Source organism: Ruditapes philippinarum, unplaced genomic scaffold (assembly GCF_026571515.1).
Source record: "Ruditapes philippinarum isolate M1 unplaced genomic scaffold, ASM2657151v2 ctg327_1_1_1_1, whole genome shotgun sequence".
NCBI lineage: Eukaryota > Metazoa > Mollusca > Bivalvia > Venerida > Veneridae > Ruditapes > Ruditapes philippinarum.
This window is the reverse complement of record NW_026851725.1, coordinates 38,066-326,423: the sequence shown is the minus strand read 5'-3', so window position 1 is coordinate 326,423 and position 288,358 is coordinate 38,066. Positions and strand designations below refer to the sequence as shown.

The following is a 288,358-nucleotide window of genomic DNA, read 5'->3' as shown; positions in this document are numbered from 1 at the left end:
GAATGACTAACAAATTATGAGAATGGCAATGTAACAATATTTCTGAGTACATGTAATGTTTCACTATGACTCGAGCGTTTTTTTTAAATTTCCTACGTCTAGATACATATATATTTGAAAGGCACTGCAATGTATGGAAGGTTTTATTTATCTTATTTTTGGTTTTAAAAATTCGAAATTTTAATTTTAGAAACAGTCATTTGGTTTTGATGAGTTTTAAGTCACACTGATCCTGTATAAAATTCATCGCGATTTTCAAGCTTTAATAATAGAGGTATGTCTTGTGCGTCTTTTTGCATTACATCCGAGCACTTGAGTACAAATCCCGACCTTCATAAAACGACCTTCAAACCCAAATGCACAACCTCAGCGGAGAGATGCAAGAGATAATTTGTTTGTTTGCTTTCTTCATTATTTTTTTATTAATATTTTTGTTAGTTTGTTAGTTAGTTGGTTGGTTGGTTGGTTGGTTCGTTCGTTCGTTAGTTTTTTTGTGTTTTTTTGTTTGTTTGTTCCTTTCATTCTTTCGTTCATTCCATATTTCTTTCTTTCTTTCTTGTATAACAAATAATAGCACTGTCTGTTGTGGAAATAATTAGATATAAGCCAAAAACAAGGAGAATTTATGCTATATTTTGACATTTAGATTATATCTTAAATTGATAATAAATACCGAAATATGCGCAAAATATTCACAATAAAATCTATCATTTGTAAACAAGACGAATTAATTTTACCTTCGTGTAAACAGTTTCCTGTCAACGTAACAAAAACCTATATTTCCATGTCATATTATTTTTGTCTGGAACTTTTCTTTGAATAATGACTCAATTAAAAATGTTAATAATCAAATATTGTTTAAACAAAATTAACTTACATCATCATTTCCTATCCCAAAGGTAAAAAAATGTTCATTTCTTATTAATGATCTCAGCTTACTTAATATGTCATTTGTTTTTGTCAAGTTATTTTATGTTCTTCTTCTCTAAAAAATGACTGGCAATTTTTTCTACACATATTATATTTATTATTATCATTATTATTATTATTATTATTATTATTATTATTAGTAGTAGTAGTAGTAGTAGTAGTAATAATAATATTGTTATTGTTGTTGTTGTTGTTGCTGCTGCTGCTGCTTCTGCTTATTATTATTATTATTATTATTATTATTATTATTATTATTATTATTATTAGCCACCATGTTTTACTGATACTGAACTGACATGGATTTTTAGTTATTTTTTTTAGTAATATATCCTTCTAAAAATTCAAATGCCTCTTTTTATGTGATAACAAACAAATGGAAAACAACAAACATTGACAACCCCTTGAAATATGTAAATAAATTTGCTAATAACCGCTCATATAAAGGTTAAGAAACGCTACTTAGTAAGCATCTATTGTAATAAAATGTCAAATAAATATTTCAAAAGATATTAATGCTAATGCCTCGTCTTGATGATGTTTTCTTGAAATATTTTATATGTTTCCTTTCAAAACATTTTTGCTGTTGATTTTATTATTCTAGAAACATATACCACTGGACTACTGTAATGCATTTAAAAAAAAATATTATTCTAGACACAGATCCACCACTGGACTACTATAATGCGTAGATCTGAATCTCTCAAATGGATTTGTGTAAGAACTGTTCATTAGCAATTTTGGATTAACAATCAAGATAAAAAATTTGTTAGAACCTGGTCAGACTGCATGGACATTGCCTTCATACTACATGTATTTTGAATATGTTTGGCATCAATATTTCCTTAAATCTTTAATTACATAATAAATTTAAATAATCACAGTACACAAACCCTTAAAGAGAGTGCAAAAATAATGCGAGTGAAATATACATTTGTATTTCAAATATTTACCGAATATCCGTTATGAAGGTGACGTCCCCCCCCCCCCACATATTACACATAATATACTGTATTGTAATAATTTCAGCGTTATGTTGCAAGAATTTCAGCGTTATGTTGCAAGAATTTCAGCATACTCTTATTTTCTTTTATGAAAGTGAGATATAAATAAATTTTAGTATTTTTATTAATGAAATTGATTGAGTTTCTATCCCACAATTTGAATTGTTTTGTTGTTATTATTCTCTGAATATATATTTTTTATTTGCGATACAAATCTATTAAGATGTGTCCAGTACTGCATATTTGTTGAACCTTTTTGTTTTGTTTTTTTCTGTCTTTTTGCCAGTTTCTAGCAAAACAGACCCGACGTATAATAAAAGCTAATGAGACACCATTTAAAGAGAAAAATGTCGCGCACTTTATAGTCGTGAATAATTAATTCAGATTAGATTAGATTAGGGATAGGCAGAATGGATTTTATGAACAGAGTAATGATGAGGTTTATATCGGGCAGCTGGGCCTTGGTGTTTAGTGTCTGCCAGATTCATATAAAAACAAAAATACCACCGTACTCGAAAGCTTCCCTACCCCAGTCTCACTGGAATAGTTGGCCTTAAATAAATTTTACAGCAAATCTTGCGAGAGTTATTGCATAAAATTATTTCATAAATAATAGAAATAATGTGATTTCATATACATTATATATGAATATTCGGAAACAGAAAAAAAGTGTCACCGAGCGAGAAATTTAAAACGACGAACTTTCAATAACTCTACACATGATACAATTGCAGTTCATGGCCAGCGTAAACTCTATTTTATAGAAACATCTGGATAATTCTGTAAAAATATGTTCATTTACTATGCTCTAATGGCCAATCTTGGTTATAGTGCCGACTCTTGGGCAAGGCAGGAAGCACACAATTTAATGCATTCGTCCATGGTCAGGCTTCATCAACTCAGTCTCAGGAAAAGTCATGTTGTGTTGTGTCTAGCTGACCCACTGGTATTTTCCGTATGCAATTTTAGTTCATTTTATATATTTATTTAAGGTTGATTGCGTAACAAGTTATTATTACTTTCGAGTCCGCTTAATGGAACCAACCAGTGATGATGTCATATGAAGAAACATGGCCATGACCCATGGCTCGGACCCATGATCACGGGTTGAGATGCAGACACCTTAACCAATTGTGCAATTGTAAGAATAGTTTAAAGTAAAAAAATCATGACAACTTTCTAGTATCAAAACAGATAATATATATTACTCTGTCTGTTCTGCATTATTTTTGCACTTTATATACTTCTTTTCAAGAACCATACTTGAGGGATGCGTGGACATATCAAATCAGGAATTCACTGGTTATATGTGATTTTGATTTGCAAGGTTTTGTAATGTATTAAAATGAGCTTCCGGCCATCACCAATTTACGAGAACAATATAGAGCAGACGACAGTAGAAAATGCTATACGATTTCGAGAAATGCACATACAAATTTGAAACGCTTATATAATATAATAACCTTTAAGGTAAGAAACAAGTCAGTGTGCGAATGGGGTGTTTTTACCAAACCAACGTCCTCTGATTCAGGTGTCCCTACATCCCTGGTTAAATGTTTTTTCATAAGGGAAATTACGATGCCATGGATATTTATGCGTTAATTCCAAATATCTTTATCCTTTATTTGTAAAATGTTTTCTTGTTTTTCTTTTTTCGTTCTTTTTTTAATGATAGATATGGATAATATTGTCACCGTATGCATTCTAATTACGTGTTACATACTCATATTTATTTATATAAGTTTGAATATGTGTTCGACCAACTTGGCAAATAGTTATAACAAAACAAAACCAAACAAACAAAAACTCACATAAAGCAAAACACAACAACAATAATGTAAGCTCACAATAAGTTGATATCGAAGATTTTGCTATAACTTATTACTGCAAGACTAAGTCTTATCTTTAAAGAAAAGAAACGGGTTTGTTAAGTTATTAAATACATCAGCAAGATATATTACAAATTCCCTGCTTTTTTCTTTTAATAATTAATAAAAAAACCAACATTTCTGTAAATGTATGTACCAATTAAAGTAAAAAATACTCAAAAATTGAAAATGAAAATCTTTCTTAATTAAATAACGCATAAAAATGTCACATACCGTTTCATTCAAGATTTCCATATATCAGCTTTAATACTTCCCATTCATAGAAAATCCTTTGAATGGAAAAGTAAAAAATTGATACTTTTAATTAAAAGCATAAAAAACGCTATCATTAGAAGCTCACTTTTACCGTAGGAGGTAAATTCAAGCGCTTTAAAGGGAAGGTTGAATGAAACAATGGATTCAACATCTCTCGATGGCCTTTTGGGAGATGTTTCAGTTAGAACAGACACGCACATGTTGCCGTTTTTCGTGCTGGGGTGCGCCAAGCATGTCCCATTCATGCAACCAAGTTGGAACTATGCCATATCATTCCAAATATAGCATCGTTTGGGTATTTTTGCTAGCTAATTTGACAGAGTAGCCAGGGACAGGTTGTTGTATCATTATAATTATCAAAACTTTTAAAGAGTTCAAGAAAAAAGACATTTTTTAAATACTTATGTTGCCAAGCAACAAGAAGAAAGAACTTTGAGAAGATACCTATTATACTGATAGTTATTATCACTTTGAACTGTACCTGGGACATACGATAAGTTATAGTATGTCCCAGACTGTACAATGTTCTTAAAATATACTTATTTCTATTTCATTTAAGTTAATTGTTTATCTTTAACTTTAACTTGTGACGAAATTCAAGGAATTTTCTGTAAATCGCACAACACCAAAATTTCATAGTCTGTCCCAATGTAAATCAAAAACAGTTAATCGAAGTCGTAAAATGTTAGCACAAAACGTACCGATTTAGCTAAATAAGACAGTTCAACAAACGTTGCCCGCATCACTTAATTAATAACCAGTTTCGTTTCTCTTTTAGATTTATTCTAAAACGTTAATTCGATTTTCTTAACGATAATACCAGTTTACACGTATTTCTTTCCGCTTTTATTTAGTTTTAATTAGAAAATGCTGATTTTCACGATGTATGTTTGCACGTACCTAGTTTTACTAGTCAAATTTAAAAGTTACAATTAGAAAGATAATTTGTTAATTAGTATAAATACTTTTGGTAATATGTGGGCATCACGTTTTTCTCCAAAGTTAAGCAACTATCAACACTTGAAAAACGGTACGGTATGGACCCACACCCGTGAGGTTGTTGTTTTTTTCTTCTTTTTTCCCCTAATGAGAAGAAGGTGGCAGACGGGCACGCAGACAACCTGACGCCCGCCACGAAAGTGAGAAATTTCTGACAGGATATGCTATCTTCTTTTCACAGAGTTAACTATCTCTTACATAGTTTTTGTGTTACTTATCCTGCGTGAAAATTGTTTTTAATCTACACTTCTGACGGTAAATGTCAAATTATCATCAAATGATGCTAAACATGTTTCCACTAAAATGCTGATTTTTGCTTCATTTTAATGCGTTCATTTGAAATGCGTGAATTCGAAAGCTGGCACTGTTACCTGATACACTGGAAAGAAATCCTGCCGTAATTATTTTCTAAATCATGCAACAAGTTGAAGCTGAGATACCATCTTCTAGCTTGAGGAGGTGACAGACCAAACGAGATCATGATTTGAACTACTTAATCGATTTACCACATGTAAACAGTTTCTTGCTATGTACCAAAAATTGGATACGAACCGGGAATACTTATCCTAAGGCAATCATCATAAATTTTCAAGGAAAATAGACACGCGGAAACTTTGCTTCATAATTACACAGAATGTTTGTTTGCATTTTCCCTCTTTTCTATTGTACGTCTTGGTTACATATTTTAGATGCTGAGTTAGATCTAATTTCTCCCTTTCCAAAACCTTGCTCTTACAATAAATGTAGCACTTCCGCTGTTCTACTAACACCCCCACAACATCACAGCCTCTTTTTGAAGTTCTAATGAGTTTGCTAAATACCTGATCTACTCATGAAAATTGTTTATGAGAAAAGTATCAAAAATTAAAATTGATTCTTGAATTAGATCTAGCATCTGCGGATAAGAATCGTTTAAGTAATACTTTATGACAGGCGTCAAAAGGCGGGAAGAGATATGGAAGCAATGATATGGAAAGTAAAGACCGATAAACCCGCCCGACGAAGCTTGGCCGTCAGATGGCGCTCCAGATAAACCTGCCGAAATCGGCCGTTTCTTCCATCGAATGGCACATTCGATAATTTGCTTTGACATTAATTTGAGATTTTAATGGGGCTTGTATTTACAGCAGGGATTTTATGGAGCACAGATGCGGATATCTTTAAAACCTTACATCGAATTATTCCGGTACGATCTTAACTACGGTATGATACGGCTATGATATCACAGATATAACGGAATATTTTTACAACTTTGGTGCTGAATATATTCCCTTTGGTTTCCCTAAATGAAATTAGCTAAAACAATCTTTGGGAGAGATAAGATGCATGTGCCAGGGCGTGATTCCAGTAAAATGAAATACGTATTGAATTGTCCCAAGACAGTTAATATGTCCATATTTATCTCACGCTGGCTTATTTTATTACCTCTATATATTATTTCAACTGACAAGATTTCAAAAAGGCAGAAGTACCGCAGTAAGTGAATCTTTCTAGCTATCAAGTTGACGTGTTCATATTCGAAGAATATTTCATACCACGATCAAAGATATTTAAAAAACATAATATATCTTATTTTACAAACATGCCTTTGACAATTTTCCATTGATCGGTATAACTTATTTCAAAATCATTAAGTGTCCAGAAAGCTTTCAGCAATGTCGGTAAAATCACTTCTTTCAAAAGTCATTAAGTTTGAATTCCAAACATAAAATACGTAACATGTCAGCAGACGATTATCCATAACGAGGCAGAACGGAATTATGGGTACATGCAATTATCGTATCGGTTTTATACCAGCGTTAAGTCATTAACAGGTCAAAGGTCAGAACTAGAGTAAATACAGATTCCAACGTGTTGACTGTATCAAACTCATTGACTTTAACAGTCAATTTAAGCCCAAGGATTTTTTTAATATCTTAAATGAAATTTCCACGGTCCGTTAACCTTATTTGCCGGAAATAGAATTAAAAGAAACAAAACGAAAGAAACAGATCGCATCATTTCTTTCAATTTTCTTTTCTAACGTCTTAATAATAATCAAATGTAAAAGAAATAATTCATTTACATTGCTTACATACCTTCATACTTTTAGTTTATTTATCTTTTAATATTGCATTAAAATAACTATACATATTGCGTAAAACATTACCAATTTTTTCATAGTAATTAAAGAGAAAAAAGACTTGCATTTTTTATGTATTTATTATATAGGCTTCTTTATGTTCATAACAACCATTGCATGTGATTTAGATTTTAAAAGTTTATGTGGCATTTGATAAAATGAAATTACCAAATTTACATGTATTGCAAGAACCAAACAATGCTGCATTTCAGAAATAGTATTTGCTATAAACATTGGGTCTGGGGCATTTTTCTCTATTTTGTTCATGCAAATGTCAAGATAATACATTTATTTGATTATTTGATTTATTAAAATTTCTTTACTTTGCTTTAGTAACTTACTTATATTTACCTTACATAAAATATCATACCATAACGTCACGTATTGTAATGTAACGTAAAGTAAGGTAACGTAGCCTACTTATCTATGGCTTATACAAAATACAACATATTTTCTCTCTTTCTTTAACAGGTCAATTATGAAAAGCTGTGTTATATATTAATTATTTTTATCAGAACAAATACAACAAAAATGATAGTATTTGCTTTAAAAGATATTCATTTTAATAACAGCTTAACACATATTTAGTTTTATAATGACATCAGTTTTACTTTTAGGAATATAAATTAACAAACAGCAAGCAGGCAAAATGAAATTTTTAAAATAGTGCAATGGAATTTGTTTAGCATATAAACCATTTTGCTCTATGCAAAATGCAAGTTGACTGCAAACCTGAAATTTACAGTAACAACCAATTCGATTATTAAAAAAGGTTCTAAAAGCTTGAATCGAGCGTTATGTTTGAAGGTATATTGTGTTACAAGAATAATTATTTGGTCAATCATGATTCGGATATCATTTAGCATTATTATCCTGGTCACTTGTCAATAACAAATCCGGACTTGTCAATCAAATATACGAGGCCAATACTACAATGGCTTTGTAAATAATTCTTGCAATAAAGAACATAACGGCAATTTTCTAACTTTGGTGCTAATACCTTTTTTTGCGATTTTTTTAAATCCCGCGTCTGAAGTTTTCTGTTATAAGTCTAGCATTCTAGCAAATCTGGTCGGTGTTCTGTCTGAAACGGTCCTCGACCAATTCATTTTCTTACTCTTAAGGCTTGAATAAGGTGAGGAAGGGTGATGGAGGGGTGGGAAAGTGGTATTCAGTTTTGGGCATCCATCGATGGTTTAAATAACCCTTTACATTGCTTATATTATGTTATACGATTATCCGATTTCGGATTTTATTTTTCAGGGATTTGAATTTCAAAGTACTAAAATCATGTTGATACGACTACACAGTTTGAGTAAACTACAACGGTAGCTTTATACTGGCAATAGTTGGCTAGTAAGTAATGACAGGAAGGCAGAAGTTGATACAGATTACCTAATCTCGAGACTGTAAAATGTTCACAAAGGATCCGGTGAAATAAAGAAAATAAGTGTTTTTTAACTGATTGGTATTGCACCATATTGTTTGTGCCTATATAATGACAGAATATAACTTTCCCATCCAAAAAAAAAAATTTCCGTAACAAAAACAACAACAATAAGCAAACAAACAAAGTACAGTGACACAGTTGTGTAAAGCACAGTTTCTTCGTATGGTACGATAAAAAGGTCACGTGGCACAAATCAACCACTTGAAGTCACCATAAGAATTAAAAAATAAACGAGTATTCTAAACTTTGTATAAATGTCTTTAATAAATATTTAAGGCAATCAATGGTATGAAAATGCTTATTATATGAAAAGATTCAGTATCTTCACGCACATTTTAGTTATACAAAATCAAACTTTGAATCCATGTAAATGCATCTGAAAGAGAAAAGCTTCTTACAATAATATTAGGGACGGACCGATTTACTAATGTTATTTGAACTTGTGGTCCAACCCTTTTTCTTTCAAAATGTATTTATATATTTTTCTTTCTATTATATTTGCATTGTACATATTGTAAAAATTGAAAGGAATAAAATATGTTTAAACTAAGTAACAAAACCATTAAGTGAGCGATAAGAATAGGTCTGTGCAGTGTCTATTTATACACATGATAATCTTCTTAAGACCCTTTTTGCTTTAAAAGACTCTTGTAACCAACTAAAGCTTACCTAAGAGATTTTTTCTCTTACAAAATGCTCTGAGACAGTCAGCAAAATGTCTGAGATTTCATGTTTTCTTCACATAAAATAACGTCTTCCGTTCTGTACCATTCATGTCACAGTCGAAACCTATTTATTCGATGAAAGGAGGATAATCAGAGTTTATAGAAGAAGCCCCGGATGTCCAGCAGGTCACGTGGGATGGTCAGCGATTAGACAGTGACGATTTCAACTCGACAATTTGGCCTTGTGGGAAATATAGTGTTTTACTGATTGAGTGTAACGTTACGTCGGTGGACACGATTTCAAGAAATATGTTCAAGATTTACAGCTCCCTCGCACGTGATAACTATGGACATTAAGTACAGCGCCGCCTAGGGAGAGAAAATTGCCTGTTTTATGGGGGAAATGCCACAGTTAATGAACATCTTTTTGTCTCTGGAGCAGACGACAGAAGAATGACAACAGAAGCGCACAAGACAGACACATGGCAACCGAGATGTGAGATATATATATTTGGCTATCAATTAAATCTTTATAACTCATATCGTAAAGCTGTAATTAAAACTCCTCAAAAGATGATGAAAAAACATTCATGAAATAAACTTTACAGGAAAGCAGATCTTTTGAGCGAAGAGCTAATGTACATATCATACATTTTAGATTCCAAATAAAAAAACAACAATACTCATATTGATTGACCACATTTCTTGCACTTGCATCCGTTTAGGATAAACATAATTTTATAGACATGAAAGATTTTTTACAAAACAAATCCCCAAAATGAACAAAGAAAAGGTTAAAAGGAGAAATTTTACAATCTCTCTTCTTGGCTCTTGGCGCCCACTATTGTGCACATATGCAGCGTTGGTGTAATAAAACCTTTTTTCTGCTTTTAAAGGGGTTCAAAAACTGAACCAAGATCAAAATGGCAATCCGAAGTGAATATTATTTTGAATCCGGTGTCTCTCTAAAGCACGTTAGAAGGTAAGCTTTTTTGTTCTTTTCAAGCCATAAAATTCGTAAAATAATCAACAAAATACAAGTTTTACAGCACGCGCAAAAAAGTGATGTACTTGTGTACTTTTTGCAAAAACTTTCACAAAACTTGGGTGAAAAGTTACATAATTTTAACTATTTTGGCTATAAATAAGATTTATTTTTCAAGTTTAAACATATTTATCTAGCTCAAACTGTTAAAAAAATATTGTAATCAATCACTTCCTAATCCATTTCCTAGAAATAAGCACTTACTGATGCCATATGAGTAAAACATGGTCATGGCCAGAGTAGGGCTCGAACCAACGATTACTGAGTTAAGCGACAACAACCTTACCTACTAAACAACACATGATATTATTCTAAAACTGTCAGAAATACTACGTATTTTAAGAATCTTTCACTCACTTCCGTTGATGACGTTTAACTCAAGTTTTCAACTCCACAGTTTAATAATAATAATTATAAATATGAATTTAGAAATGTAACAAGATTTACTCAGAAACATTTGAAGTAGTTACTTTTCCAATTAATTAAGAAGCTTAAATTAAGTCGCAAACAAGATTCGTATTCTAGGTTTTACTCCCCTATAAATATTTTGTTCATGTTTTTATAAGTAAAATAATGGAACATTTATGGGTAAATAAAAATCTGATCATAAGTATATTAACATAATGAACACTAATGAACAAATATGTGCGGATACAAGTAATTAGAATTAACAATAATTTTATAATCCATAGTTTCAACTTTCCATACTGTAAAATTTACAATCCTTGTATTTCAGACATTTATACTTGAGTTCAATTCAGATCAGCGTATCAATTATTCTTAGTTTTGTTTGAGAAATGTTCATTAAAATCTTCTCTATAAAAGCTATGATAACCGGAATCGACTTTACCTTCGATACGGCGCTATTTTTCGTCATGAACTCATAATCAGTAACTGATATGTACGGGTTATTTAGAAAATGTCTTCAACCTGTCAAATTCTTCCTTTTTAACGGATTAAATGACTTTTCTCCGTGAAGTACTCACAGGGTTCGCTATTAGAGTTTCCATTAAGCCCGGAAAAGAAACCCTGGAAATGTGGCTATAAACGAAAGTCTCTATCTGTAATAAACACGATTTGAGAGATGATGACGAACTTGTAGAAATGCTAAGCTATCTTTATCGCCAAAAGAAATCCTTTCAGTGGCAGTTTTCACCGCGGAATAATATGCTATTTGTTTTGTTTGTTTGTTTTTTTTGTTTTGTGTGTGTGCATTTTTATAAAAAATTCTTTGACGGCATGATGCAAATGTTCATTATTCATAAATCAATGCCTTTCACGTCTATCGTTCTAAACGTGCTTTCAAATATGCAAATGTAATGTAACGGCTCTAAATGAAAAGAATACAAATTTTCGAAAAGTGTTTATTATCGTTTACTTTTTACGACATAAGGCATCAGACATGTATGCAAATAGGGATTTGGAGTGAAAAAATATCGACAAATATTTCGTCTCGGTAATGGGTTATTTCTTAAATATTTTATTACCCAAAATGTCATAATTTTTACAGTTTATTGCAAACAAAACTTCTAGCATAATTCATTTATTGATTTATCTGAATGACTTTTAGATCAACTCCAAGAAACAAAACTCATATTTATGATGGTGTTGGGTGTTAAATTCATACCTCATTTACCCCATATCTGGACACCAAACTGGACACCGCTTATGAAAATAAGGAGTGAGGTCCTATGTTTGGAATTACGTCTCGCCTCACGATAGCACAGGTCGAAATCAAAATAAACAGTATATTTATTAACATCGTATCAGTATAACAATAAATTCAATATTCATTCGTTCTGAAAGGGATACTATTTTTTTTGTTTTTATTTAATATGGACTAAAATTATAAATTTTTTCTAAATTGTACTATTTGATGTCGGTCTAGGCCAGTAACTTGTGTGCAAAATTTCAGGACCTTCGCTTTATCTGCTTTTCAACAATAACCATTTAAATGGTGCAAATTACCCTAAAATGAAAAGCGTTTTAAAAAAAATGGCTAAGAATTGCACAAAAATGATACATCTCAAGTATTCAATATGAATTCTGAGGATATTTCTTTATCGTCGTTGTTTGTTTGTTTGATTATTTTGTGTGTGTGCTTTTTTAATGTTATTGTTGTGTTTGTATTGTAATTTTATTCGTTTCTAGTTAAAACAGGCAGACAGCCGAACCATTTGACCAAAAGTCAGAATGAATCCAACATTATAGCGGAAACACGTGACATTGTTTTTTCCTTTTTTACCTCGTTTCATTCCAGCAAAATGTATAAAGTATCAGCCGCCTATATCCTAGCGTATCAATTAGTAGAATCAATTAATTTGTAGCATTTGCAAAATTTACTTAAAATCGGTCGCAACTCAAGGTTCCTTTGAGACCCTAGGCACTTGCATGGTAGGGTTTATATATGACTTTGTAAGGTCGAGACGCCATAAATCCTCACAGAGATCAAACGCAACCACATCTATTTTGGCTTCACGAACGCGCACTTCAATGACGGCGTACTATTAATAAAGCTACGCACATATTTCACGTCTATATATTTTCTCTATCAAGCCGGCTTCTCGTTTGATCTCACCGCTAAGGTGATTTATAATCAAAGATAAAAACAATTGCTCCAGTTCTTATCTCAATTGTGCAGTTTTTCAAAAGCACAACAAATTCATTGAGAGGTTATAAGTACGGGGAGTCTAAATGTTAGAGATACTTAAGGCTTGCTTTTTACAAGCGGTTGACCCCTTTCAAAAACGTTATATTTAAAAAAAGTAATATTGAAAACTGCCTTAATCATCGCACGCCTAATAAATTTAGCAATATCATTATATTTTCGAAACATATCAAACGTATATCAATAAGTTTTAAGTTTGTAGAAAAAGTCAACCATTGTCACAAAAGGATCTGTTTTTTCTTCTTATTTTCTGGCAACGAAAAGAGACATATTTTAGTATGAATTAGGTTATTTCTATCATTTAAATCATATTAATGTTTTATGTTATAATGTGTGAGACTGTATGTTTATCTCACGAAACTGTCTTATTAACCAAGATACGATGTCTTTTATTTGATTTCACGCCATCAACAGCTTCGTTAGTTGTCTTTTCAATTGGATTAAAACCACGAAACTTCACAGCTAGTTTGTCAATCACCTGGTACGGTGATGTTGAGTTGACCCATCGAGTCATTCGTCCCTTTCCGCAGGAGGATTGGCCATAACCCGCCAGACATTCCTTGTCAAATCCCACAGGACGTAACTGGCGTTTTCTGTCCTGCAAGAACGAAATGAAAGTTTAATCAGATTATTTTTAGAGTTTTGATGGGCTCCAGATACCACTAATGAAATCTATCATGAAAGGATGGAGGACAGTGGGTTGGAATAATAAATGGACAAAAATTGTTCACCTAAGACATAAATCTAAAACTGTGTTTCCATGGTGAATGTATTTATACCAAGTCAAACAAGCGTACAGAAAAAGTAAAACAAATGTCAATAAAATTAAAACTTGTTTTCACTTAACAAATAAAGATTACATGACAAAAGCTTGACGAAATACTGTTTGTAGAAATTATGTTATTTATGATACAGAAAACAAAATACGTTACTGTTACTTCAAAATTTCTGCATACTGTATTGTAATAACAAGTCTCATTTATATTTATTGGCTGCTATTATTTCGGGGTATTCTTTCAAAGAATCATCTCTTTTTTTCCATAGAATCGTGACAAATATTGTTAGATTTATGATGTAACTTTGATAAAAACTAATGTCACATATGACTGAAATGACATGATAATATATGTTAAATTTTTCAGGTGTTAAATGCAATGAAATTGTTTAAAATCTAATGTAATCATTGCTGGGTTGCATATTAAACGTCGAATTTAAAGCTATTTGCATTAGAAGTATTGTCTTCTACTCGTAATACCATTGTCTTTCAGAGTGAAGCAAACCACTATTTAAAGAACAGACCAGGGACATGATTGATCACTCTTTGAAGAAGAAGAGCAAGAGACATATGTATACCATATTTTTGCCTTGTTGATATATGTAATTAACAGAGTCAGATCTATGTATAAAGACAGGCACAATATGCTGATAATTTACTGCCTATTTATACAAGATATCCAATAAAATGTTAGTAATATCAAGCTTTTTATTTGGATAATGTTTAAACAGGCTGTTATACTTTCACTTTTGCTTACGCCATTCATAAAACTATTACTTCTGTCCATTTTGCACACAATCTTTTTTTTTATATCTTACACGCGGAACAAACAAATATCCTTTTTTAAACCTTGTGTTTTTGAGTGATAAGTCAAACGAAATAATAAAAAAATAAAATTAAACTAAAATATGAAGTAATTGCATTAACAACAAATTAGGGAAAAAACAACGACATTATTTATCAATTAAAATTAAACTATAAACCACCTTTTATACGAAATAATACTGTCGCCTTTTAAATTGTTTAAGATGAAAGACTAAAGCATGACTGTGATGATACTCAAAATACACTGATACTTAAATAACAAAAAAAAAGAATGACAACATTTCAATATCGTTTTGTATGGGTTTGTTTTAGCAAATATAAATCTTAGTATTTGACATAAAATCGTGCTATTATGCTCAAAATCACTCACTTTTTACAAATGTACAGATGTGAACAATTAAAACAATTTGTTCTTCAGGGATATAGATAATATATTTATAAAAATAGAATAAAGAACAGGTGTATTAGTCTAGCTGGAAATTAAACTTGTATGTAAGTTGTTCCTTTTACATTGCTTGTTTTTATTCATTTTCAAAAGCTATTAAAATGTGACAGCACATTTGGTTATAAACATTCATTTCATTAAATTCATTAAAAAGTTACCATTCTTCTTTTGTTGCAAGAAGAATTTAGCGAAAGTTCGGGGGAAAAGAATTAAGCCACAGATGCTTTTTAAATAGGGACCTTTTCCTCATCATATCCTCCAGGTTTTGTTGCTGTTACATCAGGTGAAGATTTTGTGAATTAAACATCAATAAAACTAAAATTCCTGTCGTTAAAAAGGCAATAATACCGGGTTTCTCCTTTATAATCTTCTATGTGCAGTATTCTTAAATAGAATAGAAGCTGCAAAAGTTAGACATTTATTTTACCAAAATCATAGTTCGCGAAAAACCCGCAGAACAATAAAACGTATAGCTCAAAACAATATAAATAATATATGCGAATGTTTTTGGTTGAAGGAAGCATATTTTTTTTGGTAGATGTAGCCTAGTGCTTCCAGCAAGTAATCTCACAGTATGCTGATGACGGACCCCAGGTCACCAGTCAACCCATTAATTATATAGAAAAGCATAAACAACGTCAAATTGTGAAGCCAGAACAATTTATTTACCCTCATTTGATTTGCATTATGATAATTCTTTAGATTTATGTCTTATAAAACACGGTTTGTCTAATTAATTATTCAAGATACTGTCATTTTACTCATTTATATACAGTTAAAGAATTCATAAATTTATGCCTTGATCAAAAACAGAAAACTTTTGTTTTAGTTCAGAACGTCCCATATATTCTCGACACATACCTGGTAGACTCACTGAATCTCGTATTTAAAACAACAAACCGCACATATATCAGAAACAAAAGACACAAAAAGGCATATAAATCTACGTTTTATTACACCCTTAAAACAAGATTGCCAATGTACTGATACGATATAAGTATTTAAAGTTAATTAGAGTTCGACAGTGCTTTAGTAATTTCCACTGATACTTATTTGAAGTCAGTATTATTGTTATTGCGTTATTTTCAAATCTTCATTTTTTTCAAATATTAATGTCAAATCGTTAATTCCACAACAGAACTAATTCAGAACTACAAAAGGTCACATAAATTATCTTTTCTATTTCGTACGTTTAACTAAAATATATTCGCTGCACATCCTTGAAATCAAACTACTATCCTAAATTTACATATTAAAAAAATCAACAAAGAAAAGAATCCAACAAAAATGATATCATTACTTACATCTGTTTTTTTTTATTGCTAGATGTTAGATTACAACAAATCACTGAAAGTTTTATGAAAACATACTTGTGTATTATTGTATTTATTTAGACAAAAAGATTCAAAGTGTACCACAACTAACTATTTTTTGGTTTATTCATTTATTTTATTTACGACTAATACTATTTTATTAATACTATTTTTATTAGGGAGCGGGGTTATTTCCCTTCAGTTGTATAAATATGTTGTTATATTAGCATATATAATTATTTCAGTCGACAATCACTTGAATTAAGGCTTCGTTAATTTTCTTATGCATATACCAATAACAAATTATGTAATAATATTTTCATCGATCACTCATCAAACAAGTTGATTATGCATCATTTTAAATCAAATTCGATTAATAATTCATCATATTATGTTAAAATACGTTAAACTGTTCAAAATCTGATGTATTATAACATTTTCTTATTAAGGTCAAATTTTAAGAGCAATGATTTTAAATCATTAAAATAATGTAAACAAAATATATTTAACTGTTTGAATAATATTGTTCACATAAAGTCAACTATTTAACATAAAATGCATTCTTACCGTACGTAGGGCCTACTGGTATTTGGTATGAATATAACATACATGTTTAGGGATCATCGTCGTAAACGTTTGCTAAAAACAATCAGTGAAAGCAGTTTTCAAACTTGAATTTATTTTGCAATATTACATTAATTTATTGGTAACAACTCGATGGCGTTATTGATGAGTTATATCGTATGAATATATTTTTTTTATTTTAAAACCTCCACCGACTGATGAAATACTACTGTGTCATCGGATATCATAAGCTAAAACATGTCTACATGTATGTTTTAACAAAAATATCTTCTAATTAAGAAATCACATATGCTTCCAAATAAATCATGTTTTCTTCCAATTGCTTTAAAAAAGCCCATCTTGGTATCTTTGACATTTTGTCATTTCTTAATCATATCACACGTGGTGTTAACTTTCAAAATAATGAAAAGAGGTAAAGCAATTTCGTATTTCAGATTTGTAAATTTGACAGGTATGTAATCGCAAATTACGTTGACAATGGACCATATGTGTGCCTATGTCACTCATTACCTTCACAATATGTTACGAAATTAATAAAGTCGAAACGTAGGGACAACATATGTATCTTGACGGATGAAAAAATGTTGAAATTGTCCCTCATTATATTGATCACAAAGGGCAAATTAAATCTGGATATACAATGTACACGATCTGTTTCAGAATTTTTCTAATAGTAGCATTTTTGATAACATATTCTTTGTCGAAAATGAAAAACTTTATCATAGAATAAAGTTTATGACCGGTACAATTAATGTTTTAAATGAAGGTATTCCCGAACAAGGTGATGACACACGAAATAATGTTGCAGATTCATGTATGACCATCTAAGGCCAGAAAGGTTTGATTATTTTAATATGAATAATGGTGGAAGTAATCAGACATCTTGCGTCGAACTTGCCAACCTGGATAAGGCTTCCTTTAAATAATTTTCCTTGTCTCAAACATATCTTTAAGACTTTCTTCTAAAAAATATAAGAACCCAATATAAATGGTTTAAAGTTTTATATAAGTAAATTTCTTAACTGTATGTTCTTGGACGTATGAAACGTTTCATGAGCTTGAAATGATTTATTTGTAAATATTTATGTATTTTGTCGGTATTTTACGGGCACTATTAATTGACCAAGAAAATCGAGTGCCTTGTGCAGTCGTACTGTATTGGTGAAACATACACATACATGTTTGATTCTAAATGCAGTGGGCTTTCTTATGATTGCACCATACATTTGTTAGTCGATTAAATGTGTTAATGTAGTTATTTTTATCAATAAAAAGTCCTACAATGTATAAACATGATTTAAGTAAAATAAAAAGGTACCATTTGTGTATATTAACCGTAACATACGAACGTAACTAAAGTAACCGTTTATTTTGAACTACTCTTTAAAGAAATAAAAACAAAGAAACAAAGAGAGCGTGATAGTTATGCCGTTGGAGCTATGTCTTTGCCAATTTGGTGTTCATTTCCTTTTTTCGGCATAAAAACAGGCTTTCATTCTATACGGTATGGTTAAGAGACAGTTTTCATCAAGAAGTATGACAGTTCTACCCATAACTTTTCCTTCAAGAAATTACGCTGCGTCATAAACCACTTTGAAACTCTATTGACGGTCTTCTCTTCAAATGTGGTTTCTCACCCGCTCTAATGACTTTGCTACAACAAGACGCAGGCCATGTCAGAAAGGATAAGTTTATAATATTCATTAATGGGGCCTCCATCAATGTTTTATGCCGGGGATTCCCTCGAGGCGACATGGAAAGTGGTTAAAATTTAAACACTGTCTTGGAGTAGGCCGAAAATGGACTGCTTAGTCTATGGAGCCATTAGCATAAATTACATCCCCTTTATGCAATCAATAACGCTGCTTTACAACTCCAGACAACTGTGTTTTTTATTTTAGAAACTCATTTATTCTCTGGGCTACAGAATTTCCAAATTAATGTGAAACTTAAGGGGAAATTTAGTCTGAGCTCGATTTTTATTTGTAGGCTGCAAGGAAAGATTAAGCTACCGTGGTGTTTATTACATAGGCATAATAAAAGCAAATTGTAGCCGTGTGACATTCAAAATTCGCATGAATCAGCGGAGTAATTAGCAAAATAATTCAGGGCTTATAATTTCTCTCTAGGATTCTTAGGTGTTAGATATTAAATTCCAAGTCTCCTTCTAATATATTGAATTTTTAATTGAAAATCTTAGATCACACAGTTCATATATATACTCGTTTTGATATTTATTTTCTCAATCTTATGTTAATCTTGGGTACAGAGATAGGAACGTTAACATTGTCAATAAGATAAAGTTCTTTCCCAAATAAGAAATAATGCAAGCATCGTTGTTCTTTCTATTAAAAAAATTTCTTTCGAAAATAAGAAACATAGATTTTTGATCAATATGCATTTCTAATGCAACTTTATTGTGTATAAAAACTTAACACTGAAGCAAAATAAAAGAAAGATGAAAACGAAGAATATTTGTTTACAGCCTATTTTAAACGGGTATATCTTGCGATTATCAAACTGATATGTCATATAATGATTGATTTGCCTGTTTATGAATCAATTCTAAAAACATACCCACTTTTTGCTCATTTTGTACAAAGAGGTAGATTCTATTTTAGGCAATCTGTTTTCATGAACAACAAATACAGATTCTAACAAATACACAGAATTTGTAATAGTGTTTACGGCGTATGTAAAAGGACCCACTTTTTAAAGCAATTATCTAACATGTGCCTGGTCGTTTATTTCACCGGATATTACTAATTAGATTTCAAAGGACTTTCTTTTCTTTGTAGAGCGAATCTTTGCATAATTTATATTTTGCAAAAAAACTTACCTCGATGTCGAGCTCCTCCTCTGTTATCAGTTCATGAAACGTAGTATGTAATTGCTACAAATAAAACATGATGCCATAATAAGACTCAAATCTGTCACCCTGCCAATTAATTTCTAGACGCGAATCAGCAATGGCCTTCTGACCATACTGTAACCTTTTAACAGTCCTCCGGCAACGACCACCAGCGGCCAGCCGAAAGCAGCAACAACAAAACGCCGTTAATGACATCCAAATATGTCACATGATAAATGAGTGCTCAACTTGGAGCGCTATTTTTATATTGTTTGTAAAAGCTTTGTTTTTATTGTATGACATTTATAACAATATTTGGTTGAATAATATAAGTGTTCAAAGGTAAACTAATTGCAATACTTGTTGTTGTTTCATCTCTAATTCATTTTACATTCCAATATTCAATATATATCGATGTCATTTTGTGATGTTCCATGATGTACCTGTGTTTATGTCTTGAAGTATTCAAGCAAAGATACAATTAAAATGCGTGAGATACTTTTCAAATGTGTTCATACTATAATTTTTGTTAAAACAAACAATACTAAGTACTGAAAGTGGTACAAACATGTTTTGGGCGTATGATTCTCTAGATTTGAATATTTTTGACCTGGTTATTGATACTAAAAATGAACCTTTACTAAACTAACAGAGTATAGGTGTGTTTAAAAAAACAGTTATTTTTTTCATTACTATTATGCTTTTTAAAATGATTTTTTTGTTCCATTATATATAAATCGTACGCGTGTAAATTTACAGTATGTATTTCGTTTTTGAATATGTGACTTCGTATTATATCGTCAACGTCTTAACATATTTACTCACTATACAGTTATTTCAAGAAAAATATCATCTTTAAACTGATAAAAACATTTCGATATTATCTATTTTTTAAATATATATTCTCATACAAGAATCAATCGTGATGTGGAATAACTGAAACACAATATAATATGCTCACATAACGTGTGAGTGTCAAAATAGTTTATACTTTTGGATAATGAGTTTTTGTCTTGTCCAGACAAACAAATCACTTTCCGAAATGACTCTCATACTGCCTGTCGTTAATGTTTATATTTACATTATTGTAGTAAAGACAAAATAAATTTGATAAAACTGATGTTCTTTTTTTTGTGCAAAAAATGTGTAATAAAAACCAAGCTTATTTCGGGTTTTGCATTGGAACCTTGGCTTATCTTTATAAAAATTAACGAATGAGTTTAAAAAATAATTCATGAATTTAATATAAAATCACGCTCGGCTGCAATCTCGTTTAGTTTCATACACTTCAGTTAAAATTAGACCTTAAATACGAGTTCTATAAACCACCGCCAGTTTTTAATTCTGAAACGTTTTATGAGTTTTATTACAGGACTAATGATGTTGTACGAACAATGGAAATCGCCTGATGAACTGTTTGTTTTAATTTGTTGCAAAGAAATCAGGATCACCGTGGGTGGTTTATAGATCATAACATGTATTGAGTTTTCTAATAAAAGCGAAAAGGCTATTCTGGTAATTAGTAATGGTGTATTTAGTTGGTGATGAACACTTAAATTCTAAATCATGACGTAATGTTATGTGCTCAGCTGTTGTCGTCCGTAGATATTTTCTCCAATTTTATTTATTGCATTCAAATTCAGTCCGTATTATTAAGCAGCGTCGATTGATATATATTAGATATTGAATGTTTTGCTTTTCTTTTCTTAAACATGTGCAAATGCAATAAGGTAACATAGAGTCAAGCAAATTGATTTATTTCCCTGTTACATTTGATATCGCCACTCTTAATAGAAACACTCCGTTTTCCGGTTTTTGAAACACGACTTTATCCTAATGATACCGTTGCAATTTTAACCATGATGCGAAAAATTATCCGCAAACTGTTCCTTTGAACTTTATTTCTTTTGTATGGCAGTTTAATAATGTCCGCCTATGATTGAATATTAAACAATACCAGCGTTTATCTTTAATTAACCACAACCAAATTGCTACATGAAAGCAACAACCATAAAAACACACGTATTCCCTCAAAGGTGTTTAGATTCGGTATATGAGAAATACCGGTAATTTAAGTTGATTTACCGAAGCAATATCTCGGTGGTTTATAAAACGTTATTTCAATATTTGATCAAATGAACAATTACATCCCTCTACAAATAATTAATTTCACTTTTTACTGAGGTGCTTTATTACAGACGCTACGACAAATGATATCACGAAAAATCTTTGATATGTAACTTTATTATAATAGCATGTAATACATCTGCACTGTGTGCTATAAAGAGCTAAATTCAGACGTTAATTTCTGGATATGCATATAAGCGATCACGATGCAGAAAATGGATTTCGAATAAAACAAACTTAAGGCATGTATGGCAATATCTTCATGTTTTCTATTCATCTGTACAGTAGTATATATAAAAGAAGTACGCTCTAGCATTTTACGCTGAACATTGTGTATGAGTTGACTCTTTTGGTGTTTTAGCACATAGACAAAAAATATTTTAAGAAAACAAATTATAAATTTTATTGTTCAATTTTTATTTCTCTGCAAGGGACGCAAAAAAGGAAACACACGAGGGTATTTCGTTTTTGCTTTAGATAACCAAGGCTATTTTTAGGGTATGGTGATTAAACTATTGTCATTGCAGCTTATCATAAAGTGAATTAATTTGTTTTTGCTAAATGTATGCCGAAATAAATACTATAAACATACTGTACTAATGAATCATTTGTAAGTATCTGGTTGAAACTGGTTGAAAAGGATTTTCATTGAACACATTATACCCACATAGTCCAAACCAGGAAACGTTTGACTTTTATATTTTAACTGTACCAAAGATATGAACGATTAATTTTCATTTCTTTGTTGTGTTTGTTTTAGTATTATAACACATTTTCCCCACTGCTTAAATTTTTGCAAAACAGTTATCTTCTCCTTTCTTTACTGCCGATAATTACACTGAAAGATGATTTCGGTGTGTTTAATTCTAATAAATAAAACATAAGATTCACTTCTTTTTAAGGGTAATATGGGTGTGTTATTACAAACAAGTCAAAATAATACGCATTAATTACGATGACAGTCACAAATGAATTTGATTGGACGGGAAATTTAAACCACAGTGGTACTAGAAATGTTAACATACTGTTCGAACACAAATGACGTCACTATTCTAAGTAATAAATGCCTTGTTAGTTACCTGTGTGGTTTTAATTTCATTTCGATGATGTATTTTTTATTATTGTTATACAACTCCTGCAAACATTTAAACACTTCGTTCTCAATTTGTTATAACACGTATCCCAATTTCTTAATAAGCCGGTGCTAAGGGGCGTGAGGGATGTCGTACTTTTTCATTATCCCTCATGTACAGACTCAATCAAACCAAGTCTGCAATGTTCATGTAATTTTATTGTGATTAATGCTTTTGAGGTTTCACTCTTTCTCCAGATCGTTATATAAACAAATCTCGTATTCAGGTACGTTCATAAAGAAAGAAGCAAACGTGTTTTTTTGCCATACATGTTTTGTTGTTATTATTTTTGCTTTGTGAGCACATGATTTCCTTTGTGTAATTCAATTTCATAAAGGTGTCATTTTAGACTGATTTCAATGCAGGTCCAGGTTTAAATACAATGACATTGAAATATCAATGTTCTAACGCTTCGTTTCGTTTGAATTGTTTGGCGGTTAAACATTTTTAAAGCAATTATATTTTATATGGTTTTATAAAAACAACTTTACATCTATTTAAGAATATATTAACTAGAGTCTTTTAAAGTGTATCCCGTTCATTTATCATCGAATCTGCATCTTTGTGCTGAGCAGAAAATTAATTACATGAATGTATGTAATAGGAAGTGTGGTAAAAGATGACAAAGATATGACTTATAATAGAATATCAAATAAAAGTGTTAAATTTGATTTAAAAACAAGAAATAAAATATAAGTTAAAACACCATAAAGTTGGCTCATAAATCAGCATTAGCGACTAACTCTGACAACCATTATGACAAATGATTGGGTGTCGCAAAATAAGAAATGTTGAACGGATAGAAATAAAGATTAGATCAAAGGATGACAAGAACATTCGTCATTTATCATGTCGCTATTGGTTTTACCATATTCTAAAAGAATATGGACGTGTGCGGTCTACATTCTTCTTTCAATTTCTGCTTAATTCAGATAATTGTTTATGACGTGATTAAACATTCTTTATGTGTATGTTCATTTAGAAATTTATATGCTTCAGCTGCTTTGGTAAAAATTGCGATGATAAATATAAATCTACATTTATGACTAGAAAAAATGGAAAAAAAATATTTCGACTAGAAAAAAGGAAAATATATATTACATAAAGGTGTCATTATTCTATTGATTGTTAGTATATTTTAATTTAAATATAACTTTCCTATATAGGAGAAATATTGAATTAGTCTTCATGGAAAATACTGACACTACCATTTAGTGTAAACGAATGTATTCCTATATATTAAATATCCCCATTTCACACATGATGCTTCAAATTTATGAAACATATTCACTCGAGATTTATGAAACATTTCCATTTAAGAATTTCTAATATGAAACAGTGGACCTATAACTCATGCCTTTAACAACGTGCTGACAGTATAAAAGTGGTGTACATTTCAAGCCAAAGGACATACATCAAAATTGTAAAGTAAATGAAGTTTCTTCTCCTTAGAAAATCAATATCAAACGAGCTCTTTACTTTATTTATTAGATTTGTTATATGCAATGATACATTTTTTTCTGGGCTTGTTAAAAACAGTAAAGGTTGAAATGTCTAGTGGTTTGTTGTTTTTTGTTGTTTTTTTATATAAAAGATAATAGTATATCCCTGTAAAATACTGAGTAACAAATAAGTTTTTGTCAATCTACCTGTAACTGATTTATTTAATTGAGAAGAAAAACCTTAACACATTTATGTTGTTATCTAAAATATTTTTACTTTATGTATTTAAAATATATTATAAGGCTGCATTTGGCTACGTTAATCGTCATTCATAAATAAACCACTTTCTATTTTATTGAAATAAAATGCTAAATAAATCAAAAGCAAATTAGCTAGCACAAGATCTTTTTTCAGTTTACATTAGATATTGAGGAAAATAATATTATTTTCTTATTATTTTATAATTATATTGGAAAAGAAACTTAATTCAGCACATGTTGAGACTTAGCATGGTGATACAACTGTCTAGAAATTTTGATTGTTTATAATATAAATAATATCTTATTCCATTACCAATACAACTTTATAATGTTAAAACACAAAATGTTGGCAAAATCAAAATTTAAATCAACATAGTATAATTATACTGTTGTAAAAATGAATGGAAATTCGTCTGAAGTAATTATACCAAAATAAAAGAAACAAAATACAAAAAAACCCCACAGCCACCTAGCCATAATTTAAATCAATTGCATTTAAAGAGTTACATTTTAAATAAACCGGCAGCCAATTCAGTTATTAACTGTATATCATATTCTGGACAACAATAAAAATTCGTGTAGTATTACTAAATAGTTGAATGGCAATTATATGAATAAAAAAATAAAGTGATATGAAAATGACTTTTTCATAACTATTTTTTTTTTCATTTTGTGTTTATTTAATTATAGCGTTAACATGTGTGTTATACTGACAAGGTGTGATTTATTAAGCAATTTTCAGTCTTATAGTCTAAGCCATTTTTTTGGCTTCAATACCAACACTTTTTACCGACTATATTCTTATACACAGGTGACATTTCCTGACAATAAATTCAATAGAAATAAGGTCAAAAATGTTAGAATGTCGGGAAATTCTACCACATTTGCCAACACTTTAGAATCTAGCGCAAGTATTATTTGATTAATTGGTATACAAACAACATGTTCTTATAAAATGTATAAATTTATTTGCATTAGAAATAAAGTACATGTTAACTGGCATTTTTTTACACTTATTCTTGAAATCTATTTTCTTACCAGCAAAATAACTTAAAGTATTAATAAAACACTCAGTGCTTTTCTAAACATTTATTTTTGGATCTACATGCTTACAATAATTCAAAATTTGTAAAACTTTGTAGATACTATCATCATTATTCCAAATGTTTACAATTATGCATAATGTAATAAAGAGTTTAATTATATTTGAATAAGTAGGTGATTGACATGCTTTATTATGTTTGAATATATAAATATATATGATATTATGTCAATAAAAAAGTTAGAAACATCACACACAATAAATAAATATACTTTGACAAAAAGCTTTTCGTTATAAAACTTCATGTAACTAAATCAGTAGAAATTAGCAAATTATTTTATAAAAATAAGAAAAATAACTTAAGTCCATGAAATATTCATTTAATATAATAATAATATAAATTGATATGTTAAATGCATATATGAGCATGTGTTTTTTATGATAGAAAATGCTAACAATATGAATGCAACAATTACAATAGTTTTTTAACATCTTCTTTAAATTCCATAAAATACAAAAAGGGCAAGTTATAAAATTATAAAAAGCTGCTGAAGTAGCTATGTTACAAAATAACAAAAACAGAAAACCATGTATAAACCATTCTTAAACACACCAAGTGAAGACATTGTATTTGTAAGTTTTCTTTCAATGTCGGGGGTACCTATTTGGTCTGTAATAACCCCGTTGAGGGCCATGCCATCCCGTCTGAGTAAAATAATTTCAGCATGCTGGGGGATTACTGAAAATCGATCATCATTACCGTCGCCTGATATTACGGATTTTACAAAAGTGTGGGCTAGGAAATAACCATCATTAATTATTTACCGGATTTCTCGACCTAACGATGGGGAAGCAGTATTGCCGGTGTGAGACAAGTCCCTTGCTCTAATGAGCGGTAACAAAGTGGCGAAACTGCCGTTTTCAGGCTAGAAAATGATCAGCCTCAACTGTTCTAGGGTGTTATCAAATTTGATTGATTGTCGAATACCGGTCAGTGTCCAGAAACTTACTAACGGTAAAAAAAATTCTCTGTGAACCGACATCTAAAATCATTTTGAGAGAGATCTTGTAGTTGTACGCTGGCTTGTTTCTGACAAATCATACAAAGTCGATTTCAATGCATACGCTTTGTTTTAAAATTTAAGAGGTTTAAGATTTTCGGATTTAAAATGTTATAGGCAAAAACATTTCACAATGACCATCGCCATGTTTGGCAGTACAATAAACAAATGAGAAAAGTATGTTCATTGTACATAAACATAATGATGATGTGAGAATTATAAATCATTTTTTAATATATTAAAAAACCAATTTTTGATATCTCTTACAAAATATGCAAGTTTCTAATAATTATAAGCATAAACACATAATATAAATAACTGGTTCTGTTTTAATCTTGTTTGTAAAATATGAAAACAAAAGATATGTAAATACTATGTTGATCTAAATTATTCGTAACTTTAGAAATAGCCTTTCATATTATTAACAAAGACTTTTGGGTCAAAAAAGCCTAAATGAAAATTATTGTTTATTTTAATTATCGATACTCGATCGGATAACTTTTTTCATAAATTCTTAGATACAGTATAATCCAATTATGAAACGTGTCTTATAAAATTTTCGACATCCGTATCGCGCTTCTGTTATTTGTGCCTCTGTTTAATTCTTCCATTTTTAAAAAGAAAAAAAAAAACAACAAAAATGCAGACATGTAATGAATTATCAAAAATATTTCAGTTTGGCATGTCTCTTGCAAAGAATGTCATGAAGATTGCGAGAAATAAGTGTGAAAACCTAATCCTAAAAACAGCAACCATTACATTACATTCATGCGCGGACAGGGAAAAAAGTAACGAACAAAACAATCTTCATTTTTGCGGTTCTAACATTCAACTTGGCAGAACAATTTTCCGGGACAATAGTTCCACTGACCCTTGATTTCAAAGCAGTCACTCGAACACAATGCAAGAAATGAATAACAACTACTTTTTCTGATTCACTTGTCAATCTATGAAGTACAATTACCCTGGAACTTTATTAATATACATTCCAGCACGACTTGCATATGATACAAACTAAAACAATTACACGGAAATAACAAGCGATTGGAGTTACTGCAAGCACGCGTCAATTCGCATTTCAAACAATCCTGTCAAATATATCTTATTCCGCGCGGCGCTCGGGAACCCGTGCAAATGTTAACCAGGCAATGTGCGTCAGGGTCAAGACCAGTGGACTCTCGGGTATTGTTTTCCACTATTTGTCTGATCGAATTTAGATATAATAGATCAGATTATGGTACTGTGTAAAAAGACAGGCACAAAACGCATGCCATTTGGAAACAAACGGTAAATGTTAAGTCGCCACAGAGCTGTCGGAGTGTAAATGTACGTTCTAAATGAAATACGCGCTATTTTTTTTCAACCTAAAATAAAATCCCATCTCGTGAAATCATATTTAAAATTACCTCTTTGCTTAAGATATTTATATTGAACAACAATTACCTTTTCTATTCTATTTTGTTGTTTTATAACTTACAAATTGAAGGCATAACAATGTATTCGCCAAAGACATCACTGAAAAAAAAATATTTTGAATAATTTCTCAAATTTCTGTCCAACCAGGAAACGCATTTACATAATGTTGACTTTTTTTTCCAAGTGTGCGTATTTTCCTTAACATTTTATTTGATTTCGTTCTACGGATTCTCTCGGTTTTTAGTTTTTCTTATAAAAATTTGCTGAAACATCAGACATCCGACATCGTTTAAATGAAAAATGAACCTTATTTTTTGTAACCAGAGCGAGTAACGAAACCCGTTGTAATTTGAAACATAAAAATATTTTTGGACATAAACTGTCTTTATAAGCCAAAAGGTCAACTTTATGAATCTCACTTTTCACAGTTTAATATACCAAAATGGTCATAAGATGTTCCAAATGATGCTTTAACGACCTCCCTTTAGACAAACGTATAATTACACCTATATAAGATCTTTTCTTTACTGCCTCTTTGTAAGTTTTAAATTCGATTTATAATAGGTATAAATACAGAAATAAATAAAGTTGTAATTACAAAAAAAAAAAGAAACAGAAAAGAAATGAAAAAAAAAAAAGAATTGAAAAAAAAGAGAAAAAAAGAAGAGAGAAAACAAAAAGCTACTAAAGTAAAACAATTGTAAAAATATTACTGAAAGTCTAAAATTTTTCTTAACAAAGTATAAAAACAAATGTCATGTGGATTAAAATAAAGTCATACAAAAAATTATACTACAAAAATGACTTTTATCAAAAGAAAAGAAAAAAACAACAACATATCTTCCAAACAAATTATTTGTTTCAAAATATTATTAAAATCCGGCCAAATATCTTGTGATTAATTGTTGTAACCAACGTTTCTCAAGTATTATGTAACAATAACATTTTCTTTTTATTTATGCTATTTTAAACTTTATCAAATATGTTTTAGTTAGGAAAAAAAAACAACATTGAAACTTGGATGAAACTTAAGTAAAAATAATTTAAACCAAAAAATTAAATAAATTCTTGCATTTTTATCTTAACATTAAAAATATAAACAAATGAAACAAAAATCGAAACAAAAAATAAACAACTTTAACATGCCAAAGCAATGTTTTATTTTCTTTTATTAAATAAATAAACTATTTGATCAAATTTAGTGGATAGTAATATTAATAAATAGAAAAGTAATAATATAACACATTTAACAAGGAATTCAATAATGAATATTGCGTAGACAGTGTTATGTTTGTATCATATGTTTTTTAATAAAACATAGCCTACTTCCTTATTTTTCTAATATATTTGAGTTTGTTAAGTGTGATACAATGATTTCAAAATGAAGTATTCTTATTAATATTGGAGTGAGAAGTAATATATATATTTTAGGAATTACTTCTGTTTGTATTGTTATGTTAATGGATATTTCATTATTTAATAAATAAATAGATAAATGAATGAATAAATAGATAGATGGATGGATAGATAGATAGATAAATAAATAAATAAATAAATAAACAAACAAACAAACAAACAAATAAATAAACAAACAAGAAAACAAACAACCAAACGGTTATCAATTTTCTATACCATTCTTTATCTTATAATGAAACATATATCCGTATATGAGAAAAAAATAACGAAACATAATGTCCAAGGGAATAACAATACAAAAGCATTAAAAGTTATTTAAATCATCCAGAAAAAACAACTATTTAATAATGCCGAAACAAGCTGCCTGAACCAACCGTTTTTCACTATTTTGAAAATTTCAAAACAAATCATTTTCTTTTTTTTCTCTATTTTGTTTCATGAAATATGTACAGGATTTCGAAAAATTGGAAATAAAACTTTATGATGTTAAACTATACGAAGATAAGGCACGCCAACAGTTTTGAATAGAAAAGCCTGCATAGATTAGGGGATATATTTTATAACATTGTCAACAAAGATCAATCAAAAGAAGAAATGCTAAAATCCGTGCTATAAAGTAACAAATTCGCCAAAATCCTTTGATCTCATTCAGTAAATTAAAACCGGGCGTAAAATCGTTAAACACTTACCACTTAGTGAAAAATATCATCTTAAAAATCAATCAAATAAATAGAAAAAATATATATCAATTAAATATGTGCATACATATGCAAAGTATTCATGTTAGAATTGGTTTGAAAAAACATAAATATTTAACAGCTTCTAAAAAGCCAGACATGTTTTTTGCGACACTGGACTCTGTTTAGTGCTTCTGCCTCAACGTCACAACTACGTCACTCAAGTTTTTTATACACACACAACACACGCTCATTCTGCATAGAAATCCCGTTGCGCGCACACATATATATATACAGTATATCTAGTGTCTTATCACACAAAACACAAGGATAACATAAAAGCCTTTCCATAATAAACAACGAGTAGGTATCACTGAACTTTAAAACACATTTTATAGAATATTAAAATCCAGGTTTTCAGTTCACATTTTATCCGTTTAAAAAAAGAAAATTAACGAACGCAAGTAGTCTGTCAGGACGTTTAAAGCGAACTCCGAGATAAACAATTTCAACGTTGTTTCCTTGGTAAAGTTGCATCCTCAACTGATAGCCGGAGTATCTTCATCTTTCCCTTCAGCCACAGACATTGTCAAGTCTGTCATAGTCCCGGCGTTTGTATTGCCAGTTTTTCCCTGTTATATATGTTTCCTTGCATACAAGTTGCCAGTTACCATTTGTGAAGAAAGATAGAAGAGACAGGTTGACATATTACCATCGTATCGAAACGGGAATGCCGAGCTGACAAAATCTGTCAGGCAAGCCGACGTTTACACCACCACAATAGATTGAAAATGAGAGAATAAATAAAAATGTTCAAGCAGATCCGGGTGTCAAGATTGAAAGTTTGCTAAACAGCTTCGGCAAAGCGATCTTTGTCCTGACTTCATTAAGCAATAAATTTGTCTAGGAGGGCGATAGGAGGGATTAGTGTTCTAATTGAAAGATATGATCTTAACAAGTGTAGATGGAAATGAAGGTGGACATTATCAGCTTTGATCATAGGGTCAGTGCAATGGAAATTATGAATTATGGGTTTATATTACACGTTAGTGGTGATGGCAAACAGAGCAACCACACATCCCCGAGAAGAGAGAGTTTTGTTTTAAGATTATGAAGTAAAACAGCCACAAGATATATGATTTCTCTCCGCTATCTCTAAGCGCTTTTGACATTACTTATAGAGAAAACGACAGAACAGCTGAAGGCAATGCAAGTTATTGATCAATGATATTCTATATAGAAATAATTCATTTGGTTGTGTATTTTATAAATAGTCTGCTTGAAGGATACATGGATACCACGTCAGATTTTCCGTGAATATACACATCTTTGTATAGAAAGTAAACATCCTGACCGATGTGTTTTATCTTTCACGGGTTCAATGAAGCTGTAAAAGTGTAGACAACTAGACAAGCGCAGGGTTAAAATATGATGCACAAAAACTCCCGGGAATACAATACGGTCATTGTTTTAACGTCACTAACTCGACAATATTGAAGTGGTTTACGGGCCGTATAAAACTAAAACTTTTATTTTTGTCCCATAAAAGAGGCCATAAATCATTAGTTAATGGAGAGACTTTCATTTATTCACAGCAACATTAATTATATATAAAAACAACAAAGGATGAATATTAAAGAATGCGAAAACAGAAATAGAAAGATGGGATAAACACATACTCAGTTGTACTACAGGTAACATACCTTTGGTACAGTTACTACCTTACACTACTCACCTTAGGTTGATTTCAAAACAATCAGAACTAAAATGTACTAATAACATTATCAAAACAGGTAAAATATTTAAATGAAACACAAAAGAACATGAGTATCACTTTCTTAAATATACTGTAAATAGTGTTATACTAGTTTTTACCACATGCGATTTTAAGAAATGGACAAGGTGTGCTGTGTATTTTATTCAAATCAAATGTCGTTGGTGCATTTCGGAAGAAACATAATTTTGAGTGAAAATCTTCATAACTACATACTATTTAGCCCGTTTTAAAAACAATTTTATCCATTGTGAAATTTCAATCTGTACTGTATTTAACTATAGATTGAAATGGAAAAGTGAAAGCTGTGAAACTGCGTACATTTTTTCAACAATTGTTTAGAATAAGCTCGTATATTTGAGTTCAGTAAAGAGTTTATTGCCGACACGGCTAGTGGTGTATCCTGGTCGCTTGATTTATTCTCTCTCGACTGTCTTTCTATTCCGCTCTCGTCGCGCTTCGCACTTCAAATTATTACATTGTCTGAGACCAACTTATATGAGTTATTCTTTCCCTGCACGCACATATTTTAGATACTTTTGAATTAGAACGAGAGATACAGAAACGAAAACGATTCAGTATCCAAAGCTGGGCTGCTTGCACGAAATTCGCACATTTACTTCTGCAATACAAGTGTTAGTAACAGCAATTTAATGCAATATGATATCTTAAGTCAAGGTAAATCATTTGGATGATAAAGCTCGTAGCTGGTCCCTCTTTTTCAACTTAATGAAATCGATATTTAATTTGATGATGGCTATTAAAACTTCATTCACAACTTTGTTCATGAAATGAAGCGGCTAGAGAAATACATTTGTTAGGTCGAAAACATAAAATGGACGACTTAATGTCGAATAGTTTCACAGTGGCACACACACACCTACAGTCCCGCACGCGAGGGATTATTGTATACCTATCCGTTAATTGTAGCCCTTTTTGGTAATAGGTTTTTAAAGTACTTTGAATGAGAAATTGACAGGTATTGTAATTGTCGTGTCCACAGTGTCATAAACAATGTTGTTGTTTTTTGTTGTTGTTTTTTTAAAATTTCATTTCAAATATGAGAGAATGATGAAATAGTAAAATTCGATAGTTAACATCCTCATCTTTAAATAAATATATCTTTAAAAAATACAGTGTAATCAGTATAGTAATTCCATATGCTTTCGTGTAAAACAATATTAAAAAAGGCGGTATATAATTAAAAAGAGTGATTAATGTATAAACAAATTTAAACACGTTGCTAATGTGCTCATAAGAACACTTCGTCTACTTGTTTAAGTGAAAGGAAATTTAATAGTTCTCATTTTTGGCCAGCCAACTGAAAATAACATCTTTATGGAATATTAAGAGTATGACAAAATGTTTGACATATAACATTAGTTCGTGAAAAGTCTCCTTCAACGCGATTTTATCAGTAACAAACTCAACTTCTGGAAAATGTCTTATCCGGCTAATAAGCCAGCCGGAATAGCTTCGTATCGTGAATAGATCTCATTATTTTGTTTTGTGATATATAGATTTGTTTGATTTAATTTTATGTTAGATAAGTTGGATAATTGCTACCTCAAACATTTTAAAGTGGAATAATGATTACAGATTCTTAGGAAGAAAATGCAAATAATGAATCAGGGTCTCTTCATAATAATAAAATGGATTGAGAACGAACATTGTAACATTAAAAAAAAATATTTTGACAAACGGTTCTTTTACATATGTACTTGTTCCTCAAGTAAATGTATTTGATATAAATATATGTAATCACGTATGATTTAAAGGTTACATCATTCAAAGGTATTAAAACATTTAGATTTTCTTTTGATAATGTATCTTCAAATTTTTTAAATTTCGTATAATCCTTTAATGACGAGTTAAAATTTACTTTTTGCAGCGAATAAATTTGCAACAATTGTTACTATTTTTAGAACAAAGCATATAATCTGCGAATAATCTTTATGTCTGGTATTTTTCGTCTGAAAACATATATTTCAAAATTAACGTAACAATAGGGCGGAGAATTATCCGCGGTATGTTAAGATTTTGTTTGGACTATTGGCACGGCAAAGATGGTGGCGATAACGTTTCGCATGATGGAATACGGCACATGTTCGGTTACCGGCACGTCAGTGTAGTTTACCGCTGATGGACGATACACATCAAAACATGAAAATGCTGGGTACCATAGTATTTCTATGAAATGTACTATATCTTTACAGAATGTATATATCGGACAAAGCCGCAATTGTCTGAATAGTGGCAACTGTAAATAGTGCTCCGAACTTCATTGCAGTGTTGTTATATTTTCTGGTCCTTCGGCAACATTTATCACAGCACGTTAGTGTTGAAGATTGTATACCGCTAAAGCCGGTGCAAGGGGGGAGGGGTCGTGAGAGATGTCGCACTTTCACATTATATCTAATGAACAGACTCAATCAAATCGAAGCTGTATTTTTCATATAATATTGTGTTTTTTCCCAATGCTTCTTAGGGATTATCCCATTTCCTTTTTTTATAATATAAAATTTTCAAAGCAATTTTAAACCAAGCTTTTGATTTCTGTCTACGCTGTCGGTTCGAAAGAGCATTTCCTCTCTAAAATCGATGCATTGTCTGTGAGAATAGACACATTGTTTGATTTCACACATGACATATTACAAGAATTATGTGATAAAAAGAATAGATAAAATCAAGTATTTTTTTTTAATTCGAATGTGATCTTTGACAAAGCTTCTGACCGCCTTGATCATGAACAAGCTCAAGATGATACACTTTATTTTACTTCTAACTCATTTTTCTCTCTTTACACTGTAAATGTACATGAATACACTATGAGTTTAATCAGTTATATTTTTTTAAATAAATGAGTGTCATAATTATTCATATAATTGTTGTACAAAATTTATTTCAATTAAATTGTTTTCTATGAGATATTTCTAAATACAATTTAAAATTTGATATCCCTTGCACTTTGAAAATCTGTGAAAAGGTTTGGGATTAGAATGAATGCAGTATAACAGATCTGATTAAGATATATACGGTACAATTATAAACATATACTCTGTCTAGTGAGTCGAGTACATTCGTGAGAAAAAAATGCTTACTTCTTCTACAATTATATCATGATTAATGCTTTTGTTTTGTTACAGCCAAAGCTCCCCTCTACATGACGCAGACACAGTATGTTTCATTTAAACGGACAAATGGATTTACACGTACATTTATATTCACAAATTATTAAGATTATATTTCCTATACATTTATGTACAAATAAAGGTAACTAAAAAAATAGAAGAAAAAATATGGCATATCATATCCTACATGATCATATGAGAACGCATGATCGATCCCTTTCTAAAAAAATAAAAATAAAAACTGCTTATCCTAGGTATTTTCTTTAAAAAGTTTGTTGGAATTTTCGTTTATCCATCTAAATTAACAGGGGACAAAAATGACAAGGGTCGTGTCTGTATAAATCTGACTTACTCCCAGCCTAATGACACAGAAGCCGGGAATGACTTGGTGTAATGATATGTCCATCAAAGTAGATTAGACTATAATTAATACGTCAGTAGAGGCTTTCCTAGACAAACTAAAAAAGTCTGAATAAGACTGAAGTTAAAAGCAAGCGCAGACAAGAATTCACACAATTAATACATTTATTTTCACTCAAAGACTTTACGAGCAATGGTCTGATAATGCTGTAGCTAAAACTAACAAAATCGTACCATAAATCAGCAACATTACTAAATTAGAAACGCCAATAATGAACATTGAAATGTTCGACTTTATAAAAACTGTAAACTTCGTCATCAATTTCACCGTATGCAAAATCGACACATGTGATAGAAAAAGAAAACTTCGTCTTATCACTAATATCCCATAAGCATTGATTCTTAACGAAATGTAAATGAATATGTTCAACACGCAGAAGTAAAGTCAAATTCGATTATCAGGAAACTGTCTTTTCAAAGCACCCATACATATTTCATGAAGGTGCAAAAATAATACAATTTTCATTCTGAGTATTAAACTTTGTGATCATTCCCTAGTGTATCAGCCAAATTGTTTGAATTTAAAAACTGACATTGGGAAATGTCACTCACAAAAACTGGACAATTATTGTGAATATCGACTTTTTGTAGTTTAATTTTAGAGACGTACCATCGAACCCGGTTTGATTAATCACTTCAATTACTTGCAGAAATTCTATTTGCACACCCGATTGTAGAAAAGTTCAAATTAATTACCACCCTTTCCAATAAAAGATCAGAGATCAATCTGCATGTATCGTTTGATACCTCCTCACAGATAGTGATGCCTTCTTTGGTCAAGATACGAAGAAAGCAATCCGTGCATGTAAACACAAATCTGCTATTTTTTCTAGAGGATCTAGATTGCTGCCTTTTATTGTTCGCAGTCTTTCTTCCAAAGTAAATAAGTGTCATCAATTTATCATTCAACGAATAAAATAATCAAACGATTGTGATTTCGTCTGTACTGCGGGCACAAAATGTTTCACTGAGCTGAAACATTTCATTATGTCTGCTAGTAAAATAGAAGAGGAAAAATGAAAGGGAAAAGGAAACAAACATAAACAGTTCTTTGAAATAAGAGAATTTCTGTAAATGTTATAGAGAATTTCTTATAAAAGTATCTGCCTCAGACAGATTGATTAAAACTAATACTCAGTTTTCCTTGTTTTTTTTCAGAACGACTTCTTTAGAATGAAAGATTCCAGTTTTTAGCCACATTGGTTTGCAAGAAGTCTTTGATCAAGGCCTGAATGCAAGCTGGAATGATAACCAGGATTAATGAAACTTCTTTTGATAGCTTATCCACGGTATCAACTGCCAAAGGTTTTGATAAGGAATCTTTTAAAGTGAATTAAATGAGAAATGATCCCACTGCATGAGGCTGATTTCCTGACGACAACATCAGATAACGTTACTAAGGACAAATGGACGCAACAATCTTTGACGATAACGTTTAAGTTGTTACAAAATAAACAAAAGAATGAAAAACAAATAAAAGCACGATTGTGTTTTCTACATGACACAAATTTTACAATTTTGCTTTTAGTGATTTTCGTGGAAAAAATTGTGAAACAATCTGCAAATACAAATTGAAAATAAATATTTCATATAAGCAAAAAGAAAGGTTTACATATTTGAATCAAATCTAAAAACATCTAGAAAAATATTAATATAATATGCTGCTTCTTTGTCGAAGTTAACTGATGAACGTCTGTAAAATGACAATTTTGAACGATACCGATATTTTGTTGGGAAAACTCTCTACAGAAAATATTACTGTATTGTTTTGTCATAATATTTATTGTATAAACCGATTAATGTTAATAATGTATAAGCAAGTTATGGTATTCTTTTAACCCCAATTAAATCAATAGTAATGCAGTCATTTAAAAGTTCTTATTTTTTAGAGAAACATATTTCAAAAATAATCCTATACAATACAATGAGAATATTTTTGTTAATTAAAGATAAAGAAACATATCTCGATTATATATTTTAATATCATTTAACTGTTTCTAAAATCTGAACTTCAAAAGCGGATTTTTTTATTATTCTTACAAGAAAATGTTTACATGTATCTACTTGTTTGAAAATGTCATTTTTGAGATTCAAAGGAAAGTTAAATTTTATAATAACAAAATGAATATTTAGATTTGCATATTACAATAATATAAAATTCACAATAATTGTACTGAAATTATTTGATAAATTGTAGATATACATGTATACTCAAAAAATATTGGAATAATAAATATATAGAACATTCCACTTGGCAGAATATATTTTACATTTTAAACAATTATACATTATTTCATATGTAGTTTAAAAAGTTTTTTAAAATAAAAGAAAATAAAAACAAACAAAATTATCTTAAACATTTTCTTCTCATAAATAAAATGATTTGTAAGAGCAAAAGCAAAACTATAGGGTATTTTATTAACTTAAACGGTTTACATTAGCAAGAATATTCACCAAATATATATGAAAAACTAAATAAAATCTGGGTAGAAAGTACGCGAATTATTATATAAAAATCTGGATAGTAAGAGGGTGAATAACTATGCCCACACAAGCAGCAAAGAGAAAAACACATTATTATTATTACCCAAAATCATTAAAATACAGGTAATTATGTGCCTAGTCATATCTGTAGTACTTGTTAAACGAGGAATGGCCACCACGTTGTTGGATATTAGCATACTATAGGAACCCAGGTAATTTGGAAGATTACACAGGAACCTGAGCTACGGCTGAATTAAGTAGACCCAGTGGGGAGCTGGTGTCAGCATCAATTAATGTTGTATGGGCCAGGTGCGTTAAGACACGTCTTGTGGCTGAGATACAATGATACGGGGGTATCAAGAAGAAAAATGAGTTTCGTTTCTCGTGTTATGTATACAATTCTTGAATATAGATATTAATAAGATATATGTAGTTGATGCTCAAGTTGCTAAAAATACCTCACAACCGAACTGAATTTTGGAGAGAACAAAAAATTCATGAGTTGTTATTAATTCAAAACTTGAAAAATAGAGATCAATAGTAAGTATTTGACTACAAAGATACGGTGAAAATATAATCATAAAATTTACGAAATAAATCATGCAATGGTAACGTATTTGCATAATAAAGATAATAAAACATGCTGATGTTTAAGAAGGGTTGCATACTAGAACAAAAGAAAAACATGTACATAAACATTAGTTACAGATTTCCATCACGGTAAATATTAACACGAAGTTAACAATAAATCAAAATTATTGTTTTCGGCGATTTCTGTTTCATTCGTTTTAGCTCCATGTACACGTGGACGGTCATAAGTTGGCATATTTACAACATGGTAGTTTCTGCGATGCCGTCATGCATGGGTGCCTAGATTAAAAGGAACAATGGTAAAAGACAAGCAATATGCAATAAATTAGATGACTATCAAGCCAAAGCATCGACAACCTTGGTGCTTCTTTAAGAAAGACGTGAACATATTGCTATTAATTTATAGAGCAACTACGTTTCATCTCATTGTAGTCAGTCCAATTACAAGGTGTGAAAATATTGATTACGGAATACAATGCAACTAACAACAGCATGTATAAATTTCTGTAATTAATTGAATTTCTCTGAAATAGAGAAAATATGCAACATGAATCCAGGGGTCAGGCATGAGTACAGATCTTTTACCGTGATTAGGAAATGGGTCATTTTAAATTAAAGTATTGTACTTTATGATATTCAATTAAAAAATCTCTACTGCAATTTGTTTATAAAAGATAACGGGAAAAGAGCAATAACAAAAAACAACAATAACAACAAGACATGCTCTGTAATTAAATTATCTTATTATCATATTTTTTCTAAAAATATTTCAAAGTAAAAAATGGTTCAGTTCCCATGAAAGAAGTGTGTATAATTTCAGTTTCTGTAATGTTTTGTTTTTTTTCCTTTTCTTGTTAATTGAATATTTTTATTAATATACTTCATTTTTATTGGTGAGCTGTATACCTATGTAAATCGTTTACTCGTGTAAATTTTTTACTTTTGTAAAATTGATTTCTCATGTTAATTATGTACTTATGATACTTGTTTTAAAGCCATTCCAATATGGGCAGTTATTTCTCAGATAGAAAAAATATGATGTATTGAAATCAATATACTGTTTCACACTATTTATAATAGTTTAAGCAAACTACTTTATGGGCAATTATTTCTCAAATAGAAATATTCAATATACTGTAATTAATTCATTGTTATCACACAATTAATTGTTTTAAGCAACTCCTTTATGGGCAATATTTTTTCAGATAAAAATATTTAACATATTGAAATTAATTTTCTCACTCCTAGATAACAACACATTTTTCTTCTTTTTAAAAAAAGTCAAATTGAATAAAACATAATTTTATAAAGGGGAAAATTGTACATATTTCTAGTCTATCTAATGTATTAAATATGACATGCACAATATAATATTATGTAACTATTTTATCAATATTTCTGAGGCCATAATTGCATATTTTTTAACCATTATAGGTACTGTCTATATCTAAATAGTGTATTTAAGCTTAAATCGCCGTTTTTATACTTGACATATTTCACAAGTCTTAAGTTTCACAGATCAAATTTTATTTTATAACAAACTATTTGTACATAATGGGCGATAGAAACAGACTGATGGCACAAGTATTCAGCCGGGTCCTCCTGCAAATTCTTGTTGTCAAATCACACTCTTTGATTTTATCTTTACTTACTTTCAGAATTTTTGGTACTAACATCCCTTTATTACTAATCGCCTATTCCTAGTTCAAAGCAGAGTCAGTTCATTTTTATGATATTAGCTGCATCAGGATCTAAAACAGTGACAACAAACAAGGATAAAAACTTTTTCAGGGTTGTCATGAAACTAACATTAAATCGCGAACATATTAACAACTACTTGAATAATTCACACTATCACTACAATATCAATACCGAAATAAGTCAATAAAAATACACAATCTTTGATGTGATAGGGGGTAATAATCTCTTTATTCAATAATCCATGAAAATTTAATGAACTACAATAAACCAGGGCCAGATATAGTGTTATAATGTCACTTCATGAAAAGCCATGTTTTGTTGCGTGATTTTCTTCGCAGCTGGAACCAATAAAAAGAATTCTGTTCAGAATTACCGAAAATGTGTTAAGCTAAATTTAAAGAAATGTATTGGTAAAATAAAATATAAAAAGCGATACATTATTCTAAATTTTGACTTGATTTTGAATGTAAAACAATTCTCGGGATTCTTGGTGATTTATTTGTAATTATTTTTTTAATTATCTATCACATTTGTATTCAATTAATTTCAAATCGTGAGTTTATAACAGAGCAAACCATTTATTCTATATTACACAATATTATTATTACCCAATATAAGTATATACAAATATTATCAATACAAATTAATCAGTAGCATAAAAATAAAAAATAGTTGCAATTAATAAAGAATATGAACTGTGTCATTTGTTATTTTAGGAAGTTGTGGAACTACTGTTTTGGTAACTCTAATGTGAAAAGCCTTAACAATGTAAAAAAAGGAAAGCTCATGAAAAACGAAATGAAATCGATGCTGTTAAATAGAACCATATAATAAAACAAAAGAATCACATAAATGCATTTAAGTACAAGAACATATATTATGTTTTCTGTGAATATTACACACCGAATTAAATCTTTTATTATTTTATATTTCCTCAACGCAGAATGCTTCATCTTTATCGTAATAGATTGATGTGAAAATAAACCAGTGAATAGACATAAAAAGGTGTGAAATTGACACCTGTATTGACCATAATTCACCCGTATGTGGTCAGACTCTTTAGCTTAACGTGTACCCCGTAATGACCCCATGTCAAGTTGTCCATCCAGACCATAGGTATGTTGTCCGCTGATAACAGGCATACACTGCGTATTTTAAAATAAATTCTTTGCCTGCGTTGATAGGTACATATCACTTCTGTCTGGACCTGGTATAAATACCTGCCGACACTTAAAACCACGGCTTATCTTCATCAAAGCAAGCATTGATTTAAAGCCAGAAATTGGATATGTCCAAATAGTTCCGAAAGCATGATCGAAGTTTAATCGGCAGGTCGACACGATTTCATGAAAACACTGTAAACAAAAATATCTTTTCAAAGCTAAATGATGTTTGGTTTAAAAGATATCTCCACTTTGATAAACACGGTACAGACTATTGACGTTATAAATCAAGCCATATTGGAACACGTTTCAAATTCAGTTTTCAGTTGTACTAATATAAGATAGAGGCAAAAAGTATAAAAACATAACCCAACTGACTAAAAACAAACTTCTTCAATTACCATAATAAATCAAATTGTCTGATAATTTTCATTTATTATAAAATACAAGAGTTGTAAGTGAAAGAGGAAGCAATTACCAGACTGTATCAGGTTGGCTATATTCAATTGCAACAAGAACAAATCTCATCATCCCTTACACCCTGTTCTGCTTGAACCAAATTTCTGACATAAGGCCTACATTCAAAAGTGTCCTTTGATTAACGAAAATGTATTTTCCAGCCGAGGAGCACGTGCCAAAACGCGGTATTCGGTGTAAAGTGCAAACAACTATCACAAGGGAACATTTAGCAATATTTGGAATAATTTCAGAACTGTTCCGCGGAAAATTGATGGTCAAATCTGCATTGATAATTTGTGTCAATAGGATGATGGACTGATATTTGAGGCTAAAGGCATTCCTAAGATAACTGGTCATAGTCCAGTGACGAAACAAGAAAATTACAGACAAAATTTGGAAGGCAAAGAAGAAAATTGTATCACGAAGAAGAGGTTTCTGTTTTCAGCATAAACGTTCAAGGAAATATAGTCAGATTGCTTGCATATGATGGATTCCTGTATGATAAACAATGACCAAGCATTGTGTAAGATTCGGGCATTCAAGTAGTATGATCAATTTTGAATTGTTTCGCATTATATCTGCCGGTTGGGATGGACAAATAGATTCTAATAGACCGACGTAGAAATTGTAAAAATAATTGTGCAACTGTATTAAAAGCCAACGATTCACGCGATATATTTCCATTTTCATTGTTCATAATATAATATAATAGAATATACCAATCATAACATTGCAAGTAACTTTATACGTATAAGTCTGTCATTTAAATTCTTTCTGTGTTTAGAAGAACATATATTCAAGAGCATCTGGACAACGTTATTTCAGTCTGAATGTTTGTTTATTTACATACATAGACATATCGGTTCAGTGTTAATTACAAAGGTCGATCGCAGGGAAATAAAATTCCCAGATAAAATGTAATGGGCAATATGATTCCAAAATTATCATGGCAGAGAAACCAAAATATGCTCTAAATCTTTTTAATGTTGTAAAAGCGACAGATACCCTGTGTTTACAAGATATGCAATAGTACGGAACGCTAGAATTTCAGCGCGTCTCGGAGCCGAGGCACCCATTCCTAAGATAACATTTACTATAAATCTCACGAAATATCACGTAGTCTGGCGAGAAGTCGTGACGATTGAGCTAAAATTCGAAACTGATCTCCCATTGATTTCTTTTTCTGATAACAAAAGTTCCCAAACCATATCCACCTTTCCTCTTTCCAAACGTCTGACATGGCACACACTTTATCAATCTCATCTTTATATGTACAACCCCTGTAACACTTTGACAAAAGTCATTGTATCATAATACTTACATAGCACAAACTGTCTTTTTGTGTTTGTAGTTTATATCCAATTAAATGCACTTTCAAGGCAATTATTCAAAATTATATTCGTGTCGATATGGTTACTAAAAACTATAACAAAAGATATAGGACAAAAAAGAGAGAAAAATACCACGTGATTTCAGCAAATCATGAAACAAAACAGTTGTCGCAGTCAGCTTTCTTTCCCGTCAGCATTAACACTTTGACGGATGGTTTAATAAAAGGACAGGACTATTCTTTCCGTGCGGGAACTTAGTTTTCTGTAACTTAAAACGGCTCCATTACATTCAGCGAGACAAACACAGTTTGGACAAATTTGTGTTTTCTGTTGTTTAGAATATTTTGTATGCAAGACATTTGATGAAAATTCCTCCCTCTTCTGTTAAAAATCTGGCATTAGGAAATAGATCCCCGTTTCCCACGGCGTTTAAGGCTTTTACAATGTTTTTTCACCTGCCTCTTAAATATCCGAAGAACCAGATTTACAAATAGCACACTGCTAGAAATAATGGGCATTCCGAAGATGGGTTTTTGCAGGCGATATCAAGTTCCTTCTTTAGATACATCATCTTGAATTTGACAAGAAAGCTTGTACACACTACAAAATAATTGTCACATGGAGGGGCTTTACGGATAAATGACTATAATTATGTTACAAAATGACCAATCAAAACCATTACAGTCGTTATTGCATTACAAAATACATTTGCATATTTTCATTAAAATAAAAAATGGCAAAAGAATACCGGCATCATGTCGCTGTCATAGGCTGTTGTTGTACAAGTAACTGTCAAACAGTTTGGGACTATTTTATGTGGCATTTCTGAATGGTTCATTATACCCATTATGGACGTTACTTGGACTTTCATTACGGTCAGATGGGTAACACATAAAAAACACCATTCTAAAACAATAAATGACAGCGTATTCACGAACAGCATGCAGAAACTTGGGCTAGAAACAGAAAACCGTAGCACAAAATATAAAGTAAGGAGATTAAAAAATATAACCCACAATCAATGAATACGAGAACGAAACTGAACATGGTTTATTATGCATAGACATGAATGCCCGACACTATTTACAGATGGATATATACAGTAACTGTCATGCAGTTTTAAATATGAAAAAATACACAATGCACACATACATACACACTGGTATTATACTGATTCATGCACACTTTCAACAGGTATAGTATATACCATAAAATAAAGAGTGAAAAAGGACAAAAAACGGAATCCGAGAGAAAATCCCAAAACGGCAAACATTAGCCTAATTGATCCTTAGTGATATGTGCAAGCTACCGTGCACCCCCTAGCACCGGCTTATGCAGAAATCAACGTTTAAAGATGAAATGGTAAAATTTTGAATTTAGAAACATGCGCAGATGCGATTATACGGCGGTTATTATGGAACCCTCAATGTGATCATTACATTTCTTGATATTTAAAGATTCTCTTTATTTTGTTTTTCATATTTGTAGTATTGAAGAACGTTTAACATGGTCAATCATTCTAAAAAAATACACTGGCTTTAATATTATTCATACAAGTAATTAAAACAATAGATTTGTTTCATTATAAATAAAATATGACATTTCAAACTTTTTTTTCCTTTAAATATAGCTGATCGATGAAATGGTGTAAATCTTTGTACTAAATGATTGTTTTACTTTTTAAGATATGAACAGTCAAGTTGTTTATTCTTTATTCTTATAGACATTTGGAGATGGTTTTAATAAAAAGTCTTTGTTTACATTAAATATATCAGAATACAGAATAATACGTTACCTAACAAAATATTCAATATGGTTATGCGTATGTGTCATCCGCTTTGATGAAATATTTACAAACATTTTTACAAACACTACTCTTCCAATTTTGGTACTAAGGTTCGATTTTATTCAAGATACAAATAAATATTATACCAATTACAAATGTCCCCCTAATGCATTTTTTTTCAATAAACACATAATAATCATATGTATTGACCATGAAAGTATGGTTTACTTATTACGTAATTTAGGGTAGAGCTAAATTCAAATCAACTGTTCTATAATTAACATATACTCCAATTTTATTCGTTCATCAGTTAAGTTAAAATAACTTAATTGTTTGAGTTTGACTTCTTTTTTAAAATTTAATAAAGTATGACTACATCAAAAATTTCTTTAAAATCAAAAATGTTCAAATATTACTTAATTCAATAACCTTATTATTCATATACATTTTATACACATTGTCGGAAGGTAAAAGAAAATAAGCATGCGAAGTGTACTTTTATTTATTAAATGAATATTTTGCCAAACACAAGGTTCACAAGAACAGTGCCATTTGTAGAATGTTCCAACAGAAAGCTTCATTTCTTTTATATTAAAAAAACTCATTATAAGTTTTAATATAATTCTAAATCAAGCAAGAACAGGCTTTCAAAACAAAAATTGAAAATTACACTTTGTCTTTTTATGGTATAATTCATTTATTTATACGTTGAATGTGTAATTTTCAAATTTATTAGACAGCATTTGGTTCGTCTATGGATAAATTCTCAATACATCAGGTTTATTATCAAATTTTACTTTTAACTTTAAATAAATGAAATTCTTTATGTAAGAATATAATACATATTGTACAATTTATGTTGCTTCCCAAGTCAAAATAAAATTCAATTTCTTGGAAACGGAGTTGATCCATCACCATTATTTGAACACATTCCGCGATGTTGCGACGGTAAAATTCACCAGTGAATTTGTGTAATGAATAGTTACTACTTCTAAACTGATGTATAATATCCCAGAAACTGGTGTAACTTATTATGTTTACTTGAATTGTATATAACCGATTATTCTTGGCATAATTCTTCAGTTTATCCATAAATGTAAGTGAAATATTATCTTTTTGAAGACGCACAATGCATCTATCATTTAACAAAGCTGTAAAATATATTTCTCAGAAATAGTAGAAGATTTAGTGTTTGTTTATTGTATGAAATCATTTAAAGTCAATACTCGGTGAAGGATTTTCTTGAAATTCTTAATTCAAGAAAACGTTTTGAATACGGAAAATGGGCGTGATTGCGAACTCTTAATATATGTATACAAGTATACACAACGACAAGAAAACATAACAAAAAAGGAAAACATGAAAAAAGAAGAAAAAAAAACAGGAGCAAACCCTTCTTGTGTATCTTTCTACAGTAAATAAAATGCAATATTTTTTTTGTTCCACGAAGTAGGACATAATCGGAAATCATATATATGTACATCATCATAACAGGATTGTTTTTTGGAACCCGCAATGCCGAGATTTATTTTTGGAATAGAAATCCAGACTTTTCTTACTAAACATCTCTCGCAAAGCAATATGATTAATGGGGAAAAAACAACAACAACGCACATATGAATTATATATTATTATTATATTAATATATATAGATATTGGATGGATATGACTTACGCTATCCGTGCATATATAACAAAATATTCTTATATAGAAGTCTTTGATAGCATTAATATACTTTTCTTTATTTGTTTGCATTGTCTACTGAATCCATGATTTCTTCCCCTTCTTATAATACATGTAGAAATTATCCTATTACATTTATGTATCACTCTAACATTCAAAGCCAAATAGATATAGATTTATATAATGTTATATTGAATTAAAATGCTGTTTGTATTTGTTTATTCATAAACTAACATTTTAATAAAATTCAATATAATATAGTTCAGGCTATTTTAAGAGAAAATAAACAATAGAACTTTCCGTTTATGACAATGAGAACTAAAATAGTGTCAGCATTAACTCAGATTTTAAACTAAAGTTATCATGATATTTAAATGTACATTTTAAAGAATTTTAAATCTGCAGTCAAAAGATTCATGTTTGAATTTATTTCCTTATTTTCTAGAAACTTGTTCTAAAAAATATCCGAATTTGAACGTGAAAAACGATAATTTTAGAAAAGAAAACAATAAAACAATATGGTTCCTAACCTGTGTTCTTGTTAGACAAGCGCAATTACGGAAACATACATTTAATGTCAACCCATCTGGCACAGACCGACAACCGATGTCTTTGTAATATAATGAAATATAATATGCAAGGTATCATGGTTGACATAAATATTTTATATCTAAAATAAAATACAGATATTTAATCATCATTTTATACTCTTTTGATGATGCTAGTTCGCGCTGCTGTTCAACAAACGGTGTCAAAATTTAATGAGTCAAATTAAGCCTTTCAACCTTTGGGTCTATCAAAGGCCCAAGAACTTCATATCATAGTCAACACACGGGAACACATAAAGTTATAGACTGTATGTGTTTCGCAAGACTCTAAAATAACCAAACTGAAATGTTAATTTGAAAATGTTATCGCTTTTCATCATTAATAAGCTATTTTATCGTGCTTTTACAGTTTTATGGAGATTATAGAAACTCGTTGTCGTCAGAAAAGTCGTATAGAAGTCATTTAATATCACATCAAGTTTTTGTGATCTTCTTCTGGCTGACGCCAAAACGAGGAGTATATTTCCATATTTGGTACAGCTTCAACTAAAGATACATTATTTATTGATTGTGAAACTGATATGAATCAATATCAGCATCTGATTATCTTTAGCTGACACTTGACCCCCTGATACAAAACTAGATATACGGGCATTAAATGAAAGCCTCTAATATCGCGCACGCGCCGAAAATGTAAACAAAAATGGAGACTATACAAATATTAATATCTAAAGATGTGGTCACTAAGGTCTTTAACAAAATTGCATTAGGTTATACCATTAAGCGGGTAAACAGTAAATTTAGTCTAGTTTCCTTGTAGAAAATGACAGACACAAACAAAAACGGTGCCATGGGAGATATTGTATTAATTCTTTAAATCAAATCTTTCAGATTTAGTTCGGTAAATATATCAAATTTGTAGTCCGTATACAGTAGAAATAATATTCTTAAACTTATTGCGGACTTATTGAGAAATTAAAACTATTTTGTTAAATTTTTATATTTAGTAAAAAGACATTGTTAGTGAATTGATGGATGTCAAAATATCTATCCTTTCAAGAAACTTTGACTACATTAACGTTAATATCGTAAAAATTGGGTCCATAAAACAACTTCTTGAGAAAGCTATTATATTTCTTCCTTGTTGATACTTAATTCTACATAATTAAATGATAACTGATTGTGTATGTTTATATATTTCCATGCTCTTCTCAAATATTGTAACCGCCGCCATCATGTTAAAGGCGACGAACATGTACTTGTTGAAATGCTGAATAAATAGATTGAAATTGATATAAATAGTTAACTAATTTATAACACAGGTTATTGAACCGGGGAATTAAGCATGATAATAGATTCGATGTTTGGTGTCTGATTATTTGTTATGGATCAAACTTACTAAAAAGCTAGTATGTGAGCTTTACAGAAATATTTTAAAAACTAAAAATATTTGGTCTCAATAATATAAAATTATGGAAGTTAACCGTCTCATCTCTGTTGTCAGTCTCTGTGGACTTGATTTTAAACTATCGTATAATAATAACGGTTTTAATTTTACAACAGGAGAACGACAGAAATGCTGGCGTTCATTAAAAGCCATTTTGTACTAGAAATCATATGAAATTTAAGCTAATGTTTATAAAAACATAATGTTGATGAGTTAGAGAGATATATTGAAAAAAGGTCGAACAAAAGATTTTATTCTGTTTTTATTTTAATTGTATTAAATAATTCTTATTTCTAAAGTGATTTCTCTTCCATATATTCTGATTTCTTATCGTTATAAAGAATTTTATGAAAACGTATATTACACAGTAAAATATATTTACATTGTATTATGAAAGCTTACTTAAAATGTAAAAAGGCGATAAAAGAATAAAAATGTGCCGCTGTTTGGCAACAAGAAAATATGTGTATTAAAAGAGACCATGCTGTTTTTTCAATTCAGGGAAAGGAAAGGGAAATAAAGGCAAGAGAATGGACTTTTTTTCTATTCAAAGCGGTAATATTCCGTGCAAATGACGTCACTTATGACTGACAGTTCGAACTAAAGTAAAGTTTAAACCATTGTCAGCTAGTCTTCTATAATTTTAGTCTTCACTACTCATTAGCTACATTTTGTAATTTCAAAGTGTTGGACGCAGATTTTGCATGCAGGTCCATTGGTAATTGGCATTTTGTGTATGTCGCTTCCAATGTGTGAAACCGAGATTAGGGGAAGTTCGTGTCTCAAACCATTCCACTGATTGTAGCGCAATTAGGATATGCTTACCATTTTGTAACTGAAATTAAAATAAGACTTAAAAACGTTGTAAGCCTAAAATTCTTAAATCCTGACAAATTGTCCTCACTTCCGAATTTATTGTCAGTTCTTACTGGGTGATTATTGTCAGTTCTTTTCATATAATTATGTAATGACCTAAATAATCGCATACATCGTTTAACAGATCTGTAAATAAACTGATCTTCGAAATGATTACAAAGTTTCTCTTGTATTGTTTAAGTAAATAATGTGTTTATCTTAACAATTTATTTCTAACGATTAACGAGTTAGAAAAAAGTCATTTTCTTTTCAGTAATTTTAAAATAAACGAAGGCAAAACATTTGTAATCAGTATGGTTCCGAATACAATATGCCAATATTATAAAACGATACTTTTCTATTTAAGAATTTTTTTAGGAAAGAAAAACAGTGACGCATATAGAAAAAGTTTCCTTCGAATTCCTTTCGGCTATTAAAGCGACTTCTATTTCACTTAACGACGTATCTACCACTGTATGACGTCGTGCGATGGTGTTGCACAGTGTCATTTTATTGAAACAAGACCCTGTAAACAGCCTACTTGCATTAAAGCTCTATTGTCAGGTGTTTAAATCCCCCAGTCAGGGCGACTGGTTTAATACATGTACTCGTATATCTATCTTACAATGGATCAAAAAATAACACTCGATTAAATCGCTCTCTTCCTCCCTAAATATTTCAGATGGAGATGTTTATCTGTTAATTGGTATGGCTCTGAAAAGGTTAATATTCGAACGGGTAGGTTACAACGTGTCACATATCTTGAATATAAATTCGTCCTCGTCTCCAGTTACAGATAAATTGATCTAAATAAGTATAATATAGCCTTGATGCTGAAAAATATCAATGTCGTATTCTTGTATTTACATTTTGATCAAATCTTGTAAAAAGAAAGGAACGAAAGTAAGCCCAGATAAATAGGATATTATTGTATATCATAAACCGCTATATCAGATATATAACCTAGCTTTAAAAGTTTTATATCTATAAATGGTATGATATTATTGCTTTTCATCATGCAAAAACAGTATAAAAGATAATTTAAAAATCATTTAATTAACAAGAGTATGAATATGTAATGGAGGCTAAAATGAGCTTTTATCTGATTACATCATCATTATAATGACATCATTATTATCATTATGACACAGGAGGGTTATTCAATTTCCTATTTCTTCATTATACACTTTTTATCTCTTCTTATCTTATCTATGTATAATATGGAATATATCTATATATCTAATATTTGAATTAAAACAGAAATTATCATAATAATATAATGATATAAAATTGTATGGAATGAATGAATGAATGAATGAATGAATGAATGAATGAATGAATGAATGAATGAATGAATGAATGAATGAATGAATGAACTTTTACTTCTTTACTCGATGTAACCGTTGCAATGCACATATACATTGAGATTTTGATTTAACATAACATAAATATTTTAAAATGAATTAAATAGCAGAAAAAACACACAAAAAAACACTATTTTTATTGCTGTTTCTTTAAATAGTTTTTATTATTTTGTCTCGAGCAATATTACGAATCAAAATTTCACAAATTTACATCTAATGTGAGCCAGATGTTACAAAATTATTATGGTAAACAATTCCTTAAAATCACAAGACCTTGATTAAATGAACAATACTATTCTTGATTTAATACATCGTTATTATTATATTTTTTTTCGCTATATCTTGGTGGCAGAATAAAGAAATCTTATACAGTGCCATGAAATATTCCGTCTAGGATCCATTTTTTTTATATAATCTTTAACGAGTTTTCAAATATATTCTACAAACTGATACATCAATTATTATGAAATAAATTGCTCTTTATTCTGAATTTTCTCATTAAATTCCTGCTGAAATAATTAAATACCAGAAATTGTGGAAAGATTATATTTTCAAAATTAACCACATACTAGAAATCTGGTGACTTTGCTCATTAAAACAAAAGTCATTCCATGAACAGATTGTTTATGAAAGATTTACAGGAACTATTTTCTTTATTTTCAGTATCTCATTAGAACTAGACCCGTTCAATGTTCTTAATAAATCAGGAATATGATGGTTAACAAGTAATCTGATCGTTTCTAGAGATGACGATTACAACGGTATCGCCATACATAATTCGTACATTAATTATAGAACTTTATAGAACTGTTCTGTAATTGGAATTATTGAAAGTAAGGATTATAACTGTGTATTGTGAAGCTGCTATACGCAATAAAATGGAAGGAAAAACCTCATATCGGAAACTGTGACGCCGCAATTTCACACAAAACTTACAAAAAGAACTGTTTGATTACAAGGACGGAATATTTTCTTTTACAATTCGAATGATCTTATTTCATCGTTAAGTCTGTCATCAGTTACCTTGAAATATAAAAACACCGCAAAAATGTGAAATGCTTAAATGTCCGCTGCATTGAGAGATCTTAATATTAAAACAAGTTCTACCAATGTCTGTTTATAATTTAAAAATATATTAAAAACTTGTTTAATGTAAAATACAAAAAATAACAACACTGGTGGTTTGGAAGAATTAGTTTTGACAACCTTTCTAAAATGAGGAATATTAGAGCAGAATTTAGCAATAATAAAAGAAAAGATAATTGTATGAAGGAACAAAATTTTTACTATTTTCTTGAAATATCGCATTGAATGTTTTTACTATATTATGTTAATTTTAGGACATATTATTGCGTGATCATTAATTTTCAATGTTTTTTTGTATAATATCTAGACAACCGTAAAACTTAACTAATGATTTCAACGGATATCAACGTAAAAAACTTATCTCATTAAAATTATTAAAAACAAACAAGTGTTTTATGTGTTTCTCTTTGACTTTTCCTTACTTAGTTGTCGGAGAAATTATACTCTATCTTTAAAAAAATACATACATAATTATAGTTCGTTTGCAATAGTGTATTTTTTTTTGTCAACCTTTGCGTCAAATTTAACGCTCGTTTCTACGCTAGTAACATTTAGAAACAAGTTAAAAACATACATTTTGTAACATTTTTTAAAATATGATGTCTCATTCATGTTTTACGAAACATCGCTAAATCCAGCAAAATTGATTACCACACTGATATGAAAGGCATTGTTTCCCTATCCTAATGTTATTTGATTTCCTGAAAAACGGCTATATTTTTTTGTAGAAATGGGAAAGTCTTTATATTTTTTTCCAAATTAGAACAAAACATTCTTGGACTATATTGAAATCGATATAGATCACCTAATAGCTTCATTTCTCATGGAATGGAATAATTTCGGGCTTAGATATAATAACTCCACATCGCAATCGATAGTAAAGACCTTTATAACGCAGCTTTTACGAATTTATACCATCCGAGGTGTCTTATTATTTGAGGAGAAAATAAGATCACGCTATCTAAAAGTGTTTTCCATCTTTGTGGCTGTTATTTTCTCCGCCTTAAGAATTTGTGAAATGGCCTTATTTCGATATAAAACAAGCAACAGACTCACTTTGATTCTAGACAAATGAGAAAATACTGCGAGCAGACGAAAATATTTTTCCCGGGAAAAGATAATTATATTTGCCCCTCCAAGTATGCTGTCTATTTACCTTAATAAGAAAACTGTTCCCGAAATTCGAGACAATTTGCTTGAGTTCTAATGATACGGCACCGAGTCTGAAGCCATTATGAAATGGAAAAAACGCAAACCCATCGTAATAAACATTTCTAGTTCTTTCCGTTTTATTTTGATCTATTTCGCCGTCACTAATTGTAAGTATTCCATGGTTCGATTTTGACCTAAGGTTTTGTCTCAGCGAAAAAGCAAGAAAAAACAAAACACGAGCGATGTTATCCAAACACAATCGAGAACATAAATATTCATAACCAATAGAGAAGTGACTCCGCCTCCTGCCTAAAGGTCGATACAGACAGATAGATTATGAAAAACGAAGAACGGTAAAGCATGACAGATTCCATCAGATTGCTTTGTGGATGTCGTAAACTAGCCGAGGTTTACTTTGACAGGTTGCCTGGCGGAATGACAGCCCATTCTTTGACACATTGCTAAATTTTAAGTTTTCTCTTGTAGAGTATTTGAATACGGATATGTTCTTGTCTACATCCATCTTCCGCCCGAGTCGATCTGTCTAACATACAACAATATAAGGTATGTGCATTTCAATAATCTTGAATATTGTAACATATTCATTCATGTTCATTTTTTTGGGCTGACAAAACTTTGCAGTTTGATTACTAAATAATTTATAAAATGAAGTTTAATTTAAATTTTGTCGAGGAAATCGAGAATAAAGCTTAACAGAGTGTGTTGTTTTTATTACTTGATATGTTAATATGCAAGGTGATAGAAGTTTATTGAAGATGATGCCTCGAGTCTGATCGCTCATTCATTTTCGATTGTCATATATGATTTGGATGGTATGAAGTGTACATCAGTTATACGCTTTGTCAGTCGTCCCTGGGAGAACGATTTAAAGAGCTCTTCTATGTGGAGTTAATAATAGTAGCCGTAAACAAGTCATGTTTGCGCTACTCAGTTCGACAACTTTGCTCCGTTTTGTAGGTTAGACGGGTAGCACTAATAAATTTGATTTATCCCATCAGATAAGTCAAACAACGGACACATCAAAAGAGACATATTTTAATAAGATGATGAAAGTCGCGTCCGAAATTGGATAACGTGGAAAAGGGAGAAATTTGCCTTTTTCAATTAGTTATTTTTGAAACGAGCTATTACGATCACGTTGCGATGCTTCCATATTTTTCATATCAGTGTTAAAAGATTTTCTTAAGATAAAACATAATTAGGAAGTGTTGAAATCGACCTGACAACGAGCTGCGCCGGAGATTCTGGTATCAGTGACAAATGTTAGCATGGCATCTTAGATAACGGAGTTTAAGTCTCGCAGAAAAAAAATGGGTTCGCACACTTGAAAAAATTGGCATAGAATACCTCGCGAAAATCTAGGCCACCAAAACATCTGATATTTTTTAAATTATCTAAACTATTTCTTGAAATATTTACTATTTTCTATATACCCTACATTAGTTGGAGAAATTTTACGAACTGTCATTGTAGGTAGTTTTAAATGAAACCTAGCTAAATTATATTTTAAAAATGTATTGACGGTAGAAATAAAATTATTAGATTTGTTTTCAATATTGGATATTAAGTTGATGTATCACCGCGGTAAAATTCCATTAAAACATATAGAAAAAGAAGGAAAAAATAAAAAACCAAATGACGAAGACAACGATTTCTTTTACACATTACAATCAATTGAATAAGCCGATTTCATTTTGTATGTGAAAAGTATCATAGAAATGAAATAAAAATTCGCGCAGTCTTAATTAGAAATATATAAGGTATATACATAAACAAATTATAGAAAATTTCTATAATAATTCTCAAAATGGCGTCAAAACATGTTTCAGATACATATATTTATAACAAATATCTTCATTCTTAGATTCGTTCTTATTCTCAGAATAATCTGGTACAGATAAAATGTTGCTGTGACGGCCGTGAAACTCAAACATGACCTGCTTGCTTGAAAAAAATAGAATAATTTTCTCTAATATGTTTCAGTTCGGCCTAATTATCGGTATATTAAAAAAAAACAAATTTAAAAAATAATATACAAACGAGGTTCTATGTATTAACAATCGCTATAATTGAGTACCAGATCAATATGCTCAAAGAATTAAATGTTGTCTAACAATATTTTGTCTAAACGACCAAAAAAAAACAATATCCCTCTCGTAATGATAAATTCTTTGACTCGCTTTACAAAATAAATTATTTCCAAAATAAGTTACAAAAAATACATCCGTGATATTGTTGTTTGTTTTGTTGTTGTTTTATTTTTTATTTCATTCTTTCGTTTCGTTGAACCAGATATGTCCATAAACGTGTTTTATATCCAACATTCGACCAAAAAAATCAAACAAACTGAGCACACTATCTCTAAATAAAAACTGTGCTAGTAAAGTACTTTTTACTCTAGTGTATCATTTTATAAAGTGCAGTTATTATTTCCTACACGTTTTTATTTATTTACGAATTCTCAATTACATTATTTATAAATCTCCATTTAGACGCGCTTTTTAACGAATATAGAAGTCAACCACGTTTATTATCGGAAGTCTAAGATACGAGTCGCGTTTATCTCCCTTTGACTGTTTCCTACTATTCGCTGGCCCCTAAAATATTTAACATCTTGCAAGCTGTTTGTACAACTTTTGACAATAACTTGTCATACATAATAGTGTAACTATTACTATCCATTGTTTTTTCATAGAATGTTATATTTGACAAACTTCAGTAAATTTAATCCAGGTAAATTATATATTATATAAGGAGGAAACAGTTAGTTTAAGATTTTATTCTGTAAATTACATATTTTTTCCAAGCCAGGTGGTGAAAACAAAGTCATTTTAGAGTATACATGGAAATAAACAGGTGTGCTACGTTATACTTGTCATCATAATTCGTCAAAACATGACATATCATCCATTTTCCCCGCAAAATTTATATAGCTGTCACTCCCAAATCCTCAATCTACCGTTTTGATGGGGTGAATAAAATTTCCCTACGGCAAATTTACCTGTATTTTACGACGAAAAGGCGAAATAAAACGGAATAAAACAAAAACGGTCGCTTAATTTACGTTACTCAGCCGTTCCACAACGTTAACGTTGAATCGTTTTTCGCGCGAGGTCATCCAGCGCTTAAAAGTAATTCGTTGTTTAAACGTCATTAGCCCTTTCCACAAATGTAGTTTTAAAGATTCAAATTGGTAATCGTGCGATTTTCTTTCTTAATTACCGTAAGCAAAGGGTGATATATCGCAGTGCGAAAGTTTTAATTACTTTTATAGAACGCTTAATGAGTGTGCGGTTTTAAGTAACATACTAAATATTAAGTGCAAGAGAAATGAAAGGTGCGTTTTGCCACTTCGTGTATAACGTTGGGTGAATAAAGAGTAAAATATGCAGTCTCCCTGCTTATTAAATCAAATTAAAATATCAATCCAACCGTTTAAACATGTACAATTTTATGTTACACTGCATTTTTGTTAATAAATGCAGTATGCACAATGGTGTAGGTATATTAGGTGAACAGCTGTAACAAGCATACTTTATATGATCTTTTTTCCACCTTTATTCAATGAAAGCAAGCCATAATTTTCATCGCTTCGCGTTCGTTTTCTTTCCTTTACGTAAATTACATGCTATTAATATTCCTTGCTCGAACGATATTTTATAGTATTGTACCGTACACAAGAACCTGATATCAAAATGTTGTCATGTTGAAATACACAAGTTATAACGTGAGGAATAATTGTTTGGCGGGTTCGTCTGTCCGTTCATTCCCTATAGCTATAGACACATCTAAATTGAATGATTCCATTCTAAAATTACCTTAATCTCATGTGCGTAACAAAATTATGAAAAAATTGACAGTAGAATTAAGATCCGTTTCCACAACCAGATATTTTTCTCTAAGTTCAAACGTATTCAAACTGAAAATTTTTCATTCATTGAATGTATTATATTTTTTCTCGAGAATCATTATGAAATATGCACACTTATATACACGATTCATATTTTGCCCTTTTTTTTAAAATACTTTCAAAACTGAATATTTAACAAAGTATGTTTATTAAATAAGAATGTTCAATCTATGTTAGGAAGGGTTATGGCATTTGACCATTTGTAAAGTACTTGGCAAAATTAAAAAAGAAAACAAGATAAATTATTATAGCATGATATTCTTATGTCCACTAATTTGCTATTTCACTTGCCGACATATAAGAAACAGACCGAACTTGACTTGACAAATTGGCATACCGACAGACGAAGAGCAGCGCACTAACACCTTTATTAAGCATTTGTGTGTTAATGATCATCCATATCTCACGGACGCTCAACAGTCCAATGGCATTCTGCTGACAGACCGGACAAAGAGCAGTGCTCGGACAACGTGATATTAAACACCTTAAAGATGATATGGTAATAATTGTCAAATTAAACTCGCATCATCTGCGGCGCAGATATTTACACGAGGAAACGAGAATATACTTGCCATTTCGTGTTGAAAATTTGAATTGCAACTTAACGAATGCAACTTAACGTATCAGAATAATTTGGGCTTTAAACTAAATCAAACAATTAATATTACGAACATTTTTTCTTCATTCCTCAGTGAATTGCAATGTGTTTACATATGGCAGGACCGAGAAATCTCCTAATTCTGCTTTATTAACGGCACTTGTTCCCGTAAAATCTATGAAGCCGGATAATATCGAAAATGAGATGTTGTACGCCGATTCCGACACTTGTGTATTTTTCTGTATAAATAAAGATTCTTTGCAGATCCGTTTTAAATTCCAGTTTTTGTCTTTGATTGACAGGGTGTATTAGTAACGTTACGAATGGATCTCTAAGGACGAGGGTTGGGTTAAGATGTGAGCAACAGCAATTTCTCAGATAGAATAGGGGTTACAACCCCGAAGAAACGTATTCCGATGAAACTATCTTAACTGATTAAAATCCCCCTTGGTCTGATTAAAGTGACTATTTCATTTAATTCAATACATTACCTGATTATATAGAACGGCTTTCAGCTGCTATTACGTTCGAGATTTTAACCAGAAACGTCAAGAAGAAGTAATATACAATTGAAAAAAAAATATATCTATAACTTTAATTTTATTTGATATACATTGTATTACAAACCGCAAATGTCGCTGTCAGGCAAAGAAATGCCGCGTGATAATGTGATGAATCTGTACTATAAACGACTTTATGCACTTTTCGTGTAAGCTCTGCAGATATATTTGTTAACATATTCACGTATTTAATGTTCTGCCAACTGTTGCCATAATCTCTATATCGAACAAGGGCACTTTTTTAAACATTCTTTCAATAAAAGGTTGTTTTTTTACATTATACTGCATTGCCTAATGTTAATAAAAGTCTTACAACAAATTATGAATAAGATTTGTAAAAGGTGTTTCACATTATATTGGGTCTTTATAAAAATCTTGATTAAGAATCAACATCATTTGTGTTAAAAACACCTGGATTTATGTATTATGCCATTTTATACAAGAATTTACATCAATATCATATCAATTTTATTTATTATTCTTTCAGAAAAAAAACTAATATTTCAAAGGTAACCTTTTTTAATAATACCATTTTGCATTTGAATACATAATAAATATGTTGATGTATTCAGCGAGTATATCTATATATTCGGCTTATTTTTACTTAGAGTATATTGTTTTACAAACAATCTATGTACATTATTGTAAGCTCTACAATAAGCAGGTTCTGTAATTATTCTGCAAAGTTCTCAATCAAGGTGATACGGAATCCTCGTCAATTATCTTTACTTCACTAATAGCTGAAAGTGCCGAAATGATACTGAAAAGTGATTGGATCTATGACAATTGAAACATTACAATGTATCCATAACATTTTTATTAATAAGAATAAACTGTGAATCTACGAGAAAAAAAAACATCAAGTAAGATTTGAATTGACCTTTCTACAAAAAGAACAGTAATCAAATAACTTTAATCTGTAAAATTAAGTATGACTAATTCAAATAATCATTAATAATGTTTGAATTGCACGTTTTTAATAGTCTACTTTTCTTGCATTTTACAACATTATATAGTTAACTTTTATATTGTATAGTTTTAAACAATGCGATGATATGCTCAATAAAAACAATTTCAAGAACAATGCAGCTGTTACTTTATATTGAAAATAAATTTAAACTTATCAAACTTTATATATAAATAACATATACAAAAAACTGTAATTTATAAATCATTACAAATTGTATGCACATTAGCTTTAGATAAAATAAAAAAGGTTCGACAGTTTTATGTAAAATATTTTAAAATGTCCAATGTTTAGAGTTGCAAGTATCAGATCATGTTGTTTCTTGAGGCACCAAACAGTTGTATTCCTTAATTTCTTTCTGTGCACATACAGTTGATCTTTCATTTCATTTCAAAAATCGAAATAATTTTGCCGGATTAACCTTTTTCCAAACAAGAGTTAAAGTTGTCAAAAATGTTTTTATGAAAATATGAAATATGACGTTAATGTTTAAGATACCTTGTTCAGACGTCTGTACACTCATTCATCATATGAATTCATTCAAATTATCAGTGTTGGAAAAAAAAAGTACATTCTTGTTTTCTCGAGTTAATATAGACTATTCAAATGTATTATATAATTCGTATTTACACAGCGGCAATAAAAGAACATTAAGTATGTCTTAGTGGTGCTTTTCAAACAATACTCAACACTTCAGATACATAAAACACATACAACTATGATATAACGAACTTAGTTCACACATAATATGTAACCACCTTATAAAAACAGCAATACTTACACATAGTAATAAATGTCTGTGTGGGAATTACTTAGAATTTGTGATTTGTCAATGCGGTATATTATCTTACACCAGCTAAAACAGATGCATATGATGGTTTTTTTGTTACTAATTTACAGAAATGGGTCATTTTATTATGTTTTTATTCAACTTTATCTTGGTAAAATTATATATTTATTATGTCAACTTCTAAGCATTCTTAAAAGGAAGTTTTTATCTTAAATAAGTGAACATTTCATGTACATAAATATAAACTAGAAATGTGTCTATAGGACAGGAGGATGTCCTCACAATCCACTGCTTCGACAGTCGACGGGTGGACACCGTTAAAGACGAACTAGGCCCCCTTCTTTCAAAAGGGTATCAAAATAAGCTAAAAATCTAGATAAGAATTACTTAAACTTCAGTAGAATATCTTAATTATATAAACATATTTTATTATAAAACGTATACAATAAGACTAATTCAATTAGTAGATTTAATATTGTACAAAGCATATAAAAAGCAATGTTAAAGAATTAATAGTCTGAATTTTCAGCTTGACATACTTCAATTTTTATAAAGAACGGTTAAAAATGGAAGCTTTAAGTCCAAAGTTAAAATCGTACTAGGCCTGTGATAGACTTTAGTATGGTTGCATCAAACAAACATGCTGGCTCGATTTGGAAGCATATAGTCCTTGCACCCTTTGTTCAGTTTACGCCAAGTTAATTGCATATTTACTTTGTTAGTTCATGTTTGAACATAAGCATTTAAATATATATATATATATATATATATATGATGTAATGAAATAATATAAAACCAGGGACTGATTCGACACCTTTAATATCTTTATTTCTGCAGTATGAATGCTGTAACATTGGCTGCTTCAAGTTGTATCAACGCTTTACGTAAATATTCTATGTCTATAAATTGCTGCTCATTTTCAAATTTTGTTGTGCATTTTTCAAACAAAATAATTTTATAAGCAAATGTTTTACGATGTCTAGATGTATCAGTCTTTGTCAATGAATATTATGAATGGGTGTCTACTATACATGCTCTATGAACTAATGCGTTTATTATAAAAGCAACTATACATTAAATATGACCAGCTTCATTTTAATCACATTTCATGTAGGTTTTGTTTGTCTTATATTAAGAGCAAATTAAAAGCGAATAAGATTAAAAGATGAAAAAGAAAAAAACAATTGTTATTTATATTGTTATTTTTTATCAACTGTCATACATTTACGTTTATACTGTTTGTTGATAAGAGAGGTTCAATGAGTGATGCAAGCATTGCTACGTGTATAAAATTTATGATTAAATGCATATTTAATTATAACCTAAAGCTTGATTCAATGACGTGATTACTCCTTTCTCATTAACAATTGTTTTCTGTCGCCTAGCAACGAGAAATACCGGCTGCATTGCATTGAAAGGATTCGATTTAAGTAACATGATACCAAGATGATACCTTTTCAAACCAATGCAGTAAATTTTCAGGATAACTTGTAAATAAGCAATACAAATAGCAGAGACATAAAATATAAATCTGCTTTAAACATGTCGGAGTTATAAGTTATTAAGCTTAGTTACTGTTAATATGGTGTCTTACGAAAAAAATGGGTCTATATCTCCTTTTTTAATAGACTTAACGTTCTTATAATGCCGCAACCTTTGCTTGATCCTGAAAATAATAAGCATCTTTTTTCACGAATTAATGCATAGCGTTATGCATTACGTTATTTATGTATAAATAACCTATTACGTAAGGTATGCAGGTTTCATTAGTTAGATCTATAGGCACATGAATTATTATTCCTATTCCTTATTCTATTAGATTCAGATTATTTGATACGGTGTCTACAATGTAGTCGGCTCACAAGTTTGCGTTCTATACGGTGCAAGACTAATCTTTTATGTCTAAAGCTGTGAAAAATGCGTATACAGTTTACACAAAAGTAATGTATACAGAATACAAAAAGAGCACAGCTTCTCTATTTATATAGAGAGAGGCATTTTATTTTATCTTATACATACATTGTGTATATTGCATACAAATTTCAAATTTAATGGTGATTTATTTCAGTGTCGTTTCAAAAGATATGTATGTAAAACGCTCTCATCTTGATGTTTCTATTTCTTTCGGGCAATAAATCTAAGACAGAAACCATATTACTCACAGTAATTCAAAAACATTGTCATAACACTTCGTGTGCCATTAAAATGGTGTTTTATGAAAATATTGTTTTCTAACATTTAAAATGAGCTCACCTCAGCATTAAAATAGATCTGATATAAATATAAAAGATAATCTTTGCAGCTAGGAAATCTATCATCCATCATTAGTATAAACGGTTTTTTACTGAAGGATATATATATTTAGATATGCTTATAGTTGCGGGCAGAGAAAAAGAAACCAAAAACAACACATATGGTATAAAAGTTCTGAGAATAACAGCAACTTTTATCTTTAGTTTGCTTTATATAACTGCATAAAATAATTCGTTTAAAATGTTACTTTAAAAGTTTTTCAAATACGTTGGCGTACAAGTAAATGCCTGGGTATACATGTGCAGCACGCGAATATGTCTATATGTATACTGGTATGCACGAGTCAGTTGAAAAAAAGTTAAATTATGATGGCACAAAATCTTTGAAATGATTTTGCTCCAGTTGCACAATACAGTAAAATTTGTTTCTCTTTAACAGACAAGCGCATCGGATGACAAGACGGAGTATTATTTTATCTCTTTTATATGGATTCGCAATTTCCGAACGACAGTTGTTTAGAATAATTTAGGGAGACAGTTTCGGCAATGAATCCGTTAAAATGCGATTTACATAGGTGAATACAAGATCTGCATTTACGGGGAAGTACGTGATCATGTTCTTATAGTCTATGTCCTAAAAAGGCATTCCATTCAGAAAACATATCACCCGATTTGTTTTTAACTGTGGGACATTATGTTTTTCCTGATCCTTTAATACCAGACCGGATCTAAAGAAAGATTAGTAAATCTAAAACACATTTTGATCTCAGGGAAAACTACGTTACGACACTTGATCAATATTTGTACGCTTTTTACTGGGTGTTTTATCTAAAATTCACATTCAAATAGCGATAATCTTACTAAAGACCATACTTTCCTCTTGAAGAAAAAAAAGATTCCCTTTAATCGACTAACAGTTCTATATCGAGTTTTGTTTGATTTGTGTTATATACGATGCCGATAAGAAATAAATGTTTCATTTGCGATTAGATGATTCCATATGGTCCGTCTGTATGAAAATGATAAATTGTGAAACGAAAGATAATCGTCTCGTTTTTATCAACATAAATATTAAAATAACATTGGCAAGAGCGTGCAATGTGTAACTCGAGCAAAAACAACATTACGCCATCGTTTTTTCAAATGATGCACAAAAGATGCTTTGCTTGAAATGTAAATGTGTCGCCATTAAGTTGCAGCATTTAATAACCAACCATAGGAGGTCATGAAACCACGTGGCTAAACATGGCGGTCGATGAATGAATTCATTCTTCGTGGGGAAGACATTCTTACCGGTGGCGTAATATCTCCACACCATGAATACTAATCTCAGCATTGTTGCATCGATTTGATATGTCACCAACATGACAATATATATAATCCGTTAACCAGTCGTGATTGATAAAACGTTTTAAATAACCTTGTAAAATGAGTCACACATCTAAAATAGCTTTTCTGAAAAGGCAGAAGGGGAAACATAATATTTTACCAATGTGACCTTGCCGACCTTATATTATCAAAGATCTGTGAGAAATGAATGACTTAGAAAATGCAGACTGTTTCACAGCACCAAGAATAAGATGCTTGATGTTATTATAACATACGGATAGTAGAAGGCAAATAATTAACAAGCAACAAGGAATATGTGTTGTTTTTTAAAGGGGCTACCAAGCCTCCTATACAATCTACCAATGACATATTTGTCCATTTTCATGTAAAATTATATGTATAAATAACAACCAAACCAAAATACTTCATCTCAGTCTATTAGCCTCTTCACACCATTTATGGACATTGAAAACATGTCCTTCAAAATTAAAAAATAAAGCTTAGTGTTTGCATATATTGCGCCGTTCAATCTCATTTATGTTTGTAAGCGTGTTACAGAAGTCTGATACCAAAAGGAGTAAAATTATTTACAGCAACAACATTGTCACTTTTCAAACTCAAATTATACAAAAAATACTTGACCAAATATCTAGGTCATTAATGTAATTAACACGACAGACTATCATTTACGTTTCGCAACCATACTATTTAGGTAGGAATGTTATATCACTGTAATTTATAATATATTTGCCATAGTAACGGGGATATAAATTTAGATGAATTTTCAAACTCGGGGAAGTAAATTATTACATTCTTTTGCTTTAAGTATTAGAGATCTACAAAAATAAGTTACATTACAAATTACGCAATTAATTCTACTTTATGCATACCTATAGCAATTTTTTCAAAAACATAAGTAAAGAAGGATATCAAGAAAGTCAACCGTTAAGCGAAATATACATTAATTAATAATTTTCATGCTACTATCAAAGCGGTTCGGTAAAGTTTTACTGTTGTTTTCTTTTAAGAACTTCTGCTCTGCTCAATAGGTACAGCAATGGATTTGTAATGAAGAGTTCACTGGTTCGATGCTCGGGCGAGGCGGAATTTCTCATTGCCAATTTCGGATATTTACTGTAATGATCACATTTGTCTCTCACTTCGAATTCAAGTAGTCTGTCACTTGCGGAGAAATTGTTAAGTACTGGTAAATTATCAAAGACAGCCAGTTAGATGGACTGACCTCAGAAATATGACCAATTGTGCGTTAAAATCGGCGTAAAGCTATAAGCTCAAATGAATTAACAACAGCTGCTTCAGCTCGAAATAAAAACAACCACTTAAATGTCATTTAATAATTGTTTATTAATAGTTTAATGATAATTTTTTGTTGCTAGTGTTTTTTAAAGAAAAAGTTATGATAAAATAGTACTGGCCTTCATCTAGGACATTTCGTTATTATATTTGTGCTAATTTTTGGTAATGATATTGTTCAATGAAAAAAAATATTTGGCAAGCTAGCCCGGAAATCTTACAAGAATTGTAGCATTTTAGACAAAATAAGACACTTCTTTTCTTGATATTTATTTCGTTTGAATACCAACTAATTCTTTAAAGTTTATATTTGCCTGAGGTTAGGAAAAGATATGTGTGTGTATATATATATAATCATTAAAATTTTATTCTCAATAAAATATACTAGTAACAGAAGTGAAGTTGTTTAAACATAAAATCATAATTTGCTCTAACCGTGTCGAGTTGTTTATTACTAATTAATTAATTAATTAATTTATTTAACAGTTACTCAGTTTGTTTCGAGCATGAGTCACTATCTAAATATAGTACTATAAAGACTTTGTGCTGTATTTAAACAAAAACCTTCAAATATAATACTTCTCTAATCGGCATTCCAACAAATAATTTAAGAATCAATTGCAATTTCGTAACGATCTGATATCATAAACAAAAACATTGGGGAGAAAGGAAATCTTATTAATGAATTTCTTTCTTGCTGGTAATTAATTAAACATCTTGTGTACGCAACGTGTTTTTAATGGACGCTATACTACAATTTTCGTATCTCGCAAATAATAAGGCGTTCGCTCTTCGATTGTTCCCTATGGAACACAGAGCAGTGAGAGTCAAGGAATGAATAAAATAATTCATTTCTTCTGCACATTATTCATTTCCCCTGACAGGCTAGCATTTCATTCACATTCATTGAATTATTCAACAGTTTTTGGAGGGTCATCATTATTGAATTTTAGTGAAGGCTCTAAGATGAAATTCTGCGTTATATGTCCGGTGGTCTACATACCTAATGTGGTGTGAATATGATTTGATATGAGAAAGTGATTGAAATAAAACCTGGTGGTGTGGTTGTTGTTAGTCATTCTAGAAGGAGAGAGACACCATCGTCATTAAATTCAAATAAAAACCGCCAACCATTCCGTGATATGGAGTCCAGAATATAGCATTATTTACAATGGCAGATTCTACCTCGAACGTTTTTGTCTTTATTATTTCAACACGTATTGAAAATAATGGCATTACGTTTTACACGTTTCTCGCTCTTCCACGCAAAGTTACTAAAACTATCGTCCGTAAATTCATTATTTAAATTAAGTTATATATACTTCTTGTGAAATAATGTTGGTAAATATATTTTGAATGACATCCTTGATAGACATTTTGTTTTTCTTTGCATGTTAAGTTTACCATCTATTTACCTAGCATAAATATGTACAATGTATTATTGTTCTTAGTGTACACCTTAACATTCTTCCTTGCTTATCTTGCATAAGTTGTTTAGGGCAAGGAAACATTTTTTTAAAGGAACTACACTAAGGTCTAAATGCCTATTTATAAACATACACATTGATCAACTGAGGAACTTATAGTGGAAAATATGGAAAAAAAAGAATAAAGAAATATACTCTGAATTATAAAACTAAAAATCGATTTTAAAACGATTCTTAGCCGTTTTCAAGGCTTCATTTTTGTGTCATTCTGCATTATAAAAAAGATCATTCTGGAACACGGGGTGTCTAAAATTTTAGCGCACAAGTTATTGGTCAACAAAACTAAAAAAATCAAGTTTCGTTATGTCAGAAAAAACTTAGTGGAGTTTAAACACAACTTTGTTAATGAGTTATAGTGAATAACTTGGACAAGTTTATTACTGTATTTTATTATCATATGGAAGCGGCAAAAAGAAATTAAACAGATGCGGTAATGCTATTTTTAATAGTTTTATAGGTAAAAATATCGTGAAAGCTTCACAATTTCGTCTGACTTGTCCAATTTAGCTGTCTTTACCGTTCCTTCTTTTTACGCCTTTTTTAAAAATAATTAGCTTATTTGCTCAAAACCGAAGACCAGATATCATCTTTCTTACTTTATATCTGTCAAAAAATCAGCTATTAATTTTATATTGTACTTGTAACGTTAAGGGCATCAAAATGTTAAAGACTGACATTCTTAATGTATGTTGTGTAGAATTAACCAACGATCTTACGTATAAAATGTAGCTCTTTAAACGGGAATAAAACATACATTTATTAAGATAATTTGTATGTCCTTGTATATTTAAAAATCAGCATGATTTGTTTACTTTATTGCAAAACTTGATACAATATACTGCAAAAACATCTATTGCCGCGTCCAGCTTACACATTTCTGTCATATGCAAACAATATTAAACATGTATATGGACCATAAACAGCTTAATACTTAACAAAGTTATATTTGCATTACATGTATATAAATTAATTGATATATGTATATATATATATAAGCATATTTTATATAGATATTTTATATAATCAGGTAACAATATTTTGAAATATTTAAAACAAATATTTCATTGTAATGTTGTGATATCTAATTAACATGTTAGTGTAAATTTGTACATTTAGAAACGGGCTGTTTGGCAAATATTTTAAAGTTTATCTGCATTTGTCAGAAATGACAATAAGGTAGCATAAATGTTATAGTTGTTGCTTTAATATTTCTTATAAATGTGAAATAAGTACTTGTAAATGAAATATATTTCCATATGCAGGTATATGGCAGAAATGTGACGTTTTTTCTTACTATCAGATATTATATAGTTTGTGTTCCTTATAATGAAACAGTATCAGATTTACATTTGAAAGATTTTGTATTGTATATACATGAATTAACAGATGATCATATTTTGTTTCACAGAATCCCTAATATATACTTGTATATTAGGTAACCTCAACTTTGCAGTAGGTAATGCTAGCATTACAGGCAGCGAAGTATGAGAAATTTTAATATTACAACGGCGGAATTTATTACATTTATACGAACATCTAAAGACGCACGGGATCGTAAATTTGTTATATTATATTGTTTGGTTTTCAGAAAGTCTACCTGTTCCTATTTTTTTCGCTAATTTTCTGCCGTCATATCGTCATTTGTGGTAATATTCATACGTAAATAAATGCTAACTTAAGCTTATTTTTAAAAACCAATTTATCAACAAAATTAATTAAATTTCACTCGCTATCTTGACCTAGCCATTGAGCTAGAAAATCCGTTTACACTTGATTTGTTTCCGTGATAGGGGTTCATTTCATTTTGATTCTGCACGAAATCGGCGCAATTATGGAAATAAAACTGAAAGTTTAAGGGTCATTATGGGCATTTTATTAGGTAGTTTTCTGTATTTCGTCGTCTATTTAGTAAGTCGCCGATGACCCAAGGGATCGGGGCTAAACTGCGCACCCGATATCGCTGCCATCTCGGGGTGTCATCAGGGATGTGTTGTTATCAGTGGTTCTATCGTCACGTTATCCTTATCACTTTGTTATCCTTTAATTCAAGGTTATGAAGCGGTCGTTTAACTAATCTATTTTGGGTTGGCTGACTGGTTGAACAGTCGTTCATTGCAATAAGGAAATTAAAACAAAAATAACAAAATTATATAAAAATAAAAAACGACAAAAATCTATTATTAGTATCTTACTTTAAATAACTCTCTTTATGAAGTCTATAATATTGTGTCAGTTTTTGTTATCTAAAATTTTATCAAAAAAGTGTTTAAGAAAAAAATCTAGCGTTCATAATGTCGAATGAAATTCCAAAATAATGCGATTTTGTTATAAAAAAATATGAGGCATTTGACTCAGTGGTGTACTTCTAATTCTAAAAATACGTTTAAAAACGAAAAACAATGAAAATAAATTTAGCATTTAAACTAATAAAATGTCAAGTAAAGATGTAACTACAAAATATCAACTTTACAATGTTAAAGCAAATGATGTCTTTTCTCGGTCAGTTATCATGTTATATTTAATTTCAGTAAAGATGTTAAAATGCGTGAACGCTGGCATTGTCGTGGAAATGTTAAGTTCACTTAACAGTATGCATTTAGTTCCTAATAAAAAGCAATGATTATAGCAAAATTATATATTACATTATTTCGGAACAGTTATTTTTCATGTCTATATGAATTAAAGTTTACAGACTTAAACTTAAATGACATCGTCTTTAAACAATGAAAACAATTACTTCAAAATGAAATAAAAAGAAAAATTGAAATAGACGTTTGACATCATTTTGATATTTCCTATTTGAGTTACAGCAACTTCAATTTAAAAAGAAAGTAAAAGCGTTGTTCCGTTTACGCGCCTCGTTCTTACCTCAATTTTAATAATTTTAATACAAATAAAGTGTCCATATCAAAACAAAAATGTCCATTTTAAATCACGTTTTTAAATTCAAATACAAAATTGTCACTTGCCGTACTTTAAAACAGTTTAAAGATTGTTTAAATAGGGAAAAAAACAAGAAAAAAATCGCTGTCTAAAAGAAGAAAATACAAAGTTTTGCAACATTTCTTAAGTTTGTTCATAATCAACACAAATCACTAAGGCGGAGTTATTGATTTCACTTACAGCAATGAGTCTACAATCCGGGCGGATCAATTTTCAGTAGGCGTTCTCAGAGGCGGGAAGTGGGAAATTGAGGCGGAAAGAAATTTACATATTCCCGCCTCCCCACTGCGCAGTAAAAGAAGGGTTCGCAGCGGGGAAACCATAACATAGAGAGCGGCAGATTACATATATCACACGGCTAAAATACTGTCACATTCTTCAATGTTTTATCAATGTGACGGATAACCATTCTGATACAGCTAATACACATTTGACATATCCGTACAGTTTGAAGATTTAAACACTTTACTGTTTAACTTTATCGTACACGTTTTCCTTCAGTAAAACACAAATCATTGCCAATCATTCAACAACACGTTTATTCTTTCCCACTGCGAGCTATTGTCGAGCATATCGTCTTTGACAGAGCTATACTTAAAGATATCAGAATGTATGAAATATTGATCAATCAAATAGAAACTAAATTAAAGCATGTTTTGTCTTTGTTTATACTAGCAGGGTTAAATATTTTATAGCTTTAAATATACAAATTTTCCAAAGTTTTGAGGCAATCTTGTTACAGTGTAATTTATCGGAATAGTTGGAATTGGGTCGGGAAAGACGCACACTGGTTTTCTGGCATACAGATACCAGCACTTCTGACACATTTAGACAAGGGGTTACTGCCGAATCTCATGACTGTATGAAAATGCGATATATCATAACTGAAAATCATTTTTCTTATCTGTAAATTCCCCAAGTGTGGTCTGATCTGTATCCTATATACTAAAATTCAAAACAGCCGTATATTCGCTAAGTCGGTCGATAAAGAAGAAAACAGCGCCTCATGCGCGACGCGCCGTCCCGCCCTAGGACGATATATCTCTTTCTGACAGCTCATTCGTTCGTTCGGTGTGCTGTATAGCGTACAAGGCATGATTGACAGCTTTACAGTGTTCGGCCGATACTAGAGACAGCATACTTGCTAAACCAGGCTTGTGATGATAGTGTGTAGAAACGTTTACTAACATTGACAGTTTTGTATTTCTTTGACAGAATCTCGGATTTGTTTATGCCATCCGGATACATATCGACGGAAAAACAGGGTGTTTTCAGTGCTTACGGACACGACGGCTATTCCGGAATCGGATACTTCGAAGCCTTTGCCTTGGACTGCGTGAAACGGGTCCATGGCTCAAAGGGTAAGGATATAAAGATTCTTAATTTTCGTAATTGGGTTACCGACGTTCTACGCGGTGTTTTGTGTCTGTGTTTTAATGGAAGTTTATAACCGTGAATTATGGTATTTTGGATAGAGATCGGAAAACGTGTAACGGTGCTAAGTTCATCAAAGCTATTAGTTTTTCTTTGCTTCTGCACTCAGCTGGATATTTTTGGATATATTTCTGAAATGTGTCTGTTTCTAATTTCAGTTGGAAAACGATTTCCCGGCCCACTATGGCGGTGCTCTGGCTGGGATGGAGAGCATGTATGATCCTCATCGGACCTCTATACCAAGTGGACACTCTATACCCCCTCACAGTAGTGTAAATCATGGGGGATCTATGCACAGTTCTTACCCGCCATACTCGACCAGTAACTCTATGGCGAGTATGGGAACAAATTCAACACAAGACAGTCAATTAAAACGGGATAAAGACTCTATATATGGGTAAGTGTGGGACACCCATTCAAGGATATATATAAGTAAATACGAGAAATAATTGAAAGTGAGGAAGTGTCCAAAAAAAACAAGTCAGAACACTGTTCATCCGAACAAAGAGTGAAGGAATTAAATTTGAAAAACAATGTCTTCGGAAGGCACAATACAACGAAACATGTGCATAGCGCATAAAACCACTATAATTTAACATCGCCGTGTTGAATTTAAGGTCAAATGTAAACAGACTATAATGTTTAAAATTAATGTTTTAAGCTAAAGTAAACGTTCACAAGTTGCTCAGGAAATTACGCAAATTGAGTCAATAAATATTGTTATCAAAATATGATATTTGCACAGGTTTTATAGACAATTCAAATACCTTTTGTTAATATTAGGCCATTGAGGATATATAAGTTCAATATGGGTATTTATTACATGCCGACAATAACTAGTCAATAAGCCTGTAATACAAATCCACAGTAATTGATACATCAAAAATTGTGTGCCGAATAGTCTTTATGCTGTATCTATCATTTTACACATACATTTGACAATTCATCAACATAGAAAAAAACATGGAATACCTTTAGCGATCACATATTCAGTAAACTAAGTGATAAAACACAGAAACATGAGTGATGCTCCGGGCCAAACATCAATACATAAACATGATAAACAGCAAAACAAAATGGCTGGCCGATACGTATTAACATATTTTTGTAAACACGCAAAGAAATCATTTATTTCCCTAATGATATAAACAAGCAGTATCACACAATTTTATACACATCTATCTGTACAAAAATAATTAACTGCTCAGAATAAAATAAAAACAAAAACGATAAAAATGAGAAGCATTTAACTGGATATCAAATTTTCAGTTTGATTTTTTTTGTAGTTATCAACTCGGCATTAATTGAAATTTTACGGTGTTGTATTTGAAGGAAATGACATATTCAATACGGAATAATTTTTTTAAAGATAAATAAATATTAGGTATATTTAATTAAAGTTTTTTTTAAGTTTTAATCAAGTTATACAGATATCAAAAATCGTAAAACTAAAAGAAATAAAATATTTAAAAAAATCATGAACAGGTAAAAAATGATATGGAATTTATGTGTTTTAGGCACCCGTTATTCCCATTGCTGGCGCTTATATTCGAGAAGTGTGAATTAGCAACGTGCACGCCACGAGAACCCGGGGTGGCCGGCGGGGACGTGTGCTCATCTGAGTCTTTCAATGAAGATATAGCAGTTTTTAGTAAACAAGTTCTGGTAAGTTTGTTTTATACTCGTGGTAATTTATTGTCAACAATTTGGTTTACTTTTTATTTTTTTTTTTACATGTTGTATTATCACTTTTTACCGGTAAGTTATATAAGTAAGAAAAAAAATCCCATACGCACTAAACTGCGTGCAATTAACCTTTAAAGCCCATTTAGTCGTTTGTAAAACAAACAATTGTCTCAATATACATTACAGGTTTTGCATTAAACTTTTTAAATCCTTAATCCGCCGTAAAGTGACCCTTGTCTCGACTTTTAATATTATAAAATTTACAATAAATAATCAGGATAACTGAACATATTTATACAATCAAAAATAACATTATTTATTCTTTAGAAGTGATTAAAACGATTAGTTACAATTTAAAGAATAGGGTTATTCTACCTTGAACAAAACATGGTTTTGTGGAATTTAAATTCAATAAAATCATAAAAAGGCAATAACCATGCTGATCCGTAATGCATAAATTATTTTAATAAGAATGTATTTAACTTTTAAGGGGTTTTATTTTTTTTAAACCGATTGCCAGCCGGTTTTTAAATATTTATATACAAGGTTTATTTTATACATAAGAAATTATGTATCTGGAGAGAGAGTCGTAAGTCACTTATTTATCTTAAGTAGATACACAGAGTAACCGGTCAATGTTATTACCCTTTTATGTAATCAATTGACAATTTGGGTTATATTTAAACATTAAAAGTCCTACTAACAATCTTAATAATAATGACTATCGCCTTAAGCTTCCAAGCTGGGACGAACTTTAGCAATAAAAACAAATTGCAGGCATTATTCTCCAATGACATGATCCGCAAAAAAACTGATATTGCTTCCAGACCAAAATATTTCATGTTGTTTTCTCAGAGAAATAAATATATATTTATATATTGCACGAGTAGTTTTCTCTTGATAATTAAAAATACATTTAATGCATACAATTCTAACTATTAAGTACAATTTTAATATTATAAGGAATTTGATTTGTACAACGCATACAATGATGGGGACTTTTGTATATCACATTTGATTACAAATAAACATGAAACCTAATGTAACTTCTGTATCAAAATAGTTCTTATTATATTCATATATTCAGAAAAAAAGAATGAATATGTACATTTAGGAAAAAAGAATTATGTATAACTATGATGACAATATTTTTATTTACTCATGAAAATAATTTACTCAAGTTTTTTTCTCGTATTCAATTCACAGGCACGCTCGGACAAACCCTTGTTTTCATCAAATCATGAACTTGATAGCCTGGTAAGATACCATTTTCTATTTTAAAACATTATTTCTTTATTCTTCTTGCATTTCATTTCCAATTTACATTTTATATCTATTATACGTTGTCCACTGTTTACTCATAAAATAGACATGAATTCGGGCTTTAAACATTTTCGCACTAAAAGTGTCAAAATAAGAAATAAAACGATGGAACCCTATACAGTACAGTGAGGAGCGTCTGAACACATCCGAAAATATATGTCTATTTAAAATACTAGTCTGTAAAACCGAGATAACATTCCGTAAATACGTATCACGATACAAATAGGTTCAACATGTATAGCACATCGACAGATTGAAATCCTAAACCTAGCTAGATTGTTATGATAAACAGGCCCGGTCAAAACCCAGCGTTTTCCCCTGGCATAAAATTCACTCTCTCTACACGTCTAGCGATGAAAATTACTAGTTTTTGAATTACCTTTCCAGTTCGTCTAATGTCATACATGTAATAAAAATCGCGCAAATTTTCGCATTTTTATATCGAGTGAAAGTATCCGTAGAATTGAAACTTTCAACGAACCATGGGACCTTGCATTTTTTACTGAAATAATGGCAAAATAAAACACATGGCTCGTTTAGAAATATACAAGTATACTAATAAGCTAGCAGATGGGAAGGTTCTCTAATGTGAATCTTAAGGCATTTGCCTAGAGGTGTTAATTTCCTTATAGTCGACGGGAATCTTGGACCAGATTGAATACAGGGGGTTTCCAATATGGCCGATGCAATTAAATTCTCGCTAGAGCTAGCAATTGACACCTTGGCCCAATTTTAACCATCTTTATTATATAAAACATTAGCTATCATTGCCTTACAATCAGATGTTGGCAGTTACGAAAACATATTTTGTCATAACCTAATAAATTTAATACATTTCACCCATGATATGTGTATAGAACAAAAACATATATTCTAAGTTATTATTCTAATTTTGTTTTCTATTTTATTCTTTTTATACAGATGATACAGGCGATTCAAGTTCTACGTTTCCATTTATTGGAGTTAGAAAAGGTAATAATCTTTCTCGACTACTTTATTTTATTCAACAAAAAAGACAGACAAGAAAACACTGTAATAAGTCAATTCAAAAACAGAAAAAACACAAGACAATAAATTTCAATAACAATTTTACTGCAAGCTAAACTATACCAGACAGTGTGGAACATAAATACACTATTGAAAATATATAATTACTCATTGATATATTAGTTTTTTTTCTTCAAAGCTTTAGATAGGAGAACACTTGAATTTGCGCAGTGTACAAATTAAATCACCTACGTCTTGGGTTTTGAATGTTATCTACGGTGATATTCTACAAACTTAACAATTTTGTAATGTAGGACCAGATACGACCTTCCGGACGTACAAAAATCCCTCCTGATAAGAAATAAGCTAACAAATTTACTCGCCTTAAAATATTTGTGTTTGTGTTGGTTTATAAGAGCAAATAAAAGATTTTATCGAGATTTTCTTAACATTAGCAAGGACAATTACGCCAGATATAATGATAATCTTCTAATATCATGAAATGTATACTGCCAAACTGAGATAAAAAAATATTCCCAAAACACGACCAAGTCATATATTCTATTTAATTTCATTGTATCAAACAGATTTAAATGTCTACATGAAATCGACGTTAAAGCATTTCCGTGTTCGCATCATATGATTAATATCATTAATCAAAACTAAAATTGATGTTATTTTTTTCTTTCGTTTTTTTCCCTCTACCATTTAAATAACAATATTGTTTGTTATTTATATTTTCAGGTTCACGAATTGTGTGACAATTTTTGCCATCGATATATTAGTTGTTTAAAAGGCAAAATGCCTATAGACTTAGTGATAGATGAAAGAGAGGGAACGGGTAGTACAACGTCAAAAAGCCCGGAAAATCCGGACCCGTCAGACCTTCAGGATCCCGTAAGTTACCTTTTACTTATTTTGTTTTATCTCACAGTTTGGATTTGCCGTGCATTTTATGATACAATTGTTACAGGACTTTGGCCTCTTCTTAAATACCATTTCCTTGCCATGTAAAATATATCTTAGGAGTAGGAAAAAAGCAATTGGCATGGTCAATATTTTTACCATTTACATGAGAAATAGCGCCCCATTCTCCTGCCTGACCCGAGACAGAACAAACCAAGAGATTGTATTGATCTCCAGCCTATCTCTATAAATCAAATGCAATTGTTTATTTGTGCGAAAAATTCGCCAATATCACTTAAGTGACTATATTTGGACGTATGGAATTGATTCGGCTATACTCAACAAAATTGTAATGGATATAAATAATAACAATTTAAGGCTTCGATATTATTCTGTAAAACAGTGTACACCAAATGATAAGAGAAATGGTAGTTTTGAAAAACAAAAACCCAGATTAAACAATGGTTTGTTTTATGTGATATATAAATATAAGAATAAGAAATCAGATAATTATTTTACAACCATGTTTACGAGTATTGACACAGCTATGTAGATAAATAACGGTGTAATTGATCATTGGCCTCGCCTGTGCTGGACAGTTTTGACAGACCAATATACTCATCACAAATGACACATCCTCCGGGATTTTACACGATTTATTACACATTTTGTGTTGATTGTGTGTAGGATCTTGTCCCACTGCACTATATGGCAAGTTTTTGAAAGTAATTGGGAAAACATCTGACAAGTTTGTGAAACATAAATTGCAAAATAACAAATTAACGCGACAAATGATTGCATATTTAAACATACAAAGTGGAAAGGGTGCTCACCACACACCGCGATGTACCATCGTTTGTGATTTATAAACAAAATAATGGTTAAATATAATTATGTTTCGTTTTTGAACTTTTCAAATAGAAGAAAATACAATATAATTTACAATATGCTTAACAGCATGGCGTGTTCATTAAAGACGGAAAAGGCAAATCGTCACTCTTTTAGGAATATGTAAATAATTTGAAGGGCTGATTCCCTTTGTTTTATGTCTGGTCCGCACAGTCAGATTCTCCATTCTAATTCACTGAAATTTAATACCACACACTCGCTGGTGATAAAAAGCGGCATAAATTACGCACACAAAATTACGCCTGAAAGAATTGCATAATTTATTGCAATAAAATTATGTTCAAGTTAAAATGACAAACAGCAAACGTAATTAGGCATTTTTTTTGTAATATGTGATTATCTTGCATTATTTCAAATATCACGAGCATCACAACATAAACATTTTCTGCTGTATAATTCATACCTGCATACTTAATTTATGTATCCCATGGAATAAAATTATATTAATAGATACATTTATATTATTTTATTGACAAGTAAAAATATGCAGCAAATTAAGGAGTAGCAAATTAAGTAGCATCATTCACTAAATTTCTTATATTAAGAAAAACATATTGGCTATTCTGCCAGAGAAAATATTTATAGTCATTCGTGAGCTAGACAGGTTTTATTATATATAATGAATTTCTTATTTATATGATACTAAATGGTTATTTCATGGTAAAGAAATGTGATACATCAGGTTTGGAGTATCAACAATCACAGACATATTTTTACTAGTATATAACAAGTATTGCCATAATATATACAATAAGAAATAAATACTAAATGTGCTTTGATATAAATATTTACGGATTATCGAAAAGTGCTTTTTTATATTATTAATATCAACAATTTTGGAAACGTAATAATTTCATATATAAACTTGTTTTCCAAAAATTAATTATAACAGCAAAATTGATGACAAGTTTTGTCAAGCACGAAATTTGCGCAAGTCAGTTGACATTACTGACCTTTGTACTATTTTCAAATGTCATATTGAGCTAGACGTGCAAAAACCGTTGATGGCAAGTATGTGTTTTGTTACATTAACAAAACAATAATAACTAAATATGAAAATTAAAAACTAAGCACAATAAAATATATATGTATCTTCATTTAAACACAACGCGTGAAATTAAATTAAAAAAAAAAAAAAAAAACCATAGAAAGTTCGTTAGAATATTTTAAAAGATTGAAATATTGGAAAATTTGGCGTTCCCCGTCATGCTCGGTGTGTGTCTATCAAATAGACACATTATTCAAACCTCAAAAACCATCCTAACGAAGGACCGTGTAGACGGCATTATCAGTAAATTGTGCTCTTGATCAGTAAAAAGGTTATGGGGGTTGTTTATTAAAATGATATTGTGAACCGCATACCCTATTATTAAAATAATTTAGGTATCTTAAAGAGTGCAAGCACCTGTCTTAATTACCATGCATTTTGAATGAAGTGTCTACAAAGCACTGAGTAGTTTACCCCTTACTTCGTTGTCCGGGTGGTTGGCCTCTCCGACCAAGATTTTATCTCTGTACATACATAGTAACCCAAGCATCCAGTCCCATTTCATAGAAAACTCGGGGAAATTATCAAACAATTGACAATGGCATGGCCTCGATGTGGAGATGATTATCAACTATTTCCTTTCACGTGGGTTAGGGAATAGACCCAATTTTCTATGTGTTGTAGAAGGTCAAATCTTTTCTACAATTAGATGAACAGTTTCGCTAATAATGAGATCAGTCATTAAATTATCATTTCGTCCAAACATTGTATGATTGCCCCCGCTAATGCTTGTATTTAATGTCATTTCCTACCATTGCTATCACTTTTGCCACGAATGCAATTCGTATTTAATGTAAAACTGATTATTTAACTTATCTTTCCTGTAAATACCTCCATGATTTTGTACATTTAAAAAAAGAATATTACCAGTTATAGTGCATATCATTTCAAAATTTAATGCATAGGTAAAAAAAGAATTTTTTTTATCCCATATTTCTATTATTTTATACAATTTCGTTGACATTGGTTGAAAGTACCAAGACAAAAAAGACAAAAATTCACTACGAATTTGTTCCGAGTGATAATCAATTAATAATTTTTAATAATTGAAAATAAAATGGTTATAATTTTTATTTAGATTTTTAAAGCTACAATAATTTAAAAAGTAAATTGAAATATATTTATATTAACACTGGTGTTTAGATATCGTGTGTACAGTGTAATTTATATGAGCATTATTATTAAATTCAATATATCATGTTACACAGCGAAAAACTAATGTATGTATCTGTTTTATTTATATCATTAAAACTCATTTGTAACGCACATTATATGACAGGTGTGTGACTGAAGTTAATTGTTATCACGTGATACTCAATGCCGACTTTGATGACCCGGTTATAATAAAACGTATGCGGTTTTTAATCGTTGGAGATATATAAATGAATAAAAAAAATATATATAAAAAGTATGAGTACATAACTAGTATATGTTATCAGAATATGATCTCAATGATCAGTGAGGTTGTTGAAAGTTATATTTTTATAGTCACGATAAGGTGAAATGTTTTAAACTTTTATCAACTTTTCTCTCACCTGTGCGTTAGTTATAATTTCAGCGACTATATATACAGTAAATATATTTGCCTACGGTCCTGTTTTTTATATGAAATATGTAATTAGAGTCACAAGGTTTACGTGTGAATAATTTAGTACAAAATAATTCTAGTTCGATTCATCTATATTTTAACTATATGATTTTATCGGTATTTACTATCATTTTTATAGATATCATGCCCATATGTTACCACTGAATCGGCGTTAGCAATAATTAGCCAGTACGCTTTTTATCGCTATGAATCATTTACGCTAAAATTTCTTTATACTTAGTGTTGACTACACCACATATTTATTTACCAGAGAAAGACAAGATACTGAAACAAAACCACCATTTTTTATCAATGTTGTGATTTTCATGTCATATACAATTGCAGTGTTACGACGTTTTTGTATGATCTTTGACATTCGAGTCTTTACCAATGTTAAGCAATAGCTTTGATGTTTGTATATACCCGGCCTTTAATTTACCCAACGCATGCATTCGGAAACGTTGTATTCTTTTATAAACAAAATACAATCAGATCTAGTTGAAAAGATGATGATGTATAATTTACCACTAAAAACGACAACTACTGACTATCAATGACAGTGTTTTGATTTCCGATCAACTAAGCTAACTCTTTGGGTGTTACAGATACTCACCAAAAAAGTGCATTTTGACATTATCAAGGATTGGATCACACACCTTTAATTTTCTGGTGATTGACATCGTTATAAAGAGTACTGATTTAAAGCCGGTGTAAAGTGAGTTATGTGTTTTAAAAATGATTTATTTCCGAGATTACGATGATCTATTTGCGTTCAGCAAAACGTCGAAAATTGTTTTATTTGTATTAAATGGCATATTTATAAAGAATCTTTATTATTATTGTTGATAGGCGTGTTTATGTGAAAATCACTCAATTGCAAGAAATTAATATGTTTTTCCTACGGAGATGCTTCTGTCGCTATAAATGACTTTTAAAAATGCATCCCAAAATCATTGACAAACCCAAACAAACACCATTGAACAGCCTAAATATCTAAAAATGATGTATGATGCTTCCGAGGGATCACTTTGTTTTCAGATTTTTAAGAAAATTCTCTATTTTACGTTTTAAAAATATATACATAATTATACAAAATATTTACTAAATATATTTTCTTTTTTTTAACTTTGCAATAGCAGTGCCAACATAATAAGGATATAAAATTTTATTTTCATAACTTATTTTTTTCTGATGTAAATATTTTTGATCCGAACTAAACGAGTAACAAAGTATCAGTTAGATATCTAAGGTTGTATTTCATATGGATTTTAACATAAATGACTCGTCAATCGCTTGTAATATAAACTCTTGCTTGCAAATTAATCACGTGTAAGAATTACTTAAGGCAATATTTACATATTACCATATCGTATTGACTTGATTTTCAACTTCTTATAGCCGACTACATACAAATCGTGTATCAGATTTAAAGCAAATTTAAAAGCTAAACTCCCTACAGTTTGGTTACGGTTTTAAACGAGCATTCGAATCACTTCGCTCATAAAATGTTTTATGATATTATAATTTGCATCAATATGACGGTAGTTCCTTTCGTCCTCCGGCATATTAAAGTTTTTTATCCAAAGTTAACTGAGCCGCCTCAAATACAGTATAAAACCCTATGAAATCATATGCAAAACTTTGCCAAAGGAAAAATTTAACTGGGGATATCATTCTCAAAACGGATTAATAACGCGCGAATGGCCAATGTAACGCATCGTTCAATAACATAAAAGAGCCCATCATAGGGAGGCGGGAAATTGTTCTTTGCGATTTGTAAATTTGGATGCCTTCTGACTTTTAATGAGATAGAAGGAATCCCATTTTAAATGCAAACAGACGTTCACATTCTCGTATCTGTTTCTACACCGTGACAATGTGCACCAGAAAAAGACCGCGGTCGCCCTCCTAACAACTTCACGTGTAATCACAATGACTCCTACCTTCACGGAACAATAACCGGAAATACTTAGCATATGCATCAGAGAAAATTCGAGTAGAGCTTTAATTTTGACTTTGGGCAATGCACAAAAACTCTTCGTCTAAAAATATTCAATCTCGTTGTTCAGGAAACACTTTCATTTAAGGCTGTCACTAAATTAGACCCTTTATTACTGAAAAATATCGTGTATCCATAACAATTCGCGGAAACCCAAGGGACCGCCGCCATTGTTACGTTAACACGTTATTAGCTGATGGTTTAATTGTTACTTTTACATTCAGTGTTAAGCTTGAAAATGCTGGATGATAATAACGCACCACTGCATGACATAAATTGATAAATTTCATTAGGAATAATCAGAAACTGCATTCCTAAGACCTAGTTGTAAACAATACATGAGAAAAATCGATGGAATGTTGCAATTACTGAAGGCTTTCCACATGACGGGTCAACATAATAGTGAATACCACGATACTATGCAATTTCAAAACATTAATAGTTTAACAGGATTGTTAAAATTCTTATCCACAGTTATGGTAGATCTGATAGAATACAGTTTGTAGCGATCAGCAATAAGGCTGTGGTGTAAGTTTCAAGGTATATACATTTAAAACACACATAACTGTAATGAATGAACGGTAAAATTATATCCACAAATCACTGGGATATACGCACACTGTCAAACTTAATGGAGCGTCTAACACTTGATGGCCCCTACCTTTCTGCAGTCTTGAGGCGACAATGAAATTCATAAATGATATAGAAGAGCCGGCTTTGATCAAATTACCTTTATCAGTTTAACAAAGAAACCGAAAACAAGTTTAAAATATGATACTTTATGGAAATGTTGTAATGAAAAACATAAACACTGATCCGTCGAAAATTTGAGCGTATGTCTTTCTTAAACACAGCTGTCACTTAAGAAAAAAAGTTTTAATGAAATACATGCAAAATAAATTGGAATTTAACGTATGAATTCACATGCATATTTAGATGAACCAGTTTCAGATAGAGTCAATCATATCCGAATACTATTATACATCCGACAACCACTTGCAAGACTGAAAACTTAGTTGAAAACATACTTACAAATATAACTATTCTATGTAATATGGTACTCTTTACAGACAAATACCATGACTGTAAAATAAAGTGAGTTTATTTCACATGTCGTATCCTTGAAACACTGCAAAACAAAATTTCAAATCATAATAACTATAAAAACAGGTAGACTTAATGGCATAATCAAGTTGAAACAAATAAATTGATATATGTAAAGGGGCATTGTTGACGTATGTAATGACATATACACATTATATATCATTGTTAATTGTTTCCATTTCATAAAATTAAATAATCAGAACTCAAACTATGACGAGTTACTGTGTTTCTTTTGCATTGTCGACTTCAAAAAAGTCAACTGGTTGGTCAGTCTAGTTTCGTTCAATAAAAGAAGTCGTTACAAGCTCGGTTGTGTTTTATTGTGCAACATTATGATTAAATCCTTTCATTCAACTTTTTTCTACCTTTTATTATTTACATGTTGCTCCTTGTTAACTTTTTGAAATTGAGGTTGTTATATTTAATCTGATTTCGTAGTATGCCAAGTCTCGCAATTTCTTTACACGATCAAAACACGCCATTTTAAAAACAGCAATTACACAAATCCGGTCAGTGAACATGCATTTTTAGAGAGAGAAAGAGTGCTATATCCTATATCTTAGGAGAATGTATAACAGATGTTTGAGAGTTTCTGCCAGCAGGTGAAACTACACGCTGATATTCTTCTCTCGGGATTTATTTACACTGTAAATCTCTATCCGGTTGCAACAAGGCTAATTCTTTCACTCTAATTAAACTCCTGATGCCACAGACCTTTGAAACTTTTACTTGAAACATCTAATTTTTTTTCTTCCTAAACCTGAAGAAGACGCTATCCTGTGTTATTATTTTATGGCTATGACTTTGCACCGATTATTCAATTTATTTTCATATTGTTACATAGTTGATTTGAATGTGTATATGAGCTTTTTTGTATTGTCTATATCAATATTTCTATGCCTATGAATTTCTTAAACTAAAAGCATAGAAATATTGGTATTTAAATAAACATAGTGTATGATAAAACTAAGAGTAATGCATGCCAACAGAAACCATGCAGGGTGAGAAAATAAAACAAGTCCAGTAGAAGAAACCAAATTATTTTTGGGAAGTAGGTGGGGAAATAAATCCTTGAAATCACTTCCGAATACATATGCAACATTGTTAGACACAGGTCCAGGGAGGCATTGCGGTGTTGCTATACTTGTGTTTTTGTGTGTTATTGTGTGTTTTATTTCTCTCAAAACTCCCTGCGATTTCTGTTTGCATTCATTGAACTCTTATGGTAACTTAAAAGCTCGATGAAAAGCAAAAAAAGCAAAACATGAAACAAGTTGTGTCGTATGTATAAGGAAGTGTATATCAAGGACATATGTATTTGCAAATGAATTTAATATCGAAATTCTAAAAGAAAGAAAGTGTTGAAAACTAATTATTACGGCTGTGGTTATATAAACCGCATATTTGCCGTTAAACTTTCTTTTAAAAACATTTCTTTAATGTAGTAACTGGGCTTAAATTCTCACCCTCATCATTGGTTTCTCGTTGACAGGAGCACTCAATGTACTCGATGAACGCTTGGAATGGCCGGTGACGTCAGACGATGTGACCTTGACCTTTGATCTTCAACTCAGTACCACCATTCAACGACTCACATTGCACCCTGGAATCTCCGTATCAAGTTCATCATGGGATGTCATATGTGAGAGAAAAAAAATTCATATCAAATATGCTATTCATTTATGATAGGACCACATTCAAGGGACTCAACTTCACTTGAAAATGAAAGTGAACTCGTCAAAAACATTGGTGGTTTGTTTATATATGTTTGAAATAAATTGTGTTTTTAAAAAAATATTCAGATTGGACAAGCAACGTGATTTCGTTTCTAAAAATAACATGTTCATGATAATTACGAAGATCTATTTGATTAGTTCTAAATTTCCTAAATATGATGAGAAATTTGCAAATGTCTAGTCAAAGTATATACAATGTGCTATATTTAATCATGTATCATTTTGAAAGAGCATCTGGAAAGTCTGTGTTTGTTATACATACGTTTTTCATGAACAGCTTTCCCAGTATGCAACAGCTATGCTTCGGAAGCAACTGTGAAGTTTAATAAGCCGTGAAATAATTTTCATAAGTACTGTTTGTATGGGTTCGCGAGGACTGCGAAGTGGAGTCTTGGATCTCAATTAGCCTAAATTAGGTCGGGAGGATGAAAGAATTGTTCATTATCATTCATAAATTTCAATTTATATTTTCACGTGTGATATAATGTATCTTCATTAACTGTTAGTTTGTCAGTTACTGTTACACTTAACAAAACATTTCCCCCTATACGATATATCTTTATTGATTGTTAGTGAGTCATAAGGATAAATTCTTCCTTGTGCATTTAGTGCATAATTATCACAACTATTTTTTAAATGGAATTGTTTTTTTTTTTTGCAAAGATCTGGAGAATTTATAACAAATATAATATCAATTATGCCACAGACTCTTGTCTGCAGAGGCTATATATTTCTAATAATAAAGCTGTTAATTGGTTATTTTTTATGTAAAATTAAATTATTCGACAGATAAGCCCGATGAAATTAAAATGCCTTAACGAGAAAATATTCGTTTTAGATTTTTCTTTATTGTAAAACATACTATATATGTTTCATATGTTATTACTTCATCTTTTTAAATGACCAATATTCTGCGTGTATTATGTAACTCTAGTTACGATTTTGTTTTATTATTTAATGGTTACATTAAGCATGTGACATGTGTTAGGGGAGGGACTGGTGATGTTTTAGTTCACTATTTATATGTAAATAACAATGAAATATATTTATATTTAAACATTTTGATAATTGCAGCTCATTTCAGCAGTTATGGTCGTAAACTGGGTAGAAACGTTGCATATTACAATCAATATAAATATATAATAAACAACTTAAAGGAAAACTATCCATGTGATATCCCTTATGATTTAGAAAAAATAATTGGCAAGATATATTATGACAAATTTAGAATAATTAGGCAGAAACTAAACATATAAATTCATTATATAATAACAAGATTTAATCAAAAGTTTGTACAGATATATGCAATATTTCTACCTAGATACACGAGTTATTTACACATTTTTAATCAAACAGCATAATATATATCTCTAATTTCCTCTGTTCAGAAATCCTATGTCCTCTGTAATGTGTACATTAATTGTCCTAAACAATAAAAGAATCTATCTTTTATTTTCAAAAATTGTAAATTTGTGTTAACACTTGTTTATCAATGACATTAGTTTGATTAAAAAGCAATATAGACTAGTACATATCTCCCTCTAACAAAAGACAGAATAGTAATAATGATTCGTCATTGTTCATATTTTATCATCATATATTATTATATTACATTAATAAATTTGTTTTCGCGGATAACCATGCCCAACTATTGACAACAGACTGAAAAGATATTTAAATTTGAGTATGGGGTCTGATTATTTTTTTAACAAAACAAACAACAGTTTCATACAATTTGATTTATCTTTAGTGTGAGGAAGACACATATTACTTGATTTAAAAAGGAACATTTTTACATTCATTTACAATCTTAACATCCATCGTGTTCCTTTACCCAATTGCTCATGTCAGATTCTGGGAGGATTATTCATTCTTTGTTATTATTACCTTTACGTGTATGTTGTTCACTTCAGCATTTCAATTTCTTTTTTCTTCTTTTTATATATTTGCCTAAAAGAATTACTGTTGTTTGGATAAATGGCATTTAATTGTTTTTTACCTTACTTTTAAGTTCCTAAACAGCGTGTTCTATGATCCACATCTTTTTTTTACATTTTATTCATTATACGTAATTTTTAACGTAATATTTGTTGTTTTACCATTTCTTATTGAAATAAGACTCTAGAAAACTGGTGCTGCTTCTGTTGTCATTGAAAAAAAAAATGATCTGATTTTGTTATTTTTTATTATTTAATTACCTGTTGTTTGTAGAAATAAATAAAAATAAATATATGAATAAGAACCTCACAATTGATAATAAATTTTAAAGGGACAAAAAAGGTTAGTTTGTTTAATGTTTCAGTTTATTTTATTTATCTTTGATTGAACTATTTTGTGTTATTTTTTTGTTCAAATTACTTTCTGTTCTTTTGTTTTTGTTTTTTTTAATATCAAAAAGCATTCCAAATTGTATGATACCATGTAGGTATTTATATAATATTATTTAATAAAACCTATATGACTCTGGAGATTTTTTTAAACAGATTCTTAGTAAATCAACTTATCTAAAAAAAATTATAATTTTCTAGTATAATTTGCCAGTTTGAAAGAACCTAATAATAATAATAATAATTCTATTTGTTATCTTTTTATTGTTCTGAATACCTGCAATTACTGATGCAAATTCTCAACAAAAAGTGCCATTTTGCCAACAAAAAGGTATATCAAAGGATTTTACATTATTTTTACGTTTTTTGTTACATTACATTATACCTGCAACTCTGTTTCGAATTAAATTTCAACACTAGGATTCATTAGCCCAGTTAAATAGTCGTTTATATTCAGATAATAACTGTTATAGGCAGATATGCAGGCCATTTGATATCCTTCAGGATAGGATTTTGTACTAAAAATTGTATAGTTTGTTTCAAATAAGTGTGCCATTTTTTCTGTTTTGTAAACTTTTGTTATTTTATTATTACTACAGATGCAGCTTTTATTTTTTGCTGCAGGCTCAGTGTTACTTGATGCTAATTCTTTCTCATTATTCGTTTTATTAAGTCTTTTTAATGCAACTAGATATTTTATAGCTGATTGATTAGTACTTAAAAAGCCAAAGAAAATGTTGATATGTTAAATAGATAAAATACAGCGAAATAATATCAAATTAATTGTTAAATTAAATTTTTTGACTAATCATGATTTAAGAAAATTACAACCCATAAATTTCAAAAAAGGTATAACAAAATAAAACATTTCAAATTTAAAGGAATCCTGCAATTGTCAATAGCATCAACATAATTATTTGAATGACTTGAGACAGCCCCAACAACTGTGCTAAGACTTTAATCTAATTGCTTTAAAAAGAGAAATTGAAAGAATTTGCTAATGGTTTGAGTCGTTCTACTTTTAGTGCCATTTTAAATGCAGTTCATAAATGTATTTTCTGTCATTTGAGTACCATTATATCGCTTTTTAGATATATATCTTTTGTAAATATGTTTTCAACAATTGACATTTTACATTCTTGTACAATTGCAAAATATTATATTGTTTTAAAATGTCTTTTTATCAACTATTGTATACTCTCTCTCACTTTTTAATAATATACTGCTATTTTATTCCACATTTGTTATATGGGTGAGCTGTGTATCTTTTTATTTCTTTTATATGGCTGACATGCAGCAATGCCAATAAGCCTTTTATTGTCGGCAAAGTTCTATCTTCTATGTGTTAAGTATTACTGAAAGTGAACTTAACAATAACGGAAATCACTTTTGTATTCTAATTCTTAAGGTACATTGACCAAAACTTTTCATTCTTATCTTAATAAAAATATTATTTTTTATAAGATTTGAGTGTACTTTAAAAGTTCAGTAGTAAATGTGTACATTTAGTATGCAAAAATCTTAGGCTGCTAAAAGAATTAGCCTATTGTATTGCTGCATGCCAGGCAAAGTTCATTGCTTTGTACCAGAAAAATAAATACATTTTGCCTACTTTTTTAAGTGTAACAAAGTTAATGCTCAAATTTCGAGATTTAAGACTTATTTTTTCATTGAAATGATTAACTGCACTTAGATATTTTTTGCTCAACTGGTCTTGCAGACTACCACAATTAAAAAATATAAAAGTTGCAAAGCTCAAAAATTTGTCAAGTCTCAACACCTTTTGAAACAAACTTTAGAAGCCAAAAAAACATTACTTAAAGACTGGTGACAAATTTCTTCACCCATGCTTTAAGTTGAATGGTTGGTAACATTACTATCCTGAATCATTCTTTAATGGTTTCTTTTGACCCTGTTTTTGGAAGAGAAAACCATTCAGGTCAAAAAAATTATTTTAAGAAAGCAAAATTTACAGAGTGAAGTAAGTGCAATTCAGGAGAAATAAGATTTTGTTACATTTAAATCAGTATATTTATGTTTTGTATTCCAGGTGTATGAACCTTTAAACATATAATGAACTCTGAAATGTCCAAGACATTTTCTATATGAGTTTCTTGTGTTATATATGGTGCAAAGTCAGTTATTTGTTAATAAATGGTCAGACTAAAGTAGCAGTTTCATTCTTTTTGACATGACAATTTGATTTTTGCTGGGACATGTGAACTTAAGGCCAATTTATAACTTGTAATATTTTTTTTGTTAATTAACAATTACATAAAATAACAAACAAAATATAGGTCATTTATCAATGAATTGTCAAATTATTAATATTTGTCTTACAAATCATAAACCCTATCACAATTACATTAACCTTCAGCAACTTTTATAGCACTTGGTTTGAGAACTTGTGCAATTCAGGATAAAATAAATGCACTGGTCTTTTACCTCTGGGGTAATATAATGAATGATAAAATATATGGTACCTTTAAAATGATCTTTTCATCAAAAATTAAATTTCATTGTTCTGAGAGGACCCTGTCTTTTGTTTAATGTCTAAAATGACTCATAAAATCAAGGTTAAAACCTGTGAAAAAATAATAGCTCAATATAATATAGGAATTAATTACTGTTCAGCATATACCATTTACCACAGCTGTGAATTCTTATAAACAAAAAGGCTAATACTGTTAACTGTGTTAACTGGATACCTGTTCAAAGTTGTTTCCAGAATATTCACATTGAAACCAAACGCCCATATCTGTTAGAAATAAAACTAACTGTTAGAATTTCTAATTCAATCCCTTGTTAGTGCCCCCAACCTCTTGGCCTTCTGTGTTATGGTTCAAACATCTGGTATTTGAGGAATCAACATCTACAGAAATAGGCCCACCTCATTACACTGTCAACAGCTCTAGCACATGGGAAGACATGCCAAATTACACCCTTGGAATTCTCAATAGTATACTCTCAAAACACACAAATTACAAATACTCTCTAAAACACAGAAACTACAAAAAATCAGGTAATGGATTTCAGATTTGAATGCTGGAAATACTGGAGAAATGTGGCGTTTTTCTTCTTTTTCATTCCTGTTTAGAAACTAGTGGAACGTGATGGTGATTGGATTTATTTGAAAATACATATTGCTTTAAACTGCTGCAATCATTCTTGTCTGTTTCTGTTTCAAACTGTTCATTTAAAGGACAGATAATACTTGGCAGACAATAAAAGTGCAAAAGTTTGTAAAACTGAAAACTATGGAACTATTTAAAATAACCAAGCTTACTTTAATTAAGGAAATAGTTTCTGAAACACATAATTTGACCTAAAAATAAAACAGAGAGCATGTAAGGAAATTTTAAAAAATGACATTTCATATGACAAAGAACTTGCTATAATGCATTTTATCAAATTAAGTCATAATGTTCTATTTAGAGGTGAGATGTACAACTAACTTTAACATGACTAAATGACAAGTTAAATAAAAAATGGCAATATTATGTATTCCTGATACAAGCAGGGAATGGATAACATATGTTCACAGCAATTGTTAGTCTTGTATGTTCACCCACTCATTACAACTTGTGGGGAAAAAAACATGTTGAAGTAACCAACAGTATGATTTTTTTGACACATTTACTCTATTTTATGCTTCAATTGCCATTGCTTGTTCCCCTTTAGAGACAATGATCTTTAAACACAATTACTTCCAAGAAATTTCAATAACATGTTGTAAATTCAGCATCAAGGGGGTATAAAAATGAAAGAATTTAACTGAAACAAAAGACCTTGATATCAGATTTGTTTCATGTAACTGATATCTTAAAGCTGTGAATGTATTCAGTAATATTTATGATATTGCTTTTGGCATATATGAACTAAATTCAGCTACAAATCTTCAAAATAACTTGCTTTAGAAACAGTTACTGTATCCTGTAATTTCATATAAGAAAAAAAGCAATCATTTAAATAACATAACTTTACCTAAATGCAATGAAAAACAAAACACTGCTTAAAAAAAATAAACTAAATTGTGTATGTGCTTTTATTTCGAGATCATTTTAAATGTCAATGGATTCTTTTTTCTATGGTTAAGACCCAGCTGATTTTGTTGTAGGTGTATAGGGGTAAATGTCACATATGAATGTAAGTGTCACACATAGATGCGAGAGTACTGAATAGACATATGATGTTGGCCAATTGTACCACAAAGTGATCTTCATTTATATGAATCTGTAATTTTCCTATACCATTATTTTGTACATATGAGAAGATAGTTTTGACAATAGCTTGACATTTTCAGAATTTATAACTGTACTTACAGTAGGTCAAAACTTGGATGAAAAAATAAATAGCATTACAATGTATTAAAGTACACAATTCTAAAAGGTTTCTACTGCTTATACTTAGTTGCTGTCTACAAATAAATAAATAAACCATGTTTGAACCACTGATCTAAATTATTGGTATCCTTCATTTTTAGAGCTCCATTACATCTGAGCTCCATTACACCTGTCAATACATCTGAAGGCATAAATTTATAAACCCCAACACTGAAAGACAAAACAGTACACTGACATTGTTTCTATTAATGACAGCTCTATTTTTAATGCAATATTTTAAGATAAAGCAATTTTAGATAAAGTAATAATGTATACATGTAATGTAATGTACAAGTTTATTCTGAACGCATATGCTCAATACTGATTGCTTTTGCATATATTTTATAATTTTAGTTTATGAATAATACTAAATACACATAATCAATAATTAATACATATGGTTTCTATTAAATGCAAGTTCTTACACTGAGTGCATTATGGTAAATACTGAATGCAAAAATTTAAAACTGAATGCATTATGATAAGTATTAAATGCATATTCTCTATACTGAATGAGTATGCTTAAATTTAATACTGAATAAAATTCAATGGTGAATGCAAAAAGGTACTGAATATGCATGTTTATACTGAATGTGATAGTTAAATGGTGAACCAATGATTGAGAAGAACCATTTTATACAGTAGTTATAGTATTGAATTTAAATTTCAAGTGAATTTTCCTGCATCATTCAACTCATCTTATAATTGTAAACTGATTTACGGGCGAATTCCAGGTATAATCTCAGTAACCTTTAGCCAGACTCTGAAAGTCTTGGGAAAAATGAAAACAATGGTATTTTAAGTCTGAATGATTCAGTTTTAAAATACTTGGCTACCTCTTAACAGATAAAGGGGTCCAAAAGATCAGTCTTGAGCCAACAAGTTTGGAATTCAAAGATAACAAGTGATGGCAGTAAGGTTTAAAGTTGGCATCAATCTTCATCCAATTGCTATAGAAAGAAAAATCTTCATACAGGAGACTTGGTGCATTAATTCCAGGACTGCAATTTTACAAGGAAGTTAAAAAATGATTTTTCTTTTCTTATCTCACTGAAACAGAGAATTGGGACTATACAGGAAATTTATCTGCTCTGGTAACTTCAAACAAAATTATAAGAAAATTTGGTTAGCTAATAGAACACACAGTGAATAAAATGACTAGGGCAGGAATGTGTTAAGTGTCTTCTGTACTTTAAGTTACATAATTTTTTCAAGCATACAAAGGTTGGCAAGGAAAACATTTGGTTGAGGTTTTTTTTATCTGAAACTTGTGAGTTTCAGTTGAAAACTTGTGTAAATAAACTCTAATCTCATAATATACAAGTTTAAAAAATTATGTTCCTTTAAAAATGCTTTCCTTTTCACTTTCTGTAAACAATATTGAATAACAGAGAGGAAGCTTGATGCACTTCTATATTGTAATAGCAAGGGAAATGAAAAATAAGCTGTTGATTACAAGAAACAAATGATTATTTTATTTTAATACAAAACAGGATTTTTTTCATTTCAAAACTACAGCTGGTTTTAATATTTTCATTCAGTGAAACACTGTTTGCCCTCCATTATGAACACCATGTGTTTACATCAATGTAAAAAGCCTTCAATATCTGTTGTTTGGAGGGGGTTGAGAAACTTAAGTCTTGGGAAACAAAGGGAGTTCCAATATACAAAGATGGTATCACTGCATGTCTTTATACATCACAACTGACTTGATTCCAATCTTGCATTGTGGTAGGGACATCAAACACACACATCACAAGGAAATCACTGATAAGCCCAAGCCTCCTACTGAGGTCAGTCTAGGTCAGCATGGTCATATCTCACAAGTCTGACCAGAAAATGACCACTGATAATGATCTCAGCCAATCATAACAAAGAGGGACTGAGATATAATCAGGGTGAGTGCAACTGAAGCAATAATGGTAGATGAGATGACTGCAGCTGTAATGTAAACAGTACCTGATTACACACTGAAGATACCCGCTGTAATAGATTGTTTGTTTTGTATGTAATATGCTAATCACCACTTGATGGGAGACATGATTGAATGTTTGTAATAGAAATTAATTCTCATTAACCAGTTTGCCAGTGATAGTATCAGCTGTCTGATAAGCCATGCCAATATAACCACTGCATGAGGAAAGAATAATAATAACAGTGTGCAATAAACTTATTAAGCAAATACATTACAGACAAGTGTACAAAAAATCATCAGTCATTAATGAGCATGGGATTTAAAGTGCTTGACAAACAGGGAAATTGATACTGTTTATTTTTCACCAAAAACAATCCCCATTTTCTTCTTTATTATATTGACAAATTGAAAAAAGTGTATAGATACCAGTGATGGCAATGTCTCTGTAGATACATATCATATATCAACTGTAGGAAATGGCCTTTTGTAGCACACAGAATAAGATTTATTTTAGACACTTTCACTGAAACACTTTTTGTAACATTATTTCTTCAATGCATGTTTGTATGTTCAATGGTTGCCAGGACTGTATGGTTTAAATTTGTCTTTATGTTGGCAAAAAAAAAAAAAAAACAACAACAGGCTTGGTTGTTCCATATCAGAATTTTCATTAAGATATACATCAGTGAGGAGCAGTTGATTATTGTTAACACAAGTACTCGTATACCTCAGTATTGTGTTAATAATCTAATACATATATATATGTATCAATAAAAAATATAATTGTTTTAAAAGCTGTTACAATAAGCTAGAACTACCTGAATGTATATAAACGTTTATGTCAGTTTCAATTATAAATACACCAGATTTATAATAGGGGATATGTTTTATCATTAAATGTGACAGGTGTTACAAATACTTCAAAACATGCATCTGAAAAAAGTCACTTTGAAACAACATTACAGCAAACTTTCTAATACTGACATTTAAGAAAAGATTTACCTTTTTAATCATACACTTTCAGCAAAGCTTGCTTTAACAGTCTGAAAGACAACAGTTTCTTCAAATGCCTTATCCAACTGATAACAAAATGACAGGAAATGCTCTGAAAAAAAAGAGTATCATGACAAAAAAGAAATCCCTATTATTCTAAGATACAAACAAATCAAGTCATATCTGCAGGTTTCTGAGCTTTTGTGGTGTTTTTTTTTTTTATTTTCTTTTGATTATACAATGGGATCTTTAATTTTTTCTTCATTGACCATTTGCAATATATCATATTTTACATCTTCAGTATTAAGTATAAGCTAGGCAATGAACGTGTTACAGTTATAGCAGAATTATGAAGTGGCTGGTGTCAGATTTATGATCAAATTGTTGCTGTCTGCAGCTTTGATCTGCCTCATAATTCCCCCATCATAAAAGAAACATGCATATTTCCTATAAAACACACTGTTTGTATGTTGAGTAGCATAATAATGCACACATTTAAAGCCCATCTTGTATAGCTCTCCCATTATAACTTGATCGTGAAATATAAAACTGTCGTAAAGGAGAGTGTTTTACAATGTGTTAAGACCCTGATGGTGTTTAGCATGCCGTTGACACCAAATGCTTCCATTTTAAAAGCTGGTAGTGACATTATAGCAGTTGCTAAATATTTCGGGCGCAAAACCACTTCCAAGACCATAAAAAGTGCTGGAATTAAGTTAATAGATTATAGTTGGGATAAAACAATCTACTGTAATGACTATGTAGAAATTTTCTTCCCTATTTAGAAACAATAAAAATTTAAATCAAAAGTAATGGATTTAACAAAATATAAGCTTCATTAAAGCTTTCTAGCTGCCGTTGTAAAAGCAATTAAGTCATTAAGTTTGTCTTTAATATTTCACTATATCATTTTAATTCCTTTAGTTGATGAATAATATCCGATTTCTTTTTCCATGAAATAATTATTTATGCTATAAATAATTTCTGTCTGTCTACATTTTTTGAGACCACCAAAATTGCTTGCTCATCAAAGAATGAGATTTTAAGTTTTGAATTATTTAGTAGATAGTTTTATGAGTCCTATTTTATGGCATCTATTTGATCATCAGTCTTTATTTGTATCTGTTCATTCAGACTGGAGGTTATTCAAAAATCATCCTTATATCCAGAAACTTTTTTAAGTAAATCACTTGCTGTGTAATTTCTACGGCCTACCGTCATTTATTAAAATTTCTGATTATTTCCATGTTTGGGGTTGCGCCAATCTATCTTGATAATAGAACCAATTTTCTATTTCAAAATTGTTCTCCGAAAAAAATGAAAAAGTTTTATCGATCTCGCTGAGATTCCATTATGTGACTTCTACATATAATAGAGAAACTTCAATGGAAGAAAAGATGTCCATATTGCGAGGTTTTTTTTCGTTGGTCTTATCACAAGGCTCGCTTTCATGGACGATCTGATCGTCGGCATTATGCGATTGGAAATTTGTGTATTGAAAACAGGAGGCAGAAAATCTTATTAAATTCTGGTGATAATGGCTGATTGTACGAAAATATTTATTTTGCGATCTTAAGAATGACGGAGAGAAAATATGGGGGATTAGTGGAGCTTTCGGGCAGAATCCTATTCCAAGATATCTGATTGGAGGAGAATTGTAATGGAAGTCTCGGATAGTTCATCTATGAATTGAGATTGCATTGTTTGGACTGCTAGAAACCATATAGCATGAAATATATATCGAAATACTTATTGAATTACTAACTTACAAGTTTATCTTTTAATTTGCTGGTAATAGTCATGGAATAATGTATCTTTAAGAGATCATTTTTTAAGATTTTTTTTATGAGCATTTTTTTATTTGCAATGTTGTTCATAGAAATAACTTTCTATCAACTCATATTTAGTTTGTAATACCAGACAGACAAACAAAGTTAGTGTCATTTTAGTGTACTTCAAGTGAAATTGGTGATGTCTGACTTTGGAGACAGGGCGTTCTTAAATTTTCAAAAATTTGAAACATTTCAATAGATTAGAATTCTATGATGCATGACCATATATAGGTAATTCTTTAATTACTTAAATAGGTGGTTTATTTTCTTCAATTTTCTTGAGAAATTATGAAATCGCTGAGTTTCTTACGCATTTTTGAAGATAAAGTTGTCAAAATTTCCTTGCTTTTATCAGCCATCATTTATACAATTGAAAATAATTTAATTTAGGATGATGTGTACAATTTTGCATCTGTTATTACCGAAAGACCCATATCTCTAACCAGTTCATTAACCAAATGTGCAACTTGGGGTGTAAAGTTATAAACACTGACAAATGTTCAACATATTACTGTAAAAAAAGGCAATTTTCATCAAAATAATACTTTCAGTGAACATTTGTGGGGCTTTAAACTGTTTGGGGGAACAACATCCCACCCATGGTGTTACATTCTCTCAAAACATTAACGTAATTACCTAACCAATTTGATAGGTTATTTAGCATATAGAAATACATATATCATGCATTGGATATTTGACGGAAACAAATTGCTAAAATAAATGTATTTTTTCACTGAAAAGGGTAATTCTTTTCAGTAATGGTGGGTTGAATAAACGTTTCATAATCAGATTTGCAAAATCATTAAACCTAGGAGCACATTCAGTTGAACACAATAGAAGCAATTTGAGCCTTAAATAGTAAGACAATGACTTTGCAAAATATCAATGATTCGATCAATAAACATTTTCAACTTGTGCCACTTTTTAAAATAAACCTTAAAAACCAAATAAGCTTGGAAGTTTTTAAACGTTAATGCCTCGTAATATGTACACTTCCTTTTTCTGACATACTGTTAATGTAAAAGTATACAAACCGATAAAACTGGCATGCATTTCATAAACCATATTCTACCGCCTTGGCAAATAAACCATTTTGAAATCAAACTGAGTAAAGAATAATGTTTTTGTTTCTTGCTCTGTAATTTCTGCCAAATAAAGAAATAGGCATTTTCCTGAAAAGTTAACATTTTAGGTGTACAATAAGGCTGTTGGGGACAGTCAAATATGTTTGTTTGCCCAGTTTTAAGCTTTTAGTGAGTGCATGTATGTAACATTAAATCAAAGAGCATTAGAGAGGACGGGGTGTGGGGGGGAGAGGTGCATATTGTTATGTCTAATGTCTGGACTGTTGACAAAAGAGTCGGTGATCTATGGGAGGACAAGTTCAAACTTTTAAACTCATCTCAGTCAAAATTCACTATATCACCTACTGAAATAAACATAGTGTCCTTTTATCTTTAGCCATCAAAAAACACCAAACTGTTTAATTACTTTTCAACATTATGCATTTTTTCTATAAATGTTGCTTTCTGTAATTAAAACATATAAATCTAATAAATGCAAATACCCGACATGTCAAATAAGATTCAAACATAAACATGCTCAATTTCTATATATCAAATGACTTCTCAATTATCACTTAAAATCTTACCATATTTTGCATCAAATTGTTTAATTCAATGTTTTACATTTATTTCATATATTCAATGTGTTAAAATATACCAAAATCTTAAATGTTAGTGTTGGCACAAAGTATACGAACCTTCCTCGGCTGTCAAAGAGGACCCGCTGATATACCGGATTTGTATAAATGAACTCTGGGACCCATTTAATCTGTTTATGATGGGAAAAGGACATTATAATTTATCCTCGGGATTTTGAAATTTTCAAATTCCGATAGGACTGTTTGCCCTAACCTAACTGAAATCATATCTGCGTTTTACTTCACATGAACCTTATAGGTTCATGAACATTTGCTGGGAGATGGAGGAATTTAGAAAAGCTTTAGCTTGGGTGTATTCACAATTGAGTCCAGGGTCTTTGTGGGGTTTTGAATGGATTTTATTATGAGCCATGGAGGTGTTCTTAAAAAAAATAATTTTACATTGAATCTGATAAATGTCCATTTGAAATTTGCTAGGAAACTGATTAAAGAAAGAAAAAAATACTATAACCACAAATTTAATATTCACAGAATTTCAGACTTTGTTTGTTGTATTTTTTATCATTTTCATCAAGAAATAAATTAAATATTTACAATGAGAAATCTGCTCTCAACAAAGAATGAAATGAAATGTTTTCCTTTCTTAGTCATAAAAAATACCCCAGCTAACTATTTCACCTTTCAAGAAAACGTCTTTTCATTAAGTTTAAAGGCATTTGTTTTATAGGGGCAATACAATACCATTAGGGAAGTTATTGTTATAATAATTCAGCCACAAGATTTCTTTAATTTATCACTCAAATGCTTCCCATTTTTAAAGTACATAAGAAACAATCAAAGATTTTTGTCAATTCAAGAAATCATAAATATACCAACCAAAACCAGTCTAGCCTGGGGTAAAAAAATTATGCTGCCCCTCAAAGAGCTATTTTAATTTGTTTGCACTTACTTCTAATTATTTCAATACAAATCTTACTTTTGATAATTGGCAAGTAAATCAAAATCAATGATATATTTTTACAACTGATCATTATAAGAGTTGTTGGTGTAGCATAGAGGGCCCTGTCTTTAGTTCTTCATCTCCCCCAAGCCCCTTAATTACCCAAGAGAACATGCACAGGCAAACATTAGAAGAAATCAGTCGTTTGAGAAAAACGCAACATTCATGTAGCCTACAGCAGATCCATTTTCAAAATTGGTATCATTTAAACATTTTAGAAATATCAAAGATTTTCATAAATGTGATTTCAATTCCCTTGTGAACATATATTCAGAATAAATCATGCACATAAATTCACCAGATATTTACTGCTGCAATTGTGTTTTCTTATTGTCATAACCAACCGCTGTTTTCCTTCCAACCGCTGTTTTCCTTCTTTTAGATATGCCTGACTCTTCTGAAAACATCTTGGTCAAAACTGTCTGCCAGTAATTGCCAGAGTCTTTGTCACAGAGTTTTCAGGTCACTGGAGTATCTAAAAAAACCTGAATAAAGAAATTGTGAGTTAAAAAGCAAGATTGGCCAGATATTGTGTCCAGGATTCATGCATGTGGAAAAGCTGTAATTAACTGATAGTATATATTGATTGACTTATTGATGAAATTAACAAATTACTCCGGTTAAATGCAAAATTACCGCTATTCAGGCAAATACTCCCTATCCTCACTGAAGAGAATTGATTTTCAGCAATTTTGTCCTTAAATAAGCGCTAGATTTTCATGATACTGATCAAACAAAACAAAACAAAAAAATATCTGAGCTTATTTAGCAACCTAACTAAACAGACTTGTCCAGCTTTCAGTTTTGGAACTGTCCATTATCAATGTTGGGAATGTCAGGATGAAGTCCGGCAGCCAACAGTATAGAGCCTGGTCAGCCTACAGGGATGTGCAGACTAGCCTGACTCTATACTGGTGGCAAAGGCTCATCACTTTCTGTCCCAGCAAGTTGTTGGTTAATAATCTTGACCCTGTCTTGGTATTTGTCTATATGTCTTTGACTTTCAAGGAAAAGTGGTTTTACCAAATAAGGAGCTTTCACAAAAAAATGGTTGTTCCAAATAAAGGGTTTTTTTAAGGAAAAATGATTAAGGTAATTGTGGTTGAAACTGCTGTTAATGCAAATCATGCCAGCATTTTCCATTCTCACATCCTACCAGCAAAATTTTTAATGTTAGGTCTGCAGCTATACTTGATTGCCCATTCCAGCCTGAAATAATGCTTGGAAGTACTTTGTAGGCCTTCTTCACAAGTTAACCTGAACAGAAACTGTATGGCCTGTACAGGGTTTGTGTACCTTAAAACCTAACCGAAAAATATATCATTAATGAAAAATATTATCTGTTTGTGGTATACATTACAATTTTAAACACCCATCACATTTCTGTTTCAACATGTCTTTGCCCATGTTATACCTCTTAAAATGAACAACTGATTTTAATATGTTTTATTTGCAGATATCAAGATTAAATATAAATTGCAAAAAAAATAATTTTATAATCATTTATAATGAACCGTAGCTTGTAGGTTGTATTTCATGTTGAATGACAACACTAAATGATTGATGAGCTACTATCAAACATCTATACCTATAAAATTTGAATGAATACCTCCAAATGAAGATTGAAATTCATTTCAATGAAACATGGCAGATTTTACTATTGTGCAATAATATGCTCTACCCCATTCAAAGGCGTTATCTTTGATACTGGGGTAAATGGTGGAAGAATCAGATTAATTTTGAAGGAATTCTATATTTTGTCTCATATTTCGCTACCTGTTATCATTAAAAAAAAAAAAAAGGAACAAATTAAAGTACGCAACTATAAATACATGAAAATGAAAGCTTTTAAGTCATACTAACTGGAGTGGAGTAATCTTTTAATTGAATCTATAATATCATCATTGCTACAAAATGATCAAAAATATATTAAAGAAAAAAAAATAAAGTGAAAATTTGATTTCATATTTTGTCGATTCACATAATGACGGAGAAGAAATTAAAGAGGCAAATCTTACGTCTGATTATACTAATACACGCTGATATATGAAACATAATATTATATGCTATATATAAAGCCATCAATAAATTATGACTTCAAACTTTTCTTTAATTTGATCATATTAAAATACGTTACCAATGCATTTATTTTTTAATCATTTGTATTTTTTTTCAATTCTTTTTATTATTAATATACTACCTCTTTAAACTATTTTTCTTTATCATTTAATCAGTTTGTTTCAGATTTATTTACATTTATACATTATTCAAGAGATTTTATAAATATTGGTAATATCTGTAAATCTTTTATTAAACAGTGCCATGTCTTGTTACAGTAACTACAAATAAATAGGTTCATTTTCCAAGCATGTTGAATTAATTGGTGTGACCTAACATTATTTAAGCATTTCAATATGGCAGACAGCATTTACTACACTATCAAAGATAGTCTATGTCTTAAATAGAGACTCGTGATTGGTCAGCGGAACATCCATCAAACTTGTATGTTTTGAATCTGTCATTATGTGACAAGCAGAGATTTTCACAATTAGATTTCAGATGTGCCTGCTAAAGTCCTAACTGTCATCTTGAATTAAGCTCCGCATAAACTTCAGGCTCATTTCCCTCGAAGAAACATAGAAATGCAGCGGCCTTGAGACTCTCAACACTACTCACTACACACACTCATTTGCATATATGCAAATTATATGTAAATTAGACTGTTTTCAGAGATTCTATCGCATTTTGTTGGAATCATATCTCTACTCTTCTTAGAACATTTCCTAACCATGTGCAAAGAAAATTTCGATTAAAAGAAAAAATCATAAGACCAATCAATAATATTCCCTTCATCAAACATGTTGGTAAATTTTATTCCCAATCATGTAACATTGCATAAATACACCCTGCTTCTATTTTCAAAGGTGTATTAATCATAAATATCGCATAAATGAAATGCAGTTAAATACATGGAATATGAATTCAACAATAAAAATGACATAAATAAGAATATGGTGTAATTTAATACAAATAATTCGGAAATAAACATTGTCAAAATTGACACAATCTGATCAGCAAATCTACTTGCCGCAAGCAAACTTATAACTATGAGCCTTAAACAACTCGTTAAAAATATTAGTTCAAACAAATATGGTTTTATTTCAGAAACGCTTCATAAAAGACTATATCGTACAAGTAAACTTATCGCACATTAAAAAATATTAGTTGGGGCAATAATGGATTTAATTGGAAAAAAAACGGTCCATCAACAGTTATAGTTTGAAGCACCTGTACGGGTTCAAATCTTCGGCCATCAATATTTATGTGCATTGAACTGCTAAAGAGTCTTGTTACTCCTGGTACTTTATGACAGTTTTTAGTGCAATAAGCAAATAAAACACCCTTCAAATAGAACATCAATGTTTTGTACAATGATTAGCTGGACATGGAGCAAAAAAAAAATCAATCTTCTTTTTCCGAGAAGCTTTAAGCTGTTAAATCAAACGAAGGACTATAGTACACACAAAGCTTTAGAAAAAAAGACTTTTTTATGCCTATTGTCAACATAAGCTGGCCGACAAAATGACTCCAGACGAATTGTGTTTGCAGAATGCACTGATTTATTTGTCAAAGAATTACTCCATGTTTAGTGTACACACAATTTCAGAGTATGATACTGGTAATAGAAAATGTACACAAATTATGACAAAGGCCGGAATAACAATTTGAAATCGGAGACGTTTATTCAGCACTTGAGAATCATCAAATTGGGCTCCACCAAAGAATAAAATTGCTTTTTTCCAATTTAAAATAAATTTACATAGATATCTGAGCATTTATTGAAATTTTTTGAATTTGTTTAACTTATATTTCAACAGATTTCCATTCAGTAAGTCAAGTGTGACAGAGAAAAGTGCTAATTAGACAGAAGTTTTAAACTTACACTTCAAATTGTGACAGTAGGATCAAATTCTTTCACTTGTATTTTTTTTTTAACAACAGCTTCTCAGATACCTTATAATATTTCGGTAGCCAGATAAAAATAAATAAATAAATAAATTACCGGTAATAGCTTTCACAATAACAAAAGGCCTGTATTAAGGTCACTTTTACATTTCTCTATTAACTGCTACTGTCATTTCCTTGCATACCTGTTAATACAGACCACTCTTTGATAAAGACCACTTCTTTTTTCTGAGGTTATTGCCTTATTTTTGGCCGTAGTAATTTCACGACATCTCAGGAAGCAACAGCTGATATATAAATGAAATTAAAATCAGGATTATGATATGGATATGATAATTTCTATTTATATTACGTGCATATTAACAAATAAAAATTACAGAAATAGATATACAATCGCAATCTCAGCAGTTTGTAATGACAAGATTTCTGCTGTTTCATTCGCTAAGGAAACTCATTTTTCACGCAACATATGCATTTATCACCGTATATTATAAGCTCCAACTATATTGACATTAAGATGACTATCTGCGTATCCGTTTTTCTCGAAATTTTGCCTTTGGGCCACACGCCTTTGATGTTGTTATTTACTGATAGACCTACATCACCTCCTTATTGCCCCAATGTGGTAGAGAAACGATCGAAACAGATCTTAAAAATGATTTACACGTATGTCCTTATGTGCAAAATGAATCCAAACCAATCCAGAAATGAATCAATGACTCTCCTCTATTTTTTTTCACCTGCATTTTAATATCAAACAAATATTTCTATCAATTATTTCGTTCACTTCATTTGAAGAAGTGTAATCAAAACTTGTTTGATGCGCAGACCATGGAAAACTTTTTAGATAATATATCATGGAAAAAGATGATAATAATTAACTGAATTAAAAAAAAAAATCAAGAAAAAATTAACTATATGGTAATGTGGCAAAAACCACTTATTAATATCATATAAGAGGAACTTGACACTGTATATCATTGTTGTATTTAAAAAATACCTACCAATGTCATGAAATGAATAGCTTATTTTTTTCAATCATATTTTGTAAATGTATGTGGAAATTATTTGACGTTAGTAGCTCATTTAAAGGTTCCCTTCCAATTATTTGAATGCTCGATTAAGTTTTATCACCAACTTTTATGGTCGTCATATACAACATTTATTGGGACGGAGGTCCATAATTTACGCATAAACGCAAAAATATTTTATATCCAGCAATATATACCTGGTTTTCATATTGAATGACCCCCTCAAATGATTGTCATAAAATTCCAATATATAATAATCACGTACAAATATCTAAAATAGTCACACCAACCATCGAAAAATTTGATCTTGCACTCTCGTTAAATGACTTTGAACACTAAGGACCCCTATATGTGACAAGTCATTCCCATAACTGTAATGAATAAAGAAAATGTTAACTTCTGTTTAAATATTTGGTCCGGTATCCAGTATGTTAAAGCTGTTTATAACGGTCCGAGGTATTTTCGTTTCAAAAAGTGGTCTGAAAAAAATGAATTCAGTTTACTTACAGTCAAGATGTTAACAAAACTACTATAATTATAGAAGTAATGTGGCTGAAATTTTTATTGTAAGAAGCGGCCATATTTCTATTGAGTCGAAGTTTGATCCCTAAAATTACAAGCTGTCTTTCAGATAACAATTTAAAAATTGAGTTTCTGTGTGATTGTGGTTTACGCCATGACCTTTACTTTGCTCGGACTGGAAGTGATTAGACTTACACTGTGCTGGTAATTGAAATCCCTTAACATTTGAATGGACTGTTCCAAATTCAAAATCGGGCAAATCTATTAACATGAAGGATTAAAGATCTGAAATGGAGTGATTTTGGTATCTGTTGTGTATCAGTTAATGGAATTACTAATACTCTTCTTAAGAAAGTAAAAGGTTTGGGTGGTTACTATAAATAAACATGTATCACCCGAAGATTTTTCAATATATTCCACTTAAGGTCATTCAGTGTTTATCTCTGTGAAAGGCTATCTTCAATAAAAATTTTCAAATTTCAGGAGAATAAAGGAATAAAATATCTATGATAATGGGGAATGACAAATGAGAAAATCTAATCTTTTGTTATTAAAAATTTAAAAGATTAACAGAAGTAACAAATGAAAATTGTTCAATTTCTCAAACATCTTAAAATAAAAACATGAACTTTTCAGTATGACAAATTTGTTGTCAAGAGATACGATATGAAAATTAAATCATAATAAATCTTTCAGTTTTTCAAGTACTTTCACCAAGGGGGAAAAAGCAGATCAGAACTCTGAAAACAAAATTATTCTTAATAAAAAAAAGCATCACAAGATAGATTAGAGCTCAATTCTATTAGCATATGGAAAGATAATAAAACAAGCTTAAATTATTTTTGGTGCAAGTGGAATTAAAAATATCTCTTGCTCTGCTATCTGTTAGACAGTAAAAGCCTGCAAAAGAATTTATATGATTTTCTAAGCACACTTCATACCCTGTTAATAAGTATGATGGATTTTATATCGCCATATAAAACACAGAGATGTTCTAGTTGTATTTAGTAAGCTGGTGTTTTATTTGATGTGCTTGTCTTATCAAACTTCTCTTAAATTCCCAGATATTCATCATTAATTACATCGAAATGATACTCACTGTATAGTCTGCTAACTGGTTTTAGATTTTTAGCTTAAATTATATTTCATTTGATTTTATTAATTTTCACGATCTCCTGCGAAATAAGATCTCCCTTTGAGTAGTTATTTAACTGCATGAGATCTGCTGTTAATGATCATCTTCGTAATTATATACATTTTTATTCTATGAGATTGCGTGATAGTATACCTAGGGCCCCCCATGCGAAAAACCTCACTATTTCAGAAGTGCGCTTATACAATCTTCTTTAAAGAGTAGATGCTTACGATTCCGTTTGAAATTGCAAAATGGAATTAAAACCCGTAAACCCGCCTGAAATCATATTACGATTTCTTTATAGAAACTCTCTGATATACGGAAAAAAAAAGTAAAGAAAAGGGGAGTTTACAGCTGATCATTATATCATTTTTCGAAATAGTTTTCTCATACGCAGGTCTTTAAACTTAATTACGAATATAAAAAAAATTTGTTTCAGTAATATAATGAAGCGTGCAAGTGTTTACACTATCCTTTTCAACAGTAAATGAGGCCATGGCATGTGGAGTAATCAGATACAATTATTTGTTAATTAAAAATAAGATAAGATTCCGTTTTTAATGAGATTTCTTTCTTTATCTTAAACCTGATGCTGAACAAGTGGGGAAGACATCATATCCTTATCACAGCTACATGGCTGTACGTGTGTCCATCTCAAAGAGTTTCAGAAATAGTTGTATAACTAACGAAAACTAGAAAAATCTTATTTTAGCTTCATTGACCTTGACCTTAATTACCTGACACTATACAAATAGGTGAAGTGCATGGAAGGAACCTAACTATCAAATGTCGAGGATATCATTCAATAAATAAAGGTGCTTTGCGAGTGACAGAAGAAAGCAAGGACAAACAGGCAACTTGACAAATCTTATATACATAGTGTAAAGGCTTATCTTCATTTCTGTAATCAAAATCATATTAGACAAATAGGACCAGACTCTTCTAATTCTTTTTAAATGATTCTTTAATTTCATTTCAATTTAACTTACTATATTTTGTTCTTTTTCAGAGATCACCTTCATCACAGAACAATAATTTACCTCCCTTTTCATCGCCAGACGACGCTCAGTCGACACGCTCCAATGATACTCCAGTAACTAGTCAATCTAACACAAACTCATCTCAAAATGCTGATAATAACAGTGAAGCAGGTAAGGAATTCTAAATGTATCTTCATTAATGCTAGCATTTGATTGGCTATTCTTAAACTCAATTTGAAATCAGCCAATGAAATTCCGAGTTCCTGAGAAGAGTCCAAATCTGGGTTCCGTAATTTTTCAGGGGTGGTAATTACTCATTGATCAGAACAGAATCTAAGTTTTAAATATAATTCATCAAAGGGGGGGTAATACACTCGTAAAGCATGATCTCGGACAAGATTTAAATATAATTCATGAAAGGGGAGGTAATACACTCGTAAAGCGTGATCTCGAACAAGATTCAAATATAATTTCTCAAAGGGGAGGTAATACACTCGTAAAGCATGATCTCGAACAAGATTTAAATATAATTCCTCAAAGGGGAGGTAATACACTCGTAAAGCATGATCTCGGACAAGATTTAAATATAATTCATGAAAGGGGAGGTAATACACTCGTAAAGCATGATCTCGGACAAGATTCAAATATAATTTCTCAAAGGGGAGGTAATACACTCGTAAAGCATGATCTCGGACAAGATTGAAATATAATTCCTCAAAGGGGAGGTAATACACTCGTAAAGCATGATCTCGGACAAGATTGAAATATAATTCATCAAAGGGGAGGTAATACACTCATAAAGCATGATCTAGAACAAGATTTAATAAAGATCTTTAGTGTAGATCAAAATTTTCTAAACACTAGTTTCTTTTAAAACAGTTAATATTTTGATAAAGTAGACATCTCCCTTTCATAAAAAAATCCATAATCATGAGTCAAAAATAATTCATTCGCAAATTTTAAATATTCCATACTCATTAATTTACAAAAAAAGAGAACTAAATGTTTTCTTTGTATCATACCGCAATAGCACAAAATTAAAGTCAATACAAAAATGATATTTTAAGTCAGCTGCAGTGTGGCGATAGAATAATAGAATAAAAGACGCAATGCTACAGAGATTGGACTTACGACTTGTCCCGTTTAAAAAAAATTAACTAAACGAGAATCGATTTCCAGAATAGGTACAAGAGCAGTACAGATTGATTTTTCCTTCAGGTTCATAATGAAAAAGGATGTAATTTGATACGGGGTGTTTTAGACTCCATTATTAATTTATAATGTGGTGTTTGGATGATAATATTCATAAAGAGAACAATGTTAGGTAAACCAAAGCATTGAATAGTAAGTGGTATGCAACCTTTTTGTATTGAAATTTTCACGTGTTTTTTTTTCCAATTAGAATAATTTAATGCAAGCGTATTATTAATTATACTAGTAATTAAATGTTTTATCATGTGAATATTTGTGGAGCCTATGATAGGGTGTATAACATGTTAACAATAAAGGTCATTAAGTAAAAACGCAAATACACAAAATGTAGATTGTGATTTTGGTTTTTTGTTTGTTTATACCAAAATGATGAAAATATTATCAGGGCTTCATACCAAAGCAAAGTTCTAAGAAGCTTTTTGAACATATCTTTGGAAAACTTTTTTTTTTTAAACAATACTGAATAAAGTCACATTGTGGCAAAGGTTAACTCAAACTGTGGTAAATCGTTACTGTGGTAAATCATTACTGTGGTAAATTCATTCATAAGAGATTTATTGTTTGAAAAATTAATTAAGATTATTCCATATTGCTATAATTTGTAATAAGATAAGTTATGCACATATTTATATCTCCGTTACAAATAGAAAGGCGACCTTTCCTTTAAAAAAACTTCATCAAACATATCATTAACATTATAAAAAAAAATGTTTTTTGTTACCACTTGAAATGGTTTATATCTAGTCTATCCGAAGTCATTTGAAGTATAAATATAATCCCTCTATGCCGTAACTTACAATAATTTTCCACATAACCACCCATACTGTAGCGTGCTTCAAATTTCCACTAATTGTCCATAAAACCGAAATGAAATACTTAAATTTCATCTTTAAACTTAATTATATGATAGTCTTTAAGTACATTTTGTCTAATCTTATTTCGGATAATGTCATTTCAAGTGATAATTGCATAACTTCATTACATTATTTAACATCTCTCATTTTTCTCCCCATTCTCTATTAAATATAGCACTCAAATTGGAGTGTTACACACTGTTTAATTATACATACCTTATATTGAAATTTTACTTCACATTATCAACACAGAAGAAATTATGAAGGTGGAATTTATTATGACGGTCGTTCGTAATACCGAAGTCAAGCTCAGGAGCATTACCTTTACAGACCACAGTGCCAACAGGGCCACAAGTTCAAACCCTAACCTAAGTATATGTTCCAAACCGGCAGACAACTTGCGTGTGCAAGTAGTCCAGTGTGTACACTGCTTAGGCATGTGAGTTTGACTCCCAAGTAAAATCTACTAAACTTACCTGATAGCCTTTTAAATCACACTTAAAACTGGGGGTTGAGAAGGTTTACTGTTTATTGTGTTGACCCTTGATTTCAATCTCTTCCTCCTTTTCTAGAGAAGAGTCAAGTGTAGAAGTTGTCAACAACTTGAGGGGATTATAAAGAAAGTCCTGGAGCTGTCTGCTTGCTTCGATAGCACTGAAATAATTATACAATGATATTATTTTCAAACATGTAGGGGTGAATTAAGTTCTTTAAGGCGACACATTGGTTTACCAACATATTAACATATTATGAACTGACCTTGTGTTAGCAAACTAATAGTTAATCTTGTTTAATGACTTGGATTATCCATACATAAGGAGTCATTCTACCTATAATCTACATAAAGATTTGAAAAAGCCAGTAGGTATCAACTTTAAAAGGTTATTTTAGGTCAAGATAAGACTGTTTTATTTTGGCTATACTCTAATTTGGTCAACCAGGAGTTTACAAACAATCTCACTTGAAACTTCCTCATCTATCATAAACTGTTAAGATAACAAAGGGAGATAAATTAGAGACCAAGCATGCAAGGACTTTCACTACTTGTATAAAGATTTAGGAATATGGGTGGTGGTTTGTTTACATAAAGACAAGGAAATTCTCTAACACAAGCAATGTTTACAAATTTTGGGATTCTTGATATTTTGGGTTAAAAAAACAAAACTTTTTTTTTTCTTAATCTATAAAATTATGTTCTCATACAGAACATAAAAATTAAATGAATATAATGAACTTTATATGCAGGTGCCTGCTATAGACAGGTTTCAAATCAAAATTAGGTAGGGGATTTGTTCACATCATGAAAAAACAATAAAAGAGAGCTGGGTTGGGGAATAAAAACAAATATTTGGGGGGGGGGGGGGGGGAGTAAAATTAAAATAGGGTGGTGGGGGAATGAGTTTCTTCCTGAAGTCAAGGGTTTTTACCAGCGGCATTAGATAAGGTATGTGAGACATTATAGCTCATTCTCTTGCAAATTTGACCTAGATTTAGCATTCTACACCCATTCAAACCCAAACAGAACAAGGTTTTATCATCAAACAAACAAACCCATAAGGCATTGCTGTATTGCATAGCTTGCACCATCAACATGAGAAATTGACACAATGATAGCGAAACTTGAACCTAGGTGAAACTCCTAGCAACTTTCAATGAGAATGAAAAGAATCTCTTAGGACTTTAATACCTCTGGTAAAGTTAGATACGACTGTGATTACCAAACAATTTCCCTGATAAGCAGTACCCAATACTTCATATTAAAACGTTTGGCATATGTTCCCGGCCAATGGCTTTCCAAAGCTATCTTGAGATAAGATTGTATTTTCTGCAGCAAAATTTCCCTTGCAAAACAAAATTTTCACATTTCCAAAGTTTTTATGTTGCTTTTTATTTGTCTTTTGGCATTCTTTCAGCCTTTGACATTTTCATTGCTTTGATTACTTAAACGTGCAATAGTAAAGTGTTGGTTAGAGCAATATTTAAACATGTATAAAAATAGGTTAAAAGTCTCCGATGTCATAATTGGGATATTTAATATGATATAGGACATAGTCGTAAATAGGTTACACATTTCAAACTTGGTAACCGATCCGACCGTTTGATAATGCGCTGATTGAATTTATGAATAAAATAAGCCGTCTGAGATTTGAGAAGAACATAAATACCCCACCTCCCCTATCACGCAGAGGGTTTTTATCTGTCTCAATATATCCACTATGGGCTTTTATTATGGATAAACCAGCACCCTTTCTATAGAAGCCCAACGATCCGAGCCCTCTATGCTAAATAGGCTATTGTCAAATTTTGAAGTATCATCACTATTGAAAAACTTAACAATCGAGTCAGCCATTTTATGCCATTTTTGATGGAGCAATCCTATACAAAAGCTAAAAACCAGATGTCAGTGTAAGATAATTCAACAAAGCAAATGCCTCGGAATTCATTTCCCCACTTACTATCCACCACAGTCATCGAGAAGCCATTTCAATAGCAAACCAGTCTTTGTATAAATGGGAGTATTTTTCAATTTCTGTAAAAGCAATTTAAAGCTAAATGCATTATTTACATGGGGAGGGGATTTCATTATTTCAACAAAACATTTTGCGGATCATTTTGTGCTGAATTCAGATGCAGATAATTGCTTAATGGTACGGGTCTTGAACCGAATTAAATCCGAGCTTTGTTGGTTTATTCCTTCAAACAGAAGAGCGGCGCATGTTAAATAACTTATAAATAAATATCGGTGATAAAGGGAGAATAATATTTATTCAATCTAATAAAAAACGTTAACCGTCAACGAATAACTGAATACACACTTTTAAAAAGATTAATAGGTATTCGTTCAAAAAGTGCCCTGGCACGCTGTAATTATTATGAAAAAGATACTGGTATTTATTTAACTTTGAAGTAAGATAATTTTAATATCTGTAGTAACAAGTCCATTAAAGGGAGTAACAGATAATAAAGCTAGATATCCCTGGGATCTAACATATCAATGCAAGTGAGGGGTTCTGAATTAGCGATGTTTACTTTACATTCCAACTGCAAAATCAACGGATTTCAATTGCATTAACCACTAAAAGACATCAAAACAAACTAAGACGGAGCATTTTCCTTTCAAATAGAAAAAAAACGAAAGGAAGAAAAGTTTTTATCTGTTAATAGGCGAAATACTTTCGTTACTTTAGATATAAAAATGTTTTAAAAATGAACAGGTAAATTTTTCTTTAAAATCTTATATGATTGGCAACTTGTGTTAATTGAATTTTAGCTAAACACAATTATGCATAATAACGCTATAAAATATCACAGCTATTGAAAATATAGCACTAACGAATAACATGAAAAAAAAATCTCATTTAAGGAGAAAACAGAATAAAAAAACAAAACACTTTTACTTTTATATGATTACTTTCATGCTACAAAATTCATGGCAAGTTTAGAGTACAAAAATCTCAAGCTTTAAGTTTTGACATTTTTATGTTTAAAAGTCATTAAGACACTTAATAGCTATACAATTAGAAAAAAATGTGCCTGCTCAATACTGCCAACCACAGATTCAGAAATATTTCAGTTAAACCACTTAAATGTTATGGCGATAAAATTTCGCAGTTTTTTTCCTGTGGATTTTTCATGGTGTTGTTTCGTTTTGTTTTTTTGTGTTCAGGATTTTGAACGAAATGGTAATCAGAATTTTGCTCTAGCTCTTGAATAAGGAGATTAGAAACCTAAAGAAGAAAATTATTGGTTTCATATGAAAACAAATTTGTGCCTCATAATTGAATTTAGTTATTGGGATATTCAGTTACTAATTTAGTAGTATTTCGCCTCCCTCAATTATGGTCCATCCATTGGTTAATAAATATGACGAATTATGAAATTGGTATTTTTATACCCACAGCGATGATTAAACAACACTAAATGACTTTTATTCACCATAATTATGCGATAAAATAGAAATATAAAATATGACAAAAAAATCTACTAAACAAAAACAAACAGCTTGATTTAATTACATAATGTCAGCTCAAAATCCCAGCTTTTAAACATTTTTATTTATCTTCCTCCCTATCAAACTTCAACTATATTCTTTGTTTATCATTTTAACATTACCTAAATACTAGCTTGTATTTTTCATTTATTTATTTTCATCATTTTTTTTGTTCCATTCATTATCTAAAGATTAAATAAGATCCCTTCAAATGGAAATAACTTCCGGGTTGAAATGCCTTAATGTAGGTAGACTTCTAGTTTTCACTCAGCTAGGCAGACGAGATTTTGAGACAGGTTTATGTAAAGTCATAAATTTTAGAAAATTGTAAGGAAGCCTTTTCCTTAAGCTAAATGTCTGATAATAAATTGGAAACACTTCAAAAGACTGTTGGAGAAAATATGGCTGATAATTATAATGATCTCTGAATGGGAAGCATTCTCAATGGAAAAAGGAGAAATGCATAAGTTAAAATCTTATAATATAAGAGTTGTCGCAGTAAATCAGTCCGTTTTCTCACTTTGAAATGAATGATGATAAAAAAAACTGTCAGTTAAACTCCTATTATTCGTTTTTTTTCTTTTCTTTTGTTTTTTGTTTACTCCTTTTTTTCTTTCCAATATGACAGGAATTAATTTTTCTGCTTCATTCTATGCTCTTTCTTTTGGTTATTTCATTGTTTTTAGTGTCCTCTGCACCTTATCAATACAAAATTTTGGATTTCAGTTCAACATATCAGATAAAATGATAAATTAAATTATAACATTTTTTAGGACATATATTTTACACTTTGTTAAGTTTACCCCTGATGTTTAAACAATCAAAAATAATTATAAATTTTCTTTATATATTTCTTTCATTTCGGCACTGTATTTCTTTTTTTTTTGCAACGGAAGTGTATACAAAAAAGAATCTTCAAAATCATCTGCAAACATATTAAATTACTTAGCACCATTAAACTTTGAAATGGGAACCCATTTAGGATGCTGTCAAAATCTACAATCTTTCCATAAATTACATCTGTCAGAAAATATGATTTTTTTCTTCACAAACCATTTGGCACTGTAATAGAATAAAGGGGGTAACAAGGGTAGTTAGTAACAAGAGCTTCCTTTTTCCCTGCGCTAATGAAATTATGAAATATAGTTTCAGCACTTGACACAGGGTTTTCATAAACTTGCAATAAAATTACTAAACCTTGGTCATGTGGCAATTACAAATTACTAGACCTGTACTCGGTGTGTCGTAAACTTTTCTGGAAGGTCACGACCTAGGGAATTGGTGTCCATTACAATTTAATGACCACTGAGGACCCTAGGTATTCAAGGCATGGCAGGGGGCTACCAGGGGGACACTAGAAAACTGATTACAAACTGTAAGGGGTCAATTACTTGCCGGTTCATCCGTAATTAACATCTTGGTTCTAAAGGCACAGTTTTCATGTAAAGCCAGACTGGTGCTTTGATTATCTATGGCATAACAGTTGTTTCATACCTGGCTTTTTGTATTGGTCCCATGTGATCAGCGCAATGCTAATTGGAATTCTGGTCTTCAGGTTTAAATTCCATGTCAAGTTTGGTAACTGCCAAGTCAGTTTTACCACATTCTGGAATTAATAGTTAGAACAAACAAAAGTAAATTATTACATATTACAAAGGAAACAAAAGATTTAATATAATATATATAGGAGAATAAATGTATAAATAGAATGGAACAATTTAATTATAGCAAATTCATATATAAAATTACGATTTGTAATTGATTTCATTATATGAAGTAATCCTTCATAAAGATACCTATTTCATCAAATTAAAACAAATTTATGAGAAATTTGCATGTTGAAACAAGCTTATTTATTATTAAAAAAGTTATATCTTTACATATTTGTTATAATAAGTTTTCATAATTTTTAGCATATTTTTTACTTGAGAAACCAATTTCACTAGTGCATCGCCTAAGCACGAGAATTAGAGAATTACGTAGCTACATAAATTTGATTATAGTTAAAATAACTCCATGTCAGACACAAACAAATATTGTAATATAGTATCAGTAATACCTCTGAATGTGTAAAAAGTGTCGAAATATAATCACTATTTAGACTGTAAATAAAAATTTGCAAATATTGATAACGGGAGAACCCAACCCGTCTAAATGATATATTTAGGTCTATGAATCATGGGAGGGGCGTACCACTATATCAATATTATTGTTTCCAGAAAAATATATTGTTTCTGTAGTTGGCATAATTAATTTCATAGATACAGGGATAAGAGTGTATATATTTCATGCCATATATAAGATGTATTCTGGTACAACAGACTGGTCTTGCATTTTCTGTGCTTTTTATTCAAACTGGTCTAGGGATTGCAGTAATAATTGTTGAAGTTTTGATTAATGAGGGGAGCTGTGCTGTAAGTGGGGAACCAGCCTGCCTGATAAGCCTCTTTGCTTTACATCCTCCCTAAATTACTCACTCTCGTGATTACACAAAAAATATATGCCAGTTCATTAATTTGCAGAAAACATATTCATTACCTGTTGTTATAATTCAGTTAGATTTTCACCAAGTACCGGCATAGTTTAGTCTGAATGGCACCAGAACCAAAAAGTATGAAATTCCTCATCTGTAATGGGATAAAATAGCATATCATTTATAGTTTTATAGGTAGAATTAGTATAACTGAATAAGAATGGGGGTGGAGACTGAAAAAAGTTTTCAGGGGCGAAGGCTGAGAAAAGGCTTTGGGGGCGGAGGATGAGATGTCTTCAGATGACAATATGCATGGTCGGAGATTAATTTCTTTTAACATCTCTGTCTCCTTCATTAATTGTTATCATCATAATTACAAATGTATTTCGTAACATTACTTCAAGATGCGTCATGTAATGTAAGTCATGAACATAAAAACTAACGGAACTATCTCACAAATATGAATGTCCGCAGTTATGTTAATTTATACAAATCAGGATTTAAATTATTTCAAAAATATTCATACATGAAATGTGTTTTATGTCATATTTTACACTGACACACCTGAAACACATATGGAAAAGCAATAAAACTGGAGGATTATTAAAACTTAATATAAAATATATTAATAAAGTTAAAAAAGGAAGTTTTTTTTAACAATTATTGTATCTAAAATCTTATATTGTACAACACTAAGTAATAAGCACTATTTACAAGTTGTATACAATCATGTACTAAAGGAAGCTGTGTATCTGGAAATAGTGCTTTGATTTGGAATGCAATAGGAAAATGGGGTTGCAAAAAGTGAAATTTTGTGCTGACTTGCTGAAATACAATGAACAATAACAATGAAAGACCAGGGAACAAGATTTTTGTCAGAATTCTTGTTAAGAAGTTCATTCAAACAAAACATTAGTCAATAAGGTCAGAGACCAGACAGATTTCTAATTATCTCCCTTTACTGCCCATTACCTTACAGTTTACTGAGCATGAAAACATTATCTTCTGAACTTAATTACCTGTGGCTGAATGAAGGTAAAACAATATTCTGTTTGCACTTTATCATACCAATAATGGCTTCAGCCCTACACACAAAATAAAAAAGCCAATCCCAAAAAAACTATCCATCCCTATCTAAATTTTGCTACAAACAGGAATGTCCAGCAATGAAATGAAACTAAAATAACTTGCGAGCTGTCATAACTCCCAGGTTAGTGTTTTTTGCGCTTCTGTTGATTGTTTAACGTGATAAGCATTCGTCTAGAAACATAGATTTTACATTTACCAATCTTCGAACCATGAAAAAAATGAAACAAAAAAAACCCACTTAAAATTAATCTACACAATATAAATTCAGTTTAGCTAAAATATTTAGTGTCACTCACAGGCGAATAATAAAACTGTCAAAATTTTCAAAACACAGTTTACAACAGAGTAATTAAGTTGAAATTTATGTAAAAAAATATTGTGCAACAAAAGCGCTTTCTGTTGTTTCCTGATATAAAGCTTATAATTAATGCGTACATAATTGGTAAAAAGTGAAAGTTAATTATCTTTATTTCGGGACTGAAACTCCCGAGAATAAAGGCCTATTGTGTAATGCTTTACAAAAACGCAAAAATATGCAAATCATCTCTCATAAAATTTTAATAATACATCATCTTTACAATCGTGCTTACACCACCCTTTCCTTGTTTGCCTACAATTCCACTTAAAAAGATAAAATCAAATTTGGCCGAACAAAATATTAAAGTAATTTAAATCCGCCAAAGCTATAGCTTTGTCCGTTAGATAAATGATAATATATATGAATGCGTATTAATTACGACAAAAGATTTCAAAGATAGATTCTGTATTCATACCTAATTGAATCCCTTCTGCAGGGGATAACGCCTAACCTTCGGGTTCATGTCACAGAATTACACATTTATACTGATTATAGCGCGTTTTAGAAATCAGTAATCTGATAGGCAATTAAATTTCATTGAAGTGTTTTCATAAAAAAGCATAACAATCTATATTAAATTCTAAAAAGTGAAGATTTTCCTGATAACACTGGATTTTCTACTTTCCCACACTTAACATTTAAATAATCATTTATGAGTTTCGATAAAGATACGAAATTCAGTCTAATAAAATTCCCTTTAAATAATGATGAAATAATTTGTTTTCGTAATTTTTTGTTTGTTCAATTCAAGAACTTCTGGGGAGAGATAAACTCATTTCTAAATTGTTTTTTTTATTTTAAATGATAAGAATTTATTCAGCATGCATGGTAGACAAATTTTTCAAACTGGTGACATGTAAATCTGTGGAACACGACAGTTTTTGAGCATTTTGCGCTCGTAATGTTTGACGTGTTGAGGCAAATTGTTCTTCATAAGCCTCCGGAGTGCGTAATCTGAAGTTATTTGCAAACGCATCTTTACATGTCGTGTAATAGTGTAATATGTACAATTCAATTACAACACTATGATAAAATTTCATTCTACTAAATCTATATTAGGAGACATATAATTAAATTCCTATGATGAATGGTACGCGATGAATTGATTTGCAGTATAACGTAGTGGGCAAAGAAGCCAGCCATGCACTGGAAACAGGGGAAATAATCAATAACAACAGATTCACTGATATCATTCAAGATATAATATAATTTTTCAAAGAATTGTTGATGGAAATGATCGATGTATGTCAGGATTTATATTTTGGTTTCCTTCGTAAAAAAAAAATCAAAGCAAGCAGACCGCAGTTGTTTTAAGATGGCTTATTTCGACAAGAAAAGAAAACTACGAAATTGCTCTCGGTAGACAGGGACATACTTTCATTTTACTTGCGCTTATATCAATTTAAAAAAACATATTCCAAAGATCAGAGAAAAATTTCTATATATAAACTGTACTAACCACATGACATACTGTAATAATTGCTCTTTTCTCTCAAAGTCATGAACGTTGTCTCATAAACCATTCCTACCCAGTGCCACTGTAGTGTCACTTTTGACCCTGTAAATGAAGAATAAGAAATTTTCTTTCAGACAGGTATACAGTCATGTAAACAGGGAATAAATCATTAATAAAAGGGGCTTCATCATCATTTTAATGACATGGTACACTGAAAATGATGAAATAACTTTTCTCCAAAGACAAAAAGAAACCTGTTTACTGTAAACTCATTTAATTAAGTGAGCATCAAAATGCGTTTTTTCTTTAACGCTAAAGAATAAGAAGAGTCTATCTTTGTAATAAAATGACATATTTAGTTTAATTTAGCAGCACTGACAAAAGTAACTTCATTTCTATTTATTATATACATTTTATTTCTTGGTATTGATATAAAAACTTATGAAAAATTTAATCAGCTACAAGGCATGGTAATTTTACATTACATAAACTAAAGCTTTAATGAAGCTTACACTCTACTTAAAACAGTTTGGGTTCATTAATGTTTTCCTTGTGGGTTATTTATTGTCATTAAACATGCATTTAACTCTAAATAATTTATAGAAGACATTTTCAAAAGCTTGTTATTACATTTTGCTATAAATTTCTAGGAAAATAAAAAAAGCTAGCAAATATATACACAATGTAGAAAAGTATATCTTTTCATGTGGCGTTGCTCTTACATTTTAAAATTTATAAGCTTTGGAAATAATTTTGCAGGTAATAATAGTAAAGAGCATAAACTTCTGCAATAAAATATCCTAAAATCTCAGTAAATGTACAATAAACAAATAAATATGTGGCAGAATACAACTGGGAGAAAAATTCTGTGACAGAAATGGCTTCTAATATGTTCCCGTTTTCCAGTTTTAAACGATTGATTTAAGATTTGTTGTGGGTAAGTGTGACACTTAAATGTTCCAATGTGAACAGAATGTCTGTTATTGACAGGGATCAACTGTGCTAAATTTGCAGCTCTGAAATTATTATTTTCTCAGGGTTGATGAGTTTTCACACAAATTGCAAAATATATGTTAAACATCTCTGATTATTTTTTTTTCTTTTCCAATATCTGAATGAAATGAAATGTGTTGGGTCTAAAATTATGTTAGCATATGAAATATGCTAGCATATAAAATGCAATATAGCTATTACAATGATGTTTGATTATGAATATGGAATTACGGGTAATAATGCAAAAAAAGTAATATATATATTCTTTTACAAAGGTAAAGAGTTTTCAAATAAACATATGAAAAATGGGAAACATCTGATGAATGTTGACTAAAATTTTGGTTGTTCTGTACAGGGTGGCTTCTTAAAACAGGTCAATCTAGGGTGGCTGCTTAAATCAGGTTAATCTGTATTATAGCTATATATCTATTAACTCAAGAAAAAACAGTGTATTAATTATGAGCCAATCACAGTACTCCTCCAAACTGCGTTTCATGACTACTTGAAATTTTTTAATTACAAAGGAGAAACTGTTATTTTTTTGAAACTTAAAGAAAAAGATACATTTTCAAAGGAGTGATGAATTACAGTTGTTGTTTTTCTGAAGATTCTGTTATTGTCTCTTAAAGAAGATGCTTTGTTCATCATTTTAATGTGTGTGCTTATTTAACTCCCTATTCCATCAAGACTAAATGACATTATATAAACATTTAACAAATGAAATTATTTAATTGACTGTTAACTATCAATTTCAGTTTTTTACCCATATCTTCAAAACAAATAAACATGATCAAAGTCAGAGAGAGAAATTGTGTCTGCCTTTTTGTTATTTCTACTTAACATGTCTGTTATTCTGTCTTTGTATATCAGAACCTGGAAAAAACACTACATTCCTACATGAAGGGTCTAGATAATTAGAAATCAAGGCCACTGAATAGGAAAGAGTGGTTTCGGAACACACCGATAATCTAGGTTTTTAACTTTTCCAGAAAAACTGCTTATAGCTTGGTTACTGTATATAAAACAAATAAGGCCAAACCTATTTCATACAATGATTAAGAAAGCCACTGGAAAGTTTCTCAGCTCAAGTTGTGTGTTAGTTTTCTTGAATCAAGCTCTTTGAAACAGTTTATTTTTTTCTTCTTTTGACAATGTCACATGATGTGATGTCATTTCACTTTTTGCAATTTTTGATATTATCAATACAATTTTTTTCCCCCTTATTTACATATCTGTACTTCAGAAGATCTAAAATATGCAAGTTTGGCAAATCTGAGGACTATACTGTGATATAAGAATAATAAAATAAAATTACAAAAATACCTCCTCTTGAGTAATTTTAAGAATTTCTAACCCCTGTATTTCATAATGTCAAATTATATGATTGCACATTGTTATAAAAAAAAATTAACTTAATTTTACAAAAACAAAAAGGCACTGTTATTATTGCAAGTATAACAAGTTGTTTTTACCCCAATCACATTCCTACAAAAAAATAATAAACAGAAAAATAATTGCATTTCATTTGAGACGAAACCTATCCATCAAGACTTGGCACCCTCTTATTTTCATAAAAACAATGACAGCCAAATAACTACATGCTAAGAAACACTCCAACAAAAATCTTTAAATTAACTCAAACATTTTTTCAATCTTAATCAATGGCGTGAAATGGGCAGTAATTTTCTTCTGTATTGGCCATTTTTTTCCTCCTCTGAACTATAGCTGCCATCAGATATAATGGGACACTATGGTTAAATAGGTGATTTGGGCTACAGGGAGTAAAATATGGACAATTTTCATATAAAGCTGTCCGTTTCTCACTAAAACTGACCATTTAGGGTGTTACAATCAATGTTTGGGCTGTCAGGGGGGCCGAGAACTTTTCACCCAGTCTGTGTCAGCCTAGTACTTAACATGATTATACCCATAATTCTTTGCTGACTTGACACACTTAATTCATTCACAAATTACAGAAAAATTTAAATATATATTCCTCAAAAACCAGTTTTATTTTAAAGATCAATTCACTTCTTCGGTAATAATCAAATGCATTCTAAATAAACCAATCAAATCAGATGTGCAATTACCCAGCATGCACCTCTGGATTTCACAGGTCAAAAGGCATTCAAAAACTAAAATAGCTGAAATTCTTTGGTTTCATATGGTACAGGCAAGAAAAACAACAATAAATATTCACTAAACATACCGAAAAAGGCAATTTCTGCAGCCATTGACTGTATGGAATGTAGAGTGATATTTAATGCTATTGACCCCCTGGGGGTAGGATAATGACTCTCTTGCTGGATGTGACAGTATTGGGACCCCCACGCGAGATCCACTGAGCCTGTCACAAGCAGAAGAGTTGAAGTGGTGAAATATGGGTCCGCTGGTAATGAGCAGGGGCTCCAATCCTCTTGTCACCATTGTGTGCTATAATTACATCATTAGGGAAAATGTTAGTTAAAGCAGATTATGATACAATAATGTATATAAAGCATATATGTCTGTAGCGACAACTAAAAACATTCATTTCTCCGTTCTGCGGTCTAAATGTTAAAATATTCATAATAACAGTAGACTACATTATTTAAATTTCTTGAACCAAATTGGATACAGTGATCAATGGAGTATCATCAGGAAGAAAAAGGTACAAATCTTAATGATGTATTTCAAATTCTAAACTTATATTATTCATGCCATAAAATAAATTTTTTAAATCAATATTGCTTACATATATTTGTAAAGAAAAGACAAAAGTGGCCTCTGAACAGAGGAAAATATGTAACTTAAATCTTCTATATCTGTCTACATTATCTATTTCCTGTTACAAGACGTGTCGTACTTCTTAATATTAAAATAAATCAATTTTTATTCATTTTTTTTTTTTCAAATTATAAAATTAATTACATGGACAATAAAAATTTATATAAATAAATTCTGATTAAGTAAAAATGGAACAAAAGGATAATTTTAAAAAGGGGCTTAGAGCATTGAAATTATGTGCTTGTAAACAAAAGAAAATAAAGTATAAAAAATCAACAAATAAAACATTTTAAAAAGATTTATGTAACTTGTTTATATTCTGTTAAAATATAAACCGTTATTGTAATTAATAAAGCTGCCAGTTTTGAAAATCTTCTTACAATTTTTATACAGAAATTAGTTTGATAATGACAAGGTTTTTAGCTAGGTGACTGTACAGGTTCTGGTAAGGGTGCATTGGTAGAAGACAGTCACCATGGCTTCAAATCTATATTTGTGATATATAAAGTCTGGCTAATATTTGTATCGTTTCTTATGTACACACAACAGTTGTATTTCATAATCAAATAAAATCTAACAGGCTCAGTCTCCTGTCTCAGTAAATCAGAGATCACCAGTAAAGAAAAAAAATCAAACGAGGAAATGATCATTTGGTAAGAAATAGTTAGTGTTTGAGGAAATTACCGTCTGCAGGTGAAATGACAATCATGCGTCTAGACTGGCTGTTCCAGTATTACATTAACTAGCAATATTAGAACATTCATCGATATTATACATGCAAACGATATTTTATAAATAAATTCAAGTAAAAAAAAAACAACAGAAAAGCAATGAAGAAAACAAGAAAAGTAATATGAAATGTTATCTAAGTTATTGATAATACACTCTTTCTTATCGGTCATTGTTCTTTTTTGTTTCATTTACTTTTTTATTTGTTTTAATTTTTCTTTTAAATTTATTTTTCCCTTAACAAATTAAAAATGTTTTAATTAAAAATTTGAAACCAATTTCAATTAAAAATGTAACTTTGATAAAAAAAAAGAAAAAAAGAATTCAAACTAAAAACTAATCATCAGATTTTATCACCATTATCTGTCAAACGCTATTTTAATATTTTATAAGGAAAAGTGATTTTTTTTTTCAATATTAAGTTTTTCATTTTGACAATGTTATTCTGTTATATAAATGAAAACATTGACTCACATTGCATTACTGTTAAACGAAGAAAAAGTTTATTAATTATTTAGAAAATTGGCTGTATTTAATATTTCATATTTTTCTTTTGAAAAATGTGTTTTTCATGTGTTATGTCTCAAGGCAGGCCTTGGTTAATGAGGGATTAAAATACTCAATACAAGTGTAAACGAAGCATGGCACTAAAGAGAACTTTTGTTTGAACTGGAAAATCTTTCTGAGCCGAATAATCTCTAAACAAAATTAAATAATCAGAAAATATAATCTCTGAGCAAAATAAAATAATCAGAGAGGGGAAGTTCCATCACAAATTTTCATTACAATCTTCACACTTTTTAGCTGTTTTCTCTCTTTTTTTTCTCTCTTTCCAAATTAGGTTGTTTTGTCTGGGCTCTTACAAAGAAATAATTTGCTATTTTCATGTAAAAATGTTGATTTGATTTTTTTCATATTTATTCCGAAACAATCAAATGATAATAATAAGACATATTTTTCAAAAGAAAGAATTACATTACACTAAAATAAAATGTCTGTGACACTCTTTTCTATCAAATACTGTGTACAATCATGTATAAAAATGTTCCCCTCGGAAATTTTTTTCTGCTATTCAACTTTTTGGCTAAATTACGTTTGTTGTAAAGATTAATATCACCTAAAGAAGTAACCATATGCCAAAATCCATACTAATTCTGAGCAATCATAATTAAAAACACCATATATGGCAAAAATCGACAGTAAGCATGGCTGTATTGTACACCTGCTGTTCCACGATATAGACACTGTACAATTGAAACCGCTCGTAATTGTATTACCCCTCTTCCCTAATCAACAACAAGATCTGAATTACACCAATTCACTTACGCCTATTTTAAATTTTTGTCAAATTTCTGCTCACATGGTGTAGACAAAACAGTTATGTACATGTCCGTTAATGATACATTATAGAATAACTGCTTTTAAATGAACTAATGCCAAAATTTAAAAAGACGGCTTTAGAAATAGTTTACACCAAAAGTGAAAATAACTGCTGTAATATTTACACAATAATTATAATAATGGAGAAAGAGAGTTAAAGCTATTGATATACATTACCTTGTTAGGAAAAGAAAATTGTTCAAATCAAGTAAAATAATAACTAACAACTTTAAAAAAAAAAAAAAAAAAAGCCAGTCAGCATTAGCAGTGGAGTACAGTAATTAATTTGCAATTGGTCGCTTGCAATTATTTCAGTAAATTGAATTCTGTAGATGATTGGAAAAATATTATTATGAAATGGCTATCCCATCAATCATTGTGGCCAATTTTGTCTACTGGTTGATATTCATCATTTTTATTGAGTAAAATCTCAGCTATGGGTGAAAATACTTAACTTACAGAAAAAACTTTGACACAAATAGTATTCAAAAATAAACTTGTCATTTCTTTTGTTATCCGGTCCGACATTGAGGGTTTGTCGGTCTGTCACATTAGGCTAGATACATTCCGATACATATCAAATTAAACTAAATCTAGTCATTAAAGCTGAATTAGTGTTAGTTTTCATGGTTTTTACTGGTTCTTCAGACTATACATACGTAATGCGATCCCTCGCTTTTGTTCACATTCAACTTTACGAGCTGAAAATGATCTTAAACGTTATGACTTTACCTTAAAATAAAATTGAGAAGAATGAATAGAAAAGATATTTTGGCGAATATTCAGGGAATATGATAAATAGTATACATTTCCGTCCGCCAAGTTTTAAAGCTGAGTAAACTGCCATGGGCATCTGTTTAAAACGTAGTTAAATTCCAGCATGTTTTATCGTAATTATCAAATTTAATGGGTTAGTAATGTGATCCTTGCAGAAACGTGTTGATGTGAACTTTTGACGTAAGAAAACAGGTCACTGCCGAAGCCTAACAGATCCCACTATCAGACTCGCATCTAACAAGCCCTATCACCTAAACGGAGTCAAGTAACTTATCTCAGAAAAACATCAAGCAAACATCAGCGGCAATGTTTACACCAGAACAACTGGAACTACTTTTTTTTCGATTTTCATGTTCTTTAAAATAGCTTTTAACTTCAGTTTTGTAATATACATTGAAAAATGGAATTTGTACAAGTTCAAATCAGCCGTAATCTGTGGATAAAGGGAGGTAATTTACATAAAACAAATCTCAAGGGGGAGCATCACTTGAAAAAAAACTTAAGAAAATGTTCGAAAATATTCTGTTTGGATATTTCACAGTCACTAAAAGAAGCAATTCAGGTATGCGTTAAGAACTTGATTATAAAAATGTAATTTGCTAAGAAAAATTACTAAATTTACTTATTTTAACTTGAAGGAAATCATGCATGAATTTGTTCTATTTTCAGGAGATTGTTTAGACAACAGTGTTGGTTCCGGCGAAGGCACTGCCGATGAGGATTGTGAAGATAGAAACCCCAAACGGCAGAAAAAACGCGGCATTTTTCCAAAAGTTGCTACAAATATCATGAGAGCGTGGCTCTTTCAACATTTAACTGTAAGTGCTTATTTCTTTCTTATATTTGCATATTATACCTGTGTCAGATGTGCATTGTGTGCAACAGATTGTCGAACAATAACTTAAATGTAAATATCCAATCAAAATAAAGTATTTGATGCTATTTAGCGCATGTGGTGTTACCTATAATTAAAGCAACCCCTCTTGCTTTGTAGAAGTAAAAAAAATAATTGGCAAACATTTATTTCTTTACTGACTGATGATACTTTTATTTCATACTTTCAATAAAGACAAAGAGGGGCATAGAATAAAGCCTTTCATTTTTTTTGTTTCTCAAAAAAAAAAAAAAAAAAAAAAATGAAGCAGGATGTCATGTGATTTGACAGGCTATAACTAAACTTCTTACTCATCACACATGTCAATATTGTTGTCATCCCTAATGTTGTGATTCAGTAAATTGTCTTACATAATCTTTATTTGTACCAGCGTGAAGATTAAGGTGGATCTGTATTGTCACTAGCACCTGACCCCCAGTTAGCTGTCTATGACACCCGTGATAAATACAGGATTATCTCCCCTATTTATGAATGAAAAATTCTCACAAAGTCAAGCAGGATTGAGCCACCTACGCCTTGTATATTGGTAATTTATCTCAATCTCCGACAATATTCTTTATAAAACTTAACATGTCAACGATCAAAAAGTTTTATTTACCTTTATTGACTTGCATATGAACAATCTGGCTTTAATATTTCTGTCAACTCCGGCCCCTGCCTGACAAAATGACAAATGTAACTTGACAACCAAGCTTGTCCTTAAATGATCTTATTATCTCAACAGTTCATAAAATTTTCAAAATGTCTTTTGAAAATACCAATTTATCAGAACTTTTCAAAGGAGATACAGTAAGGCATTTCAAATACTGCCACTCTCTGATGTAACAAGAATTAATCATAAAGGGACATAACTCTTTATCTAAAATTATTTGCAATGTACATCATGATTTATTTAAATTATTCTATAAAGAACATAAAAATTGAGAGGGCTTTTTTAATTTTTATAGTGTAATCAGGTTAGACTTTAGAAAATAGAAATTGTTTATAATTGATTAAACACTTTAGTTTACTAAGGATAAATCTAAATAAATAAAGAAATTTGTAACTTAAACTTCACAAAGCGGCCAGTATGATTTTTTTAAATACCCGATTTCAATTTCATTATATATTTTTTTCTTCTGTAATAATTTTAAAATAATAAACAACTACATTTAAAACAATCACCATTTTGTCTCTAGATCCAGAGCTTAACTATGAAAAGTCTTCTCTCTCCCTGCCTAGGATCAGTGTTAAAGCTATAAAAAAAGTGTAGCTCTACTGTAAAGTGTGTTTTGCACATGCCTGTAAAGTCTGCTGTACAATAAACCTGACAAAACCCTGCAAACAAAACCATTAAAACTGACATTTATTGCAAGCCAACTTGCAAACTTCTTTCCTTATCATAGGAAATAAACAAATATTTAAATATCACTAGACCCCAAAATGACATTCAAATTTTATTACATATTAGTAATTTGCCAACTCATCACAAGTATCATAAAATGTCACTTGAAAAAGTCCTAAACCAGACTTATATACCATTAAAACAAAGACCAAGGAATCATTCAAGACTTTTTTTTAAAGTTTTATTAAAAATTTGTTTATAACTTTTTTTTTGTTGCTATTTTTATCCTTTTTCTTTTAAGTAGGACAAGATTTTAATGTGAAGCTATGCTATTCTAGTAATTTTATAAATTTTGTTATAAATATTTATGTCTTACAAATAATAATTATGTAATAAATTCACTTGATTTCATACTCTTATATATCTCGGAGAATAAATATTTCCTGTAGATACTTTAATATAATCAAATATGAAACTCTTTGGGGACAAGAGTGAGAAAAAGAGAAAGTTTGAATAGGTTTTATTTTAATATATGATGTAAACTCATTTTTTTTAATGTTTGAAGTTTAACTGCACTCTGAAACTATCCAGCTTGGAGTGAAAAATCCTAAAATAAATTAAACAAAATGCTAGGGCCATAAAATACCAAGTGTCTAGTGTCATGGTGAAAGATGGAGAGAGTGGTCAAGCACCACACCATTGAGCTCTGAAATAGACACCCCATGGTTCTCACATTATTCTGCAATTAACGATTCACTTTTCCAATTACCCATTCACCCAATGACATTTATTGTCTTACAATTTCAATCAAATCCAAATAACCATCAGCGCCCCAACACTAATTGTTGCCCTTTTGTAGTGGAGCATTTAGGGAGCATTTAGGGGATAGTCACTACTAAATTACACATCTGAAAGGCAAGAAAATGTCCCTTTTCAACCTTTCGATGTCCTTTTCAAGCTTCATTTAATACCTTTCTTCGGGCATATTTAAATTTCACCGCACCTAAAAGGTTTGCAACTTCATTCTTTTCAAACGTCGGCCAAATATGGAAATTTACAAGAATAACTGTCGTATTGTTGTCAACTATTATTGATGGTCACTTCTACCTGCCGAAATTCACGGGCATGCTTCACACACTGAGCAAACATACGGACATCTAGAGGTGGGGAGAGCACAACAACAACCCTGTCCTTCATCCAAATTAATGCAAACTCAAAATAGGATTTCATCATTTGGTTAGAATGACATGTAGTTTGTTTTTTTTCACAGTCAAAAAGTTTACTTAAAAATGGACCTGATTCATCAAATTTTGATGCAACCTTGAGATACACAAAAAACATTTTCAGGATCAAAATATTTATCAGTAAAAGTGCCTTAAACTTTTCATGATAGCATTTAAATTTGGCAATGAAACATTTTCCTTTATCCAAATCATTTGCAAAAATTAAATCAACATTCGGTAACATTACAGCTTTTACTGACAAATTTGACCGTGACAAAAGGGAAAAAAATAATAGTATATATGATATCTAACCCTTACCATAAGCTATTAAATGTAAGAATATTATATGAGGTATATGTGAACTGTTCAATATAAGAATATTATATGAGATATACTTTAAGAATATTATAAGAGATATATGTGAATTATTACATTCAAGAATATTATTTGAGTTATATGTGTAAACTATTAAATATCTAAATATTATATGAGATATGAGTAAAAATGTGAACTATCAAATATAAGAAAATTTTATGAAATATATGTCAACTATCAAATATAAGAATATTATAATTATAAGATATTTGTGAACTTTTAAATGTAAGAAAATTATATGAGAAGTATGTAAACAATGACATGTAAGATAAATAAGTCTAAATCATCTAAAGCAATGGTCTTCTTTAATTTCTACACACATTATACACATTAAATAAAGCATTATTTTTGTTTTATAACTTGCATAATAAGTTAATGTTCTCATTTAGGTATTTCTATTTACATGTATGTTACAACAACCTCAGTCTATGTCATCTTTTAACAGAAATTGGGTAGATTTCAGTAGGGGATTAAGTGAATTTCAGCACTTCAAATACATTTATCAGTTGAATCTAGGTGAATCAGTTGACCTAAATGACCTTTCAAATTTCTTTCTATGATCAGTCTAAGCTCAATGGGTCAAAATTACTTTGATACCTATTTGTTTGTAGATGATGATTATCATTGTGGTCAATTGTTGTTGACCTTTGGTCAACACAAGGGAGTATTCAGGACAAATGGACATAAATTTAATAGGTTGAATAATAACAGGTGGGGGCAGGTAATGTAATAGATTGTTGAGAAGTCACAGTGATCTTAAAGTTAATTAAAATAATTACCTCGGAAACCTGTCATACCAAGGTCAAGGTCATCATTATTAATAGAAAAAGGTGATCTCTAAGAGAATTTTATTACATGAAGAAAGGACTTACATGTCATTATACAAATAATATTCTTGACTAGGAAGACATAAAACTGAGGTATTAAAGAGATTTTCTCATTAAATAAATGGGAACCGCTTAATTATTTTATTGCCAGTACATTAAGGATTTGGAACAAGCCAACACTAGCAATTCCTAAGGATTAATATTGAATAATGAAATAGTTTTAGAAATTATACTCTGTGCTGAAATTAATTCAATATTAACGAATTAATGATAAATTGAAATATCTTTGTACTCTCATTAAGCAAGGACTAAACACACACCCCCACCCCAACATTCCTTCACAAGAAAAACTAACCAAAATAATGAGTACAATAACTAATAAGAATAGAATATTTAAATATTTAATTTACTACAGTGCAGAAATTCAATAACTTTATGTAGAATCTTTAATGAATTTTCACATTCATAACAATATGCAATATTTATAATATTGAGACTTTACAGTCTTCTAAGAAATCAGTTAAGTATTTATAAATAAATCACTTAAGTATTTATTGCTTCATAGGGACACAATTATCAGACCCTTCCCTGTCAAATTTGACTGTGATTGCTGAAAATGACTTTCACCAAGTTCATGAGAAATCTGACCAATGTATCAAGTGTTCTTCTGACATCCATAATGTACACTGTATGCTGATTTAAAAACCCATAAAGTCAGGAATCTGTGACGGCTGGCAGTCACCCATGGGACGTTGATATCACCTTCACTGACAAGGGCTATCATTACTACCCATGTCTCGGCACCTGATCTGTGCGTAATCTATGTCCAGTTAACTGGTCAGTGTCAAAATGACCAGCTCAATTGACAAAACAAACACTGTGTAACAGCCATGTTTATTTAACATCTTCAGATTTGCATCATGGGAGCTTTTCCTAACTTTTCTATCTCCACTCTACAAGAGTATCCATTTTCAAAATTGTATCCTTTCATTTCCTATCAGTTAATGAAGCACGAAACTCAGTTTTAGTTATTTGGTTAGCAAAATTATTGGAAATATGAAAGAAATGAACAATGGCTGTTTTTAATTATTGACAGCTGTATCTAATTTCACTCCTAGATGGCAAAGATTTGATGATAAGATTGTTTCATTAGCTGCTTCGTAATAGAAGGCTCCTTTCAATTTCTTTTGAAATGAAGTAGGGCTAATACATATTACCAATTTCTAACGGAAACCAGAGTACAAAATTTGGCAGTGGCGAATTTGGCTTTAATATTGAGTGAATTCAAAAACTTCATGCAGATTTCTAATTATAAGTATACTTACACCTTAAATGTGGGAAAATCTTGAATTTGTTTAGCTGTATGTTATTGTTGACATTAGAGAATTTTGCAAGAAATAGAAAGAAAAAGATGGAACAAAAAGTGTTGTTTTTTTCTTATACACAAGTAATAGGCACTCAAAAAGCAGTAAATTATGAAACATAAATGTGAGGGTAGGATTTAGGATGTAGTTTATATATAGGAGGTAGACATTTATGGGAGAATACGTGCAATTAAAAGTAAACTTGTGCACAGATATGTGAAGTTTTATTGTCTATCAAGTGGATGTTGAAGGGGTTGTTAATGACTGTCACAAGATAGAGGCGGGCTTAACAAAAAACTTTAACAGTAAAGATATGGATGCTGGTTCTCCTGGTTTTCACTAGGTGCACGAGTTGATTGATTTCCCAGTAAATACTTAAAATACAATAAATGAGCCTGGCACCATTCTCTAACTAAATTAACATAGTTTCTTTTATTACTAGTTTTGGCAAGAATGGAATAGAACTACATCCAGTCGATGTCTCGTGGTTCCCTCGTTTGTAATACCGACTTCTAAATCACTTTCAAAACAAATATTTATAACATCAGCAATGTATTCATAACCCTTGTAAATCATGTTCTTTTTTTCTGCATTTGAAGACCTTTTCAATGTTTTATATACTCAGTATACTCATAAATTTTGATGAGAAAAACAGTAACACCAACATGCCTCTATGGATGGCTATGATATGATTTATATTGAACATATCTTCCAGATTTAATACAAATTTATAGACAGATATGCTAGATTATACTTGGATATTGATGATGGCTGGTCTAAGCTAGACACAGTTCATGAAGGGTTAATCAATGATGATCTATAAAGCCTGCATCCCCCGGGAGATGCCAAGCTGTCTTCTTAATTCCATAACCAAGTGTCTATAAACAGGACAATAGAGCACAAGAGAATACAAACGTATACAATATGATGCTCAACCAAATGCAGTCAGCGACATACAGTTGTGAAATCTTGTAATTTAAAATTATGCGCCCATTAAAACTATAAAAATGTTTCTTGATATTGTTCAGTATTTTCCTTTGTGTTTTAAAATTTGATTCATCAATCAATATTAGAAAACTATTATAAAATATACAAAGAAGTTTTATTTTTGTAGTGTTAAGCCATTAGCATAAAGTAACATTAGTATATAGTGACGCAAGCGGACAATCATCAATACATTTTGACCATACTGTTGGTGCTTTAAAAATGAAACTCATCAAATTTTCAATGGAAAGTTTCCTTCTCAATGAAAGACAACTCCTCACATTGATACTTTTACATGTGTTTAAAATGGTTTTGTCACATGTCAATATGCAAATTATAATGTATGACAATGTAGTGTATGTATAAATCAATCACTTGAAATTAATTGTAAAACATTAATTTAGCAGAGTTTACGCTTTTTGTTTTTTAATACATTTTACATGTACATTTCCTTTGAGCTAATGATTCACATTAATTGTTTTTTTTTTTACTAAAGTTCAATAAATAAGTCAATGGTAATAAATTACAAAATTAATACATCATTCAAAACTACAGAAAAATAAACACACACAAAAAAGTTTTTGTCTACTGAAACTGTGACAGCATTCTGTTTTCATATTCGCTAAATTGAACCAATAGTGGCATACAATGAACAAAGTCCAGACGGAAAAAAAATGGATTCAGTTGCCTACATCCTCCTTTGTCTCTTTTGAAAAGATATTAAAAAGTTCAATACCTCCGCACGCCATAAAATATCATTGACAAGTTGTCTACGTCACAACAGTGTTCCCTTCGGACTTGCGAAAACAATAAACATGGTGATGGCAGTATTTAAAAAGGATCTAGTCTACCAAGATCATTAATACTTGATCATTTTCAAATTAGCAGACCAACATTAAATCAAAGATGCCATTCTATGAAAATGAAATGGGCTGTAATTAACCACTGTTTCTCGAAATAACGTTCATGTCAACCAGAAATTTTCATTTTATGGTTTCTGCTCTATGCACTCATTGTCTGATTTAAATACATTTGAAAAGACGTTAAAACAATCATAATAAAAGTTTTCAACTTGTGTGGCATTATGCAAATGATACATGCGCTAATTAGGTCATATGCAAATTACAAAATAGCCAACCAAGCAGAAGCAAGAAGAGTACGTTTTTCTCTCCTCCCAAATGAAGAGCACACTTAGGTGAAGCCATTAAAGAGACTTTCAAAGACAGTATACATTTTCCTCCTCCCCTTGATTAGTTAGGACACCAGAATTCCACTCCTTGCATCATAAATAAATAATTAATCCGTACATACATGCACACAGTGCACGCAATACGTGAAATAGACAGACAGTCATTATCGTTAAAATAACAAGATCTGAGGGATTTTCACTGCTTAAACTAAGATTTATTTTTCCCAGACTTTTGTTTAAAATATTGATCTTGGTTTTTAATGACATTTATCCATGCTTTGCTCCTTGTTCAGGAGAGGGAGTAATTTCTCTGTGTTTACCAGGCAGGAACTTTGAACTAATTTTCACTACAACAGACATTTCAATGTTGATTGAAAAGATGGGTTGTCACAATTAAACACCCTGTTTGATCTATCTATTTTCTCTTTGATCTATTGGTGCAACCCATGTTATCTTTACTTTGAAAATATACATCTAAGGTGCAACCCCACATACCAGCAGTTTACAGATAATTCTGTTCTATCATTTATTATACAATAAAGCTAGTCAACTGTTAGATAGGTGAAACTTTTCTGACCTAAAAGACACTTGAACCCACAACCATCTTCCATACAATATGCAAAACTTCTGAGATTATTTCAACATATATATGTCATAATTTTCAATACCATGCTATTAAATCTATACAATTGTCAATGTTTATGCATATGTATGACAAAATAACAATTTTTCTCTGATGTTCAGTTCTATAAATATTTTGATATTTAATAACACCCCCCCCCCCCAAAAAAAAATGAATATTCTATAATCTGTATAGACCATAAAACCATGACAACAATTCCACTTCTAAGAATAAGAATTTTTCCCCTTTTGCAAAAATTATGAAAGAGCAGAGCATGTACTTTTCAGTCACAGAATTTCCCCTAGTATCAAACAAAAAAAGAATTTCAACCTGTACACACAGACCATAGTTATGTGTTCTTTTTCCAACAAAGAGAAAAACAAACCCAAATATAATGGAATTGCCACCACTTAAAACCATCTACACATTCACACAGACCATAAATTGTTTACCTATTTACACAGACTTTATCAATTTAACCTATTCTTAAACAACCACCTTTTCATAAAGACCATATAGCAAAGCAAGTTCACAATAAACATCAATCAACAACAGATACCTTAACCCATTTATTTAAGCCTTGCCATAATGGCTCTCAATGAAAAACCTATTCCTGGAAAAGGAAATGTGTTCCTAGAATCTTTATAAATACATTACTCACATTCATTTGGTGACTGCCATATAGTACATGTGAATGTGCAAAGTGCTCTGTGCCACTCATTTAGGGTCCATTATAACATTTTAAGGTTTAAAGGGTTTTTGTGAGCTGTCCCTTAAGCGAGTTTGTGCCACAGCATAGCTGTGATCAATTTTGTCTGTTAATTGAATTGTGCTGGCGTTTTTGCTCACTCCCCTGTCCCAATGGGAACAGGAAACTTGTATTTTCCAGGAGCATTGATTAAATTTATTCCAACTTTCAACAATGCTGTTATAAGAAGATTTCCCAATTTTGACTTCCTCTGACTTATTTTCATCTTTCCACAAGAATGCATTTCTCATTTTCTAAGAGATGTTTGTTACTATGGCAACAGTTTTAGATCAATTTTGGTTCAACTTTTAAATATAAGACATTTTAATGGGTTTATGTTTAAGTCTTTTACAATATTTTTTTTTCTGAAAATATTTGTTTGCAACAGTCTGACAGTGAAAAAGTATTGGGTCTAAAAATGGATTTCCTGTGTAATTCAACTAAAATAAGCTTTCAACTTTTTCTACTGTAGAGAAGGAACATAAATGTGATAGAAATGTTATGAAAAAAATTAAATGAAAATTCCTTATTTGAAGAAATATATTAAATTTTTAGATAAAAAATAATGAAACATAATAATTATTAAATATCAAAAATTAAATATTAATGTAACAACATGTAGTGTTCACTTTCTTGTCATAATATCATGAACAATTTTCACTTTAACCAATGTTCCAAATATAGAGCTTTTTGTGAAAGAGTTCACCAGAGGACAATTATACACTGACTAGTGTAGCTATAGTTTTATGCCCTTATTAGTGAAGGGAGGGGGCTACAAATTAATTAAAATGCAGTTCCTATTCACTGTTGGTTAAATATAGATATGAAATAATTTTATATTTGTTTCTTTTCTATTTTTAGCATCCATATCCGTCAGAAGAACAAAAGAAACAGTTAGCACAAGACACAGGTTTAACTATATTACAAGTAAATAATTGGTGAGTACAGTACTACTTTATATTGTTTCTAAAATATATACAGTCAAACCTGTCCAAAGACAATTTTCCAAATAAATTAAAAGAACTTTTCATATTATGGAAATTTCAATATACTCTGAAAAAAAATCTTAAAGTTTACCTTTAAAAATATATCATTGTTGTTCTGTTAAACAAGTCATATAAGTGCTACTTGTCAACAGGTTTGACAGTATCTTAGATTTATGGTACAGTCAAACTGTAGGAGAATGATAGGATGGGTATAAGAAATAATAATTTGGTGTCCCCAATTTTTCACAATTTCCCACATTACAAATAATACTTAGACTGATAAACATTTTGGATTCTCAATAAACCATCCAGAAGCAATTCTTCATCAAACAATAAAGGAAGTACATGTCTAGATTACACAAAGACAAACTTCAATAATTATTTAAGTTACAGTCTGCCTAGTGTTATTAGACAGACTTCTGATGCAAAAGGAGACTTTACTATAATTGCAAGTAATTTATGTTTCTTGAAAGCAATTAAATGGAGACCAGGAGAGCTGCCTTAGATTCATTATCAATCTTGAAGTGCACAATACTTGAGGGCCTACAGATTTCTACCTGAATTTGAACCATATGCATCTTTATTTGAAGATTCAACTCAACAAATCTCCACATTGAAGAGCAGTACTTCCTGTTTCTAAGTGGCCATGTTGGTTGTCAAGCAATGTCATCAGAGGCTTTATCTCTGTGCCATTGCGGGACAATCTGCTTTTACTATCTCTGAGCACAATTGAAAGCCTTTATCAGAAAAACCTTCACCATATATCATGGGGGACAAATGTAATTTAAATCAGTTTGGATTATGTCATATATTTGGAGCAACTGTTCTGTTTTTTTTTTAGTTCCTGGCATTTTTAGCATTTTTCCTAATCCTATTGTACTTTAATCTCCTTTGAAATCTTAACAGTTTTCTTGATATGTGCTTAGCAACAGACTGCCTGTTGGTTTTTTTAAGAAAAGAGAGAGAAAGAGCATTTCAGTATCATACTGAGAAAAAATTTAACAAAATATCTAAAGAAATTATTGATAAATTCATAATATGAGGTCTCAATATTTAAAAAAAAAAAATATTTTGTTATGCGTATAATCATACGAGGTAATCTGTCATATAATACTGTGTAATGCATTTTTTCTGCACACAACATTAGCTGATCATTGATAAAGTTTTGTCTTTGTCAAACCGACATTATCAATAGTTCTATCATGACTTAAATTAGTAACGCTTTATGCAGCATGACAAACACTGTGTGCGATACAGCCCTACACGTCCACATTGCCACATTAAACGCAACTACCTTTGCAAAAAAAATTATGCAACTTAATCTGCATATATTAAATGTGCAACAAGTAACTTGTTTCTCTAGTTACAGTATTGTGACATTGCAACTCCATTTGCTAAACAAAAGGAAACAATACCATGAATACTTGACAGACAATCACCTGTCTAAGTTTATTTGACCTTTTGTGCTAAATACCTATAAAGCAAGGGAAGTAACTTATCATGTATATGCTTTTTACACATAAGATTATGTGAAATACCTGTAAGTCATGGACATGGGCTTTTTTACAAATACCTATAAGACAAGGGAAGTAACTTATCATAATATGTGCAGGGACAGTCACTTGTCAAATTAATTTGCTAAAAGAGAAAAAATGTGTAAAAGGCAGCCATAAGATACCAATTCAGAAATGCACAGAATATAATTATATGTGTTATTTGGATATGTATTACCTAACAATATAATTATATTCCTACAAAAAAATCTTGTATTTATAATTAGTCATTGCAACAAAGACACATAACTCTTGCTACATATCATTATAAATGAATATATAAATAAATCAGTGATTAATGCTCACATGGGAATCCTTTTAAAAATAATTAATTACAGAGCATTGAAGATATAAGAAACCCTACAAAGGTATAAAACTTTGTAGAAAGGATGAATAAATCAAGGGGAGAAAAAGGCAGTTACTCTGTCAGGTCATTAGACTGAACACCTTTTATTTGTAATAAACTATCCTCCCTGGTAAATGATACAGGTTTCCCTACTGTTATTTCTGGAAATAATTACTAAAATGTGTGGAATTTTGCAGTCTGCACACACTTTTAATCTGATGCAGATTAATTCTCTCCTTTCTCTCTCATTTTTTTTTAGTTTTAAGCTTAAAATTTCAGAAAATATTCTTGGCAAAAAGATGAAGGGAATGTGTACATCCAACGATGACAAGTTGGTTTTTAACTATGTATAAACAACTGACAGCTGATAAACATCCAATCATTTTATTGTTTTCAATTTGACCTCACTAATTAATCATATTTTGAATATGAGTTATTATTGAACAAGGAATTCATCCTTTTAATTTTCCAATTCTTTTTATTGGTGAATTTTTTTTTGACTTGATATTACTTGCTATTAAAATAATGAGACTTTTAAATGAATTGGGCATTGTCAGGACTTGTTTCACACTTATGGGTCTATATTCTAATGAATTGTCTCCACTTGCAAAGTGGAGGAGGAGAGTATAGATGCAGAAGTGGGCAGAGCTAGAGGATCTCAACCCAAAATTGAGGCGGAGCAAAGCTCAAAAAATAAAATCTCTAATTTTGGTCATAAATTGACACTGGTTAGATTAAAGGTTTCTTTTTTGCAAACTTGCACTGATAAAGTTTCAAAATAATGCCAAAATGTTAATTGTTTGTAATTACCTCTTTTTACATGAGCAGTAATTGAATTAAACATGCAATATTTCTAGTAAATATTTTGTTTTTTATTGAATTTTAATTCTACATAAACCACTTTTTACAAACCTGTACAATGGAAAACATTTTACTTTTAATGTTTTGCTCTTACTAGATTCCCTTTGTTATAAAACTCAGGTCATAAGAATTGACCTTTAAAATATACTATAATTTATTTATGACATAAATCATTTTCCTTCTATACTTAATTAAATTTAAAGTATTTTTTGCAAATTTGATTGTGCATGATAATGTAAAAAACATTGTTAAGGTCTTGTAATATCTTAAGTGCTCTGAAGTGCATTTATTCATTGATATGCAGTACATTAATAGATAGTTTTCTATTTCAAATATAATTACTTTTCTCATTTTGTAATAATAATTAGAAAAAAAATATATCAAAATCATTTTATTATCTTCTTAAAATACAACTTTTTATCATGAAATCTTAAAGTTTTGGAGGCATAATAATTATCAAATTTAATCTGATGATCAGTATTTATAAACTACCCATCCAGAAGACACTTTTACTTTTAAATTCTGTTTTCTCTTAAAATGATCATGCAGACTTTACATTTAGGACAAAAAAATAAATTGGCAAATAATAAATACATTTTTTGAAAAGGAGAACAAAAAATATATGGATTTTTTTTTTATGTCGGACTGGTTAATCGCACCATGTACAAAATATATACAGCAGAATAATTTTGCGGAGTTCTTTTGAATTTCCATTCATGAAAGTTGGTAATTGCTTGGTTAGATATTATGGATATATGGTGATAAAATCAGAAAATTACATGAAACCTAAAACTAATGATCTTACATTATAAAAATTATTCAACCATTTGAAGTGTTCTTTCCAAAAAGATCTTCTATTACCTGGGCTAGTCCCTAGTAATTACTGGTGTTTAGACGGGATATGAAAATCTAGATATACCCAGGATTGTGCACGCTTTATGCAAAAAATGATCAAAATAATCAAAGAGTTCTTCATCTCCAGGAATTTTTATAATTCCTTCCTCGACAAAGTATTAGGCATAGACTATTTTAAAAGTCATCAAATCTAACCTTCATTGATTAAGAATGAATAATCATGGCCAAAATCTAAACAAACAGATTTAAAGACCTCTAAATAACAAATAAAAATATGCACGGACATTTAAATTTTTATCAGAGGCTAGCATCAATATTCAGCTGATACTTATCAATTGTTAAATCACGGTATGTAGGTTTCATATTACCTATATATATGGTTCTATCATAGGCAACATCTAATTATGACTAAATAGTCCGATATCATGCACGATTCTCTATTCCAAAAGATATACCTGCGTGATTAGCCATCGTAATTGTTCGCACAATTGCTTTAGGCGAACCTTTGCATATTAGCAACGATTTTTGAAACTCATTTAGAAGAGACCTGAAACCAGTCATTGAAAAGGATGTGGGATACAGAAGAAAAGTATCAAAGATATAATCAGATTCGGCCATTGTGTATGTTGTGTAATTAAATTAGAAATGAGGGAAATTCAAAACTCTTCATATGTTTCATCAACGCAGTCCACAGGACTCTTACATTTCCTTTTATAAAAAGGCAAAGTAAATATACCCCAGAGGGTTTATCTATAGTAAGTTAGCAGTAGATTAACACATGGTAGATTAGCTGGACTTTTTTGTACACTATTAAAACTACGCACTATTTTCAAAAAGATATAAGAGTTGGTATTATCAGTTACAAACATTTTTGAAATTTGCCTTGGCAATCTTTCATCTTTCCTTTATGCCTTATTATTACATGTGCACCAAAACCCTTTATAAACTTTAATAAAAAGAATTGAACATCATTAAGTTCCATTCTTTATGACCTTTTATTACAAACATATCTGACAAATACTAAAATGTCTAAAGCTTAGAAATATGTTTAAACATTGTCCTTTTTCCTTATCAATATTTTGTGAAATGTTCTTTATGTGACAAAATATTATATACATCTGATAAGTCCAGACATGTCTTTAAAAAAACAAACAAAAAAAACAAGTTTACAGATTGTCCTTTTTCCTTATTAATGTTTTGTAAAATGAGCCTTATTTTCCCCCCTTAAACTGTCTTCTTCATTAGCATAAAAACCCCATCTCTACTTCTCTAGCATATGGCATATGCATATCTTTAAATTTTAAACAAATCATTTTTTCATGATGTATGGTTTGTTCCATTATCCATTTTCTCAAGAGATGCATTTTTAGTGTATCATAAGTCTAAATTTCCAACTTATCCATTCGAGTAGGATGCAATAAATCCCATAATTTTAATGATACCAGTGCATTTTCTTAAGAGAACCTTTTAAATATATTTATTTATTTTATAACTCTATTGTCTGCAAGAGAAATGTAATAAAATAAAAAAAACAGCGAAACAAAGTATTGAAGAAAAGCGGCATCAAATTTGAACGACTACAAGTACATTTGAAGTGATTCTTAGAGTATCAATGGAAAGTTAGAGGGAGTTTTCTGATGTAGAATAGAAGATCACTTCTTCTAATTAGTTCGGAGCTCCCAGTGACGTGTCTGGTAATTTCTGCTTAAGTTATCAATAGCAATCCGATTAATTTGTCGCCTTGGAATACAGATGAAAAGGGCCCTGCTTGATTGTTTCAAGAATTAGTTAGAACAATGCCATTAGGGAATGTGTTCTACAAATTACCAATGATTAAACAACCATTTCAGTAAGAATTGTCTGAGGCGTGCCAGAAAAAAAAATGTTTCAAGAAACAACTATTGAATTTCTTTCCTTTTTAAGTGGAAACTCGTATCACTTACAAATAGGAATCTGCTAGGATTCTGTCGTACTATTAAATTCCAATTAAAGAAATTCTAATTATTTGATACTGAAGGAGATACCTTATTAATAAAGGTTCTATTGCTCACTCTTTTTTTCTGGAACAAAATAAATCCACCTAATGAAGCAGAATTCAGTTTGAAACTCAATAGAGAGGGGGGAAAGATTTCTGTTGTTGATAAATGAAGGAATTTTGGTCAATAACTTGATATCAAGACAAAAAAGCAATCATTTGGAGATGTATTGGAGAAAAGATCATTTTCTCTTTTCTGAGATTATGAAATTAATTCCGATGATTGCCTTCTGCAGTCCTAGTCAAACAATGCCGCATCATTTTCACGGTGACCGACTCAAATGCCACTCGCTATCTTTATTCCACCGCAGCTTAACCAAGCACAAATAAACAATAGAAGATATTGCCCCGCGTTTATTCCGAGAAGGAATTCATTCGCAGGCAAAAAGATTGTCCGAAACCCGCCATGCATTGGAGTTCTTGAATTAGTTGATGTTTTATCTGTAAACAAATCAATATAGATTTTTCCGTTCCCACTCCGAGACTTGATTAACTTTATAGTTTTTTTGGAACTATCACAGTGTATTAATTATAGATAAGGGCCTTCATTTGCTTTGGATATTGAAGATCACAATTTCCTCTTTTACTTGTGTCATCTCATAACAATATGGGTATAAAGTTGAATTTCCTTCCAAATCTGCTGGTATATTTTTTCAATCAGTTTCATGTTAATTTGGGTGTATTTTCCGAGCGATACAATCACCAGAATGCAAAACCGAGTTCTGAAAAATTCAAAATATCTTGATAAAATCACTTATTTCTTGACATTAATAAATGACTTTTTGAAAATGAAGAAACTGTTTTTCATGACTGTTCTTTTCATAAATGCGTGAATAGGAACAAATCAGAACCGCAACAAAAGTAATTACATATTTTTTATCATATTTCAAATTAAAAAAGCAGAAAAAGTATTATGAATTTGCGGAAAGGTCTCGGAAAGCCACTGCCTTGTAATAATGTCTTTTCATGCAACGGGAAAAGAATGCTATTGCTTTCCATCGCTCATTTTATTTTGGCAAGCCTGACTCCAGACTGGCAAGGAACCCCATATTAATTTACCGAATTCACTGTACCACAGTCTAGTCATATCTATGAGATTCCAATTTTGTTTTCATTCCACTTATACTTTTTTCTACTCGCTTTCATTTTCTTTCGGTGTTCGTATAATGAGATTTCTGAATTACAGAGCTCTTCCTCCTATTCAACCTTTTTCGGAGACAATATTGCATGCATGACGCCATTAATGAAATGTGTTTTGTCGGTGGTTGTACTATGATTAAGGTACCAACAACAGATTTTGCCCGGCGTTCCTCAACAGCATTGTCATATCATAGCCGTATTTTCAATTTGTGTGTTTTTTGTATAAAAGGACTCCCGCACAACAAACAGAGCCCTAATTCAGACCTTCTGCCAATTGACGGTATAATGAAGGAGTACAACCCTGACATTGTGTGTTAATGATCAAGCCCTAGGCTACCTCTTAAAAAAAAGAGCAACTGAAAAAGGGAGAAAGGGGTAAAAAGGCAGCATAAATTAAGTAGTTTTAAAACGACAGTGAAAATTGAATTAAAAAGACAATGTAACAAAACTGAAAAGATCAGCCAGTATTGCTGAAAGCTACCAGATAATTTATCATTAAAGAACAAAAACCACAAGATTCTAAAATACTAACATAATCAACAAAACATTATTTTCTGTTATCAAAAACTCATTATAACATGCAATTACTTTTATCTGTTCTTTGTACTGGCCAAAAAATGTACAACAAAAACTATTTTACTCTTTGTACAGGCCAAAAAATAATCAACAAAAACTATTTTACTATCAATTTAATTACTTCATAAAATTTACTATGAGTTTTATTTAATTACATATACGATAAACTATCGCATTAACTACATCAAAATGTAGTGATACAAAACTAAGCTTAATGGATGTTAATACTACTATTTAAGTAAAGGAGGTTTTTCCATCCCACATAAGAAAGATGCATTTATAAAAACTTAAAATCGGCATATTTATCTGTTATGTTAATGACAGTTTTTAGACACTTGTAAGTCAGATAATCAATTGTGCTTTTCAGGACAATCTGTAGCGTGACTTCTGTAATAAATAGTATGGCTCTAGTAAATTCATCAAAAGATATTAGTATAGTGTAAATAAAATTAACCTGTGAAAGCATAATATCAATTTACAAATTAATTGATAAAAGCTTCAAGTGTTTTCTTTTGAAGTGACAAATTAGACAAGAATTTATCTTAATATTGCATTTTGCCCTCAAGTTTTCATACACATGACAAGATCTGGCCATAATTTGTCAAACTTAACTATAAAGGTGGTTTACTGATTTTAACAAATGACAAAATTGACAAATAGAACTTATCTATACTGTTAAATCTTGTACAGTTGTCAGAGTACATCCTAAGGCGGTTCAGTTTATCGCAATCTTTTTCGTTTTAAAACAATTAAGCTTTGCTTTTATGGTGGGATGTGATGAAATTGCTCCGGTTTATGGTTATTTTCTCTAAAACCTTAATGATTATCAAAATTCATCTTGTGATAAACATTCTGTTATTGCTTTGACTTTATATATTTTAAATCTTGACGTTTTCATGGATGTTTTCCATTTTCTAAATAACTATAAACGTCGATGACAGGAAAAAAGAAAATTACGAGAATTTCCCTTAAAGAGCAATACATCTTGGAACTAAAAAACGACAACAAAATTTTTTATTTTATCTCGCAACTGCATTATTGGCAAGACTGTTGTTGTATAACTCAGGGGGAATAACTGGTGAAAACATACTTTGCATCTTTTTTTTACACAAATCGGTCCAAAAAAGAAAGTTGTAAAAATATGAGAAAACTGTAAACAGTTTTACATTTTCTGCGATGCATTAAAAAGAACTGTGTCTTTTTTTTTTTTTTAAGTAAATACACGGAAAAAAATTACACGCAACAATCTTCTGCACTAGCTTGTATAGGTAATTTTCTGAATGAGGTAAGGATAGTGTAATAGGTTTATTTTCTGATTGTAATGTTACACGCAAATCTCCCATCAAAGCTAAAAGTGTGACTTTAGTATCAATTTTTACCATGCCTTGTACAATGTATTCACTAAAGCCTTTCACATTACTGTTATAATTGTCCAATAAGAACAGTGAGACATTTTTTCCACTTAATATGATATCTGCTGGTATTAGGGTAGATGTTTGTGCTGTATTGTGGCACATTAGTGATGAATTGTGGTTAATGTGATGAATTGTGGTCAATAAGTATTTTCAAGTACAATTTTTGAAATATTTTGTTTATATTTTCAAGGGCTTTTTTGACAGTCTGTAGTTTAAAAATAAATGACATAAGCCATCAAATTTGAATATAATGTTCAGTCCACCCACTATAATATGGTTTGTTTCAACTATTAGCAAAATTAGTGTAACATGTAATTTGTGCATAAATTTTGAATATTAGGACTTTGTATTATTTTGTATTTTCCTCAATTTCTTGGCGACAAAAAGAGCAGTTTTGTATTTTATGTTTGTTTTTAAATCATATCAGGGTATTGGAATGAGAAAAGTACATACCGCCTGTTAGCCATGGCATTGTTCCTGATACTAAACCATGCCAGTGGACAAATCACCATGAAGTAGTCAGATTTCCTCCGTATTGGCACACGACCCATCTCGTTATAGACTGAAATATGTCGAAAACAATGTGACACCCCGATCATATGATAGATAAAAAGCATTATCTGTGAAAACAATTCTATCTTGATATAATCATCGTGGGACTTGACATGAAATAGGCAATGTACATAATTCAACGCTGAATACGCCTTTTTTTTTTCAAAAATGAATTGTCTGCTTTATACATTATTTAAAACTGGTAAATTATGGCCGTCACACTAGTGGTAAATTCATTACATTCAATTTTCAATTTCACTAAAAGTAGATTACTTTCAATAATGAAATTATGCTAGGAGAGAAGGTCCGCCTTCACCTGAAACATGATCATCCAATACACATACCTAAAACAGTCATTTCCTAAACTGTGCCCTGGACTTATCCCTTTAGATTTTGGAAACTGAAAGTGGTTTAAATGATTTTCATGAATATATGCTATACTTTATGCCTGCCTCTATTTTGCCAGCATTGGATTGCTTTAATTTAGCTATCAATTGGAGGGCTAATAATTATAATGATCTGGTTCCACAGTCAGTACGTTTCGGACATGCTAAGACGTGTTTAAGCCGTGCTCAAACACACAACATGGTTTATATATTAAAATTGTCTAGAATATGTGTTTATGTTATGTAATGATAGAACCATCACAGTTTTATTTGTTGATGATACTTGTCATGTTTCACCATGAAAGGGTAGTTTTCTATACAAATCCATCGCAAAAGTTTTATTTTAATGATCAAAGTGCAATGCTCGAAACAAAATTCAATTTTTGTTCACATGATTGAGACACAAAAGACAATAGGTTAAATTGCTTGCTTGCCAGACAGAAAGAATTAGAACAAAAGGTCTAAGTTTATACTTTGAAAATGGCCTCTGTATAACTTAATTGTTTATTCTGTATTTATTGCACATGAAAAAGAAACTCTTGTGAAAAGTGAAAGACTTCATATATGTCTGATAGAATTAGCATAATGAAATTAATAAGATAAGTGTTAAATTTTCAAAACATAATTAGAAGTAAATCAAGCATAGGGCGCTTGCATGTGTCAAATATATTGAGTAGAGGAATGAGTGACAGCCATATTGTTCTGGGCCGGTTATCAGCTGTAACTGATACTTACAATGGTAAACATATGCTGAAATTGAAACCAGTCTGTGCTTTGAAAATCTTGCCTATGATTGGTTAACAGGAGACAGGATGTGACATCACTGGTGACCTAAGACCTGCATCTGTCAGCAAGAGTGAAATGTACCTTAAGATCTTAGACATTTGTAAATAAATGAAGTAAATTACCAAGCTATAATGTAAACATAATCCTAAAATTAATGTAAGCATGCTACACAGTGGTATACAGTTAAAAAGAAATTTCTAATGAGTAACCCGATTTTTAATTATTTTGTTAAAAACAGTATTATAATTGAATGGATATTTGTTTCAAGCTAAAATGGAAAGAAAACCTGTTAAATATTACATGAACTAGAAATGAGATTTGATTTCTTTTTTTATCTCATTCCTGTTTTTCAGTTGGAAATTTACATTATTTATAACTGAAAATCCCCTCAGTGATTTTCTTAAAATTACTTTACAATCTGGACATATCTAAATTGAACTTTCAAATGACCCTCTTGAAAGTGACAAAAATGTCAAACAAATGCATTTCCTGTTGATCTTCACATAGATACTCTTTCCACATGACATGAAAGGCTGATTCCTCAACAATCATCATTCAGTGACAACTATCTTTCAATTTTCTACCCTTCGTCCTCAACAATTTCAATAAAAATCATTACCAAATTTTGACTGGATGTTTGCATCCATTGTCATCAAGATGTAATAGAAGCTGACAATCTTTAGTATTGTGTCGTTAACTAAATGCTGCTTGGCCAACATCTTTCATGCTTGATGCGTCTATAATAACCCCCCTATCATACACTCCTTTTACTATTGTCCTGTTTCAAGGGTCCGCTGTCCACCCGGTGTCCATTTGTCCACTAATTTCTTTGTGTGACCCGCCCACCTTAGACCAGACACATTATCTCATTACCTGGGCTTTGTATGGTTCCAAAATGTCTCCAGATCCCATTCATTGCTACCTGATCCCTATGTTGCTCATTTTTGGGGTCATTATTGTCACAAAAGGCCCTTCTGATGATGGAAATACCTCCGAATCACAGCCTGCAGACATTCTACAGCCATCTAAAATAACAGAGAGTGGGGGAAAAGTTGTAAAATATTTAAATTTACAGTCAAAAACGAGACTCTGAAATACAGTAATTGGTGGTTATTTCAAAAAGATATTGGAGATCAAAATTACATACTTAGACAAAAGTCTCCCAATGGAAGCTAACATTAGCTTTTATGAAATAGCATGTGTAAAGCAATGAAATGATAGTGCAGTGTTTAGATCTTAAAATTAAGTCACAGAATTACTTGAACTGCACCATTTTTGCGTTCACAACTAAAGTGCAATGCATTTTAAATGAGAAAGGAAAGATATAAATTAACATGATTAAATCATAGTTAGCATTGCACTGACTCCTCTAAAAATACGTATTGCTTACATATTAAGATTGTTATTTTGATCCATGCCTAACCCTGCCTAAACTTTACAAAACTATGATCACCACTTATACTTTAAATAATCTTAGGCCTACTCAATTAAACTGTCCATGAGAGGAAACCATAAATGGTCCTGACTTACCATACATCAACTTGCTTCTCCATTTTAAAAACACAATACATTTCACAATTATCTCTATAACAGCTGATAGCATTGCAGTAAACTAATCAAGGAACACATATGGCTGAGACAAATTGGAAAATTTGGAACTTTTTTGTTGGGGGGTCACAATTTTCTCTTCTTCCAACCTCATGTGGGACGATCAAATTTCAGTTTAATGTTGTTTTCAACCCTTATCAGAATTTTAATTTGAGTTACCATGGTAACAAAATGAAGGAAGTGAGTCTGAAGGTGCCAAGTGAAATAATTTACAGTTTCAGGGTGGAGAGAATTAACACAGGAAAGAGTAAGAAACAGCCTTTATAATGAAGAGTATTTTCCTCCATAATGAAGAGTATTTCCCCTCCACAAGAAAGAGGACTGAACATCAGATAGCTCTCTAATCAAGTTTTTGTGCATGTTTCCTGTTTTTAAACATGGAAAATAACTAAATTATTTCAAAGAAAACTTGGTTAGGCTTTCTAGTGTTTTCTCACACAATCATTTACTTAAAAAAATTCAAGAAAAACGAATTTCTTTCAATATAACATATAACCTGTTACAAGCAGACACCAACATCGTGGACTATGTACACAATTTTTTATAATCTCAATAGAAATAAATTATAAGTATTAAATGTAGATAGAAAACAACACATTCTTCAATTCATAAAAAAACTAAAGTACTGCAAAAGCATTATTATTGGTAGGACACTTATTTTCTTGGTTTTTCGTGGAAAGATCAATCCGCAAATTTAAGATCCAGCAAATTTTTATTTCGTCAAATTTCGGTATTTATTTATGTAATATAATTATGAAATGTGAAAACACTCATATCGTGTGTCAAAAATTTAGAATTAAAACTTCAAGAATTGTAATGTTTATTTAATGAACAATAGAAAAATAAAATTCTATCGAAATTTGAGGTAAGAGGCTATCACACGAACATTAACCTGCCAGTTTGTTTTAAGTACATCTGAAGAGACGCGCTGTAACTATTGTTATTTCATAGCTCTAGTCGCTGTTCGATAATACCAGCTGATTCATATTCGTATTTTACTACGGCACAAGTAGTTCGAGAAATACTTGAATAAAAAATATAGTAACAAAATAAAAAATAGAAAATTGCTGCTGCTACGATAAAAGATTTGTGGGATATTTTATTTTACTCGATGATTACTCATTTCACGTGTAATATACAGAAGAATGGCATCATTCATTATAAGAAATCTTATTCTTCCAAAAGTGTGTGCGCAACGTTAAATAACATTTGCAGATGTGAAAAGAAATAAAACTTGTAATTTGAAAACCTGCTGTTAATATGGTTTTATTCTGTAATAAAACTCCCAAGTTGGCCATAAAACTTAAATTTCGAACATAAAATAAAATATGAACTGGGATAGCTACAGAATCGTGTCAATAAAATAAATTTGATCCTTCTAACTAGTTAACTGATTAATACAAACAATTCTCTGGGAAAAATATTCATTTAATGAGACCAACGTTCATTAACTTGATAAAAACACAATTAAATGGCTTATGTCTTATGAGATTTTGTTTTTGTTTCATCAATCTATATAACAACATAGGCAACTGTTATTTTGCCTAAAGAGGAGATTGCTTTGTAAATTAGGTAGCTGTAACAATAAATGAGGTGGTTTTACTTTGTCATAAACAAGAGGAAATATCGAGATGGAGGTGGAATCATCTCAGCACGCCATCATACCATGCTACAGGCACTGTTTGAGGGTGGTCCAATACACTGGCAGCACTTGTTCAGTCTGTAAAATTTTAGAAAACTAAATTTTCAAGTGTTTTGACTCACTCTTGTAACAGAGAAATGAGTATATTTTAACAGCCACTCAGCCAATGGAAACATTGATTAAATAAAGAAGATAAAAAGCATGAATGAATAAAAATGGGACACAAGTTGGAGACTTTATTTATATTAGTTCTTAATGTAAAAAGAAAATAGAAGGAAACAACAAAACAGTTTTTAGATTATTTACAAACATAAACCTGACATACACAATCTCGTTATTTAGAAAGACTACAATGAAAACTATGAAAAAGTGTTATTTTTCTTTGAAATACTGGAATTATGGTGTTTAAAAATCTGTGTTAGTTATAATATATGGATCGGAAAGGAGTAATAACATTTATCAAAAAATAAATACAAGAGTTTGATGGGTAAAATTTACAAGAATAATGGGTGAAAAGATTTGGGACAGTTACTGATGTCTATTTATCCCTAACTATAATGTCACCAGTATTCCTCACTACAAAAAACAACCTTTTTTTCAATGTGACACACCAATGCAAAATTTCTAGAAAATAGTTTCAACTGCAAGAAATGATTCTGTATGAATATGGAATCATTATTATAAAGCAGGGCATGTTTCTGACATGTGATTTCCTTTTGTTCACTCTACACAGACTGTGTATGACAGGATGGAGGAAGTTTGGCAGACAACCAAGCCTCTCCTAAAGGAACTAATCAAAAATAGTGTGACAATGAAAGTACAATTTCTACCTAATATATATGCCTACAAAATACTATTAATTTCAAAATCAGATAAACAATGTTTACAATGGTATTATTATAATAATGTCATTAATTTTACTTGTGGCATCTATTGATTTTACATCACATGAAATATTGGCATTAAGTCTGTAAGAAACTATATTCTCTGTCATCATCATCAGTATCATCATTATTGTCATCACCATTATCACCAGCCAGCAGCAGCAGCAGCAGCAGCAGCAGCAGCAGCAACAACAACAGCAACCAACAACAACAGCAGTAAAACTATAATCATTTACCACGAAAACTTCATCAATATTAACATCATGATAACATCATCATCTTCATCATCATTATCATCATCATCATTATCATCATCATCTTCATCATCATTATCATTAGCAGCTACAGCAGCACAACCATCAGCACCATGGCTATAATCAATTAACATTACCATTATCAAAATAATCATCATTAACATTAATACCACAGTCCAAACCACTTTTGTCCATCATTACCAAGTAAAAGGGATTAATACTGCAAAACAACCATAGCTTTTGTCCATGATTTGACCCAATCTTCCCTTGAAATCTCTCTTGATTGAAAATTGCCACATTTCTGGCTGGATCCTGTATAACTGTTAGTGTTAGAGCATAGGGTTGATCAATATGGAGCTGGAATTGAGATTCTGTGTGTGTACACGGCTTAATTTGAATAGCCATTGATGGGATTAGGAGAGCAGTTAGAATAATTGGGAGACAAAGACACCAGTCTGAAGTGATAATAATACGGGTTCAAACCAATGCTGAAATTTGTAACAATTTACTGGGGGGAATAGACTCTAGTCAACAAGTAACATATCCAGTGTCCTGATTTAAGGTTACCATGTATACCAAATACTAAAAATAAAATTTCATGGCAAAAAATTAAGGCAAACAATCAACTCATTATTACTAAATTTAGAGCTTAGATAATAAGAGGGAACAAAGCTATTCTAAAGCATTTGATTAAGCAAATCGTCCCAAATAGTTTCTGTATTTATATTTTATGGTAAAATATCTCCTGTTGGTCCTTGCAGAGCAGTATCATTCCCCAACAAATTATCAATTTATTGCCAGAAATCCTGTTTTCATATAACATCCAAATAAAGGCAGAATGGACAAGTAGGTTTACTGCCTCGAGAATCTTAATAAATGGCATAAAATGGCCCATATTGTCTCTTTAGCGTGGTTATTTGTTCATATAAAAGGTCTGGGTTATTTGTGTAGAGGACTGGTGAAGATTTAAGAGCTTCGAGGTTATTGGGGGTGATCACTATTATGGTTGTCTGTGGCTTTTTTTTCCAACTATACAAGGGGGTATGCTGTTGAGCTAATAAGTTTTGTTGGTTTTTCTTTAGCTGAATACCCTGTTTATTATTTGAACACTTTTTGGTGAGATTGTTCATTTTGTATACATTCATATATGGACAAAAATTGCCTGAAAGTTAACTCACCTTTTAAAATTGATGCATTTCGTCTCAGTAACAAGCCAGCTTCCTGAAAGTAACAAAAAAGGGAACAAAATAAAAAAAAAGAGAAAAAAGATTATTTCCCTTGATAATAAAATTGTTGTTTATTTGAAATGGCATTTCTTATAATAACTCCGACTCACTGTCCACTTAAGTATATGCACATGCATGTCACTTATCATTCTTACTGCAATAAGCATGAAGACAATGATAAATTTTCTTACATTTACAACTGACTGTAAAAGAGCTTAGTGTCCACTTCACATCAAAAGATCTTACACCCAGTCATAAAGGCTTTAAAACAAACTTTTTGTTAACCTCTTTATAGAAGAAGGCCTATTTTTGTGAAGCAGTGAAAGTTTATAGCTATAGCACATATATAACCAGCATTCTATGGCGAAGTTAAGTCTCCAGGAATCATTATCTTCTTAATTCTGTCAGAAGTGTTTTCACATGTTTTGTATACCTGTCTTTTTATCCTATCTCTTCTCCATAACACTGTATCCTCTTTAGTGATTTGCTCAGGTCAGGGGTAAAACCAGCTGTTAATGCCGAAATCCACTAACAATTGTGAAAGCCTGATGTTTTTAATAAGCATTTATAACAAACACTCTTTAACATCGTAAAACATGTACTATATATTGCTATCGCAAATAATATTCTGAATACTAAGTATTTTATTATCATCATAAAATATGGCGAAATTACTTCCCCAAATTCTCAACATACAGATTTTTCAGTTATAACAGTAACAGGGCTCATACTTGGTGCCACTTGTGAGAGATCATATGCTCTAAGTGCCTACTCACCGGGATACACGACTCCCTCAGTTTCCATCATATTACAGATTATGGGAAATGCTTTAACATTCACAGAGAAAAGAGCATTTATCATATTTATCCGTAAAACCACCTATATAGTAAAAAAGCCTCAAGTAAAGGTAATGGCTAACAGATTAAATCAAACTGTTTGCCTTGCATTATTGTTATTAATATCAAGTGCTGAGAATTTTACCTTTCTCTTTCATTGCTTGCTAGCAATTGGAACTATTTGCTGTAAATTGTTCCCCCATGATGGACTTCTTCCTCAATAGTACTTCAGGTTGCAAACTGTACTCAGAAGCCTGAAATATGAGAAACTGGTCTGCTAATGGCTATAGACATAGGTAGGCCAACATAAAGCTTTCCAATTCTTACTTATTCTTAATAGAAACAATGTACTTACCAACAAAGGCAATTCTTTTTCAGCACAAGTATTAAAAAAAATTAACGAAATTAGATACCAGTAGTCTTTTAAAATGGCTTTTAATTAATACATAATATTCTATTTTCTAAACTTAATACATGTATTGACAAAATAATGTTCTTAAACCAGTTACAATTGTACATGTATATAAGAGAAATTCATATCAGCATCAAGATAAGCTACATTGAGTCATCTTTGCTAAATATGATATTTAATTGTCACCCAAAATTGTAACGTCCCATTGAATAACTAGTATTTAGTAGCATGCACCGAGTAACTTCTGATACACACAGTTCAACAGTTTTCATAAATCATAATATTTTGATTTAGGATCTTTATTAAAGTTTTTCATACATTTGAAAAACGCAAAATTAAATGAAGTTAAACTCTGTATGTACTTGTAATGATTGAGTAATATAGATAACATAAATCATAATGTAACAGACTGTTATTTCAATCTTATTTTTTTGTCATCTAGGAGTATTGGAAAATACATTTTCATATATCAAAATAATTATGATAATTATTATGCAATAAATAATGAAATTTAAGTTTGAGAAAAGTTTTAAAAGAACGCAAACCAATGAAAATATTTGTTGGTCATTTGAGTACAGGGGAAAACACAGATATTCTAAAACATTTCAACCTTTGTTATAAATGTTAAATGAATGATTTATTCTCCCATATGCATCTTGTAATTAATTATAGATCCATATGCATGTCAATTTGTTTACAAAATGCATGTTTAATAAACAAGATAAAATCAGTAACAATATCCAATGACAAATTCAATGCAGTCTGACAAACTCAATGCAGTCTGACCAGGCTCTATATTGTTATTTCATAGATCACTTCTTGGTATTTGGTTTATACAGAATTTATTTTAGTTCGATTGTGTGGGAAGCTATTAGCTTATAAACACACTTCTTGGTATTTATTCACCGAAATCCCTAAATCTTTGAATGGACTATTCCAAATTAAAAGCTGGGCAAATCTATTACATAAATTCAGCAGGTTAAGGGTTGTTTAAGTGTTGCGGTTTAAAATGTTCCTGTCTATAATGTGTCTGTATAGCTCAGTCGTTTAAGTCACAATACGGTATTCCAAGGGTCAGGTTCAAGTCCCAGTCAGGCTGCACATTTTTCTCACCCTGTGACAAAAATTTTAAAAAAGTGAGATATAATACTATGCATAAGATAACCCTGATGTGGAACTATGCAATACAGGGACTCGGAATCAAGCCTGTTTTTTATAGCAAGTCTTCTTTCTTACTGAGAAAGTTACAATCCAACACAGAGCAACAAAACTTTAAAATTTCTCAGAAATCATCTCTGTTTGACTTCTATATGATTTAACTAGTTTCTAGATGGCCATGTTGTGTAATAGGCCACAAGGGCCTGTGTAAGTCTGCGTCTATCATTATAGAGAATCTGATAGAAACTATCCACTCATTGCACATTAGCCTTTCAATATTTCTCAGTAAAGATGTAAGTGAGTCCCTGGACACAGTAAACCTATATCATTGACACTTCAATTCTGGCTCCTTGCTCCTGATGACATTTCTTGGCTAGAATTACTTACAGCTAATTTACACAGAAATCTACATAAATGAGCACATAGAGGATAGGGAGAAACATTATGACAGTGTTGTCCTTGCAACTAATGTGTTCTTAATTAATCAAGTCTTTTATGGAACCTGAAAGCAGAGACTTTAAAGAAATCCCTTGGAAGACGCAAACTGCCCGTTTTTCCCAAATGGGTTTTTCTTTCTACGTCTATTATCTGCTTGTAATTTTCTCTAGTTTGTTTTAAGATGGCAATGATCATCATCAGAAATTCTAATATTTTTACCGACTGATTATTTATTACTTCAGATCTCTTTCCCATATAAGTCTTTTTCTTTAAATGGGCAAAGCAAGCTTTGTAAACATCAGCCTGTTTAAGATAAGAGCTTTTTCAAGCTTAAGATACTGTTACAAATGAGCGGTTTGTAAGATAGGCGTTCACGATACCAGAAGACAAATTGTTGCGTTAATAGCCAGCTATGCAAATGAGCCAAGATGGCTTCCTGAAGATACGAGACGTTTCTGGTATTGAGTAAAAGAGTGCAGCCCATTATGGCGGTGAACCGTGCTCATCCTGTTACCTAGCATGTCATCGCTATTACGCTCTGTATAAAACATAACACATGAAAACAGAAACTCACTTAATGGAAAATTGGATTAACAAATCTGTTGAAAATCAAACTGCGATAGCGGGTAAAGATTTTGTAAAAGATTTGAACTTGCAGTGAAATTTAGCAGATAATTAACTTTTAAGTACAGCAAATTAAACTATGTTTAATTTATAATTAATTTTAATGCGCTTCAGTTCATGGACATGCTCTGGTATATTTTTTATGCATTTAGTTTGGGTCATGGCAGGATAAGTAATTATCTCTACTACATTATGTTCTTAATGAGCCTTTAAGTGCTATGGTATTTATTTGAAATATAAAAAAAGGTGGAACAAATACTAAATCAACCTTGTTCCAAAAATTAAGTTGAATATGAAATTATTATGAAAAAAAAGAGCAGATAATAGCACTAGTCAATACCATACATCATGTTCGGGTTATGGTCAACTAGGGAACTTTTCCACTAAATTACCAAAATACAGGAATTACTATCTAATCATAATACCTGTCATGAAAGTATGTATTGTCCTCTTACACCTGTAGGTGGTGTAACGCATAATAATAACACTTTGCGATAATCATCATTGAACTTTGTATTGACAACCTGATCCCCCTATAACTCACCGTGGTGACACCATATACCGGGACTGTCCCCCGAGTTTTTTTAAAATACATAAATTATGACGCTATCAGTTTACTAACATTATGAAAACTTGAATAGACTTGGCTAACCATAAATAAAGGTTAGGTCCTTTGACTGATGGCAGTCACGTTGCGTAAGAGTAACTTTTAATTGATATCAGTCTTACTTGTGGCCTTCACCAGACTAATGATCGTGATAGACTTAATTTTTAGAGGAAAAATAAGGAGTGGACTAACTTTTGATGTTGCAATTACAGTAATGAAAGTAGTATTATTATGTTCTCATATGGTAACATATATCCACAAGGTTTTGGCTGAAATGTATAACATGACATAGTAACATCTTACTCAGTTAGCTTGAAAATTACAATAAAACACTTCTGACTATAACGACTTACACTGAAGAGCTTTGTCTTTGCATTTGGTATATACATGTATAACTTAAAATCTTAGAAATTTTGTTTTATTCAAGGTTAGCCTGATTTTATACTGTTTATTGATAAATATAATATTATCAAACAATATTATACAAGAAAAAACATTTTCAGCTGAACAAAGCACTTTTCTCATACAAAACGATAAGAAATGCATTCAACAGTTAAGTGTAATATACACTGTTATTCGGAGATTGTGAGGTGTTAAAGAAAGCATTTTCAGCGGAAACATAGGAAATATAGCAATCCCTTTCCATAGAATCTTAAGGAAAATATTCTAGTTTTTTCACATGGAGAACTGTTAATGTACATTATTGCTGTTTTATGTGTTTAAAGAAGAGCCATCAGGCTATTTGGGGAGTTGGGCATGAAACAAGATGTGTTCCGAGTACAATATATGTCTTCCTGCTTAAGGATCAATGTAGTAAATGACGGGTTAGGGAATTGGAGAATGTTCGCATGTCTAGCGGCATCTCCTCCACAGTAAATGATCATGATTTTCTTGTAAATATAGGACATTCCGAAATGGTTTGATTATTTTGTCAATAATCACAACGGTTCATGATCAAGTAAATATATGGCCAAGTTCGGGGAAAAGATGGTGAATTATATAGATTATGAATAATATTGCAATGGTTTACTCGATTCGGCTTTTATGGAGATATGCCATAAATGAGCAGCCATGTGGTTTTTAGTTTTTGTTTGCAAGATGTAATACAAGGTTTCTGGTAGAATTTAGACAGAATAATAACACAGGGGTGAAATTTCGGAACCTAAATCGCTAATATATTCCAAATATAGATGTATAGAAATTATCCGAGCTAGTCACTGTGCCAACTCCTACAAAATGATTCGAATTTGCAGAAAGAAAAAATACATATACATAAGACATATCAATATATATAATTATGGTTTTTTATTGATATTTCTTTTTAGATTTAATGAAAATAGGATAAGAACGTAATAATATAGAAAGAAATAAACCCGAAGATGAAAAAAAAAACAAAACTTTTTTTACTTCATTTTTGTCATAATCCAATATTTTAAATAAATTCAATTAAAGAAATAATTTAATGTTTTCATGAAATTATTATACAATTTTTATTGAACAATAAAAGAAAAGAACAAAACCAAAAAAAAAGCAAAAAAGCACATTTTCCGGCTTACATAATAAATACCCTATTAATAACTTTTAATAAGATATTTTCTCAATTTAAATGATATGCCAAGGCATTTTATCACTTATTCATTTTTAGATATTGAAAGCAGCATGTTTCTGTTCAAATCTTAGGAATTTCAAACTTTCTTCTGATATTTAGTCTGAAATCATATTACAACAAATGGCTCCTTTTTGACCAACAATAAAAAAGAAACAGCAACAAAAAATTCTACAACAACAACAAAAACAACATACAAATCTTAAGACAAAAAAAAAATTAAAATTAGAAGAGAAAGATATGCCAAAAAACAGTGTAGAAAATTTAGGAGAAAACCCATTAAATGTAGCAGATCCAGTCACTGATAGTAAAAGTATGCTGAGGAAGAGTTTGGTTGTGTGAAATGATAAGACGAGCGATAATGATGATGAGGTAGATGATTACCAATGATACGACTGATGGCGGAGAGAGACTGGTAAACGATAAAAATGCCATCTACGATAACCTAAACTAGCTGCGACTCAATTTAAAAAACAATTTACAGCCTCGGCTGTTTCCAGTTAGACCAGATTTTAATGACTATGAAAAACAGTATACACAGCTAATGAGCTGTATATTTGGTACTTGTTGAAAGACCCGGTCCCCTTAACCGATCAAAAATAGCTTCGTCTCAGACAGGACTGCACCAAAATTTGTTTATATTCCCTTTTGGTTGTAACTGTTAAATAGATTTTAATTTCTAATGCATACTAACCAAAACGAACAAATAAAAAAACACAGGATTTTTTAATTTTTCTTTAATTACAATTGTCAACTTAAAATTATCTTATTTTTGTTTTTCTATAATTTTTCATGAAAAACCGATGGCTAGATATTTGCCTTCCGACTCATAGTATTTCCGAGAATTTTTTTGTTCCAGTAAGAATTCCTTTATTCAGACATTAGTATTTCAGTAGAGCAGCGTAGCTCCTTAGAGCTCTTGTACCTGTATGTTTTTCTCTAATCAGGTGTGATGTAGAACTATAATGATACTATATGAAGTTGATGTTGCCTACCGCTGTTGGCAGTTGTCATGAAATCCGATTGTATAAATCACTCTCAATCAAGGGAGATAATTTTGATGGCCTGTTAGTCTACAGTTATTTCAGACTGCTTCTCAGATGTTCCGTCTCAGAGCTGTCAGTAAATGTCAGTCTCTAATCACAATCTGTCCCATCACATTTCTTACAGATATGATATTGTATGATTTTACACACCTTTCATAATGGATGCCAATAGTTTCATGCAGTAATGTGGGTCATATGTGATGATATTTACAAGTAAAATTTCTGCTTGCTGCTATAATAAAAAAAAAATTGTAACAATTCATTTCCTTTAAGTACAAAGAAATATATAATCATCTTATATTATAATATATCAATATAAAATACCAAACTATAGATAAACTTGTCACATTATACACTGAAAGTATTTATTCCCTCCTCTAGGTCAAGGAACTTTAAGAAATGAATGGTCATTGTTTGCTTTTTTCGAAAATCATCACCTGTTCTTGGTGATTTTCATAAATGAATTTTGAAAAATTTGGCCATTAATTTACTTGAAGCATTTTACTCTGGCAGCATTTAAATGTTGTTTATGAAATAATAATCAGTCTTTTCAGAATTTTTATATAATCTAATTCCCCTATTTTTTTACATATAATTTTTAGACAATGTATGTGCTGAATGCAGGATATAATTAAAACACATCTAGAAATAAAATGTTTCACTATTTATCAGTAATGAGACAGTGAAATGGTAAATTTAGTCATAAAACCCTGCAGAAAACACTCTATTCCTAGGTATTTTGTTAATGAAGAATATGCCCTCAAAACAAAATGATAATAATTGATAGTTGAATTAAAATTACAACAGCCTGATTAATTCCTTAATTAGGGCTTTGTGGCAGAGTTCTGAAAGTTTTATTATCAGTAGAGATTATTTTACAAATTACCTTATCATTGAAGAGTACCCAACAAGGGGGAATAATTATGACATGGGAAGATAATACAGTAATTATATGGTGAGGTCAATGGGCAATTACTGTTGTGGTAACAGGCGTTGTGATGATAAGTTTGCAATATTATACACAAAATAGGAGCCAAATGTGGGGACTTAATGACTGTAGTAAACAGTCTGCACATTTCTTCAAGTATTCTACAATAAATTGAAGGTTTCATATGCAGTTAAATGAGAGATATTCTCTTATTATTACTGTTCAGGTCATGAGTTTTGTCATATTTAAGCCTAATTTTCAGAAGTTTCTTTGAATGATAAAAAAGTAAACAAAGATTCTAAGTTATGATGAAATTCATCATTTGATATGATACCATTAGACTTTACAAATGGTTTCCTTTCTAATTACATCTGAAATCTAAGTAATACCCAATGGGGTATTTATAAGTTACCACTTTGCAACTGAGAGATTTATAATTCTGTACTTTGAATATAAGGAGAGATTTTCTTTTTCATCTAACAAACTGGCTTCTGTTTTCTAAAATCAAATACTTAAGAGTTCTATTAACATCAAAGTATATTTTCCAGTTTCATTATCTATCAATCTACAGAATTTCATCCATAATTCCCTGCACTTCCTGTGTCCATTACCATGAATAGTGTAACTCCATTTTGAAGAGTACTCCAGTGCCAATCTACTAGATTTCTCCCACAATTCTCCACACTTCCTGTGACCATTACCATGGATAGTCTCTAAGAGTCCTCAATGTCTGAAACTCAATCCTTTCCGTTCACTTTTAATGAGTGTGAAGAAGCAATTTGTCCGGCACTGGTCATTTTGTGATTGACAACCATCTTGACAAATTCTGCTCATCATGTGGAAATATAATCACTCACTTGAGACTGCAATTTATCCAAGAAATCTGTCAAAAAAGCTCATCCTTTTCATCATTTTTTCTTTAATAAGAGTACTATTTTTTTTTTTGTGACAGAAAAAAGGTCCTAAATAATTATGTTCATTTAAATCTTTTTACTTTGTTCCTTATTTTATTTATTTTCTTAAATATTTTTTACATGTTGTTTTACAGAACAGAAGTATTTTCATAGACATTTTTATTAATAGGAACATAGTGCCAAAAAAATTTCATAAATTGTCATACACTGACAGACAGTACTAGACAGGAATTGAAAACCAAAAATCCCCTGGAAAATACATCCCATTATTGGGTCAGTCCCTTTTATTATAAGCACCGCATTGTAGGAAGATGACAAACTCTGGTGCAATCTTCGACTCACTATTATTGGTTAGGAAAAATGTAATAATGTGGCGCCAGATTACAAGACGTGTAATCAATCATTCCAAGTCCTCAGTGACAGTTTGTTCACAAAAGCAACATACTCTGTTCAATAAGAAGGATTCATCATTCTTCACTAGTATAGACCTAAATATTGTAGTTTATAGCTTTCAGATAAGTAACATCTCAAATGAAATTGCCACTCATGAGTTATTGCTTTTGAACTCAAAATATATATAAATATTGATATGTATTTATATATACCATTTAAACAACTATACCATGGATGGTCACCATCTAACTAAGAGAGATAACCTGTTTTTACAAGTTTATCAATTGTGTCAAGAGTTCACTCCCTTTCCAGATTTCTTCTCTTGTTACTGAAATCTATTAATTTTTGACAGGTCTTTCCAGTCAAGGAGTTTTATTTTCTGCATTAATTTATTGACATTTAGTCAAATTTGATATACAAGATGTAAATTGAACCAGCTTTCATTCAGGAAATAATCAGCAAAAATCTAGAATATGAATTTTGAGGAAAATCGGGACCTGCCATAGAAAAACTGTTTTGTTTCAAGGAGAATGTGGCATATACTGCAAATCTTATCATAAAACAACTACAAAAATAGAAATGCCAAGACGATATGTAAAACTCAAGTTAAGAGCTATGAACGCCAATGGGAAAAATGAAACTATTTTGCCAGGTATATTTATGAGCGGAGATAAAATATTTAGTATGGTAGTTTCCATGCTTACTTATCAACTACGTATCAGAATTCCACTCATGCCAATAGAGGGGGTAATTTGGCCAGGGACCCTCCAAGATCCATATCGGAAGGAAAACACAAAAATAACATTTATATAGCTGCTTAGCCAAACATTAGTTTCATATGAAGTGATAAGACCTCGGGAGCAGCAAGTTTTGAGGTGTAGATAACGGCGCCTATCACAAGCTGCAGAGTGAGCACACATTTCTGCCACCTACAATGAAAATCCCCGCTGTTAAATTAATTCAATATACTTCAAAATGTTGGGAAAGATTTCGAAAAGGTATTAGATACCTAAAGATCACTCTTCTTTTATTCATGTTTTTTTTCTTCTTTTTCTTGGTAAATTTGAAAAAAATGTTGTAGAGTTGTTGTTTATTGCTGAATTCTTCACTCTTTCATTTTCTATTACCTATAATTAAATTGAAGTAGGTGGTTATTTCCTGCTTCAAATTAATGAAACGTTAATAGTTTTTAATAGTTATTACTATTAATAAATAATCTCTAATGAATTATCTTTAATAATGCAAAATACTGCTACAATAAACTTAATTAGAAAAAGTACTAAAAGCCGAGCCTAAAATGCCCAGCGTACATGCTGGATCTCTTTCCGAGCTAACTTGATTGATAATGATAGCTGTGCTTTATTTTTTTTAAGAGACTGATTTTCTATTATTCTCCTGTAAAAGTTTTTTTTAACCTTTTTGACAATGCAGTTTTGTTAAACACTCGTACTAAAGAGAATCACTGGAAAAAAATAAACCTTTTACACAGCTTGCAAATACCGTTTTCAACATTTTTTTCATAAAAACTGATTTTATCTGAGTGACAATTTAGAGTATGATCATTTCTGAACACTTTCGAACAAATGTCGTGGCTTCTGCTTTTTTTTTATAATTTATAAAGTGAAATAAGAATTGATCTTAATCGATGTAAATGTGAATTACCCTTTGTCGGAAGAATAGCAAAAGAAAACAATTAACTTTCTCACACATGGGAGGGAGGGTCAGAGATCATGTTTTAAAGAAATTTGTAACATCTGTTTATAAAAACAAAAGGAAAACACAGTAGAGCATCTTGTTATGGCATTACAGTGAAAAGAATGTAACATGTGTAAACTAAAGTGTAATTTTAAGATTTCTACGAAACCGGCACCAAGAAAAAAAGCAACAAATAACAGGAAATCTAGCTATACAGATAGAACTGAGATCTGTAAGCTCAGATATCAGCTATGCACAATTCTTTTCCATGTGGTATGCACGTAAAAATAACGAGAATATTAATTAGAGATGACATTTGTAAGAATGGGTATCTCTAATCATTCTAAGATCTCCGGAAGTCTATAAACATATCAGTATCCTAGTCTACATGCTTATCATTTTAAGTGTATGGATACCTCGGAAGATCTTGGCAATGCTGGCAGTATATAAGTTTTCACCTCATAATTCACACAGACAATATATACCAATTCATTAGAATCTATTTCGCAACAATTAACTAATGAAACTTTCAATAATTGTATATGATATGATTGTATATATACCGATAACTTTTGATGGATATAGACAAAACTTGGCATGTTGTAAATAAACTTGCCATAGTGATATAGCTACCCTCGGCTAACCTTTTTCCCACACAAAGCAGACAAGTTAAAAAAAAAAGAAAGGTGTATATATTACAGGCCAAAGTTGCTATTCCAAAAATATCTTATAGATACAGTACATGGAAACAGAGTTGCTTGGAGGTATCATTGATTGTGTTCTGAATTGTTCCTGGGAAATATTTCACCCGTTGAATGTTAGAGGCAATAATGACTTGCCCTATGCCACCAATATAGTCAGACCAGCCAGCATGTCCGTTATTCCAAAAATATCAACCCCTTTCTCTGAAATAACGTCTCATTTATATGACACTATTATTCAGTGCTCAATTAAATACTTTGATACTGTTATAAAAAAACAACAACAGCAAAACAAACACAAGATGATGGACCAACAACACAGGCCAAGTCTGTTACCAAAATTTAGCAGAAAAAGGCTAAGTACTAAGTCGCTGTTCAAAAGTGCAGCTAGTTAGTGGGAAAGTGTAAAGCAAATCTTCATATCCACCCCTCATTCACCCCCCCCCCCCCCCCCCCTAAAAAAGTTTTGAAAATTTGAAATCATCAGCAAAAACTCACTGCAACTAATGTGTTGGTCACTATTCACTGTCAGAATTTTTGTAAGTACCATTACCACATAGATCATACACAGTTTTTACAGATTTCCTTTCCTCCAACAGAAAAAATAATAACAATAATGTTATTTTAATTGAGTGTTTTGACAAGGCGGAAAACAGGAAAACACAAACTTATTCCATTATTTATCCATTTTTTTTCTCCGGTAAATACTATAGGTTCACACTTGACTATAGGGAACTGTGGTTTAAATGATACCCAAATGAGAAAACCCTGTCAAAAATGATAGATGTCTGTTTCTAAACCTGACATTTTCAGTGTGATAATGCTTTTATTATGAGACTCATTTACACACTGTGTTTCAATACCAGATATCCAGTGATGCAGCCCACTGCACTTATTATCTTCCCAAATTCACCACATTATATTCTCTTTTGATTTATTATGTTACTTTTTCCGTCAATTAAGTCTAATTTTAAACGTATATTGTTAAGTAACATTTAATGATATGGGATACCAAAGAAGAAAGGAAATTACAAAAATCTCCATTCAAAACAATGTTTTTTAATATAGGCAACATCAGTTTTGCATTATATCATCATAAGTAGCAGATACTCTTTGCTAACAAATATACCCACGGTGTTAAAACTTCCATCTAATTACAATGTAACAGGCTTTCATTATTTCAAACTGTGTAAACTAAGTGAAAACTATCTTCCATTCTTCACTACACTGGTGTTTATTTTTTCCCAGTCTTGCTTACAAAAAAGATCTGGAAAGTTCTTGTAATGTAAATTGACAAAAATTACATGTAAAGTTCAAATACCCCCCCCCCCCCCTATAATATAGGAAAGGTATATTTTGCTTACATTATAAATGAGTGTACACAGAAGTTGCGGTCCTCCGACATTTTTTATCTTTGTCGCATTATAAGAGATAGCATTTATTATTTATCACAGAAAACAAACTCTAAAAGAACATAAAGCCATGGTTTGACTGTACCAGTATTTAGTAAATAACAATAAATGAATGCTTTGTGATAAGTTAACTGTATAATGTATATGTAATACAGTATTAGAATGTCAACATCTACATATTTCAAAATAAAATAATCTTCTATATATATTATACTGACGGCAACGGCATTGCAGTTTTAGTATTTCCAGGTTTACAAGTAAGGATGAAGATTTTAAAATGTTTTTGTTTATATTTTCAGGTTTATAAATGCTCGTAGACGGATAGTTCAACCAATGATTGACCAGTCAAATAGAGCAGGTAATAGTTTAGTTTCATTTAAACAATCATATTTTCAGAACAAAAAAGTACAATACTTATCCATAACTTGCTAAATTTGTGTAATGGCTTTGCCCAGCAATGAATTTGGAACAGTCCATTCCAAGTTTAAGGGAAATCACAATCAAAGTATAAAAATTTAGCTATTGACAGTATAGAGCCTGGTCAGACTGCAGGTACGTGCAAGCTAGCATCGCTGTATACTGGTGGCAAAGGCTTCACTTTCAGTCCCAGCAGGATTTAGGAAACCATAATCATATTATAGCAACAATTTGTTTTTCTCAAACATTTAAACTGTCTATATTATAACTGCTGCCAGTTAAGAGATATCATTTCAAAAAAGTTTCTTTTGTATGTCCACATTCTGATATCCCTGTTTGTTGGTATGATATATCTTTTCTCATAACTTGAACAAAAATTCAATAGTGTTAAACCTCCCAGCAGTTTTAGTTCCTAGCACCTTACAGTGTGTTACATATAAAACCATTTTTTCTGGCACTTGGTTGGGAGAATATTTTGCCTGTCAGTTTTACCTCATAAATTCAGTATGGCACCAACCTATCAATCTGCCTTGCAACTCTGTGGCATATGTTGATTACCTCTCAGTAGGTAGGTAATATACAATGCATAAAACTAAAATAAAATCTGTCAAACATTACTCTTGCTTCATGCACAAATGGCAGATCTTATTCATTCCTAATTTACTGAGAGTATTTTGTCATAATGGCAAAAAGTTAATTGTGTAACTAGCACCCTACATGAGCCATATAATAGAATTCTCAGTCAAATCTTTTCCATGAGTAATGTGAGAGAACATACACCAATTTATTTTCATGTGACACTTGTGCCATGTGATAAATTCCAAGCCATTTTAGTTTTCTTCCCATGAGCCATGTGATATAATTCAAAGCCATTTTCCCCATGAGCCATGCAACAAAATTTCAAGCCATTTTCCCCATGAGCCATAATTCCAAGCCATTTTCCCAATGAGCCATGTGATATAACTCCAAGCCATTTACCCCTTGAGCCACATGTTATAACTCCAAGCCATTTTCCTCTTGAGCCATGTGATATAATTCCAAACTATTTTTCTCATGAAGGAGTTATGTCAAAATGTTTTCATTAAATTTTTCAGACCAATAAAAATTAAGATTCTCAGTCATATTTTCATCAATAAGATAGTTAATCTTCACTCTTCATTTCCTAGACCATAAGCATAATTTTCACTGATCATTCAACAGAATTCCATGTTGATTAGACAGAATTTTCTGCCATTTTTTCCCATGCATTTTTATTTAGACATTTTAGCCATCTTAATTAGTGATTAATTATTAAGTGAACTGACCTTAATACATGATCTGTTGCAAGCCACAGTAAACCTGTCAGCAAACGTTTACAACTCTGAAAAGGAATAAGACAAAGTTATAAAAGATTAAGACATATGCAGGATAAGTGAATGTGATCATAAAAATATATGAAGAGTTAGAACATGCCCTATTCAGAAGGTTGATATTTCTGAGAAGACATTATGTCATAAATATAACAATTTCATTTTTTGTATTGTCCGGACAGCAGAGATAAATTGCTTTTATACAATTATTCAAATATGGTTCCATGATAGTACATGCTCATACAGAAATAATTGAAAATGCAGACGTTCAATGAAAAATGCAAATTTAATTTCGTATTTAAGTTTAATACATTTCGACTCCAAATATCATTTATTCCAGGCCCATAGCAAATGATGAATGAGAAAAAGAGTATAATGTATTTCACTATGATTATTCCCTCCTTAAATAGCAATGTTATGGTAATAGATGTAAAATTCAGGATTTTTGGATATTCTATCATTCATACACCACAGATATTTACTAACTAATCAATATAATGCACATTAAAATGCAGAATTATTTTCCCATTTATTTCGCAACTTGAAGAATACTGTATACATTATGAATAAATAATATGTCACAATCGCTAGGGTGTTCTGAGTTTCCACGCATCGCAAGCTACAGAAATTACGTACACCATCTTTGTTGCGCTATTTGAATATCTGCTGATTGACTGTTCAGTTTTCCTGATTAGCAAATTGTATGAAAAGTCTAAATATTTAATGTTGAGACACTTAATTAGGTAAGTACGGCAATGGGGGAAGGTCTGAAATTAAATTATGATTTTTATATTTAATTAAAGTTGTTTAATTAATGAAACTATGATTCAGGTGACTGAATAATTACATCAGTTTTTTTTTTTCCTTTCGACTGATTTACACATTGCTGATTATGATGGCAAGGCCTGTCTTAAACAACTGTTAGCTGTTTGTTTATCACCTCCCAAATGGCCATTTGGACTTTATGCAACTGTTGATTCTGATCAAATTAATGAGTAAGGAAAAATTTATTCAGGGAAATTAATTCATGTCCCAAGAGAGGTTTATTTGCATAAATTTGTGCATAGAGTTCTACAGTTACTTGTTGATAAAGGACTTATTTTAGGTGCTCTATTTTTCTTAATTATAACGAACTTTGATGTAAATGTATCACTGTCATGAAACAATCAGGAAAGATGTGTTATTAGATAATGTACCTGTAATAGTAATGGTTTATTTAATTTCCTGTACTTGTGATGAACAATATTTCATTTGTAATGGTCAAGTATTCAATGCTAGTTTCAAAATAAAAAATTACAATTACTGTACAATTATGGTAATGAAGAATGTCAAATAATACCTGTACAAATCTAAGCAATTTTGATTGGCTAATAAGAAAAACTTTCTTTGTCATTATGTACCTTTGTTAGTAACAGAATGTCACACTTCTCGTGCAATATTGAAAAGAAACAAAAAACAGTAATCACAAATTTTTCCTATTTGTAAAAGTTTATCTAAATATATCTTGTAAAAATTTATTTAAATATATCTAATCTTATATAAAATGATATGAATCTGGCGCAGATTTCCTTCTTATTTTAATATACCAATTTCTTTCAAACTTTCATTTAATACTAAGTGGCTTTTCCTTAGAATTATGGGAATAAAATTTAATTATTTTCTTCTGATTGCCATAAATATTAAACTGAAAGAAAACTGGCATGAGTCTGTGAGAATGCAGCAACACTGTGTAGATTGCTAATGAGACTTGTTCCTCGTTAACGCTAAATAATCACATTATATCTTCCACATGCATACTGTTATATAATGTTTTATAGAGCATAATCACCTGTAATCATCATACTAATAGCTTTATTTTATTCCCCTGCTTTAAACTAGCAATAAATTACAGCCAGTAGCAAAATTTTAAAAAAAATGCACACCACCAAAACGTAAAAATGATAAAAAAGGCACTGGTACGTATAAGCAATTAATATTCTGCTATCTAAATTGCAATTTTGATATGATAAAATTCATCTCTTGAAATAGTATCTTTTTAAATCAATTAGAATCCTGGTGTAAAATGATTTTTGTCTAAAGTACATAATTTATTGTTCATCAGTAATTGCAATGCAATCCCCATCTATGTAAATAGTAATTTATCACAATTTTTTCGTTCCCTTTCATTGACACTGCGTGAAATGTCCCATATTATAGTTATAGTTTCTACAGGGCTTTTTAAGAGTCCTCCCTGATTGAAATAAACATTAAAGTGATTACAGAGGCTAAAGAGAATATCATTACAGAGTATTTCCCTATCTAATGCAATTTTTTTCAATTAAAAACCATTAACGAACTAGAATAAATGGACTGAAAAACGAAATTGCTACAAAAAAATTCTTGAAATATCTTGTTATTTGAGATTAAGCATTAGGTCAAAATGCGTTTCTGTGGAAATATCTCAACAATTAGTTTAAAACAAGGGTAGTGATGTTTGGAATTTACTTGAACTGAGACCAGGATGCAGCAAGACAAAGGTGAAGCGTACATTACATATTAAACATAGCCTTTGAACATACTCGATCTTTTTACACAATTAGAAAATGTAATTTACATAAATAATAGATGAGACTCATTTAAGTGTCACATTAATAGCATAGTCGAGGGACACATTTCGTCATTTTCTACGGAACAATAACAATTAAACATTAATGGCTTAACAAACACTCATTATGAATTGATTTCAAAAACATACCATTCAACAGTATGGTTTTACAAGATAGAACCTGTTACCGTATCAAATTTTGTACGAATAAAAAAACAACATCTCCAATTTCGTTACTGCTTCGGACAGATCTTCATGAATTTATAATGTTTATAACCTATGCATAGAATGAAATTTTATCATTTGAGGATCTGTAATAGTGCTTTCAATATTCATGCAAGAGTATAACAAAGTAATGAGAAGCGTAAAAATGATTGTCCTACACAATAGATGTCCCATTTTCCGTAAGGGAACACATAAAACCCTGTCTACCAGAGCGTGAAAATATTCATTGAATTTCGCTTTATTTTCAATTCACTATTTGGTTATTAATTCTTCACCAAACTACGGCAAAACCAAGATGCTTGTAATAAAACATTTATCAAAAATTATTAAATCGTATTTTTTTTTCTTTTCGGGTCATCAAACTGACATCAGAATCTTGATTTCAATCAACATTTTAAATTGTGTGTAGGCTCATGTGCTCACACAGGTTGAAAAAGTTTTGTGTAAATGCTATTGAAATATAAATTATTTTACACTTTTTCTTCATTTATTGTACCTTTCAAAATACATTGTAAGACCACCACTCCTTCGATTATTTCTTATTACATATGTGACACCATAAAATATGTGAAATCAATACATATGTGACACCACTACATATATGACACTAATACATATGTGACACCATTACATATGTGACATCAATACGTATGTAACATATGTAACATATCTGATGCCATTTAAATTGTGACATACTTACAAATATTAGCAACCTTTTCATGATTATTTGACACTAACACAGTCATGTGACACCACTTTACTATTTTATGACACTATTACAAGTAAAATGACATTGTTACAAAATTAATGTAGATTTACAACATTACTTAATATCATCATAATATGCAACACAATTACAAATTTTAGCATCTTATATGTCAATGAACTGTTTTTAATTTTTTCCCTCTTCAAACTAGTTTCAGAGTCTTGCCCATTTTAAAAACAAGTGCAGTAACTCTTTCAATTCAAAATTAAGATGTATTTATACTATTTGTCTCCCTTTTTTCAGCTCCAGGGGCTCATGCAGGGTACAATCCTGATGGATCTCTAGCCTGGGAGAACCAACATATGCAAATGGGTGCTCATGGCATGTACAGTAAGTTATTCTACTATTATATTATATTTCACCAATTAGAGGGAAATTGTAAAAGGAAAATATCAATTAATTCACTGAGAAAACTAAAGCTAAATATAGGCTGAACGTTTAATAAATTATTTTATACTTGTATATGCATATCTATAATATATAAAAAAAATTGTAATTCTGAACTTACTTAGTGCAGTAAAAATATAATTAATATCTGCCAATTATATATAATATAGCATCCAACCAAAACATTCTTTTTTATTTTTAAAGAAAGAATCTTTTAACTTTAAAAATTAAAATGGCAAACCATTTTATATATATTTTTGAATGTTTACATAATAGATATTATTAAAATGATTTAATACCTTAACATTGAATTGGAATTTTATTACTTATGCATGTGCTTAATTTGTTCCTTCATCTTAAATTTATGTATGAAAAAAAAAAATGAATAAATACACAATGAGATAAATTAACATTAAATAACAATAATAGCACACAATTGCATTATGGGAAATTTAGACATGCCACACAGACTTAAATACGTCTGACCCTATTAACCCTTTATATAAGGCACCCTACTCTTTTTTCGGCATCAGTAATCATAAAAACAACACAGCGCAATGTGTGCGGTAAATGGGACTTTTGCATATAGAAAAACCTGAGAGAAAAAGATCAACTGATTATTCAAGTAATACACTCGAAACTTCACACAAACTTCTTGTGATGTATTGCTCGAAACTTTCTTCCCAAATCTTCATAAATCATTAGCAAATTTTGAAAATACACTTAATTTAGCTGAAATTTATGGGAAATTATAAACACCTGGGAGGTTAACACCATTCATTGTAAGTAAAATCATGCAAAATGTGAATGATAAAATCACCACTGAAAATATTTTTGTGCTCAAGTCAAATAGTCTATAATTCATCTTATCAAATACTATTTTTTGTTTAATAAGAAGAATTTTCTTTCCTTATTGTGTGCATACATTCTTGTTTTTTGCAATATTTAATCATTTATTTTCACTCCCAGCATCAAAAAAGTGCCGATATGGGATTATGAGTTATCAGACAACATGTTTAACAAAATCATTATAAGACGCTAAAGTGCTGTCTACAAAAACTCTCGCATAATGAGATCAGTAAAAGAGAACTAATTTCCAGAATTATTACAACACATTTTGCATAAAACCGTTTCATAGAAGTACCACTCAAATTCTTAATTCAATCTTTAGACTGCATTTACTTTTTTTCCTAGTTTTAATGAAGTTTCTTCTTTATGCATTTTCAAAAGAAATCATAGTGTGTTGCATAAATATCTCTTTCATTGCCGCAATAGATTAGACACATAATTGAATGGTATCTTAAAAATTTACCAGAAAATTATAGCATTTTGAATGAAATTTAAAAAACGTTTAAATAGAAAATTTGATATGATGCTTGTACAAGTATATTAGGACTTAGTATTGGTTTTTGTTATTCCATGACTTATTTTCTATGCGATAAATCTATTTTAAGCTTTAATAAAGAAAATGTTTATTGCAGGGGTACCAGGTATGCCAGGAAGTGAGATGTATGACCCAATGAAAGCTGGTTACCCACACATGGATGGTTCCCAGCGGTACGACATGCTAGGAATGCATGGGGCGGACATGTATGGAGCTCCGCCTGTCAGTAGTTCATACTCACAAATGTCGCAGCTTCGTGGACACGGCACAAACTCTATGCTCATCCCTGGACATCCTCATCATATGATGATGGGTGCCCATGGAGCCCATGCCATGAGCCCTCATGGGATGTCAATGGGCTCAACACAAAGCCCACCTCTTCACAGTAGCATGGACTCTATGGGACACATACAAGATATTCACGCGGGTTAGCCAAAAAATTTGTGTTAATTAGGTTGGGTTTGCTTTTTAATATAAAATACACACACGTGATGAAGTGAACGTAATGTAGTGTCGTGAACAGGGTGAAACTTTTGTATTAATCTTATCAAAAAAGTATTATTTAACAAGGGAGAACAGATACTGATCTGTGGACATAGAAAATAGTTCTGTTATCTAAGTGAGGAGACAGAACTGAACCTTGTTGTGTGCGGAGCTTATGCTAAATCTGCACGAATATACATTCATCATAATACGGGTGAATATTTATCTTTCTTCGAGTACAAAACAATGATATGAAACTATGGTGATAGACAGCAAGCAATATTAGAGACAAAAAAATCACAAACACTGAGTACTGCTGATATTTACACAGGGTTTGCTGATTTCTTGTCCATGGAATCAGCAAAGAAAATAATACAGTGGGGAAACTTCAGGGAATTAAATTCCCCTGAGTCTGTTTGTTTTTTTAAATGAAGATAATTAACATATTTACCCATAATGCTAAGCATCTGGGTGTCAAAGGTCATGAAGCAGCATGTTCAGCTATGGTACTTTGGTGCAGGAAGGGGCAACCATCATGTAATGTAGATGTGACTTAGGGAAAAAGGAAAATTGCCTGATTCCGTAAATATATTATGGTTGTTCCAGCCAGAACTAGTCATAGAATGCAAGTGCTGAATGCTGGATGGCTAATAACATTCAATGTTCTGCTAGGAAAAAAAAATTCTTTGTTGTCTTAACTGTTTCTTGCTGTTGAGTTATTGCCCTTTGTTACACACATTATTCTATAGAGTAATGTCCCCTTTGTTACTTGATGTTTTTACTTACAGTATTCGACTAGTCTGACATATACAGTTGATTTTGGTTTGAATTTTTTCTTCTTATGTGTGCTTTTTTTGAATTCTTGGCTTCAATATAATGTGCTGTTCTTTTTCTTTTTGTTTATTTTTTTTTAGTTTCTTTTATATACACTAGAAACATACAATGTGCCAATGTGTGATCATTCATTGTTTATAGAAAAATAAATAAAATGATTCTTTAAGAAAATAAAAAAAACAACACAAACTTTTTATGCTAATTTAAGGCTAAAAGAAATTTTTACATAAAAAAGTGATGTGTGTACATAAAAAAATATTTGTGAAAAATATAATGAAAATAGCAACAGCAAACTTTTTTTCTAAAGTTTTCTTAAGAATTAATTCCGCTTGAAGTGGAGTGAAAAATATTTGCTGAAAATATATGTTAAATTTCTTAAATTGTCAGAAGATGGGCAAATATTTTGGGAAATATTCCATTTATTGCTAGTTTTTTTGTTTGTTTTTTTCTTCTGTTTGGTTTATTATATATATCGGACAATTGCTGAAAATAACAAGAGAAAGTTACCTCATTTTTAATTTTTTGATACATTTTTTTTGTCTGAATGCCACTGAAGAAATTGAAGATATACATGTTTATATATGGCATGATTTTGTATTACTAACGCTAAATGAGATATTTGCTAGACTTTTGGACACCTTTGTGCGAAATCTAATGTATTTTTACTTTTATCTACACTGCAATTTTTATACTTATATGCAAATATAGTCTCAATCAGGTAAACTTAGATCAATTTGTTGTCCGTGATGGACAGTAGCAGTAAGCCACCAATATAATTTCTAGCCAACTTGCACGTCTGTAAAGTCTGACCAGGCTCTATACTGTTGGCTGAGTTAAATATTCAAAGTTTAAATTTTCATCTTGGCATCCCTATAAATTGATCATTATTTTTATGAAAGACCAATACCAAATTTGATATTTGCTAATTCCTAAGGTAATGATTAAAGTATGTTTTTTTCATTTAATGGTATTCAAAAGTCTAGTAAATATTGCATCAGCTAGCTTGTCTGTCCATGACATAAAATTTTTAAATGTAGATTAAATAGCATTCCACCATTGAGTTTAAAATTCATGTCTGTTACAGCATGTACAAACAGAAAACCCAACAAAGTTTTAAACTGAGAAAAAGCAATAAAATACACTGTTTATTTATTAATTTGTTGAATTTTCGTGAGCAATAATGTAGCCTCTAGATGGCTTGTAAATGTGTTACAATAAAACTTTTCATTTTCAGTGTTAACTATTGATAATTTATGCACATTTAAAGCCCTATTTGAGTGCATTTTAAATTAATTAACCATGTTTAAATACATTTTGAAATAATTAGTAAAATTATCATCTCCAAACACCATGACTTTTTATTGTATGCTTCATTAAATTTAATGCATTTCTCCTGAATTAATTTGAATTAATTATGCATCTGCAAAGAGCAAAAATTAATAACAATTTCATTTTTTTCTGCGTTCTTGCTATTTCCAATTGAATCATTTTCATACGACAATTACATAAAATAACCAGCAAAAGTTTTTATTAACCGCTTGTTTCTTTTCGATTTTTTTTTTCAAATAACATAAGCAGATGTTTGAACAATTTCTTTATATTTTTTTAACAACAATTTGAGAAAACACAACAATTACATATACATGTATTCAAATATCATGAAAGGCAAAATTAAAATTTATGACTGAAAATGCAAAATTGTGCAAAATTTAACTTTGATTGCAGATAGAAAATGTCAGTAAAATTTCTCAGGGTGGATCTATTGAATTAGAATCAACAAAGATATGGATTTACTTGAAAAATCCCTTTATCTATAAGGAAACTTTTAAAATGATTTTTCATATAGGAATATATATGGAAAAAACCCATTCAATATTAAAGAAATTAAAGGGTCATTTTTGTACACTTACTTGATAAGTTACAATATTGTATAGCTGTTTAATACATGTCCCGCCAGATTGCGTACATTTCTACCACAATTACACACAGTCAAATTTCGGATTCTGCTTGATTCCTGAATTAAAATGCATCAAATTAAGTATACTTTATCACTCCCTATCCCCACTCCACTCCCCCTAAACTATTATATATGATAAAACAATTGGTGCAGTGCTATATTATTATTATTCCATTAACTTTATAAAAAAAAACTGTGTAGCTTAGATCATTAGATACAATAGAAAATCACCTTAGTGCAGTAATGGAATAAGTCCTTCTAAGTTTAATGAGTTAATCAGTTATTGCACTAAGGTGATGAAATAAACATTATGATGCTGTTGTACAAACTGTAATTAGTGGAGAACACTTAAAAAGGAGGTTTCACTTAAGTATTGTATAAAAGTGGTGAACCATTCATGTTTCACATTGCATAAAAGGTCAAGGTCACCAAAACTTGATATTTATGATGGGTGCAATTCAAGATATTGTAAATATTAAGCGTTAAAAATTTGTAATTGGTACCCATTATTTATATCCATAAAGTAATGTTTAATGAAAGATTTTAAGGGGATACAAGATTAACTTGTACATAGACATAATAAATAACTGGAGAATATCTTGTACCCCCTTGAAATTTTCCTTTGAAATGGTGCATGGATTTTTTCATGTTAACACTTGTTAATGCAGATCTGAATTATGGCTATATGCTGCCAAATTGTATGAATGTATATGTATTGAGTGGAAGATGTTATCTACTGTTGTTTAATGTCCCATCAAAAACTACAAATTATTGAATTAACAGTATTGTATTGTTTTTTTTTTACATTTTGTTTTCTTTATTGTTCTGCTTCATTTTAACTGTATAAAGGGTTACTGCAGGGTGAATTTCTATTACCCTTCTTATTTTCTGTAATTATTTTGTGTAGTTTTTTTCTCCCTTTCAAATGGACAGTTGTTTTATTTTAGAATTATCATATAAAAATGCTTTACCACATGCCAGTCATATGTTTCTATTTTTAAATATGGTAGCAAAGAATTATCAGAATTGTTTGTAAAAGAAGCATTTAAACATTATTTTAGTTACCAACATGTTCTGTCAAGATTACTATTGTTTACTAGCATATATTTTGCATGGGCAATGCCTTTCAAATACATTGGTGTATTCAGAAAGTTGGGAAAACTTCGTTTCAGTAATTGTAATTCTGCATTATAACAAATAAGTTTTCACAACTTTTCTTACAACCTCTGACCAGAATGTCATCTTAAACATTAAAATGTTAAGAAATAAATATATATTACCATGTAAAATGTATTCATTTATGCTTTGAGAAGTCAGACACCAGGGTAAATGATTTTGTTTTTGAAATGGTACAAAACTGTCTTATATATTACGTGTAATTACATCTAGATACCTCTGTCTAGGTGTCAACATTTCATAAATGTCTTTTCAGTATAATAAATAACTTTATATAAAACATTACTCTGACATCCTTCCATCAAATTCCATGAATAAATTACAATACATAGATAAATAATGTCTGAATTCATAATCAACAAGTACAAAAGGTCATAAATTTATGCAAACCAACTGTTATTCTAACTAGAAAAACTCATTAACATTTCTATGGTTAACGCAAACTGACATTAAGGAAAAGAATTCTTCTAAAATATTTTATCTCCTAAAAAATTTCTCATATTAGTGAATGATAATTAAAAGTTATTCAAGTGTCAAAAAAATATTTCGCCACCTCAAAATGGAAAACAATGTTTTAATATATTCTGACAAGTGCTTACCTACCATGCTAAAAGTCAACTTTTACAAGACGTTACTCCCATATTTATTTCAATCAGCCTTTTTACATAAATGTTTAAAAATCCATAAAACTTTAAGTGATGAATCAAAGTTCATAGTTCAAAATACAAGTATGGAAAATAGAGTTACGTAAACTAAGCAATTTTTTCTTTACATTATCAAAACATATCATTTAAAGCACATCCAGTTCTAGCATTTTGCTCTGTGAATTCATTTTGTTACAACACGGATTGTTAATGATATCATAAAAATAACTATTCCATTCTCAAATATATTTCTCCAATAAAAGTACAAGTACAGTATTTCTAGAAATGGTAATTTTAAGAATGTACATTGCATTTTATGATTAAATTTTCAAGTTACATTTAGAAGCAGTTTAACTTATTCTCTTTTTCTGTAAGAATAATTCAGCCAAAATTTACATTTTCAGATTTTTTTTTTTTACTATTTGCATTTGCTTCATTGCAATATGATGTAAAAAGAATATATAAAGACTGAAATGAGCAATTTTAATTGCCATTTTTTTCTTCTTAAAATATATCTTAAAAAACTTTGGATGTTTACAATGTCACGATTTAAGCACTAATTTCAACAATTTTTTTTTTCTTTCTTTCATTTTTTTTTTCATTTTTTGAAATTGTGTCACATAAATAATTTTTTTTGAATAGTGAAAATAGGTCAAATGTATCATTAATTATTAAAAAATATTCCTCGCTGCAGTATGGTAACATATCAACATGTAATATTTCTCTCCACAAATCAGTATTATTCATATAGTCACAAAAGATCATCCATTGAAAACCTGCCCTTCACCGTTACAAAAAGAAAAATCATAAATATTACAGCAGCCATGATGTAATTTCCTAACTTTAATGATATTTATTTAAAACATGAAATATATGCTAAAAACCTTTATTAAAAATTATTTACATTATGCTAAAAACAACGTGCAACTTTCAATATTAAAACAAGTCAATATTTTTCTCCATCTTTTAATGAAGATATATTGACAATTTAAGCTATTATTATGTTGCTGTCATGATCACCTTTAGTTTTAACAGCATTTTGAGAAAAATTTTCATCCCAATTTCTATTTCTGTAATGTTTTTATTGCTATATGATTCATATAAGATATATATAACAAATTTTCTCATGTTACTGATTAATGGGCATATTATCACTGCATATTTATTCATCAGATACCTGGATAATGAAATTGAAAAACAGAAAAGAATAATTCATAATCATTATGATAATTATCATTATGATAATTGATAAATTAAGACTGATTAATTGTTGGCTTTATTACAGGAGGAAAATTCATGATATAAAAAGTATGTTTACCCGATGCTAATTATTCCGGTTGCATGTAACCAGATGCCAATTACCAGTATTCTGGTTGTGTATAAACTCGCCATCTATAAATAGATATAAGAAAGTTGAGGTCAGTGAACAAAAGGCTTTTCAAATTATTGACAATCATGGCACTGTCTACCATTATATATAAAATAATCATAACAACCCAGATTACTCATATCACACAGAATAGCTCATTTTGCATATTTTATCAATTTTTGTTTTCTTTTTTTATAAAAAGAATATTCTTCCTCGCAAAAATCAAATATGATGATGTCTTCCAATGTATTAAGAAAATCAAACCTAGTTATTGTACATGTGACAGTGAACACTGCATTTACAACTTGCATATGAATAAAATAACTCTTAAAACGCTGGAAATCAAAAAGTGAAGTCTGTGCCAACAGCATAGTTAAAAGCCTGCCTGTCTGTTTGTCTGTCTTTGAAGCCTGACCAGGTTGTATACTGCTAGCTAAATAACTTCAAGTTTCCACCTTGGCATTCCCATAATCAATAATGGATCATTCCAAAGATGGAAGCTGAAGAAATTCTATTTAAGATGGGTTAGAAAATGTTTTGTAGTATTTTGATACACCTTAATAAAAAAAAGCTTAATAAGCTGTGTAAAGGATTTATATAATATGAATAAACTTGAGGCAGAGGAAACATTATTTCTGCATTATAGATTTTATAATCAATATAAAATTTTATCGTCCACAATTCATATATATATATATATAAATAAACATCCGTTCATAAATATATCATTTGCACATACATTACATTTTCTCTGTTCTAAATTGAAAATAATTGCATTTTAATGGAACAGCAAATGCTTTAGTTCATTTTAAAATGGTAATTGGTACATACCATTTTATTCTCAACTTCATTTAATTATTCATTTAATTATAAGAGCTTCCCTTATTGAACACTTTGACATTTTGAAATTCAAATGAAGGAAATAAACAGTATTAGGAATAGCCATATTTTATAAAATATTTCATATTATGTTTACTTCACTTGTTTGTGATTATGAAATTTATTTCATCGAGGAAACGTAATTAAATTCAACATAAGACATAAATTACCATTTTAAATATTATATATTCTGTTTGCAGTTAATGTATTGTTTTTTCTGATGAGCAATCTGCATATATAAGTAAAACATTTAAATGTGAATTTAATATTGTAAAATTGCTGTTGTTTTTTTATGAGTGTTCATTTATGTATAACTGACATTTTCATGAACTATATATTTATGACAGTCAATCAATCAAAGATCGGAAGTCTTGAAGTTGGTTTGAAACCTCATATTCATATAAAACATTTATAACTTACATATATACATGATGGTTTCTTGATTTACAGGAACCAGTTGTTAGTTTTATTGTTTATAATTATGCAAATAGTAAAAAAGAAAATAGATTAATTAAACACCTCAAGGTAAGGGTAAAATTTGTCCTGATCTTTTAATGCACCATCAGGAATAGTTTATGTCCATTTCTTTATTTCTTTGCAAAAAAAGCTTTTCAAATTGTTCTTTTGCAGTGTTTCAATTTGAATTTTATCATTACTTTTATTATTATGTTTCAATTCTGTGTAATACAAATATATATGATAATCTAGAATTGCTTTATACACTTGGTGAAAACTGGTAAAATTTTATGCTTATTTCATTTTATAATAAGAAAAATAATGTATCAAAAAAAAGGGTAAAAAATCATTATTTTATGAGATCTATTATGTATAAAACATGAATTTCTCGATCTCTTTTTGTCTTTCTGTATATATTTTGATGTGAAAAAAATTAACAACTGAAAATTTATAACACTAAATTTTATACCAATTTAAAAGGTCCTTGTATAGCAAAATAAATAGTATTATTAAGTTAAGGCAGAAATTAATTTCAATGTCTTTGATTATTTTGTTGGAATCTTTAAAATTACAAGAGCTGGACTGACAGTAACAAAAAAATATAAAAAAGATCTGAAGAAAAATATGTATTCTCAAAGATTAACAATAAATCACATATATGTTTAAGTAAAAATGAAACTAAGTTTACTTCTAAAGGGATTTTTCACAAGTTGTTTTACATCAACATGTATATAGAAATTCTCCTTTCCAAAACCGTCCATTTTGTTCCATTCCTCATATATCAGGCAATGTAATTAATATTTCACTGTATTTATACTTTCACATAATATTTACAACATTTTTATGAAAAACTTTGGGTAAAAACTTCTTTATCAAGAACATAAATAGAACTATTCTAAAAGATATTTTGAATAATAAAAGAATGTAATCTAGTAAAGTGAATGTGCATGTATCATTATTCTTAAATGCTTTCAAACATTTAATAAGATATGTTGACTCTTTTTTTTTTATATATTCATTATATAAAGAATTACCTAAGTCAGCTGGCGACACCTTTCTTTATATTGTTACTGTTTTAGGTAAAATATGGTGTTTTTTCTGTATTATTAGAATATCTTAATTTGTAAAATGCCAGAAAAAGAAGTTACGATAATACCTCAGTTTGAAAATTTGTCGTAAAATATGCTTCCAGCATTCACCAATGAAACAAGCACTTGGGTCAAGCACAACTTCCCCTCTTCTTTCTTGTTACTGTTCTGAAAGTAAATGATTTCATGGTATTTTAACCTTGTAAAAAATAAATGATTCAAGGTTTTACCAGATGTAATTTGTAATAAAATATTCAGTCATTCAAAAGAGACAACAATTTAATATCACATGATTCCTGTGTTATAAAATGGAAATTAAACCATAAATATGTTGTTTTTTTCAAATATTATTGTCAAAGAAATATAATTATATATTGACTATATGATATTTAAGAAGTTAGTACCAATTTTCACAACAGTATTTTTTCTCACTCACTATTCCAGTGGAGTGTATGCATGCATGAGCGTTTGTCTGTCTGTCTGTTTGTGTTAATGATCACATGTTTGAATGTATAGTATTGATTTTGGTGGACATGAACAGAGAATAAACTTTAATTTTTGTATGTTAAAATACAAATGTGAAAAGTGTTTGTCTTCTTTTTATTAATTAGACCCCTTTACCTGCTGAAAATTCCCAACTAGACTTGTAAAAGTTATGAAACTGTCCACTATGATTTTTAAGGTCATCAGCCAACAGTAGTGTCAAAATAGTGGCAAAGGTTTCACTTTTGGTTCCAGTATTCTAAGGACTTAATGCTCCCTCCCAAACATAATAGATTCTATAACCATAAAATCTGATCTAGTGTAAAAAAATCAGAACAAAAATCTGAACCTGAATTTGAATAGAGGTGACAATATGAAATAAAATAATACAAAATCAGCTATAACATAAGCCACGGCCAATGTTTTCACACCTTACAGAGATTGGGAAGATACTTGCAAGCAAGACTTTAACTGTTCAAGTCAATATCACTAGAAAACAGGTGACAGATATCTACCTCTTTAGTTGATGATCAGTTCTTTTTATTCCAGAATGAAATATTTTCAACAAGTGCCGTTCCTGGCAAAATTATTTGGGCAGCAATAACCACCCTTGCTGCTCCTGACTTGATAAAACTGTAAAAATATTTCTAACTTTCTTAAAAACCTTGAAATAAGAAAGTATACATGTAGATCTATCTTTATTTTTTTTTCTTGTCAGCAGACTACATTCCTTACACAGAAGTTGGAAAGTCATCTTTCAACATAGATCTACCAATCTAAGGATGGTTTTCTGGTTTTGTAGGTCCCCAGCCAGTACTATTTATAAATCAAGTTTATAAAATATTACAGAATTAAATTTTAATGATTGTCTGAAACTTAAAATTGTAGTGGCCTCAGTGGCTAAATGGGAGAAAACTATCCAACCACTTTCAGAAGGTCAGTGGTTCTGATTTAGTCTCCAATTGTGCCTGATATAATTATATGAAAGGCAGGTTACTCCAGGTTTTCTGATGACAGTCGCTGATGATTCAACCACACAAAGTCCATCAACATTTCCAATCATCATCATCATCTCAAGTAATTGCATCACTCCGCAAGGAGTATACTCGCAATTGGAGTCAATGAAATCAAATGAAAACATGTTTAATTGCACATATTGTTACAAGAATGTTTTAGTTATAGATTCGTCATTTATAAATTATCATAATTGACCTATCACATAAAATGTCAAAACAAAATTGAAACTGAACAAGTCGCGAAAACAAGTTATATTTTTATCAAATTGGATTCTTTAATTTTTTACAAGCCGGTAATAAGCCTACGTGTAATATTAGTGATAAGTTACCAACAAATAAAACTAAACCTTTTATTTCCGTCAGAAATTCGCCAACACTAAATAACTTTTGAAAATGGATAGCAGACACTGTTGCAGTCTCCACGCAGTGATCTCCCCTTAATTATTCGGCGTAATTACAAAGGGAAGTAACCGGTGCGTAATTTGGTGTTGGTGATGCTCCAGATCACGGCAGTATCAGCCATATTGACTTACCAAAGCACAGTTCAGCCGCTGCATCGTTCCACATATAATTCTAGAAATGACAGCCTATTTATGAAAAAAAGGAGCATCAAGAACTAGCAAGACAGTCAAATTGACTTTTCGGTGCTGGGTGCTTGGTCTGGATAATGTAAGAATTAAGAGGAAGATTTCATCCCCCAAAAGTATCACACTGGCCATAGCTTTCGCAGAAGCGGTGGGTCTACCGGTGCGGCGATGGAGATTTCGTCGCAGAAGCGGTGGAAAAATATGGCTGTCGGATAGTTTTTTGTTGGTGTCGGTAAGTTTATGACTTATTTGTACGTTATGTTTTTATGTTCTACTGATAACACCTAGTGAGACTGGAGCCCACATATGTACTCTTCCAACTTATTACACGCATTGGGTGCAAATCATGACCAGTTATGCAAACACTTCTGTACAGTTTGACGAGGAGACGCCACTTTTGCCTAATTTTGTTTATAACACTACATATGTACTCAAAACTACCCCTAGATACACTGGCATCGCATCGTATGTATGATAATTACACAAAACAACCATATTTTGGAACTTTTGGAAATTGATATTACTATTTTAATAAAAGAATGACAAAAATTGATTACAACGCAGACGGCGGTGGATTCGATTGCAACGCAGTGCGGTGGGCCCGATATCATTTATGTCTTTTTTTTAACGTTAAAGTCACCGACACTTAGGAGTTGAGCTCCAAACACCTAAAAATACAAATGAAATATTATTTGTTTATCCTAACACATATATATATATATAGTTGTTATATATATCAATGAAAGTAAATATACGCTTTTTTGCATTATGTACCTTATAAATATGTTTTTATAAAACAATCCCTGTTTTAGATACTAGTTTAACATATTGGGGTGTATGTTAACTATGAAGTGCTTTAATGGTAATTTTAACTTATAAATTGAATTAAAAAATACTTAAAGTTTGTATTTTCTTTACAAACTATGCATTCATTTAACTTATAAAATGTCTTGATAAATTAAATTCCAGTTTGGACACTAGTTCAACATATTGAAGTATATGTTAACTATATATAGCTTTAACTCGTATATTGAATTTAATCTTTCAATTTAACAAATCAAAATGTTTTTGTAGTTTAACACACAAGAGTCATCATTAACTATGTATTACTAACACATTGGTCATAAATATATTTTGAACTTTATTTTTACTTATGAACAGTTTGTGATAAAATTTTAATACATTGATAAGATGAGATGAGATGAGATCTGTTGATAGTGACACTAACTTAAGCTTTATTGCTTTATCTATTTTCTTATTTTATTTATTTCATTTTTTTTTAATATAACTTTACATGTTAACATTAAATTATATCAAATTTTTATTTACGTGTACAAAGCTATAAATAGGCTGCATGTAATATAAAAAAATTATAGAATGCATTTTGAAATAAAATATTACAATATACCTGACAAAAAAAGGTAGACGAAAATGTTGTTTATTGGCCTATGAGCGAATTGCACATGCACGCGTTTCAAATTATCGTATATTTTTGTTTGTAAATTGTAATTGTAATCTTAAAGTCAGAATTTAAATTGTCGCTCTTTCGTTTTCGTTGCTTTTCACGGTCTGTCGTTCCTCCTTTGGTTGGACAGTTTGGTGGTTTTTGCTGTCCAACTTTGTGTCATCTATTATTATAACGTTTGCTACAATTGTTTTCTATATGAAAGCGTATTTGAAGTTTCTGATTAATCTTTTGATTATATCATAATCTATTCTTAGACAATAAAGACGTCTGGCTCTGCCAGACATTATCAATCAAATTTCTATGTTTGTATTTTAACTCTACTGAGGATGACACAAATTAACAAGGAGGAACATGTACCGTAGTAAAAGTAAAACATAAATACATTTCCAAACTTTTCATGAAAATATACATGAATATTGAGGCCTTAAAACCTAATAATTATATATTTATTAATTCCAGCCCATATACTTATCATATATTTCAATAAAACTTACATATATGCTGTTTTGAAGAAAAAGTAAATATTTATACGTCAAAAATATACACAAAATAAAAAAATGTGTTAGAAAAAATCGCACATCCTTCAAATCACCTTCCAATTGATTCTATTTCCAATATTTTCGCATTTTCCTTTTGTCAACAGGTGACACGAGTCATCTATTAAACATATATTACTGGTATTTATGATATATTTTCATCATATTTTTCTTTTTCAGAAATATCAAACTTCATCTTCAATATACAAACACACTATGAGAAAAAATTTAAACTATCGCCGATTTATTTATTTACAAAATATTTCAACAAATTCAAGCGTGACACTCAGCTCTGTCGTATTTAAATGCGGTGCGCTATGAATGTGAGAACCCGCATTATCCCGAATGACTCCGATTATAGCAAGGCTGGTTCAAAGCGCATTTATATACAGCATATCTGAGAGTCATTTTGTTTTCAAAAAAGCATATATTTACTTTCATTGATATATATAACAACTATATGTGTTAGGATTCACAAATATATATTTCATTTGTATTTTAGGCGTTTGGAGCTCAACTCCTAAGTATCTGTGACTTTAACGTTAAAAAAAGACATAAATGATATCGGGCCCACCGCACTGCGTTGCAATCGAATCCACCGCCGTCTGCGTTGTAATCAATTTTTGTCAATTCTTTTATTAAAATGGTAATATCAATTTCCAAAAGTTCCAAAATATGGTTGTTTTTTTTGTAATTATCATACATACGATGCGATGCCAGTGTATCTAGGGGTAGTTTTGAGTACATATGTAGTGTTATAAACAAAATTAGGCAAAAGTGGCGTCCCTCGTCAAACTGTACAGAAGTGTTTGCATAACTGGTCATGATTTGCACCCCATGCGTGTAATAAGTTGGAAGGGTACATATGTGGGCTCCAGTCTCACTAGGTGTTATCAGTAGAACATAAAAACATAACGTACAAATAAGTCATAAACTTACCGACACCAACAAAAAACTATCTGACAGCCATATTTTTCCACCGCTTCTGCGACGAAATCTCCATCGCCGCACCGGTAGACCCACCGCTTCTGCGAAAGCTATGGCCAGTGTGAGTATATGACATAACTACTACAGTAGTCTTGGATATTGACCAAAGAATTTTGTAAGTTCACAAATGGCCATATTTCATTCAAAATCCATGCAAGAGTTATAGGTCTTGGGATGTCAACTTCAAATGTAACCCTGAAAAAAAGTTTTATAGGAATACCATCAGTAGTTTTTATTTATTAAATGTTGCATCTAAAATTTGAATTCACAGAGGTTTATTATCCAATCAAAATGCATGTAAGAGTTACTGACCTAGGACTGCGGTATTTAGTTTCAAATGAATATCTTCAGTAAATTTTGTATGCAAAATTTTCCATGTTCAAACTGCAAAAATCCAGGCTAAAGTTATAGGTCTTAGCAGGTACGTATATACCTGGTCTTAGGTAGTGACTTCCTTATATGATCTCAAAAAAAGAGTGTGAAGTTACAAGCAAATATTTTTTTTGCTGATGAGATATGATGTTGTAAAAGAAGTTGCACATAAAAAGTTAACTAAGTTGTTACGCCGTTGCCGACACCCTGGTAGGAAGGATTTCCTAACTATTTGTTGAGTTCATGTGACTTCCCAGGTGAAGTTGGTTTGCTTTTGAAGCGATGTCCGTGCATGATCATATATAGTTATTAGTCTTTAAAAATGTATTTTCTAATTTTGATTAACTTTTTTTCTGTACTATTAAATGAATTAGACCTGTACGGTATCATACTGCTAATGTTAAGTCCAGCACTATGCGGCATGCTTTTTTATGTTGTTTTTTTTGTACCCAAATCAGGTGTCGTGTATGAATATTTATATTTCATTTAACCAAATTCAGGGAATAAATTTTGACATAGTCTTACAATCTTACTTATGTGGTCAATATCCTATTAGAGCTGCTGCGTCTTACAATCCTATACACGCTGTCTGTAGTCACTAAACTTCAAAACATCAACGATTATGAGGAAATTTTATTGACAATTACAGGATAGTTCTAGGTCCAAAAACGTCTCTAGACTAGTCGTAACCTAGAAACAGTTTTAAAGTAATTAAACATTTAAACTTAATCGCGAACTACCGGCTTGTTGCGATAATTAAAGTTGAAATGTGAGCAATTGAAAATAAACCTCAAGTGACATACAGACCACCTTCGCTTCCACTTAGGTTAATCACATTTGATCCTTAACATATCCACATATGGAGGAAAAATACACGTTCTCTCAGCATGTCTAATGTTAAGTCTGTCTACAATATTGCAGTTCTACTGGTGTGCAAAATGTCTAAATAAGGAAGATGGAAAAAGCCCCGACTGTCCATCCAGAAAGCGATATGTGATAACAGTTCGGGCCTGTAGGGGTGGATGGATGGACTTACTTTGATAGACTGACATTTACTGGATGTACAAAAGACGATTTTGACAAATGAGCTCCAGTCTTCCCCCATTCATGCTTGAATTCTCTATTTCACACACGCATATCTGATAGTGTTTGCATGCATTCAAATAGATGTGAGTGATTTCTCTTTTCTTTTATTGAATCCTCTTTGAAGTTGTTGACATATTTTCTTTTTTTTACATGACAGAACTTTGTCAGAGCTTCTTGTCATATTACGATTGCGCGCGTATTACATTGATATTAGTACCAAACACTGTATATAGCAGATAGTAATTCCCTACAAAATTGTTAACAAACAGTCCTTTAATAATGCAATTTACTTTGGCAGGATAACTTAAAAAATGCTTTATATATTTCTAAACCGAAAGTTTAATTATAAATTGAATATGTTAGAATAGTATATTCGACTAGCAACTGCAGTTTGGAGATGATGATTTCAACAACGATTACCTTATGAGGATAATGATTAATGATATGAAGATTTATTTAAGATGAAGATTTATTTATGATGAAGATGATGATGATGATGATGATAATGGTTATGTATATTTATTTTCTTACGCATTTGTTTTGAACATGAAATAAAAGATATATAGAGTGTACACACAATAAAAAAGATATTGGTAAGGTTGAGATAACAAATGGTTAGAAGTGTACAAATCGAAATAAAGAATTAAATCTAAAGGGAATTATTTTACTTTTTTATTTATTCCGTTCTATTCACTATATACAAAAACGAAAGGCAATCAGAATGATCAAATCAAAATGATATGTGCATAATGGAAATAACATTTATAATTTTGTTTTAAAGGGTATTCTGACCTTAAGCCAAAATAAATCAAAAGTCTACGTGACTTGAACAGCCGGAGTCTGAGGTCCGTTGACGTCATAGTATAGAAGTGGATATGGAAAAAAGAAGGTGTCCACCCTAAAAAGATAGCACCTGGGATGTAAAGATACTTTTCAACTCTAGTTCTAGAGCAGATAGACTATTGATTTTTTTATTTAATCTTAGAACAGTCCCTGGTGGCTATATTACATTATTTATTCAACGATATAAATTTTACCTACATTTTGAAAGAACTTGTAATCTAGAAAAAAGTGTGCTCGGTGACATATTCCTTGAATAATTAAAGACCCCTGTGACAAGACATAACGAATAAATCTTTTCTTGAAATTTCGAGCGTGTGCCATTAATGAGAAAAGAAGGAATTTGCTTTAAAAACATCATCATACTGTATAATTTGATATTTCTGTTTGAAGATGCATACATTACAGGATACAGTTATTTTATGTAAAAATTATTTAAATATCTATAACGTATGTAAATGCGTTGAGACGGATATATGTGCGGCGCTCTCCACGCTTCATTTCGGAATTTTCCTGTGATATGAAATTAATCATTTTTCCTTTTTCAATTTTATTATTTTGAATAACATTTCATATAAAATGTCTTGCGATCCTTCCCATAGTTCCATTGTACGTCGTTAACGCAGTAATGACGTTCAGCCCGCTTTGCCTCATTTCCAAATTTCCATGTCATTTTCTCATTTCTTCGCCGCGTACCTAACATTCATGGAAACCCAAAAATCAACAGATGCTTTCATAGACTAGTCGTAGTCATCCACAGAATGTTAATGACGTCGTGCCTAAACCCTGATTAGCGGCACGAGTACTTTCACTTTGAACGATTTTGCACGTGTGTGTAAAGAAAAAGCCGCGCAAAAACTCAAACTATGAGCTCCGATGTTTACAGATATGTACCTTTATTAGTAGCGTGGCAACTGAGACATACATCAGTAAAACAATATTTTTTGAAAATATCAGCAAATTGTTTCGACCCAATTCTTTCGATCGTATTTCGCGCCTGAAATTGTTTTGAATGTGATGTTTTTCCACAGTAACACGGTGTGCAAATTTTAGCGGGAATTAAAAAAAACAACAAAAAACAATAGCAAATAAAATAAATAAGTAAATAAATAAATAAATAAATAAATATGAATGAATGAATGAATGAATGAATGAATAAATAAATAAATAAATAAATAAATAAATAAATAAATAAACAAATAAATAAATAAATAAATTAATTAATTAATTAAATAAATAAATAAATAAATAAGTATAACGCAAAAAGAGAACTCTTCAAGTAGTAAAGTTGCTTTTTAGTATGTGTGGTTTTCTTTCAATTACCTTTAAAGTTATCGCGAATTAACTGAATCTCTCTTGGTGATCGCCATCCATCCATCCATCCATCCATCCATCCACATCCATCCATCCATCCATCCATCCATTCATCCATCCATCCATCCATCCATCCATCCATCCATCCATCAATCAATCAATCGGTCCGCTCATGGCCAACATCCAAGGAATACATTTTGTCCCTAAAGGAAATTACCGTAAGGGTCAGGGTTTATATAGTCTGGATTACCTGCCCTTTGTCTAAACAAAGAAGCTGGGAACCAGACTAGGGTTTATGTAGTAAAAATTCCATATGAAGATAAAACAAGAAGTATCTTTCAAAAAGAAAATACTCGGCCGAAGTAAAACTGGTTAGCATGCAAAATTATATTATTTCTAAGTTTTCAATACAAAAAGAAATGTTAGCAGTGCTTGCATAACAATGACATAATAATCATTTCTTGTAGCTATAAAAATTCCCATTTTGTTAACATTGAAGTAAATAATAGCATATATATTGAACATTTTAAAAATAGGACAACTTCTATTTTGGTCTCTTTAATTTGTTTTACGTTTGATTTTATAAATTTTGTAATAATTTACAAATTAACCAAAAAGTTAAAGAACTATCCTCACTCTTTTACATTTTATTTTAGAACTTTCTTTTACATTTTGTTTTGTAGTGACAAGAACTATCCCAAACATTTTATTTTAGAGCTATCCTTAAAATTTTATTTTAGAATGGTAAGAACTATCCTTTACATTTATATTAGAATGGTTAGAACTGCCCTTTACATTTTATTTAAGAATGGCCAATGATATTCATCGATTTCAGTTTGCAATTCTAAAATGACCAATGAAAATTATTTTTGTATTCAGTCCTTCCCTACTGTTAATTTTACAGGAAGTCCAACTGATAACAGTCCGAAAAAAATAAAAAAAGCATGAAACACCAACATATTGGAATGTCCGTCCGTTCATCCGTTCATTCATCCTTGATTAAGCAAAAAAGGGAAATGGATATAAGCTTGGTTGGCGGCAAAAATAAGCAAATAAAATATCTGTTTCGTTCATGAAACAAGCTTTTATAATTCTGCATGTTTTGCCTGTTTACATACTACTTTTACAGAAACACTTGTATACAATGGTATAAAAAATAAAACAAGAATGTCTAAATAATGTCACAATAACTATATGGGAGTGTACATTTCTGGAGGAAGAATAAATGTATTGTTTTAAAATAAAATAGTCTCTATTATCAAAACTTAATATAGATTCATTGAATTTCTCATGGACATTAATGTGCTGTGTTCCTTTAGTTAGTCCCCGGGTAAATAATATTCAATTATATGAAAATGTGCAACGTATAGATCGTGAAAATTTGATTCATTCATTTTACCTTCAATAAACTTTGTTAAACTCACTAAATTTGAATTTTTAAAAATGTTATTGTCACAACGAAAATCGTGAACATTTTATTCATTCTTTTTCACTTTTAATAAACTTTGATAAACTCACTAAATTTGAATTTTCAAATTTTCAAAACTGGAGACGTGTGGATATACGAGAAAAAGAGCACGTGGATTACGTGATGAATAACGCCTGTAACATATGAGCCGCGTCACGACAAAACCAACATAATGGGTTTGCGACCAGCATGGATCCAGACCAGCCTTCGCATCCGCGCAGTCTGATCAGGATCCATGCTGTTCGCTTACAAACCCTATAACAAGTAGAGAAACTGATAGCGAACAGCATGGATCCTGATCAGACTGCGCGGAAGCGCAGGCTGGTCTGGATCCATGCTGGTCGCAAACCCATTATGTTGGTTTTGTCATGACGCAGCTCATATCTTCTTCAGTAAAGAAATAGATATAGTTATAAAATCAAATAAAAACGATTGTGTTAAAGTTATAATTTAGCACAAGTTGCCTATTATTTCAGGATTGGGAATACATCAACATAGATTATGATGAAGATAGTAACTAATGCAAATCATATACTAACATTTTTTTAGTTTTCAAAATACGCCCATCATATGCTAGCATCAATTTTTCAATCATTCTAGAATATTGAATTTATATATAAAAAAGTGCGAACAGACGGCTATCATATTATTTGTAGGTTATGAACGGAAAGACTATTTATTTTTTGTATCTTATTACAGTTTCCAAAACTTACCCATTTGCCATATAGACGAACACACTTTTTTCGCTGTTGGCAGTTAGTATGACTGTTTGTATGGAATTAGAGCATGTTAGATGTGAGAAAGTAGTGTTCGTCTTCGTCTTTTTAACTTCCATACAAAATATTAATTCACCACAGTCATACTAGCTGCCAGCAGCGAAAAAAGCAAAAATCTGTTTGTCTATATGGCAAATGGGTAATTTTTGGAAACTACAATAAGATACAAAAAATAAAAAGGTTTTGAAATATTAAAAGGGCTGGCATTTCTGAGGCATAATTGGCCTTTAATATAGCCTCGCAAATGTTTCATTTAATTTGACAAAGCTTCAAAATTGAGTTTTAGTATATTTACGGTAATATCTCCTAGGTCTGTATTCTTTCGTTATTTCTTTTAAAAAAAAGGGGCAAGAAAGTAACGATAGTCAGCATGTTAACGTGTTAATGAAGCTTTTGGATGCGTTGACGCAGTCACAATGACGTCATCGGCGAGCACGGTCGCTTTGTGGTGAACTTCATTATAACCGTGATACTTATTTGTTTCTGCTTATATTGGAATCACAGCAGCTTCTCCTGCAAGTTGTTATAAAATACGAAAGACGACGACGAATTATGAGGCCATTATACGTACTATTGTCACCTATGATGTCACTGGAAAGCAAGTGTTTCGCCTTAGACTTGAATTTACGAACCCATGACTTGTAAACCTAACCTCCTTGCCATTGAACACGTGTACCATCGAAAGAAGAAACATAAGTTATTCGTGACAATGCTTTCAATATGCTATTTTTTCTTTGGTGATTCATTTGTGTTGAAACATTCAATTTGGCACTTACTTGTAAGTACGTTGGCACTAGCTTGCATATACGTTTGCACTTACTTGTAGATACATTGTCACTAACTTGCAGATACGTTGACACTTAGTGGCAGTTAGGTTGGCACTTTCTTGCAGATACTTTTGTACTTACTTGCAGATACGTTGTCACTAACTTGCAGATACGTTGTCACTAACTTGCAGATACGTAAGCACTTACTTGCAGATACGTTGTCACTAACTTGCAGATATATTGGCACTTACTTGCATATACGTTGGCACTAACTTGCAGATACATTTGCACTTACTTGCATATACGTTGGTACTTACTTACAGATACGTTGACACTTACTTGCATATACGTTGGCACTAACTTGCAGATACGTTGGCACTTACTTTAAGATACGTTGGTATTAACTTGCATATACGTTGGCACTTTCAAGGTGCGGGTACAGAACAGGGCTGGCTGGGGGAGGAAAGAGTAAATATGCAGAGTAAAAATTATAGAAATAATGGTTAATTCTATGACCATAGATTTATGGCTTAGATACTTTAAAAAATCAAAATTATACCGGATTGACACACAGCTTTACCGAACAAGCATGGCAAATACAGCTAGACGCCTTATTCGAGCAAACGCTTGATGTTTATCAAACATTTATCGTCCGTAATTACATATTTTATACTGACGTAAAAAAAAACTATTCAAAGTGTATATTTTTTTCTTGGGCTTAAATTTTGCTTCCTGACAATTTTCATAGAATTTGGAGGAATAAAATTAACATTTCATTTCAATCTTTTTCTTCTACATACGATTCTTTTAAATGCCAAACAAATTGTCGGATTTGCATAATAAATGGTTAGTGCGCATAAATCTAGCGCACACGAGGCATGACGACGCCCATGACACGAAGATCCGGGTAATCACGTATGCAAATTAGGGCGAAAAGAGCAATGAGCGTAGTCAATAATAACGGGGTAGGGCAACAAGGCCCTGAATGACACTAATCACTGAGATAATGGAATGTTCGACTACGTATAACGAAGATGTCACCTCTTTCATATTACATATTTCTTTGCATAAATGCGTTTGGTGTATTTGTTTTGTTGGGATTTTTTTTGGGGGGGGATGGGGAGGGGGTTGTGGTTTTTGCCTTTTTTTGTTTTCTTTTCTTTTCTTCTTTTTGTTTTTATTTTCTTTTAGCATTGTCTCTCAGCAGACCTCTTCATGGGCTTTAACATAAATAGAGACGTATAGAGACGTTTTCGAGAGCAAAAACACCATGTACATCTTTTTGCAAGGTTGGTGGCATGTTACAAATATAACATGATTGACACGTTGAAGAGATAACGATGTATAAACTTAAATATAGAGTGAAAATGAGGCAGATTTCTTTTAACATTAGTTACGTAAATTCAGATATGTTTCCGCAGCCTTTGACTGTTGACGTCAACTGTCAGTCTTCTGCGTTAACTAACCACTATATGTGCTGATTTCACTTCAAATTTTCAAATTGTGCTTGACAAACTTTCAAACTTTCAACAAATACAATTTTCAGCAATGTTCGGGTTGGCCTTTTATTTTTTGTAACAATCCATCCCACGTATGTTGTTGAAAATTTTTAATTTACTATTAAGGTCAAGTGTTGAACATTAAGGACCGCCGGACCGTTACTAACGACGCTTACCTTTGACCTAAATCGCCGTTTTACGACCTAAATAAAAATGTAGATTGAATAAATAAGTACTAAAACGTGACAGCCATAATATCTTATAGTATTACTTGACATAAAATCGGTGTGCTAATTTGCCCGAGGACCATCTGAGGAGCTGTATAAAATCGCCTACTCCTTAGTTACTATTGTTTTTCGTTGGGTTATTAAGTGATATTTGCATTAATTGCTTTAAAGTTATTGTACCATTTTTGTTTGATGAAACAGAGCCAATGAAAAAAATAAGTATAACTGTCTCATTAAGTTTGTTCATCCATGCAAAGTTAAATGGTGTTTTTTTGTATTTATATCAATTTGATGTTATTATTTTAAGAGTAACAACGTTTTTTACACAGTTTAACCATTTTTTGCTGTGTTGTTTACCGTGTTTCAATAGTGCTTGATTTCATACTATCTTGTTTCTTCAGTTCACAAATGCGTTCATTTTAAATGATATGTACCATATTCTATTTACACAAATTAAAGAAAGAAAAAACAGCAGCAATCAGTGATGCAGAACACTAAAATGAACACTGTATCAATCGCATCTGATCGGCCCTTTCCGTCAAATTTCGGATTAGGACATTATTGCGTTATCAGACTGATTCACACTGCGTGTTGTTTTAAGAGCTGCACTTACTTTGCTTCCACAAAAACAGACTTGGAAAAGATGCGGTAAAAGCCAAAAAGTAAAATAAATAAAATAATGTTTATATTCATTTATAAAGGAAATAGGAAGAAAGATTATTTTATGTCATTTATTCCTCTGGCATTACCCAAACAGCACCAGCATTGAATACAAATTAAATAAAGTATGAATATCCATTACTTCTAAAACAAGTAGAAAAAAAACCCTAAAAACAATCACATAAGTATAACTCTAATAAATACTAGTAATACATATAATTGGCCCACAACTAGATGTCTTAATTCAAAGACATTTATAGACCATAATTATATTAGATCATGTTCAACTGCAATTAAAGAAATTTGTATTTCAACGACGTTAATGTCAATCTAGAAGTTTGGGGAAAAAATATGGGAAAAAAGTATATATTTACAAAAAGAAGTAAATTAATCAGTGCAGGTGGCGTATCTTCGGCTTTTTAACATATCCCTAAAAAACAACAACAAAAAATAACAGAACATTGGAATTATCATAAAAATTCGTTTAAAAAATGAGAAAATATTTCATATACACATTCATAATCATTTATTTATTTATTCATAGATCACTGGAATTATCATAAACATTCGTTTAAGAAATGAGAAATTATTTCAAATACACATTTATTTTATAACGTTCCTCATTCATTCATTCATTCATTCATTCATTCATTCATTCATTCATTCATTCATTCATTCATTCATTTATTCATTCATTCATTCATTCAATTACTAAGTATTTATTTATTTATTCATTTATTTATTTATTCATTTATTATTTAATTATCTTATTATTTATTTATTTATTTATTTATTTATCGATTTATTTATTTATTTATTTATCTATCTATGTTTTGTTAATTTACTCATTTTCATGACTCACGATAATAGTATTTTGTCAGCGCGGGATTTGCTCATCCGCTGGTCAAAGGGAAGTAATCCAAATTTGTCCTATTCCTTATACAAACTGAAAATATATAAAAATGTTAAAATATTCGAAAAAATCACAGACACATGTAAAATGGTCATATTTTAAAAAAAATGTAACAATTTGAAAATCTTGTTTCCAGCAAAATTGTTCATCTATAAAATGTAACGATTATACCGATTACATTTGGTTTACACACGCGCAGTATGTACACTATAAAAGACACATTTCAACATAATTGCGATATGTGGCCAAGCGTATCTTTATGGAATGGTAAAGATGCCAAAGATTCTCAACAACAACTTTGACAGAGATATATTATTTTCCATTAAGTTCAAATCCCACCAATATTACAAGCTTTGAAACATTTCGCCCAAATGTGTTCGTAAATTTTGAATAAATGCTAACACGTGCATTTTTACATCAGTAATTTTCAAAACTTTGAGAAAAAAAGTTTTAGAGCATAGAAGCATCAGGTGAAACAGTAAAACATAGCGTGCCTTCAGAATTTCTCCTGTATTTAAGAAGACATGTGAGTTTCAAATATAAGTACATGTATTTTGAATAAAAAGTAGCTTTTGTAATAATAATGCAAATTCTGTGAGATTTCTTTTACACTTTCTGCTCATATTTTTTCAACATATGCTTACCAGGTGTATGAGTCTGATTGGTTACAAACACATGCACAAAATGAGCGTTCATTTCCACGTGCCTCTATAAAACCCCATTATTGAAAGTTTTGACTGTGAAACCTCGAATTAGAGTTCAAGTCTATCGAAGGGCGTGTCATTCCCACATGATCAGGAGACGAAATTTTTTCCAACAAATAGTGAGTTTTCCTGCCGGGAACAAACCGAAGCACCACTTTCAAAATGACTCCTATACGAGACACTTTTATTCCACAGAGGTAATATACTTAAGAGTTCAATGAGGGTCCACCCGTTAATGCACAAAATGTAGCATTCGCTGTCGAGTTCGGAACCAGGACATGCCACCAGTCATACCCTTAAATGGTTTATTTTGAAACTCAAGTTAGTTTAACTCCATGCAAATTTCACGGAGTATTATCAAAATAGTATAAATATTGAGCCCTAATAAGAACTACTGAGGCAGCTAAGGGCGACACCATTCAAGCCGTCTCTATGTGCAAGTACTCTACCTCGTCTTCTCTGCCTACTTTACAGTGCCACTTCCCTCGGCTTCTGTCAAGACATCGAAAGCTGGTCCACAGGTACAAGTTCTGGTCTTTGTTTTTTTCGCTATCCCAAGATCTTCCAATTTTCCACCAATGCCCTGTGCCTATTCACGACGTTCACGTACCGAGGGGAAGAAGAGAACCGTCAAATGAATGAGTTCAAGACCTTTTGTAATGCTCAGTTATATTGGTAAACACTAGTGTGATGTTGTGGAAAAATACATGCAAGCATTTCAAACTTCATAAGACATTTTATTAGCATCATTATAATCATCATCATCATCATCATCATCATCATCATCATCATCATCATCATCATCATCATCATCAACATCATTTATTATTATTATTAATATTATTATCATTATTATTTTTATTATTTTTATTATTATTGTTATTATTATTATTATTATTATTATTATTATTATTATTATTATTATTATTATTATATGGTAGAACATTGTGAACGTATAATGTATACCTTTATAACTGTTTTGTTCCTTTGTAAAAAATATGTCGAATTCCTATTTTTAAGCGTCTATGGCGGCTCCAACGATGTGGTCAAAGGGAAGTAATCGAAATTGTTTGTTGTACATTTAAGTTGTAGATATTTTGTGATTACGATAACGAAAAATATCATTTACGGAAGAAATTTGTTGGTGTTGATACAGAAACTCTGCCAGGCTTCTTAAAGGCGCATTATGTCTAAAAATGGCAAGCATGAGTTTATAACATTCAAATAATGGTTTAAGAGCATTTATGAAGTTTATTACTTGAAGAAAGTGGTGTTTAATATGAAAGAATTTGTTATAAAAGAAGGAAAATGTAATAAAGAAAACTAAATCACTATAATTGTACTAATTGGAAAAAAACAACAGAAGCAAAAGATGGTTCAGGTAATTGGCCAGTAAGTAACGTTTTGGAAATAATAACGGAAAACCAAACAAAGGAGCTTCAGAGAAATAAAATTTAAAGCTTACTGTGACATAATGAGCCTTAAAAATGAATTCACAAAGCCGATCCCAGACTCAACCTGACAACTTCACCAAATGTAAGCAAGCTTATCTTTATGTTGGACAAGGCACTGCTTAATTCTGATAGATTCACGACAAATAATTTGTGTGGTCAGTTTGGATTTCCACACAAAGAGCATTTGTTCCGACCATTTTAATCGGTTTCTATTCCAAAGATGATATAATTCTTATTTCTCAACACCATTTATTACATTTATCATAAGTTACAGTTTCAAAAAGTTTAATCATTAGCCAAACCATTTTTTGCTCCTTAAAGAGATTTAGTATTTTGTATGGGAGTCAAAATATGATTTGTTTACATTTTGCTTCATTTACATTTATTGATATTTTCTCTAGGTTTAACATGGTCTTAATCCATTATATAACAAAAGTACACGTATAAATCAAATGTTTGCCATTTCTAATAAAAGAAACATTTATAATAGGGGCTCAACTGAGGTGTTTTGTTTTTTCGTGAGGTTTGTTTACCGTTTAATAGAGGTTTGGGTATAAATTTTTAGATATATCCCTCATCCCGTTTTTTCCAGAATAATCTTTTTTTATGGTGCAAAATGACCCAAAATCGGAAAACATTTCAACGCTTTTCTCTTAAATCAGGCAAAAGATCACACACACAAAAATAGATATTCATTTTAATTCTCGGTATATTTTTTATTATTATTTGCAGATATTTTCTTTCCATTTTAGGTTCTTCACTTGATCTATATAAAAATCTAAATGTTATGGGATTTTTATGTTTTCTCAGTAGAGCTCCTTTAATTTCTGAGGCATACTCTTATAATTATATTACTTTCATGTTAACTCAAATACGAGTTGGACTTCTGGACTGTGAACGGTCAAGGTTCGATTCCCGAACGATGCAGGTCAATTTCGTTATGATTGATCATAAATTCCTTTTTACGGTCAATCGCACAGTACCTCTGCTCTGGCGAGTAAAAGAAGTTATCAGTTCCTTGCAAAAGTACATGTACTGGTAAACTGCTTGACAGGTTTTGACAGATTTGTGCTCTGGTGAATACAAAGCGGCTTACTGTCATGATCAAGACAGTAAACTACTAACAGCACCATTCTATGTTTTGAATTAGGATATATTTTTTATAAAAATTGAATGTTTTTATATATGTTCACTAATTCTCTTTTTTTTAACCCATTTTTATTAAATGCCTAAAGACCTGCTAAGGTCATAATATGTTTTCTTCACAACCCGATATGAGAAATATTCTTCAAAAAAAATGACGACATATTAGATATAGTCATATAAGCTGTGTGAAGAATGATATAATCCCTCCTTGACAAAGGACAAAACAAAATGATCTGTTCAATATCATTTCCTGAATCTTACTGAATGTACTGTAATTTGTGGTTCACCGATTTGGAAAGTAAAGATAAATCGCCCTCAAAGTTACTCCAATGTTGATAGTTCTTTCTCGATATCTTTATTAATTTACATAATTTGACCGATACCATAAAGGGAATCACGGTAATTATAATTGGCTAAAGTTTCATTCAAATTCGTCTGTTGTGGGAGTCCTCGTAGGTCAGCTATTCTTCCCAAAACATTTGTTAGGTACACGTCAGATTTGTAATCTTATCAGGTCCATTTTTTGTTTGTTTTTAAGCAACGTACACCTTTTTCCCCTACATAATGCATATATTAGTCTCATTGGCTTCTGGTGCAACAAAATATTAAACATAACAAAATCAACTAATACATTAATATCGGTTAGGGTTAAATGGGAGAATGCAGCATTTTTAAGATACATGTAGACAAGCCGAGCAAGGCTATATTCTCCCATATATCCATCCAGTCAGAAACTTGTGAAACTAATTTATGATAAAAATGTTAATTAATTAAGGCAAACTCTTATGAAAACTCAGCAACTTAGACTGTTTTTAAAGAAAAGCAGACAGTCGTTCAATAGCTACGCTTACGCTGTGCATATCAAAGTAATTCATTTGTATAGTCATCATAGCAGTGAAACTTTAAACTTTTTAAGTAACGACATTTGGATAGAGAAATATGACATATCATCGTATCATTCAGTGAATTACTGATTTAACAACAATTTCAATGGTAAACAGTTTAACCAAATTAAATATTATGACATGCAAAAAGTATTGTTTAAAAAAGTGTCCGACAAAAAAAACAAGATTTACAAGACCTATTGGTTAACTTCTTTAACTGTGGTACATAAAATCGAAATACCACAAACATATGATATGAATGATCTTTTAAAGAAAAGAAAATAATAACTCAATAAAATATGAACATTACTAGAAAGAAATGCGACTAGTTTTACTAAATATTTTGTACTTATTCAAACACATTTTTTTCAAAGTTTTGTAAAGAGAAAACTGGTTACTTTATCTGGGTAAAAGGACATTTTATACGATCATTTAAACAAATTCCAATAGCTTCATGCTAACAAACCTACCTTGTTGCTAAAGTAATTACCATGGGGGTCTGAATCTATCAATCGTGTACCTTGGTTAAAATTTGTGTATGTCGAATTCTAGGGAGCGGGAGAGCTCTTGGGGCATGCACCTAAATTAGTTGCTTTGGATTGTTCAGAGATTTCCATTACAAGTTATATAAAGTGATTATTGGAGGAGTTTTTTACGTATATTTAGTGCAATAAATATGTTCAGGGGACTGTTAGAAATTGCAAGTAGACAAATAATTTTTTGAGTGTAGGACAAAAGCCCCCCCCCCCGGACGAAAGTCCCCCCCCCCTTCTAAAAATGGCAAAGTGGACAAAAGCCCCCTCCCCCATGAAATTTACAGATAGGACAAAAGCCCCCCCATTAAAAATACAGGTAGGACAAAAGCCCCCCCCCCCTTTTTTCACATGCTCAGGTGCTCAAATTCATCAAATTTCACACAAACTTTTAAATAAAAATGAAAAGAATTTGTTTTAATGTTTATTTATAATGTATATATTGAAGTGATAACAAAGTATATGATAACAGATGAAATAATGAATGCATGCATGCGATACTGAATTCATATCTTTTCATATACACAACAAGGGTCAGAAGAATAGTTATTTTTAATCACTTTTGTAAAGGGATCAACTTATTATCCTTAGCACTATGTCACCTACATGTGATGTCCATACATATCTTTTATACACATAAAAAAACAACACTAATACACTATATGTAAATTTGATTGACCATGGGGGTAGGGGGGCCTTTGTCCTACCTTTACATTTTTAGGGGGGGGGGCTTTTGTCCTATGTGTAAATTTCATGGGGCTTTTGTCCACTTTGCCATTTTTAGACGGGGGGGGGGCTTTCGTCCGGGGGGGGGGGGCTTTTGTCCGTATCCCATATTTTTTGTGTGTATGTTTTTTTGTATTTTCTTACTTTCTAGAGGAAGCTATGAAACTATTTCGTTGGGCTGTGTATTACGCACATCAGTCAGACACCATTTATAATATGTATTTTGGAAGCCACATAAAGTGGAATGAACAATATAAAGGGACTTTACTGTGTAAACATAATTCATAAACTGGAAACATTGAATAGCATCCCTTGTACTTGAACATTTGACGAAAACAAAAAAAAAGGAATTAAAAACCAAAATTTTGGTTTATTTTTAAAAATATGAGTAAAAAAGGGTTTATGGCAGATACTACTGACTTTTAATTAAAAGGAAAAAATATGGTAATAAAAAAAATTAACCCGGGTAAACAATATGTTTTTTAATTAGATTTTAATTTTACCTACCTTATTTAGCGCCTCTCTAATATAGGTTCCCAAAAATTTTTTTTAAAAACCCACGACTCTGCGGGTGGGGGCTCAAAAGGAAAAATAAAATTAACTTTAAAATGAAATTTTTTTTAAAAACGGGACATTTTTCCATGAAATAGATCGTTTTACAAAATGAAAAATTCAGTTGTTTTTTTAAAAAAAACATTTTTTCATTAAAAAATGAAAATTTTTAATGATTTTCCCAATCTACATTTTATCTAAAACCATTTTTTTACATTAAATACATTTTATTTAAAGTGCGTTGTAAAAATTTAAATTTTAAATTATATAGTCAAAAAATTAATTGTATCATACAACTGAAAAATTTACGTATAAATTTAAAGGGGTTTTAAAGCTTTAAAAATTTCAATTCTGAGGTTAACGAAGTTTCTTTATAGTCCAAATATTTTTACCTGTGCATGTGATAATATTATATAGTTCGTTGCCTAATACACCCGATCTTTTTAAATTAAAAAGGGACCTTTAAGGTATAATAAATTAAATGGCCAAGTTTCCCGTTTTTTGTGATAAAATTTTAAGATACATTTTTTAAATTTTATCCATTTTTTAAGCTTTTAAATTTGGGCAAAATTTCAAAAATTTGTAAAAAAGCACTTTTAAATCAGATGGGAAACCCAAATTTTCTAACTAGAAAAGTTTTGAAAGTGGAAAATGGGTAAAAAAAACAGCAAACCCGGGATCCAAAGGAACTTTTTGCCCCGGGGGAAGGGGGGGAAGTAGGGGGAAAGGGGTTTAATTTTACGGGGGAGGAGATCTAGGGGGCTAAACAGAGTGAATATCAATATATCAATATACAGTTTCCTCATGTTTTTAATCAAGTGCACTTTTTGATAAAGCTAGGACTTGTGATGTTAACTGGAAAATATACTGTATATTTTTGTTGTATTTGATGCTGATTAAACTTTATGGTGTTAAAAAAAGAAACATATTTATTCATTCAAAAGTAAACGAGATATCAACATCAACATGCAATAAATTGCTATAAAATTATGATTTTTAAACTTTTTCTTATTACAAAAAGGGTGTGTTTTAACATAAAGGGTGAAATTATATTGAAAATTTGTTTTTAAAATAAATTTTCTCATCAAAAATTTGCTATCAGAAATTTTAATAAAAATTTGAATTTTCATTATTCCAACGTTGAAATTTTTAAAACATTTTGGGCTTATTAAATCTTTGGTTGCCTAAAAAAAAGTGGGGCCCGTTAAAAAAATATCTTTGACTTGGTCGCCTTTTTTGTAAATTTTGCTTTTAAAGGGAAGTTTTGAACCACTTTCAAATCCCCCCCCTTTGTAAAAATGTTTTTTAAATCAGCTTCTTCTACAGTGTTTTGTGAGAATTTCCGTGAATAATATTTTGTCTCGTCAATTTACGAATTAAGTGTCACACAGCATGTGAAATCAATTTATATCATAATTATTGATTAAAACATTTTTTTAACTTACATATATACATGTATATAACAAAAATATTTTTTTCTAGTAATTTTAATCAAATTATCAGTTGCTCGTTTTAATATTTACTGTCATTTGTTTCATAAACAAGTTTGAGAAAAATTACATCGCTGATATGATCCACTTTCAAACATTTTACAACTCAATGCAACATCATAAAGATGATGATATCGTTTAGAAAAAATAAAATTACAAGATGCCTTTATAAACCAATAAAAAAGAAGTTAAGCCGTATGAGCCTTTTATCTTCATCTCTTTTACAACACAAATCTTCAGTTATTATCATTTATTATAGCCTATATTAAATAAAGTGTTATATGATGTCAGTTCCATAGTATTCTAGTATCACTCCTATTGTTTAAAAGATAAAAGGATGTGTCCGCTTTCCGTGTATTTTGAATTTAAAATTTTTTTCTCAAACAAAATTATGTTTAAGGATAAATCATTCCAAAATAAAAATACCAGTTCAGTAGGTTATACATTTAGTCCATTATGTACAATATAACAAAACTTGTATCTACTATCTCTTTGCCTTGTTGCTATGGAAATGTTTTGTTTTACTTTTCACCGATTTTATCAAAGAGGCTAAATTATCCTCATTTGTAGTTTGTTTATTTATTAATTTTGGTTTCTTCACTTGCTCCTCCTCCCTGTCGGACACGGTCATTTTATGTTTATCTCTTTTCCCACTTCTTTTAATTTTCTCTGTAATGAGTGCCTCTGTCCCTTGAGTTTTGCGATATTCTGGTGCAGAAGGGTCTATGTTGAAATAATGGGAATCATACATGGCAGAAAATCGTGGATCAGCTACATTCACCTGAAAAGAAATATAAGTGCAGGTTTTAGGTTGTTAAATTCTTAAGAAGAACTAATATAAATTTGCTTCAATTACAGTAACAAAAAAGTTTCTGAATTTCAAAAAAGACAATTGAGGTGCCTATACTTCTTCGTTATGTATAATCTTTAATGTCTGGTTTCTATTTAACAACAAAAACTGTTTCCTCATTCAGTACAATTTAATAATACCTAAGTACATTTCTACCAATTTTGGTCAGAATTTGTTTAGTATCAGGGGGAGAAATTCTCTAAATAAATAAATACCATAAGTCAGCTTTAATTTGGCAAGATTTTGGGGGCATTAATTACAACAAATTCTTGCCAAAGTGTCAATACATTAGTTAAACCATGTCTGTTTATAATGAAAACTGATATAATAGTTAAGAAGAGTTACATGTACTTTACCTGAAAGTCATCCTCTTCTGGCTTGGATTTTTTAGCCTTCAATTTCTTCTTTTTCTTTTTACCATCTTCTTGCATGAGATCTTGAATATTAAAATGCTTCTTGTTATCTCTTTCATCCATCATCAATAATGATAACTCTGCCTGTTAAACATAGAATTATCATAGAATAAGATTTTGATCAATAAAATAACTATTATCCCTTTCCCTCATTAGCATAATGTGAAAAATGTCCGTTTTCATTAAAAAGCCTCCTGTTACAAGTTCAAACTGCTTTGAGATTATGAAAAATGCTTAAATACTAATCAAACTTGGCACAAATGTTGACTGGACCATCGTCTTTGTAACGACATCCCCAGTCTTGAATTGCCTGTTACCATGGCCACAGGGAATTTTTACATGAAACACAAGGTTGTTCTATCTCAAAAGATTGAGGTATGGATCTGGACTGTCAGTGCAAAATTTTGATCAATGCTATTTCTGCACATTCCAGTAGCAATAAATTCATTAAAGAAATATAATGAAATAACTCCTGTCACCGTGTGTGTCAACAGAAATACATTTGCATACTTGTTATCATTATTTCAAAGCCACAAAATGTGACAAATACAAAATCAATACAGAAATTGGTCTGTTACAGTGTATATTTCGTGCCCAGTCATCAATCAAAGTATGAGGGCATTTCACCAATGACCACCAATTTTATTTGCATGGGCTTGGCATTATACACTGTAACAGCCTATTTTAGGCTTTGACCTCTATGTATGACCTTGACCTTTGAGGTAGGCAACCCGGTGTTGCGCATGACATGTCATCTTGATATTGTTTACATGTATGATAAGTTATTTTTAAATCCCTTGATTGATGAAAAAGTTATATACCGTGCACAAAATATACACTAGAACAGACCATGCTAAGCTTTGGCACTCAAGTATGACCTTGACATTTAAAGTAGGAGTCTGGCTGTTGCAAATAACACATGCTCCAAATATGGTAAACATTTATCCAAGTTATTTCAAAATCCCTTGAAAAATAAAACAAGAGGGCCATGATGGCCCTGAAGTCGCTCACCTGTATATAGGCCCCTGAAGAGGGGCCAGTTTAAACCCCAGGGCTTTTATTTGAACAAACTTGGTAGACACCCATTAGAAGATGTTTCATGCTAAACATCTAAGGTCTAGCTGGTCAAGTTATTTCTTTACACATTTAGTTAAAAACAGTGACACACCATGGGCCGGGCCAATTTTGACCCCAGGACTTTTATTTGAACAATCTTTGTAGACACTTACTAGAAAATGTTTCCTGCTTAATATCTAAACTCTAGCTTTTCCGTTTTTTTCAAAGAATTTTTAAGTTTTTGCTATACACATATAAGGAAAATCAATTTACCCCAGGGCGGGCCCAATTTTGACCCCAGGGCTTTTATTTTAACAAACTTTGTAGACACTCACTAGAAGATACTTCGTACTTAATATCTAAACTCTAGCTATTTGAGTTTCTTCAAAGAAGATTTTTAAAGTTTTTGTTATACACAAATAAGGAAAATGAATGTCCCCCGGGGCGGGGCCAATTTTGACCCCAGGGCTTTTTTTAACAAACTTGGTAAAGACTCACTAGAAGATATTTCATACTTAGTATCTAAACTCTAGCTATTTGTTGTTTTTTTTTTCAAAGAGAATTTTTTAAGTTTTTGCTATACACATATAAGAGAAATAAATGACCCCCGGGGCGTGGCCAATTTTGACCCCAGGGCTTTTATTTGAACAAACTTGGTAGACACCCATCAGAAAATGTTTCATGCTAAATATCTGAGCTCTAGCTCTATGGGTTCTTGAAAAGAAGATTTTTTAAGTTTTTACTATATGCATATAGGGAAAATCAATGACCCCCTGGGGCGGGGCCAAATTTTGACCCCAGGGCTTTTATTTGAACAAACTTGGTAGACACCCATTAGAAGATGTTTCATGCTAAATATCTTAGCTCTAGCTCTTTGGGTTCTTTAAAAGAAGATTTTATAAGTTTTTACTATATGCATATAGGGAAAATCAGTGACCCCCTGGGGCGGGGCAAATTTTGACCCCAGGGCTTTTATTTGAACAAACTTGATAGACACTCACTAGAAAATGATTCATGCCAAATATCTAAGCTCAACCTCTTTGGGTTTTTTAAAAGAAGATGTTTTAAGTTTTTTCTATCGGTTGCCATGGCAACCAGACTTCTGCATGGAATTAAATTTTTTGAACAATTTTTAAAGGTGACCACCAAAAGAACATTCCTGTGAAGTTTGGATGAAATTGGCTTAGCGGTTTATGAGGAGATGCCACTTAAAGAAAAAGTTCACGGATGACGGACGGACGGACGCCGGACAAAAAGCGATCACAAAAGCTCACCCTGTCACTTTGTGACAGGTGAGCTAAAAATTATGGACTGCAAACTAAAAATACCATATAAAAGATCATATAAATCTTTGACCTCTAAGTGGGCCTTGACCTTGGAGAAATGGGTCGGGTTGTTGTGCTTGACACATCCTCTTATTATTGTCAAAATTTATGCCAAGTATTTTTAAAATCCCTTCATGTATGAGAAAGTTGTGCACTGGAAACAAAATATACCCTATAAAAGACTAAGTTAATCTTTGACCTCCAACGGTGACATTGACCTTACATGTAAGCGACTAGTTTTAGCCAAGACACATCATCTTATTATTTTGAACATTTGTACCAAATAATTTCTACATCTCTTAATCTATAAAGAAGTTATGGACCGGACACAAAATATTCCCTGTAACAGAATAGTTAATCTTTGACCTTCAACTGTGATCTTGACTTTGGTGGTAGGTGATTGTTTTGGCGCATGACACATTGTCTCATTATTGTAAACATTTGTGCCTAGTACTTTCAAAATCCCTTCATGGATAAGAAAGTTATTGACCGGACACGATATATACTCTTAAATAGACAATGTTGACCTTAAATCCCCAAGAGTGACCTTGACATTGGAGGTATTACAAACATTTGTGCCAAGTTATTTCAAATTCCTTTGTTAACTGACATACAAATGGGCCTGACACGAAAATGTGACGGACAGACGGACAGAATGATGTTCTTTCTGAGTTGGCATAATAGGGTTTTTTTCTTCTTGATCTCTTAAACCCAATAAGTAATGAATTTATACCAAATAAGCAACCTTCTTCCCAACAAGTACAAGTCTGTACGGATTGAACATTGATATTCACTCCATTATGTCACTTGAGTTTCTACCGACGGACAGATGTGCACAGAACTAAGATAAAGGGCCATTTCTATTGTTATTTTCTTTTGATTAATTGAGAGCCATTGGCCCCTTCCTCTTTTGTGTCAGAATAACTCTATTTGTTCTCTTTTGTTCTGTTTACAGTTAGAAAGTCCCTATCCCTATCAGTAGTGTGGGCAGACAGACAAAGCCTATTTCTTTATCCCCCTTTTTTCATCGAAAAGACAGGGGATAAAAATATGCAAAGGATAAGTATTACAGACTTGGTTGTATATTAGGTAATATAGGAAATTTAACATTACAATGCAATAATAATACTTGAAGCAAGGAGTATCAATTTGTTCATCATTTAAGACATTTTAATTCTGATTTGGAAACGAAATATATAATGTCGTCTTTTTTAATTTTCTAAAAACTAAAACTTTCTTCAAAACTAAAATATACATATGGTAGTACCTATTCGCAAGGTTATTCATACTAATAAAGCCTTTCAAGTTTAAGCACACAAAAATATAATTTTTAAAAGCATACTTTTCTTTTTTTTTTTTTTTTTTTTTTTTTTTGAAGATGTTTCTTCTACCATAAATGAAGCCATATCTGCATCAACTGGTACATCATCGTCACTGAATGCTTGTTCCCCTAAACCTACTGATTCCTGTAAAAATAAGTTCAATTTTTCAAGCTTTTTAATGTGAAAACAAACCCACTTCAAATTTAAGATATTAAAATCTTTTAACAAAGAATCAAAGTGGTTCTTCATTCGCATTTTATAAACATTATAATTAAGTTTCTACCAAGCAACAGCAAAAATACAAAAAGGGGCATAACAATGTTAAAATGATATGCAATTGAAATACACTGAGTTGCCTCCCATACTATCCCAAAATTGTTGAAACCAAAAGAGGAAGTTTAAAAAATTCCAAGTGGATTTCCATTTGTAATAAAAAAAAATCATATGACATTTATTTATATATCTCTCGTCATTATAGCAGCAAATAATATTTTCATAGATTATCCTGATTCTACTTACAACTAGCAGGTAACAAAATTTATATTAAAAGTGTTAACATTTTATAATTTTGCTCAATATGAATTTATGCTTTAAAGTGTTTTGGTCTATAATGACAGTTCTGTTTCTATTAATCAATAATTTTGCTGATAAATTTTAATATCAGACATAAAAACAAAGCAATGAAGAATTTATACATGAATGTTGTTGGCAAGTATGAGACAGATAATCCCATTTTACATAAATGTAAAAACAAAATTGTGGTAACCATAAGAGGCAGTCTAAAATCTCCAAGGGGATTTCCATTTGTAATATAATAGTATCATATGACATTTATTTATATATCTTTCGTCAGTACAGCAACAAATAATATTTTTATGGATTATTCTGATTCTACTAACAACAAGCACGTAACGAGATTTATATTAAAAGTATAATTTTTTTATAATTTTGCTCAAAATTAATTTCTGCTTTAAAAGTTAATTGGTCTATTATGGAAGTTTTATAATACAATGAATAATTTTGTTGATAGTATTAAGAATTAGATGTAAAAACAACCATGAAAGAATTATACATGAATGTTGTTGGCAAGTGTGAGATCCAATTTTACATACATGTATATATTAATGTAGCAGATAATAAATTGTTCAAGAATAGAATATTATTACCGGTATTCATAATACTTAAATGTTCATACTGAATCATTTAGAAATTTACCAATCATCTTTTTCCAGCAATATTTTATAATAATATTCAAAAGATTCATTTCTATTGTTTTTATCTATATTTGAAATACATGTACTAAGAAAAAAATATGCTGATTGTAGACCTACCCACTTTAAAATGTTTCAAAATAAATGCAACAGCCATTATTCATGACCTGTTTTTTATCAAATCTAAATTTACTCCAATGCATATCTACATTTGGTACATTAATGATGTTGATATCATCATTCTTGTTTGTATTTTGACAAGAATAATTCAAGTTGCACATAAAAGCACTATAAAAATCAAACATCGGTAATTTGTACATGTCACAAACTTAGACTATATAGTTGTATTATTAATTTCCAATCTCAGTTTATTTCTTGTATTACCTATTTCAGCATGTATCACATAAACGATTACTCCCATAACATATCTTTGAGACTGTCAGAAGTCTTAGGTGACATTGGTGTTAATGAGACAATGGTGATGAAAAGAAGAAAGATACACATGTTGATGGAGACAATGAATACCATCACTATAAGGTTAAATGATAGAAACGAAACAATATTTTACCCAGGAAGTCAGAGTGAAGGTTCAACAACACTAGGACTTCACTCTGATATTGATATTTTACAATGTTTTAATAATTTCAATGTGATACAAGACTGGGCTGACTGGAAAAAAGGGAAGACAAATCTACTGATGATACAGGATAACAATACAACACCCGGTTACTGTTCTCTACAACAGTTAGGAACTAATGTACCTCTACCAGTAACTGATGTTAGAGATAAATATCATATTAGAGATATAAATGGAAGAGTACTTTTAAAAAATGATATACAGGAGAGCATAATCCCTGAGGGAGGACAAATACATGGGCCATCAATTGCAACACAAGTGAAAGATGGATTTGCTGCAACTGACAGTGCTCTAGCCCTTCTCTGTGTATCATGGCCCCGTTCAGCTTTAGATTGGTTACATTACCAGGAATCAGATGTATGGCCAACACAAGAAATAAAGCAATATGCTATTAGCAGTAGTTGTTATGTCGTTCCTGTTGGCAGCAAAGTTAGTATTGACTCACAGATAGAATGGAGAATTTCTACAACACTAGCAGAAAGATGCTTGATGTTTAATTTGAACATTACACAGTTGAGGTGCTATGTTTTAATGAAAATGATTGTGAAGTCATATCTCAATTTGAATGGTGAAAACAATTTGTCTAGTTTTATGTGTAAATCGGTTGTTTTGTATTGTGTAAAGAATATTGAATCAAAAATGTGGAAAAAATGTTATTTAATGCAGTGTTTAACAATCTGTTTATTACAATTATATAACTGTTTACAGAGGGAAGAATGTCCACACTTTATAATAAAAGAAAATAACTTAATGGCAGGACAATTCACAGCTGATGAAAAATACAACCTTTTACAAACAATAAATCTTTTAGTACAAAAAGGTGGTCTTGGATTACTTGGTATTAAAATTGATGATGTCGGTCAAAGACTGAAAATAAAATTGAACATAATTCCTCAAGCCATTCATTACCCACCATCTAAACTTGAAATCAGTAAAGATGTGTCAACTCATTTATATCTTAACTTTTCAAAAAACAATAATGAATTTCAAAAACATATCTTGTATGACACAGAATCTCTATCAATCTGTATTCAAAGATTAATGAAGTACAGTAAAGAAGGAAATAAACTAGAACAGTCAGCATGCAGATTTCTGGCACCTAAATTGTTCACTACTTTGGGATCTATCTTGGCATCATCAAGTATTGGTCAATCTGGATCCATATCACATCAGGCTTTAACCTGGTACTCAACAGGCTTGAAATCAAGTGATGTGTCAGACAGATTAAAACTGGCTTCTATGTTTTATTGTACTGGAGATTTTGGAAGATCTGAAATTACTTTGAGAAATATAGCGCAACAATTCAATAATGATGTTACAGTTCCTCTTTGTAGCTGCTATGAAAATCATCTTCGAAAGCCAAATCCAGATTTTTTTGAAATATGCAATGACCAAAATGAATCTTCTCTTCAACAGTATATAGCATATTGTGTACAATTCCTGCAAAGTGAAATAAACTGTGTTCCTCCTGAACTACGATATGAAATGTTCAGATCTACACAAGATGATATGCGACATCATAGAAACGAACATTTGGACTACTGGATGTATTGGGCGGTTGTGGATTCTCTCCCTTTTCTTCATTTTTTACAATACCAAATTTACAGCCGGCTACAGAAACATCAGGATCAACAACAAGCACTGAATGATCTCATATGGATCATTGATACAAACGAAAATCTCAGACACAAAGAAACAGACCTCAATCTTCTTGGACAACTAATGGAACAAGCAAATAGACTTCAAGATGCACTTAAATGCTATATGATGTCTCTGCAGATAAGATCAAGAAACAATGCCGCACGGTTTCATGTCTGCAGGCTACTTGCTACCCTTGCTTCCAGAAGATTCACATGAACTTTAATGAAATGGAATGTGACTTGTTTTTGCCAATGCAAATATACCCATGAGTAATAAATGGAAATGTAGTATAGTGTGCTTATGCCAACATTCACATGAATTATAATGAAATTGAATGGTCAGAAAGGCTTTAAAAATTATCTCTCATCTGATAAAAAAGAGTGGATAGAGTGGATAGAGTACAAGCACATTAAACTAGTATAATATATATTTTGTACAATGATAGACACCAAGAATGTTCAATCATGCTTGTATGCTCCTTTTTAAAAACCAGTGAAGTTGGAACAAAAATGCCTGTGAAATAAATTTTAAGGTATACTCAGAATTTTAAATATACCAGTCACCACAATTAAACATTGCCTGTATAAAACATTTTCTTAATTTTTTTTCTAATTTAGTAGAAGATGTTTGATTTTTTATATCAAGTCAAATAATATTTTATATCTATTCATTTATACTTTATCTATTCATTTAGCTTTTTTTGCAATGGTCTAACCAAAACATTGTAGCTTTAAAACTGAAGTTTGATTGTTTATTTTGTACATGAGCATCACTTGATCTTCAAATTGTCCTAAACTTCTTATTTTTATATTTCTTGACCTGTATATTGTTTTCATTGATATTGCTTGTTTTGTACATGTAGATAGTCTGTTCAATTTGTGTTATCTAGAAAAGTTTAGATAAGTGTTTGGTATATAGATACTAATAGTTTACGTGTCTTTGAGGCTTTCTAATTTGCTGTTAAAGACATTTTAGGGACATATAATATGGCAATATAAAAGTATATCCTATTATGTAATAGTCTTTACAGAAGAACTTATGAAAAACTAGTATGTAGTGATTGATATTTTCATACACTTTTTTGTTAAAGTTATTTAATTGATGAAAGTTTTTCTATGAAGAAATTAAATACATGTATTACCAGTTGGAAGTTTGATCATTTTATATAAACTTGAACTTTTAAACAATAATGTTTTTCCTTACAACTAACATAGTTTAACTAATTACCAAGCAATATTAATGTCAAAAAGCTTTGTATTAATCTGTTTGTTTAATAATTTGATGCAGGAATAAAATTTGCAACAATTATTTATTATTTTTGTGAAAGTATTTATATTTTAATATCATTCCTCACCAGTTACAGACTATATCAAGAGTTTCTTGCCACAAATTGCACAAAACTTTTCTCAGTGAAAGCGCGTCAAGAGAGTGGATAAGAAGACAATATTGTTAGATGTTTGGTTTAAGGCGATCCCGATGTGGTGTTTAAAAACGCTTTTTTTAATAAAAATTTTTTAAATAAAAATTTTCCCAAAATTTAAAAAGAGACCCTGTATTTTTAACTCCCCCAATTCATGAAAAATAAAAAGTGTTTCTTTTTTTAAATGATGATGTTATTTTTTTTTTTGAAAAAAACCCAAAACCTTAAAAAGGAAATTTTGGCCAAAAAAAAGGGTTAAAAAAGGGGCCCAACCAAACCTCCAAAAAAATTTTCCCTTCCCCGGGAAAAAATCCCCCCTTTTCTAAAACAACTGTATTTAAAAAAATGATAATTTCTTTGTTATACCTTTTCTTTATTTTTAAAAATAACCCTACTGGAATAAAAAAATTTTAAAAGACAAACATTTTTCTTTAAAAAATGACCCAAAAAAAAACCCAAAAAACCAAAAGGGCCCAAGGTTAAAAAAAAAATTTTCAACCCCCAAAATCTGAGGTTTTTTCCCCCTGGCGTAACTGAAACAGAAGGTAAAATTGCCCCAATGAAGAAAAAAAATTTAGATTAGATAGGGGAAACTCTAAAATTGACTGAAACCCCTTTACAAATGGCTAAAAAAATTAAAAAAATTGGGTTTTGGGAAAAATTGCTTTTAAAGCTGTAAAAAGTAACAGGGGTTAAAAAATCCCTTTCCCCCTTGGGCCCCCCCAGTTTTTTCCCCTTTAAAAACCCCATCTGTTTTTTTTTAAATTTTCCCCGAAATTTTGGGTTTCAAAAAGGAAGCTTTTTTTATTTACCCAAAATTTTAAAACCCACCCAAAGCCCAGCCCCAAACTGTCCCCATCTCCCTAATGTTTTCAAATTTTTGCACGATAATCAGCACCTTTATTAAAACAAAGATATCAAAGAAAATCAAATTATCTCTGGACAAACCATATTTAGGCTTTTATCTTTAATACTATCTGAATCATTTAAGGCTTGTTTTACAATTATACTCATAAAGTTTTGTTTCTAAGTGTCTTTTAAAGTGACATTGCCTCTGGTAAAAAAATAAAACTTTATAAAAAATATGTGAGGGGTTGCCAATTGTTTTAACATTCAAATTTTGAACAATTCCTTTTTCATAGCAATTAAGTTTTGTAAAATAAAAGGCTTCTGTTTTTTTTTACAATGGTTTCATTTCAGTGATGAAATTGTTTGATTTTTTTTTTATAACCAATTATGATTAAACATGACATCAACTTTATTTTACCACCCTACAAAATATAACCAAATGCCACTTAAAAAGCATTCTGCAACATGTGATTTCCCAAAATAGAAATCATTTTGGTGTACTGTTACAAACCCCTTTTTAGTATTGTATAAACAATGTTTTAAAAACTAAAAAATTTCCCCAAATCAAAAAAGGGGAAACATCTGGTTTTGAAGCAAATAACCCCTTGAAAATCTTTTTCCCTCAACCCCTTTTTAGAAATTATTGGAAAAACCCTCTGAAAAATTTTAATTCCCACACGTTCCCACGTTTGTTTTTGGGTATTTTAAATTTTAAAAAATTAAAAAAACCATTTAAAAAATCAAACGGTTTTTTTCTGTAATTTATCTTTTTTTTCCAAATTGGGTTAAGAAAAAAAATTTAAAAGGGAGCTCCCGGGGTAAAAAAGCAAAAAAAAAAACCCAAAATGGGGAATTAGCTTGGAGGGGGAAAAATTTTAAAAGGGAATAGTTCAGGAAAAAAGCCCCAAAAAAAATCGAAATTTCCCCTTGCCTTTTTAAAGCCCCAAATTTTGAGTAAAAAACCGCTTTAAAAACCCTTTTTAAATTTTGGGGCCCTTTTTTCCCCAAATTAGAAAAAATTATTCAAAAAACCCCGGAGTAAAGGGGGAATGATCTTTTAATTTTCCCAAAAAAATTGATGGTCTAGCCCTAAAACAAAAAATAAAAAACACCCAAACCTAAAAAAAAAAAATTTCCCCGTCCTAAAAAAGCCCAAAAAAAACCCGGGGGGGAGTTCTTTTTTTTTCTAAAGGGGAAAAAAAATCCCAGTCTATTCTTTAATGAAAAGGAAAATTTTTAAAACCCTAGCCCTAAAAACCAAAATTATCCCCCAATTTTCCATTATAAAACCATTTTTTTTTTTCCCCTTTTTTTGGGGGCCAAAGTTAACCCCCTTTTTTGGTTTAAATTAACATTTGGTGGGCCCAAAATAAAGTATTACCTTTCCCCAAAAGGGGCCCAACACCATTCAAAACTTTAATTTTTAAAAATTTAGCGGGGGAAAAGCCCCAAATAACCCCTTTTAGTCTGAAAAATAAATTTTAAAAGGGAAAAATTTTTAAAACCCTTCCCGGAAAAAATTCTAGAAAAAATCCTGGATTAAAAAATTCAAAAATGCTCCCCTTTGTTGTCTAACCCAAGAGACTTTTTGTAAAGGGAAAAAAAAAAAAGTAAACATTTTAAAAATTTTCCCGTTCAAATTGCCCTTTTTAAAAAAACCATAAAAAGAAATCCCACCCTAAAGGGAAAATTTACCAAACAAAAATATTTTATTACAATTTTAAAAAAAAACCAAAAAACCATCAAAAACCCCTCTTTTTAAATTCCCCAACCCCAAGAAAAAATTTCCTTTTTTTCTGTCAAAGCCCAAAAATTTTAATTTAAAAAGGGTTGAAACCCAAATTTTTCCAGAAAATCCCGGGTTTCCCCTTTTTAAAAATTTTTACCAAGACATCTTTATAAAAAACAAAACATGTTAAGTTTTAAAAAATGTTTTTTGAAGAAGAATTAACCACTGATTACTTACCCCTTTTGTACAAATTTGTATGTAAAAATACAATTTTTTGTGATGATAATTGGTTTTCCCAATTTATGTAAGGTTGGGTTTTCCAAAAACCCAAAAAAATTTCTAAAAATTATCCTGACACAGTAAAACTGACCCGAGATACATACCTTAAAACGGAAAAGGGGCATTGGGAAAAAACTGGGGTTTATAATTGGAAAGGAAAACTCCCAAAAAAAGCACCCCACATTTAAAATTTTTTTCAAATGTTTTTTTCATGTGGTATAAAAACTTAAAGCATTAAAATATTAAGAAAAACTCCCCTTTTTATTCAGCACCTTTTAATTGCCAACCCCGTTAAAGCCCTTTTCCCCTGTCTAACAGATCTTTAAAAAGGGGGGGAGGAAAATATAAAAACAAAAAACCCAAAAAAAAAATACCCGGTCCCGGAAAATTTTGGGGTAAAAAGCAAAATTTTCATTAAAAAAATTTTTTAAACCCCATTCCCAACAAATTTATCCCTTTTTAAAAAAATTTCCCCTGACCCAAAAAAAAAAACCCCAAAAACCCCAAAATTTTTAAAAAAAATCCCTTTTGGGATTTGGGGTTTTTAAAGTTTTCCCTTGAGGCCAGGTGTGTTAAAAATGAAAAAAAATGTTTTATGGGAAAAGTTTAAAACTTTCCCCAGGTGGGGTTTAAATAGCAAAATTGTTTTTAACCCCCCACAAATTCCCTTTAAATGTATGATAGCATTTTTTTATAGGAAAAAAAACCCCTATGACAGCGTTTAAAAATAATTTAACCCAAAAAAAACTGGTTTCTACCTAGGGTTTTCCCCGTATATTGTAAAATTTAGGGGAATAAAATTTTTTACAAAAAAATTTAGACTTGTTTTAAAATTTTAAAAAACCCCAAACCCGGGGTTTGGGAAAAGGGTTTTCAGCTTTTTTTGCCTTTTTATTTTTTTTTTTCCTGCTGGAAAAATATTTCCTTTTATTTTCTTGGATTAACTTGTAAAAAATCTTTCTTTGAAACTTTCCCTTTTCCTTTCCCGTTATTAAGGCCCCAAAAAAGGTTTCCTTTAAAAAATAAAAAAAGTCTCCCTTTTTTCCTAATTTTGGGGGGTCGACCCCAATTTGTGAAATGGGAAGTAAAGGCCCAACCCCCTTAGAGCCCAAAACCCCAGAAAAAAATCGAGAAAAATTCAAAAAAAAAAATTTTCCCCCGGAAAAAGTCCCGGGAAAAAGTAACCTATGGTTTAAAAATTGGGGGTTTAAAAAAATTTGGGGGGTGTAACCCTTTTTTTTGACCCCATTTTACGTTTTTTTAAAATCAAACCCTTTAAAAAGTCCTCCCCAAACCCAACCCCTTTCCCCGGGGGGGTATAATTTTCATGTAAAAAGAAATGCTTTTTTGTGCTTTTAAATTGAAATTTTAAATTTTAAACTAGCCATTTTATTCAAACGTCTTACAAAAGGTTTTAACCCCCTTTGTACTCAGGGGTTCATTTTATATTCAACAAAGTTTAATATAAAATTTTTTAAATAAAAACGATAGCAGGGTGGTTTTAAAATGGGGAATCATTTTTCTTAAAAATATTTTTTAAAAGGAAAAGAAATTAAAATTTGATCCCCGTTTACACCCCCCAAAATCATAAAAATACATGTTTATGAATCATTAAGCTGTATCTCTTTATCTACACTTTTTTGAACAGTTATGTGCGTGTGTAATATTGTTGATCATTGTTCTGCATCATACAATGGGCAATTATTGTAAACTATTTAAAGGTTAAGCATGATATCAATTCTTATAGGCAGCGGTTAAAGAGGTTTCTTAACAGTCCAAATTTTTTTATTTATACACATGATAATATGATATAGTTCCTTGTTCGTTGACTTATATACCCGATCAAGTAATAATAAAAAGAGCTGTCGGTAGGACAGCATGCTCGACTATTCTTAGTGCTTGATAGTAAAAAAAATGCCTGATACAGTTACCTCCTCCTGTTTACAGGTTGGGGTCATGATGGTGAACAAGTGTGCAAAGTTTCAAAGCCATATGTCAATGGACTTTGAAAATATTTGAACTATTACAAAAACTTTAACGTAAATTCTAAGTCGAAAAAGGGGCATAATTCTGTCAAAATGCTTGATAGAGTTACCTCCTCCTGTTTACAGGTTGGGGTCATGATGTTGAACAAGTGTGCAAAGTTTCAAAGCCATATGTCAATGGACTTTGAAAATATTTGAACTATTACAAAAACTTTAACGTAAATTCTAAGTCGAAAAAGGGGCATAATTCTGTCAAAATGCTTAATAGAGTTACCTCCTGCTGTCTACAGGTTGTGGTCATGATGTTGAACAAGTGTGCAAAGTTTCAAAGCCATATGTCTATGGACTTTGAAAATATTTGAACTATTACAAAAACTTTAACGGAAATTCTAAGTCGAAAAAGGGGCATAATTCTGTCAAAATGCTTGATAGAGTTACCTCCTCCTGTCTACAGGTTGGGGTCATGATGGTGAACAAGTGTGCAAAGTTTCAAAGCCATATGTCAATGGACTTTGAAAATATTTGAACTATTACAAAAACTTTAACGTAAATTCTAAGTCGAAAAAGGGGCATAATTCTGTCAAAATACTTGATAGAGTTACCTCCTCCTGTCTACAGGTTGGGGTCATGATGGTGAACAAGTGTGCAAAGTTTCAAAGCCATATGTCAATGGACTTTGAAAATATTTGAACTATTACAAAAACTTTAACATAAGTGGTTACGCCGACGCCGACGCCGACGCCGACGCTCGGGTGACTGCAATAGCTCTACTTATTCTTATTGAATAGTCGAGCTAAAAATGATCATAAGCGTGTATCAAATTAAAATGGCTAAGATTGTGTTCGATTTTAGATATACTTTTAATCTTATCAATTATTTAAAAAACTTGCCACAATCTAATATAGTACATAAAAAGTGCAATTTTCAATCAGACAGATATTTCGAAAGGCCACCTATCTCAATGTCTATGTTACATGAATGAAGTATTTTCAAGGTATTAGTAAGTGTGACAGTGAGACTCAATATTATAATAGGTATCAAATTTTCGACACGAGAAAGGACGGGAGGAGGGGGGCAATTTTGACATTTCTTGCAGGGAGGCAGTTAAGGAGTTTTAACAGTGAATAACAATAAACAGTTTCATCATGTTTTTAAATATATTATAACGCTTAGATTTGGTGTAATGCAAAAAGTAAACTAATATGTATATTTTGTCGTCTTTGATGCTGATTTAACTTTATGCTGTTTAAATATTTGAAACATACTTTATGTAAAAGTAAAAAAGATACCAAATTATTATGCAAAAAATATTTCCATTTCTTATTATTGTACATTAAGATGCGTATTAAAGCATCAACGAAATGTATGTTGTATTTTGTTTTAATAAATTCTTCATCAATAATACTATCAGTTCATAAAACTGAATAATATCTTGATCACTGGCGACAATTAAAATTGTTAACAACTTAACAACAAAATATTTTTTCTTGTAATTTTAATCAAATTAACAGTTACCCGTTTCAATATTTTCTGTCATTTGTTTTATAACCAAGTTTGAGAAAGATTACATCTCTGATATGATCCACTTTCAAACATGTTACAACTCAATGCAATATCATTAAGATGATGTATATCGTTTTGAAAAATAAAATTACAAACCAAAGGAAAAGAAGTTAAGCAAAAAGAAACAGCCGTATGAGCCTTTTATCTTCATCTCTATAACAACAAAAATGTTCAGTTATCATCATTTATTTTAGCCTATAATAAAAGGTTATATGATGTCAGTTCAATAACATTCTAGTATCACACCTATTGATGAGTCCATGTCCCCTGCAATTTAAATTTCATTCCAAAATAACAATACCAGTTAAGTATGTTATACATTTAGTCCTTTATGTACAATATAACAAAACTTGTATCTACTATCTCTTTGACTTATTGCTATGGAAATGTTTTGTTTTACTTTTCACCGATTTTATCAAAGAGGCTAAATTATCCTCATTTGTAGTTTGTTTATTTATTAATTTTGGTTTCTTCACTTGCTCCTCCTCCCTGTCGGACACTGTCATTTTATGTTTATCTCTTTTCCCACTTCTTTTAATTTTCTCTGTAATGAGTGCCTCTGTCCCTTGAGTTTTGCGATATTCTGGTGCAGAAGGGTCTATGTTGAAATAATGGGAATCATACATGGCAGAAAATCGTGGATCAGCTACATTCACCTGTAAAGATATATAAGTGCAGATTTTAGGTTGTTAAATTCTTAAGAAGAACTAATATAAATTTGCTTCAATTACAGTAACAAAAAAGTTTCTGAATTTCAAAAAAGACAATTGAGGTGCCTATACTTCTTCGTTATGTATAATCTTTAATGCCTGGTTTCTATTTAACAACAAGAACGATCAGTAATCACATGTGTCGCCTCATAATGGCCAATTTCATGTTGGGACAAATTTTGGGACAGACGGACAGACAGACGGACAGTGCACAACTAGACTTGGTACTGATCAATCATGTAAAGTTTGGATAAAATTGCACCAGTAGCTTATGAGGAGTAGTCCGGACAAGCTTTTGCATATCTGGCAACACACAGAAAAAAACACCTTTTTATCAAAGGGCCATAACTCAGCCAAAAATCATTCAACCGGAAAACCCGTGCAATATGCGCAAGGACTTGAGCTACAGATCAATCCTGTAAAGTTTCATTGAAATTGCATAAGTGGTATAAGAGAACTAGTCCGGACAAACTTTAAAAATAAAAATTATTAAAGGGCCATAACTCTGACAAAAATCATTGAACCGGAAAATGCTGACAATATGCACAACTAGACTTGATACTGATCATTCCTGTAAAGTTTGGATGAAATTGCACCAGTAGTTTATGAGGGGTAGTCCGGACAAGTTTTGTGACGGACGGACAGACAGACGGACAGACAGACGACGGAGAAGTGATCCCTATATGTCGCCACTACTCCGTAGAGGCGACACAACAAAAACTGTTTCCTCATTCAGTACAATTTAATAATACCTAAGTACATTTCTACCAATTTTGGTCAGAATTTGTTTAGTATCAGGGGGAGAAATTCTCTAAATAAATAAATACCATAAGTCAGCTTTAATTTGGCAAGATTTTGGGGGCATTAATTACAACAAATTCTTGCCAAAGTGTCAATAAATTAGTTACACCATGTCTGTTTATAATGAAAACTGATATAATAATTAAGAGAAGTTACATGTACTTTACCTGAAAGTCATCCTCTTCTGGCTTGGATTTTTTAGCCTTCAATTTCTTCTTTTTCTTTTTACCATCTTCTTGCATGAGATCTTGTAGATTAAAATGCTTCTTGTTATCTCCTTCATCCATCATCAATAATGATAACTCTGCCTGTTAAACATAGAGTTATCATAGAATAAGATTTTGATCAATAAAATAACCATTAACCCTTTCCCTCATGAGCATATTGTGAAAAATGGCCGTTTTCATTGAACAGTCTCCTGTTACAAGTTCAAACTGCTATGAAACTATGAAAAATGCTTCAATACTAATCAAACTTGGCACAAATAGTAAGTAAGTAAGTAAGTAAGTAACGACTTTATTTAATGAGGCTAGCACATTCGGTTTCCCGATCTTCCATGTGGGCCTCAGCATATACATACAATGTAACATAACAACATATAAATACAATGTGACATAAATTATATACAACATTATATAGTCAACATTTACAAAACATCATTTAAGAAATAAACTGTTAATTTTTTTTTTTTTTTACACTTTGTGGCATTTTCAAAACTTCAATATTGAAAAATACAACTAATGTTAAAAAACAACACAGTTAGTCATCCTGGTATCATATTTAGAAAACTATGTACACAATAAAAATGGAAAAATGACATATATAATTTAAATGGAAAATTGCCAATGAATATAGTTGGCTTGAAATTTTTTCAAAGTTTCAGAATTTCTAACATGTATCGGAATGTCATTCCATATTGTAGGCCCAGAGTAATTAAGTGTTTTCCTAAAACACTCTGTTTTTGGTTTAGGTACAATTAGTTTTTCATTTTGGACAGATCTCAAATTAAAGTTGTGTCTGTCATTTACTGTTTGAAATTTATTTTTCATATACTTAGGAAAGGATGGTTCATTTATTGACTTATACATTAGAATTGCCTTTTTGTATCTGATTCTTTGGTCAAAAGGACTTCCAATTTAGTTCTTTAAATAGTTCATTTGATGGGGCATCAAAATTTTTGTCCAAAATTATTCTAGCAGCTCTTTTTTGAAATTTGATATTTGTGAGAGTAAATCACTGCTGCAGTTTCCCCAAATAGTGCAGCAGTAGTCCAAATGTGGCAGTATATATGCATTGAAGAAAAGTTTTCTAGCATGAAGATCAAGATATTGTTTAATTCTAAGAAGCAAATAGAGCTGTGAATTGCATTTTTAATAATTTTTTGAATGTGTGTTTTCCATTTTAGATTTTTGTCAACATAGACTCCTAGTACTTTTTCATTGTCTGTAAATTCTATTTCTTGATTGTGAAGGTTAAGAGAAGGTGTTGAAGAATGCTCAGATTTTGAATGCTTTATTGAGAAATTCATAGCTTTAGTTTTTTGTGCATTTAGTATCATTGAATTTTTGTACACACCATGTGCTTATACTATCAAGATCTGATTGAAGATTATCTTCTACTTCCCTTATAGTATTTCCAGTTGAAGTTAGAGAAGTGTCATCTGCAAACATATCAGTATTTGACTTTTTTATATGAAGATGTATGTCATTTATGTAAATTAAGAATAGCAGGGGCCCTAGGACTGAGCCCTGGGGTACTCCGGAGACAACTTCAGCAGATTCTGATAAAACACCAGACACATTTACTTTTTGTGACCTGTCTGACAGATATGATGTAATCCAAGTAATAGTGTGTGAGGAAAGATGATAGAAGGGTAGTTTTTCAATAAGAATTTTGTGATTAACTAAATCAAAGGCCTTAGATAAGTCCAGAAAAACAGTTCCAACAATTTTGCCATCATTAAGTGCATTTATCCAATTATCAATTAAATTTGTAAGTGCTGTTTCACATGAATGGTATGCCCTGAAGCCTGATTGAGCTGTGTAGAGGAAATTGTTTGTTTCTAAAAATAGCTTCAAGTTGTCAGAAACATGTTTTTCAAATATTTTTGAAATAAGTGGGAGAACTGAAATTGGTCTATAGTTGTTTTTGTCAGACTTGAGGCCTTTCTTGTAGATTGGTGTTACCTTTGATTGTTTTAACTGTGTAGGAAATTTTCCAGTTTTAATACTTAAGTTTATTATGGTACAAAGGGGTTTATCTATGACACTTGCTGCCGTTTTTAGAAATTTTGCACTAATGCCATCTAAGCCTGTTGCTTTCGTAATATCGAGACTGTTCAGTTTTTGTTTTACATAACTTAGTTCAACATAGGGGATTTCAAATTTATTTGGTTGATTTGTGCTTTCAGATTTAAAAGATTCTTGAAGAGCAATTTTCATTTTATGTGATAACTCAGTTATATTTTCAGCTTTTTTAAATACATTTGCAAAAAAGGTGTTAAATGTTTCTGCTGTTAACTTTTGATCAGTTATTGGCAAACCATTTTCATCATTTATATAGGATGTCTGTTGACCATCTGTTTTTCCTGATAGACTTTTCAAGTTTTTCCAAAGTTTTTTAGGATTTTTCTTATTTGAATTTATCTCATGGTTAAAAAAATCTGTTTTTGCTATATGGATGAGTTTTTTCACTTGTGTCTTCCAGTACTTGAAGTCATCAACATTATTTTTCTTTTTTGCATAGTCCCTACTATGTATTGCATTAGCTATATCTTCATTGAACCAATCAGCTTGATTTTTATGTTTAACTCTTTTTTGTTTGTATGGAGCATGTATGTTAAGAGTTTCTAAAAATAATTTGTTAAAAGTGTCTAAAGCATCATCTGGATCATTAAACATATCAATAAGGGACCATGGTTGTTTTGACAGATCATTTAAGAATGTATCAGCATTAAAGTTTTTTAAGTACCTGTATTTGATTATATCATGCGTTGGACCCTTTTTAACATTTTTATTTGTTCGTCTAGTAAAAATTATTGGAAAATGATCACTAATTGAAAGTACAGGTACTGCAGTGTATGAGATATTTTGTGGTTGGTTACTATAGATATGGTCAATAATAGTTGATGATGCTGGTGTAACTCTAGTAGGTCGTTTAATAAGTTGAGAAAGATTAAAAGTATTGATTATATTGTTCCATGTTGAATTATTTGAGCCTGAAGCACCAAAATTGTAGTTAAGATCTCCAAAAAGAATTACTTCTTTGTCTTCAGTAAATATTTTATCAAGGACCTCCTCAATTTTATAATTCCACGAAGTTAATGATGAAGGTGGCCTGTAAATGTATCCTAACAATAAAGGCTTTTGCTTGTCAAGTTTCATTTCAAGCCCATATTGACTCAATTTCCTCAGACTGTAGGTCAACTCTTAGTTCACATGGCAATGAAGACTTCACATATAAAACAATTCCCCCACCATTTGATTTCTTGTCACGCCTAAAGAGTTGATAATTATTTAAAGTTAACTCTGAATCAGAAAAAAAACATCACTTTAAAAAAGTTTCTTGAAGTCCTAATACATCAATGTCAGGATATTTGTCTACTAAATATTTGATATCGTAAAGTTTGGGGTAAAGATAGTGAATGTTTAAGTGGAAAAAATTTAGTCCTTTCTTATCAAATGTTATTTCATTCAAAGAGGGAAGTATATCAACTCCTTCATCACATTCTAATGAAGATGAGTTCTCGGATATTGTTCCTGGAGTGTTGTTCACTTTTTTATTTTGGTCAGTAACGTTTATCAAACATTCATCTAGGTCATTCTCTAATGACGGTGCGGAACCATCCATGTTGGCCAGGGATTCCATACTCCACGATAAACTCCGAACCTAGGATGAGGATTTGGAATTCTCCGAGCATTTTTCTGTCTGCTGTTGGCATGTGTCGAAAATTTACATGGTCTCTGGAAGAGTTGCTTACTTGTTGTCTGGAACTTATGCCTGCATTGTTTTTCGATGCAAGGATTTTTTGATCAGTCTTATGCCTGCATTGAGTCTTCTATTAGACTATTTGTTTCAGCAATATTTTTTCAGCAGATACAGTCTGTCTGTAGTAAATTAACTATTTCTTTGAAGTCTTCACAGATAGTATGCGGAGAGTTGGCATTGGAGATATTGTTTATGCCTGTAGTGCAAGATGATTAGGTCAGTTTCTTCTGTTAATTTTCGATGTGATCTATCATCTTCAATTTTTGTCTAGAGGTCCTGAACAGTTGCACCACTGGTTGATTTTATGGTGACATTTATCTGATTAGTACTCATTTTTTTTCTTATAAGTCCTTTAGTGACTGAAATCTCCCAGAATGAGTACTTCATGTTTTTTCTTCGCTGGGGCTCACACTTCTGTCTGGAGTAGATAATTCTGTGTTATTAGGACTTCTGCATGTTTCTGAAAGAGATTGCTTCCTTTCATCTATACAACTGATATTTCTGTGTTGGTAGACAGGGTGTTTTCATTTACAGGATTTTTGAGGTTTCATTCTGAAGGGACGTAGCCAAACATGAATAAATGTTTACTGGACGCATCGGCCTTTTGTAACGACATGCTCATTCTTAAATTCCTGTTACCATGGCAATGAGGGGCCATCTCAAAAGTTGCCCAAAAAAATAACTATCTTGCCTGATTTTCCATCAAAAATTATTTCAAAAGTGCATGCAACTTCTCAAGGGATTAAGATAGAGTCAAAGGCTTTTCAGTGTTGGTTACACATTACCTTATGATCAATCTAGGGTCATTTTTAGCCTCTCACAAGTCCCCCCTTCAAACCCCACAAACAGTAGGGGGCACATACATGTCTTTGGGGCCCAAATAGGACATTTTTTCACTATTCGAGGTCTAAAAGAGGGGGATTGAAAGTGCGTTGTTTCGCGTTTATATGAGGTAAATGATTAATTTTTAAATTAGAATTGTGTAAGGTGTTGAATATTTCTATTACAAAGGGACATCCTAATCTAAATGATTACTTCAATTTCTTTCACCTCTGATAATGACATCTAGCATTAATGTCAAGTGTTGACTACTTTCCTAACAAAGGGACGTACCAACATAAATAAATATATGTGTACTTCAATTACTTTCACATCTGACAAAGTTATTCTACTTTCTAGTTCAAAACCCAACATAAAATATCTACAGCAGTTTACTCCTCTGATTCGATGCAAGTACTTTTGCATGTGATTCTTTATAAATAATGTGATAAACCAATGATATGGCCACTGTTATATAAGTAGATCTATTATCTGTGTATCAAGCTTATTGCAAAATTTTATAAATTTGATTGATAGATAGAAACTTTTCAATATATTGCAACTAACATTTCAATATTTATCTCATTTTAATGTATCATATGTTAATTGTAACCTTGCCTTACAAATAAGTATCTTTATGTTAAATATTGGTGTGACATCATTTTAAATGCACTTGACTTATAAACAAACCTTTTTCTTGACAGTCTCTGAATCTTCCTCTTTATTGTCTTCATTTTTATTTTTCTTCTTCTCTGAAATACAAGAATTTGTAACAGAGTTACCAATGTCCCCCGCCACAGGGAATTTTTACATGAAACACAAAGTTGTGCTATCTCAAAATATTGAGGTATGGATCTGGACTGCCAGTGCAAAATTTTGATCAATGCTATTTCTGCACATGCCAGTAACGACAAGCAAATTCGTTGAATTTATATCCCCCGCTGAGTACTGGTTATTATTAACACAACAACTGAAGACATAAGGCTTTATTTATATATTAATCATGGCATAAACAGTCACATTCTTTGAACTTGATAAATATTCAGGGCAATAACAGAGCCATAACTTTGTGTTAAATAGTAATATCTGGAAATGCCCATGAGATGTATGCATACTACATAACTTAATAAAGGGCCATTAAATCTGAATTATAAGTATCTGACCGAAACAAAGGCACTTTATGCACATTACTCCTCTTAGGATATCCATAAAGTTTCATTTGAATTCAGCCAGTAGTTACAGATGAAGTAGCACCAGAAACGATTATTGCTCTGGTTGTATACTGCCTAAGTTATCAAGGTGTCATAACTCTAAGTTTAAAATGTCTGACCCAAAACAAGGCGACAATATGCGCATCTCCTCTTGGTATTGAAGGGTTTCTAATAAAGTTTCATTGAATCAAGCCAGTAGATTGCCAGAGAAGGAAGTGAGGAAAACAAGTATTTTCTATATGGATACTGTCATAACTAATCAAGGGCCATAAACTCTGTGTTAAAGTGTATCTGACCTCAACAAGGCAATGATATGCGCATCTTCTGTTTGGTATTGAAGGTTTCTCATAAAGTTTCATTGAATTCCAGTTCAGTAGTTTGCAAGAGAAGTTAGCGCGGTAATGATATTTGCTCTATATGCATACTGCCATAAACTAATCAAGGGCCATAAACTCTGAGTTTAAAGTGTCTGACCGGAACAAGGCGACCTATGCGCATCTTCTCTTGGATATTGAAGGTTTCCATAAAGTTTTCGTTGAATATACCAGCATTGAGTTTGCAGAGAGAAGTGGCGCGAGAAACAATTTTTCTTCTATATGCATACTGCATAACTAATCAAGGGCCATAACTCTGAGTTAAAGTGTCTGACCGGAACAAGGCAACGATATGCGCATCTCCTCTTGGTATAAAAGATTCCCATAAAGTTTCATTGAATTCCAGCCAGTAGTTGCAGAGAAGTAGCGCGGAAACAATTTTTACTTTATATACATACTGCATAACTAATCAAGGGCCATAACTCTTGAGTTAAAGTGTCTGAACGGAACAAGCCAACGATATGCGCATCTCCTCTTGGTATTGAAGATTCCCATAAAGTTTCGTTGAATTCTAGGCAGTAGTTGCAAGAAGTAGTGCGGAAACGATTTTTACTCTATATGCATATTACATAACTAATCAAGGGCCATAACTCTAAGTTAAAGGGTCTGACTGGAACAAGCTGACGATATGCGTGTGTGGCCTTGACCTTGGAGAAAAGGATCGGGGTGTTGTGCTTGACACATCGTCTTATTATTGTCAACATTTATGCCAAGTATTTTTAAAATCCCTTGATGTATGAGAAAGTTGTGCACTGGAAACAAAATATACTCCATAAAAGACAATGTTAATCTTTGACCTCCAACGGTGACATTGACCTTAGATGTAAGCGACTAGTTTTAGCCTAGACAACATCATCTTATTATTGTGAACATGTTGGTACCAAATAATTTAGACATATTTTAATCTTTTATATAAAGAAAGTATAGGCAGGACACAAAATAATCCCTGTAATCAGAATAGTTAATCTATTGACCTCCAAACTGTGGTCTTAACCTTAGGTGAACTAGGTAATGTTTTGGGTGCATTGACACATTGTCTCATTGATTGTAAACATTGTGCTAATGTTACTTTCAAATCCCTTCATGGATAAAAGAAAGTTATTGACTGCGACACGATATACACCCTCAATAGACAATGTTGACCTTATAATCACCAAGAGTGACCATTGATCTTGGAAGTATTACAAACATTTGGCCAAGTTATTTCAAATTCCTTGTTAATATGACATAGAAATGGCCTGTTTACAAAATGCTGACAGACAGAAGACAGAATGTTTTTTCTGAGTGACATAATGGGTTTTTTTTCTTTTTGATCTCTAAAACCCAATAAGCAATTGAAATTTATACAAAATAAACAACTTCTTTCCCCACAAGTACAAGTCTTGTACAGATTGAACATTGATATTCACTCCATTATTTCACTTTAGTTTCTAACAGACGGACAGATTATGCACCAAACTGAGATAAAGGTGTATTTCTATTGTTATTTTTTTTGCATTAATAGAGAGCCATGCGCCCCTTCCTCTTTTGTGTCGGAATAACATCTATTGTTCTTCTTTGTTCTGTTTACAGTTTAGAGATAGCCCTATCCCATCAGTAGTGCAGGGGCAGACCAGACGGAGGGTCTATTTTCTTTCTCTCTTTCATTCAAAAAGGCAGGGGAAAAATATTACAAAGGATAAGTTTTACAGACTTGGTTGTCTATAGTGTGATATAGGAACTCTAACATTACATTGCAAATAGCAATACTTGAACGCAAGCGGGGTTACAATTTCTTGTTTATCATTTAGACATTTTAATATTGATTTGGAAATGAAATATATAATTTCGGGTCTTTTTTAATTCTAAAACTAAAAACTTTCTTCAAAACTAAAATATACATATGGTAGTAACCTAGTCACAAGGTTATTCAACTTATTTAAAGCCTTCAGTTTAAGCACACACAAAAATAGAATTTTTAAAAGCGTACTTTTCTTTTTCTTTTTAATTGAAGATGTTTCTTCTGCCATGAATGAAGCCATGTCTGCATCAACTGGTAAATCATCATCACTAAATGCTTGTTCTCCTAAACCTACTGATTCCTGTAAAAATAAGTTCAATGTTTCAAGCTTTTCTATGTGTAAACAAACCCACTTCCTTCAAATTTAATATTTTAAAATCTTTTAACAATAAAGTCAAAGTGGTTTCTTTATTCGCATTTTATTTTCTACCAATACAAAATGGGGCATAACAATGTTAAAATGATATACAATTGAAATACACTGAGTTGCCTCCCTTACTGCAACAAAATTGTTGAAACCAAAACAGGAAGTTTTAAACATTCCAAGGGGATTTCCATTTATAATAAAGAAAGTATAATGTTACATTTATTTATATATATGTCGTCATTACAGCAACAAATAATATTTTCATAGGTTATCCTGATTCTACTACCAAGTAGCAGGTAACAAAATTTATATTTAAAATGTTATTAACATTTTATAATTTTTGCTAAATATTTAATTTCTGTTTTCAAGTGAATTGGTCTTTCAATAACAATGAATAGTTATGTTGATATTAAGTAATCAGACATAACAACAAACTACGAAAGTATTATTACATCAATGTTGTTGGCAAGCTACCAGAAAGATATCTGATTTTACCTACGTTAGCAGTTAATTGTTAATTCTAGAGTAGAATAATAATTTATTATTATTATATTATTATTATTAATAATATTAAATTAAATATTTAGAAATTTGCCAAAATTTGTTTTAAGCAATAATTGAATTAAAATAGTCCTATGATACATTTTTATAATTTTCACTACATACTTAAGGGAGACACAGGCAAAATTTTTATTTCTTAGTTTTGAAATTTTCATTCATTAATCTGTAAATGCCCTCAAAATAATATATTAGACAGTCAAAGGAACAAAACTTTTCTCCATATAAAGAATAAAATGGTGGTTCCCTTACTTGACCCGCGTGGGTCAGGTAAGAGCGCTAGCATTTCACAATAGTTGTCAAAGTGAACTCTAGAAACCTTTAAGAAAATGTCAAATGAATGACTTAGGCTTGTTTCAATCATACAATATCCACATTATCTATTATTGTAACTTCAAGGGATTGTTCAAGTCACATTACTTGTTTTAAAACTATTTGGTGATTCTATTGGCGTCTAAATTTTGTTCAAAATATATTGATATATTTACGCTTCAAACCCAAAGTATATAGAATTTAAACAGAAATTCATGCTGAAACTTCATGAAAAGTCATTTTAGCGTGATTTGAGTTATAAGATCATTTTAATATTTTTGTCATTATTTTGCCTGAATATCCCTTTAAAACGTTTCTAAATAAAAATTTTTTGTGCCTGCCATTATTCATAACCTTTTCATATCATATCATAAGTTATTCTAATGCATGTCTACATTTTGGTACATTAAAAATTCCTGATGTTTATAATTGATTGTCATCCTAGTTTGTATTTTTGACACAAATATCCTGTTTACACATGTAAGCACTATAAAATTAGAGTTCAGTAATTTGTAAATGTCACAAACTTAGACTATACATGTATAGTTGTTTCATTAATTTTTAATCTCTGTATCTCTTGTATTATCTATTTCAGCATGTATCACATAAACGATTACTCTCATAACATATCTATGAGACTGTCAGAAGTCTTAGATGACATTGGTGTTAATGAGACAATGGTGATGAAAAGAAGAAAGATATTCATGTTGACAGAGACAATGAATACCATCAGAAACAGGTTAAATGATAGAAACGAAACAATATTTTACCCAGGAAGTACGACTGAAGGTTCAACAACACTAGGACTTCACTCTGATATGGATGTTTTACAATGTTTTAATAATTTCAATGTGATACAAGACTGGGCTGACTGGAAACAAGGTAAATGTAACCTACTTATGATACAGGATAACAATACAACCCCTGGATACTGTTCTCTACAACAGTTAGCATCTGATGTGCCTCTACCAGTAACTGATGTAAGAAAAATATATCATATGAGAGATATAAATGGAAGAGAACTTCTAACAAATGATTTATGGGAGAATGCGATATCCGAAGGAGATCAACATGGGCCAGCAATTACATCACAAGCGAAAGATGGATTTTGTGCAACTGACTATGTTCCAGCTTTACCTTGTGTATCATGGCCCCGTTCAACTTTAGATTGGTTACAGCACCAGGAGTCAGATAGCTGTCCAACACAAGAAATTAAGCAATATGCTATTAGCAGTAGTTGTTACGTTGTTCCTGTTGGCAGCAAAGTAAGTATGAACCCACTGATTGAATGGAGAATATCTACAACACTAGCAGAAAGATGCTTGATGTTTAATTTAAACATTACACAGTTAAGGTGCTATGTTTTAATGAAAATGATTGTGAAGTCATATCTCCATTTGAATGGTGAAAACAATTTGTCTAGTTTTATGTGTAAATCAGTTATTTTGCATTGTGTAAAGAATATTGAATCGAAAATGTGGAGAGAATGCAATTTAATCCAGTGTTTAACTATTTGTTTATTACAATTATATAACTGTTTACAAAGGGAAGAATGTCCACATTTTATAATAAAAGAAAACAACTTGATGGCAGGACAATTCACAGCTGATGAAAAATACAAACTTCTACAAACAATAAATCTTTTAGTACAAAGAGGTGGTCTTGGATTACTTGGTATTGAAATTGATGATGTTGGTCAAAGACTGAAAATAAAATTGAACATAATTCCTCAAGTCATTCATTACCCACCATCTAAACTTGAAATCAGTAAAGTTGTGTCAACTTATTTATATCTTAATTTTTCAAAAATCAAGAATGAATTTCAAAAACATATCTTGTACTGCACAGAATCTCTATCAATCTGTATTCAAAGATTAATGAAGTACAGTAAAGAAGGAAATAAACTGGAACAGACAGCATGTAGATTTCTGGCACCTAAACTGTTCACTACTTTGGGATCTATGTTGGCATCATCAAGTATTGGTCAATCTGGATCCATATCACATCAGGCTTTAACCTGGTTCTCAACAGGCTTGAAATCAAGTGATGTGTCAGACAGATTAAAACTGGCTTCAATGTTTTACTGCACTGGAGATTTTGGAAGAACTGAAATTACTTTGAGAAATATAGCGCAACAATTCAATAATGATGTTACAGTTCCTCTTTGTAGCTGCTATAGAAATCATCTTCCAAAGCCAAATCCAGATTTTTTTGAAATATGCAATGACCAAAATGAATCTTTTATTCAACAATATATAGCACATTGTGTGCAATTCCAGCAAAGTGAAATAAACTGTGCTCCTCCTGAACTACAATTTGAAATGTTCAGATCTACACAAGACGATATGCTACATCATAGAAATGAGGGAGAAGACTACTGGATGAACTGGGCGGTAGTGGATTCTCTCCCTTTCTTCCATTTTTTACATTACAAAGTTTACAGTCGGCTACAGAAACACCAAGATCAACAACAAGCACTTAATGATCTCATATGGATCATTGACACAAACAAAAATCTCAGACATAAAGAAACTGACCTCAATCTACTTGGGCAACTAATGGAACAAGCAAATAGACCTAAAGATGCACTTCAATGCTACATGATGTCTCTGCAGATAAGATCAAGAAACAATGCTGCACGGTTTCATGTCTGCAGGCTACTTGCTACCCTTGCTACCAGAAGATTCACATGAACTTTAATGATATGGAATGTGACATGCTTTTGCCAGAGCATTTATACACATGAGCTTTAAAATGAAATGGAGTGTAGTGTGCTTATGCCAATATTCATATGAACTATAATGAAACTGAATGGTCAGAAAGGTTAGAGAGGGGATAGAGTACAAACACATCAAACTAGTATAATATATATTTTGTATTATGACAGACAATGTACCAAGAATGTTCAATCATGCTTGTATGCTCCTTTTACAAATCAGCGAAGCTAGTACAACACTGCCTGTGAAATAAATTTGGAGGTATACTCAGAAGTTTCAATATACCAGTAACCACAATTAAACATTGCCTGTATAAAACATTTTCTTAATTTTTTTTTCTAATTTAGTAGAAGATGTCGAGTAAAATCATATTTTTTGTCTATTCATTTATACTTTTATCTATTATTTTAGCTTTTATGCAATGATCTAACAAATTGCTTTAAATCTAAAGTTTAATAAAGTGTATTTTGTTCATGAGCATCATTTGTTCTTTAAATTATCCTAAACTTCTTATTTTTATATTACTTGACCTGTATATTGTTTTTTGGATAAATGTTTGGTACTTAGAAACTAATAGTTGACGTGTCTTTGAGGCTTTCTAATTTGCTGTAAAAGACATTTTAGGGACAAATAATATGGCAATATAAAAGTATATCCCATATGTAATAGTCTTTACAGAAGAACTTATGAAAAACTAGTACATATGTAGATTGATATTTTCATACAATTTTTTGTTAAAGTTATTTAATTGATGAAAGTTTTTCCATGAAGAAATTAAATATTACCAGTTGGAAGTTTGATCATTATATATAAACTTTAACTTTTATACAATAATGTTTTTCCTTACAACTAACATATTTTTACTAATTACCAAGCATAGTAATATTACTGTCAAAAACCTTTGTATTAATCTGTTTGTTTAATAATTTGATTCAGGAATAAAATTTGCAACAATTATTTATTATTTTTGTGAAAGTATTTTAATATCCTTCCTCACCAGTCACAGACTATAACAAGAGTTTCTTGCCACAAATTGCATAAAACTTTTCTCAGTGAAAGCGAGTCAAGAGAGTGGATAAGAAGACAATATTGTAATGTTTGGTTTAAGCATCCCATGTGGTGTTAACGCTTGCTTCTTAATAACAAATTTTCATGAATATTCTAAGTATAAAAGAGACACCTGTATATTTACTGTGCATTGTCATGATAATCAAGTGTTCCATGTTTCATGATGATTGTTTTGATATTTTTGAAAACATCCTACTTGATAGGCAATTTTGGCAAAAAAAAGTTAAAAAGGGCACAACTCCAAAAACATTTCTTCCAGAATAATGTCCCTTGTCTGACAACTGTACATTGAAATGATAATTTCATGTTGATACCATTCATAGGTTTGAAATCGACAATTTAGACAAACATTTTTCTGTTCAAAATGGACAGAAGTCCTAAACTAGGGCCAAGATTATAAAGAAATTCTCCAAGTTCAAACTCAGATCTGAGGTAATTGACTAGTCAGTAACTGTCACAGAATGTACATTGACCTGTGAAAAAAACGAGATTTGAGAGAGGACTCGGAAAAAGAGTTCCATAACCTTAATAGGTCTTGACCTCGAGATTATCAAAAAAAAAATTCTGAGATTTACCTCAGATCTCAGGACTTTCATTGTTCTGTGTATATTCTTAGAGAAAAATCATAATTAAATATTAATGAGAACATGATTAACTATTTGAATAAAATGATTTAAAACATTAAAGATTATATAAGGTCCCAATATATATTTCTTATCTACCTGCTTCTCTGATATGATCTCTATATTTCTATTTTTCTTTTGCCTTTCTTCAATTTTACTTTTCTTTTTCTCTTTTTTCTTTTGTAGATAATCTTCCCAAACTGTGCTGTTCTTTGACTGCTTCTTTTTCTTAACAATCTTTTCAGTGGCTTCTTTTAAACCTTTAAATAAATATTATAAATATATCAGTTGTGCAACAATAATGGAGAAACATAAAGATGGACATTTCCACTTGTGTACAAAAAATGTCAAGTTCTATCCCTTGAAATTTATTCTTATATCTGAGAAAATAAATTTCAAAGCAATTAATTCCCCCGATTTTTTGCTTGTCATAAGAAAGCCTTTAGCATTTCAATAAAACACATTTCTCTTTAAAATATAGCATAATTATTAAGAATTTACTGTTTTAAAAGTAGAACAAAAATATATTTATAAATTTCAATCCAGGCATGAGGACAAGGTAAACAGAAACCTCTTGTGCCAGTTTGGGTCGTATGTCACACTCACACTAAACAGGTCATATGGAGACTATCTGTTGCCTCTCTCAGTTATAAATCAGACACTACTAGGATTTAACTAGCTTGATAACTTCAAGAATTAAAAGTCCTTGTTGGGACTTAGAACCAACAATGTTGAGGGGCAAGTAAATCAAAGTTGGCCATGGTGGCCCCCAATACAACTAAAACATAATAAATGAAAGTAGTTTAAGGATATCCGATCAACTAAATTGAATGCAATGCCTTTACAAATGGCTGTAAAGTTAAGAATTGCCTTGCCAAAATATGCTATAAGCTGGCAAAATAAAAAGGCTTTACTAAAAGGTATAAGTATAAAAATATTTTACCTGGTTCCCAGCTTATTTCCATTTCAACATCATGTTTCTTCTTGTTTTCCTGAGAATTAAGGTCAGTAAGAAGCTTCTTGTATTTATCCAAGTTTTTATTATCAGAGTCATCACCACTGTCTCCATCATCCTCATTGTTTCCAATTATTGCACCATAATCAGCACCTTTAATAAAACAAAGATATCAAAGAAAATCAATTATCTCTGACAACCATATTTAGACTTTTATCTTTAATACTATCTGAATCATTTAAGGCTTGTTTTACATATACTCATAAAGTTTTGTTTCTAGTGTCTTTAAAGTGACATGCCTCTGGTAAAAAAATAAAACTTTATAAAAAATATGTGAGGGATGGCCAATTGTTTTAACATTCATAATTTTGAACAATTCCTTTTCATAGCAATTAAGTGTAAAATAAAGGCTGCTGTATTTACAATGGTTCATTTCAGTGATAAAATTGTTTGAAATTTTTTATTACAATTATGATTCAAACATGACATCAACTTTATTCACACCCTACAAAATATAACCAATGCACTTAAAGCATTTGCAACATGTGATGTTCCAATAGTGTACACATCCACATTTCAGTATTGTACTCAACAATGTATAATAACCTAATACTCTCCATCAAGAATGGATCCATCTGAGCTTGAAGCCAAATAAGCCTTGAGATCTTCTTCCTCAACCTCTTTAGCATTATTGGTAAACTGCTGAGATGTTAATTGCACACGTTCACGATCTGTCTTGTCCCATGTTAAATCTACCTATTACAAAACAGTTAATAGAAATCAAACGGTTCTTTTTCTGTCCAATTTATAACATTAATGTTTGTTCAAATTGGATAAGATATAAATTTAAAGGAGCTCCACTGAGGTCAAAAAGCAAAACAAAATCTAACATAGATCAGCTGTGGGACTTGAAAGAATTGTTAAAGATAGTTCAGGAAAAAAGACATTCAAAATCGTATTTTCTTGCTCTTCTCAGTCAGATTTGAGTGAAACGCATTGCAACACTTTTCAATTTTGGGCCATTTTTCACAATTAACGAAAATTATTCTGGAAAAAACGGAGTGAGCGGATGATCTGTAATTTTGCACAAAAGTTGATGGTCTAGACCTAAACTAAATGAAACATCACCTCAAAAAAAATATTTCCTGTGTCCTATTCATGTCAAAAAAACCTCGGTGGAGTTCTTTTAACTTTCTGACTGCAACAAATACAGTCTATTCATAATGCAAGGTAAAGTTTATCTAGTCTATAACTAGTATATCATCCAATTTCCATTATGACCATGTTTTGTGTTTGTCTGTTTTTTTATGCCAATGTTAACAACATTTTTTGGTCATTCACAGTGGTCGGTCTAATCAGTAATACCAATTTCCCCACAAGTGACCAACTACCATTCTAACATAATTTTTAAATTAGCAGTGAAAGACAAATACACATTAGTCTGAGATGAATTGTCAAAGAGAATTTTTACCTTGCCCGAGGATCAATCTAGCAAAACCCTGGATTACAAATCAGATGCTCTCCTTGTTGAGCTAAGCAGGGAGACTATTGTCATGGAACATAAAGTAAACATGCTTTATTTTGCGGTTCTATTGTCCATTAAAACCATGAGAACCATGCATCTGGAGGATTGTACCAGACAGAAATACTTTATTACAAAGTTTAAAACAACAAGAACCATCACAAGCCCTCTGTTTAAATGCAAATGTCAAATTTCCTATTTTTCTGTCAAAGTCACAAATGTTAATCAAAAGTGTAACCACTGTTCCAGATAACTGCTCGGATTGCCTTATTTAACCTTTACCAAGACATCTATTATCAAAACATAGGACATTATCCTGACACAGTACACTGACAGAGATATATACCTTAGACTGTGAAAGTGCTGCATTGAAGAAGAACTGGGGTTTATAATTGGATGGAATCTCCATACAAGCACTGCTCACATCATTCTCTTCAAATGTTTCTTCATCTGGTATAAATCTATACGCATAAAATATATAAGAAAATCTCATTTTTATTTCAGACACTTTCAATTGAACAGTTGAATGCACTTTCCATGTCTAACAGATCTGTAATTGGGTTGCAGATATATATAATCAAAACAACAAAATGAAGAATACAGTCCCTGGACAATTTCTGAGAACAGCATTATCATTAAAAAGATTTTCATCGCATTCTAACAACAAATAACATTAAAGACTTACATGACCATAGAAAAATACCAGGTAAACCTCAATTTTAAAAGTCATGGCATAGCTGTATTATGTCATCTTTCAAGTATTTTCATTGAAGCTCAGGTGTGTTAATAACTGATAAATGTTATATGGATATGTAAACACTTACCTGAGGTGATGTTTAGTAGCACTTGATTCTTACACCGCCACATTCCTTAAGTGTATGATCAGCATTTTCTATAGAATCATACTCTATGACAGCGTAATAATACTTTAATCTATTAAGCTGGTACTAGCGTAACTTCTCCTCACGGTATATTGTAAAATTGTGACAATAAATTATTATGCAAAAGACATTTCAGAACTTGTTTTAAGTTTAACACTACCAAAGCTGGGTTTGTGGAAAGGACTAGTCATGCTTGTTTTGCCTTGTATTTTATTTATCCTGCTGTACATTATTACTGTCTCATGTCTTGTAGTTAACTTGTAATATCTTGCTTTGAGCTTTACTTATCCTTTCAGGTTATTAAGGCTAAAATGGTACCTCTAAGAATAAACAAGTCGTCTTTTTCCATATTTGGGCTGTCTGACCTAGTTTGTGAGTGCAAGTAACGCAACCCATCTTCGAGCAAGACCTAGAAAATATCGAGACAAACTTCAGACTATTTTTTCCAGGAAGAGTCTGGAAGAGTAACCTCTATGGTGTTAACAATGTTTTGTCAGTACTTGGGATGTGTAACCTTGTTTTTGACCCCATGTGACGTTTATTTTAAATCACCTTAGAAGTCATCCAAACAACCTTTCTGATGGTATATTATCATGTAAAAGATATGCTTTTTAGTGCTTTTAAGTTGAATTTAAATTAATCTAGCCATCTATTTCATCGTCTTATAAAGGTTTGACAGCTTTGTACTCCGAATTCAGTATTATATTCAACAATGTGTAATATAAACTTCGTACTACAAAACGATAGTTAACGGTGTGTGCTGAGACAGGTTATCAATATCTATTATCAATATCTTATCAATATACTACCGATGAAATGACATGTTTATGAATCCTTAAGCTGTACCTCTTTATCTACACTTTTTTGTACATGAACAGTTATGTGCGTGTGTAATATTGTTGATCATTCTTCTGTATCATACAATGGGCAATTTATGTAAACTATTTAAAGGTTAAGCATGATATCAATTCTTATAGGCAGTGGTTAAAGAGGTTTCTTAACAGTCCAATTTTTTTATTTATACACATGAAAATATGATATAGTTCGTTGTTCGTTGACTTATATACCCGATCAAGTTATAATAAAAATGATCACAAGCGTGTATCAAATTAAAATGGCTAAGATTCGTTTTTGTGTTCGATTTTAGATATATTTTAATCTTATCAATTATTTAAAAAACTTGCCACAATCTAATATAGTACATAAAAAGTGCAATTTTCAATCAGATAGATATTTCGAAAGGCCACCTATCTCAATGTCTATGTTACATGAATAAAGTATTTTCAAGGTATTAGTAAGTTTACTCAATTAAGTGGGACAGTGAGACTCAATATTATAATAGGTTTCAAATTTTCGACACGAGAAAGGAGGGGAGGTGGGGGCAATTTTGACATTTATTTCTTAATCAAATTAACAGTTACCCGTTTCAATATTTTCTGTCATTTGTTTATAACCAAGTTTGAGTAAGATTACATCATTGATATGATCCACTTTCAAACATGTTACAACTCAATGCAATATCATTAAGATGATGTATATAGTTTTGAAAATGCCTTTATAACCAAAAGAAAAGAAGTTAAACAACAAGAGGGCCATGATGGCCCTAAGGTCGCTCACCTGTATATAGGCCCCCGGAGCGGGGCCAGTTTAAACCCCAGGGCTTTTATTTGAGCAAACTTGGAAGACACCCATTAGAAGATGTTTCATGATGTTAAGTTTTTACTACACACATATAATGAAAAACAATTACCTCCCCCCCCCCCCCTTTGCAGGGCCCAATTTAAACCCAAGGGCTTTTATTTGGACAAACTTGGTAAGACACCAACAAAAAAGATTTTTCCTGCTTAAAATCTAACCTCTAGCTCATTGGGTTTTTTAAAAGAAGATTTTTTAAGTTTTTTTACTATACACATATAGTTAAAAACAATGACACCTCTGGGGCAGGGCCAGTTTTAACCCCAGGGCTTTTATTTGAACAAACTTTGGAGACACTTACTAGAAGATGTTTCATTCTGAATATCTAAACTCTAGCTATTTGAGTTTTTTCAAAGAAGATTTTTAAGTTTTTGCCATACACATATAAGGAAAATCAATGACCCCCAGGGCGGGCCAATTTTGACTCTAGCTCTTTGGGTTCTTTAAAAGAAGATTTTTTAAGTTTTTACTATATGCATATAGGGAAAATCAATGACCCCCTTTGGCGGGGCCAATTTTGACCCCAGGGCTTTTATTTGAACAAACTTGGTAGACACTCACTAGAAGATGTTTCATGCTTAATATCTAAACTCTGGCTATTTGGGTTTTTTCAAAGAAGATTTTTTAAGTTTTTGTTATACACATATAAGGAAAATCAATGACCCCCGGGACGGGGCCAATTTTGACCCCAGAGCTTTTATTTGAACAAACTTTGTAGACACCCATTAGAACATGTTTCATGCTAAATATCTTAGCTCTAGCTCTTTTTTTTCTTTTAAAGAAGATTTTTTAGGTTTTTACTATATGCATATAGGGAAAATCAATGACCCCCTGGGGCGGGGCCAATTTTGACCCCAGGGCTTTTTTTTTAACAAACTTTGTAGACACTCACTAGAAGATGTTTCATGCCAAATATTTAAGCTCTAGCTCTTTGGGTTTTTTAAAAGAAGATATTTAAAGTTTTTTCTTTTGGTTGCCATGGCAACCAGAGTTCTGCATGGAATTAAATTCTTTGAACAATTTTTAAAGGTGACCACCAAAGGAACATTCCTGTGAAGTTTGGATGAAATTGGCTTAGTGGTTTATGAGGAGATGTCATTTAAAGTAAAAGTTTACACACGGACGATGGACGGATGACGGCCGGACGCCGGACGAAAAGCGATCACAAAAGCTCACCCTGTCACTTTGTGACAGGTGAGCTAAAAAGAAACAGCCGTATGAGCCTTTTATCTTCATCTCTATAACAACAAAAATGTTCAGTTATTATCATTTATTATAGCCTATAATAAAAGGTTATATGATGTCAGTTCCATAACATTCTAGTATCACACCTATTGTTTAAGATAAAAGGATGAGCCTATGTTCCCTGCAATTTAAATTTTATTCCAAAATAACAACACCAGTTAAGTAGGTTATACATTTAGTCCTTTATGTACAATATAACCAAACTTGTATCTACTATCTCTTTGACTTGTTGCTATGGAAATGTTTTGTTTTACTTTTCACCGATTTTATCAAAGAGGCTAAATTATCCTCATTTGTAGTTTGTTTATTTATTAATTTTGGTTTTTTCACTTGTTCCTCCTCCCTGTCAGACACTGTCATTTTGTGTTTATCTCTTTTCCCACTTCTTTTAATTTTCTCTGTAACGAGTGCCTCTGTCCCTTGGGTTTTGCGATATTCTGGTGCAGAAGGGTCTATGTTGAAATAATGGGAATCATACATGGCAGAAAATCGTGGATCAGCTACATTTACCTGAAAAGATATATCAATAAAGATTTTAGATTGTTAAATTCTTAAGAAGAACTAATATAAATTTGCTTCAATTACAGTAACAAAAAAGTTTCTGAATTTCAAACAAGAGGGCCATGATGGCCCTAGATCGCTCATCTGACTCATCAAACTCATCCAAACAATTACCTAGACAAGCATTCTGACCAAGTCTCATGACAGGTGAGTCAAAAATGTGACCACTACAGTGTTAACAAGGATTATCCATATTTGAGCAGTGCATCCTAGTTTTTTACCCAGGTGACACATATTCAAACTTGACCTAGAAATCATCAAAACAAACTTTCAGACCAATTTCCAGGATACTTGGATCAAAACAGTAGCAACTAGAGTGTTAACAAGATTTTTCTATTTTTAGCTCCGGTGACCTAGTTTCACATGCGATTTCGAACTCATCCAAGCAATTACCTAGACAAGCATCCTGACCAAGTCTGATGATAATTGAGTCGAAAATGTGACCACTAGAATGTTAACAAGGTTTTTCCATATTAGGGCGGTGTGACCTAATTTTTCATCCACGATGACCCATGTTCAATCTTGACTTAGAAATCATCAAAACAAACTTTCAGACCAATTAACAGAATATTTGGATCACAACAGTAGCCACTAGAGTGTTAACAAGATTTTTCTATTTTAGCTCCTGTGACCTAGTTTTTCATCCGAGATGTCCCATGTTCGTTTATTCCCAGCAATGACCTAGACAAGTTTCCTGACCAAGTTTGATGACAATTGAGTCAAAATTGTGACCACTAGAGTGTTAACAAGGTTTTTCTATTTTTAGCTCCGGTGACCTACTTTTTCATCAGAGATAACCCATGTTCGAACTCATCCGAGCTATCACCTAGACAAGCATCTTGACCAAGTTTGATGATGATTGATGCAAAAATGTGACCGCTAGAGTGTTAACAAGGTTTTTCTATTTTTAGCTCCGGTGACCTACTTTTTCATCCGAGATGACCAATGTTCGAACTCATCTAAGCTATCAACTAGATAAGCATCCTGACCAAGTTTGATGATGATTGATGCAAAAATGTGACCGCTAGAGTGTTAACAAGGTTTTTCTATTTATAGCTCCGGTGACCTAGTTTTTCATCTGAGATGACCTATGTTCGAACTCATCCAAGCAATTGACTAGACAAGCAATCTGACCAAGTTTGATGAAGATTGGTTCAAAAATGTGACCACTAGAGTGTTCACAAGGTTTTTCTATTTTTAGCTCCTGTGACCTACTTTTTCATCCGAGATGACCCATGTTCGAACTCATCCGAGGTATCACCTACACAAACATCCTGACCAAGTTTGATGATGATTGGGTCAAAAATGTGACCTCTAGAGTGTTCACAAGGTTTTTCTATTTTTAGCTCTTGTGACCTAGTTTTTCATCCGAGATGAGCCATGTTCGAACACATCCGAGCTTTCAACTAGATAAGCATCCTGACCAAGTTTGATGATGATTGAGGCAAAAATGCGACCGCTAGAGTGTTCACAAGCAATTGTGGACGTACGACGGACGACGGACATTCAACGATCCTAAAAGCTCACCCTGAGCAAGCTCAGGTGAGCTAAAAAGACAATTGAGGTGCCTATACTTCTTCGTTATGTATAATCTTTAATGTCTGTTTTCTATTTAACAACAAAAACTGTTGCCTCATTCAGTACAATTTAATAATACCTAAGTACATTTCTACCAATTTTGGTCAGAATTTGTTTAGTATCAGGGGGAGAAATTTTTTAAATAAATAAATACCATAAGTCAGCTTTAATTTGGCAAGATTTTGGGGGCATTAATTACAACAAATTCTTGCCAAAGTGTCAATAAATTAGTTAAACCATGTCTGTTTATAATGAAAACTGATAAAATAATTAAGAGAAGTTACATATACTTTACCTGAAAGTCATCCTCTTCTGGCTTGGATTTTTTAGCCTTCAATTTCTTCTTTTTCTTTTTACCATCTTCTTGCATGAGATCTTGTAGATTAAAATGCTTCTTGTTATCTCCTTCATCCATCATCAATAATGATAACTCTGCCTGTTAAACATAGAGTTATCATAGAATAAGATTTTGATCAATAAAATTACCATTAACCCTTTCCCTCATGAGCATATTGTGAAAAATGGCCGTTTTCATTGAAAAACGTTACTTTATGATCGACCTAGGGTCATTTTTAGCCTCTCACAAGTCCAAAAATTTTTTTTTGCGATGAATGGGGGACTACCGCCCCCTTCAAACCCCCCAAACAGAAGGGGGCACATCCCCCTTCTGGCAACCCCCTGATGTATCTTTTGGATGGGGAGCGGCGCCAAAAAAGTGCTCACTTTTTTTAGCATTATTTCTTAAACGAAAACATGTCTTTGGGGCCCAAATAGGACATTTTTTCACTATTTGAGGCCTAAAAGAGGGGGGTCGAAAGTGCGTTGTTTCGCGTTTATATGAGGTAAAGGGTTAATTTATTAATTAGAATTGTGTAAGGTGTTGAATATTTCTGTAACAAAGGGACATCCTAATCTAAATTATTACTTCAATTTCTTTCACGTCTGACATTATTATCAAATGTTTGACTAACTTTACTAGAAAGGGACTCTTTCCTAACAAAGGACTACCAACATAAAAAATATACGTGTACTCAATTAAATTTTCACATCTGACAAAGTTATTCTACTTTCTAGTTCAAAACCCAACATAAAATATCTTAAGCAGTTTACTCCTCTGATTCAATGCAAGTAGGGTTGCATTGTGATTCTTTTATAAATAATGTGATAAACCAATGATATGGCCACTGTTATATAGTAGATCTGTTTATCTGTGTATCAAGCTTATTGCAAAATTTTATTAATCTCATTGATAGATAGAAACTTTTCAATATATTGCAACTAACATTTCAATATTTATCTCATTTTAATGTATCATATACTGTTAATTGTAAACCTGCCTTACAAATAAGTATCTTTATGTTAAATATTGGTGTGACATCATTTTAATGCACTTGACTTATAAACAAAACCTTTTCTTGACAGTCTCTGAAATCTTCCTCTTATTGTCTTCATTTTTATTTTTCTTCTTCTCTGAATACAAAAATTTGTAACAAGAGTTCCAATGTTCCCCGCCACAGGGAATTTTTACATGAAACACAAAGTTGTGCTATCTCAAAAGATTGAGGTAATGCGATCTGGATTGTCAGTGCAAAATTTTGATCAATGCTATTTCTGCACATGCCAGTAACAACAAGCAAATTGGTTGAATTTATATCCCCGCCGAGTACTCTAATGTTTATTAACATAACACAACAACTGAAGACATAAGGCTTTATTTATATATTAATCATGGCATAAACAGTAATATTCTTTGAACTTGATAAATATTCAGGGCAATAACAGAGCCCATAACTTTGTGTTAACCCTTTCCCCCATGAGCATATTGTGAAAAATGGTTGTTTCACTGAAAAGCCTCCTGTTACAAGTTCAAACTGCTATGAAACTATGAAAAATGCTTCAGTACTAATCAAACTTGGCACAAATGTTGACTGGACCATTGCCTTTGTAACGACATGCTCAGTCTTAAATTTCCTGTTACCATGGCAACGAGGGGACATCTCAAAATTGCCCAAAAATCACTATTTTGCCTCGATTTTTTCCATCAAAATTTTATTTCAAAGTGCTGCAACTGCTCAAGGGATTGAGATAGAGTCAAAGGGCTTTTCAGCGTTGGTTAAACGTTACATTATGATGACCTGGGGTCATTTTTAGCCTCTCACAAGTCCAAAAAATTTTCTTGGCGATGAGGGGACTCCCCCCCTTCAAACCCCCTAACAGAAGGGGGCACATCCCCCTTCTGCCAACCCCGCTGATGTATCTTTTGGATGGGGGGCGGCGCCGAAAAAGTGCTCAATTTTTTACGCGGACATTTCTCAAAACGAAAACTTTATGTTTGGGGCCCAAATAGGACATTTTTCACCATTTGAGGCCTAAAAAGGGGGGGGGTCGAAAGTGCGTTGTTTCGCGTATATATGTGGTAAAGGGTTAAATAGTAATATCTGGAAATGCCAATGAGATGTATGCATACTACATAACTAATAAAGGGCCATAAATCTGAATTATAAGTATCTGACCAGAACAAGGCGACTATATGCACATCTCCTCTTAGTATCCCATAGGGTTTCATTGAAATTCCAGCCAGTAGTTACAGAGAAGTACACAGAAACGATTATTGCTCTGGTTGTATACTGCCTAAGTTATCAAGGGTCATAACTCTAAGTTAAAATGTCTGACCCGAACAAGGCGACAATATGCGCATTCCTCTTGGTACTGAAGGTTCCAATAAAGTTTCATTGAATTCCAGCCAGTAGTTGCAGAGAAGAAGTGAGGAAACAAATATTTTTCTATATGGATACTGCATAACTAATCAAGGGCCATAACTCTGTGTTAAAGTGTCTGACCTCAACAAGGCAATGATATGCGCATCTTCTGTTGGTATTGAAGGTTCTAATAAAGTTTCATTGAATTCCAGCCAGTAGTTGCAGAGAAGTAGCGCGGTAACGATATTTGCTCTATATGCATACTGCATAACTAATCAAGGGCCATAACTCTGAGTTTAAGTGTCTGACCTGAACAAGGCAACGATATGCGCATCTCCTCTTGATATTGAAGGTTCCCATAAAGTTTCATTAAATTCCGGCCATGAGTTGCAGAGAAGTAGCGCAGAAACAATTTTTTCTCTATATGCATACTGCATAACTAATCAAGGGCCATAACTCTGAGTTAAAATGTCTGACCGGAACAAGGCTACGATATGCACATCTCCTCTTGGAATTGAAGATTCCCATAAATGTTTCGTTGAATTCCAGCCAGTAGTTGCAGAGAAGTAGCTCGGAAACGATTTTTACTTTATATGCATACTGCATAAGTAATCAAGGGCCATAACTCTGAGTTAAAGTGTCTGACCGGAACAAGCCGACGATATGCGCATCTCCTCTTGGTATTGAAGGTTCCCATAAAGTTTCATTGAATTCCAGCCTGTAGTTGCAGAGAAGTAGAGCGGAAACGATTTTTACTCCATATGCATACTGCATAACTAATCAAGGGCCATAACTCTGAGTTTCAGTGTCTGACCGGAACAAGCCGACGATATGGGCATCTCCTCTTGGTATTGAAGGTTCCCATAAAGTTTCGTTGAATTCTAGGCAGTAGTTGCAGAGAAGTAGTGCGGAAACGATTTTTACTCTATATGCATACTACATAGTTAATCAAGGGCCATAACTCTGAGTTAAAGGGTCTGACCGGAACAAGCTGACGATATGCGCATCTCCTCTTGATATTGATGATTCCCATAAAGTTTTGTTGAATTCCAGCCAGTAGTTGCAGAGAACTACTCTGGAAACGAAATTCGGATGGACGGATGGACGAGCTGAAGGACGGAAGTTCTAACAGGAGAGTAATTATGTGGCTACTCTATTGTTCTCTCTATTGTTCTTTTTAGCCACACAAAAGAAAATAGCCACATAAAAGCATTACGGAATGAATGACATCAAAGAGAAAGGACAGTTACCTATTGTCCCTCTAGCCACATAATTACTCTCCTGTGAGTGCGGACGGACAGAAGGACGGATGGACAACGCCAAAACTATATCCCCCTCCCGATTCCATCGGCGGGGGATAATAAATTCATTAAAGAAATATAATGAAATAACTCCTGTCACTGTGTGTGTCAACAGAAATACATTTGCATATTTGTTATCATTATTTCAAAGCCACAAAATGTGACAAATACAAAAATCAATACAGGATATGGTCTGTTACAGCATATATTTCGTGCCCAGTCATCAATCAAGGTATGTGGGCAATTCACCAATGACCATCAATTTTATTTGCATGGGCTTGGCATCATACCCTGTAACAGCCTATTTTAGGCTTTGACCTCCATGTATGACCTTGACCTTTGAGATAGGGGACCCGGTGTTGCGCATGACATGTCATCTTAATATTGTTTACATGTATGATAAGTTATTTTAAAATCCCTTGATTGATGAAAAAGTTATATACCGCACACAAAATATACACTAGAACAGACCATGTTAAGCTTTGGCACTCAAGTATGACCATGACATTTAAAGTAGGAGTCTGGCTGTTGCAAATAACACATGGTCCCATATTTTTGCCAAGTAATTTCAAAATCCCTTCAAAAATAAAAAAGTTATGGACTGCAAACTAAAAACACCATATAAAAGATCATATAAATCTTTGACCTCTAAGTGTGACCTTGACCTTGGAGAAAAGGGTCGGGGTGTTGTGCTTGACACATCCTCTTATTATTGCCAACATTTATGCCAAGTATTTTTAAAATCCCTTGATGTATGAGAAAGTTGTGCACTGGAAACAAAATATACCCTATAAAAGACTGTGTTAATCTTTGACCTCCAACGGTGACATTGACCTTACATGTAAGCAACTAGTTTTAGCCTAGACACATCATCTTATTATTGTGAACATTTGTACCAAATAATTTCGACATCTCTTAATCTATAAAGAAGTTATAGACCGGACACAAAATAATCCCTTTAACAGAATAGTTAATCTTTGACCTCCAACTGTGGTCTTGACCTTGGTGGACTAGGTAATTGTTTTGGCGCATGACACATTGTCTCATTATTGTAAACATTTGTGCTAAGTACTTTCAAAATCCCTTCATGGATAAGAAAGTTATTGACTGGACACGATATACACCCTCAATAGACAATGTTGACCTTTAATCACCAAGAGTGACCTTGACATTGGAGGTATTACAAACATTTGTGCCAAGTTATTTCAAATTCCTTTGTTAAATGACATAGAAATGGACCTGACACAAAAAATGTGACGGACAGACAGACGGATGTTCTTTCTGAGTTGACATAATGGGTTTTTTTCTTCTTGATCTCTAAAACCCCATAAGCAATGAATTTATACCAAATAAGCAACCTTCTTCCCCACAAGTACAAGTCTGTACGGATTGAACATTGATATTCACTCCATTCTGTCACTTGAGTTTCTATGGACGGACAGATGTGCACCGAACTGAGATAAAGGGCCATTTCTATTGTTATTTTCCATTGCTTAATAGAGAGCCATTGGCCCCTTCCTCTTTTGTGTCGGAATAACTCTATTTGTTCTCTTTTGTTCTGTTTACAGTTAGATAGCCCCTATCCCTATCAGTAGTGCGGGCAGACAGACAAAGCCTATTTCTTTATCCCCCTTTTCTCATCGAAAAGACAGGGGATAAAAATATACAAAGGATAAGTATTACAGACTTGGTTGTATATTAGGTAATATAGGAACTCTAACATTACAATGCAATAATAATACTTGAAGCAAGGAGTATCAATTTGTTCATCATTTAAGACATTTTAATTCTTGATTTGGAAACGAAATATATAATTTCGTCTTTTTTAATTTTCTAAAAACTAAAACTTTCTTCAAAACTAAAATATACATATGGTAGTACCTAGTCACAAGGTTATTCATACTAATAAAGCCTTTCAAGTTTAAGCACACACAAAAATAGAATTTTTAAAAGCATACTTTTCTTTTTCTTTTTAATTGAAGATGTTTCTTCTGCCATAAATGAAGCCATATCTGCATCAACTGGTAAATCATCGTCACTGAATGCTTGTTCCCCTAAACCTACTGATTCCTGTAAAAATAAAATAAGTTCAATACTTCAAGCTTTTCTATGTGTAAACAACCCCACTTCAAATTTAAGATTTTAAAATCTTTTAACAATAAAATCAAAGTGGTTTCTTCATTCGCATTTTATAAACATTATAATAAGTTTCTACCAAGCAACAGCAAAAATTCAAAATGGGACACAACAATGTTAAAATGATATACAATTGATATACACTGAGTTGCCTCCCATACTATCACAAAATTGTTGAAACCAAAACAGGAAGTTTTAAACATTCCAAGGGGATTTCCATTTGTAATAAAAAAAAGTATAATGTTACATTTATTTATATATATGTCGTCATTACAGCAACAAATAATATTTTCATAGCTTATCCTGATTCTACTACCAAGTAGCAGGTAACAAAATTTATATTAAAAGTATTAACATTTTATAATTTTGCTAAATATTAATTTCTGTCTTCAAGTGAATTGGTCTTCAATACAATGAATAGTTATGTTGACATAACAACAAACCACGAAAGTATTTATACATCAATGTTGTTGGCAAGTACCAGATAGATAATCTGAGTTTACCTATGTAGCAGTTAATTGTTTATTCTAGAGTAGAATAATAATATTATTATTATTGTTATTAATAATATTAAAATCTTCATACTGAATTATTTAGAAATTTGCCAAAATTTGTTTCAAGCAATAATTTAATTAAAATAATCCTATGATACATTTCTATAATTTTCACTACCAACTTAAGGGAGACACAGGCAAAATTTTCATTTCTTAGTTTTGAATTTTTCATTCATTATACTGTAAATGCCCTTAAAATAAATATATTAGACAGTCAAAGGAACAAAACTTTTCTCCAATTAAAGAATAAAATGGTGGTTCCCTAACTTGACCCGCTTGGGTCAGGTTAGAGCGTTTGCATTTCACAATAGTTGTCAAAGTGAACTCTAGAAACGTTTAAGAAAATGTCAAATGAATGACTTAGGCTTGTTTCAATCATACAATATCCACATTATCTGTTATTGTAACTTCAAGGGTCTGTTCAAGTCACCTGACTTGTTTTAAAACTATTTGGTGATTCTATTGGCGTCTAAATTTTGTTCAAAATATATTGATATATTTACGCTTCAAACCCAAAGTATATAGAATTTAAACAGAAATTCATGCTGAAACTTCATGAAAAGTCATTTTAGCGTGATTTGAGTACATAAGATCATTTTAATATTTTTGTCATTATTTTGCCTGAATATCCCTTTAAAACGTTTCCAAATAAATGTACCTGCCATTATTCATAACCTTTTTCATATCATATCATAAGTTATTCTAATGCATGTCTACATTTTGGTACATTAAAATTCCTGATGTTTATATTGATTGTCATCCTAGTTTGTATTTTGACACAAATATTCCAGTTACACATGTAAGCACTATAAAAATTAGAGTTCAGTAATTTGTAAATGTCACAAACTTAGACTATACATGTATAGTTGTATCATTAATTTTCAATCTCAGTTTATCTCTTGTATTATCTATTTCAGCATGTATCACATAAACGATTATTCTCATAACATATCTATGAGACTGTCAGAAGTCTTAGATGACATTGGTGTTAATGAGACAATGGTGATGAAAAGAAGAAAGATATTCATGTTGATGGAGACAATGCATACTATCCAATATAGCTTAAATGATAGAAATGATACAATATTTTACCCAGGAAGTCAGAGTGAAGGTTCAACAACATTAGGACTTCAGTCTGATGTTGATATGTTATTCTGTTTTAATGATGTCAATGTGATACAAGATTGGGCTGACTGGAAACAAGGTAAACTTAACCTTCTGATGATACAGGATAACAATACAACCCCTGGATACTGTTCCCTACAACAGTTAGAATTTGATGTACCTATACCAGCAACTGATGTAAGAGACAAATATCATATCAAAGATATAAATGGACGAGTACTTCTAACAAATGATTTATTGGAGAATGGGATACCGGAGGGAAATCAACAACATGGGCCATCTATAGCATCACAAGCGGAAGATGGATTTTATGCAAGAGACTATGTTCCAGCTTTAACTTGTGTATCATGGCCCCGTTCAGCTTTAAATTGGTTACAGCACCAGGAATCAGATAGCTGGCCAACACAAGAAATTAAACAATATGCTATTAGCAGTAGTTGTTTCGTTGTTCCTGTTGGCAGCAAAGTTAGTATGAACCCACAGATAGAATGGAGAATATCTACAACACTAGCAGAAAGATGCTTGATGTTTAATTTGAACATTACACAGTTAAGGTGCTATGTTTTAATGAAAATGATTGTGAAGTCATATCTCAATTTGAATGGTGAAAACAATTTGTCTAGTTTTATGTGTAAATCAGTTATTTTGCATTGTGTAAAGAATATTGAATCGAAAATGTGGAAAGAATGTAATTTAATCCAGTGTTTAACTATCTGTTTATTACAATTATATAACTGTTTACAGAAGGAAGAATGTCCTCACTTTATAATAAAAGAAAACAACTTGATGGCAGGACAATTTACAGCTGATGAAAAATACAATATTCTACAAACAATAAATCTTTTAGTACAAAGAGGTGGTCTTGGATTACTTGGTATTAAAATTGATGATGTTGGTCAAAGACTGAAAATAAAATTGAACATAATTCCTCAAGTCATTCATTACCCACCATCTAAACTTGACATCAGTAAATATGTGTCAGCTGGTTTATATCTTAATTTTTCAAAAAGCAAGACTGAATTTGTAACACATATCTTGAACAACACAGAATCTCTATCAATCTGTATTCAAAGATTAATGAAGTACAATAAAGAAGGAAATAAACTAGATCAGTCAGCATGCAGATTTCTGGCACCTAGATTCTTAACTACTTTGGGATCTATGTTGGCATCATCAAGTATTGGTCAATATGGATCCATATCACATCAGGCTTTAACCTGGTTCTCAACAGGCTTGAAATCAAATGATGTGGCCGACAGATTAAAACTGGCTTCAATGTTTTACTGCACTGGAGATTTTGGAAGAACTGAAATTACTTTGAGAAACATAGCACAAGAATTCAATAATGATGTTATTGTTCCCCTCTGTGGCTGCTATGATAATAGACCACCGAAGCTAAATCCTGATTTTTTAGAAACATGCAATGACCAAAATGAATCTTCTATTCAACACTATATAGCACATTGTGTGCAATTCCTGCAAAGTGAAATAAACTGTGTTCCTCCTGAACTACAATTTGAAATGTTCAGATCTACACAAGACGATTTGCTACATCATAGAAATGATGAAGAAGATTACTGGATGAACTGGGCAGTAGTGGATTCTCTCCCTTTCTTCCATGTTTTACAATACAAAGTTTACAGTCGGCTACAGAAACACCAAGATCAACAACAAGCACTGCATGATCTTATATGGATCATTGACACAAACAAAAATCTCCGGCATAAAGAAACTGACCTGAATCTTCTTGGACAACTAATGGAACAAGCAAATAGACCTCAAGATGCACTTCAATGCTACATGATGTCTCTGCAGATAAGATCAAGAAACAATGCTGCACGGTTTCATGTTTGAAGGCTACTTGCTACCCTTGCTACGAGACAATACACATGAACTTAAATAAAATGGAATGTGACAAGCTTTTGTTAATGCATGTATACACATGCAATATAAAATGAAATGGAGTATAGCATGGTGATGCCAATATTCACATGAATTTTAAAGAAATGGAATGGCCAGAAAGAATTTTAAGTCTATCTCTCCTCTGATACTAGAAATGTGTCATCATGCCACGGATGCCCCCGCAAGCAGCCAAAATTTCAGATGGCGCTTTAATTATTTTTTTCATTTTAAGTTCAAAGACCTTAAAACTTTTCAATGTTAAAAGAAACCATTTTCATACAATGTTCAAGGCACTGAAATTATTCAGTCTAAACCTTTTAAAAATAGCATATTGCATATTTGTAGCCAAAATAATGGCTAAAAGTAAGAGAGCTGAAAGTGAAAGTTCAAATTTTTCCAACATTCAGGAAAGATAAGTTTGTCTTAAATCATTGAACTACAACCCAAATTCAAACTTAAACTGCTTATTCCTAAGATGTATCTATATTATTTTCAAAGTGAAAGGACATAACTCTGCCAAAAAATCATCAAACATGACCAAATTCCAACTTGACCTGCCCATCCCTTTGACATACACACATGTCAAATTTAAGTTGAATATGGTAACACTGTTGGGTAGATAATGAAACAGAAACTGTAAATTTCATATTATTTTCAAAGTGAAAGGGGCATTACTCTGCCAAAAATCATTGAACCAAGACAAACTCTAACTTGGCTGGGCATTCCAAAAACATATCCATATGTCAAATTTGAGTTGAATGTGTTTGTACCATTGGGGAGATAATAAATGGAAACTGAAAATTTCATATTACTTTCAAAGTGAAAGGGGCATAACTCTGCCAAAAAATCATTGAACCATGACCAAATTTGAACTTGTTCTGCACATTCCTTTGACACATCCATATGTCAAGTTTGAGTTGAATGTGTTGTACCTTTGGGGAGATAATGAACGGAAACTGAAAATTTCATATTATTTTTCAAAGTAAAAGGGGCATAACTCTGCCAAAAATCATCAAAACCACGACCGAATTCGAACTTGACCTGTATTTTCTCATGACATATCCATATGTCAATTTGAGTTGAATATGTTTGTACCGTTGGGGAGATAATGAACGGAAACTGAAAATTTCATATTATTTTCAAAGTAAAAGGGGCATAACTCTGCCAAAAATCATCGAACCATGACCAAATTCGACCTTGACCTGTATTTTCTCATGACATATCCATATGTCAAGTTTGAGTTGAATGTGTTGTACCGTTAGGGAGATAATGAACGGAAACTGAAATTTCATATTATTTTCAAAGTAAAAGGGGCATAACTCTGCCAAAAATCATCGAACCATGACCAAATTCGAACTTGACCTGTATTTTCTCATGACATATCCATATGTCAAATTTGAGTTGAATGTGTGCAACCGTTCTTAAGATAATGAACGGAAACTGATGATGACGGAATGACAGAAGGACGGAAGGACGGAATGACGGAACAGGGTAACACTATATGCCTCGGCCATTACATGGCGGGGGCATAATAAAAGAAGAGGAAAGGGTACAAAAACATTTAACAACTATAATACATAGTTTTTTATAATGATACAAAGTACCTAAAATGTTCAGTCATGCTTTAATGATCCTTTTATAAAACTGCCTGTGAAATAAATTTTAGGGTATACTCAGAAGTTTAAATATACCATATAGACAATTAAACATTGCCTGCAAAAATATTTTCTTGAATTTCTAATTTAATAGGAGATGTTTAATTTTTTTATATCAAGTAACTGTTATAATATTTTATACCTATTAATTTATACTTTTATCAATTCATTGAGCTTTAATGCAATGATCTAACAAACAGCTTTAGAAGTGAAGTTCAATAAAGTTTATTTTGTGCATGAGCATCATTTGATCTTCAAATTGTCGTAAACTTCTTATTTATATAATTCTTAACATGTATATTGCTTGTTTTGTACATGTAGTTTGTCTTTTTGATTTGTTTTATATTGTAAAGTTTGGATAAGTGTTGCGTATATAGCAACTAAGAGCTGACATGTGTTTGAGACTTTCTAATTGGCTGTTAAAGACATTTTGGGGACATATAATATATATAACAATATAAAAAGTATATCCCATATGTAATAGTCTTTACAGAAGAACTTTTCAAAGATAGTTTGTAACGATTGATATTTTTCAGCCAATCTTTGTTAAATTTATTAAATTGATGAAAGTTTTTCCATGAAGAAATTTTATTTAATATTACCAATTGGAAGTTTGATCACTGTATATAAACTTTAACTTAACATACACTAATTTATCACCAATCTAATTAAACATGATCAAAATAACATTTCTACATGATAATTTGCTTAATCATGTTTCCAGTTTTCTCCTCACAAAACAATAATGATTTTCCTTATTAATATTACTTATCAAGAATCTTTTATATTAAGTTGTTTGTTAAATAATTTGAACCAGGAATAAAATTTGCAACAATTATTTATAATTTTTGTTAAAGTTTTTTCAATATCCTTCCTGACCAGCCAAAGACTATACAAGAGCTTCTTGCCACAAAGTGCACAAAACCTTGGTGTAAGTAAGTCAAGAGAGTGGATAATAATAACAAAGTGGATGATGACATTTATTTTGGAAATGTTTGGTTGAAATATGAGCACCCCATATGTTGTTAATGCTTGTCTGTTAATAACAATATCTTCATGAATATTCTAGGTCTAACAGGAACATTACTCCTAAAAATATTGCTTTCAGAATAATGCCAATTGTAAAACAACTGCTCCTTGTCATGATAATCAAGCATTCCATGTTATATGATGATAGCTTTGTTAGTTTTAGAAACATTGTAATTGCAATTTTGACAAAAAAATAGTTAAAAAAGGCCTTTTAAAGAGGCACATAGCTCAAAAATATTTCTTTCCGAATAATGTTCCTTGTCTGACAACCTTAAAATGATAAATAAGTTTTCTAAGTTTCATGTTAATACCAGTTTTGAAATCATTCTACTGAATAGACAATTTAGACAAACATTTTTCAGTTCAAAATGGGCAGAATTCCTAAACTAGGGCCAAGGTTATAAAGAAATTCTCAATGTTCAAACCCAGATCTGAGGTAATTGACTGGTCAGTAACTGTCACAGAATGTATATTGACCTGTGAAAAAAAACAACTGAGATTTGAGAGAGGACTCTGAAAAAAAGTTTCATAACCTTAAGGCCTGACCACGAGGTTATAAAACTTTTTCTGAGATTTATCTCAGATCTCAGGACATTCATTGTTCAGTGCATACTCTGAGAAAAATCAGAATTAAATATTAATGAGAACATGACTTATCATTTGAATTTGATTATCTAAGTTCTCAATATATTTTTTTTATCTACCTGCTTCTCTGATATGCCCTCTTTATTTCTATTTTTCTTTTGCCTTTCTTCAATTTTACTCTTCTTTTTCTCTTTTTTCTTCTGTAGATAATCTTCCCAAACTGTACTGTTCTTTGACTGCTTCATTTTCTTAACAATCTTTTCAGTGGCTTCTTTTAAACCTTTAAATAAATATTATAAATATATCAGTTGAGCAACAATACTTGAGAAATATAAAGATGTAATTTTTCTACTTTTTAATTGAACAAGAATAATGTCAAGAACTATCCCTTGAAATTGGTAAAATGAATTTCAAGCAATCATTTCCCCTGATTTCTTTTCTTTTCATAAGAAAGCCTATAACATTCTTGAAAATATTATCACATCTTTTTATCACACACCCGTGCCTATTTTGCCACTCCGTAAAAATGGTATTGCACGGACGTGCATATATTTTGACGTCATTAGCGTTATACAAACATAGTGTAAAGACGCGCTAAATGTGAGCGTTATACTATAGGCGCGTCAATGAAAAATGACTCTTATTTCACTTTAAACGGTCTTTATTTTGGGTATGTGATAAATAGAATATTAAATTCGTGTAAGTTCATTACTTAATTTATTGCACTCGTTGAATGAAATAATATTATGCTCGCATAATATAATTTTATTCAACTCGTGCAATAAATTCAGTATTGAACTAACACTCATTCAATATCCTCTATATATAGAAATTAATTGTTTTAAAAAGTAGAACAATAAATAAATGCATATAACAATTAAGGCATGAGGACGAGGTAAACAAAAACCATTTCGTGCTTGTCTGGGCTGAATTTCACACTTCATACTAAACAGGTTATATGGAGACTTTCTGTTGCCTCTCTCAGTTATAATTCAGAGACCAGCAGTATTTAGCTTGCTTGATAGCTTCCTCAAATGAAATAATTCAAAGTCCTTGTTGGGACGGTGAGGGGGAAGTAAATCAAAGTTGGCCATGGTGGCCCCCAATACAATTGTATCATAACAAATAGAAGTAGTCTAAGGATATCCGATCAACTAAATTGACTGCAATGCCTTTACAAATGGCTGTAAAATTAATAATTGCTTTGCCAAAAATATGCTGTAAGCTGTCAGAATAAAAGTGTAAAAATACTTTACCTGGTTCCCAGCTTATTTCCATTTCAACATCATGTTTCTTCTTGTTTTCCTGAGAATTAAGGTCAGTAAGAAGCTTCTTGTATTTATCCAAGTTTTTATCATCATCAGAGTCATCGCCACTGTCTCCATCATCCTCATTGTTTCCAATTATTGCACCATAATCAGTGCCTTTAATAAAATGAAAATATTATAATAAATCTTAATAAAAAATATTTAACAATGTGTATCACTCTGATTTTGATTATTGTTTAACAAATCCATCCTTTGAACTGTAAAATATCCAAGATAATGTCAACCATATTTAGGCTTTTAACTTTAATACAATCTGAATCATTTTAAGGCTTGTTTTACATATACTCATGATAAGAAAAGTCTCTTTCTACTGCCTTATAAGTAACACACCTCTGGTAAAAAAAATCAAGCTTTATTAAAAAATATGTGAAAGATGGCCAATAACCTCAAATGTCTGAGATCAATTGTCATAGAGAAATTTCGTCTTGCGTGAGGATTGCACCAGCAATACCTAGATTACAATCAGATGCACTCCCTATAAATATAAGCAGGCTTACTAGAGGGTTTCAGTCTTCACGAAAAACTTTTAAAAGCACAGGACATTCGGGCCAGTAAAATTTCAAATCTTACTGCCCGGACCTGTTGATTTTTAGCCGGAACAAATACATAGATAGGTAATAAATTGATTGGTAAACGAAAAAACTTTATCATGCTTCCCTTGATAATTTTGAAAGAAGCATAATACTTCTTGTATTCTGGGCCATATGTTGATAGCTTTGAAAAATCTAAAGGACCAAATGTTTAGACAAAATTGACTAGAATTGAACATGAACAATGCAATTTGCTTCAAACAAATCACTTTCACACAAAATATTTACTTAACTCAATAATCACAAAATCATAGCTAAATAATAAACAATGGTTTAATTTCGTAAGTGTACGGTGCGGTACGGAAAATATCCAAGAAAAAATGGCGGCCTCCATTACTCAATACAATTTAGACATCTTTCGCTGTGTTTTGAACATTTAGGACAGAATTGATGGGTTTCATTTGCAAAAAAGGCAAAAAGATCAATCTTTTAGAGAACCCTGCTTCATTATTTTGATACAATAATTTTTCATGGCCAAAAATCTACTGGCCCGTTGGACCACCAACCTTGCAATAATCACCGGACCGATGCTAAATTTAGTGGACTCGGGCCTAGGACTGGCGTTTATTTCGAAGACTGGGGTTTGAAGGATGTTGGACTTTTCAATCATTCTCCATGAACAGACTTAATCGGACCAAGTATGCAGTCTTCATGTACTTCTGTTGTTTCCATTTTCCAAAAAATCTCCCCATATGCAGATTTGAATTTATTATTTTTTAACCTTCTAGTTACAGAGTGATGGGTATTATTTGCATATGTTGACACATTATCTCATTTCTAAAGGAAGTGAGTACCCTATGACTCACACAAATCATTTAAAAGTTCACACGATGATAACATTCATAATTTTGAACAATTTCTTTTCATAGCAATTAAGTGTAAAATAAAGGCTGCTGTAATTTACAATGGTTCATTTCAGTGTTTGAAATTTTTTATAATAATTATGATTCATACATGACAGCAACTTTATTCACACCCTACAAAATATAACCAATGCACTTAAACATTTGCATCATGTGATGTTCCAATAGAAATCATTGGTGTACTGTGTACTTGTCCAATAGAATTCAGTATTGTACTCAACAATGAATAATAACCTCATGATCTTCATCAAGAATATGTAAGATAACCATTTTATACATGTATATTACCTTCTTCATCTGAGCTTGAAGCCAAATAAGCCTTGAGATCTTCTTCCTCAACCTCTTTAGCATTATTGGTAAACTGCTGAGATGTTAATTGCACTCGTTCACGATCTGTCTCGTCCCATGTTAAATCTACCTGTTACAAAACAGTTAATAGAAATCAAACGGTTTTTTTTGTCCAATTTAGAACATATATGTTTGTTCAAATTGGATAAGAAGTAACATTAAAGGAGCTTCACTGAGATCCAAAAGCCTAAAAGATATATTTTTAATTTCTATCATGCTTTTCAATTTTTGGCCATTTTTCACAATTAAAATTAATTTTTCTGGAAATACAGAGTGAGCGGATGATCTGATATTCTGCACACACCTTGATGGTATATACCTTTAGTAAATGAAAAATTAACTTTGAAAAAAATATTTCTAGTCCTATCATGTCAAACAAGAGCTGTCAGTAGGACAGCAACGCTCGACTATTCTTAGTGCTTGATAGTAAAAGAGCCTTGATAATGTAAAATTTTCAGAGTTAATAACAAAAGGACAAAATTTTTCTTTAAATCCATGTTAAAGTTATAGGCCTTGGACAGAGTCCTATTATGTTCTCAAAGTATAAAATATCAACTTGTTTCAATAGAATATGAAAATATCTGAGGTGGAATAGAAACCTAAAAGTAAATTCTAAGTTGAAAAAGGGGTATAATTCTGTCAAAATGCTTGATACAGTTACCTCCTCCTGTCTACAGGTTGGAGTTATAATGGTGAACAAGTGTGCAAAGTTTCAAAGCCATATGTCAATGGACTTTGAAAATATTTGAGGTATTACAAAAACTTAAAACATAAATTCTAAGTCGAAAAAGGGGCATAATTCTGTCAAAATGCTGGATACAGTTACCTCCTCCTGTCTACAGGTTGGGGTCATGATGGTGAACATGTGTGCAAAGTTTCAAAGCCATATGTCAATGGACTTTGAAAATATTTGAGATATTACAAAAACTTTAACATAAATTCTAAGTCAAAAAGGGGCATAATTCTGTCAATATTGTAGGCAGAGTTATCCAACTTGTCAATCTGATGTACCTTGTTACTATAAATAAGTATTGTAAGTTTCAATTGAATATCTCAAGCAATAATTGAGATAATTGACTTTACAAAAAACTTTAACCAAAATTTCTAAGTTAAAAAGGGGCATAATTCTGTCAATATTGTAGGTAGAGTTATCCAACTTGTCAATCTGATGTACCTAGTTACTATAAATAAGTATTGTAAGTTTCAATTGAATATCTCAAGCAATAATTGAGATATTTGACTTTACAAAAAACTTTAACCAACGCAGACGCCGACGCGGACGCTGACGCCGACGCCGGGGCGACTACAATAGCTCTCATATTCTTCGAATAGTCGAGCTAAAAACCTTGGTGGAGTCCCTTTAACTTTCTGACTGCACAAATACAGTCTATTCATAATGCAAGGTGAAGTTTATCAAACCTATTCTAGTATCATCCAATTTCCATTATGACCATGTTTTGTGTTTGTCTGTTTTTTTATGCCAATGTTAACACATTTTTGGTCATTCACAGTGGTCGGTCTAATCAGTAATTACCAATTTCCCTACAAGTGACCAACTACCATTCTAACATAATCTTTAAATCAGCAGTGCAGACGAATACCCATTAGACTCGGTGTCTGAGATGAATTGTCAAAGAGAATTTTCACCTTGCCAAAGGATCAAACTAGCAAAACCCTGGATAACAAATCAGATGCTCTCCATGTTGAGCCAAGCAGGCAGAGTCTTATCATGTAGCATAGAGTAAACATGCTTTTACTGACAGAGATATATACCTTAGACTGTGAAAGTGCTGCATTGAAGAAGAACTGGGGTTTATAATTGGATGGAATCTCCATACAAGCACTGCTCACATCATTCTCTTCAAATGTTTCTTCATCTGGTATAAATCTATACGCATAAAATATATAAGAAAATCTCATTTATATTTCAGACACTTTAAAATGTTGCATGCACTTCCGTGTCTCACAGATCTGTAATTGGTTTGCACATGTATAAATAAGAACAACAAAATAAAATAAATACAGTCCTTGGACAACTTTTGACAGCATCATCATTATTACACGAGCCATGTCAACATGGCCATCCCCCGCCGAATGTGTTTGCTCATTGGAAGAATGTATATGTAGTAGAGCGGAATAATTCCATTTTAAGAGGTCTTTTGGTAATGAAAACTGATGGCTATAGTGATTACAGATTTGAAACCTATGTGAATACTGATGGCTGAAAATAACAAAGGGCAATTACTGAAAAATAATGCAGGGTCACAAGTTATCATTCTTGTGTGCTGCATCCCTCCTTAGTAAAATCTATCCACCTATGAAGTTTCAAGTTGATACCTCAAATACTTTTTGAGAAAAAAATTGAATTGAAAAATTAAGTATGAAAAAGAACAAAGGGCAATAACTCAAAAATTATAAAAGGTAGAGTCATCATTCTTGTGCAGTGCACACCTCCTGAGTGATTTCTATCCACCTATGAAGTTTCATTTTGATATCTCAAAGGTTTTTTGAGTTATGCTCTGGACAAAAATTAATTTTGAAAAATAACAAAGGGCAATAACTCAAAAATAATGCAGGGTAGAGTTATCATTCTTAAGCACTGCACTCCTCCTCAATGAGATCCATCAATCTATGAAGTTTCAAGTTGATACCTCAAATACTTTTTCTCTGGACAAAATAGCATAAAAAAAAACAAAGGGCAATAACTCAAAAATTGTATAGGGAAGAGTTATCATTCTTGCGCACAACATTCCTCCTCAATAAGATCTATCCACCTATGACATTTCATGTTGATATCTCAAACACTTTTTGAGTTATGCTCCACTCAGGTGAAAAATTAGGTATGAAAAATAACAAAGGGCAATAACTCAAAAATTATGAAAGGTAGAGTTATCATTCTTGTGTACTGCACACCTCCTGAGTGAGATCTATGCACCTATGAAGTTTCATGTTAATATCTCATAGGCTTTTGGAGTTATGCTCTGGACAAAAATCAATTTTGAAAAATAACAAAGGGCAATAACTCAAAAATCATGCAAGGTAGAGTTATTATTCTTGTGCACTGCACTCCTCCTCAATGAGGTCTATCCACCTATGAAGTTTCAAGTTGATAACTCAAATACTTTTAGAGATATGCTCCGGACAAAAATGTCGGACGGAAGGACGGACGGAAGGTCGGACGGAAGGTCAGACGGACGGAGACTATTTCTATATCCTCCGCCGAAATTTTTCGGCGGGGGATAAAAAGGATTTTCACCGCATTTAAACAACAAACAACAGAGACAAATATCACCTTAGAGAAACCAGGTAAACATCATCCTTAAAAGTCGTGGCATAGCTGTATTGTATCTTCTTTCATTTATTTTAATTGAACCTCAAATTCATCAAAATACATTGTTATAACTGATAAATATTTTTTCAGACATTTCAATATGTAAACATTTACCTGAGGTCTAGTTTAGTTGCACTTGATTCATATTCTAAACCATCACATTCCTTATATATATGATCAGCAGTTTCTATAGAATCACACTCTATAACAGCGTAATAATACTTCAATCTATTCAGCTGGTACTGACGTAATTTCTCCCTGTGGTATATTGTACCTAGAAATGCATAATAAGTAAGATATTTATATATCTAAATAATTAAAGTTTTTACTCATGTTTTCTTGAAAATAATTGTAACAAAAACATTATTTTCATCATATTTGAATTATAGACAGAAGAAGAAGTGGCATGAATATTATGTCAACTTTCAAACTAAACTGGTGGGAGGAATCCTAAAGTGTCATTCCATGAACATTATTGTTTAAAACCAGCAAAGAAAGTAAAACACTAATCTGAGATAAGCTAATGGAAACTTTGATCATACAAAAGAATTCCAAATCTATAGTGGACTTAAGACATATGATAGAGTGATAATGATAAATATCTTTAACTTTTGTCACAGTTTCTGTACCTTCTTCATTAGCTACATCATCATCTTCATCAGAACTGTCAATATTTAATTCTTTCAGTTCTTTAGGCCCATGTTTCACCTCTTCTGCCATTCTTTCCTTACCATACTCTGATGGGTATACCTTATAAAACAATTATGCACTTTTCATACAATTACATCTATTTTATTACAAAATATCTAGTAATCAATCAAATTTTGATAGATGCAATATGTACCTTAAATCAAGCTAAAACTTGTATATGAAAATAGTTACCAAAAAACAAAAATAGACAAAGACTAAATCTTAAATGTGTACCACATACTTTGACAGACTTGATAATTCCATTAGAAGGTTTGAAAGAGTTCAGGAGCACAAAGATATCCTTGGCTTTCATTCTATCCCAGTCCATATTACACACTGCCAGACGATATGTAGCCTCTTCCATAGATATAACAGTATCATCTGTTTCTCCCCATTTATGATCAAACTCTGCAACAACATATCATATAATGTATTATAATACTGCACAGCCTTACAGTTGATTGTCATTGGATAATTCTAATGTTATATTACAAGTAATTCTACTTACTCTGCGTAAATCTTTTTCCCACTTTTACACAAAGAAAGAAATTGTCATAACTTCTAATGAAAAATACAATTATATTCTCTCTAATTTAAATTAAAATATTTCAACTTACTAGATTTATTTTATAAATTAAATATATACAGAAAATACGAAATCAAGCACTTACTTGAAACATCCTTGTCATCAATTTCACCACCCCTCTCATTATCATTACCATCATCATCATCGTCATCATCGCTAGAGCTACTGTAGACATTTCCTTCACCTCTTGCAAAGTCTACACCACTATCATTCCCTTTAATGTACATGTACATAATTCATTATTTCAATTCAAATAAATACTGATAATAGTCATATAATTACATTATAGCAGACCTCTTCCGAGCATTATTTCTGCTACAAACTGGATTCTGCATGCCTTCTGTAAGCTTGACATATAGCGTGTTCAAATAAAAGAATCTTTAGTCCTACTTCAATGAGTTCTGAACTCAAAGCAATTAAAATTTAGTAACTTTAAGACAACAAACTTAACAAACATTGTTTGAAAAATCTAGCAGACAATTTCTCTGCTTCTACAACAATTACTTCTGTCAAATAAGACTAAAATCTATACCTGAAATATTAAGGTATCTTTCTGGTATATATTTAAATGGAATTTTAGCAAAGTGAAAGTACAAAGGCAAGGTTGTTATTGCTAATACCTACCCACTGTCTTTCTCTCCTCAATATCAGAATCTTCATCTGAAGAATTGTCTTCAGAACCCTCCTCTGAGTCATCATCTGATTCATCATCAATGTCTTCAGAAATCCTCTTCTTCCCTTTGTCTTTATTGACTTTATTTGCAGTATTGAGAAATTTTGACTGGACTTTTGATTTGATAATTCCTTTACCTGTATCTGTTCTCTTACTATCTGAACCAATGTCACTATCTGAGTCAGATACATTTTCACCTACATTAGAAATATTCTTGCTTTTCAACGAGACTTTCTTCACAGATTTTTTGTTGAGAGCCTTTTTACCACTATCAACCTCTTTAGTAGTCCTTTTCTTTACCCTTGGTGCATCTTGAACTTTATTACTGTGTTTATCTAGGTCAGTATCATTTGAATTGTCATCAATGTTTTCATCACTGTCAGAACTTTCTTCATCTGACAACTCATAATATTTCTTAAGGTGTTCATCAGTTGTGAGATTGACTGGCTTGCCTCTTTTATCTACAGAATATTTCAGCTTAAATCTTTTATCCTTAAACATTCCTTTAAACCTATCATCAATCTTGACCTTTCTCTGTCCCACTGGCATTTTACGAAACCTCGGATCTTTGGTCACATGTGCAAACCTTTTGTCCTTTGATATGTCATCCATCTTTGCTTTGTTAAGCTGTGATTTTCACAATACAATGTACCTTAAACAAAAGAAACAGTACAATTAGCTTTAAACTAGGCTTTTCTATTCTTCAGAATTTGACAATGTTTACATCTTTGATTGTACCGATTCCAATCCCTGCTTTCTTGAAGTATTAACTAAAATTAATAAACTAAACAAATAACTGTTGCAGAATCCTACATGTATAGATGACCATGTTAGAGTAATTCTAAAATGTTATAAAGCGAACCATTTTTGTGAAGTCAATTTTTTATTCTCTAAATTTGTCATATGAATTATAAATACAAAATGTCTAATTTTAATGATATATAGCATGGTATCTCCATTGTCCAAAATATTAGATATAATGCACTTGTTATAGTTTATTTTGGGATGCTGAACTTCTGAACAACTATCTACAACTGACAAGTACATGTATGTGGCACCAACAGTTTACAGAATCTGATTGGTTCTGTTTTAGTTCTTTAAACTTTTAGTTTATATTCACTTAGCTGACAGTGTATTAGCAAACTATTTGTTCAAAAATACACAATATATTTCTTTTATTGGGAGAAAACAATTTAAATTTTGCTTAAAACACCCACAGATCCAAAAGAAAATTGCCTTTTCAATTAACAACGAACATCTGGCTAATGACAAGACTTGAAGTTAATTACTCTTGAACTTGCATTATACGATTTACAGACAGTTCATCTCTCAGACATTTCACAGCAAGCCAATTTTTTCAGACACTTCAACCCCCTCCCCCATCCAGTTTTTGTTTCATATAATGAAGGTGAAACGTGTGAGATGTAATCAAATTATGGTGATATATAAATATTCATTGTTTTAATATATTTTTGACTGAATAAAATGTATACCTTACAAAATACAAATATTGTTATATTTCTCTGTACATTTGTTAGATTGTTTAAGTTTAAAAATGTAAAAATGCTTATAGTTATATTGATTTTAAATGTCCTTGCCATATAGTGTATGCATGTAAATGTTCAACTTGAAACTCTTGTAGTTTTTATTTTTCGAAAAAAAAAAAAGTTACCACCTTGACCTTGGCGTAATTGATGTTTTACAATTAAATAAGCAATTTTAATGACGGTATTAATATTTTGATACTTTAAATGGTAAACGATATTAATATAATTGTTTTATCGTAAAATGCACAAGAATCGATTGGGACATGGGTATTTGTAAGTGAAAAATAATTAAGGTCAAATCAACTTATGTTATTCTGGTTAGGTTTCGTAACTAATGGGTCTAATCCAAAATGCCGCATCAGATGAAAAACAAAAATGCTAATTGGCGGCTTATAAAGCTTTGGAAGCCAGAACTACATTTATCCTAGTCCCAATATTTTGACTGCAAGACCGATCGCTTTTACAAACTTACATACCTAGATGTTGATCTTTACCAAGGTCGACCATTAAATATAATATAAAGCCCTGGCGCACAAAAAGTTGGGCTAGATCTACAGTACAGTTATTTAAAAGTTAACCTGTTAACCATACAGGCTATCAGATACTGTTTCAGTGTTTATTCTAGGATTCGAAAAATAGGGGGGATTTTTATCGAATAGTGAGAGATTATTACATTTGTTGATCTTTTTCCTTCTTTGTCTATGTAAAATTTTCCCCCTCCCTCTCAAAAAATAGGGGTGAATTCTCAAAAATATGGGTGAATCCCCCCATCGCCCCTCCTAGAATAGACACTGTGTTTAACAGTGTTTGATTTAAACTAGCATCTTAATACAAGGAGAATGAACTTACTAAATATCAGAAACTCGTGAAAATGATAAACAGCCTTTTTAATTCGTCTAAGACGTGTCAACTGCAATAAAATAAATTACCTTGATAGTTTACAAAATACCGGAAACAGCATGTTGCTGTCAAACATTTCGCCCTAAAGAAATTTCGATCTGATTCGACAATTTTTCATTAGTTCAATAATAATTTCTGAAACAAGGAATGTAAGAAAACTTTAATTCTTAAAAAAAATAAAACTGTTTTGAATACCTGATTACATTTAATTGCATCTATTTTATTTCTATTCTATACATATTTAAACTGAAAAAGAAGTTTACATTGGTTCGAATATTATTGGGTCGATAATCCTGATACGTTTGTTTTTTATCATTGCTCAACAGCGCGTTAAATGAATTAATCGAACAACAATCAACAGTTGCCGCATGCCACAACTATATACAGACGATTTTTTTTTATCTATTTTATTTTTACAACAACATAGATCACAGTTACATAATAAGATATACATATATATAAAATAACAGTTTAACAAATTAAAATATCATTTCATATAAAAAGTAAATTAAATAAATTATGTTAATGACTAAAATCAGATGAGGCATTGGATAAAATTATCAAAAAAAAAAAAAAATCACGGTTCAGATTAAGACTACAACAAGTCAGAATTATAATTAGCACAGAATATTGTTTAAAGTTACTGATAGACATGATATATAAAAACTAAATAGTTAAACCTAGATTTTAAAAGAAAATAAATAAATGATAATAATAAAATTTCAATACAATGGTTTTGTTTAAGAGTGTCTTTGGTTACAAGGATATCCCATTTACATGTAGCTGGTGTGCTTATTTCCAATGGGGTCCTGTTAACCAAATAGATGGAAACAAGATGAAACCTGGGAGACATTCATTTGTCAAATAAAAATAGACAATGAAAAAAACTACAAATTAATCTTAGAATCTTATTATCACAGTAGTTTTGCATTATCACAGAAAAAACGACGTTGATATTGAATTAATAATGCAAATATTAACAGGCCTTCGAAAACGTTGAATAGACTTTCCCCAAAAATTATTGATTATATTTAAATGGAAAATAAATCATTCCAATTAAATAAAATTCTCTTATTCTTGAAAGAATTATAATATTTTGAGAACATATTTTAGACTGCTTTTCTAGAAGATACATATATTTTTGTATTTTCTGATCGCAGATTAAGAAATAGAATGCTAACATTAAATTTCTTCACGACAAACATAGCAACAAGTAGTTCTCAAAACAGCTTTTAAAAAACTTGCGATGTAAAAGAAAGAAATATTTTTATTTTGTTACAAGTATCTAACAAATTACAACGCATTCAAGGTATGAAATTTTAAGTAGCATTGACTTATAGAATTGTCAGTAAATGCACAATCACAAATTACGCAGATGAATATCATTTTAATCAATGAAAATGCTATTTTTAGCGATCGATTACCGAACTTCAGAGCGACTTCACAGATCTGCAAGGATAAAGTGGCTGTCACAAAAAAGGAACATAAATGATTTTTGATGCCACTCTAGTCATGCAAAATTCCGTATAAATGAAACTCAAACTGTTATAGTAAAATCGCTGCATCCTGGTGCCCTGCAAGATGAATTATAGTATATGAAAATAAACTTGTACAGAAAAATACATACAGATATACAGTACGATTAAGATTGCAAAGATCAGAAAATACCACAGAGCCTGCAGTCCTTTGATTTATATAAATACGTATACGGGTTCGGATGCATATAAAACTTAAATCTATAAAAGTTCCTGATATGTATAAGCAGTTTGAATGAATGAATGAATGAATGAATGAATGAATGAATGAATGAATGAATGAATGAATGAATGAATGAATGAATGTGAATGTGAATGTGAATGTGAATGTGAATGAATGAATGAATGAATGAACGAACTTCGAATCAAAAGCAAATAACTTGAAATGGGAAAGGAATGCCTGAAAACCTGAATGGAAAAGAACATTTACATGGATAGAAAAAAATGAAAAAGATGGAAATTTGCTTGCTATTTGAGCTTGCTGCAAGGCTTCAAAACGGAGAAATTCAATGGCAACATATGGCTCACCAAATCTACAGGTAATTTTTTTGTTGCTTCATATTTAGTACTACAAATGTAAATTATAAAAATGTGGCTGTTAATGCCTTTTCAGATTTTTATCAAACTATAAGTTGAAATTAAAGAAAGCTGCATTAATTTGCGAAAACTGAAAGCTAGTAGATGTATACCATTATTAATGAAATAATTCATAGATAATTATATTGAAGCTATCATTTTGGAGCAACTGTTAGTTTTAATTGGAGGATATATTTTAGCTATATGCTTAAAACCATATTCATCTTCAAATGTACATGAAAAAGTTGGAGTCTCTTGTACATATGTATGTTGGCGTTTTCAATCCGTCGTCGAATGCTGACAAGCATTGTATCATAAATAATAATCTTTATTTATAGAAGGTAACATACAAAGTTTACACAGTAAGAAGTATACTTATTTTCAGTATATGGCCTTCTAAATTAACAATAACAAAGAAAAAATGTAGATCTATACAAAATTTAAAATATGTTTGTATAAACAAAACAAAATATATATATATTCTGGAATGTAAAGGTTACATATTATTATTCATTCATCCGACTGACACTCATATTAATTATAGTAATTATAGATAAATTGTGATGATTTTAATAAGATAATGGCAAAAAGGATGATATCAACATTTACAACAATCAAAATATAAAGTGGTCAATTTTCATCATGTATCTAACTGTAAACTAAGAAAATAAATTTTACAGTTGTTTTTGAAAGATTGTAAAGTCGAACATTGTTTGATAGTAATAGGTAATTTATTGACAAACCACTTCTAAAATTCTTTACATGTATACACTTTAATCACTATGTAACAATTTTGTAAAATTTAGCTGACTAGCTTGTAATGACACGGGTAGGCCATTCAACATTTGAATACTTCTGGGATAAAATAAATAGGAGTGCTATTGTGTCTTTGGGTATTGTATTAGGTACATATAGTTCAGGTTTCTGGTGGGTGTCAGATAGTAACGGTCAACCCTTACAAGATTGTGTTGGATTTTGTAGAGTAGGGTAACATAGTTTGCTAATTAAAATCATTTACAATTTTAGATATACTACTGGAGTATTTGTAGTCATTATAAATGTTTCAAGCAACTGATCTTTAAAACTTGTTCTAATTAATTTGTAAACCAGATATTTTTGCTAAGGATGCTAGTTCTCATCTATGGGTTGAATATTGTTCCATTTGATATTTCTATAAATAATCAAGCACGCCGATCTGCAATTATTTTGTTATTTTCATAACGAGTGATATTTTAAAATCATTTAACTGCAAATGGAGGCTATTTTTCACGAAAAGGTTATTAAATGATTTTCCTAACATTCTACCGCCAATTGTTGATGATAACTGTCTTCTTTTAAGTGATTTTTTTATAACTGCTGAGCAGATGTATTTTCGGATAATCAGTATTTCGGATATGTTTTGAATTAATAATACAGTACTGTAGAGTGTAATTTAAAGTTCTATTAGTACATTATATAAATTGCCTGATTTTTGGCACAGGATATAGTAACAGTAACTAAGATGACAAGAATAAACCCAGCCCTCAAGTCCTGAAAAAAAGTATTTGCTAAATCACTTGAACAGGTCTAGTATATATCTAGTCCTAATTATAAGACCTATACGTAACCTATTTCATATTTATCATTCATTAATCTGATATTTTACATTTTTCATTATCCATGTTACGTTAGGTCTTAACAGATCTTTGCAAAATCGTGTAGCAAAAAAATTGACATTAGACATCGATTTAGATCTAATGAATTAAAACAGCGTGTATTCACATTAATTTTGACCTATTTATGAACAAAACTAAAAAATAAATACCTTTTAACAAAATAATTGAACTGTCACATCCGAAAAGTCATGATTAAATCCTCTCATTTAATTAAATTCCTTGTACAGCCAATATACAAATGGCCGCCATACAGTGCGCGAAATCTGCTTGGCTAATTCAAATGCAAGCGTTTAAATGAGTCCAGAAGTTTCTAACAGAATATTTTTTCAACGAAATAATTGCCCATGCACCATCAGTGTGTTCGAATATATTTTTCCGTTCAAAAAATTGGAATCAATCTGTAAAACACTTTACTTAACCAGTATGGCCGATGAGCGAAATAGACTGATATGTATATTTTATTTTCAATTGATAAGTACATTGTTTGAAAGTTTTTGTTAATGATAGACCATGCATTTGAAAGAACAGAAGATAAGCTTTTGAATAAAGCTTGAAAGGCAAGTCAACAGACATTTTTTTTTTAATTTTCAAAATGCTACGCGTTTTTGAGCAATAACTATTAGACGTCAGGCTTGACCAACATAAAACTATAACAAGCCTGTAACGTCTAATCTATTGGACTAGTATATATCACCAAATAAGTGCATGAAGCACCAGTATGTGTATGATGCAGTAATTGGTGTATTTTGTGATGCACCAATTGATGTACCAGACTATCATTCAAATTTTTGAAGACCCATTATTTTGATAATATAGCAGTGTGAATAGTGGCACCGCACTTACTATAGATAATATTCATAGAAATATCTTAAAACTAAAGATATTGGTGTAAACACTGGCAATTCTTGCACTTTTTAAAAAAAAAATCTGCATGATACACTAATAACCAAAAATTGGAAGTGGTTATTATTTTACTTTCCAGTCAAGAGACAATTTTAAGACTGAGTATACCTGATCAGAATAATAACTAGATATGAAATATGGAAATGAATTTATGTCTGAAAGTTACAATTTTTCAGTGGATGAAAACATTAAAATCTCCTGGAGTTCATGTAGATCAGAAGTTATGTTTCTTCTTTGTCAATAAAACAGACTATTACCAATGTTATGTGCAGGTGCCAAAACATGATTATAAATAAACCATTAATTATTTACAGAAACGCAATTATCAAAATTTTTATTCACAAATCAGTGTATCACTATGATTAAATACATCAATTTGTGTATTATATACCAATATGTGCATCATGCACCTGCGATATACTAGACCTGTTGAATGATTCCTGCTTAAGTACTATTAAAGAATTGACTAGGTGTATTTACCTGTCCAGTTAGCCAAAACTTTTTCTTAGTAATATGTTTACCCTAGATATATCTGTCTTCTAGCACAAAATGATAGTCCCAGTAACTTGCATAAATATTACATTCTAAGTACATGAAGTCCCATTGATAAACTTGAGTACACAGTATTTGAAATCTGCTTTATTTGCCTAGCACAAAAAATGTGCCAGTGCTTCTGAATGATATTAACTATAAGATATTCAACAATATAAAATCCCCCCCTAATTTTGTTGTGAAGTATTTAAACTAATATTATAAACCCATTGCAATAAGAAGCTTCTTATTTTTACAAGGCTTATATTTCAGGGACATTCGTCTTAGAAATAACATGTGGAGCTTGTAAACAAGGGTATTTTGATAGAGAAAGTGCATAAATGATACAAAAAATCTAATTTTATTCATACAAAATTACCAAAATCATTGGCTGTTGAGGAATGGAAATTATGAAACTGTTGCTGATTTTGGGGGTCCTTAATGGGATATACGCTGATTTTTTGAGTCCTTGGGATAAACCCCTGGTGGAAAATGTTCTGCAACCAAAAACCTGCATCAGAAAGACAGAAAACCTTTGTAACTTAAGTGGAAACCCTGTCACCAAATATATACATAAAATGCACAATTTTATATAAAAAGAAACTTGTTGGTGAGAAGTCTGAAATGGCTATTGTAATAGAGTGACTCAAGACTACCATGGTAATTTGATATTAAATTCTTTTTCTTCTTTCAGCAAGAAGGATCACTATGTGCTCAGCATTGTCTGAATGCACTGCTTCAAGGTCCATATTTCTCTGCTGTAGATCTAGCAGACATTGGTAGACAGCTAGATGAGTCAGAAAGACAGCAAATGGCAGAGGGGGGTACAGAAACAGAGGGGTATCAGCATTTTATAAAGGTACACATAACACAATGACTGACTTTTAACATTTTTTATGAAGCAGCTTTATTTTTCCAGCTTCTGTGGTTTCTTCTATGTAATACAGTCTAACCTGTGTTAAAGACCATCTGTGAATAGTGTAAAAAGCAAAATTGTCATGTTTTGTAATTGTTTTTATCATTTGTTTATCCTATAAAATATTAATAAATTGTAAAAAAAAGCAGCATACATGTATGTTAAGTTGTGGAATGATATCTAGCATCAAAATTGCACACAGGCACACAACAATGACAATTTAAACATTAGACATTCAAGCAATATGTTTTACAAGATAAGAGTATTCAGTGTGTTTACTTAATAACATTCATGACAATTAAGCCTCATTCTAGTTCTGGAATGCCAGGTATACATGTACATATAATTTGAATAGGGGCTATTACTGTATAATGCTCAAATTTGGGCTTTTGGTCTTAATAAGTCGTTATATAACCGTGATATAAATTGAGGTTCTGACATAAAACCCTCATCATCATATTATTTGAAATAAGTAAATAATATTGTTTTAGAAAATATTTTTGTTCACCTGTAACTATGTGAATGTATAAAACATGATAAAGCACAAGTTATAAAGATGCAGTCTTGTGATCAATTAAAAATAAGATTTTTTTTCATGAAGCTATGATTGGCTAATGTTAGTAGTCCACATTTATTTAGATACTGAAATTCTACATGACATAATCATTGCTGAGTAAACTTTAATTTGGACTCAATTTTTCTGGTGAACTTGACTTTTCTTGGATATATTGGGATTTGGCAAATGACTTCTCTCTGATATATCGGGAGAGCGAAATTGTTATACACAGAAAGGTTTTGCCAGAACAACCCTCCTGGATGAGCCACGACAGTTAAAATAGGGTGCCATATAATGGGATGGCAGTATTAATAAATAATATGCATGTGTTATTCTAAACTTACATAACTTTCATGTACATGTATCAGTGCTCCAATGAGATATTTAACAGGTGTCCTGTTTTGTTTTTTTACAGCAACCGTCCAATAATTTTGATGACAGCGGGTTCTTTTCTGTACAAGTGATAGATAAAGCATTAAGTGTGATGGGACTGGAGCTTATATCATATACCTCACAAAACTACATAGCGAAGGAGGCTCGTGCTGATCCAACGTAAGTACATGTTTGGTTTATATTTTTACATAGACCATTCATATTGAAGCACACTTATGTATCTAAATGGACTGTAACTATTCCATAAATTGTTGTTCAGATGAATTATTCCTGCAGATGTTTTTAAATTTTCACTTTAAAATATACTCAACAAAATAAAATAGGGGTCATACAAATTATATGCATATTTAATATGAACATATTATTTTACATTTGTTGAAGTTTATACATTAGTAAATCCATTATCTACTGACACATTTCGATGCAAAAACAAAAGTATTCCATTTAATCCATGACTTAGGTTCACGGTGTCCAAAATGTCTTTAATTAAGGTTATGGGTGGGGTAAAAGATTTTAAAGTGTCAAGTTTCTGTCGTAGAAATTGCCTCAATAGTGAGTGTGACCTCCCCTAGCCCTGATCAATTCCTGAATACGGGTTGGAAAGCTCCTGATAAGTGTACGGATGTCAGCAAGTGGTACCAGTGCCCATTCCTGAACAAGAGCGTTGGCGAGCTCAATTCTTGTTGACGGTTGTGGAATCCGGGCTTTAACTCGCCTCTGCAGAATGTCCCATGCATGTTCCAAAGGATTAAAGTCTGGAGACCGTGCTGGCCAGTACATCCGCTCGATTCCTTGTTCATCGAGAAAAGCGTTTACGATTCTGGCGCGGTGTGCAGTGGCATTATCGTCCATAAGAATAAATTCCTGACCTACAGCACCAGCGTAAGGAACAACATATTGTGCGAGTATCTCATCCCTATAACGTTGACCGGTAACAGAGCCATTCATAAACACATGTAGGTCCGTGCGCCCATCGTAAGAGATGCCAGCCCAAACCATAACTGAGCCGCTTCCCCATTGGTCATGTTCAACTATACAACAGTCTCTAAAACGCTCATTACGTTGCCGCCAGACATGTCGCCGACCATCATGGAAGTCCAAGCAGAATTTTGATTCATCTGTGAACAAAATGTGTCTAAACTGACGCAGCCTCAAATTCTGGTGATCACGTGCAAACGCCAATCGATTAACACGATGTCTTGGAGTGAGTGGTACACGTACAGTTGGCCTCCGAGCGCGTAAATTAGCCTCATGAAGTCTATTTCTATACGTTTGAACAGAAATATTCACATTTGTTGCCCTTGCAAAATCTCTATTCAATGAAACAGCAGAATCAAAACATTTCCGTTTCGCCATTACTACCATTGCACGGTTGTTTCGGGCAGATGTTGCCCTCAAACGACCGCTTCCTGTTCGTCTAAATGCAGATCTGGTGGCTAGGTACCTTGTCCATAACCGCTGAATGACGCTTTGATTGGTGTTGTGGGCCTGTGCCACTTGACGCTGACTTTGGCCTGCTAGCAAACGTCCGAGGGCTTGTGCAGCCTCATCTCGAGTCAGGTGCCTCCTCGGCATATTTTGTGATAAAGGTAATTAAATTTGAAGCACAGAAAACAAGAACCTGTGTTAAAACTCCAGCGGTATAAAGACATAACAATCAGGTTGGATATGATATCTTCATTTTCAATGCAATTTTTGAAGGTACATGTCTTTATGAGCGTTTTGCACGGATTTTTCGATATTTTCATGGTTATAAAATCTCGTTGCTAACAGTACATGGGTGCACAAGGTGAAAGTGATATATTTAGATTAAAATATAAAGTTATTATCAAAATACCCTAAAATATATTATTGACCCCTATTTTATTTTGTTTAGTGTATTACAAGTTTAAATTATTTCATTAATGGACCAAAACTTTCAGATGTAATTTCATTTATGCATACTTTTTTTTATTGAAATGTATGATAAAATATGAGGCCGGGAATAAATGATAAAATATGTAGCTGGCTTTTGATTATTAAAAGATTGGAGGTCCATATCATTGATTAACTGCTGTGTAAACCTGTTTTTAACCTGTAGATTAAAATATCCCCTTGATCTCTGGCAAATTCTGTGTTTAAGTTAACACATCTGTTGCCTCAGATAAAAATGAAAAACATGATGTAGTGTTTTTATTTTGAGCCCTTCAGGTGTTGGTTTCTATAAGACAATGTAATGTTCTTATCTTGAGCCTTTTGGCTTCTATAAGAGAGACATCTGTATGGCCTGGTAGATATCAGACAATTACATGTTACATATATCTTATTTCTGATTTCTATACTTCTTAAAATAACAACAAACAGTTTCAATTTCAAAGCAAGTCAGGATTAGTATACATATTTGGATGAAAGTGTGAGATAATGTGTAAACAATGCATCATAATTAATCGATTTTGTTGGGGCAAATGAATTTTTCAAGAATTTACCCTATAAATATCATACAGACAAGTAAATAAATGATACAGGTAACACTGGACAAGTAAGTAAAAATCAGATTTGGCTAGCCCTGGTTTAAATGTATTTATGTGTTTGTATACATTTACATATGTTTTCAGACGGATGCTGTCATACATCTGTAATTTTGGCGAGCACTGGCTGACTGTACGTAAGATAGGAAATCAGTGGTTTAACTTGAACTCACTACTGACGGGTCCTGAACTTATATCTGATACATATCTGAACATGTTCCTAACACAGCTACAACAAGATGGTAAATACATTAATTTACATGTTTTATCCCTGATAAAAAGTTAATAATACTTTCAAACTTACTTTATTAAGGATCTTACACAAGTTTTCAGTTCATATGAAATGAGTTTAGGAAAGTGTTGTATAATGATCCTGTAGCATTTCTAGGAATAGTTTAATGATGATAATATTGATACAAAGATTAAATAGATACAAAATCACAGATCTATTAAGTACCAGACAGAGATTTAATATACAATCGGCTATGATCATCTTTTTGTTGCCAATAGTTGTGCTATTGAAGTACAAAAAACACCTATATTCTGTTATATAAGTTTTTAAGATAGCTTATATTTTTTATGAAGAACTTGTATCCTGAAAGTATGAAGGAATTTTATGACGATAATATTACCTTTAGGATACTCAATATTCATTGTGATCGGGGATCTGTCAGAATGTGAAGCAGATCAGTTGCTCCGCCTCTGTCCGGCTGTTCAGCCAATCAAACCACAGCTTATAACAGATAATGTGCAATCACGAGCTGGAAAAGGCGGGGCTTCAGGTGGAACTGGAGGGCGGGAGGAAGACCCAGAGGTAGAAAAGGCTCTGCAGGAAAGCAAAAGTATGATAGAATCAGATGATGTCTCCTTACAACGAGCTCTGCAGATGAGTATGGAAGGTAATTATTTCAATAATTTTACAGATGAGTATGGATGGTAATTAGATAAACAATTACAGATGAGTATGGAAGGTAATTAGATAAACAATTACAGATGAGTATGGAAGGTAATTAGATAAACAATTACAGATGAGTATGGAAGGTAATTAGATAAACAATTACAGATGAGTATGGAAGGTAATTAGATAAACAATTACAGATGAGAATGGAATGTAATTAGATAAACAATTTCAGATGAGTATGGAAGGTAATTAGACAAACAATTCATAAATCTGATACTATCACATTCCTCAGTGCCTACAATTTTAAGAAGGGCTTAAAATTGAGACAGTTTCTTGAAAAGTGGATAAAAAAGTCTTTTAAAGTCCTTGAATTTTGTTACTCACTTACAAAGTGTTTGAGAAGTGCAAAAATTTCTCTAAAAATTGCTTAAAAATTAAAAGGATGGCAAAGTGCATAGAATAAAGTTGATAGTTTTCAGCAAATGAGTCCATTTAGTACCAAAATCAATAAAAATGTTTGCTCATGGTAACACTTTTTGCTATATTGTAAAATATCACATAATATGTGTTATTACAAGTGATAAAGCAGTCAAGAAAAGTATTCTAATGCTCTATCATTATTATTGTTTTATGTTGCTAGGTAACAAGTGATTTATTTTGGCTTTGAATGTCTGTATTATATGTATTGATTATCCTCTGGATTAAGTAAAATTGAAATGATGTGTAAAACATGAATTAAGTTACTACTACCACAGGTTTTGTCATAATCACTAATATTTTTCTTTATGACAATTGAGATATGACATTTTGTTCATATTTTGGTGTAGTATTACAATACATATTTGAATAAGGAACAACTATTTTCTGTTAGAGCGGCTGTACCATCCTTGATCATATCGGAAAAAAAATTGTCATATCTTTATATAAAAAAAAACTAAGGTAATATTTAGAATCAATTTAAAACTTTTTTTTTACTTTTTGTCAAATACTAACCTGACAGGTAATTGAATTCTCTAACCAGTTTTTAGTTAAAAATTGACCATACCCATTTAAACAGATAAACTAATATTTAAGTTTTTTGGATCATAATTGTATGTCAATTTCCAAGCTTATAGCTATGAAATTTCAATGAAACCGTCCTTTTCTGTTAATACATTATTCATGCTGTGATGAAAGTGGAGCATATTATCCTACTGACAGCATTTGTTTAAAAATACGTTCACACAAAATTGATGATTATTTTATATACAGGTTATATAGAGGAGTCTGTTAGCAGAATTGAGACCGCATGTCATTCTGGGGAATCTAGTTCAGGTCCGTCCACTTCAACTGCACAAGATAAACCTAGCACAAATACTGATAAAAGTAATCAAGAGGAGAGTACATCAGGTTATAAGCTAGGTGGCACCACAGATCAGTCACATGAACTAGCAGAAGTTGAAAAGCCAGATGCAGATGAAATGAGACAAAAAAGACTAGCTTTTTTAAGTAAACTAGGCAGTCAGACAGACTCTAGTGAACAAAATCAAGACAAGGATACCAAAGAGAATTGTTCCTGTGATAACCCATCAGATGTGACAGTGAATGGAACAAATACAGAGACTGAAGTTTCAGGTAAAGAAATAACTTTGTAAGATATGCTCTCATCATCACATGGAGATATGTTTAATTAAAATGGGGATTGCAAACTTTTTATCCAGTATCATATGTGGGGCATATATTTAACATGATGATGGTATGGTTAAGGTTATTGATTGTGAGTCACATGTCTCCCTGTCTCTCTCTCTCTAATCCTGTCACGGGCTTTTGATTCTGTCATACGATGAAGCTATTAAGCTAGTATGAGGAAAGTCAGTGGTTCGACTTATGTGCATTTGGTGCCTGAATCAATGATCAGAGTGACACCTGAGGTATTCCTCTATAAGCAAATCAGGCTTGTCACTATATAGCCTTTACCTTTTGAAAAAGACATAGCCTTTTAGTGTGCTTACATATTACCAAGAAATAGGTGTGTTTTATGTATGTATGAATGTTTAATTCATATCATGTAAAGCCTGGTAAGAAATGAGTAATGATCAGGGAACCTTTGAATGGTTCCAGGTGACTTAAATAAACCATCATTATAATTATACAAATGCAGTGTGTATATTCCCATATGTCATTGTTTAAACTTGCTTCGTTACGATTGTCAAAGGGTGTAAAACTATATTACAATGTATTCTTCTGTATGTCATAAGTTTTCTCATAGTCATTTCTGAACAGTTTTCACAGCATGTTTGTTTATTGTGTTGTGATGTTTAGTTCAACAGATATTTATATTGTCTGTTCATAGAATAAAATCGTTATGTTTCCTTTTTAAAAAGCAACACGTCTATAATGCTGAACAATCATTGACTGATTTGATACAGATCATGGCATGTTTAGTAGACATTATTAGTAATACATCTTGACCAATAAGTAAGAGTTATACACAACAAAAAAGTTTCTAAACATTAGAATTTTTTTTTTAAATTAAGTTCCCACCTGATGCACTAGTTTTATTCACTAGTCTTTCTTTCAAATTAGATACATGTACTTTGCTATGATTCATGTCATGATGCCAACAATTTCTTGACTGATTTCTAAAAACCCTAGATTAGGCTTTACAACCCTATAGTATTTAAAAAGTTAACAATTTTAAGAAGTAAAATAACTTTTTTGTTTCTCTAGATTATATTCACAAATACCTTATAATCATTAAATTTTCTTTCCTTGCAGAGTTGTCAGAAGAGGAGATGTTAAAGCAGGCTATAGCAATGTCCATGAGTCAAGATACATAGCAACAGATTCTGATATATCTAGATAGACTAGAGACTATAACTCTCTCTTCCATTGCCTAATGCTCTAAAAAAAAGTGTAGATTAAAAATCACCATGCTAAATCAAAGTTCAAGTAAAAATGCTTAGATTCTACAACTTCGATAACTAACTGTAACTTCCTGAAATAGCTAAAATGACATTTCATTGCTTCCAAAATATGGCCCAGACCACTCTGCTCTTCCGTGCTGTTAAACACGTGTTTATATTGTTGCCTGCTCAAATTTAGCATTTTAAATGCGAAATCCCCAAGCTCACCCCTCCCCTACCCTCCCCTACCCTTCCCAACCCTAATATAAGAACGATAGACTGTTCTATTTTTTAAAAGCAGACAAGTCTAATATACAATGTCAGTATGATGAATATTAAAAGAATGTACTGCAAAATTATCATTAATATTCGTGGTGAAAATTCATGGTTTTAGTGGATTGGTCTTTTTGTGGATATGTCAATCCACAAATTTAAGATCCAAAGAAATTTCATTTTGTCTGCTGTAAGATTATTTTTAAAAAAAAGCAGTATACAAATTTAAGAACCCACGAAAATGTTCATTGTGACAAAACCACAAAATTTCTTGCCCACAAAATTAAGTGAATTCACAGTAATGTTTTCTCTTTATACATGTAGCTCTGTTCACTTAAGATAAATACATTAATTTTTAAAGCATACATGTACTACTAACTTATAATTGAATTGTGACTTCTTCTTTTTTTTATTTATATTTTTTAATAAAAAACTGATTGTGCCATAGAAATATAGTTATATTTTGTAATAAATGATTTTGGTTAATATTGAACACATTTAGCAATTGTAGGTCTCGACTTTGTGCAAAGTCTTGATTTATTTATAACAGTTCCAAGAGTTCTGTCACTTGGCTATTATTTCTCAGAAGACCAGAGCATATGGTCTTTTGAATATCAGAACCTTTTTATTAATAAAATATAAAACTGATATGTAATGATTTAAATTTTTTAGAACCTCTCAAATAAAAGTACTAAAAGCTTGTACATGTAATTTATTCATGATATTACAAGAACATCTGTGAAATATGTGATATTAAGTCTTTTGAAATTGAAATCCAGTTTATAAGATATTCTGCATTTAGACATAGATTTTTTTTTTTTATTTTATTATAAATGTTTCTTTTAGTTTCTCTTAAGTAAAGTATTATCAGTCTTTTTTACACCGGGCTTCTGTCTGACACTTAATAAGAATGAATGTTTTTCTTTCACCGATAAGTTAGAATCTAATATGTTTTTGTATGTGAAATATTGGAAATGAAAATTATTTTTGAAAGAAAATATGTTTGCATAATTGATAACCATGTACTCAAAACATTGTCATCCTATTTCCAACATAGAAATTATTGCAAAATAGACATGATATATCTTGTTTTAAAATTTCGTTGATGACAGTTATGCTTCATATATACTAGTATGCATAATTTATAATAATTAAAAGATGAAAATATAACACAATAAGTTCTATTACTGACTGCTTTAATTATTGACTTATTCAAAGCCTTAGGCAGGTAATATAATTGTTGACAGAGGTTTTCTTGTTTTTTTTTGTGTTGCTTTCTTTTTTCTAAAGGCAAAGATAACTTTGACAGAAATAAAACCAATGGCAAAGCTCAAAAAATAATAAATGAAAACAAATTGCTTTAAAATCAGACATTTTTGCAAGGGAATAAATTTTGAAAATTGAAATTGCAAATGTTGATATATTATTAAAGTATCTACCATTTAACCTTGCTATATAGTCTCAAATGTTGAGTTCATAAAATTTTGATCTCACGCAAATTATCTTGTTTTTACAGTATATTTTAGGCATCTTGTCAATGTAAGATTTAGAGAATTTTGATTGAAAGCAAGTTTTGAGGAAGTGTAAAATTTCCATGAATCTGACTGGCCGTTTGTATTTCTGTTGCAGAGAAAGATTTAAATTGTATCATGAATAAAGTTCAATATTTATTGAAATAATCAGTGCCAAACTCTTTCAGTCAGTAATATATATTCTCAACACTGATCAAATAGATTTACTCTTGAATAAAGAATATGTTGGGTTTTTCCCAGATATTCAGGTGGTACAAACAAACTTTAACTGTTACAGCTTCGAAATTAAGCGCAAGAGGTTGACTTATCTATTGTGAACGGTAACGGTAAAAGTTTGTACTGGAGGATATCCTTGGAAAAAAAACACATTTGTTGAGTATATCTATTAGTATTTAAGTTGTTTCTATGATATTATTAATGCAGTTTAAGCTGTTGCTAATAAATAACATGTTTACTGTAATTTAAGTTGTGTTTAACATGTTAAATACAAGTACAGTTTTATAATGGAATTTAAGTTGTTTCTGTCTTAGGTTCATTACAATATTAGTCTGATTATTTTTATCTTGGATTCAATGAATTTAAGTTCTTTTAGGAAAAGTTCAAAGCAATATACATTGTTTAATTGTAGGTTAAATGCATTCAGTGTTTTTACTTTGGTTAAATGTAGTTTCATTATTGCATCTTCGGTTAATGTATTTAACTTTTTTTTTTGTTATGGGTTAAATGCAATATTTTTGGGGCCTCAGCCAAGTGGTTAAAGTGACTGATTTGAAATCACTTGCCTCCAACCTTTGCGGGTTTGAATCCCTTAAAAAAACTTTCATGTGAGGAAGCTATCCACCTTGTTTACAGAAGATATGATGGTCTACTAAGGGCCTGTTTGTGCCTGAAATAATTTGAGTGGACTTGAGGTTTTCCTGCTACAGTACAGCTGGATTGTTGCCACATATCATTTACAACATACAGTGTTTGTTTTACTTAAAACTTTACTGTAAAAGAAAAATGCAATAATGTTGTTGATTGATGAACTCAAAGAACAAATTATGATAGTATATGATGAAACTCAGATTCATCTTTAGGCTTAACATGAAAATTTTATAAAATTGACACCTCGTGTTTCCTTTTATTCAGATTTCATGTTAAATGGTTTTATGTTAGATAAGGGGCATAATTCTGAAAGGGATTTTTTTATTGGATTGTTTTTTTTTGTCAGAAGTAGTTATTGTAACAGACTAGCTTTAATGTGGCATGTGGTGCTCTTCTTTAAATTCTTGTATAACAATCATTGTACTATTTTGTGAAATTCAGGTTTATCCCAATTTTTGGCCAAGGTCACATGCAGATGTCAAAGGTCAGATATGAAAATAAAAAGGAGTATTAGTCATTAATGTAAATGTTCATTATAATGTGAATGGCAATTGTGACGGCTGTATTTTTTGACAAATTGGCAATCTTGTATTATTAAACTGAAATCCTGTTATCTTTGAAGGGATTGTTCAAAATTCAGAGTAGGGCAATTCCATTGCATAAATTTCGCAGGATGATTTTGAATTTTGATTCTGGTACTCAGTAATTCTGGTTCCCATAAAAAAATAAAAAATCTTTGCAAATAAAAAAATGATTGTTCATGAGTGCTTAAAGCACAGACTTTTTTCAACTACTTTTGTTTATTATCAGTATTTATTTTTTATTGCTATTTTGCTTTGTTTGATGGATATTGATGTCAAAGTATGATGTAATGTTATTGTTATTTTGAATTGGATTAAAAAAAATGGTCAAAAGGATGACTTTATATTGTTACTGTTTTGTATTGAATAATTCTTTGTTTAAGTAATTGCTTAGTAAATAAGATATGTAATGCTATATCATTGTGTGTCATTGTAAATTTGCATTTATAAATGAAAAAAATTGGGAAATTTTGAAAACAGATGATTTTATTATCTTTATTTACAAACATTTTTGAATCATTTCCTCTGAAAAATTCATTATTTGTAACAAATTTGCTTACCCTTAAAATGTGTTAAACGAAGTTACAAAGTCACTTTCATCCGAGAGCTATTGGTTGACCAGTTTCCAAAATTTTATTGATTTGATTCATCGACCATTTCAAAATAGATTTTGGACAGGTCCACTTGGGAAATTCAGAAGTCAAGGGTTAAATAGTTTCTTTTATTATGTTAAGGTATGTTAAGAGTTATATAACCTGAAGACAGATTGTTAAGTGATGCTCTTAGTATTTGTGTACATATTTATTCCCTAGTTTAAATGATTGGCAAAAATGATCTCTGAAAGAGTTTCATCAAATAGTTAATTTGCTAGATATATATTAAATAAACAGAACATAAATTTGTTTGAATGGTAGAATTTATATATATATTTTTGTTCTTGTGATTATTAATGATATTTATTATTAAACATTTTCATAAGTTTGTAAGTTTACATTATTTATTTTGCTGTGTTGATTTCTTGGACAGAAGAAAAGCTGGAAAGCACCCCGGCAGACCACCTTTGCTAATATAGTTGAAGTTGCCTTGACCTAATTGGACCAAGGTGGACCTAAAGTTCAGAAAAAAAGTGCGTAAGGATCATAACTCAATATCACTTTTTTTTATTATCTCCCTTTATAATATGCTGGTCCAAAGTATTGAAGGAATTTGATTTTTAAACTTTAGAGACCAGTAAAAGAAAGTTCAGTGCCCATGTACCATAATGCTACCTTGCTGGGTTGTCCTCTAAATTTGGGTAGAGTTAAGAATTACTGGAGTCCAGGTCACTGGTGCTTAAATTAGATTTGTACGTTTTTTCTCTCACAGCCCTTATTGACTTTGCATCGAACACATCGCCAAATGTGCAGATTTCGGATAATCCATCGTCTTCAGCGATATTCTTATTGCTCTATTTCCACATATGACCTTCATTTATTTACTGATGTGCATTGGAATACATTGACAAATGTGCGAGATATTTATTGCATAAACAATATTTCTTCACATGTATAAAATGGTTATTTATATGTGTAAATTTTTTAAGTTCCATAAATGCTGAAACAATAAAAAAATACGACTTAATTCGACTGATGATATTCACTTCCTATTTTTCTACCGTTTTACTCAATTTTTTCTCCCAATATTTTCTCAAACCAGAGATTTACGCAGTCTAGATTTCTGACACCTGTAACATGACATTGTATCATATTTATAACTTGTTTTTTACAAAGTGTACTTGAGATAATTTCATTTCATTTGTAAGATATGTGCATGATTCGTTTAGCCATTTTTTGTGCCTTCGTTTCATTTTTCTGTCTCGACAAAACAGCAGACGACATGTATTCTATTTCTGACATCACGTGTTTATGCTCAAACAAATGACCCCAGCCGAACATGGAAACAGCATCTTCAAGTTTGGCAAACCAGTCCACTGTCACCTCTGACCGTATTGCTGTGTCCCCACCAAGAATCTTGGCAGATAGCCAATTTATTCTATCAACACTAATAGTAAATGGTGTCCTTCCTTGAAAATCTGGAGCATGTCCCGAACATCCTCTTTTATATAGAATCATGTGCATTATCAACAGGGTCTGAGTCGTGGTAGGTTCATCGATATACAAATATCCATTAGAGTATTTTACAGGAGTCAGCCTGCTGCAAAGCACATGCAATGGTGCCTGGCCCATATTGTTACGTATAGTGACACTTGCCCCGAGCTCTAGCATTTGTACTAAGCATTCGTATTGCTCCCCGACTCTATTAGTTCCGCGATTGTTTCTCTTTTAATATCTGCCGTAGTGGCATCATACTCTGCTAATTGTGCTGTAGCGCTCAGTAAATGTTGATCAGTTTTTGCGGTGAAACTGTTAAGCTCTACATCAACATTTTCATCAGACACCAGTAAATGAAGCGGAGTATTTCTGTCGTTGTCCTGTACGTTTATGCTCCGGTTGTCATGGTGATACAGGGCAGTTACCGCTTTCTTGTTGTAATTCCATGCCGCGTAATGAATGGCTTGCCTACCAAACTTATCAACAATATTCACTTTTGCATGACGACCCAGTAAAACCCTGCACATGTCACTATGGTTGTTTACGCTTGCTAGAATTATCGGGGTCATTCCGTTCCTGTTTTCTGTCACGTTTATTAGTGCGTGCTTTGTAAGAAGATATTTTGCAACCTCTAGCCGGTTGAACGAGCATGCCAATGATAATGGTGTTAGTCCTAAGGAGTCATTGGCATTAACATCTGCTTTGCAGTATTCAACGAGATATTTTACCACGGACAAGCGGCCTTGTTGAGCCGCCATCATAAGGGGTGTAGTTTTCAAGAAAAACCCGGCGTAATTCTCTTTTCCGTAATTCTCTCCGATATTCGGTGTCAATTCTTTAAGTAGTTTTGGACCATCTTCTGTTGGAATGTCGACTTCCACTGTCGAATCTGATTTGCCCCGTCTTTCTTTGACAATTCGTTTCACGGACACGAGGTCGCCGTAGAAAGCAGAATAATGGAGGTCCGAAACGATGTCATACAATTCTCGCCAGTCTGCAATGAAAATGATACCTTCAATCTTAGACCATCGTATAAAGCTGATGACTATTATATATGTACAGTTTGTACTTGAAATTGTATCAATAAAATGTGTTGAAATACAGACATGTTTAAAACGCCCCATAATATTGCAACTAAGAACCAGAAGAGGCGGAATAAAAGTTGGCATTTACCAGAAACTTACTTTCTGCCAAAATACATTGGTCACCCTGGTAAATCTGTAGTCTAGTCAACTCGTTTGATATCATCGACATCTGAAGCAATCTCGTTAGCGATTGTCTGTTGATCAAAGATCTCCTCTCGCTCACAACCTCTGGCACTATCTTCGTACCTCTGTGTAGACGCTTTGATGACTGTTTATTCTGTTCTCTCCCCATGTTTTGCCTTAACTGTGTGTAAATTAATGATAGAGGTTAGCATTTTCAGGGTGTTTTGATTTATATGATAAATTTAAAAACAAAAATGTCGATAACTAAGCTCAAAGTTCTCAAGTCTTCAATGGCCACTTGAGTGAACCATTTCGCTAATATGGGTCTTTAAAGAAGATTATTCATCGCAACCTGACGGGTACATGCATGCACGGCTTTAATTAAAGCAATGATATATGAAACGATACAGTGCACAATCTATTCAAAATGTCTATTCTATACATGTATTAATATTCAAGAAAAAGGTGCTGAATTGTTGTTCTTAGATTTAGCCAAAGAAAAAAAACTACATGTTCGAGAAAGTAGGATAGCCAGCGACTCATCAATTTTGCATTTTTATTGAATTCTTCTTTATTATACTTACGCAGAAAAGGCTGTTTGATTAGATGTTTTAATTATTCAACCATTCCTTGCATAACTCTTCCAATGTTATAATCTTTTCAAAATGTTATAATTTTGCCATTACGAAACATCGTTTTTTACTCAGAGTTGTTTATATCATTATTCTAACCAACATATTAACTATTATTGCGATATAATTAACTATTTTGTATATTACTAAGCTAATTTTTCAATTTACAAGAAATACAACATTATTACCGTAGTTAAATAGTTAGTTAAATAGTCTTACCTATATGAAAATCAGCACATGTAAAAGGATATACGTACGTTGTTTCGTTTCTTTGTACGTTATTTTAGCCGAAACCATTCAAACATGGCACAAATAAATAGAATAATTTTATAACATCCATTTGTAAACGGGAACAAAGTGTCGATTATCCTAAGGCTATTTTTTGTAATATGTCTTGGTATGCAGACACGCCGTCCATGCTTAACTGGTTATTAAAAGATGTTTGTATCCAGTGTTTCTTTAAGAAAAATCTCGATTTCTATTAAAATGTATAATGTACATGTACATAAAACAGAATCTTGAAAAACCAGTTTCTGTAGATTAGTATCTTCGGTTTTATTGTTGTCATTTAAGCGAGATATAGCTCTAGATGCGTTAAAATTTGTGTAGCATACTATTTAAAAGTCCTTTGGTAGCTGTTTTGTTTGTTTATTTTTGTTGTTGTTGCTGTTGTTTTGTAGGATTATTTTTCATTTTGAAACGTTATTCTCAATTTTCGTGATTAAAAGTGTCAAATGTCAATTTTTGTATATTTGCGCGATGTTTAATTACAACAAGTTGAATGATCGAATATTTTCAAAATACAAGATGTATACATGTATGTACATTTTCACTTATGTACTGTTTAGCTTTACTGCCAGAAGATTTCATCAGGTACCCATTCGTGTGCTTTTTCCAGGTACGAACGTTTTCAAGATTCATTGTTAATACACGCATAAACTTAAACGTCTGGGCACGTAAATCTTCTCATTTACAATGCAATATTATGTTAAACAACTTAAGTTTTAAAGTGACAAACACAGACATCAGTGAAATGTGCATTTATAAAGTGAATAGTGTGAATTGAAAAAATAAATTGAGCCGTGTCTTGACAAAACCAACATAATGGGTTTGCGACCAGCATGGATCCAGACCAGCCTGCGCATCCGCGCAGTCTGATCAGGATCCATGCTGTTCGCTTACAAACCCTATAGCAAGGAGAAATATTGATATCGAACAGCATGGATCCTGATCAGACTGCGCGGATGCGCAGGCTGGTCTGGATCCATGCTGGTCGCAAACCCATTATGTTGGTTTTGTCGTGACACGGCTCAATTATACACTGCATTAAGTCTCCACTGGCGGGATTTTATATTGTTGTTTTTGGACATGACGGGACTGGAAATAGTTTTTTAAGATTTGTGAACCATTTGGTGTAAATCTGGATCAATAATAACTTAATTGTGCGTGAAAAATTTCAGAACATTTGCTCACTATCTTTCCAGAATAAATATTTTGCTTATACCAAAATGACCACAACATGAAAATCATTTAAATTTTGAACTAAAATCGGACTAACAATGGTTATAAATTGTTTATTTTTTATGCCTTTAATAAGACCTTAGTGGATTTCCTGACTTGCCAACTGCACCGTGCACTCTTTTACGTTTATAGCAGATTGCCATGGAATATGCTTCGATTTCCAGCACGGCGTCATATATTGTATAAACAAACAGTTGGCATATATATACTATGCTTGTAACTTAAATTATACATATCTAAACAGCTTTTAACATCATTTTGGTTAAACCAATTATAGAGCAAAGAAACTTCAAATAATTATGATTTTAATTACATATATGATGCTGACTTGAGTGAACAACAACAACATAATTTAATAATATTTACACGTTGCATTCTTATTGAAGAATTTTAATAAATTTCTTTTTTAAACGGC

The 288,358-nt window shown here is 31.2% G+C and overlaps 9 protein-coding genes and 1 long non-coding RNA gene across 17 annotated transcripts; 4 read left to right on the top strand and 6 right to left on the bottom strand.

Annotated features, from left to right (window-relative positions):
* The first annotated feature begins 53,731 nt into the window (after nt 1–53,731).
* On the top strand, nt 53,732–180,095 carry LOC132738218 (homeobox protein Meis1-like). Of its 2 annotated transcripts, XM_060725684.1 has the most exons (13): nt 53,732–53,932; nt 70,755–70,900; nt 71,132–71,370; nt 72,491–72,638; nt 73,866–73,916; nt 74,904–74,954; nt 75,714–75,866; nt 106,035–106,176; nt 124,753–124,901; nt 134,496–134,572; nt 163,809–163,867; nt 169,094–169,180; nt 170,719–180,095. In XM_060725684.1, exons 2-13 carry the CDS (start codon nt 70,889–70,891, stop codon nt 171,051–171,053), a joined length of 1,503 nt encoding a protein of 500 aa, XP_060581667.1. In that variant the 5' UTR covers nt 53,732–53,932; nt 70,755–70,888; the 3' UTR covers nt 171,054–180,095. The 2 variants fall into 2 exon arrangements, with proteins under 2 accessions (XP_060581667.1, XP_060581673.1); XM_060725690.1 differs by lacking the exon at nt 53,732–53,932 and having other exon boundaries at nt 70,319–70,900.
* On the bottom strand, nt 95,950–179,700 carry LOC132738235 (uncharacterized). Of its 2 annotated transcripts, XR_009626843.1 has the most exons (15): nt 179,576–179,700; nt 177,034–177,107; nt 165,231–165,286; nt 151,721–151,829; nt 150,692–150,734; nt 148,337–148,453; nt 145,999–146,150; nt 145,075–145,183; nt 143,855–143,963; nt 117,442–117,540; nt 114,601–114,689; nt 113,557–113,668; nt 108,548–108,725; nt 102,523–102,624; nt 95,950–98,856 (listed from the first exon to the last, which is right to left on the bottom strand). It is a non-coding gene; the product is annotated as an uncharacterized LOC132738235 (long non-coding RNA). The 2 variants fall into 2 exon arrangements; XR_009626842.1 differs by lacking the exons at nt 95,950–98,856; nt 102,523–102,624; nt 108,548–108,725; ... (2 more) ...; nt 117,442–117,540; nt 179,576–179,700 and adding an exon at nt 134,605–140,992 and having other exon boundaries at nt 177,034–177,109.
* A 22,283-nt stretch (nt 180,096–202,378) lies between the features above and the next one.
* On the bottom strand, nt 202,379–203,338 carry LOC132738196 (ESF1 homolog). The gene is made up of 2 exons (XM_060725666.1): nt 203,202–203,338; nt 202,379–202,776 (listed from the first exon to the last, which is right to left on the bottom strand). The coding sequence occupies exons 1-2, from the start codon at nt 203,322–203,324 to the stop codon at nt 202,480–202,482; spliced, it is 420 nt and encodes a 139-aa protein (XP_060581649.1). The 5' UTR covers nt 203,325–203,338; the 3' UTR covers nt 202,379–202,479.
* Nucleotides 203,339–207,387: 4,049 nt separating this feature from the next.
* LOC132738163 (uncharacterized) lies at nt 207,388–232,868 on the top strand. 2 transcript variants are annotated; one of them, XR_009626825.1, is made up of 3 exons: nt 207,388–207,489; nt 208,566–211,557; nt 232,670–232,868. XR_009626825.1 is itself a non-coding variant. In XM_060725630.1 (2 exons), the coding sequence occupies exon 2, from the start codon at nt 208,567–208,569 to the stop codon at nt 210,664–210,666; it is 2,100 nt and encodes a 699-aa protein (XP_060581613.1). In that variant the 5' UTR covers nt 207,388–207,489; nt 208,566; the 3' UTR covers nt 210,667–211,734. The 2 variants fall into 2 exon arrangements, 1 of the variants encoding a protein (XP_060581613.1); XM_060725630.1 differs by lacking the exon at nt 232,670–232,868 and having other exon boundaries at nt 208,566–211,734.
* On the bottom strand, nt 218,542–266,184 carry LOC132738133 (ESF1 homolog). Of its 5 annotated transcripts, none has more exons than XM_060725603.1 (14): nt 266,077–266,184; nt 263,386–264,086; nt 262,847–262,975; nt 262,417–262,583; nt 262,115–262,235; nt 261,600–261,759; nt 259,928–260,042; nt 258,095–258,224; nt 256,282–256,449; nt 255,145–255,305; nt 228,147–228,258; nt 225,283–225,344; nt 219,954–220,094; nt 218,542–218,931 (listed from the first exon to the last, which is right to left on the bottom strand). In XM_060725603.1, exons 2-14 carry the CDS (start codon nt 264,044–264,046, stop codon nt 218,635–218,637), a joined length of 2,424 nt encoding a protein of 807 aa, XP_060581586.1. In that variant the 5' UTR covers nt 264,047–264,086; nt 266,077–266,184; the 3' UTR covers nt 218,542–218,634. The 5 variants fall into 5 exon arrangements, with proteins under 5 accessions (XP_060581586.1, XP_060581581.1, XP_060581572.1 ...); XM_060725598.1 differs by lacking the exons at nt 228,147–228,258; nt 266,077–266,184 and adding exons at nt 247,998–248,109; nt 265,831–265,981; XM_060725589.1 differs by lacking the exon at nt 266,077–266,184 and adding an exon at nt 265,831–265,981.
* Nucleotides 234,728–236,700, bottom strand: LOC132738207 (uncharacterized). The gene is made up of 2 exons (XM_060725676.1): nt 236,426–236,700; nt 234,728–235,313 (listed from the first exon to the last, which is right to left on the bottom strand). Exons 1-2 carry the CDS (start codon nt 236,570–236,572, stop codon nt 235,164–235,166), a joined length of 297 nt encoding a protein of 98 aa, XP_060581659.1. The 5' UTR covers nt 236,573–236,700; the 3' UTR covers nt 234,728–235,163.
* Nucleotides 239,911–242,499, bottom strand: LOC132738186 (ESF1 homolog). The gene is made up of 2 exons (XM_060725655.1): nt 242,335–242,499; nt 239,911–240,410 (listed from the first exon to the last, which is right to left on the bottom strand). Exons 1-2 carry the CDS (start codon nt 242,455–242,457, stop codon nt 240,114–240,116), a joined length of 420 nt encoding a protein of 139 aa, XP_060581638.1. The 5' UTR covers nt 242,458–242,499; the 3' UTR covers nt 239,911–240,113.
* On the top strand, nt 248,266–251,904 carry LOC132738176 (uncharacterized). The gene is made up of 2 exons (XM_060725644.1): nt 248,266–248,501; nt 249,647–251,904. Exon 2 carries the CDS (start codon nt 249,648–249,650, stop codon nt 251,706–251,708), a length of 2,061 nt encoding a protein of 686 aa, XP_060581627.1. The 5' UTR covers nt 248,266–248,501; nt 249,647; the 3' UTR covers nt 251,709–251,904.
* A 2,972-nt stretch (nt 266,185–269,156) lies between the features above and the next one.
* LOC132738128 (ataxin-3-like) lies at nt 269,157–279,501 on the top strand. Its single transcript, XM_060725576.1, has 7 exons — nt 269,157–269,268; nt 271,776–271,940; nt 272,969–273,105; nt 275,541–275,695; nt 276,092–276,352; nt 277,606–277,968; nt 279,112–279,501. The coding sequence occupies exons 1-7, from the start codon at nt 269,245–269,247 to the stop codon at nt 279,171–279,173; spliced, it is 1,167 nt and encodes a 388-aa protein (XP_060581559.1). The 5' UTR covers nt 269,157–269,244; the 3' UTR covers nt 279,174–279,501.
* Nucleotides 279,502–284,743: 5,242 nt separating this feature from the next.
* On the bottom strand, nt 284,744–286,792 carry LOC132738100 (alpha-latroinsectotoxin-Lt1a-like). The gene is made up of 3 exons (XM_060725539.1): nt 286,642–286,792; nt 285,767–285,971; nt 284,744–285,576 (listed from the first exon to the last, which is right to left on the bottom strand). The coding sequence occupies exons 2-3, from the start codon at nt 285,957–285,959 to the stop codon at nt 284,762–284,764; spliced, it is 1,008 nt and encodes a 335-aa protein (XP_060581522.1). The 5' UTR covers nt 285,960–285,971; nt 286,642–286,792; the 3' UTR covers nt 284,744–284,761.
* Nucleotides 286,793–288,358: the final 1,566 nt, after the last annotated feature.

Excerpts from the sequence above, each read along its gene's own strand:
- LOC132738218 (XM_060725684.1), top strand. Across the intron at positions 71,371-72,490 it reads GATAAAGACTCTATATATGG|GCACCCGTTATTCCCATTGC; the intron begins GTAAGTGTGGGA and ends TATGTGTTTTAG. Across the intron at positions 163,868-169,093 it reads TGACCAGTCAAATAGAGCAG|CTCCAGGGGCTCATGCAGGG; the intron begins GTAATAGTTTAG and ends CCCTTTTTTCAG.
- LOC132738196 (XM_060725666.1), bottom strand. The coding sequence starts at position 203,324 with ATGATGGATGAAAGAGATAACAAGAAGCATTTTAATATTCAAGATCTC. Across the intron at positions 202,777-203,201 it reads CAGAAGAGGATGACTTTCAG|GTGAATGTAGCTGATCCACG; the intron begins GTAAAGTACATG and ends ATTTCTTTTCAG.
- LOC132738163 (XM_060725630.1), top strand. The coding sequence starts at position 208,567 with ATGTATCACATAAACGATTACTCCCATAACATATCTTTGAGACTGTCA.
- LOC132738207 (XM_060725676.1), bottom strand. The coding sequence starts at position 236,572 with ATGAGATTTTCTTATATATTTTATGCGTATAGATTTATACCAGATGAA. Across the intron at positions 235,314-236,425 it reads CAGCACTTTCACAGTCTAAG|GTAGATTTAACATGGGACAA; the intron begins GTATATATCTCT and ends GTTTTGTAATAG.
- LOC132738186 (XM_060725655.1), bottom strand. The coding sequence starts at position 242,457 with ATGATGGATGAAGGAGATAACAAGAAGCATTTTAATCTACAAGATCTC. Across the intron at positions 240,411-242,334 it reads CAGAAGAGGATGACTTTCAG|GTAAATGTAGCTGATCCACG; the intron begins GTAAAGTATATG and ends ATATCTTTTCAG.
- LOC132738176 (XM_060725644.1), top strand. The coding sequence starts at position 249,648 with ATGTATCACATAAACGATTATTCTCATAACATATCTATGAGACTGTCA.
- LOC132738133 (XM_060725603.1), bottom strand. The coding sequence starts at position 264,046 with ATGGATGACATATCAAAGGACAAAAGGTTTGCACATGTGACCAAAGAT. Across the intron at positions 260,043-261,599 it reads GCAACTAAACTAGACCTCAG|ATTTATACCAGATGAAGAAA; the intron begins GTAAATGTTTAC and ends TTATGCGTATAG. Across the intron at positions 258,225-259,927 it reads CAGCACTTTCACAGTCTAAG|GTAGATTTAACATGGGACGA; the intron begins GTATATATCTCT and ends GTTTTGTAACAG.
- LOC132738128 (XM_060725576.1), top strand. The coding sequence starts at position 269,245 with ATGGAGGCTATTTTTCACGAAAAG. Across the intron at positions 273,106-275,540 it reads GAGGCTCGTGCTGATCCAAC|ACGGATGCTGTCATACATCT; the intron begins GTAAGTACATGT and ends ATATGTTTTCAG. Across the intron at positions 275,696-276,091 it reads AACACAGCTACAACAAGATG|GATACTCAATATTCATTGTG; the intron begins GTAAATACATTA and ends TATTACCTTTAG.
- LOC132738100 (XM_060725539.1), bottom strand. The coding sequence starts at position 285,959 with ATGGGGAGAGAACAGAATAAACAGTCATCAAAGCGTCTACACAGAGGT. Across the intron at positions 285,577-285,766 it reads CCAATGTATTTTGGCAGAAA|ACTGGCGAGAATTGTATGAC; the intron begins GTAAGTTTCTGG and ends TTTTCATTGCAG.